The sequence below is a fragment of the Heptranchias perlo genome, chromosome 6 (genome assembly GCF_035084215.1).
Source record: "Heptranchias perlo isolate sHepPer1 chromosome 6, sHepPer1.hap1, whole genome shotgun sequence".
Classification (NCBI taxonomy): Eukaryota; Metazoa; Chordata; class Chondrichthyes; order Hexanchiformes; family Hexanchidae; genus Heptranchias; species Heptranchias perlo.
In genome coordinates this window covers 29293656-29534401 of record NC_090330.1, presented here as the reverse complement: position 1 = coordinate 29534401, position 240746 = coordinate 29293656, and the positions used below count along the sequence as shown (strand labels likewise).

The window sequence follows — 240746 nt, the reverse complement described above, 5'->3', positions numbered from 1 at the left end:
CTCCTTTATCAGAATGTTGGAAAGTCTGGGAGTGACAGTACTGATAATGAGAGGCACAAGCTAGGAGAGAAGGCACCGAGAATGAGAGCGACATTTTACAGTGAGAGAATACTGGTTTAATATCCTAACCAACAATCGGTTGAGGGTGAATGAGAGTTTGTGATCCTATGCCAGAATTTCTACTCAGTGATGGAGAGGACCATCTTGAATTTCTAACCTGGAATTTCTGCTATGTGTTTGTGGTCCTATGCTGTGGGGATACATTTGGCCTCATGGTCATTGTTTGGGGGGGCTGTTTCCGGATATATACTCATTGGCTCGGTTCCCAATCTTTACTCAATGGGTGGGTTTTGATCTTTTTTTGACTCAGTTGAATGGGAGCAATGTTTATTATTCTACCGAGTGATGTAGAAAGTGATGCAATGGTGGTGCTGCAAGGGAGATATTTCTTTTCATTGGTTGCAGTTCTTGTTAGTTGATCTTCCATGGCATTGCACATGGGGAGTCAAAACCAATGAAACTTTTCACGGCAATCAAGGGAGATATTTCAACCAAGACAGGGAAGGGAGGGGTAAGAGAAAGGGAGAAGGTGAGAACAGTGAAGGCAGACTGAGTGAGGGGGAGAGGAAGGCTAGGGAAAGGAGAGGCAGTGAGGAGGAGGAATGGGGAAGGAGAGAGAGAGGGTGGATAGAGGGTGAGGACAGGGGAGAGGTGGGGTGAGGGAGAGACGATGGGAGAGAAGGATAGTAAGTGAGAGGAGTAAGGGAAAATGAAAGAGGAGGGGAGGAATAGAGAGGGATCAGGAGGAAGGAAGAGGGGGAGAAGAAGGTGAGGTGGAGAAGGAGAGAAGCAATTTCATGATCAGTGCAATATAAGAAACATTTGTTTTTTGAACTTCCCAACAGCACAATCACTAGTATTAGCATTAAAAGGGGAAAACCATAACAGATGCCCCTGGCAGTTATATTCCACTGCACATGGGAAATGTGGCGGATTCAATCAAAGGCCTGTCAACCACTGTTGAGGGAAGACTCAGCTGAGGAAAAAGAAGGACCTTTAGGAACTCTGGTGTGGAAAATAGATTTATTATAGCAGATATGACAGAGGAGGAGAAAAGTAGAGAAAGGGATGAAGTATTTACTGGAAGTGGGGTGGGAAGAAACACAATCCAAATAGTTGTGGGAGTCCGAGCTTGTAATAAATATCTATTTATGGAAAGCCTATTATATCTAGAGGACTAGAATACAAGGGGGTAGAAGTTATGCTATAGCTATACAAAGCTCTGGTTGGGCCACACCTGGAGTACTGTGTTCAGTTCTGGGCACTGCACCTTAGAAAGGATATATTGGCCTTGGAGGGAATGCAGCATAGATTTACTAGAATGATACCTGGACTCCAAGGGTTAAATTACGAGGAGAGATTACACAAACTAGGGTTGTATTCCTTGGAATTTAGAAGATTAAGGGGTGAATTGATCGAAGTTTTCAAGTTATTAAGGGGAACCAATAGGATAGATAGAGAGAAACTATTTCTGCTGGTTGGGGAGTCTAGGACTAGGGGTTACACCATAAAAATTAGAGCCAGGACTTTCATAAGAACATAAGACCATAAGAAATAGGAGCAGGAGTAGGCCATACAGCCCCTAGAGCCTGCTCCAACATTAAATAAGATCATGGCCGATTTTTGACCTCAACTCCACTTTCCCGCCCGATCCCCATATCCCTTGATTCCCTTAGAGTCCAAAAATCTATTGATCTCTGCCTTGAATATACTTAATGACTGAGCATCCACAGCCCTCAGGGGTAGAGAATTCCAAAGATTCACCACCCTCTGAGTGAAGAAATTCCTCCCCATCTCAGTTCTAAATGTCCGACCCCTTATCCTGAGACTATGCTCCCTAGTTTTAGACCCTCCAGCCAGGGGAAACAGCCTCTCAGCATCTACCCTGTCAAGCCCTCTCAGAATCTTATATGTTTCAATGAGATCACCTTTCACTCTTCTAAACTCTAGAGAATTGTAAACAATTTTACAACACCAAGTTATAGTCCAGCAATTTTATTTTAAATTCACAAGCTTTCGGAGGCTTCCTCCTTCCTCAGGTGAACGATGTGGAAATGAAATCCTCGAAATGAAATCGCATTTATAATTCACAGAACAATGCTTGGTGATTACAGACAGTTTTTTCAACTGCCCGTTGCCAAGGCAATCAGTGTGCAGACAGACAGGTGTTACCTGCAAGGTCTCAGAATATACAAATCACCAAAAAAAAACAACAAACAAAAAAAAAACAGAGATAGAGGTAGAAACATAGAAAAGACAGCAACTGACCCGTTATATTAAAAACAGATAACATTTGTTCGCTGGTGGGGTAACGTGTAGCGTGACATGAACCCAAGATCCCGGTTGAGGCCGTCCTCATGGGTGCGGAACTTGGCTATCAATTTCTGCTCGACGATTTTGCGTTGTCGTGTGTCTCGAAGGCCGCCTTGGAGTACGCTTACCCGAAGGTCAGTGGATGAATGTCCATGACTGCTGAAGTGTTCCCCGACTGGGAGGGAACCCTCCTGTTTGGCGATTGTTGCGCGGTGTCCGTTCATCCGTTGTCGCAGCGTCTGCATGGTCTCGCCAATGTACCATGCTCTGGGGCATCCTTTCCTGCAACGTATGAGGTAGACAACGTTGGCCGAGTCACAGGAGTATGAACCATGCACCTGGTGGGTGGTGTCCTCTCGTGTGATGGTGGTATCTGTGTCGATGATCTGGCATGTCTTGCAGAGGTTACCGTGGCAGGGTTGTGTGGTGTCGTGGATGCTGTTCTCTTGAAAGCTAGGTAATTTGCTGCGAACGATGGTCTGTTTGAGGTTGGGTGGCTGTTTAAAGGCGAGTAGTGGAGGTGTGGGGATGGCCATAGCGAGGTGTTCGTCATCATTGATGACATGTTGAAGGCTGCGGAGAACATGGCGTAGTTTCTCCGCTCCGGGGAAGTACTGGACGACAAATGGTACTCTGTTGGTTGCGTCCCGTGTTAGTCTCCTGAGGAGGTCTATGCGATTTTTTGCTGTGGCCCGTCGGAACTGTCGATCGACGAGTCGAGCATCATATCCCGTTCTTACTAGGGCGTCTTTCAGCGTCTGTAGGTGTCCATCGCGTTCCTCCTCGTCTGAGCAGACCCTGTGTATTCGCAGGGCCTGTCCATAGGGGATGGCCTCTTTGACGTGGTTAGGGTGGAAGCTGGAAAAGTGGAGCATCGTGAGGTTGTCGGTGGGCTTGCGGTAGAGTGAGGTGCTGAGGTGCCCGTCTTTGATGGAGATTCGTGTGTCCAAGAAAGAAACTGATTCTGAGGAGTAGTCCATGGTGAGCTTGATGGTGGGATGGAACTTGTTGATGTTATCGTGTAGTCTCTTTAGTGATTCCTTGCCGTGGGTCCATAGAAAGAAAATGTCGTCGATGTATCTGGTGTATAGTGTTGGTTGGAGGTCCTGTGCAGTGAAGAAGTCCTGCTCGAACTTGTGCATGAAAATGTTGGCATATTGGGGTGTGAATTTGGTCCCCATGGCTGTTCCGTGTGTTTGGGTAAAGAACTGGTTATCGAAGGTGAAGACATTGTGATCCAGGATGAAGCGGATGAGTTGTAGGATGGCGTCCGGAGATTGGCTGTTGTTGGTGTTAAGTTTTCATTTCGAGGATTTCATTTCCACATCGTTCACCTGAGGAAGGAGGAAGCCTCCGAAAGCTTGTGAATTTAAAATAAAATTGCTGGACTATAACTTGGTGTTGTAAAATTGTTTACAATTGTCAACCCCAGTCCATCACCGGCATCTCCACATCAAACTCCAGAGAGTATAGGCCCATTGTACTCAATCGCTCATTTTTTTTCCCATCCCTCTGATAGGTCCCAGTGTGTTTATCAATCCCTCTGATAGATCCCATTGTGTTTCTCCATCCCTCAGCAGTGAAGTTAGGAAACACTTCTACACGCAAAGGGTGGGAGAAGTTTAGAACTCTATTCCGCAAAAGGCAGTTGATGCTAGCTCAATTATTAATTTTAAATCTGAGATTGATAGATTTTTGTTAACCAAAGGTATTAAGGGATATGGGGCTAAGGCAGGTATATGGTGTTAGGTCACAGATCAGTCATGATCTCATTGAAGCAGGCTCGAGGGCTAAAAGGCCTAGTCTTGTTCCTGTGTTCCTACTGCCAAAGATGGAGAAAGAGAAAGCCAGAAAAAGAAGGGAAGAGATGGACCACACAAAGGCAAAGAATGGATGAGAATTGGAAACACATTTGGAGTTCTATAAATTTTATTGGCAAAACAGCCAAGTTCATATAACATGTTATGATTCTTTCAAGTAACTTGACTGCAGAATATTCCAATATTTTAGATGTTATCATCGCTCTTAAAAATGTAAGCTTGTGCACACACTCAACATTGATTCAGCATGTTAACAATTGATTATTTTCAGTTTATTTAATTAAATTGAAGAGTGAATAGAGATCCAACACAAACAGCCCTAAGCCAAACATTTGCCTGAAAGACCAGCTGCAATCCCTGAGCTTTTCTTGAGATGTGTCAATCACAGGTTTAAAAGGCCAAATCAACTTCTGCATGAATCTCACCTCCGTTTCACTGGCGAGTTTGAGAAGCCATGGAAAATCCGTGCAGGTGAGGTAAAATTCATTTCAGGTTCACAATCCACAAAAAATTACCTACCCTAAGTATTTGAAGTAGGTAAATTGCCCCTTTAACAATCCGCCTGCCAGCATTAACAGGGGACATGACTTCTGGGTTTCTGACGCGCGCGTGCATCCAAACATGCCTGGGTTGGAGCTGGGTTGCGGTCCCGTTGATGAAATCAACAATTTTTACTACCCACCTGCTCTCAACCCACCTGTTCTTGGGGGTTAAAATTACCCCCAGTTAGTACCTTGCTGCCTTTATTTTAACCATCCCCCCGATCTCGTAGGACGTGTGGCATTAGAATTGGCCGTTAACTGTCTGAAGGAAGCCAGGTAAATATGTAACAGAATGGCAACCTCAAGCATTGAACAAAGACAAAAGGTGAATTGTTTCATCATTGCTTGAGAACATGGCTAACAGTGACTGATGTTTCTAACTGTTCTCCTTAGGATTGGCATTTATTCATCTAACTCTGAGTGACGTGTGTAAGGACTATCACATAAGGTATATATCTCAATGTGAGACACATATGCTGGTATATGACACATGTGGGAAACATAAAAATTGCAATGTCTGACGCAAGCAGGGACTGGATTTAAACCAGTCATGGCACAGTGCACTAATACCTTATCGTAATAACCATCTGGGCTCTCAGAATGTTTTTTGTACCACTGCAGGATTTCCTTAATTGTGCACACAGATCAGGTTCATCACTGATGCTACACAATATCCCACCCCAGTAATAGCACATTCATATGTTGCTCATGAAAAGACTAAATATTTTTAAATGATTTCACTGCTTAGTAACCAGCTTTCAGAGTGATTCTTGCTGTGAATACAAATATCTGTCAAGATTACTGAAATGCAGTTATTATGTTTGAATTAATTATATTAACTAGTTATGATTATTTCCCAAAAGAGAATTTTAATTTCAGCATTTTCTCAATCTTTCTCAAATGTGTACTTAACAAAAAAAGCTCCTGACTCTACATCATATTATCCTGTTTTGATATCATACAGCATTCTTCAATATCCTTCCCCCATGTACAATTTGTGTTTTACTAATATGTAGGAAATGACTAATCAGAGAGCAGTGAAAAACTATTAGCATGTGGGGAGAATTCATTAAAACAAAATTAGGACAAAATTCATTAGAACAAAATTCTCACCGATTTTCTCCCTTCCCTCTCTCAAAGATGTTGACTCCTTACGGGATTACAGTTCCACAGATGCCATCCCTCTCTAGTACCTCGTCCAACTGGTCATCATTTATTTTTGAGCCTTGGGAGTAAGTGTTGGCAGACTATTTGACTGTGGGGGAGGGCATCATAGCCAGACCTGATTGTGTCCTTCCTCAAAGTCGAGAAATGCAGCTTTCCAGAAGGGGTCGCTCAATAGCAATCAGGGACAGGAACCCTTGCTGATTTTTCTCTCTCTAACCCAGGGCTGCTTTTGCTAATTGTAACACCTCTGCACTGTCCTTGCTGGGACCAGCTAAACTCAGCACAGATCAGGGATCAAACCTGGGGCTAGTCTTTATGGTTCAGCTACTCACCGGTTAGACTTACTGAGCCATTGGTGGAGCTAGGAAGTTAATGTCAATTAAAAATATTCTACGATTATGTTAGACTTGTAAGTAAATCAGAGACTAATAAGCTGTGGTTCCAATGCAGCTCTTCCATAAAGCCAGCCACAGCAAACAATTCATGTGACTGAAAGACAGACAGGTGCCTTCAAAAGAGCTGTGGAATGGATGGGCTTGGGGGTGGGGGGTGGTGCTGGGGAGAGGGAGACTGACAAAAGATGGAAGTTGCTGTTAATACACTGAATGTTTATACAACCAATTAGAAAAGACAGCTTTCATTAAAACCATGGGTTCCTTTCAAACAGGTGGAGCCACATACATGGTTCAGTGGATTTTAAAAGTTCAACTATGGGACAGAAAGAAAGCCCATTCATGTTAGAAAAGAATGCTTCGTAATGCTTAGCCAGTTGGTTCTGTAATCGTGCTGTTGATGCACTCGGTCTATCATGAGACCTACATTAAATGTCTGATACACCCACAATGGCTGAATATTTCAAGCGGAAAAAAAAATGTCATCTTCCATTTTACATGTCTCTGAGATTAGATTATCACATCCATGTGAGGTTTCTGAAAATGAGCTGCAAGTCATCCATACTAAAGTACTGAATATTATCCTCAAATCTACAGTTCATGGAGAACCTTTAAAAGCTTTGGACTGTAGTCTGTTTATTTTTCTGCTTGTAAATAGTAAATTAATAAGCTCTGCACATGGAAGCATTAAATATTAAAAATGAATGTTAGTTTCCACCTGATTCCTTTCAAACTTGAAATATTTTTGAAAGTAAATGCTGAATGCTAATTTGGCAGAAATTGTAGTTTTAGTTATTCATATTTACCAGTTTCTTTTTTTAAATTTCCCTTTGTTTTGCCTAAATATTTAATTTAGTTCTTGTATTGTTTTGTTAATTGTCTATGCTCAGTATAGTAACAAGCGTGTTTCTTGTTTCATGAATATAACACTGTTTTGCATTTGCACTATAGCTAGGGTTAGATTTTTTTTCTGCCTTTGTCTTTTTGCTGCAACGATACATAATGATTTCACAGAATATGTGTACATTTCCTTCTACAAAATTCATAGTAATCATTTTTAAAATGTCATTCTGAATATCATTTTGTGCCATGAAGTAATTATTATAGTGTGCAAAAACACATCAATGAGATAATAAAGCTTCCATTCAACTAAAACATTATATGGAGAATAGTGACACGGAGTGTTACCTGCAGACTGTTCTGTGTGCTAATCAGGCTGTTCAGCTAGAATATTGGCAGCAGTGATTAATGGCTCAAATTTCACTTTAATAAAAATATATCCATTATCTTAAATGCAGATACCATGGCTTACCCTAATGCATGATACACTCAGAGGCACTTGATAGAGTAAATGCTGTGAAAGAGAGTTTAATTAGTCAATGCACAATGATGCTGATTGTGAGAGATTAGTTAATGCTGGTGTTTACTTGCAAATAAATGAAGCTGTCAGTAATGCACTGCAAACACTACATCCCAAGCTTTCTGGATTCTGCTCTGAATTTCAATGTATCACTCCTTTATGTAATAGTTCCTCTGTGTTTTTTTAAAAAGTAATGCTAAATAGTTGTAAAGACAAGAACAGATATCTACTTCTTTCAGCATTTTGAACATGAGGCACATACCAGTGTTAACAATGTGTTGCCTGTCAATTAATTAAATAAAAGAAATTGGAGGCAGCTCCATTGAAGCTTTTGAGCCTGTCTTCGCCAACAGAATAGATGGAATGACAGTAATTGTAGTAATACCATTTTCCGAGTCCTTTAGGTGACAGCTGACAAGTATACCCAGTAAGATTTAGATCTGCGTACACATTATCCTATAAACCATACTGGACAGTTTCTAATGATATAATGGCTGTAGCATATGGTATCAAATTAAATTAATTTACTTACTAATCTTTAGTTGCTGTCAAGTAGCAAAACATTTTCAATTATTTTTCACAATTTCCTCCATCCTTTGTGATGCAGTGTCTATATTACTATCTCAAAGAGGACTCTAGTGAAGTTAGATGTGCAGGGTGGGCAAAGACAGCTGTTAAAATGCAACCTGTTCAATTTTATGCATTCTGTCTCCAGAGCAGACTCATATAAATCTTGTCAATGTGGCGAGAAATCTTGTGTCTACCAGTCCTCTGTATAATGATATCAGAGCCTGTTTCTTGTTTTTGCTTAGTTTAAACTAATGTTCTATTGGTGGACATGGTAGGTTGAAGATGATACAGCTCTGCTGTTGATAAGGGGTAGATGTTTTTAAGTAATTAGAAAGCCAACAGTCCAAATCTGAATCAAAATGAAACCGAGAAGGGATGAAAACAGTTATTAAAGTTCAAATACATTATAGATATGTTTTGTCATATGTTGAAAGCCATGTGGTGGATTCAATATTTATTCTAGTTAAGTCATTGAAATGTGGGCCCAAGGGGTGATTTAAAAAATCCTAGATTTTTGATGCTAGCTTTTAATATCAAGCAGTCATTTCAAATGCAACATCTCATTGTTCTAGCCGACTAAATGTGCAAAGTTTCACATCCTGCTTCATTGCTGATTATTAGTTAAATATTTACATAATCACTATACCTTGAATATTATAGTAATTAGAAGAAAAACTAAGACTGAATATTAATAATCATGAATGAATCGGTACATATAGACTCGTAATAAAAGCTTTGTTACATGGATGGGGAGCACACAGATAAAATAGCAGAACAGAAATTGGTCATTTTCAAGTTACAGCAGCTAGCCCCGTACATGCCCTTCAGAATGTGTACATGGATCTCTCTTCAGTGGCTATAAAGGAGGAAAACTGCACTGTAATTGCCCAATTAGGACTAATGCTGCATAATGTTGACTGTTAGTGTCCACATATTGTGTGTAGAACTAATTGTAGTGTAGGCAAATGAATGGACAGGAGACAAACAAGCTACTAGAAAATAATTACTTGGAGTGTTTCTTTTCAGTACCTGTACAGGCAATTTCATTATAGTCAACAGCCTCTAAAGCTGCTTGAAATGGTGGTATTTGTCATTTTCATAGAAACTTGATAATGACATTAATTTGTCTTAATGGTCTACTCTATTGTTATAAATAGTAAAATTAGCTTAAATTGTCTTGCTTCGGCTGGCTTTGGATGGCTCCAAAGGGCTTACAGCAGTAGATGAGTAGATAATTTGGTGTGCTTGTCAAATTTCCAATAATTTGTTATGTGGAACATGAGTAATGCTAGTACCATTAATGTTCATTTTCCGCAAAATTCATTACTGCCCTTTTCCCTTTTATCTTTTTTAATGCTTGGGCCATTTTTATATGTTTCAAGTACACCACAAAGCCTATTCATCCTCTGCTAGCTATTAACATTCTGTACATAGTGAGCATGTAGTGGGTGTACTGGCTGGGGTGTTACAATGAGGACCGCTGGTGGCTTTTGTGTTAGAAGACAGTACAGAGGGTGGGAAATATTTGCAGTTTGTTATTTTGTGGATAGTTTAATATTTCTTCATGTTGTTTCTTTTTGGAAAACAACAATTACAAAAATAAAGATAAAAAGAAAGATAACAAATATTGGAAAACTATAATGAAAATAAAAATATAAAAAGCAAGTTGGTAGACATCTGGCAGACAAAGTTGGATTAACATTTCAGATATAACCCTTCATTAAAACATAAATAAACACGATGAATTTAAATATGAGTTTCATTATTTAAGAAAATACATAAAATCAGTTCCTTCTGAGGATTATATTAGATTATTTTAATTTTTCAACAGCAAGTTAATTTCCTTACAGCAGTAGCTAAAATTATGTTTGACAGGTAAATATCTTACAGTGTGGGAGTGAGCTGCAGAGGCAAGTGGATAAGGTCAGTTAATTCCAACAGCAAACAGGCAGAGGGATAATGATGCTGCACAAATAATAAAATGAATATAGCTGTCATAAACATATATGTAAGATCCTTTCTTATAGAGGTTCACAGGCTGGGTTCTTTTTGAATAATGATCTCTGGAGCCTTAAAAAGGGTAGCTTATCTATCTGCATTTTATTTATGGTTGATGACTTGTCATAGTATAATGTTTGATCTCACATTCCCTTATAATGTAGAGGGAGAGTGTTGTTTTCCAGTTATCAACTGTTTATTATTATTTCGTAGACATCTTGGACTAGATGTTCCTCCAGTTGGTGGTTTTGCATTGGTTCTGGGACTTCCTCCTGCCCAAGTGCCCTTTCTGCTTACTCGCAGATTGTTCCTTGGGTGGCTCCAATTATGGTAAAACTGCTGGTCATTGGCTTACTGCTGGGAGGGAGGGAAGTCGAGTTATGTGTAGCTGATTAAAGGGACACACATCTTTTTCTGACAGCAGGAGCCACAAGTGGAAGAATGACAGAAGGAAGAACAGCATTGGGTGGGTTGGGGGGTATGGAGTCAGCATCAGGAAGGGCCCTTGGGTTTACTGTTGCATCCGTGGATATTCTGCTCGCTGAAGTGAGGACTAGAAGGGATTTAATCCTGGGTACCCAGAACAGTAAGGTGCTTAAAATGGTGACACAAACATTATGGAGAGAAGTGGCAGAGGCAGTCAGTGCAACCTCCATGATCCCATGAACTGCCACACAGTACAAGAAGAGGTTTAAAGTAAATGAAGGCAATATGCTGTAAGAATGATAGAGGCATTACAGTACAGTTTTTTTTGTTGAAAGCAATCGGCAATAAGCTGCTGCCTCCTTTCTCTGTGCGTTGATGGATCTCTTGTTCCACCTCCTCTCCCTTATGTGAAACCTCCTCAGGATGTAGGGATGAAGGGCCACCGTCATCTTTTTCATCTTCATGCTCTTCAGCTTCTGGAGGTAGCCATAGCAACGTGATGCAGCACGCAGCAAGCTGTTAGAATTCTGGATTATGAACTATGAGGTCAGTCTGAATAAGGCAGTAGTGACATTGTTTATACAGTGGTGAGCTGCTGCCTGAGTAATATGACAAAGGTCACCCAGGCTGCCTGGAAAGATCCAGTGGAAAAAAAGAGGCAGTCTTCACTTTCACTGCTACAGATAATGCTGTCCTCTTCATTGAATTGGGCTGCATGCCATCAGCCAGCAGCTGGGTAACCCCCATGAGCTTCCAGCAAGAATGGGAGGGAAGTGCAGCCTTCTGAGACAATAAAGGGGAGAGAAATCTACAGATCTTCTAGGTTTGTAAACCTTGTGGAGTGGATATCTGTGTTGGAAACATAGAGGGTTAAATTGATTAACCCCCAAAAATGGGCTCTGGGATTGTGGAGTGCGATTAACCCGCATCCGGTTGTTGAGCTGCAGGCAGCACATAACATTTGTGCTGCCTGATGATTTCTACGATTGCTGCGTGCAGCCAGCGCTACCTGCTCCGATATCGGGAGTGGCTAGCATACTTAAATCCTGCACTTCTTAAAGGGGAGGTGCACTGAGGCTGCAGGGAGACCTGGAATTGATGTGGCAACTAACTCTGTTCTGGAATATACTGAAGAACGGCTGGGCCTGTGAGAGAGCGTGCACCAAAGTTCTCGGACAATGCACTAGAGGCCTTGGTGCAAGAGGTGGACACACAGAGGGGCATCATTTATCCTCAGGGAGGCAGGAGGCCCTCCATACACATGCTGAAAAGGCAGTGGGAGGCTGTGGCGGATCAGGTAAATGCCAGGAGCATTGCGCCACGCACATGGATGCAGTGCAGGAAGAAGTTCAATGATTTGACACGAGAAGTCAAGGTGAGTGAGTTCAACTGTCAAGTGGCATATCCTGCACCACTAGCCTCATCCACTGCTCCACGCACTACACCCCACCACCACCCCCCCCCCCCCCTCACCCATTTACCAACAAACTCTTTCCATCAGTACACAACTCTTCAAATCACATGCTGCATCTCACCCTCACACAGTACCACTCTTGCAAGCCACACACCACAACTCACAGGTCACACACACTGGCAGCTATTCAACCATGATGGCCACATTACCCAAACAACTTGCAGGACACTCACTGACACACTTCCCTCTTTCTTGCAGGAGAAGGTGGCGCATAACAACAGGCAGCAGGAAAGACCTGGGGGAGTACAGACATGCCTACATGTCCTCACTCCCATGAAGGAGACAGTGCTGTCGATCATTGGGTGGGCTGTCACTGCAGCTGTGGCCACTGGCAGTGCTGGGGGTAACGATGATGAGGGTCTCTGCATACCTAATCCTCCTTCTCGCTCCCCACTTCTCCCTCATCCCACAATCTTTTCTGACTCATGTGCTGCAGCTGGTGTGAGCACACATGCCTTACTTTCTCCTCTCTCCTCACCACAACTCACCCCGTTTCCCTTTGTCATTGCAGATACCCAAGAACTGGAACTGACACCGTCAGAGGAGGTAGAGGCAGATGACAGTGACAATGAAGATACACCATCACTTGATCTTACACTCGCAGTCACCCAGCTCAGAGACTGATACTGAGCATACTTTAGAGGCTAGGTTAGAGGAGGGATCTGCATGTGGTGAGACACCAGGTACAAGTGTGCAAGAGCCAGGGCGGGTGGGGGGGGAAATACAGATACCGCAGGTGCCAGCTCGCCGGAGGGCAAGGTTGCACAGTAGTTCTGCTGCCGAGGAGTCAGATGATGACTTTGATGGGCCAGGTTACAGAAGAAGGCTGATGGGCGTTCACAACTAAATGCTTGGTGCACTGGAAAGCCTGCCAGAAAGCCTGCATGCAATGTCAAGTGGCATGGAGGAGTCCAGCTCCAACTTGGCACAGAGCTTGGAGCCCATCCTTTGCGCAGAGCTTGGAGCCCATCCTTTCTAACATGGAATGGGTGGTGACCTCCATCAGCACACCTGTGGAACCCACCATGATATAGCGTCTGATGACCGATGTCACAGCTTCCGTTGCAGCATAAACAGCTTCCATCCGAGCTCAGACCTCTGCTATCATGGCTCTGGGTTCTAATGTGGAACGGGGCTTCCAGGGCATCATAGCAGTCCAGCAATCTGTTCTCCAACGGATAACCAGGATCGCTGAGGTTGCCGTCCCGGGAGAGTGGCAGTGGTGCCATGGAGCACAAATCTGCTGTCCTCTCTGAGGATGACAACATTCCTGCTCCCACCGCTGCCACTCCGCCATTGCCCTTGGTGTCACCTGTCAGCCAGCCGGCCCAGACTGATGCAGCCCAGTCCGAGGTGGTGCAGTCTGAAGCCGGGCCCTCCCAGCCCAGAGCTGCTCGAGGTTGTCCTCCAAGGCCATCTGCATTCTCCTCAATTGAAGGTCAGCAGCCTTCCACCACCCATGCTCCAGCCACTGGGGATGCACCTCGTAGGAGCACTAGGAAAGGTAAAGGCACACGAACAACAGACACTAAGGGAATTCACAAGGGTGAATAGTCTCATGTTGTTTAAATTATTACATGTCTTAATTTATAAATGTGGATTTGAATTTGCATTTGGTGTTGGTTTTCATTTCTGCAATGAGCTGAGGGAGGAAGCAATGTGTAATCATAAGGAGGACGAATTGACGGTCATGGGGGAGCGGAAAGGTAAGGACTGTGGGACCGTTGGTGAATGGGGAGGTGTTGTTGAGGTTACTGGAATCGCTCATTAATCATCTGATCACGCAGAGCTCTGGCAGACAGGGCCTGTCTATCTTGTAGCCACTCCACTTCCTTCACATCCTGCTGCACTTCCTTCTCCTCCTCCTCCACTTCCTCCTCCATCACTTCCTCCTCCTCTTCCTCCTCCGCCTCTTCCTCTGGCTCAGGTTCTCACCAGACAGGCGGAGGCAAGGGCTGTTCCCTCATAATGGTGAGGTTGTGCAGTATGCAGCATTCAACGACCAATCTTGATAACCACTCAACTGAATACTTCAAGACTCCTCCAGAGCGGTCCAGGCAGCGGAAACGTTGCTTGAGGGTGCCTATAGTATGCTCGATGTTGATCTGTGCGACAATATGGCTCTCAATGTACGCCTGCTGTGCACGTGTGCGTGCGTTCCAGACTGGAGTCATGAGCCACTTCATGAGGGGATAACCCTTGTCGCCCAGTAGCCAGCCTTTGACTTTTCATGCTGGTTGAAATATAGGTGGCACGTTGGACTGTCGCAGAATGAAGGAGTCAAGCCTGCTGCCAGGATAGCGGGCATTGACCTGCATGATGTGCTGGATGTGGTCGCACACTAGCCACACATTGAGGGAGTGGAATCCCTTTCTGTTCATGAATATGGGTGAGTTCAGATGTGGAGCGTGCATGGCAATATGCGTGCAGTCAATGGCACCATGGGGAAGCCTGCAATGTGAGCAAACCCTCGTGCTCGCTCCTGCTGCTTGTCTCTGTCCAGAGGGAACGTGCTGAATCTGTTTCTGAGTGCGTGCAGAGCCTCCATGACCTCCCTTATACAGCAGTGCACTGCAAACTGCGAGATGTTGCTTATATCGCCAGCAGCAGCTTGAAACGAGACAGAGCCGTAAAAGTTAAACGCCATGGTTACCTTGACAGCCACAGGCAATGCCGTCCTTGCCCTGCGCTGAGGCTGCAGTTGTGGCTGCAGCAGTTGATAAATCTCAGTCACAACCTCTTTTGTGAACCACAGCCGTCAGATGCACTGGTCGTCGCTGAAGTTGAGATAAGAGAATTGGTCCCTGAAGGCCCTCATTGGATATGGCCTCCTGCTGAGTTCCCTGCACCTCCTCCTCCCTCTTATGGCAGCTTGCCCCGCTGTGTGTGGCCTCTCTGCACGCTCCCAATCATGTTCAATTCCCAGAGGAAGCCCTAGCAGGCCAGTCATGTCTGGCAGCAACCATGTTCAGTACACTATTTTAAATGCCACTAACAGTACTGCAAGGCCAGCCAGACCACTCTGTATGTAATATTGCAAGTTTCTCCAAGTATAGGAAACTTTGACAAAGACCCACAATTGTACCAGCAGCCACAATAACTAATCCAGCAATTAACCTGTAACTCCTGCGTACTCCCTTTAAATAGCACTGATGGGGGTCCTTCATGCCCTTTAACTCCTGTTCATTTATAGGAGGTTAGGACAGTGCGTTGGCTGGAGCGGGGAGTTTGAAAATGGCTGTTCGAAATCTGTGTCCTCTGGTTACTGACAACTTCTGCCACTGGAAACAGTTTCTCCTTATTTATTCTGTCAAAACCGTTCACAATTTTGATCACCTCTATCAAATCTCCCCTTAACCTTCTCTGTTCTAAGGAGAACAACCCCAGCTTCTCCAGTCTCTCCACATAACTGAAGTCCCTCAACCATGGCACCATCTGTGTGGTCTTCTTCTTGACTCCCTCTGGTCGGTCTCTCTGAACTTATTAAAATGGCAGGTTTTATGCCCTTCTTGCTGGTGTAAAACAAGCTTCTAGTACAAACAAGTTGATACTACAGCACCTGATGTTTACAACCTTCTCTGTTCTAAGGAGAACAGCCCCACCTTCTCCAGTCTCTCTACATATCTGAAGTCCCTCATCCCTGGCACTATTCCAGTAAATCTCTTTTGCACCCTCTCTAAGGCCTTGACATCCTTCCTAAAGTGCGGTGCCCAGAATTGAACTTAATACTCTATCTGAGGCCTAATCAGTGTTGTATAAAGGTTTAGCATAACTTCCTTGCTTTTGTACTCTGTGCATCTATAAATAAAGCCCAGGATCCCATATGCTTTTTTAACAGCCTTCTCAACGTGTCTTGCCACCTTCAAAGATTTGTGTATGTGCACCACCAGGTCTCTCTGTTCCTGCACCCCCTTTAAAATTGAACCATTTAGTTTATATTGCCTCTCCTCATTCTTCCTACCAAAATGTATCACTTCACACTTCTCTGGGTTAAATTTCATCTGCCATGTGTCTACCCATTTCACCAGTCTATGTCCTCCTGAAGTCTGTTGCTATCCTCCACATTGTTTACTACATTTCCGAGTTTCATGTCATCTGCAAACTTTGAAATTATACCCTCTATACCCAAGTCTAGGTCATTAATATATATCAAAAAGAGCAGTGGTCCTAATACTGACCTCTGGGGAACACCACTGTATACTTCCCTCCAGTCTGAAAAACAACCGTTCACCACTAATCTCTACTTTCTGTCCCTTAGCCAATTTTGTATCCATGTTGCCATTGTCCCTTTAATCCCAGGGGATTTAATTTTGCTAACAAGTCTATTATGTGGTACTTTATCAAATGTCTTTTGAAAGTCCATATACAAACATCAACTGCACTTCCCTCATCAACCCTCTCTGTTCTTCAAAAAACTCAATCAAGTTAGTCAAACATGATTTTCCTTTAACAAATCTGTGCTGACTTTCATTTATTAGCCCATACTTTTCCAAGTGCCAATTAATTTTGTAGCAGATTATTGTCTCTAAAAGTTTCCCCTCCTCCGACGCTAGGCTGAATGGCCTGTAATTACTGGGTTTATCACTCTCCTTTTTTTTGAACAGGGGTTTGACATTCGCAATCCTCCAGTCCCCTGGCACCATCCCCATATCTAAGGAAGATTGCAAGATTGTGGCCAAAGCTTCTGCAATTTCCACCCTTATTTCCTTCAGTAACCTAGGATGCATCCCATCTGGACCGGGTGACTTTTCTACTTTGAGTACTGCCAATCTTTTAAGTACCTCCTCTTTATCTATTTTTATCCTATCCAATGTCGCTATTACCTCCTCCTTTATTTCTACAATGGCAGCATCCTCTTCTCTAGCAAAGACGGATGCAAAGTATTCATTTAGTACCTCAGCCATGCCCTCTGCCTCCACAAGAAGCTCTCCTTTTTTGTCCCTGATCCATCCCTCCCTCCTTTGACTACCCTTTTACTATTGATATGTTTATAAAAGACTTTTGGGTTCCGTTTTATGTTAGGAGTTAATTTTTTCTCATACTCTGTCTTTGCCCCTTATTCCCTTTTTTAGATCTCCTCTGTACTTTCTGTATTTAGCCTGGTTCTCGACTGTATTATGAACCTTACATTCATCATTAGCCTCCTTTTTATGTTTCATTTTAATCTCTATATCTTTAGTCATCCAGGGAGCTCTAGCTTTGGATGCCCTTCCTTTCCTCCTTGTAGGAATGTGTCTACTCTGTACCCAAACCAATTCTACCTTGAAGGCCTCCCATTGTTCAATTAGAGTTTTATATATACATATACATAGGAACACAGAAACAGGTGTAGGCCATTTAGCCTCTCAAGCCTGTCTGCCATTCAACGAGATCAGGGCTGATCTGTGATCTAACTCCATATACCCGCTGTAGCCCAATATCCCGTAATACCTTTGGTTAACAAATATCTATCAATCTCAGATTTAAAATTAACAATTGAGCTAGGATCAACTGCTGTTTGTGGAAGAGTTCCAAACTTCTACCACCCTTTGCGTGTAGAAGTGTTTCCTAACTTCACTCCTGAAAGTCCTGTCTCTAATTTTCAGGCTATGTCCCCTAGTCCTAGACTCCCCAACCAGCAGAAATAGTTTCTATCTACCCTATCAGTTCCCCTTAATATCTTGAAAACACTAGACATAAAGGCCAACATTCCATTAGTCTTTTTGATTATTCTCTGCACCTATCCATGACATTTTAATGATCAATGTACATGGACCCCTAAGTCTCTTTGGACCTCCACTGTTTGGAGCTTTTCACCATTTAGAAAGTACTCTGATTTATCCATTTTAGGTCCAAAGTGGATGACCTCACACTTGCCTACATTGAAATCCATTTGCCACAGTTTTGCCCATTCACTTAATCTATTAATCTGTAATTTTACACTTCCATCTATACTGCTTATAATGCGCCTATCTTTGTGTCATTGGCAAACTTGGATATGTGGCTCTCTATCCTGTAATCTAAGTTGTTAATAAATATAGTGAATACAGTTTTGCCTGCCAATTTTTGATTTCAATTCACCTGGGCAACATCCCTTTTTAACTCACTGAAATTAGCCCTCCTCTAGTTTAGTATTTTCACTTTTGATTGTTCCTTGTCCTTTTCCCTAACTATTCTAAACCTAATGATATTATGATCACTGTTCCCCAAATGCTCCGCCACTGAAACATGCTCCACCTGCCCCACTTCATTCCCCAGAACGAGATCCAGCACTGTTACCTTCCTGGTTGGGCTGGAAACATAGTGTTCCAGAACACAGTGGAACACAATGTTCCTTTGCTGATACAGCAAAGGCTATGGGCTCCGACAACATCCTGGCTGTAGTGCTGAAGACTTGTGCTCCAGAACTAGCCGCACCTCTAGCCAAACTGTTCCAGTACAGCTATAAAACTGGCATCTTGGAAAATTGCCCAGGTATATCCTGTCCACAAAAAGCAGGACAAATCCAATCCGGCCAATTACCGCCCCATCAGTCTACTCTCAATCATTAGCAAAGTGATGGAAGGTGTCGTCGACAGTGCTATCATGTGGCACTTACTCACCAATAACCTGCTCACCGATGCTCAGTTTGGGTTCCGCCAGGACCACTCGGCTCCAGACCTCATTACAGCTTTGGTCCAAACATGGACAAAAGAGCTGAATTCCAGAGGTGAGGTGAGAGTGACTGCCCTTGACATCAAGACAGCATTTGACCGAGTCTGGCACCAAGGAGCCCTAGTAAAATTGAAGTCAATGGGAATCGGGGAAAACTCTCCAGTGGCTGGAGTCATACCTAGCACAAAGGAAGATGGTAGTGGTTGTTGGAGGCCAATTATCTCAGTCCCAGGATATTGCTGCATGGGTTCCTCACGGCAGTGTCCTAGGCCCAACCATCTTCAGCTGCTTCATCAATGACCTTCCCTTCATCATAAGGTCAGAAATGGGGATGTTCGCTGATGATTGCACAGTGCTCAGTTCCATTCGCAACCCCACAGATAACGAAGCAGTCCATGCCCGCATGCAGCAAGACCTGGACAACATCCAGGCTTGGGCTGATAAGTGGCAAGTAACATTCACGCCAGACAAGTGCCAGGCAATGACCATCTTTCACAAGAGAGAGTCTAACCACCTCCCCTTGTCTTTCAACGGCATTACCATCACCAAATCCCCCACCATCAACGTCCTGGGGGTCACCATTGACCAGAAACTTAACTTGACCAGCCACATAAATACTGTGGCTACAAGAGCAGGTCAGAGGCTGGGTATTCTGCGGCGAGTGACTCACCTCCTGACTCCCCAAAGCCTTTCCACCATCTACAAGGCACAAGTCAAGAGTGTGATGGAATACTCTCCACTTGCCTGGATAAGTGCAGCTCCAACAACACTCAAGAAGCTTGACACCATCCAGGACAAAACAGCCAGCTTGATTGGCAGCCCATTCATCACCCTAAACATCCACTCCCTTCACCACCAGCGCACTGTGGCTGCAGTGTGCACCATCCACAGGATGCACTGCAGCAACTCGCCAAGGCTTCTTTGACAGCACCTCCCAAACCCGCGACCTCTACCACCTAGAAGGACAAGGGCAGCAGGCACATGGGAACAACACCACCTGCACGTTCCCCCCCAAGTCACACACCATCCCAACTTGGAAATTTATCGCCGTTCCTTCATCGTCACTGGGTCAAAATCCTGGAACTCCCTTCCTAACAGCACTGTGGGAGAACCTTCACCAAATGGACTGCAGTGGTTCAAGAAAGAGGCTCACCACCACCTTCTCAAGGGCAATTGGAGATGGGCAATAAATGCCGGCCTCGCCAGCGACGCCCACATCCCATGAACGAATAAAAAAGAGGAAAGTTCTCTTGTACACATTTCAGGAATTCCTCCCCCTTTTTGCCCTTTAAATTGTTCCTGTCCCAGTCTATATTGGGATAATTGAAATCCCCCATTTTCACTACTCTATAGTTCATGCATCATCTTGTAATTTGCCTGCATATTTGCTGCTCTAGCTCCTTCCCACTATTTGGTGGCCTATAATATACATCCAGTAGTGTAACAGCTCCTCTATTGTTCCTTAATTCTAACCAAATAGATTCTTTGACCCCACAACTACATCATCCCTTTCCAGTGCTATAATTGTTTCTTTGGTCAATTCTGCCACCCCACCTCCTTTCTTTCCTTCCTATCTTTCCTGAGTACCTTGCAGCCAGGAATATTAAGTTCTCAATCCTCCCCTTCTTTGAGCCAGGTCTCTGTTATTGCCATTATATCATAGTCCCATTTGGCAACTTGTGCCTGCAGCTCACCAATCTTATTTACCATGCTACATGCATTTACGCACATGCACTCCAAACTCATTTTGGTCTGCCTTGCATTTGCTCCCTGTCTGATCCCTCCCATTTCTGAACTATTCTTTAATCTAGTGCTATTTGTCCCTCCCAGTCCTCTGTGCACCTTGTTTCTCCTCTCTAATTTTTCATTCTGGTGCCCATCCCCCTGCCAAATTAATTTAAACCCTCCCCACAGCACTAGTTAACGTCCCTGCAAGGATATTGGTCCCAGCTCTGTTGAGGTGCAACCTGTCCATCTTGAACAGATCCCTCCTGCCCCAGAATTGGTCCCAATGTCCCAGGAATCTGAAGCCCTCCCTCCTGCACTACTGCTCCAGCCACTCATTAACCTGTCTTATCCTACTATTCCTATACTCAGTAGCGCGTGGCACTGGGAGTAATCCAGAGATTACTACCTTTGAGGTCCTGCTTTTTAACTTTCTCCCTAGCTCCTTAACTCTGACTGCAGGACCTCAACCCTTTTCCTTCCTATTTCATTGGTTCCCACATGGACCACAACTTCTGGCTGTTCGTCTTCCCCCCTCAAAATGTTCTGCACCCTCTCAGTGATGTCCTTTACCCTGGCACCAGGGAAGCAACACACTATGTGAGACACACAGAGATGGTTACTGAAATGCTTGTCTATCCCCGACTATTGAATCCCCTATAACAACTACATTTCTTTTGCCCTCCTGTGCAGCCGAGTCACCAATGGTGCCATGGATTTGCTCCTGACTGCGTTCCCCCGAGGTGTCAACACCCTCACTGAATACCGGTTTGTAAGTGCTGCACTCCAAGGGGACTCCTGCACTGGCTGCCTTTTCCTCCTAGTCTGTCTGGTGGTCACCCACTCCCTCTCCGCCTGAACTCTCTGTAGCTGCATGGTGACCGCCTTCTGAAACGTGCTATCCACGAAACTCTAAGCTTCCCCTATGCACTGTAGTGACTGTCAGCCACTCCTCAAGCTCAGAAACTCTGAGCTTGAGCTCAGAAATGTTTTCTGTAATTCCTTACCCGATGGACCTCCAATCAAGCCTGTTCCATATTCTCCTCCTCCTCCTCTTATCACAGGAAGACAGAGATTCCCACTGGGAAATCCATTTACCCAGTGCAAAATTTAAATATGTCTAGTACTCAATTTAATGGCAGGGGAACTCCAGAGAGCAAAGTAACAAAAACCTACTGTCTTGGGAATGTTATAAAAAAATGCAGTAAAGTTCACCCAACACTTGGGAGGACACAGCCATTGTGGCCTCCACAATGGCAGCTTGTCTGGTGGGTTGGATTGAATGAATTTGAAGGCTGTGAGGTTGTGAGAACTGGATACAAATCACCTGCCAAGCAAGGCAACTCATCTATCCGCTTCATCTGGTTTTCAATGCGATATGTGTGGCCGTTTTTATGCGTCCAGGATTGGCTCTTCTCCCATCAGTGCACCCATAACAACTGAGAATCATCTGTCGATTTGAGGGAAGACTCCATCAAAGTTCACCAAGAATGGCCTCTGTGTAGTATTTGCCTCAGGGATACCTCTGTGCTGCTCATCCCGCCTCTTGGGTAGTGGTGGTGTTTCCCGACATTGGTTTCGAGGTGCTAATTGGGTGAAATTGTGGGAACAGCTTGGCAACGCCCACGTGACTCTACTTACATGCAGTAGGGCAAACTCAGGGCATACGATTATCGGGACTGGCGGTTCTTGGAGAACCGAATTTTGATGGCCATTTCTTGTGGCGGGATTTTACTCATTTTTGCATCCCAAAATCACTTGAAAACGGACAATAGTTCAAAGAAAAATCTAGCCTTTTTGTCGCAACTATTCATCCATCAATATGGATGTCATCAGCTCTCACTCTCATATAGGTTGCTGGGGAAAAAATGAAAACATAATAAAATTATTTCTACAATATTCACAGTAAATCAAGCTTTGTTCTTAGTTTATTTCCTCATCAGAATTCCTTTATGCCTAATTTAATTGGACCAGTAGTGGTGGCACTTGGAACCCCAGTTCAAATTTTTCAAATTTAAGATTTGGGCTTCGATATTAATCTCCTGCTATCAGCTATCAGAATCCTTTTTCTTAGTCCAAGTGATGAACTAGATTGTAAGCAACTCCAGGTATGATCTCTTTTGACAGCAGCAAGGAGGAGTTGCCCTATATTTGGAACCATCTCAAGTAGGAATTTGCAGCCTCAGACTCAGCTTAACTGCCAGTCACAAAATCTGGACATAACTGGGCTTAAAAACTGCAGATCATATCTGATATCTAATAATCCAGAGCACCATGTCTTATCAAAGTAACTCTACACTGGCATTATCTCACATGATTTAATACAAAGCATTCTGTAGCATTTACCAAAAATGGGGAATGGTTTTGGTATATTGGAAGATCAGGTAAACAATAGGGAAGCTTAGCTCCATATTATGCTCCAATATAAAGATACCTTGCTATCAGATACCTGTAGGTACAAGCTCAAAACTTGATAATTCGGAAAGAGGCTCCAACAATCAGGGAAGGAATAAAATACTGGGTTTAAGTCCACTATCTCTCCTTTTTGGAAGTACATTGTCCTCTTTAGAAGGATGTGCTTTGAAAGAATATCATTTTTCTTTACTTCTGATTTCAGCTTTAGTTGACCTTTATCCCAAACTCAAAGTTCTCCCCAGATGTGCTTAAATTGAAGTTTGAGACTTGGGCAACATCCAAATTACCATTGGCCCATTGAAGGATGTCAATCTTGTTTTCTTTGGATTAGTGATTACAGATGTCCAGTGCAAAATGTCCCTCAAAGGAAATTAAGTTGCTCTGATGCTTGGGTATTGTAATTCAGATCTTGTATGTTTTAATGGTGTATTCCAAAATAACAGTAGTTATTAACTTGTGTGATACAAAATTCAACCAATCACATTCCCATCTGAATGATGAAAATTATTCAATGAATTGACATAGGCCCAAAACAGTATGGCCTAAATCTGGGGTGTCAAAATCATGGCCCATGAGCCATATGTAGCCTGTAAGTTTTCACTATCCAATCTGCAAATTCCACTCAGAATTGTGTTTTCTTCTCTTCAGGTAATTGTACAGAGATTGCTTCCAGAACTACAATTCCTAGCCTGCCTTAGAGTTGTGCTAGAAAAAAAATCATAACTTTGGTATTATGTCCACAGCTCTGGATTCTAAACTCTGCAGTTAGATTCACCGAAAACGTAGGAGCTTTAATTTAAGAATAGAGTACTTGCCATTACCCGCTTCAATATCAAAGAGGAAAGCAGATCTTACCAGAATAGCAATAGGAAATGATTTTGATGTGCAGTTAGTGGCAGGTACTTAATTTTCAAATCAAAACTCCAATGTTCTATGTGGTTCCAACTGCACAGTTTAGATTCCAGAGACATGGGCATAATACAGAAGTGATGAGTTTTCCTACTTGCGAGGGAGTCCTAAGAAGAGGAGGAGGAGGAGGAAGAGGATGATGAGTTGTAGGTCATAAGCAATCACAGTACAAATACCTATATGTAGATTGATGGCTTTTTTAGTGAGGAGGAAGGGAAAGCCACTACATACATGGGAAGTGGTGCTAGCAACCAATTACATTGAATATTTTTTTATGACAGTAAAGGGGGAAAAAAAGGTGAGTTAATGCTGAAAACGGGGTCAGGAAAAGCAGAAAACATTAGGAAAGAAAATAAGAGAAAGTTCGAGAATAGTAATGGCATCACTGTCAGCAGGGAGTTTGACATTTCGGTGCAACAGTGTGAGAGGACAACACTGATTTGTGTAGAATTACATATAAATTACAACACGGAAACAGGCTGTTTGACTCAACTACAGCAGTAGTCCTACTCCCATGTGCCTCCTATGTAACATCATCCGTCTTTGCCCCTGCCTCAGCTTATGTGCTGTTGAAACCCTCATCCTTGCCTTTGTTACCTTTAGGCTTGACTATTCCAATGCTCTCCTGGCCGGCCTCCCATCTTCCACCCTCCACAAACTTGAGCTCATCCAAAACTCTGCTGCCCGTATCCTAACTTGCACCAAGTCCCGTTCACCCATCACCCCTGTGCTCACTGACCTATATTGGTTCCCGGTCTGGCAATCCCTCGATTTTAAAATTCTCATCCTTGCTTTCAAATCCCTCCATGGCCTCGCCCCTCTTTATCTCTGTAATCTTCTCCAAATATTGTTTGACAATGCTCGCGTAGTGCCTCTGACGTTTTATTATGTTAAAGGCGTTATATAAATGCAAGTTGTTGTTGTTGCTCTGTTCCCAAATCATTTTATTTCCCTTTCCTTCAACCACCTATCTCATCTATTCTTAAATGTTGACATGGTCTCTGCTTCAATCACTAACTCTGGTAATGTATTCTACAACCTTCGGTGTATGTGTTAAATTCTGCCAATTTCAGTGTCTCCAGGCGAAGCTGCGTTCATTGTACCCAGCATATCAAGCCAGAGGAATGCTGCATTTGTGCTGTTATCTGGAGTACCTCCAATCGGCTTACTTGCAACATGTATTGCTGAATTGTCAATAAGGACATTCTGCTTTTAGAAGTTATAGTATAATTTATCCATAGTCTTTTAATGTTCATACAAAAGTATACATCTTGGCTCACTGGAAGCACTCTCATCAGAGTCAGAAGTTTGTGGGTCCAAGCCCCACTGCAGGATTTCAGTACAAAATCTAAGCTGACACTTCAGTGCTGAGAGGGTGCTATATTATCAGAGGTGCCATTTCTTGGATAAGACATTAAATTGAAGCCTCAACTGCTTGTTCAAATGGACGTTGAAGATCCCATGTCGCCGTCAGATTTCAAAATTCAAGACTCGACTGGGACTAATGCCCACTGACCAGCCAATCAGAATGCATGAAAATCTTGATCTTTTACAAAACACCCATTTTTCTTTCATACATTATTCTAGGACACCTTTTTCAATACACTAAATGAACTGGATGATATGCAACACAATTAGAGTACATCAAAATTAAGATTCTACAAACTATAGTTTAAACTCTTATTGTTAACACATAAAATTACAAGTCAATGCACAGTTTATTCTTAAATATTTTATTGGGGTGAAAACACAAGTGGGTGTGGTTAAAAGTGGTTATGGCACAGCATTAGAACACCTCAATCACTAATTCATTTTTATAATTCAGACATTTTGAATTAGGTCTCATTCCTCCAAAAACATTGAGCTTTTGTGTACTTACTACATAATTGATATATAAATTTTTAAAATGCATTTTTGAAGTCAAGGTTTAAAAGTACATTGGCAACTCAATAAATAACAGCCAGCTTAAGTTACAATTATTTTCTCAAAGATTCAGTTCATCTATTCATTAAACTCTAAAACTTTAAGGATGATGTGAAAAATTTGGTGCATTCTGAAAGGAATCAATTATGCTGTACCATTTAATTACAAGGTATTACTTGAATATGGTAGAATTAAGTAGAATGTCTATTCTTTCTGAGATCCAATTACACAGATATTAATCTGTACAACACTGAATGTATTGGCTAACAGTTACAGTAATTGCAATGTGTTTCCTAGATACAATGGTGCTAAGTAGTTTTCTAGTATATTTTTCCCAATTTATCAAAAAATCATAAAGACATTGGTCATCGAAAACATTCAATTATGTGCAATGGAGATTTTCACCATATCTATAAAGTGATGTTATATCACAGTGTTATCCAATACGTTAGCCACATGTGGTTAATTGGGAATTCAGATGCGGCTAATTGCATTTTTGATCAGTAAATTAAAAAAATGAGTAAGAGACACAGTCGTTGGGTATGTGATCTCAATATTCATATTTACATGGCAGAAACGTGTGCACTTTAACCTTTTTGTGCATTTGTTGATTAAATAGTAGGATGAAAAGTGTAGTGAGTGTTTTTTGATTGTTGTGTGTGCTTCACTTCCTCGGTTACTGCTTATTGGTTACTTGCTAAAATGGTGTGTAACTTGGGTGAAAACTGCAGCACCATGGAAACACCAGCAACATTGTATGGGGAGGGGAGCTGTCATCATGGTCAGCTCGATCAATAACTGAAGAAAGCAACCCAACTAATAATGTGCAGCTCCAGCAGGGCGCGTCATGGAAAAGGACAAGCAGCATCCAACCGCTTTCTGGATGGAGAGCAGGGGCTGGTCTGGGACGTCTTGTGCAAGTTAACATTCTCAGCAATTACACTGATGAAGTCAAAGTATCGTTTGCCACTGCTGGACAAAAACCTAGAAGCTGCACTAAGATGTGGTTCACACTGATAAATTCGTGCCAGAATTCCAAAATTTGGTGAAAGAGAAAGGCTGCAAAGTTTCGCTCTGAATGGTGGCAGATGTCTGTTAAGTAAATATAATGTGAAGTACATTTACCGATAATGTGTGCAAGGCATTTGCTACTAAAATTAGTGCTTGTGGCTAAACAGGTATTGCTGTAGCCATACCTGCAGCCAGTCAGCGATTTCTATTGGACAACACTGCTATAGATACTAGTCTCAGACGCCACAGCGTGATGCACAGTTGGTGATTAATACTGCTGACTGCACTTTGAAATAAACTCAGCATCAAAGGTACACTGTACATATATGCAAGAATGCATATGCAGTATTCAGTTCCCTGGGCCTGTTAGGAGTAGGCAGGAGCTTCAGTTCTCTGTCAGCATTTAAATGATTCAATGTTTATAAAATACCCAGGTAGTTTACTGAGCTACTTAAGCATTTCTTAAACATGACTTCACAATTACATTATTTCCAATGTGATGCTCAAGTGGTATGAGACTAGCCACTAGAGCTCCTGGCTTCTGTGCCAATGAGTCAGATTGGGATATACTTTTGCATTTATGCACATCACAGCTGCTTTGCATTGATGGAAAAATGGTATATGATGGTACTGTACGTTTGCTTCAATGTATAATCACAGCTGTGTCTAACAAAAAGCTGGTTTGCTGGCCATCTAATCCATGAACTGGTGATAGACATCAGCATTCATGATACCTGATGTACACCTGTTGTACTGCCCACTCTTTGACTTCTTCAGCACTATTAAAGGGTTCCCTTGTCTTCTAATTTCCCACCCTGATGGTGAATCTGCAGCAGAAGCATTAACCTTTTTTTCTCTTTACATAAGTGATGACTTTGTATTTACAGTATTTTCTGTTATTATTTCACAGAATAGCACAATATTTGGAATTTATGCAAATCTTAATATATCCAGAGAGAATGTTTATCAATCTTGCTCCTAATTAAATGTATAAGTACTAATATGTGAATAATAAAATAAATTTTAAGCTTTTAATCATTATTTTCACATCATCTTTTAAGTTCAAATGGGCTAAAAGAAGCAGCTGCTATGAAGGTCCAGCCATCAACAGCTTTTTTTCTCCTTTTATGCTAATCTTATGACTGAAAGATTAGAGATGAAGAGGAAAACTGTAAATGTAGGAAATCTGAAACAAAAACTGAAAATGTTGGAATTATACAAGCCAGTCAGCATCTGAAAATAAAAGAGGTTCAGCTTTTGGGTGGGAATCTTCTTCAGAACTTATACAGAGTAATTCTGATGAAGGGTCCTACCCAAAATGTCAACCCATCTTTTTTAATGCTGACTGACCACCTGTGCATTTCCAACATTTTCTGTTTTATTTCCCAATGAAATATTACCTTATTAGCAACATTTTAAAATCATGATTCCTAAACAGTAAATTTAAAGAAATGAAAGCATATCTTCAGTAAGAAAAACTTTTATATTTACTGATCAACTTGGAGAAATATTTTATTTTGGATCAAAATTTTTGAATGTAAAATCTCTTTCAATGTATCAACAAATCATACAGTTCTTATCTTCAATCCAACTATTATGATGAGGTATACAATGAAACTCTTAAAAGCTGCTTAAAAATAAAAAAGGTGAACTCTTAAAAAGATAAGATAAAAACAGGCACTCTTAACAGCTTGACAGCAGGTTTAGGGCCATTGAACCTCAAAAGTGTCAATATTAAAACTAGGTATAATACATGTGTATATTTGAATATCTCAAATACACCCATATCCTATGCCCAACATTGTATGCTAGAGCTTTGGAAGTTCATGTCCCCCTGTGATGCAAGTGTTGCTAACAGTTTCACTTCAACAAAAATGTACTGCAATAAAAAGTAAGTGCACATACAAACATCGGCTTGCATGATGATTCAAACACAGTAGCTGTATTCTGCTTTTAAAAGTCATTTTATACTGAAGCTACATTCACGGTAATATGAGGTTCAAAAGTCACTGTAAGGCTTGGACTGGCTGTGGCTGTCTGAAATTTATCCAACTGGTAAGGCTTTTTAGATCTGATTTTATAATTTCTGATAACTTTGAATTAGTTTTCCTTCACTCGTCATAAATAAGGGTTATTAATTTAAAAACAACTGAATAGATTTGCTGATCACACAATGGACTTTCAAATGTGAATATTTTAAAATTTTACAAAAGAGTATATTATAGCTTTATATCCTGCTGGTCACTGATTGATAAAAATACTCAGTGAATCCTTTAATATCTGAAACCAATGTTCTTGTACAATGCATGATTCTTAATTGTTTGGCTTAATTTAAATAAGGCTTCCAGGCCATGATATGACAGTTAGAGTTACTTTGTTTCGCTGCTCTTTCAGCATTGGGACGAGAGCAGAATGGCTCATGCCTGCTGTTGAGAGTCCATTCACTGCTACAATCATATCACCACACCTGTGGAGAAGAGAACAAAATGTATTATCGTTTACATTTCACAGGTTTTTAATGTTCCTGTTTCTAAATACATTCTTATCAAGAATGGCAGTTTGCAAAGTTGTAGGAATATTCACAATAGCACCCAGCTACAGAACAGTATGATAATATAATTGTATTATCTTATTGACCATACTGGCATAATTTAGAAATATAGGGATGGATTTTCTGATTTGTGGACTCCCACTGTTTACCGGGCCATCCGCATGGCTGCTTCAGGACTGATGTCCTACCAAAACTTCCAGTCTTTGATAATTCCATGCAGATTCTTGCCCGCACAGTCGACGACATCTGAGAGTTTGTATGGTGAGAAGGATTTCCCGAATTCCTGCAGGTGCCTAACATACTATAGCAGCAGAGTTTAAAGTGTTTATTTTTTCTTCTTCTTCTTCCCTCAAACTGCAATGATAGATTAACTTTTAGATTTAGAAAGAAACATATTGCTTGAGAATACATAGAATGTACAGCACAGAAACAGGCCATTTGGCTCAACTGGTCCATGCCGGTGTTTATGCTCCACACAAGCCTCCTGCCACCCTCTTCACCTAATTCTATCAGCATATCCATCTATTCTTTTCTCCCTCATCTATTATCCCCTTAAATGCATCAATGCAGTCGGCTCAACTATTCCTTGTGGTAGCAAGTTCCACATTCTAACCACTCTCTGTGTGAAGTTTCTCCTGAATTCCCTATTGGATTTATTATTGACTATCTTATATTTATAGCCCCTAGTTTTGATCTCCCCCACAAGTGGAGACATCGGGCATGATTTTTACATGGAGATGTGAAGGGAGTGGGTGTGGGGTGGGGGGATTGAAAGATAAACGGGCATAAAACCCAGAAGTAAACTTGCAGGGTCGCGAGGGCAATAAATTTTCTTCCGGTTTCGCACCATGCAGCCAGCCTGATTGAAAGGAATCAATCAGAGAGAAGGTAGGGAGAGATCGTGAGCCATGGAGGACATCGAGAGAGGGGGGCCATGGAGGACATTGCGGGCCAGGAGGTGATCAGGTCGCCAGATGATTGGAGTACGTCGCCAGAAGATCGGAGATCGGGAGGGGTTTCGGCCATCGGGGGGGACAGAGGGTCCAGCCTCAGGGTGGGGTCCACCATGGTGGGGGCATCAGCCGATCGCGAGGGTCCGATCACGCCAGGTGGGCTGGTTGGGCCTGTGTGAAGCACTCCTGCTCATCCTGTCCAACAAGCAGTGCAATAAAGGCACTTACCTTATGGATCCGGCCCTCCCCACCTGCTTTCACCAGACATGAATCAGAAGCGATGAAAACCCGAACAGGTAAGGTTAAATTTGTTTTACATTTATAATACACAAAAAATTAAGTGCCTCAACTATTGCAATCTGCCTGCTGGCATTAAGCGGGGACAGGGACTTCCTGGTTTCTGTTGCACACGCGCACATCCACAATGTGCCTAGGTTAAACCCGGAAGTGGGTATGTTGGAGCCGGAATGCGGTCCCACTGAAGAATTCAACTATTTTTACTACCCACCCGCTCCCAACCCGCCAGTTCTTGGGGGTTAAAATTACCCCCATCTTCTCTAGGTCTACCCTATCAAACCCTTTCATAATCTTAAAGACATCTATCGGGTCACCCCTCAGCATTCTCTTTCTTTTTAAAGAGAAAAGAGCCCCAGCCTGTTCAATCTTTCCTGATAGGTAATAGAAATAGGTGAGATCTTGTATGCAGAAATGGAAGTAGGTAGGTGTTCAATTTGAAAATTGTTATTATGTGCCTGAATTGCAACATTAAAAAGAGATGGATGGATGATAGAAAATGGAAAGTCACCATGACTCACTGGGATGTAGGTACAGCTCCTATCAACTATTACTGACTGAGTGATATGAGTGGGAGAAAAATCTGTATAGTTGCAAAAAAAGTGCACAAACAAGTGAATGCACAGTTTTACTTACAGGAAGACTAACAAGTCAGAAAGTTACAAACACATTTAACTGAGGCATTTTACATTGTAATGATGCTAGGTCTTCAGACTCTTTCATTTACTTTAGATCAACTGAGTACTTAAAAGCACAATCTGTAAAGATCTGGTAAAAAGAAACTGCAAGTGCTGGAAATCTGAATAAAAACAGAAAATGCTGAAATATACAACAGGTTCATCAGCATCCGTAAAGGAAAAAGACGAATTAACACTTTGGGTATTGACCCACCATCAGTTCGGCAGCTGCTAACGGAGATGCTGTGTATTTCTAGTATTTTCTGTTTTTATTTCTGTAAAGATCTGAATTGTTTTTGATTCACACTATTTCTCGCCAATGGAAGGTTCCTGAAAGTGCAGCAGCATATTAGCAGATAGTCTATTGAATGATGATGCAATGAGGCAAAAATGGACTGCTCTTGTTAGCACTCTGAGGCACGCTCCCTGAAGAAACACAAGCATGAGATAGCTGACGGGATGATTGTTCTCTGTAATACCCAGAGGACCTGGCAGCAAATGCCACAAACTGTGTGCTCAGAACTAACTTTTCTTTTACCGTTCACCACTCTTATCATGTAACCTTACAGCCCTTTCAATGCTTTGTTTGCATGGGCATACAGCAGCATGGCACACATTCAGGATGACAGTTACATCTGGAACTGTTAGTGGTACTTCACACACCAAATCTTTCCAACACACCCTAGCTGCATGATGCATGTTCAGTTACTTACACAGGATGGGATGCTGGATAGCCACATGAATTTCATCAATAATCCCCTAACTTTTGTGAAATGTAGTGGTGTGCTAGTCATACTATTGCTGGCACTGGGTGTGAAAGGAGATAGAAGTGATCATCCCGCTGTACAGTTAAACAGTCACTTGTATCTCTAGCAGCAGAATGACTGATATTGCAGATGATCCCCATCCTAGCTTGAAAGGAGGCAGAGGCAAAGCAGTTGAAGGAGAAGATGACTTTGACTGCTACTGACAGTGCAGGCTCTGTGGTGGATGTTGTCTGCAGATGTCCTTACATCAGATGTCACAGCTCTGCAAAACTTGTTGGACTACTCTTTCCTATTAAAAGCGCCTCTCAGTGCTAAAGTGGGTACCCCTTCTTTGCCTTACAATTCACCATGATTTTAAATACAACATTTGTGAATCTGGGCATGCCTAGTAAACAGTGAGGAGGATAGTAACAGACTTCAGGAGGACATAGACAAACTGGTGAAATGGGCAGAAACATGGCAGATGAAATTTAAGGCAGAGAAGTGTGAAGTGATGCATTTTGGTAGGAAGAATGAGGAGAGGCAATATAAATTAAATGGTACAATTTTAAAGGGGCTGCAGGAACAGAGAGACCCGGGGGTGTATGTACTCGGGGGGTGTATGTACACAGATCTTTGAAGGTGGCAGGACAAGTTGAGAAGGCTGTTAAAAAAGCATATGGGATCCTGGGCTTTATTAATAGAGGCATAGGGGTAAATTTTAACGGGGAGCCGGGAAGAGAGCCAGGTTGGGGGAGAGGGTTGGATTTCCAGACTGGAAACCTGGAAGTAAGGGTTTCCCGGACGTCCTTACGATTTTGACGTAAGGACGTCTTTCAATTTTTTTCCAGTAGGTTTCCCACCTGACAGCCAGCCAGATTGACAAGCTGTGTCAGCCGGACGGGAGAGCAGCCAGGGAGCAGATGCAAGCAGGTAAGTGAGAGGTGGTGGGGGCGCGGAGATGGGTCAGACATTGTGGAGGGGGCGGGGGCGGCCGATCGTGTGTGTGGGATCGCGGCAGGTAGGCTTGTAGGGCCTGGAGGAAACTCTCCTGCTCCTCCTGGTCCACAAGCAGTGCAATAAAGGCACTTAACTGTTTCGGGCCTTCTCACCTCCTTTTACGTGGCGTGAATCAGAAGGCCCAGGAATCCCAGCCCCCAGGGGTTTAAAAATAAAAAACCTATTAAAAACCATTGAGTGTAAAAGCAAGGAAGTTATGCTAAACCTTTATAAAACACTTTAATTTACGTTTCACCTAAAAAAAACTTCATGCATACAAAAATACAGAATGTTCAACCATGAAATACTACAGGTATGTAGAGGCATCCAGATCATCAACCTACTTATTCTCAGAAATGATGGTAGAAGAGTTAGATTTATAAAAATAGCAAATTCAATTGCAAAGCCAGTTATGTGTATGGCATGCATGATGTGGTCTTTCCTGGATCCACAAGATCCATAAGAGGAGTAGGCATGTTTGAAGTGTTGGAAGGTTGTGTTGCTTGAACAGAAACATGCTGAGCTCGGGCAGAAGCTGACCACACTCTGCACCATACAGAAGGAGGAGAGGTTTGTGGAACGTAAATTCCAGGAAGTGTTCATCCCACAGGCCGAGAGGAGTCAGGAGCAGGAAAATGGGTGACCACTTGTCGTGCAGGAAGGAAAAAGTAGAGAGGAGCAAGAAACCCCTGTGCACCTGAAACTGTCCAACCATTATCCAGCGCGAGTGCCCGTGATGAGGACAAGATCGGAGATACAGCTAATCATAAGCAATGCCCATAGCACTATGGAGCAAGTGGTTACCCAAGGGGATAAAAACAGAATAGACGAGTGGTAGTGGTAGGAGATTCAATTATTAGAAAGACAGACAGCCTTTCTTGCAGGGCATATCATGGCAAAGGGCAAGCAGCATCCAATCGCGTTCAGGGTGGAGAGCAGGGCCGGGTCTGGGACGCCTTGTTGTGCGAGTTAACATTCTCAGCAATTACACAGATGAAGTCAAAGTATTGTTTGCCACTGCTGGTCAAAAACCTAGAAGCTGCACTAAGATGTGATGTATGCTGATAAATTCATGCCAGATTTCCAAAATTTGGTGGAAGAGAAAGACTGCAAAACTTTACACTAAATGGTAGCAGGTGTTTGTTAAGTAAATATACATGTGAAGTACATTTACCTGTAATGTGTGCAAGGTGTTTTCTACTAAAATGAATGCATGTGGGTAAACGGTGTTGCTGTAGCCACGCCTGTGCATAGTCAGCGATTTCTATTGGACAACACTGCACTAACCAAAACATGTTAACTTTTCAATTGACAGAATATCAATGTATGTGAAAAATTCATAGGTGGGAAAAGGATCAGCAATAATCCAGTTCTAGCCTGGAGATGACCCTCTACAATGGGCTCTACAAAGTGGCTGCCTACTACGTCTAATGTTATTAAGGGTTTGAGGTTAAGCATCCCACTGCCAGCCTCTTCCTTCAGTTGTATGTGTTCTTTCCTGCAATCATAAAGAAATTCAAGTGCTGATTATTTCATGAGCACTGCCATACAATTGGTCGCTGTGCATCCTAAAACAAGAATGCAGTGTGCAGGGGGTGTTGGTGGATACTTAAAAGGTTTCTTTGCAAAGTGAAAGGTGTGTCCTGCTTTGTGATAGTGTTACATAGTCCAGAGGGCTCCCTAAGATGGCCTAGCATCCTAGGTGAGCACACAGCTGGTTGAGGTGAAAGTATGTGCTGCTACTATGCTATAACAGAATTGTGGAAAGAGATAACTTCAACAGACTCTTAGCTTGGCAAACTTCTTCCATATTAAATTTCTTGCGCATTTGGGATGTCAGACTCCTGACTGCAGACACGACATTGACCTGCCTATCCACCTCTTCTCTAGCTGCTTTCTGAGGAGAATTCCCCTCCAAACCAAATATGGCAAACTCTCCTTTGCCTCACCTCTCTGAGCATAACCTCAAGGGCTCTATCCAAAAAGGGGGCAGTACTCCTTCCTTCCTGGGGCCTTACTGATTCCTGAGCTATCTTCAACAATTCAGCAAGAAACAATAGGCTCACATTGAACTTCTTCATGCCAGGAACTGCAGGTTCTCCTTTAGGATGCAGCAGCTGCCCTGATATCCCTCCCTCTGGCCTCCACATTCTCAGTGCAGGGCCCAATCAGTGCTCGGAGCACTAAAAATGATTTAAATGAGGGGACCCTGGAAAATACCAGAAGGTCCCCTCTCTGTACCCATGATGTGAGATACATCGAGGCACTTCTGGTGGCACTGCAGCCGTGCCAATAGTGAACAATTTCCCATTATTGAAGAATAGGCAACCTGCCAGTCCGTAAAATAAACTAGTTGATTTCCCTTTTCGTTGTTCGTGGTCAAAAAAAAACTGTCTCTATCTTCCTACAAATGTCTCTGTTTGGCTCCTATTCTCTAGGTTTTCTCCTCCCTTAATTTGTTTTTGTTCAACTTCCATTCTTTGTATATCTCATACACACATTCTCTCATTGTCTGTACCTACGTTTGTCCCCAACTCTCCAGGGCTGGTTTTTACCATGCCCGCCCAGTAAAAATCAGATGGGCGGGTAGTTAAAATTGACGCAGTAACTTACTCCCTCCAATCCCGCTGCCTTCCTGTGGGATTCTGCTCTTTTGAGCGGAAGAGGGGCACACCCGCCGGAAGGCAGCAGGGTCCTTCTTTAAATATGCAGATTGGGCTCCGGTGACATCATCGGGACCTGACTGCATATTTAACCAGAGGCCTGTGCGCGGAAGCCATCGTGGCTTCCGTGCCAGGTCAACCTACCGGTAAGCGGATCCGGGGCCAGAAAGGTATGTCAATTAACAAAAATAATCTGTTTCCTTGGATCATGTGGGCCTTTGGGCCCCACAAGGAAACCTTGGGCTTCCCTTGCCCGAGCTTCTCTATCCCTCTACCGACTGCGATGGCCTCCTGACACCTTTCATACCAGTTCCTTTAGGTCCCCGGGGTGGTTTCTGCCACCTGAAATCCCACGTCAGTCGGTCGGCCAGCTAGCACTTCCCACCAGGTTCGGATGGGAGACTCCTGGGTCTCACGCTGTGGAGGGTCGGACGGTTTCCTGTCCGCCTCAGCTCTCACCCACATGATTCTCGCTGGGAGTTATAATTTGTGCTCTTGTCTCCCCCTCTTCTGAAAGTCTCAAATTCTCTGTCTTTTTTCTTCTGCATCTCTCTCACTCTCCCTGAATGACAATTTTTTAACTTCACTTAAAATATAGTAACTAATTTAAAATGGTTGATCAACTTTATATCAATGAATAGTAAATTTCACATTTGATATCAAGTGATTCAGACTGCAACATAAGTTAATTGGTCATTACATTAATACAGTAGGAAAATTATATAATGATTTCTGGGGGAGTGTGAAGGCTGATTATATTTCACAGTGGTTAGTAGGGGAGCGTGGGAAGCCTGTGTTTAAAATTATATATTTCATGACCACAAGACCCTTGCCACTGTCAAGTTGTTTTAAATTATTGTTCTTTACTATGTTTTTATGAGATCTATGCACCAGTTTTTGTCCACTGGTATAAATCAGGTCTAAATGGTTAAGAAGTGGTGCTAATCCCACCTGAATGCTAAATTACTGAGATTACTCACATTTTTGCAGGTCAGCTCATTTGCATAACTATTCACAGATTCAGAAGCAGACTTGGCCTGGCACTAGGAGCACACTAGTGGGGGCAGCAGAAAATTGCATGTACATAAAATTTATGGGGACGGGGACAATTAAAGGTAAATGTCACAAAAGGTGGACAAATATTCTGAAAGCCTCTAGAAATGCTCAAAGGCATCCCAACTCTTTAACATTCTTTGCCAAGGCTGAAGGGGCCATGGGATTAAGAAGCGTCAGACAAAACTGAAGGAAAAGGAAACCCCATGTGAAGACTTGAGGCTGCATCTGACTGGTTATATCGGTCCTATGGTGCAGCTAGCAGCAGGGTCCTTGCACAGATGGCACAGCTCCGCTTCTGGCTTTCTGCTGAACCAGATCCTATAAAGCAAGGTTTGGTCCCTACTAGGTCCCTTGCTTTTTGTGGTGTTTATCAATGAATTAGACTTAAATGTAGTGGGCATGATTAAGAAGTTTGCAGATGATACAAAAATTGGATGTGTGGTTGATAGTGAGGAGGAAAGCTGTAGACTGCAGGAAGATATTAATGGACTGGTCAGGTGGGCAGAAAAGTGGGAAATGGAATTCAATCCCGAGAAGTGTGAGTTAATGCATTTGGGGAGGGAAAACAAGGCAAGGGAATACACAATAAATGGGAGGATACTGAGAGGTGTAGAGGAACAGAGGGATCTTGGAGTGCAGATCCCTGAAGGTAGCAGGACAGATAGATAAGGTGATTAAGAAGGCATACGGGATATTTGCCTTTATTAGCTGAGGCATAGAATGTAAGAGCAGGGAGGTTGTACTAGAACTGTATAAAACTCTAATTAGGCTACAGCTAGAGTACTGCGTACAGTTCTGGTCATCACGTTACAGGAAAGATGTGATTGCACTAGAGGGTACAGGGGAGATTTATGAGGATATTGCCAGGACTGGAGAATTTTAGCTATGACGAAAGATTGGATAGGCTGAGGTTGTTTTCTTTGGAACAGAGGAGGCTGAAGGGAAATTTAATTGAGGTGTATAAAATTATGAGGGATCTAGATAGAGTGGATAGGGAGGACCTATTTCCCTTAGCAGAAAGGTCAATAACCAGGGGGCATAGATTTAAAGTAATTGGTAGATAGATTAGAGGGGAGTTGAGGAGAATTTTTTTCATCCAGAGGGTGGTGAGGTCTGGAACTCACTGCCTGAAAGGGTGGTAGAGGCAGAAACCCTCAACTCATTTAAAAAGTACTTGGATATGCACTTGAAGTGCCGTAACCTACAAGGCTACAGACTAAGAGTTGGCAAGTGGGATTAGGCTGGGTAGCTCTTTTTCAGCTGGAACAGACACAATGGGCCGAATGGCCTCCTTCTGAGCCATAAATTTCTATGATTCTACGGTCACCAGCGTTGGCAGATGTAGGTGCATAGGTGTTGGCAGAGCACTTCTTATGCAGGCTGACTTGCTTGGCATTCTCTATCTTCCTCAAATAAAGGGATTCCCATTCGGAGACCTACAGATGTCAGTAATGATGGTGAGGCAAAAAATATTAACACGAAAACCTAGGTGCCAGGAGAAAAACAAAACAAAAAAAAATAAAATGAAAAATGGGTCAAATGTATCCACAAAACTGCTGGATCAGTTTTCTTCCTGGCCCATTAAAGCTATTTCCCTGTACTCTTCAGCACCTAGCACCCAGATGCCCTATTATATGGGCATCTATTGGATGTGCTGTAGATTTGATGTAAAAGTTGGAAAAGGATGCATGGGGCATCATTGTGGTGCTCATGTGTCATTAGCATATTTTAACGAAACTCTTGCCTGTTTACATTCCCCAGCCCACTGGAAATGGCACCTTGTACAAAAGGGGCAGAAATCCAGCATCATAAGTCTCTGTCACCAGTATCAGCTGTGGCTCAGTGGTAGCACTCTCGCCTCTGAGTCAGAAGGTTATGGGTTCAAGCCCCACTCCAAAGACTTGAGCACATAATTTAGGCTGATACTTTAGTGCAGTATCGCGGGACCTGCTGCACTGTTGGAGGTGCCATCTTTCAGATGAGACGTTAAACCGAGGCCCTATCTGTCCTCTCAGGTGGATGTAGAAGATCCCACGGCACTATTCAAAAAGCAGGGGAGTTCTTCTGGTGTTCTGGCCAATATTTATCCCTCAACAAACACCTAAAACAGATGATCTGCTCATTTATTTTATTGCTGTTTGTGGGAGCTTGCTGTGCCCAAAATTGGATGCCGTGTTTCCTACATTACAACAGTGCAAACACTTCAAAAGTTCTTCATTGTTTGTAAAGCGCTTTGGGACATCCTGAGGTCATGAAAGGTGCTATTTAAATGCAAGTCTTTGATCTTGATCTCAACTTGTTTTACCGTACTCCCTTAATATCTATAATATATTAAAAATCTTACAACTGTATGCACTTCTTGGCAAGTTTTCCCTTTATAAATTCCTATGTCCACATTTATAATGGAGACTGCCTATGTAAACTTGTCACAGTGTAATAACACTCTCCCTCCAATACAGCTGCTGCAGTGTCACTATTGATCAGTGGGTGTGATTATAGCATGACAAATTTACATGGGCAGTTTCCATTTTAATTGTGGATATAGGAATTTATAATGGTTAAATAAAAATAAGGACAGAACACGTGCCTTTAAAATTGGGAATGAATTAAGTCTGCATGCCCTGTTCTAATTATCCCACACCCTCCAACCCTGCTTCACCTGGACTACACTTGACTGTGACTCACTATGTGCAATGTCATGGAAGATCAGCTACTTATTTTTAAATTTTTCAGTATTTGCAAGACTCAAGGCCTGCAAACTCCACCATCGTGTAACTCTTGAGTGAATATAAAACCACAACAGCTTTTAACCTCGTACAGAAGTGCAAATGATTCACTGTTGCAGTGAAGCCTTATTACCATAGCTGCAGAATTTTCTTCAAAAGTTTTCTTTATCACTGTGGAGTTTACTCGAGTATCAATTACGGGTCTGTATATGGGCTATATTAAAGATTTTTCCTTGTATTTGGGATTTATTTACAGGGCTGACACGCAAAGGGATTGGGCAGACCAAGGGCAGAAACCTTACGGCTGGGAATTGACTTCACAGGAAGCAATGAGGCAGAGGGCAAGGCCTAAAGGCTGGTATTGGCTCTCAGAGGGAGCAGGCATGTTGTGGGTGGGGCACTGCACCTGAAATGTTGAGAAAGAGCCAGGGTTGGACTGAGTGGGAGTGTAGATGCTGGGAGGAAGGGTGAACAGGCTTGGGACGAGTAGGGGGAGCAAAGAGCATTCCAGTGCTGCAAATTGAAACACACCAGGCATGATGGACCAAATGGCTCCCTTATGTGTTGTAAACTTCTATGGTTCTATGCTGGTGGCTGGTACAAAAAAATCAAGCTGAGAACTGTCATTACGCAGAAGTTTTTCTGGTGGGAAAATTAACTCTCGTGGGATATGATTGTTAAGGTAAGCAAAACAGAAAAAATAGAGTACAAATTCTTAACCAGTCAGAAACAGGAAAACACTTGACAATGAACCAGTTGAGAAAACTCAAACATAAGCCTACAGAAATATCTCGATTAAATTAGTCGATAATAAAAATGTTTACATTCCAACAATGAAACAATTCTCACTTAAGCCATTTTTACCATGTGACTGTGATCAACAGTGTTTAGTTTTTACAGATTAAGGAATTTGAAATCCCATTAATTATTTACTAGGTATGTGCAAGTTTTCAATATTTAGCATAATGAATTAAGTGTATAATGTAACTTATAAAATGTTTTAGAAAACCTGGGCCACAATTAAATTTTCATGAAACATATCACATTAGTTGCATGCAACATAATTGGAATCAACCCTAACTAACGATTATTTAAAACTACTCCTGCACATATTTTGAGACAACTGTTTCATGTAAACAAAATATATGCATAAGAAAAAGTGGAGGGGGAGGAGAGTGAAGATTTTAAAAATGTAATCTTCATCCACTGTATTCTCAATTCTTCGGCAGGGAGCGATTTGTGTCTAAAGTAGTACCTAAAAAAGGTCCATTATACATTGTTAATTGAAAACAATTTTACAACACCAAGTTATAGTCCAGCAATTTTATTTTAAATTCACAAGCTTTCGGAGACTTCCTCCTTCCTCAGGTAAATGTTCAGGAGCTCCTTGAAGCCTACGCATTTGCGTAGGCTTCAAGGAGCTCCTGAACATTTACCTGAGGAAGGAGGAAGTCTCCGAAAGCTTGTGAATTTAAAATAAAATTGCTGGACTATAACTTGGTGTTGTAAAATTGTTTACAATTGTCAACCCCAGTCCATCACCGGCATCTCCACATCATTGTTAATTGAATTATTACAGCTATTGTAAAGTGAAATAAACATACATTTGGGACTACATTCAGCCTCAACAATGAAGGAGCTAGTAACATTCAGGATTTCACATTTTAAAATGGAGGCTTCTCCAAAGAGATAATTCCCAATAAAGACAAAAGAAATGGTTACCTCAGTCTTCCATCATAATAAGCTGGTGTCCCAAATACAATTGTTTTGATAAAAAAGGGCTGATTACAGTGATTTTCTTCATAACCACCAACAATACTAAAGCCCCAGCTTCCTGAGCTACTCCTCCGTAGGACAATATCATGACTGCTATGAAGGGAGCTGAAAAGAAATGAAACATTTCAATAAATGCTTATTGCAGCTCCATTACATTTTCACTTGTTTACTTGGTATTCTTTATTCTTGCCATCAACCTCACACTTTAGGAGACAGAAAAAGCATAGCCAGGAAGAGAAGAAAGGAGTCTCTTGCGTGGGAGTTAAGATTCTAGCAACTGGAACAAATTAATCAAAATGTAAATCATCTAAAGCTGAGTGATCTAAGCCATAATTATTTCCACTGGTGTGCAGATTACTCCATGTGGCAGCTTTGCAGCTGTCCTCAACTGAGATTAGTAATAGAGGCATAGAGTACAAAAGCAAGGAAGTTATGCTAAATCTTTATAAAACACTGGTTAGGCCTCAGACGAAATATTGTGTTCAATTCTGGGCACCACACTTTACGAAGGATGTCAAGGCCTTAGAGAGGATACAGAAGAGATTTACTAGAATGGTGCCAGGGATGAGGGACTTCAGTTATGTGGAGAGATTGGAGAAGCTGGGATTGTTCTCCTTAGGAGAGAAGGCTAAGGGGAGATTTGATAGAGGTGATCAAAATCATGAACAGTTTTGATAGAGTAAATAAGGAGAAACTGTTTCCAGTGGCAGAAGGGTCGGTAACCAGAGGACACAGATTTAAGGTGATCGGCAAAAGAGCCGGAAGCGACATGAGGAAACATTTTTTTACACAGCGAGTTGTAATGATGTGGAATGCACTGACTGAAAAGGTGGTAGAAGCAGATGTAATAGTAAATTTCAAAAGGGAATTGGATAAATACTTGAAGGGAAAAAAATTACAGGGCTATGGGGAAAGAGCAGGGGAATGGGACTAATTGGATAGTTTTTTCAAGGAGTCGACACAGACATGATGAGCTGAATGGCCTCCTCCTGTGCTGTACCTACCATGATACTATCTACTTTAAGTCAGCTGAAAAAATAACAATAAATCTTAAGGAGTGCCCTTAGCAAAGGCCTTCTGCCTGCTAGGCAATAACAAAGAAGAATAGATTCCACTATCCATTTACCTTCCTCTGCATTGGAGATAGTCTGACTAAGTCTTTGGGACTACAGACCTCAAAACAGTTAGCAAAACTCACAGAAAGACTTGGTGTGATTTACATAAAATGCCAAAAGTTTATGATCATCAACCCAGTAAAAACTGCAATTCAGTTTCAATTTGTGAGGAAGGAGGTTGGAAGCTGGGATAATGTTCTATTGAAGGATAAACTGTAATATCACCGTGGGCATCAACTTACAGTAAGACCTGACCACATGATTATCATGCCATTTTAATGATCAATGCTTGATCAATGATCAACACTTAAAGCCCAATACGTCACCTATCAGAAGCCACCAGTAGGCAGTTAACCATGAGAGAAACAACAGCTCACAGGGGCTTAGAAATTCTAGTGCAGGATACATTGTTTGCAAAGAACCAAAATTATATCCCCAGTATAAGGATGTAATTGAGTTTACACACCCTGTTCATAAAGAGAGTAGGAATGATCCCCAATTGAACTTGGTAAGAGATGATCAGGGAAAGTTGTGACTGGTACAATACAAACTTGAATATAGCTTGAATAGAAGTAAAATATGCTGGAACAGAGGATATACGACAAGCCAAAGAACCAACCCATTTAGCAAACATCACTGGATTGATGCCAAAGGCTCAACATCAGGCAAGGTCAAAAAGCACTTTGACTTCTTTGGTGTTAGCACTAGTCAGTGCTCCTAGCTCCAGTGTCAACACCAGTCCCAATTAGTATCAAAGTGGAGTCTAGGGCAAAGTGCACTGATGGGAGTTTTGATCAGATGTACCAACTTGGCACCTGCAAGCCCATGCTTGAGTATGTCAAACATTTCTCTTGATGGGGAAAAGCAAACTAAAAGTCCTCACCCTATGATGGACAGTGCCAATTTCATGCACTCCCCTGATATGTAGAAAATGCTGAAAATAAAGAAGTAGAGAAATCTAAGCAATTATACATTATTCGGTAAGCCACAATATACTCTTTGAAGGAAATAAATTGATGCAAAATTTCTTTGGCATTTCTGAGTTAACAGTGAAAAGAGTCTTAATATCACCTATTGAACAAGACAGAGCACATAAGTCACTCACCTTGGCAATCCTAGCCATATGACCCATGATGGCGACCAACTGGCATCATATTCATTCTCATTGTTTGTGCTCAGTTGTTCATCTGCAGCTTGGCCCTGCTCTTCTATTGTTTGTACTTCCAGTGCCTTCAGTAAAACAACTGGCGAGGTAGCACTAGCTTTCAGTGTGGCCACTGCTTCACTGTGACTCAGACAGGTCAGGTCAATACCATTGATGCTCAGTAGTACATCCCCTGTTTAAATAATCACAGACTTATTTTCAGCTTTCCATTAATCAATGTATTTTAGTCTTGTGGTGCTTGCATTTCCCAAACAGATTAAATTACAAATATCCTCTCTTTACCATCTGTTCTGACATTTTCAAAAGACCATTGATTTAACATGCAACCCCAGCAGAAATTTTGGAACTTCCATCAACAAAATTTTTTTTAAAAAACTATTAAATTGGGAAAACTTAATTTTTAAATTTTGTTTTACTGAGGCAGAAAGACAGATGGTTTGTTGCACTGGTTCCTTAGAAGAAATGATGGGTAGATACTTTATAGTCAGATCTCAGAGCAGCAAAACTGATTTTGCTACCTCTTCTCAGCCCTCATTGCCAAGCCAAGTGATGACGTTCTCTGTTACAAAATGACTGTTCATCTACTGGCCTATACAACAGCTCTTAAAATCTAGCATAAACGAGCAGGGGGGAGGCATGGAGAATTGTTGTTGAAAAGTGGTCACCGTGGCGGGGGGAGGGGGGGAAAGAGAGGTCATCGTGGCGGGGGGAGGGGGGGGGGAGAAAGAGAGGTCATCGTGGCGGGGGGAGGAGGGAGAAAGAGAGGTCATCGTGGCGGGGGGAGGGGGGAGAAAGAGAGGTCATCGTGGCGGGGGAGGGGGGAGAAAGAGAGGTCATCGTGGCGGGGGGAGGGGGGGAGAAAGAGAGGTCATCGTGGCGGGGGGAGGGGGGGGAGAAAGAGAGGTCATCGTGGCGGGGGGAGGGAGGGAGAAAGAGAGGTCATCGTGGCGGGGGGGGGGGGAGGGAGAAAGAGAGGTCATCGTGGCGGGGGAGGGGGGAGAAAGAGAGGTCATCGTGGCGGGGGGAGAGGGGGAAATGAGAGGTCATCGTGGCGGGGGGAGGGGGGAAATGAGAGATCACCATGGCGGGGGGAGGGGGGGAAAAGAGAGGTCACCGTGGCGGGGGGAGGGGGGGAAAGAGAGGTCACCGTGGCGGGGAGAGGGAGGGAAAGAGAGGTCACCGTGGCGGGGGGAGGGAGGGAAAGAAAGAGAGGTCACCGTGGCGGGGGAGGGGGGAGAAAAAAGAGGACATTGGGGCTGGAGGCGGGGAAGAAAGAGAGAGGCCGTGACCCGCAGAGGGGAGGCCGAAGGCTTCTTTGAGGGGCTGTGGGGAGTGTACCTGGTCATCCTGGTCCTCAAGGAGTTCCAAAAAAGGCACTAACCTTGTGGAGCTGGCAGCTCCCATCTCCCTTTCACTGCCGGCCCCAGGGAAACTCACACAGCAACAGTGAATTTTAAATTGGGCTCCCAATTGCACTGTGGGAGCCCGATTTAAATATGTTAATGAAGTTCTTGCCTCTCCACGGCAGGATACACAGATGCCATGTTATAGGGTACGGTAGCATAGTGGTTATGTTACTGGACTAGTAATCCAGAGGCCTGGACTAATAAACCGATGAATCAGTCTTCCTCCATGTTGAGCACCACTTGGAGGAAGCACTGAGGGTAGCAAGGGCACAGAATATACTCTGGGTGGGGGACTTCAATGTCCATCACCAAGAGTGGCTCGGTAGCACCACTACTGACCGAGCTGGCCGAGTCGTGAAGGACATAGCTGCCAGACTGGGCATGCGGCAGTTGGTGAGCGAACCAACACGAGGGAAAAACTTACTTGACCTAATCCTCACCAATCTACCTGTCGCAAATGCATCTGTCCATGACAGTATTGGTAGGAGTGACCACCACACAGTCCCTGTGGAGACAAAGTCCCGTCTTCACACTGAGGACACCATCCAACGTGTTGTGTGGCACTACCACCGTGCTAAATGGGATAGATTCAGAACAGATCTAGCAGCTCAAAACTGGGCATCCATGAGGCGCTGTGGGCCATCAGCAGCAGCAGAATTGTATTCCAGCACAATCTGTAACCTCATGGCCCGGCATATTCCTCACTTTACCATTACTAACAAGCCAGGGGATCAACCCTGGTTCAATGAGGAATGTAGAAGAGCATGCCAGGAGCAGCACCAGGCATACCTAAAAATGAGGTGCCAACCTGGTGAAGCTACAACTCAGGACTACATACATGCTAAACAGTGGAAGCAACATGCTATAGACAGAGCTAAGCGATTCTACAACCAACGGATCAGATCAAAGCTCTGCAGTCCTGCCACATCCAGTCGTGAATGGTGGTGGACAATTAAACAACTAACGGGAGGAGGAGGCTCTGTAAACATCCCCATCCTCAATGATGGCAGAGTCCAGCACGTGAGTGCAAAAGACAAGGCTGAAGCGTTTGCAACCATCTTCAGCCAGAAGTGGCAAGTGGATGATCCATCTCGGCCTCCTTCCGATATCCCCACCATCACATAAGCCAGTCTTCAGCCAATTCGATTCACTCCACGTGATATCAAGAAACGGCTGAATGCACTGGATACAGCAAAGGTTATGGCCCTGACAACATCCCGGCTGTAGTGTTGAAGACTTGTGCTCCAGAACTAGCTGCACCTCTAGCCAAGCTGTTCCAGTACAGCTCCAACACTGGCATCTACCTGACAATGTGGAAAATTGCCCAGGTATGTCCTGTCCACAAAAAGCAGGACAAATCCAATCCGGCTAATTACCGCCCCATCAGTCTACTCTCAATTATCAGCAAAGTGATGGAAGGTGTCGTCGACAGTGCAATCAAGCGGCACTTATCACCAATAACCTGCTCACTGATGCTCAGTTTGGGTTCTGCCAGGACCACTCGGCTCCAGACCTCATTACAGCCTTGGTCCAAACATGGACAAAAGAGCTGAATTCCAGAGGTGAGGTGAGAGTGACTGCCCTTGACATCAAGGCAGCATTTGACCGAGTGTGGCACCAAAGAGCCCTAGTAAAATTGAAGTCAATGGGAATCAGGGGGGGAAAACTCTCCAGTGGCTGGAGTCATACCTAGCACAAAGGAAAATGGTAGAGGTTGTTGGAGGCCAATCATCTCAGCCCCAGGGCATTGCTGCAGGAGTTCCTCAGGGCAGTGTCCTAGGCCCAACCATCTTCAGCTGCTTCATCAATGACCTTCCCTCCATCATAAGGTCAGAAATGGGGATGTTCGCTGATGATTGCACAGTGTTCAGGTCCATTCGCAACCCCTCAAATAACGAAGCAGTCCCAGCCCGCATGCAGCAAGACCTGGACAACATCCAGGCTTGGGCTGATAAGTGGCAAGTAACATTCGCGCCAAACAAGTGCCAGGCAATGACCATCTCCAAGGGAGAGTCTAACCACCTCCCCTTGATATTCAACGACATTACCATCACCAAATCCCTTACCATTAACATCCTGGGGGTCACCATTGACCAGAAACTTAACATGACCAGCCATATAAATACTGTGGCTACAAGAGCAGGTCAGAGGCTGGGTATTCTGCGGCGGGTGACTCACCTCCTGACTCCCCAAAGCATTTCCACCATCTACAAGGCACAAGTCAGGAGTGCGATGGAATACTCTCCACTTGCTTGGATGAGTGCAGCTCCAACACTCACAAAGCTCGACACCATCCAGGACAAAGCAGCCCGCTTGATTGGCACCCCATCCACCACCCTAAACATTCACTCCCTTCACCACTGGCGCACAGTGGCTGCAGTGTGTACCATCCACAGGCTTCTTCGACAGCACCTCCCAAACCCGCGACCTCTACCACCTAGAAGGACAAGAGCAGCGGGTACATGGGAACAACACCACCTGCACATTCCTCTCCAAGTCACACACCATCCCGACTTGGAAATATATCGCCGTTCCTTCATTGTCGCTGGGTCAAAATCCTGGAACTCCCTTCCTAACAGCACTGTGAGAGAACCTTCACCACATGGACTGCAGAGGTTCAAGAAGGCGGCTCACCACCACCTTCTCAAGGGCAATTAGGGATGGGCAATAAATGCCGGCCTCGCCAGTGACGCCCACATCCCATGAACGAATTTTAAAAAAAGAAATCCGCCGCCGTAAAAATGGCAACAGTTGGGGGTGTGGCGAGTTCGGGTCACGTGTCGCGCATTTGACTGGTTAACCACCACCCCCCGGCCTCTCTTCCGCCCGCCATGTGCCACTCAGCTGCTCTAACTCTTCTCACTTCAATATTCTATATTCAGGCAACATGCTACTAAATGTACATAGTAGCAAGTACCCTAGTTTATCTATTTGTCATCAGATGCCATGTGGGCTGAATTGGGCCGCGTGGTGCCTGTTGTGTAGGCGCTACGTGGACTTCTAAGCCCCGAAAATGGTTTCCGCGATGCGCGTGCACACTTCCGACGTGACAAGCGCAGGGCGCCACCTTGGTAAAGGCGTTTGCGTACATGCACCTAATGAATGGCAGCAGCATGTAAGGTAGGGAGATTATGACGTTAATCAATGCGCAACGCTGATTTGAAACAGCTGACGCATTTGCAAACTGCCCGCTCCAGCCAATGCACTGTTCTAACCTCACACAGTTGATCTGGAGTTAAAGGGTGTGAAGGACCCCCCACCAGCGCTATTTAAAGGGAGTATGCAGGAGTTACAGGTTGGTTGCTGGATTAGTTATTCTGGCTGCTGGTACAATTGTGGGTGTTTGTGGAAGTTTCCTATACTTGGAGAAACTTGCAATATTATACACAGAGTGGTCTGGGTGGTCTTGCAGTACTGTTTGTGGCATTTTAAAATAGTGTGCTTAACAAGGTTGCTGCCAGGCCTGCTACGGCTTCTTCTAGGAAGTGAACATGACTGGGAGCATGCAGAGAAGCAACGCAGAGCAGGACAGGCTGCCAGAAGACGGAGGAGGAGGTGGAGGGCATTCAGCAGGAGGCCATATCCAATGAGGGACCAATTCTCTTATCTCAACTTCAGCGACGACCAGTGCATCCGATGGCTGTGATTCACAAAAGAGGTTGTGACTGAGATTTGTTAACTGCTGCAGCCACAACTGCAGCCTCAGAGCAGGACAAGGACAGCATTGCCTGTGGCTGTCAAGGTGATCGTGGCGCTTAATTTTTATGGCTCTGGCTCCTTTCAGGCTGCTGCTGGAGATATAAGCAACATCTCGCAGTTTGCAGTGTATTACTATATAAGGGATGTCACGGAGGCTCTGGACGCACACAAACAGATTCATCACGTTCCCTCTTGACAGAAACAAGCAGAAGGAGCGAGCACGAGGGTTGGCTCGCATTGCAGGCTTCCCCGTGGTGCAAGGTGCCATTGACTGTACGCACATTGCCATGCGTATTCCACATCTGAACTCGCCCATTTTTATGTATAGAAAGGGATTCCACTCCCTCAATGTGCAGCTGGTGTGCGATCACACGCAGCACATCATGCAGGTCAATGCCCGCTATCCTGGCAGAAGTCTTGACTCCTTCATTCTACCACAGTCCAAAGTGCCACCTATATTTCAACCAGCATGGCAAGTCAAAGGTTGGCTACTGGGTGACAAGGGTTATCTCCTCATGAAGTGGCTCATGACTCCAGACTGCTCTGGAGAAGCCCTGCAGGTATCAAGATTTGTCATTGTATGCTGCATGCTGCACAACCTCGCCATTATGATGGAACAGCCCTCGCCACCGCCTATCCGGCGAGAACCTGAGCCAGAGGAAGGGGCGGAGGAGGAGGAATAGATGGAGGAGGAGGAGGAGGAAGTACAGCAGGAAGTGGAGGAAGTGGCAGGGAAGCAACAAAGTAGACATGCCCTGTCTGCCTGTCAGACGATTAAAGAGCGATACCAGTAACCTCAACGACACCTCCTCGTTCACCAACATTCCCACAGTCCTTACCTTTCTGCTCCCACAAGACCATCAAATTGTCCTCCTTATTGCACATTGCTTCCTCCCTCAGCTCATCGCAGAAATGAAAACCAACACCAAATGCAAATTCAAATCCATTTTTATAAATTAAAAAAATGTAATAATTCAAACAAAATGAGAATATTCACCCTTGTTCATTCCCTTAACGCTTGTGTTTGTGTGCCTTTACCTTTCATTGTGCTCCTACGAGGTGCATCCCCAGTGGCTAGAGCATGGGTGGTGGAAGGCTGCTGATCTTCAATTGAGGAGAATGCAGATGGCCTTGGAGGACAACCTCGAGCAGCTCTGGGCTGGGAGGGCCCGGCTTCAGACTGCACCACCTCGGCCTGGGCTGCAGCAGTCAGGGCCGGCTGGCTGACAGGTGACAGCAAGGGCACTGGCGGAGTGGCAGGGGTAGGAGCAAGAATGCTGTCATCCTGAGAGAGGACAGCAGGTTAGTGTTCCATGGCACCACTGCCACTCTCCTGGGGGCGGCAACCTCAGCAATCCTGGTGATCTGTTGGAGAACAGATTGCTGTATTGCTGTGATGCTCTGGAAACCCCGTTCCACAATGAAATCCAGAGCCACGATAGCAGTCTGAACTTCCAAGGCGGCAGTTTGAGCTCCAAACGCAGCAGTCAGACCTTGGATGGCAGATGTTTGTGTTGCAACGGAAGCTGTGACATCGGTCATCAGACGCTGTATCATGGTGGGTTCCATAGGTGTGCTGATGGAGGTGACCACCTGTTCCATGTGGGAAAGGATGGGCTCCAAGCTCTGCGCAAAGCCCTGTGCCTAGTTGGAGCTGGACTCCTCCATGCCCTTTGACATTGCGCACAGGCTTTCTGGTGCACCAAGCATTCAGTCGTGTACACCCATCAGCCTTCTTCTGTAGCCTGGCCCATCGAAGTCATCATCTGACTCCTCGGCAGCAGAATTAGTGTGTGACCTCGCGAGCTGGCACCTGTGGTATCCATTCCCCCCGTCCCGGCTCCTGCGCACTTGTGCCCGGTGTCCCACCATGTGCAGATCTCTCCTCTAACCTAGCCTGTAAAGTACGCAAAGTGTCAGTCTCTGAGCTGGTGGCTGCGAGTGCAAGATCGAGTGACAGAGTTTCTGCAACATCACTGTTATCTTCCTCTGCCTCCTCTGATGCTGCCGGTGCAATGACAAAGGAAAATGGGTTGAGTTGTGGTGAGGGGAGAGGAGAAAGTAAGGCATGTGTGCTCACACCATCTGCAACATGTGAGTCAGAAAAGATTGTGGGATGAGGGAGAAGTGGGGAGCGAGAAGGAGGATTAGGTATGCAGAGACCCTCATCATCGTTACCCCCAGCACTGCCAGTGGCCACAGCTGCAGCGACAGCCCGCCCAATAATCGACAGCACTGTCTCCTCCATGGGAGTGAGGACGTGTAGGCATGTCTGTACTCCCCCAGGTCTTTCCTGCTGCCTGTTGTTATGCGCCACCTTCTCCTGCAAGAAAGAGGAAAGTGTGTCAGTGAGTGTCCTGCAAGATGTTTGGGTGATGTGGCTGTCAAAGTTGAATAGCTACCAGTGTGTGTGACCTGTGAGTGTGTGGCTTGCAAGAGTGGTACTGTGTGAGAGTGAGATGCAGCATGTGATTTGAAGAGTTGTGTACTGATGGAAAGAGTTTGTTGGTAGGTGAGTGATGGGGGGGTGGCAGGGGGGGGGGGGTGTAGTGAGTGGAGCAGTGGATGAGACTAGTGGTGTAGTTGGTAGGATATGCCACCTGACAGTTGAACTCACTCACCTTGACCTCTCCTGTCAAATCATTGAACTTCTTCCTGCACTGCATCCATGTGCGTGGAGTGATGCTCCTGGCATTCATCTCGTGCACCACTTCCTCCCGCTGCCTCCTCAGCATGTGTATGGAGGGCCTCCTGCTCCAAGGCCTTTAGTGTGTCGTCCGAGAATCTTGGTGCATGCTCTCTCGCAGGCCCAGCCATTCTTCAGTATATTCCAGAACAGAGTTAGTTCCCACACCAATTCCAGGCCTCCCTGCAGCCATAGTGCACCTCCCCTTTAAGAGGTAAAGGGGAGGTGCACTGCAGCTAGCGCTGGCTGCACGCAGCAATCACTGCAATCACCAGGCAGCATGAATGCTGCCTGCATCTCAACGACCGTTCATGGGTTAACCGTGCACCGCGATCCCAGCGCATGTTTTCAGGGGTTTACCAATTTAACTCTCCATAAGTTTAATTTATAATTATCAAAAATAAACATTTACATGAACATTTAGCTGTATTACATCCTCACAGTCAACTGAATACAAGAAAGATAATTTAGCTGTATTTATAAAATTCCACATAAACAATAAATTTCTGCTTTATGCTATTCACCTTGCTTTAGTCATAAAATATATAAAATGTACTTCGATCTGTAAAAACAATGCTTTAGCAGGCCTACAAAAATTACAGAAGATAAATTTCATAGATCCATTAAAGTTTTGTAAATAAGAGGTTTAGTCAGCACTTTAATTTTGCCCAACTGCATTCAAATTCTAAGGTTAAACTTATAGCAGGTACAGTTTGTTTAATCCCTGCTTGAAATCGTATTACTTTTTAACATTAAAATATCCTGCTAAATCACCAAAGGAGTTCCTGTGAGGCACTGGCCAGTGTGTAGTCTTACCACGTTTGATCCTCCCTTCTCTGCAGAGACAACCATGTGGCTGTACACTGGTGACAAAGATTGGCAATTCACCATTTTTGCTGCCCCGTCCTCCTGCTACAGTCATTCCTAAAGACTCATGAGGCTCTTTCTTTACAGTGATCTGCTTTTCTTGACAAGTAACACACTGGGACAGGTCCTGAGGAAATAGGAAAAAGCTTCTGTTCTCATTCAATGTATTAAAATATTAATGTAATAACAAAGTGTCTCCATGAATACATTTATAAGGATTGGAAATTATTTATATAGTAACTTATTTCATGACTTCTTCATTCATTTACCCTCAAAGGTGATCACTCTCCAGCTTCATTAATTGATTTTCCCTTCATATGGGGAAGTGGCTAGCCTCTGCTTGTCCTGCTTCCTGTCAAGATTGGGAACACTCTACCCAAAGAATCATAGGTGTAAACCCATGCTATATCATTCCTAGCAAACTTAAGAGGCTGAGGAAATTTAATAAAAATTCTATTTTTTTTAAAAAAAGATTGGCATTAAAGAGTGCACGACAGGTTCAAGAATGGAATGATATTCTATAGATCATCTCAGATGCATACTACTTAAGTTAGATAAGATTAATGAAAAGTATCACATTGAGAATTGCAAAATGATTCCTAATGGTATATACTGCTGTTTATAATCTTAAGTAATTAATTTTAATTGGACATTTAATATCAAGTGATAGCTTCACATTAGTTTGCTAGACTAATTGAGAATATTTCAGAACCATTCTGATAACACAGTTAATCAGCTGACAGAGAACAGGCTCAAGTAATGTAAACCTTTTAGTGCAATTCATTACTGAATGAAATCTATTTTTCTCACTCACCTTGTGAGTACTAGGTCTGCTGTGGAGCAGGAGCTGTGTCTGCTGCTGCTGAGATAGTTGTGGATGGCTTTTTTGAGATCCCAGTTCTCGAATAACATTTGAGAGCTGGTGTTTTGCTGTTCTAGAAATTATGAAATTAACTCTCTCACCACTGGCCTGAAAAACATGAAAATAAAACCTTTACTTATAGATAAGTTTATACCCTATTCATTAACTCCTAAAATAAAAACATTTCAGAAGGAATAAAAAAAAAAGGAAAACTGGGAATTGCTGTGGCGCAGTGTATTGGACACTAGCCTTTATCTCAGGCTTGCGATAAAAATCAGCCCAGATTGTGACGATAGTCTCTTCTGTCCGCTGGCTGTAAGGGTCCTATTTGAAATGAATTCAGGCAGTGTCAATTCAGTTCCTAATGGGTATAAGACTACAACACAAAGTTTCCCTTAACATGGCAAGTGCTATTATTACAGTTTTAATATCTTTTGGCTTATTTACCAGGTATTTATTCTTCTTGGCATCTTCATATTTTGAAACTGAAAAAGTAGTACAATCAGGAAGAGGTGAAAAGCTCTTCTGCAGATGTTGAGACTCTAGCATCTGGTACAGACTTATCAATGTAAATTATCTGTACCGGAATGGTCCTAGTACTGATAGTTGACATGAGAAATGTCACACTGGTGCAGGAGGAGGTGCACTTCTGTGGTCAGGGCTGAAGACATTGTTGAGGCAGAATGGAGGGAGTTTTGCTCTGCATCTGGCTGTGCTAAACCTGATCTGGGAGTTGTTTTGAGTGCTTAATCTTGACACTCAGTGCCTGAAATTCAGAGTTCCATTCCCCAGCACTGATATCCCTCAGCTTGATGAGTACAAAATATGTAAAAACAAAGAAGCAAAAAAAAAGCTGCATTTTGTTTTGCTCCACGATGTCATTACTGTGCCATATGAAATTAAGCCATATTTTTGTAAAGCTCTCAATTGCACATAATTATACTCTTTGTTTTATTACTGAATTTGTTCAAAGCGAAATTACTAGTAGCACTGCAGCATGGACTTTAATATCAAAGCAATTTCAAACCAAATGCCAAATGTTTTTACTATATACCAACATATTTGCTGCACTAAAAGAATTTTACCTGGATAATTTGGGCAGCAAGTTCAGGTGTTCCATGCTTCAGGTCATGTCCATTTATTGCAAGCACCCGATCATTGCTGCACAATCTCCCATCTTGAGCAGCCAAACCACCTTCCAGAAGGTCCAGGATGAAGATGCCTGCCTCATCTGTTCTACGAACTAATTTAATACCAAGCTGCTCACTCGAGTCCCTTTTAAGCAAAGTCACATGAAAGCCATCTTCTCGCATACAGCTGCCATCAGGGTGAGTATGTGTTCGACCACCAAATCGTCTCTCCCTCAGAACAGTGAGATGTAGAGCAGAGCAGGGCTGTGAAAACACAGACCTAGCATAGTTGTGAGGTACATTGCTGATATCAACACTATTCACCTGGAATAAAATAGAAAACAGTACAGCACCATATTTCATGTTTACAGGGCATAAAAAGTATACAGTGATCAAAACAACAGAACATAATGTCATCTGTTCCATGATATTTATTGTATGACTGAAGTCATGCAAGGACATCTATAACCAGCAAAAAGTTAGCAAATCTACATCCCCCAAGTTTTCCCCTACCCCTGCTAGAGTTCGACTCCCACTTTGTGACATTTCTATGTAGCACAGAAAAAATAACAACATTTACACCAGTATTAGCTGCCCGTTATAGAAACCGCCTGATTTTAATTTCCGATGTAAATGAAAATCAGGTATTTTCTATAATGAGTGACCAACCCTCAACACCAGTTTTATGCCTAGGCGACAAGTTGAAAATCTATCCCTTGGTTTCCTAATTTTAACACTGATCTAAGGATTCAAGTCTTTTACATGTCATAATGAGAAGTGCTTTAGTGAATGCACAATTACATAATATACATATACTAACTGTAGTTGAGAGGCATTGATTGATGCTTAACGATCAAAAGCATAATTGCTGGAGATTCAAGGTTGCTCTGTATGTTAAAGTGCAACATTTGATCTTATAGCCTGGTCAATATTTGCATCATAATACCATTATTTTCTGAACAAATATCTTTCTATCAGATTTCAACAGATTCATGAAATTAGATTTTAATCTGTTTCCAGGAAAATTGATTTGATGGACACCATGATAATATTTTTTGACAAAGTAGATTTAGACATACATAAACATGAGAGAGAAAAGAGAGTGAGAGCGATATTGACTGATTTTTTACTTGGCGAATATGGAGGTTTAATAACTCCGATGTCTCTCACCTCCTGTAGGCATCCAAATGCAGAAAGGATCTAATCAGAGTAACAATCTAATCCTCCAAGTAACAATTTGCTGACAAAGCAATTACTAACCAAATGGGTTCCTGGTAAGTCCAGATATTCAAAATGGCAGCTCATCACAATGACAAAGAAATTATATTAAATTTACAATAGTTCCAGAATTCCAGGAAACATTAAAAGGAATTCTTTTCACTTACTTAGACAGGAATTGGTGAGAACGGTGTGGGTGGGAAAGTATACTTTACAAAACCCAGCAAGAGTGTACAGCTTTCCTACATATTATACTAAGCCTAGTTTACTTTGGAATAACAAGTCAAAATAGATTTACGAACAATTTTTAGTTCATTACCTGCAATATTTGGTCACCAGAAAGAAGCCTTCCATCTTTTGCAACAATACCATCTCGATAAACTTCCTGAATTACAATATTTATCAAAGGAGTTTCATTTCCGCCTACGATGCTGAGACCCAGTTCCATATAGGGATTGGCCCTGTGGATTTCAATACTGGTAATTTCTCCTTCTGGCAGGCCAGGTTGCGTTGGTAGTGCTGCAGTTTAAAAAAATAGAAACAAGTGCACTTAACCAGTAATACAAATTCACAATTAATTATTGCCCAGTATTTGAAAAGTTATTTTTGCAAATGCTTTTGCTCTTATAATATAGTTGCACAGCAAAATATACATCATGGGGTTGTAGGGTGTAGGTCCGAGTTTTTGCACAGTTGGTTTCTTCTTCTTGGACAGGACATCCAGGAGAGGTACCAAGTGTAAACCTAGTACTTGTCCAAGGGGAGGGAGGGATGGTTAAAATGTAAATTATCACAGGAGACATTGACCAAGTCCTAAGAGTAGGTCACATCTTCCCTTTGATCAGTCAATGGTGCAGGCATGTGAATGGAAAAACTTCTGGAAAGGGAGGGGGAGCAGCCAAAAGTAATAGTCCACATTGGAGCCATGATATAGTTTGAAGTATATTTGAGGTCTTGGAGATGGAGCTTAAGAGTTAGGCACTAGATTAAAAAAGACCTAAAAAATGTGGTAATCTCTAGATTGTGTCCTCTGCCACACGCTGTACAGGTTGAGGAGAGGAAAATTTGGAAGGTCAACATATGGTTGCATGGTTGATGCAGGAGAGAAGAGTTCATATTCTTCGGGCATTGGAGCAATTTCTGGAACAATGGAAAGCTATACAGGAGAAACAGCATTCACCTGATCCAAAATGGCACCAATGTTCTTCCAGTGAAGTTAAATAGAGTAGTGGTGGAAAATCTAAACTAATAAGGCAGAGAGAGTGGTAAAAGTCTCTTTTTGAGACTAGAGAGGGAGAGCAGGATTAATAAAGCTATTGAAACAGAAGAAGGCTAAGCTGAAATAATGTAATGCGTAACTGCCATCAGAGGAGAAAGGGAACAAAACAAGCTAGAAGATAGTGAGAAACATAAATACCATTTAAAAGTAAGGGAAGAGCTATCAAAAAATTAAAAGGAGAAAACCAGGTAAAACAAGAAGGGGAAATGTACCAGGAAAATGGCATCAGGATTGAGTTGTATGTATGTGAATGCACAAGCATTTAAAAGAAAATTGGAGAGTTGATAACATTAGTAACTAAGGATGGATATAATATAGTAGCTATAAATGGAGACATGGCTTAAATTTGGACAGGACTGGGAACTTAATATTTCTGGATATAACATTTTCAGAAGAGATAAGGGAGGGAAAAAAGGGAAATGTGTGCAGTATTAGTGAAGGATTCTATCACAGGACTGCAGCGTAAGAATTTCCTCAGAGGGTTGCATTAAGACTTCATCCATATGGATCGAGTTAAGAAATTGAAAGGGAAATGGTACAATTCTTAGTTTGCATTACAGCCACAAAACAATGGAGATGAGACAGAGGTGGAGATCTACAGGCAGTTCAGAGAGGTATGCAAGAACAACAGGGCAATAATACTATCCCAAGATAAACTGTTCTAAAAGCAATGCATATGATCAAAGTGGGGAACACTTTTAGAATGATTCCTAGATCATGGGGAAGATTTTCTACTTGGAAGCAATATCAGTGCTTCCCCCCCCCCCCCCCCACCTCCAAGGTGTCCAACCAATGCAGCGGTCTGGAGGCCCAAATGGTTTTCAGGTTCAGGCGTCATTAACATTTTTCTGACGAACTGCGGGCTCCAATCGGGCACTCTGCTGCAGCTCAGAGGTTTCCTGCAGCGGAAAAACAGCTGGCCAGCTGGGGGAGGGGGGGGCGGGGGTTGGGGGGAGGTTGAACAAGACAGCTCTTGCTCCTCCAGGCCCCATAAAACTCTTAAATAAAAGAAGAGACGTACCTTTTTGGAGAGGCCTCCACCGGTCCCTTTAATTACCACGGATGAAGCCTCTCAACAGCTGGAGAAAGTGGGACTAGTATGCACTGTGCATGCTCCACCCGTTTCTCTAAGGAACGTGTCATCGGGGTCGTACAACAACCCCCCCGCCTGTTTTGGCCAAGGGTGCTGGGCGCCCATTTAAATGCCAAGCTCAAAATTGAATCAGGCAGGCAAATTGGCGCACCAGATTTTCCTCTGCTAGTGCCAAATTTTTAGGCAGGAAATGAGCAGCCAACAGTTTAAGGTGAGAGGGGAGAGATACAAAAGGGTCCAGAGGGGCAATTTTTTCACTCAAAGGGTGGTGAGTGTCTGGAACGAGCTGCCAGAGGCAGTAGTAGAGGCGGGTACAATTTTGTCTTTTAAAAAGCATTTGGACAGTTACATGGGTAAGATGGGTATAGAGGGATATGGGCCAAGTGCAGGAAATTGGGACTAGCTTAGTGGTATAAACTGGGCGACATGGACATGTTGGGCCAAAGGGCCTGTTTCCATGTTGTAACTTCTATGATTCTATGATTCTATGAAAATAGCCATGTTTCTAGTCCAACAGAAAGGAAGCATTGCTTGATTTAATTCTGGGAAATGAAGTAGGGCAAATAACTGATCTGAAAGTAGGAGGTCAATTGGGAGATAGTGACTACTACGTAGTTAGGTTCAATGTAAGAACAGAAAAGTTCACTGAAGAGTCAACGATATGAATGCTGCACTGGAAAAAGGTAAAGTTCAGTGGTATAAAAGGGATCTGGACCAAATTAATTATTTATTTTATGATTTTGTTAAGGGTATATAATACTGTAGTTTGGCCATCAAGATAATTTTGAAAAACGTATTGTGTAAGTTGATTGGTTTATATTGTCATTGTTGCCAATTCCAGGCTGGCAGTTGTGGAGAACAAATAGTGATTTCATTGGTTGGTTTTCTGAGAGTTCCAAGTTTGTGCCTAATAGTGGAATGTTTTTCTATCTGTCAGATATTTGTGCAAATCAGCACGTTTCACTGAACAAATTGCAGTTATTTAAGTGATTCAGTAAAGTGTAATGGATATTTTTTTTAATGCTACATACAAGTATGATGCACACATTTGGTTTGATGGCACTATACACAAGAGTTTTAAATTATAAAAAATGTTACCTGTGTAGCCACAGGTGCTTCCTGGAATCGGTGCCATGCTAAAATTAAGTCTCTTCAGCTACTACTGTTGGGTCTAGGAACTTGCATGAACCCAAGGCTCACATATGCACAGGTCCCAGATGCAAAACATATTTAGAAGAATTTCAAGTACAGAAAGGCTATTTTATTGGTAAGTTTAATCATTTTCAACAGTTTGTAATTTTCTATGGTTCTATTATGATTCAACCATAATTCCAATAGCAAGTGCTCATCTTAATGGAGAAACCAATATTGTGACCAAAACGATTTTCGTTCTTTTATTGATAAATTTTGCAAATTGCTCAAGTTTGATTAATTGTTTTCATAAGTTCTTAGTAGTTCCTCACTTCCTAGTATTGATTTGTACATTCTCAGGATAAGGGGTTGGCCATTTAGGACTGAGATGAGGAAAAATTTCTTCACTCAGAGAGTTGTGAATCTTTGGAATTCTCTATCGCAAGGGCTGTGGATGCTCAGTCGTTGAGTACATTCAAAACTGAGATGGATAGATTTTTGGTCACTAAGGGAATCAAGGGATATGGGAATAGGGCGGGAAAGTGGAGTTGAGGTAGATGATCAGCCATGATCTTATTGAATGGCGAAGCAGGCTCGAGGGGCCGTGTGGCCTACTCCTGCTCCTATTTCTTATGTTCTTAGGAGGAGTGCATTGATGCATCCAGTTTTATTGGCAATGAAATGGCAGTGCTTACAGTACTGGGAGAAATATAGGTCAAGAAGTTGGGGTAACTTGTTGGACCTTAGTTTCTGATGATTAATTAGGTCAGGGTATTGGAGGGGTGGTTGGGGGGGGAGGGGTGCGGGGGTTGCGGGGGAGTGAAGGAAGAGCTTTTTTAAAAACTCGTTCATGTGATGTGGGTGTCGCTGGCGAGGCCAGCATTTATTGCCCATCTCTAATTGCCCTTGAGAAGGTGGTGGTGAGCCGCCTTCTTGAACCGCTGAAGTCCGTGTGGTGAAGGTTCTCCCACATTACTGTTAGGAAGGGAGTTCCAGGATTTTGACCCAGCGACAATGAAGGAATGGCGATATAGTTCCAAGTCGGGATGGTGTGTGACTTGGAGGGGAACGTACAGGTGGTGTTGTTCCCATGTACCTGCTGCTCTTGTCCTTCTAGGTGATAGAAGTCACGGGTTTGTCGAAGAAGCCTTGGCGAGTTGCTGCAGTGCATCCTGTGGATGGTACACACTGCAGCCACAGTGCACCAGCGGTGGAGGGAGTGAATGTTTAGGGTGGTGGATGGGGTGCCAATCAAGTGGGCTGCTTTGTCCTGGATTGTGTCAAGCTTCTTGAGTGTTGTTGGATCTGCACTCATCCAGGCAAGTGGAGAGTATTCCATCATACTCCTGACTTGTGCCTTGTAGATGGTGGAAAGGCTTTGGGGAGTCAGGTGAGTCACTCGCCACAGAATGCCCAGCCTCTGACCTGCTCTTGTAGCCACAGTTTTTATGTGGCTGGTCCAGTTAAGTTTCTGGTCAATGGTGACCCCCAGGATGTTGATGGTGGGGGATTCGGCAATGGTAATGTCGTTGAATGTCAAGGGGAGGTGGTCATTGCCTGGCACTTGTCTGGCGTGAATGTTACTTGCCACTTATCAGCCCAAGTCTGGATGTTGTCCAGGTCTTGCTGCACGTGGGCACGGACTGCTTCATTATCTGAGGGGTTGCGAATGGAACTGAACACTGCAATCATCCCCATTTCTGACCTTATGATGGAGGGAAGGTCATTGATGAAGCAGCTGAAGATGGTTGGGCCTAGGACACTGCCCTGAGGAACTCCTGCAGCAATGTCCTGGGGCTGAGATGATTGGCCTCCAACAACCACTACCATCTTCCTTTGTGCTAGTTCCAGAGGGATTTGCTTATGCTGAAGTCTGAAAAATACAGCAGGGAGGTAATGGAGGTAGTGTCTCATTTGGAGATAGCAGCTTTGGTTATTCTAGGAAAGGTGCAATTTGTCAGCCAATGGAAGGCTCATTTCTGGCCGACTCTTTGTCGTGGCCTACATAAAACATTTTAACTTTTTAAATTATTTAATTTAATTACGTTTTATAATCAAAAAGAACTCTGCGGTGAGAAATAATTATATGTTTCGTTATAGATTAATTACGGTTTAAACAAGCATTTTAAGAGAAATTCATGTGAAAAAGATATTATATGGAAATGTTACGGTTTGAAGCATCTTCCACGATGGAGGCTGTGAGGCTGAACCAGACCTTTCGCAACCTCGGCGTCCTATTTGACCCTGAGATGAGCTTCCGGCCACATATCCATCACCAAGACTGCCTACTTCCACCTCTGTAACATTTCCCGTCTCCGCCCCTGCCTCAGGTCATCTGCTGCTGAAATCCTCCTTCATGACTTTGTTACCTCTAGGCTTGACTACTCCAATGCTCTCCTGGCCAGCCTCCCATCTTCCACCCTCCATAAACGTGAGCTCATCCAAAACTCTGTTGCCCGTGTCCTAACTCGCACCAAGTCCTGTTCACCCATCACCCCCATGCTCAGTGACCTACATTGGCTCCCGGTCCGAGAGTGCCTCGATTTTAAAATTCTCATCTTTGTTTTCAAATCCCTCCATGGCCTCGCCCCTCCTTATCTCTGTAACCTCCTCCAGCCTTACGACCCTCTGAGATCTCTGCGCTCCTCCAATTCTTGCCTCTTATGCATCCCCATTGACAGCCATGCCTTCAGCTGCCTAGGTCCAAAGCTCTGGAATTCCCTCCCTAAACCTCTCTGCTTCTCTACCTCTCTCTCCTCCTTTAAGATGCTCCTTAAAACCTACCTCTTTGACCAAGCTTTTGGTCACCTGTCCTAATATCTCCTTATGTGGCTTGGTGTCAAATTTTGTTTGATAACGCTCCTGTGAAGCACCTTGGGACATTTTACTACATTAAAGGCCCTATATAAATGCAAGTTGTTGTTGATGATGAAGGAACTGGTCTAATCTGGTGATCCTTTTCTCATGCCAGGCTCTGAATTCACCCAAGTTGAGTCCTTAAGACCTCACCATTGCACCAAACTGGAGTGAGGGCTGGTAGACCTGTTTTGAGTTTCCAAGGGAATGCTGATCTCCCTCCATGCTGAGAGGGTTGCAGTGACAATGGGGTGTTTTTGGCTTCTCCCATGAGTCTAAAATTTGAGCCGATCAGATGCAAGTGTGACATATGTTTTGCATATAGAGTGTCACAGCAGATGGCATGATCCAGGAAGTGTAATGGCAAAGCACATGTTAAATGCTACATCTATATATTAATGGATATCTTATGGCATTACTCATGGTGAGTCAAAGAGTATGCTATTTTATAATAACAGGAATGTGCAACACAATGCATCATAAGGTTGATCTCCAGGGCATTGATAAATTTTCATGGTCTTCTGAGAAATTCTATTCAGCCCATCCTGCCTGCACAGGCTCCCTGAAAGATCTATCCACTTGGTCTCATTTCCCTGCCTTTTCTCCATATAATTTTAAAATATTATTTTTCAAATATTTCTCCACTTTTAAAAGGTATTCCGCTTCCACCATTGTTTCCAGTAGCATCATCCATGTTTTAACAACCCACCATATAAAAATTTTCCCTTCATTCTTTTCATGATAATCATAAATTTATGCCCTCCGGTTACTGACTCACTAACCAGTGGAAATGGTTTATCCTGATTTACTGTGTAATTTTGAACACCTCTAACAGATCTCCATTTAACTTTCTCTGTTCTACTAAACAGAGCCCCAGTTTCTCTTGTCTCTCCTCATGACTAAAGCCTCTCATCCCTGGTATCATCTTGGTTAATCTTTTCTGAACCCTCATGGGGTAGGTCAGTGAGACTGGGAGCACTAGGAGGTGGGGAACTCGTGCCTGAACTTACTTGGGGCAAGTGAGAACACTCAAAAAGGGAGTTTGAAGATTGGGAGTTCTCAGGAGGTTGGAGGTTTGGAAGAAATGGGGTGGGGAGGAGGAGGGGGTGAATCACTGGGGTATGTTAACAGTCAAGGAGGGTGTTGCAGCATGCAGAGCCTGGAAGTATAGGGCACTGGAAGGAGCTGTGACTTGGGACCGATAGGGATGGCTGCGGGTCTGGGCTGTAGAAGCACAGGGAGTAATGTAGGTTCCAGGAGCACTGATAGGTGAAATGGGAGCTCTATGGGGAAAGACAGGGACTGGAAGCATTGAGGTGTGAGACTAGAAGGACACAGGGCCCTGAGGGTAGGTTCAGGTCCTGACTGTAATCCCTGGTCTGAGAACGGTCAGATCTGGAATGAAGGTGTGGGTTGGCACCACAATAGAGGTACCATGCCAAACCGTGGCAGGATTGATGGCAGTTGAGAGAAGTAGAAATATCATGCAGCATATCTAGAGGACTAGAGTACAAGGGGGCAGAAGTTATGCTGCAGCTATACAAAACCCTGGTTCGACCGCACCTGGAGTACTGTGAGCAGTTCTGGGCACCGCACCTTCGGAACAACATATTGGCCTTGGAGGGAGTGCAGCGTAGGTTTACTAGAATGATACCCGGACTTCAAGGGTTAAGTTACGAGGAGAGATTACACAAATTGGGGTTGTATTCTCTAGAGTTTGGAAGGTTAAGGGGTGATCTGATCGAAGTTTATAAGATATTAAGGGGAACGGATAGGGTGGATAGAAAGAAACTATTTCCGCTGGTTGGGGATTTTGGGAGTAGGGGGCACAGTCTAAAAATTAGAGCCAGACCTTTCAGGAGCGAGATTAGAAAACATTTCTACACACAAAGGGTTGTAGAAGTTTGGAACTCTCTTCCGCAAACGGCAATTGATACGAGCTCAATTGCTAAATTTAAATCTGAGATAGACGGCTTTTTGGCAACCAAAGGTATTAAGGGATATGGGCCAAAGGCAGGCAAATGGAGTTAGATCACAGATCAGCCATGATCTTATCAAATGGTGGAGCAGGCACGAGGGGCTGAATGGCCTACTCCTGTTCCTATGTTCCTAGCAGGCAAAAGGTTCTGGGGAAGACATAGCTGAAGAGGTTGTGGTGTTTTTAGATGTGGAGTGGGCCAGAGGTGAGCGAGCATGATTGAAATGTGGGCAATGCAAGTCTTGGGAAGACACAATTGGGTAAAATCCTGAAGCTCTCGAGCCAAATATTTTGTTTTTACATTTTTAAGGCCACCATTACTCACAGCTCGTTCAACTAACATGTCCATCCCCAAGAACAAATATAACCAAGAACTATCTAATCCAGCTGTTCTCAGCTTGGTTGAGCCCCAGAAAACAAAAATCAGTTTCTTGTTCCCCTCTAGCTGAAGATTTTGGTAACTCTGTCTGTCATCATCACTGCTCTCCTATCCCATTTATTACTCTCTTGCTCTCACTTTTTATCCTCTCTTGCCCTCTTCCTTCAATTCACTTTCCCTCACCATTTCACATCATACGTACGAACATATGGATTAAGAGCAGGAGTAGGCCATTCGGCCCCTCGAGCCTGCTCTGCCATTTGATAAGATCATGGTTGATCTGATTGTGACCTCAACCCTACTTTCCAGTCTACCTACTATAATCTTTGACTCCCACGTTGATCAGGAATCTATCTAACTCAGCCTTAAAAATATTCAATGACCTTGCCTCCACCGCTCTCTGGGGAAGGGAGTTCCACAGACTCACGACCCTCAGAGAAAAAATTTCTTCTCATCTCAGTCTTATTTTTAAACTCTGGCCACTAGTTCTAGTCTCTCCCACAAGGGGAAACATCCTCTCAGAACCTACCCTTTCTAGTTTTCTCAGGATCTTATATGTTTCAATAAGATCACCTCTCATTCTTCTAAACCCCAATGTATACAGGCCCAACTTGTCCAACCTTTCCTCATAAGATAACCCCCTCATCCCAGGAATCAGTCGAGTGAACCTTCTCTGAACTGCCTCCAAAACAATTGTGTCCTTTCTTAAATAAGGAGATCAAAACTGCACACAGTATTCTAGATATAGTCTCACCAATGCTCTGTACAACTGTAGCAAAACATCTCTACTTTTATATTCCATTCCCCTTGCAATAAATGACAACATTCCATTTGCCTTCCTAATCACTTGCTGTACCTGCATACTAACTTTTTGTGATTCATGTACTAGGACACCCAGATCCCTCTGTACCTCAGGGTTCTACAATCTCTCTCCATTTAAATAATATACTGCTTTTCTATTCCTCCTGTCAAAGTGGACAAGTTCACATTTTCCCACATTATACTCCATCTACCAAATTTTTGCCCACTCACTTAACCTATCTGCATCCTTTTGCAGACTCCATTTGTCCTCTTCACAACTTACTTTCATACCTACCTTTGTGTCATCAGAAAATTTAGCAACCATACGTTCGGTCCCTTCATCCAAGTCACTGATATAGATTGTAAATAGTTGAGGCCCAAGCACTGATCCCTGTGGCATGCCACTTGTTACATCTTGCCAACCTGAAAATGACCCATTTATGCCTACTCTCTGTTTTCTGTTAGCTAACCAATCCTTTATCCATGCTAATATGTTACCCCCTACATCATGAGCTCTTATTTTGTGTAGTAGCCTTTGATGTGGCACCTTGTCACAAGTCTTCTGGAAATCCAAGTACACCACATCCACTGGATCCCCTTTATCCACATTGCTTGTTACTTCTCAAAGAACTCTAATAAATTAGTCAAACTCTATTCCCTTCATGTCTCTTCCTGCTTTCCTTCTTTACTTCCTACACTTTTTCACATTAATCTTTCACTGTTCCCGCTCCTATTTTACATCTTAATGGTACAGAAAGCATTCATGGAGCAAGCCAGCCAGGTAGCACTTGAACTGGGCTGGGAAGCATTCAGTGCAGGCTGGTTGCCAAGTAGGTGGGCTGGAAAACACTCAGAATGGGGGGACCAGCAGGGAAGCACTCGGACTGGGTGCGCAAGCAGATGGTTCAGCAACTCCTCTCGATCATGAAGGCTGATAAGCATTTAGGGTGCAAAAAAATTTTATATAGGGATTTGTATGAGTAGGAATAGGCATTTTATTCAGAATTCTTGATTTTTTTTTTCTTGGTTTCTTGCATTAGAAATGTTACTCTTAGTGGTAAAGTATCTTCTGGGGCAAATATTAAAGATAGAGGGGGATAAATTCAACATTGTTTCCCCCATTTTTTGGGCAAAAATTGAAAGGTAGGGGATGAATCCCAAGTCACGATCTCCTGCGCTCATTTGCACTGGAAGTACGCTGGCTGCCAAATTGAAAACTGCTGACATTTAGGTGTGCTGGGTGCCCACCTGAAGTGGACGTTTGGTGCCTTGCATATGCAAATCGGGGTCCTAACGCTTGTTGTAGGGCCCCGATTGAAATACATCTACAAATGGGCGGAGCATGTGCAGTATGTGCTCCGTCCAGTTTTTCTAGATCTTGAGAGGCCTAACAGTGGTCCTGAAAGGACCGAGTTTGGCTCGGGCCTCTCCCTGACATCTTTGGGTGTGCCTTCCGATTGCGCCACCCATTTCATGCTGGAAACCTGCATGAGTTAAATACAATTACACAGAGTGCACAGCACAGAAACAGGCCATTCAGCCCAATAGGTCTATGGCAGTGTTTATGCTCCACACGAGCATCCTCCCACCCTTCTTCATCTAACCCCATCAACATATCCTTCTATTACTTTCTCCCTCGTGTGTTTATCTAGCTTCCTCTTAAATGTATCCATACTAGTCGCCACAACTACTCCTTGTGGTAGCGAATTCCTCATTCTAATCACTCTCTGGGTAAAGAACTTTCTCCTGATATCCCTATTGGATTTATTAGTGACTATCTGCTATTTATGGCTCCTAGTTCTGGTCTCCCCTGCAAGTAGAAACATCTTCTCTACGTCTACCATATCAAACTCTTTCATAATCTTAAAAGACCTCGATCAGGTCACCCCTCAGTCTTCTCTTTTCTAGAGAAAAGAGCCCCAGCCTGTTCAAACTTTCCTGATAGGTATAATCTCTCAGTTCTGGTATCATCCTAGTAAATCTTTTTTGCACCTTCTGCAGTCCCTCTATATCCTTTTTATAATATGGAGACCAGAACTCCAAATGTGGTCTAACCAAGGTTCTATACAAATTTAACATAACTGCTCTGCTTTTTGATTCTATCTCTGTAGAAATTAACCCCAGTGTTTAGTTTGCTTTTTTAAAAATGACCTTATTAACCTGCGACGCTACTTTTAGTGATTTGTGTATCTGTACCCCCAGATCCCTCTGCTCCTGTACCCCATTTATACACTTATTTTCCAAGGAGTATGTGGCATGCTTATTTTTCCTATCAAAATAATACCTCACAAACTTATCTATGTTGAAATTTATTTGCCAATTACAGGCCCATTCTGCAAGTTTATTAATGTCTTTCTGTATTTTGTCGCAGTCCTCCTCGGTATTAACTATACTCCCCAATTTAGTATCATCTCCAAATTTTGAAATTGTACTTCCGATTCCCGAGTCCAAATCGTTTATGTAAATAGTGAACAAGACTGGTCCCAGCACCGATCCTCGTGGAACGCCACTTCCCACCTTTCGCCAGTCTGAGTAACTACAGTCAGCCCCTAATCTCTGTTTTCTGTTTTGTAGCCAACTTACCATCCATTCCGCTACTTGTCCTGGTTCCACACGCTATGACATTAGAGGCAAAGGTGACATGGGGAAAAACTTTTCTACACAGTGAATGGTTAGGATCTGGAATGCACTGCCCGAGGGGGTGGTGGAGGCAGATTCAATCATGGCCTTCAAAAGGAAACTGGATAAGTACTTGAAAGGAAAAAATTTGCAGGGCTACGGGGAAAGGGCAGCGGAGTGGGACTAGCTGGGTTGCTCTTGCATAGATCCGGCACAGACTCGATGGGCCAAACGGCCTCCTTCATTGCTGTACCTTTCTATGATTCTACGAGTCTACTATGCAGTACCTTATCGAAGGCCTTTTGAAAATCCAAATATATTACATCTACTACGTTACCCTTGTCTACCCTTTCTGTTACTTCTTTAAAGAATTCAATAAGGTTGGTCAAGCATGACCTCCCCTTTTGAAATCAGTGCTGACTATTTTTTATTATATTTTTGGTTTCTAGATGTTTTTCTATTACATCTTTGAGTAAGGATTCCATTATCCTTCCTATCATCGACTTTAAGCTAATTGGTCTATAGTTCGTTCCCTTGACTTGATCTAACTCCCTTTTCAAAATATAGGAATCACATTAGCTGTCTGCCAGTCCTCTGGCACTATTCCCTTTTCTAATGAATTTTTATATATATGTAATAGTGCCTCTGCTCTCTCTTCCCTAACTTCTTTTAACATGCATGGATGCAATCCATCCAAACCAGGGGTCTTAGCCTCTCTAAGTCTGATTAGTTTATCAATTGTCTACCCCCTTTCTATCTTAAATGTCTTTATTACCTTTTTTGAATTCTCAGTATAAATAATAAAAAAAAGTAGGTGCCTTAGTCAAACTTATCTCTCTCTCTCAGCTAGTCCCCCTGAAGTAACTAATAAATATTTAAAGGTAGTTTTCCTGTCAAACCTTACCTCAAAAGGTTCTAAAGTTCATGCTAGTTTCTTTGGAATTATTCAAACAAACCAAAAACTCAATTACTATTATAGCCAGAGAAAAGTTGAGCTTTTGAAATATTATACTTGGAGAATCATACTGATGCATGTTGGCAAATTCTCAACACTGTACACGCTGATACTGCTGCATCCTGAGAATTCCAGGCACAGGTTTAGTTGTTACTTCCATTCATCTGACAGTGACAGTTCTGGAAGAATACCAACTCTAACCCTAGACTATTCGGAGAGGTTGAAGTCTTTAGAGTAAAAAGCTATGTTCACTAGAATAGAATGCCTTTAAGAGCTGCTGTTCTCAGGATTTGCGATGAGCAGCTCTTAAGGGTCTGCTACTCCAGTGAACATAGCTGATTGCTTTGGATGGTTGGCAAAAGCACCCACAGAAATTACAAGGATGGCTGGTGTGGAAAAAGGAAAATGCTACATAGCAGTGAGTGGATACTCTTCCATGTGAGTTCACAACATGTTAATGGGCAGAATGGAAGGGTCTTTATCCTGTATCTAAACCAGACTATAGCTGACCTCTGATTGTTGCTGATATTGAGTGTGAAGATGGAAAAATATTCCACTGCCGATGTTCCTCACATTGATTAGCATAAAATGCAACTAAAAGTATAAAAGCCCTGATCTTGTGAAAATAGCAAAAATGGGGTTGTGTTGACTCATGACAGAGCCTTACCTGTGCTAGCAGCTCAAAGGGTAGGCTTCACCGAATTTTGCTACAGGAATCGCGCTCTCTAATTATAATGGGCCATTGGCACATGAAATCTTGGCTAGGGAGCTCTGTAGTACAGTTGGCTGAGGAGCAAAAAATCCAACATGGCAACACTTCATAAAGGGCTGCAGCTCACCATTAAAGAGGTGGTCCACTGGTGGCCGAAAAGTATCATATTTTGCAATGGCACAGGAGAAACATAGGCAACACTGTTCCCTTTGATGCTGAAGAGTTGGAGGTGCACCAAAGGATGTATTTGGGGTTGAAGACGTAGCCGTAAGAAAAGAACAGGTGCAAGCTGCATGGAGGGAGGTCGTCAACCAAGTCAATACAGTCACCCTAGTCCATTGTACCTGGTTGCAAATGAGGAAAAAAAGTGTTCTGGCATCAGAAGGGAGGTAAAGGTACCTTACCTTTGCCCACATTTCTTATGTGGCCTATCAAACATGGCACAAACCCAAGTTGGAAGAGCCATAGACAATCATTGCCATTTTGCACCCATTCTTTCACTGACAATTTACTTGCAGGTGGAGATGGCAGCTGAGGAACAGCTAACAGTTACTCAGGTGTCCAGTCCAGGGTGCTCCTCTGCTGTTAGAGTTTTTTTTTCAATAGGGTTAGCAGACGTTAACCCTGCTCTCAAGAACTATCACCCCCTTTTCCAGTGTTTCTTCTCCTTTAGAAAAATGCAGGCATCATTAATTGTCATGTGAAGGCACTGTGGACAGTTACTGGATAACAGCCACTGACATGTATAATGGTGTTTTTGTGCTCAGATCCCACCTGGATATCAATTGGCTGCAAACACTTTCTGTTCAAGTTGATATGAACAGCCTTGTTGCTCACAAGTGCTATCTTTGACACCTTGCACTTGCTACCCAGTAAAGCTCTGTGCCCAGTCTAGCTGATGCCTTCTTTTTTGATACTTGTGTAGATTGCAGACTGCCTGACATGGCAAATGTCCCCATGGGTGGTTTGGAACGATCCAGAAGCATGAAAGTCTCATGCTGTTATAATTTTCACTTCTGTGGGAAGAGCCTGTCCTGTTCAAGCTATTGTCTGCAGATCTGCTGCAGCAGATGGAACAAGTCTGATAGCCTGTCTTGTGAAGCAGATACAGTGAAGTAGATCTCCTTTTATATGTCCAGGGACATGTGAAGGGGTTTATAAATGTGGGCCTGGCAGGAAAAAAACATTGCTAAAATGGCAGACTACTTAGCAAAACCTTCTAATGCCTGGAACAAAATATAGCAAAATGTAACTGACAACGCAAAGAAAACTTTTACCAGCATCTGAAACTGTTATTTCTCTTTAAGAAACATAGTTGAGAAGGCAGGTTTTCCGAGACAACCAATGTGCGCATTCCATTTGGGTGAGGTGCACACTGGCCAGGGCCTCCCTCAAAGTTGAGATTTAGTGTGGGACCAAATCTTAAGAATTTTACTACTGAAATGAGACTTGAGCATGCTTGTGGCATGGCCTCATTCTGACCCTGCAGGATGTGGCACACAGCAATTTGAAATCGAATTTTACACCCAATTTCCACCACCAGTAAGGCCCTACACTACCAGCGAGCCGTTATAAAATCAGGGCCAGAACTTCACTCTTTGGTTTAAACATATTAAAATGACTAAGAATCATTAAAATAAACATTAAGCTTTTATTTAGCATTGCCTACAGATTTAAGCCACTTTATGTCATTGAAATTATCACCATTACAGTGATGGACAGGTGCAATGATGGCAGGCATCACACAACAAATACACAGGCAAAAAATAACAGATAGTGAAACAATAGCCACAGTGCTACAGCATGCAGCTCTTGACTAGGGTACAAGAGTTTAATACTGGTCCTGACTGACAATAACCTGCAGTCTTCCTCTGGGGCATATTTTATTCTTACCAGATCATCTTGGTGAGGAAGTGAAAATTGTCTCTCAAAGATTCCCTTAACATATTACTCAAGCATGCTTCCTGGCAGACTGCCCAGGGAGTGGTGCTGTCAGATTCTGTGGGCTCGAATGTCCGTGCCTTCAGATCCAACAGGTTCATTTGAATGCATAGGAAGCACGCAACAAAAAGTTTTCAAAAATATTGATATTTGTCTAAAATAGATTTCAAGTAATGGCTTTCCAGACATTAACTACTGAGTAGATTAATGTTACATATTGGTAGAATGGATAAATTTGCTGTATGGCAGCACGGAAGGCGGAGTGTAAAAATATAGTTGAATAAATATAGTTAGATAAATGAGTATTTTTCAAAGTCATTAGGCGGAACTTGCAGACTAAGTACATATCTAAGTGCAGCAAAAATCAAATCAATAAAAAATCTTCAAAATGGATCAACGGGCAAATTAAAGGGGAGATTAGGGAGAAAAGAAAAAAATTACAAAGGTTTTAGGGAGAGGGGACAGTGACTATTAAACTGAACAAAAGATTATATAGAAACAAGTCAAAAAGAAAATCAAAGAGAAAACTAGATAGGGACATAGCAACAAATGCAAAACAAAAGGCTAAACATTTCTTCCAATACCATAACAGCAAGAGGGTAATCAGTGAGGAAGTTAAATTCCTAGTGGCCCAAAGGAAGTTGACATGTGGATGAACCGGAGATGGTTAACATCTAAATGACATCCCAAAGGTTTTTGACCAGGATGGACATGGACATATACATATACCATCACCATCCAACATCAAACACATTATATCTGCTTTAAGACAAATGTAAGATATAATGTGGATTAATAGCTAGCTAAATGAGTAGTCCTAAGCAGCTTGTTTGCAATGGAGGGGAAGGTACTGAGTGGAGTGTATCCTGTTCAAGATATACATAAATGACCTTGAATTGCAAACTCAATACAAAATAGTTTAATTTGCAGATGGCACAAAGCTGGGGGGGATCCATGGATTCAGAGGAAGCAGCCAAGATCTTACAAACAGATCTCATCAGGATTTGCACCTGGGCTGATTACTGGCAAATGAATTCAATATGGACGAAGGTAACCTACTGCATATTTTAGAATATTTTAGCAGGTAACACCTGTCTGTCTGCACACTGATTGCCTTGGCAACGGGCAGTTGAAAAAACTGTCTGTAATCACCAAGCATTGTTCTGTGAATTATAAATGCGATTTCATTTCGAGGATTTCATTTTCACATCGTTCACCTGACGAAGGAGGAAGCCTCCGAAAGCTTGTGAATTTAAAATAAAATTGCTGGACTATAACTTGGTGTTGTAAAATTGTTTACATATTTTAGAAGTAAGAAGAAGAGGCAGATGTACTCGATGGACGTGATACAACTTACTATGCGTGATGTTGAAAAAGGCTTAGGGTTGATTTGTTGTTCCCCAAATCTATATAATGTGACATGACAATAAACAAAGCAAGCAGAATGCTGGGTTATATAGCCAAATCTGATTTCAAATCCACAGAGGTCACACTGAAACTGGAGATCGCCTTAGTCTCACTTGGAGTACTGCCTACAGTTCTGGTTGCCATGACAATACTGCAGAGGAGGTAATAAGGTTGACCCTTGGCTTCAGAGGAAAGAGCTAACAGGAATGACTTAAGAGAGCTCTTCACCCTTGAAGAAGAGATGTCTTAGAGGGGGGCCCTATACTAGCATAAACACACGTGATACTTAATACGACAGTGAAAGTAAATTTAGGACCAACGTTGGGGATTATTCCTTTACTCTGAGGGTGGCCAATGTGTTGCCTGGTTGAGTGGATGAAGCTAGGACAGTGGATGGGTACGTCACAGCAGAGACTCACCATTTAAGAGACATCTAGATGCTGTAATCAACAATAAGAGTGTAGGATGGGTACTTTGGAAGCATGAGATCAAATGGGATGCTGGGCCTTCTTTATCTGAACCTGTTATGTGTGACTTGTCCCTTTTCAAAGTTAATGGACAGACACGTCACCATTTACCGTGTGTGCACTATTTGCTTTTTTGATGGAATTTTGTTTTATTGGTGGGCGAGGGGGAAAAGTGATGAACTGAATCACCTCATTTCCAATTTTCTTAGCTTATTCCTCTCTCCTAAAGGTAGAGGCTCTGAATATGGGCATGACAGCCTTCCGGTCTCGTTCATATAAATGGCCACTCTCCATCGGTGAGTACTAACCGGTTCTTCAGCTGTGCGTGAAGGATGAAAAAAGGACATCACAGCCGAGCCTCACCTTGATCTCACCTGATATTCATACATGTGAACTTTCTACCAGAATTACCAAATAATGATCAGGCAGACTTCCCCCTTTTCTAGCCCAGGGACACTAAGGCCAATTCTTGTGCCCATCACTGTTCTGGCTGGGATCAACTAACTCGGCACAGACCAAGCAGGGATTGAACATGGAATCTTTTTGATTTGTGTGGCTCATTATTACATCATCAAGGAATCCCTATTTCCTCCTTATGAGTACCAATAGGAGTTGCAGAAGATGGGTCTAAAATCTGTCACCAAATAGCAGTTTAACAAAGGGCATATTGTTACCTATATACTTTTTGAATAGTACTTGCATTCCCCAATGTTCAGAAAGCTGAATTAAACCCAAAACAGCACAGACATTTTCAAACTAGCAAGTAAAATCGATTATATTAAATTTAGTAATATGGGTATGCATATCATTGAAAATTTATTACAAGTGCTTGTAGTATCTGTTACACCGGTAGGTTGTACTGTAATAGATACTTTCAATGTTAAAGGTGTCACATTGTGTGATGCACATTAGCTACTATTTAATAGTGAAAGTATAATACCCCGAGTTTGTGTAATATGGTCACTGCGTTTTCACACATCGCTTCAAACACTGAGAAATTTTCTCATCTGCCATTTCTAATGTCCAAAATAACCATTTAAACAAAATAAACAATTTTAAAAAATACATGTCACATTATTAAATATATTCATCGAATTGCCGTTTGTATCTTTTCATGCCTACACAAAAGTTTTTACGTGAAGGCCTCAGCCTCTCCCAAACACCTAGGTTTGTACTTTATATTTTTGCCCAAACCTGATTTGGTGAGTCTAATTTATCTAATTCCCCAGAATACATCAGTATCGTTCAGTCAACTGTACTAATGGGATATTTTTATTTTCCTCAGAGCACTTTCTGCCCAGTAGCTTTCTTCAAATAATTCTCAAAAACTAGAGGATGAATTTCAAAAGCTTTACTGAGGTAATATTTAAGAGTATGTTTTTGAAAAAAGATTAACTATTCTGTGTATGTGTGAGAAAAAAATGACTATTCTAATAAATATACTTATAGGTTTTGTGTTTTGCTGTATAAATTTTTACGAAGTGTATTAATAGGGAGGAAGGAGAAGAGAGAGAGAGAGAGAGAGCGCGTGAGAAAGAGAGATAGGCAGAGAGGAAGAAAGAGAGACAGGTAGTTCTTTTCTTCACTCTAATTTAATTTTAAAAAATGAATTTTGAAAGTAAACAAAGTCTCTTTGAGGGAAACAGGAAGGGAGCTAAGAGAGAGGGGACAGGAGGGAAATTGGTTGAGGGTGACAGGGCTTCTGGTATCTTGGCACCCAACCTTGGGGGAGCGAGTGGAAGTGGATTGAGGGTTAAGGTTGTAGTGTGTGGTAGAGGAGCAAGTGGGAGGGAAGGATATAGAGTTTGAGTGGCTAGTTCAAAGGGGGAAGAGATGGGATGGTGATGAGAGTGCAGGGACGGTAGGAACAGAAAAGGGTAGTGAACGCGATGGGAGCAAGGGGGTGGAAGTTGCACAAGTGATTGGAAGATGGGGCAGAAGCCACCGAGGGCCACATTTGCTCTACGACCCATGCCCCAAATACAGCCTGCAGCTATTGGTGGCTTCTTTTCGGCCACACCACCCCACCACCTCCCACCTGAAAAGAAAGATGGAGAGAGAAACTGCCAGGGACAGAGATAGGGGAGAAGCAGCATGAGACATCACATGCTGCACAAAGACATCAAAAATAGGTAAGAGAGTGACCATATTCTTAGACTGATGTGCACGTCACGAGAGATTGACTAGTAAGCAATAATAATTACAACATTATTAGAGAATTTGGTAGACAATAATCTGGGACAAAATAAATTGGCACTTGGAAAAGTATGGGCCAGTAAATGAAAGTCAGCATAGATTTGTTAAAAGGAAAATCATGTTTGACTAACTTGATTGAGTTCTTTGATGAAGTAACGGAGAGGGTTGATGAGGATAGTGTGGTTGATACTGTGTATATGGACTTTCAAAAGGCAGTTGATAAAAGTGCTACAGAATAGAATTGTTAGCAAAATTAAAGCCCTTGGGATTAAAGAGACAGTGGCAGCACGGATACAAAATTGGCTAGGGGACAGAAAGCAGAGAGTAGTGGTGAACAGTTGCTTATCAGACTGGAGGATCTGAAAATTTTGACAGAGTAAATAAGAGAAACTGTTTCCAGTGGCAGATGGGTCGGTAACCAAAGGACACAGACTTAAGGTGATCAGCAAAAGAGCCAGAGACAACATGAGAAAACATTTTTTTATGCAGCAAGTGTAATGGTCTGGAATGCACTGCCTAAAAGGGTAGTGGAAGCAGGTTCAATAGTAACTTTCAAATTGGAATTGGATAAATGCTTAAAGGAAAAAAATGAACAGGCTATGGGAAAGAGCTGGGGAATTTTTACCTCATTGGAAAACTCCGTCAAAGAGCCGGCACTGGCATGATGGGCCGAATGGCCTACTCCGATGCTGTGCCTACTATGATGATGATTAAACACAAGGCTGGGGAACAACATTTTGAGAATATGATTTAAGGGCAGCTGTTTAAAATGCAAGCAAGAATAAAGGGGAAGACCACCTTCCTCTGTAGTTGGCCTCTGGGGTTCATCTCGGAGATCCCAGCTTGCAGTGCTGTTTGTTCGGTGAAGGTGGATGCTGGAATTTGTCACCTGCCTTTTAGGACGGATTGGCTGAATATCCATAGAACGAGTACCTGCAGATCCAGAAATACATTCACTTAAAAACTATTCTATAGCCCCAGAAATAAACAAACATAATTTGAGTACATATTTTTGACTGATCAGAGTCAAAAATAATTCCTCCCTGGCTTCTGCATGCACGTTATCTTCCTTAGTTTTGATGGTAAGTCAATTCAGTTACAAATCAACATGGGAACAGGCATAAGCCATTTAGTTCCTCAATCCTGTTCTGTCATTATATCGTGGCTGATCTCTAACTCAACTCCATTTACCCGCATTTGTTTCCCTTGATACCCTCACCTAACAAAAATCTATCGATCTCTTTCTTGAAAATTTCAGCATCCACAGCCTTTTGGCAGGGGGGGGGGGAAAGAGTGTTCCAGATTTTCACTACCCTTTGTGTGAACAAAAGCGTCCTGATCTCACTTCTAAATGGCCTAGCTCTAATTGTAAAACAAGGCCGTCCTGGTTCACCCAACCAGATGAAATAGTTTCTCTGTATCTACCCTATCGAATCACTATCATTTTAAACTCGTTAATTAGATCATCCTTCAAACTTCTTAACTCAAGGGAATACAAGCCAAGTTTATGCAACCTGCCCCCATAATTTAACCCTTTAAGCCCTGGCATCATTTTTGTGAATCTGCACCTAACCCCCTCCAAGGCCAATATATCTTACCTGAAGTTCGGTGCCCAGAACTGAATGCAGTACTCCAGATGGGATCTGACCAAGGTTCTATACAACTGAAGCATCACTTTATCACTTTTGAAGTCCAACTACTTTGAGATAAAGGCCAACATCTCATTAGCCTTTTTAATTACTTTTTGTACCTGTGCACTAGATTTTAGTGATGGATTCCTAAATCCCTTTGCTCATCCACAGCTCCTTGTCTCTCACCATTAAGAAAATATTCCAATTTGTCTTTCTCCAATCCAAAATGGATGGTATCACACTTCCCACATTAAAATCCATAGTTTTGCCTACTCACTTGGTCTACCTTTGTCACTATGTAACATCCTGCTCCCATATACACTTACTGTGCTTCCTAACTTAGTATCATCTGCAAAGTTGGATATACAACTCTCTAGTCCTTCATCCAAGTCATTAATATATATGGTTAAATGCTGAGGCCACAGTACTGATGCTTGGGGAATCACAACTTACCAATCAGAGAACACCCTTTATCTTTACTCTCTGTCTCCTACCTCCCAACCAATTACCAACCCATGTCACAAAGTTACCTCCAATTCCATGCATTCTCATTTTGTAGTCCATAGCTATGTGATTTCTCCTTCCCTCATTTCTTAAATAATGGAGTGACGTTAGCAATTTTCCAATCCAAAGGCACAATTCTTGAATCTAGAAAGCTTTGGAAAATTATGACTAACGCACCTGCAAGTTCTTCACCTATATCTTTTAATACCCAGGAGTGGAAGCCATCAGGTCCTGGAGCTTTATCCATCTTAAGTCCCACTATTTTCTCCATTACCATTAGTTTTTACTTATATTAAATCCACCAAGTTCCTCCCTTAATTTTTAGGTTCCCATGCAACAGTGATATTTTGTTCTCTTCCTCCACTGTGAAAATAGATAAAAAGTACATTTAACAAATCTGCCACTTCCTTATTTCAATATAGTCTCACCTGTATTCGTCTTTAATGGGCCCGCAATTCCCTTTACCATTCTCTTTCTCCTAATGTTTTATTACATAGAATTACATGGAATGTACAGCACAGAAACAGGCCATTCAGCCCAACAGGTCCATGCCGGTGTTTATGCTTTATGCTTCAGACAAGCCTCCTCCCACCCTTCTTCATCTAACCCCATCAACATACCATCTATTCCTTTCTCCCTCACGTGTTTATCCAGCTTCCCCTATAATGCATCTATGCTAGTCGCCTCAACCACTCCTTGTGGTAGCGAGTTCCACATTCTAATCACTCTCTGGGTAAAGATGTTTCTCTTGAATTCCTTATTGAATTTATTAGTGACTACCTTATATTTATGGCCCCTAGTTCTGGTCTTCCCCGCAAGTGAAAATATCTTCTCCATATCTACCCTATCAAACTCTTTCGTTATCTCAAAGACCTCTATCAGGTCACCCTGCAGTCTTCTCTTTTCTAGAGAAAAGAGTCCCAGCCTGCTCAATCTTTCCTGTTAAGTATAACCTCTCAGTTCTGGTATCATCCTAGTAAATCTTTTTTGCATGTTCTCCAGTTCCTCACAGGAGACCAGAACTGTTCACAGTACTCCAAGTGTGATTTAAACAAGGTTCAAAACAAGTTGAACATAACTTCTCTGCTTTTCAATTCTATCCTTCTAGAAATCAACCCCTGTGCTTGGTTTACTTTCGTTATGGGCTTATTAACCTGCATCACTACTTTTAGTGATTTGTGTATCTGTACCCCAGAGCCCTCTGCCCCTCTACCCCATATAGATCCTTATTGTGCAACAGTATGTGGCCCCCTTATTCTTCCTACCAAAATGTAATACCTCACACTTATCTATATTGAAATTCATTTGCCAATTACACGCCCGTTCTGCAAGTTTATTAAATTCTTTCTGTATTTTGTCGCAGTCCTCCTCGGTAGTAACTATACCCCCCCCAAATTGGTGCTGTCCGCAAATTTTGAAATTGTACTTCTGATTCCCGAGTCCGAATAGTTTATGTAAATGGTGAACAACAGTGGTCTCAGCACCGATCCTTGTGGAACACCACTTCTCAACTTTTGCCAGTAACTACCTTTAAACCCTTTTATTTCCCATTTGTTCATGGGATGTACGCGTCGCTGGCAAGGCCAGCATTTATTGCCCATCCCTAATTGCCCTCGAGAAGGTGGTGATGAGTCACCTTCTTGAACCGCTGCAGTCCATGTGGTGAAGGTACTCCCACGGTGCTGTTAGGTAGGGAGTTCCAGGATTTTGACCCAGCAATGATGAAGGAACTGCGATATATTTCCAAGTCGGGATGTTGTGTGACTTGGAGGGGAACGTGTAGGTGGTGTTGTTCCCATGTGCCTACTGCCCTTGTCCTTCTAGGTGGTAGAGGTCGCGGGTTTGGGAGGTGCTGTCGAAGAAGCCTTAGCGAGTTGCTGCAGTGCATCCTGTAGACGGTACGCTCTGCAGCCACGGTGCGCCGGTGGTGAAGGGAGTGAATGTTTAGGGTGGTGGATGGGGTGCCAATCAAGGGGGCTGCTTTGTCCTGGATGGTGTTGAGTTTCTTGTGTGTTGTTGGAGCTGCACTCATCCAGGCAAGTGGAGAGTATTCCATCACACTCCTGACTTGTGCCTTGTAGATGATGGAAAGGCTTTGGGGAGTCAGTTGAGTCACTCACCGCAGAATACCCAGCCTCTAACCTGCTCTTGTAGCCACAGTATTTATGTGGCTGGTCCAGTGAAATTTCTGGTCAATGGTGACCCCCAGGATGTTGATGGTGGGAGATTCGGCGATGATAATGCCGTTGAATGTCAAGGGGAGGTGGTTGGACTCTCTTGTTGGATATGGTCATTGCCTGGCACTTGTCTGGCGTGAATGTTACTTGCCACTTATCAGTCCTAGCCTGAATGTTGTCCAGGTCTTGCTGCATGTGGGCACGCACTGCTTCATTATCTTACTCTCTGTTTTCTGTTTTGTAGCCAGCTTGCTATCCATTCTGCTACTTTTCCCGACTCCACGTGCTCTGACCTTAGTCATGCAGTACCTTATCGAAGGTCTTTTGAAAATCCAAATATATTACATCTACTGCATTACCCTTGTCTACCCTTTCTGTTACTTCTCGCAAAGTTGTTTCATATAATATAAAAACTTTTGCTGTTAGCTTTGATATTCCTGGCAAGTTTTTTTTTTCATTTTTCCTTTTTGCCCGTCTTACTGCTTCCTTTGTACTCCTTTGTTACTTTTTATAGCTCTCCCAGTCTGCTGGATTGACATCTCAACAGACCTTGTCAATGCTAAATGCTTGGTCAATCTGAATGAAGGAGCGCTGAAAATCTCTGACCACATCCCACCTATCGCAGTTGATCAGTGCAAAGTGGCAAATTCACCCCTTCCTCCTCCATGGGAAGCAGAGTGTAAATGTCAGTTCAGACAGATTGCAACTTGGGTTTATTTGGCAGTCTCACTGGCCTAACGTAGCAGCTACTTGATGCTCCTAAAAAAAAACTCATGCACAATCTCCATTTGCATTTATTTTTTAAACTAGTGCTTTTCTCTTCCAATTTGATTAACAGACACTGACCACAGAAAAAAGCATTACAAAATACACGATTTGATTATAAAAATACTTAGGGGTAGAATTTCCGCATGTGTTCCCTTATTTCCGGCTACAACTTCGGCAAAGGTTAATGGAAACTCCGGAGAAACAGTGTAAACATCCATTTACACCGTTTCTCTGGGGTTTCTGCTGATGTTCCACCGAAATTACAGTGGGAGATCACAACAACCCTTGTGGAATTTCCAGATGTTAATGTTGTATATCCCAGTGGCACACACTTGGTCACATTCCATACCACTAGGTAACTGCCCAACACAATACTCATGACCTCGTATTAGTATATCCCTCATTAAATAACAACTCAGACATGGAAACAAGTTCCATTCTTAAACCCAACTTATACAATTTTACATTTGAAAAACCATCAATGTTTAATTGTGTAACTGAAACTCACTGTGAGGCTGTTTTCTCTTTGAAACCCATGATTTCAACCGTGTTAGCTTTTCTGCACCTCCTGATATCCAATATCATATTAGTTTTCCTTAAACATAACAATAATGGAGGTCTTTATTACTTGTGTAGCAGCAGCTTTTAGTAAGTTTATTTTTTAATTAAAAAAATTACAGCTATCGCTAAACATTTGTGCCAGTAATTTCCTTGGCAGTTCTCCAGATCGACCACTGTAACTTCAGCAGAAATCCCGGATAGACACATCAATGGGATTTCCACCGATCTTCCTCTCAAGTTACGATGGACGATTGGGAGAATTCCCGAGGAAATCCCCGGCATTGGTATAAAATGTTTAATATACCACATATGTATTGCTAAAAGCTCATGGTGCAATCCGGAGGACTAACACCATTTTGAAGAGTTGCCCAGCTCAAAAACAGTAAGAGATATCATTTCTTGGGTAATTTAGTACAATTAAGCGAAGTTTCAGTTTTATTAAGGTAGGGTTCAAAATATATGCATTGGTGAAATGAAAACTTTGAGAAAAGATTTACTCTGTTATTTAGGTGGCACAGAGAATTACTATTTAAATTTGAACCAAACTCTATTGAAGATGTTTTTATGGAATCAGAAATTTCAGCAAAGAACACCACCACATTGTTCATACCTGTGCCAGAGCTGGCTCCACACTGTAGCTTTCTACTCTAATCCTATTTGCATTCTCTTCCTTCCTCCACCACACGCCCGTCCCGGCCATCCATCCACCCCGTATTTTTGTTGTTCACATGTTTATCTAATTCCCTCTAAATGCTGCGATTGACTTGGTTTCTTCTGGTAATGCATTACTGTGGTAACCACTTGTAGTAATGCATTCTAAATCCCCTTTGTGCGAAAATATTTTGTGTAACTTACATTATTAATTAATCTCTAACTAAATCTTTGTTCATAACATCCAAACTACCTCAGTAATGTTGAGATGCAAGAGGGCTATCTAGCATGGAAGTGGGGAGAAAGTCATCAGGGACAGAGAATGCTGTGGCAAGGGCAGCTACCTATTTTTGTTTATTTAGCTATCACTTCGACAACCTACCAGTCACATCTTGTGACCTGCAATAAATGTTCATAGATAGCGTAAAATATTTATTTGGCTGTATTAAAAGCAGTAACCTGCTTTTGTAGCTTGATAATAATCTTTGCAAAGAAAATGTATTTTAGACTCTAATTACTTGAAAAATAGGTATGCCTGCATCACCAGAGACTGGAATTCATTTTCTTATTCTAAATGTTATGGTAGTTCAGTCCTTCTTTCAAGATCAGTCAAGTTTCTTGTTCTTCTGATATCTGGATATTAGAAAGGGATTCCTGATAATGAAATGTGAAAACATACTTTTTTAAATGAAGCTTCTAAGGTTGGAAAAAAAATGCCAAAATTAAAAATCTCAGCTCTTAGATTTTTTTAAAATTATTTTGATAAGATCAAAGACTGGTGGTAAAAATGTAGTTCTAAGTTAACCAAAATTGTAATAATTGTTACTTCAAATCTACATCTGGTTGGCAACCTCAAATACTCACTGTCTTCCTCTGTGCTTCCTTCAAAGGCAGGGTTGTCTAGGCCATGTTCATCTGCACAGATTGATGCTGCTGAAGCAATGCTGCATCCCACAGTTGCCATTTCAATCTGTAATTGGTCTGTATCTGATGGTGCATGAATCTGTTGGCCTGCCACAGGAGACCTGCTGTCACTTCCGGTCTCAGTTTGTAATCTGCAAGACCTGCGTATCACTAAAGCAGCTCTGTGATTTGAAGCTCCAGAGCACCTAAAAGAAAAACAGAACCATAAATATTTCAGCCAGTTTTGAAAGATAGGAAAGATAGGAAATGCTGATGTACAGCAGAATTCTTAAAATTTCAGTGATTTCAGAGAAAAACAAGAGCAGTAAACCTCAGGACAATCGATAGGTTATTTACATTTGTTTTCAACTTTTAAAATACATCCTTAGTGCTCTTTTTAAAATTGTACAGTGGAACCCATTTAATCTTTATGACCAAAATACATTAAAGTACAAATTAGCCCATTTTGCTCATCTTTCCATAGGAACCTATGGTCCCTCCATGTTGGCATCAAACCACCTGTTGGATGATTCCAGAGCTTTTAACCTCCATTACTTTACTTGGAAGGGCGTTCTAGTTATTGAGGAAGGAAGTTAAAAGACAATAGCTTAGATTTTATGATTAGGCATATGTCCAACCCAAAGTAATGTGCTGTGAGAACAGTAATTGCCTGACCTAGAGCCATAGAATGATACAGCACAGAAGGCGGCCATTCGGCCCATCATGCCATTGCTGGCTTTTTGGTAGAGCTATGCAATTAGTTCCACTCCCCTCCTCTTTCCCCATAGTCCTGTAAATTTTTCCCTTCCAGTATTTATCCAATTCCCTTTAAAAGGTTACTATTGAATCTGCTTCCACCATCCTTTCAGGCAGTGCATTCCAGATCAAAACAACTCGCTGCATAAAATTTTTTATCCTCATGTTGCCTCTTGTTCTTTTGCCAATTACCTAAAATCTGTGTCCTCTGGTTACTGACCCTTCTGCCAATGATAACATTTTCGCCTTATTTACTCTTATCAAAACCGTTCATGATTTTGAACAGTAATACCAGCGATATTGGATAGGATAAAAATAGATAAAGAGGTAATTAAAAGGCTGGCAGCACTCAAAGTAGAAAAGTCACCCGGTCCAGATGGGATACATTCTTGGTTACTGAGGGAAGTAAGGGTGGAAATTGCAGAGGCTCTGGCCACAATCTTCCCTTCGATATGGGGGAGGTGCCAGAGGACTGGAGGATTGCAAATATTACAGCCCTGTTCAAAAAAGGGGACAGGGGCATACCCAGCAATTACAAGCAATTCAGTCTAACCTTTTAAGTACCACCTCTTTGTCTATTTTTAATCTTATCCAATATCACTACTGCCTCCTCCTTTACTGCTACACTGGCTGCATCCTCTTCTCTCGTGAGGACAGATGCACGGGGCATCTCAATCCCAAGAAACTCGTATGCACCACCTGCAGCCAGCCATCATTTCTACCACTGAAGGTGAACCAAAAGACTAGGTTTAAGAGTGTTTACATCACACAATGTTACCAAGGGGAAGCACTGTGGGAGCAAATATTAGGCATTCACATACATAGCACAGCTTGGAATTAAAAATCTGGTTGCACTGAAGTTGTGTGTGCACAAAATGGTCTTGCAAAGATTTGCAAGCATATTTCATCAGATGGCAAGAATGTGATATTTGACAGTTGCCTGAAAGATTTAAGGCATTGTAGCCGAACGCATGTGTGGAAAGCATGGGAAGATGTAGATGGACTGTGAATGCAGTGGCCATATTTTCACGTTAAGAGACCTCTTGCATAAAAGTTTGCCAAATGGCGCTTGCAGCCACATCCTCTTCAGACTTCTACTCTTCCTGTTGGACCTCTTGCTGTGACTGGATGCCTTTCTTTTCTTTGAAGCTACTGTGATGATGCCTGTTTGCACGGTGAGTTTGTGCAGCATGTACCACACTACCTTGATCTTCGAAATTTTGGCTAGCTGTATTGCAGGACACCCTTTGATCTATCAATGCTTCAACAGATCCCACTAAAGTATGTTTATACAAAAATATTCAAAATAAAAACAGATCAAATGGGTAATTAAAGAGTTTCAAAGATACTACAATCTGATTAGACTGAATTTGTTGTTCTTTTCTGGCTGAATGAATGAAAAAGTTTACTATTCATGAAAGATGCTACAACTGTGGTATAATGAGAAAAAGCTTAAGTACATTGAAGATTGAAATACTACACCACCTGCATGCCTCTTTTGAAAAGGTTTTCTGGAGTGATGCCTTGACAACACAATTTTCTGAAACACTAATTTAAGGTGGCATGAAGTGACGAAATGTGGGCTGTTGATAAGTAGTATCTTATCATGCCGGATAATCCACCCATGACATGCACCAAAGTATCACTGGCATGTTACTTAAGACCAATCAAAGGTTTCACAGTGACAGAGCAATGCTGCATCACATTGTGGAATTTGGCTAGATTCATTTTGTAGAAGACTGGCTCTGCAGTTAACCTATTCACCACAATGGACACAAACAAGCCCTCTTCCATGTTGCTCCAGAATATTACCACTCAGAATTCTCGAGTGTTTTTTAAGTCAGCTTGCAGGAATCGCCAGAGAAACTTTTACTTCCACTTGGGTAATGGGTTCTCCAAGAGTTTTTTTTTCAATTCATTCATGGGATGTGCACATCACAGGCAAGGCCAGCATTTATTGCCCATCCCTAATTGCCCTCGAGAAGGTGGTGATGAGCCACCTACTTGAACCGCTGCAGTCTGTGTGGTGAAGGTAATCCCAACTGTGCTGTTAGGTAGGGAGTTCCAGGGTTTTGACCCAGCAACGATGAAGGAACAGAGATATAGTTCCAAGTCAGGATGGTGTGTGACTTGGAGGGGAATGTGCAGGTGGTGGTGTTCCCATGCACCTGCTGCCCTTGTTCTTCTAGGTGGTAGAGCTCGCGGGTTTGGTAAGTGCTGTCGAAGAAGCCTTGGCGAGTTGCTGCAGTGCATCCTGTGAATAGTACACACTGCAGCCATGGTGCAGCGGTGGTGAAGGGAGTGAATGTTTAAGGTGGTGGATGGGGTGCCAATCAAGCGGGCTGCTTTGTCCTGGATAGTTCCGAGCTTCTTGAGTGTTGTTGGAGCTGCACTCATCCAGGCAAGTGGAGAGTATTCCATCACACTCCTGACTTGTGCCTTGTAGATGATGGAAAGGCTATGGGGAGTCAGGAGATGAGTCACTCGTCGCAGAATAACCAGCCTCTGACCTGCTCGTGTAGCCACAGTATTTATGTGGCTGGTCCAGTTAAGTTGCTGTTAAGTGGTAACCCCCAGGATGTTGATGGTAGGGGATCCAGCGATGCTAATGTCATTGAATGTCAAGGGGAGGTGGTTAGACTCTCTCTTGTTGGAGATGGTCATTGCCTGGCACTTATCTGGCACGAATGTTACTTGCCACTTATGAGTTCAAGCCTGGATGTTGTCCAGGTCTTGCTGCATATGGGCATGGACTTTCCATTCACAACCCCTCATTATCTGAGGGGTTGTGAATGGAACTGTACATTGTGCAATCATCAGTGAACATCCCCACTTCTGATCTTAGATAGGTGACTTCAGACACTTTGTTTAAATTGTGTCCACGAATTTACAAGAAATGTGTGTTATTTATTGACTATATTTTATAATTACATGAGAAAAATCAGGGATGAGAAAAGCCATCCAGCCATAGAAACACAACACTTCCTTTCAAGCCTGAAAAGTCCAGTTTTCTCTAGTGTTTCTCATAAATCAATCCTCTGATGCGAGAGATCAGTCGATGGCTCTTCTCCAAACAGTGATACAGGCTTAAATATTAGCAAATTTGAGAGGCTTACAAGATGCTTTTCCGTTGACATTGTTTAATTCAGGTCATAGGAAAGTAGCATCTGTATCAAGGCTGCTCACATTTGGAACGATAAAACTGGTTCTCTCATCCTAGCAGCAGAACTGTAGACCGATACAATTCAAATTGAACAATCTCCAGTGTGAAAGCGCCTACACATGGAGGTCGATTTTAACCCTCAGCGGGTTTCAGGCTGGTGGGGCAAATGCAAAATGCACGTTCGGGCCTAAGTTTGATGACCAGGGTACTTTAACTCCTGGCCCTCCTCTGCATGCCGCAGGTCAGCTGCCCGTCCGAAATGAGCAGAAAGCATCAGCTGGCCGACGAGCGGAAGTTTGGGTGGCCAGAGCCCACTGGCTAGCACCAGAAGAACGTTGCAGGGAGGTGATTTTGGCAAAGAGGGAGAGGGAGTCCGAGGCGGGGGAGCCGTGACTTTCCTTGTGAGGACTAGAGGAGCACTCCAAAATTTGAATTACCAAATGATGCACATAAAGCAATTTTAATGAAACAGCACACCAAAACACTAAAGAAACACTATAAATGCCATAATACATGAAGCAACTCGGATTGCACATGGTCAACTCTTAAGCATCATGTAACCTATGCAACATGAAGTTCAGGCGTTTTGTGAAATACTCTGATTGCTGCTCACTTCCTGCAGACAACACATTTGTCCACAAACTGTCAATTCTATTTAGTCATGATGTGGAGATGCCGGTGATGGACTGGGGTTGACAATTGTAAACAATTTTACAACACCAAGTTATAGTCCAACAATTTTATTTGAAAATCACAAGCTTTCGGAGGCTTCCTCCTTCCTCAGGTGAATGTCAAGAAATCCTCGAACCTTTCGCATTTATAAATCACAGAACAATACCTGGTGATTACAGATAATCTTTCCAACTGCCCGTTGCCAAGGCAATCAAAGTGTTCAGACAGAGAGGTGTTACCTACAGGACCACCGAATATACAAACAACCAAACAAAAAAAAAACAGAGAGAGAGAGGCAGAAACATAGAAACATCCGGAAGGAAGAGAAAGACAGCAAATGACACGTTATATTAAAAACAGATAACTTTTGTTCGCTGGTGGGGTTATGTGTAGCGGGACATGAACCCAAGATCCCGGTTGAGGCTGTCCTCATGGGTGCGGAACTTGGCTATCAATTTCTGCTCGACGATTTTGCCTTCAAACAGCCACCCAACCTCAAACAGACCATCGTTTGCAGCAAATTACCCAGCCTTCAGGAGAACAGCGTCCACGACACCACACAACCCTGCCACGGCAACCTCTGCAAGACATGCCAGATCATCGACACAGATACCACCATCACACAAGAGGACACCACCCACCAGGTACATAGTTCATACTCCTGTGACTCGGCCAACGTTGTCTACCTCATACGTTGCAGGAAAGGATGCCCCAGAGCATGGTACATTGGCAAAATCGTCGAGCAGAAATTGAGGATTTCTTGACATTCACCTGAGGAAGGAGGAAGCCTCCGAAAGCTTGTGATTTTCAAATAAAATTGTTGGACTATAACTTGGTGTTGTAAAATTGTTTACAATTCTATTTAGTGCAAGAGAAAAGTTCCATCAGGATATCTAGCTTAGTTGTCAACCACTTAGTCAGCACTGGCACACAACTCGACACCATGACTGTGGTGGGAGCCATTTCGTCTATCTCAATCTGTTCACTGGATCTACTAACTTGGGCCTCTTCCTCATTCTTTTTCCCCTCACTAGTGGCATCCTTCTCTGGCACAGCATTAACAATTTCCATGTAAGTCAGCAATCTGGACATCAGGAACTTCCTTATCAACAATGACAATGGATTCAAAACTCATGTCTATCGGCAATCAGAACAGAGGACTCATTTATTCAAAGAGGTTTACTGTTTCAGCGTCAGGTATTGGTGCCTTTGTGGGATCCTCAATTGTGTTGGATGCAGCTGCTTCCTCTGCTGGTGGGATGAATTTACTGTGACAAAAGCAGCAGGCAATAGATTCTGCTTTCAGATGCAGACATTTCATTGAAGCCCCACAGTTGTCAACTTTGTTGCCTTGCAATGCCATGCTTCAAAAAAAAAAGCAATGGTCATCCGTGTCTTTCTATTATTTCTGTAGGTTATAGGGACAGTAACACCATCTGGGTTTTTTGGAATTCCCAATCACCAGCAGCTTTCTTTCTCCCTCCAAGGGAAGATAGATTGCAAAAAAAAGGATTTAAAGTAGAACGGTGGGGGACAGATAACAAAACAGACCAAAAGGTTTGTCACTTTTTGTGTCAACACAATACAGGTAAATGTACTTTGCGGGTATATTTAATTAACAAACATCTACCAGCATTCAGCAACCAAGGAAGTAAAGCACACAAAACGTTCAAAAACCACTCTCACACTCTGCTTTTCGTCTTACATTTTACCAACAGACACACAAAAAGGTCAAAGCATACATGCGTATGCCATCTGAATGTGAGTACAATCGCCACCACTTATAGCGAACTCATTGATACTAACGCGATTTGCCCACTATACGCGTTGGACAGCTTAAAGGGATGACGTGATTACTATTGAACAAGACTATAGCACATCATTACTGACTAAACGGAACAAGACGGTATGCAGTGTAACTTGCTTTATTTAAAAAAGTCGTAACTTCACACCACTTAGATTAAGTACACAAGGTAATTGGACCTTAACGAGGTGCAATTTACTTATTGAATGTTTGTTATTGCAGTTAGTGCCGAGTAGTGCCTGTTGTAACCAGATACCAGTTAGTATCTGGTATCTGGTAACAACAGAACACCTAGTAGGGGAATTGTACCATAATGAGGTGTGAACTACTGAGTGAACACCCATTTCTGCCCAAAATACAGAGCGCTTAATATGCTGTTAATGGCAACTTTGTAATTGACTATAATAGAAATGGCAAATGGTTAGGGCTACTTGGCCGATTTAAATGATTGCTCGATTTAAATGTGGGCGGTTTATGTGGGGACTGTTTAAGATCACATGCCCAAACAACGGTGTCTTTTACTCATTTTGCAATTAGCTACATCTGAATTTCCAATTGGCCACGTGATTAATGACTAATGTATCGGACAACATTGGCCTAGATTATGTGCTTACATCTCTGGAGAGGGGCTTGAACTCAAGTCCCCTGAGTCAAAAGGTGAGATTGCTACTACTGAGCCAACGGTCAAGTCCTAAGGATTGAATCCATAATCGTTTGTCTCAGAGGCAAGGATGCTATCAACTGAACCAAGCTACAGTTGGAATTGTAATTCCTAAAAGGTGGTCAACACTTAGCACAGGTTAACTAATGCTACTTCCATTCATGTGCTTTTTAAAGATTGTATTAACTGTCTTTCCCATGCTTTATTGTATTCTGGACACAGTATATTCAATGATCTGGGAACAAAATAAAATTGGAAATCACAAAGGCCAAAATAAAATCCCAATCTCTTTCAAAAACAAAAAAATTATAATCATAATAACTTAATTTTAAGTATCAAGTTAGTACAGCAATTGCTGAGTTTAACTTGACAAAAGTACAAAGTCCCAAGACAGCAGAAAGAACTTGATGAGTTTAGCTCATGTAATTTAAAATTTGAAGTAACAATGATATGTTTTTAAGTGCTAATTCTCATAACTTGGACAATGAAAACAACAGATGATGCAACCTTTCCTGTTAACTGTAGTATTGGCAGAATTTTGTTTTCTGATTAGTTGTTCCCTTCCTGACTTTTACAAAACATCTTGCATAACCTGTTATCTGTTATATTTTCTTTTCTCCCTGCTTGGAGAAATTGCGTTACCAAATTAAGTATTGGACTACCCATTACATTCGCCACAGCTATGTTGATCTATTATGTTAATCTTATATTTCTGAAACTTAACAAGTTTCTAAGACCTTCTAATTTAGATGTATGATGTGCAATCTTAAATACCTAAAGCTACTATAGTGAACATAGTAGCCAAAGGAAGATAGTATCCAACTAAAAACAAGAACATATAAGGTAGCCAAACTTAGTGGGAGGATAGAAGATTGGGAAGTCTTCAAAAGACAGCAAAAAGTAACTAAAGGATTGATTAAGAAAGGGAAGATAGATTATGAAAATAAATGAGCAAAAAATATAAAAACAGATAGCAAAAGTTTCTATAGTTATATAAAAAGAAAAAGGGTGGCTAAGGCAAATGTAGGTCCCTTAGAGGATGAGACCGGGAAATTAATGGTGGGAAACATGGAGATGGCAAAAATGCTGAACAAATATTTTGTTTCAGTCTTTACGGTAAGAATATCCCAACACTGGACAAACAGGGGGCTCTAGGGGGGGGGAGGAGCTAAATACGATTAAAATCACGAAGGAATTGGTACTCAGTAAATTAATGGGACTCAAGGCGGATAAATCCCCTGGACCTGATGGCTTACATATTAGGGTCTTGAGGGAAGTGGCAGTAGGGATTGTGGATGCTTTGGTAATAATTTTCCAAAATTCTCTGGACTCGGCAAAGGTCCCGGCAGATTGGAAAACTGCTAATGTAACACCCTTATTTAAAAAGGGTAGTAGGCAGAAGGCTGGAAATTATAGACCAGTTAGCCTAACATCTGTGGTGGGTAAAATTTTGGAGTCTATTATTAAGGAGACAGTAGTGGAACATTTGGATAAACATAATTTAATAGGACAAAGTCAGCATGGCTTTACGAAGGGGAAGTCATGTCTGACAAATTTGCTTGAGTTCTTTGAGGATATAACGTACAGGGTGGATAAAGGGGAACCAGTGGACGTAGTGTATTTAGACTTCCAGAAGGCATTCGACAAGGTGCCACATAAAAGATTATTGCTCAAGATAAAGAATCACTGGATTGGGGGTAATATTCTGGCATGGGTGGAGGATTGGTTATCTAACAGGAAGCAGAGAGTTGGGATAAATGGTTCATTCTAGGACTGGCAACCAGTAGCCAGTGGTGTTCCGCAGGGGTCGGTGCTGGGTCCCCAACTCTTTACAATCTATATTAACGATTTGGAGGAGGGGACCGAGTGTAACATATCAAAGTTTGCAGATGATACAAAGATGGGAGGGAAAGTAGAGAGTGAGGAGGACATAAAAAACCTACAAGGGGATATAGACAGGCTGGGTGAGTGGGCGGAGATTTGGCAGATGCAATACAATATTGGAAAATGTGAGGTTATGCACTTTGGCAGGAAAAATCAGAGAGCAAGTTATTATCTTAATGGCGAGAAACTGGAAAGTACTGCAGTACAAAGGGATCTGGGGGTCCTAGTGCAAGAAAATCAAAAAGTTAGTATGCAGGTGCAGCAGGTGATCAAGAAGGCCAACGGAATGTTGGCTTTTATTGCTAGGGGGATAGAATATAAAAACAGGGAGGTATTGCTGCAGTTATATAAGGTATTGGTGAGACCGGACCTGGAATACTGCATACAGTTTTGGTGTCCATACTTAAGAAAAGACATACTTGCTCTTGAGGCAGTACAAAGAAGGTTCACTAGGCTAATCTCGGGGATGAGGGGGTGGACATATGAGGAGAGGTTGAGTAGATTGGGACTCTACTCATTGGAGTTCAGAAGAATGAGAGGCGATCTTATTGAAACATAAGATTGTGAAGGGGCTTGATCGGGTGGATGCGGTAAGGATGTTCCCAAGGATGGGTGAAACTAGAACTAGGGGGCATAATCTTAGAATAAGGGGCTGCTCTTTCAAAACTGAGATGAGGAGAAACTTCTTCACTCAGAGGGTGGTAGGTCTGTGGAATTTGCTGCCCCAGGAAGCTGTGGAAGCTACATCATTAAATAAATTTAAAACAGAAATAGACAGTTTCCTAGAAGTAAAGGGAATTAGGGGTTACGGGGAGCAGGCAGGAAATTGGACATGAATTTAGATTTGAGGTTAGGATCAGATCAGCCATGATCTTATTGAATGGCGGACCAGGCTCGAGGGGCCGATTGGCCTACTCCTGCTCCTATTTCTTATGTTCTTATGAACATCACTTCAGACCTCTGACCATTCATAAAACAAAATCTATTTGCACAAATCACCTTGAGAGATGCCATTCAGCTATACAAACATATCTTAAAAATCCTGTCAATTTAACTTTTTTTAATTTAAAATTTCATACCTGCACTCTTAGCATAGTGTAAATATTAGTGAAGCTAGCTTACATTAGAGATAACTTCCTCTCAAAGACTTCATCATACAATGCTTTTCAGCCATTAAGTTAGTGAAAATAAATCTATCATTGTTTTAGTTTTACTGCTGTTTCAACAATTTCAGTATTGTCTGCACTATGGCATCAACATGTACTGGAAGAAATTGAACAAATTAACCCTATAGAGTATCCAACTCTGGCCTTTCGAGTGCTTGATGCTGATACTGGGCACTGAAGTGTGAAAATGTGTTTCATTCCCTAGCACTGATATAACTCACCTTGGCCATGGCATAAAAATTCACCAGGATGAAGGGAAAAAAAAATTTTGTTGCAGTTCACCCCACTCACAGACCAAGGATATCAATATACAGCCACACTGCTGACAAGCTGCACATAGCTACAACAGAAAAAAAATTACAGAAGGAGGAAAGGATAACAAAATAAAATGAGGTACTGTCAAAAAAGGACATAAATTTAAAAAGGGGGGAATTCATTAAATATTTTTGAGCACAGGCGGATAAAAAACTAAGAGTCTGGCTTTGCAGCGTGTCTTTTATACTGGGGGAGTCACATGTATGATGTTGTGAAATCACAGATATCAAAACATCTTAAAATGGATATTGTCTTTCACAATTTTCTTTATTAACATTATGGAGAGCCAGGTCTACTCCTGTGGTGTGTGGAGAATACAACGACGACTGCCCATTTAGGGAGAAGCTGTTGTAAGAAGCAAAAAAAATACACTAACACAGCAGGTCTTCTGCATTAATACAGGTGGTCTTGTGTGATTGGAGTTAAAAAACATTGTTGGAGCAAAGAAGAGGGAAGTTTACTCTACCACTGGCCTGGAATGTGCTTAATATCAGGTACCAAAAATTTGGAAATTGTTCTGTTGTCCAGTTTTGATGTTTCTTACCTGGATTAGCATGAAAATTGAACAAAATAACAAAAATACTGCATACTCAAGACTTGAGTCTACTTTTGCTTCTTTCTCTTCTCAATATATTTAGCAACAAATCAACACATTTCTTGCACAACCCACAAATTATCAATATTGTTACCCCAGAAGAACATAATAGGAGCAGGAGTAGGCCATACGGCCTCTCGAGCCTGCTGCGCCATTCAATAAGATCATGGCTGATCTTCTACCTCAACTCCACTTTCCTGCCCTATCCCTTGATTCCTTAGTGTCCAAAAATCTATCAATCTCAATCTTGAATATACTCAACGATTGAGCATTCACAGCCCTCTGGAGTAGAGAATTTTAAACATTCACAACCCTCTGAGTGAAGAAATTTTTTCTCATCTCGGTCCTAAATGGCTAACCCCTTAACTTAAGACTCTGACCCCTAGTTCTAGAACCTCCAGCCAGTGGGAAGAACCTCTCAGCATCTACCCGATCAAGCCCTCGAAGAATTTTATATGTTTCAATGAGATCACCACTCATTCTTCTATACTCCAGAGAAAATAGGCCCATTCTACTCAATCTCTCCTCATAAGCCAACCCTCTCATCCCAGGAATCAATCTAGTGAACCTTCGTTGCGCCCCCTCTAAGGCAAGTATATCCGTGCTTAGGTAAAGAGACCAAAACTGTACACAGTACTCCAGGTATGGTTTCACCACAGCCCTCTATAATTGCAGCAAGACCTCCTTACTCTTATACTCCAACCCCTTGCAATAAGGGCTAGCATACCCATTTGCCTTCCTAATTCCTTGCTGTGCCTGCATGTTAATTTTGTGATTTGTATACAAGGACACCCAAATCCCTCTGACTCCCAACATTTCTCAGTCTCTCACCTTTGAAAAATATGCTGCTTTTCTATTCTTCCTACCAAAGTGGATAATTTCACATTTCCCACATTATACTCCATCTGCCACCTTCTCTAACTCCCTTTGCAGCCTCTTTTCTCCTTCTCACAGCTTACTTTCCCACCCAGCTTTATATCGTCAGCAAACATGGATACATTACACTCGGCCCTACACTAAGTCATTGATATATATAGTAAACAGCTGAGGCCCAAGCAATGATCCTTGCGGCATCCCACTAGTTACAATCTGCCAACCTGAAAATGACCCGTTTATTCCTACTCTCCGTTTTCCGTCCGTTAAGAAATCCTTAATCCATGCTAATACATTACCCCCAATCCCATGAGCCCTAATCTTCTGTAATAACCTGTTGTGTGGTACCTTACCCAGTGCCTTTTGAAAATCCAAATATACTACATCCACTGGTTCCTCCTTATCTACCCTGCTGGTTACACCCTTAAAAAAACTAATAGATTTGTCAAACACTATTTCCCTTTCATAATATAATTAGGCAGAGTCAACACTGTTTTATGAATTTCTATGTGCCCTGTTACCACGTCCTTAATAATAGATTCTAGCATTTTCCTTTCTACTGATCTCAGGCTAACTGGCCTATAGTTCCCCATTTTCTCTCTCCCTCCTTTCTTCAATAGGGGACATTTGCTACTGTCCAATCCATGGGGACTGTTCTAGAATCTAGGGAATTCTGGAAGATCGAAACCAATGCACCCACTATCTCTGCAGCCTAGGATGTAGGCCATCAGGTCCAGGGGATTTGTCGGCTTTTAGTGCCATTAATTTCTCCAGTACCTTTTCTTTGCTAATTTTAATTACTTTGTTTCTCACCTTCATTAGATCCTTGGTTCCCCACTATTTCCAGTATGTTTTTTGTGTCTTCCACTATGAAGACAGATACAAAATATTTGTTTAATGTCTCTGCCATTTCCTTATTCCCCATTATAGTTTCTCCTGTCTCTGGCTCTAAAGGGACCCACATTTACTTTCGCTAATCTCTTCCTTTTTACATACTTGTAGAAGCTCTTACAATCTGTTTTAATATTTCTTGCTAATTTACTCTCATTCAATTTTCTCCCTCTATCAATTTTTTGGTCATCCTTTGCTGATTTCTAAAACCATCCCAATCCTCAGGCTTACTCCTCTTTTTGCAACATTGTAAGCCTCTTCTTTTAATCTAATACTATCCTTAACTTCGCAAGTTAGCCACAGTTGGATCACTTTTCCCATGGAGTTTTTATTCTTCAAAGGAATGTATATTCGTTGAGTATTATCAATTATTTCTTTAAATGTTCGCTATTGCTTATCTACCATCATATCTTTTAATCTAATTTCCAAATCTACCTTAGCCAACTCGCCCCTCATACCTACGTAATTGGCTTGGTTTAAATTTAAGACCCTAGTTTTGGACTTAACTACATCACTCAAACTCAATATGAAATTCTATCATATTATGATCACTCTAAGTACTGTAAAATTAAAAATGTTCATACCAGTATTTCGCTAACATCTCAAATGCAAAATCTTCATCTAAATTAGTCTTCATACTATAGGTGGTGCTTTTCCGATACAAAAAGATGGCAATAACATTCAGTTAGTTGTGGGTTTCATATAGCTGCCATATTTGGCTATTGATGATTGTTGGCTTTGATAAACATCGAATGCTGTGTTGACCTGCCATTGTGCTGACTGGCATGTCTGAATCGCAGAGGTATTCCCCACCATGAACATTTTCCAGATACAATACGCAATAACAAACAAACTTGCAATTATATAGTGACTTTCATGTCCTCAAGATGTTAATGCACTTCACTATCAATGAAATATTTCCGAAGTGCATTCACTGTTGTAACATAGGCAAATGCACCAGCCAACTTACACAGTAAGGTTCCACAATCACCAGTGACATAAATGACCAAAGTTAGACTGCTTTCAGTGGTGTTGGTTGAATGATAAATGTTGGCTCGGACACTGGGAGAACCCCTTCTTCAAATAGTACCCATGGGATCTTTTATGTCCATCAGATTGGGTCTTGGTTTACCGTCTCATCTGAAAGATGGCACCTCCGACAATGCAGCACTCCCTCAGCCCAGATAATGTGCTCAAGGCCTGGAGTGGGGCTTGAATCCATGGCCTTCTGACTCAGAGGTAAGAGCTCTACCAATGAACCCCAAGCTGACACTTAGGATGGTATCAATAGGAGAGTCCAGAATAGTTTTGAAAGAAAAAAACAATACTTGTTCTAAAAAAAATTGTTCTGTGACCTAAAGTTTCAATCTGTATAGCTAGTGAGTCCAGTTAATGCAGAAACAGTTGAATGCACAGCCAGAAGAACAAACTAAAATTTCCAGATTCTCTGATTTGGTTTAAATAGTTGGGCAAAAAATGCATGTTTAACAATGCCAGAAAATCCAAAAGGCATACGCGGGCAACAAGAAATACTGAACGAAAGGGAACAAAAGGACCTGCATTTATGTAGCACCTTTCACATCCTCAGGACATCCCAAAGCACTTCACAGCCATGAAGTACTTCTAAAGTGTAGTCACTGTTCAATGTAGGCAAAAAGACCAAAATACTATTACCAGTACTAATACGATCACCAACATTATAATCCAACACTATACATGTTGTCACTATTACAATCCTCAACAAGGATTTGAAATTGTTTATTACTTTAGTGAGGTGGGGCTACTGCAAGTGCAATAACAATTGCTCCTAAACTTAAAAGTTAACAAGGGCACAGTGTGTGGTTTTAAAAATTAATTAAAAAGTGCACTTAAATTTATATAACATCACAATTCACAAATTCTTGTTGTACCCTTGAGAGATTAATATTGTTACAGCAACATGTAGAGGTTTGGCCTTTGGCCTATGACTTTACAAAGCTTGGATATAACTGATGGCATTGTAACAACCAAGTCTGTAATTAGCTTGGTATTGCCATCACTGGGCATGTTGAAAGCCAGCTCCTAAAATAACTTGGAAATAATGCTACTTTTAATAAAATGTAGGCCTGGACTTGGCTTAAAATATCATTGAATAATGAAATTAAACAAAAAAAACTGCACATAATCTGCCATCAGATTATGGTGAACTTAAAGTGGTTTTCCTAGAATAACAAACCTGCAGAAAATAAAGGTGATTTCTCCCTTGAAAAACTGAGCATTATTGTTCAGTACAGTAGGTGAACTATAGAACAGGCTGATTTCAGGCAGTGTCAGCATCTGATATTAATACAAATCAATACACCAAGTTATTGGGAGTGTTTTCTGGAGATTTGTTACCATCTTCAGTTATACTGTGGCAAAAATCAACAAATGTCAACAATTCTCGAAGTTTGGCAAGTGTTAACATTGTCTATTCAGACAGCTTTTGTGCAACATCAGTGACAATAGAATGCTACAGTCATCAAGCCAAATATCAAATAGGCCACAAAATTCAAATGACTTCCCAGAGGAGCAGAGTGCAGTTGCTATTTTTTCCTGTGTACAAGGTTCACATTTAGGAATTGTTCTTAAAAATAGTTTTATGATAACAACATCCTGTGATTGTTCCAACATCCTAAACAGACCACCTGTTGGGAACAGTTTCTATAATGAAGGTCAAAATGACCCTGAACTCCAAATTTTAGAGATTATTTGAAAAAAATACATACACAACCCTAGTTAACTGTCCAACTCAACGGGTAGCTGTGTTGAACAATCTTGAGAAAAGAAATGACACAAATTTATGTTGCTGTTCCCTGCCCCTTTCTGCCTTTCTTTTTCCATGGTTTTTGTCCCTTTATTTTAAAAAATACTGGCCTGGATATTAATTCTGAGCTGGGAAGAGAGCCGGGTGCAGAGGTGGGAGGGAGGGTTGGTGGAGAAGGATTTTCAGACAGGAAACCTGCAAGTAAGGGTGCTTTAAAAAAAATTTCACCAGGTTTTGCGCCCGGCAGCTGGCCAGATTGACAGGCTGGTTGCCTGGCGGGCGGAAAAGCAGCAGGGGAGAGATCAGAGTCTTTGGGGTTTGTATGGGGAGGTCAGGGAGAGATCGGAGTCTTCAGGGTTTGTATGGGGGGGGGCGATCGAGGGGGATGTGGGGGAAGTCGGATTTCCCTTAATTATTTGAAGGGAAAAAATTTACAGGGCTATGGGGAAAGAGTTGGGGAATAGGACTAATTGGATAGCTCTTTCAAAGAGCTGGCACAGGCAAGATGGGCCAAACAGCCTCCTCCTGTGCTGTACCGTACTTTGATACTATGATTGCAGGGCCCCACCGGGAGGGAGGGAGGGAAATCGGTCCATTGTAGGATTTTTAAAAGGTAAGCTTGGTGAGCTGTGGGGAAGCACTCCTACTCCTCCCGGACAATGAGCAGAGGAATAAAAGGCACTTACCTCACGGATCTGATCCTTCTCACCTCCGTTTCACTAGTGAGATTCACGTGCCCCGGGAAACCCATGTTGGAGGTGTTAAATTTGAAGGTCTCTTTAAAAAATCAATTTAAAAAGACCTAATTAACATCTTATAATGATGTTAATTGCTCCGATAACTAACTGCCCGCCTGCACTAATCAGGGACCCGCTTCCGGAGAGTAGGTTACTCGCATGCATCCAAACGCACCTCCATTAAACCTGAAAATGGGAGCATTGGCGCCGGGTTGCGGTTGAACTGGAAAAATCATTTATTTTAAACTTCCCACCTGCCCCCAACTCACCCCTTCTTGGGGGTTAAAATTCCCCCATTGTAACAAGCCTCATAATTTCAAGCCTTCTATTGAAACTGATCCATTTCCTCAACTTTAAACAAATTCTGCTCTTCAGTTCCATAACATTTATTTCTCAGCTCTAGATTTAAGACTCATTTACAATCTGAGCCAATGACTCCATTTCCATTTGCAAACTCCCCAGGCATAGCTAAAACCTATCCTTTTTACAACAGCCAGGAAACCACAATCAAGGCGGTCACTCTCTGCTGTCCTTGGTGACCTGGGACAGACCTACACGCATCTCAGCAATTTACAGCAAGTTTAAATTTCAGATCCGCTTCAATAGCGCCTTAGAGATCCAGTTTCATGGAAATCACTGCAGCAACTCACCAAGGTTACTTCGACAGCATCTCCCTCCCCTGCAATCTATACCGCCAAGAAGAAGAACAGCAGCAATGTTCTGGGAAAACCATCACCAAGTTCCCCTCCAAGTCACATAGCATCCTGACTTGGACACATGTAGAATCAAAGAGTCATACAGCACAGGAGGCCATTCAGCCCATCGTGTCTGTGCTGGATCTTTGAAAGAAGAGCTGTCCAATTTAGTCCCATACCCCAGCTTTTCCCCCATAACCCTGCAAATCAGTCCTCTTCAAATACAAGTCCAATTGCCTTTTGAAGTTCCTATGGAATCTGCTTCCACCACCCTTTCAGGTAGTGCATTCTAGATCTTAACCATTTGTGTGAAAAAATGTCTCCTAATTTCCCCTCCAGTTCTTTTGCCAATTATTTTAAATCTATGACCTCTGGTTACCAACCCACTTGCCAAAGGAAACAGTTTCTCCCTGCTTGCTCTATCAAAACCCCACATAATTTTGAATACTTCTCTTAGGTCTCTCCTTAACCTTCTGTGCTCTAAGGAGAACAATCCCAGCCTCTCCACATAGCTCAAGTCCCTCATCTTGGTAAACCTCCTCTGTACCTTCTCCAAGGCCTTGACATCTTTCCTGAACTGTGGTGCCCCACATTGTACACAACGTTAACAATGGATAGCCGTGTGTGTGTGTGTGTGTGTGTGTGTGTGTGTGTGTGTGTGTGTGTGCGCACACACAGCTCTCCGATAGAAAGAATACAAGAGTCCCCAATTGATAGCCACCACCGATATAAATCATACAAATAACACACAATACTCCAGCTGAGGCCTAACCAGTTATTTGTAAAGGTTTGGCATGACTTCCTTGTTTTTGTATTCAATGCCCCTATTTACAAAGCCAAGTATCCCATGTGCTTTCTTAACCACCTTATCGACTTGCTCTGCCTCATTCAAAGATTTGTGAATATGCACCCCCAGGTCCCTCTGCTCTTGCACCCCCCTCAAAATAGTACCATTTAGATTATACTGCCTCTCCATGCTGTTCCTAATCACTTCATACTTATCCGCATTATATTGCATCTGCCATGTATCTGCCCATTTCACCAGTCTGTCTACGTCCTCCTGAAGTCTACTACTATCCTCCTCACTATTTCCAATGTTGCCAAATTTTGTATCATCCGCAAGCTTAAAAACTGTACTCCCTATACCCAAGTCCAGGTCATTTATATATAACAAGAAAAGCAATGGTCCTAATACCGACCCCTGGGGGACCCCATTGCATACTTCTCTACAGTCAGAAAAAAATCCATTCACCACTACTCTCTGCCTCCTATCCCTTAGCCAATTACGTACCCAAGTTACGACTGTCCCTTTAATCCCATGTGCTTCTATTTTCCGAATAAGTCTGTTACGTGGTACTTTATCAAATGCCTTTTGAAAGTCCATATATACAACATCTACTGCACTAACCCTCTCTGATACTTCATCAAAGATCTCAATCAGGTTAGTCAGACACGATTTGCCTTCAACAAATCCATGCTGGCTGTCCCTTATTAACCCATGTTTCTTCAAGGTGAGAATTAATTTTGTTCTTAACAATGGTCTCTAGTAGTTTTCCTACCACTGACATTAGACTGACTGGCCTGTAGTTACCAGGGTTATTCCTCTCCCTTTTTTTGAATAGTGGTGTAGCATTTGCAATCCTCCAATCCTCTGGCACCACTCCCATATCCAAGGAAGATTGAAAGATTGTGGTCAGAGCTTCTGATATTTCCATCCTTGCTTCCCCAGCAACCTAGGATGCATCCCATATGGACCAGGCCAACCTATTTAGCACCTCCTTTCTATCTATTTTATCTAATCCAATATCTCTACTCCCTCCTCCTCTACTGCAACATAAACTTCATCCATTTCTTTTGTGAAGACAGATGCAAAGTATTCATTTAGTACTTCAGTCATGCCTTCTTTGTCCCAAATCAGCCCCAGCATTCCTTTAAATATCCTTTTACTTTTTACATGTTTATAAAAGATTTTTAGGTTTTCTTTTATGTTACTTGCTAATCTTTTCACCACCCCTTCATCATTGCTGGGTCAATATTTTGGAATACCCTCCCAAAAACCATTTTGGGAGCACCATCACAAGGACTGCAATGTTTCATATAGATGGCCTTCTCAGGGCAACTAGGGATGGGCAATAAATGCCGACCTTCCTAATGCCACCCACATCCCAAAAACAAATAAAATAAAAATTGCAGAGCAGGTTTCACAACACCTGGAGCAACATGGGGAAAATGGTCTCTTGATTTGAGTATGTGCAGGTGTATTATCAGCAGTGTCTTTAGAGAATTTTTAAAAAGAGCGTAAGTTTTACGCTGCTGTTTTTTTTAAATACAAGAGAAACTTGACACTGAATTGCTTAAAATGGTTCAAAAATGAAAACAGGAAACATGTTATGTTTAGATCAGAAATTTTCTACAAAAAGTGAATGGGAAATGATTTGGTACATTGGAATTCAATATTTGAATTAGGTAAGAATTTAAATAGTCAACTGTTTACGATCAAACTGTAAAATGCTCATTTGAAACCACTCTCTAAACTAGTCCTTTAAATTGTGTAAGGAATGAAATAAAGTACAATTTTAAAGGACTGGTACAGAGAGTGATTTTCACCAATGTAAAATACTTGTAAACTTGAAATTCCTAAATATTAATTTGTTCTTAATGATGGAAGCCATTCACAAATAGAAAAATAAATAAATTTTGCTATGGAAACATTTCATTTCAAAGCTTGTTTTTAGCAGGAGACTACCTGTTTAAAAAGACATTTATGGGGCTAATAATGAGCAGTAAGTACCACTGTGCTTTGGACACAGAACATGCCTGCAGGACATTAAGCGGTCTTGTACCATAAGGCAAGGTCAGATCATTTAAATATTCAGTGAACAGCACATAATGCACTAGGAGCATGCTGCCAGCCACCAGCACTTCATAAAGGACTGTTGGTTATTCTTAAAGTGGAATACCATAAAAATTTCAAAAGCTATGCTAAGGTGGAGAAGCAGATGGAGTACAATTTCAGGGGCCTTTGAGCTGTGAGATTTGAGCTCCTTTTTCCAATATGGAATTGGACATTAACTTAGAAACAATGGACAGTCTTGAACGATACAGCATCAGTTAAAAAGACATAACAAACTGCTGTTACCATAGTCCCTGTGTGCAGCTGGTCTTTTGATTAATTTAAAACTGCCATTCGTATGGGAAAGCTTCTAGAACCAGTCAACATACCACAGAACTGATACCATTTGAGAAACTGTTAAGTTAGCTCGAATCATGGACACACAAAACCAGATGAGCACAGTGTGCTGAGAGTTCGGTAAGTGTGGGAGTTTGGTGAAGTGGGGGAAGGAGGTGCTGCTTTGCCTTGCTTTTCCAAACTTTTCCTGCAGAGCGGTAGTGGACCTGAGAGTAGAAGACTGAGATTGTGGAATAAAAGCAGCAGCAGACCTGCACCAAGAGACAACTACTGTGCGACATCACAGGGACTTAACTCCTGGACCTAAGATAAATAAGAAGCAAAAAGTAATCCAAGTGGGACGTCACCAAGGAAGAGGTAAGTGATTGGCTGGTGAGTATTTTCCTGCTGAATTTGTCTAAGGTTAGAGTTTGTGGATTCTCTGGTCTCTGTTGTGTAGTGGGGGACTGCTGTTCAGCAAGGGCCCTTGAGTATACCTTTTTAATTGAAGTGAAATTGGTGGGATTCATTTAATTTGAATTAATTAGTTAAAGGGTAAGTCATGTCAGGATAGCCCAGCCCCGTGTTATGCTCTTCCTGCTCTATGTGGGAAATCAGGGACCCTTCCGGTGTCCCTGACGACCATGTGTGCGGGAAATGTATCCAGCTGCAGCTACTGACAAACCGCATTGCGGCACTGGAGCTGCGGATGGATTCATTAAGGAGCATTCGCGATGCTGAGAACGTCGTGGATAGCACGTTTAGTGAGATGGTCACACCGCAGGTAAAGGTTGTACAGGCAGGAAGTAATTGGGTGACCACCAGGCAGAGTAAGAAGAGCAGGCAGGCAGTGCAGGGGTCCCCTGTGGCCGTCCCCCTCTCAAACAAATATACCGCTTTGGATATTGTTGAGGGGGATGACTTATCAGGGGAAGGCAGCAGCAGCCAACTTCCTGGCACCAGGGGTAGCTCTGCTGCACAGGCTGGGAGGAAAAAGAGTGGAAGAGCTATAGTGGTAGGGGATTCTATCGTAAGGGGAACAGACAGGCGTTTCTGTGGCCGTAAACGTGACTCCAGGATGGTTTGTTGCCTCCCTGGTGCCAGGGTCATGGATGTCACTGAGCGGCTACAGGGCATTCTCAAGGGGGAGGGTGAGCAGGCAGAGGTCGTGGTCCACATTGGGACCAACGACATAGGTAGGAAGGGAGATGAGGTCCTGCATCAAGAATTTAGGGAGCTAGGTAGAAGATTAAAGAGCAGGACCTCAAAGGTTGTAATCTCTGGATTACTCCCAGTGCCACGGGCTAGTGAGTATAGAAATAGGAGGATAGAACAGATGAATGCGTGGCTAAAGAGTTGGTGCAGGAGGGAGGGTTTCAGTTTCCTGGATCACTGGGCCTGCTTCTGGGGAAGGTGGGACTTGTACAAGTCGGACGGGTTGCACCTGAACCAGAGCGGGACAAATATCCTTGCGGGGAGGTTTGCTAGCACTGTTGGGGGGGGTTTAAACTAACTTGGCAGGGGGATGGGATACAGAGTGGAGCTACAATAGGGGGTGATGTGCAGCCAAATATAGAGAAAAAAACAAGTCAGCTTGGAAGACAGGGCAAATATGTGATGGCAAGGCTGGATGGCATCTATTTTAATGCAAGGAGTCTTGCGAATAAGGTGGATGAACTGAAGGTGTTGATAAACACATGGGAGTATGATATTGTTGCTGTCACAGAGACATGGTTGAGGGAGGGGCAAGACTGGCAGCTCAATATTCCGGGGTACAGAATCTTCAGGCGAGACAGAGGGGGAGGTATAAGAGGAGGGGGGGTCGCAATATTAATTAAAGAATCAATTACTGCCATAAGGAGGGATGATATATTAGCAGGTTCCTCTAATGAGGCCATATGGGTGGAGCTTAAAAACAAAAAGGGGGCAAGCACTTTGATGGGAGTGTACTATAGGCCCCCAAACAGTCAGGGGGAGATAGAGGAACAGATATGTAGGCAAATCTCAGAAAATTGTGCAAATAATAGGGTAATAATAGTGGGGGATTTCAACTTCCCCAATATTAACTGGGATACTCAGAGTGTAAAAGGCTTAGAGGGTACAAAATTCTTAACGTGCATCCAGGAGAGCTTTTTGAGCCAGCATGTAGAAAGTCCTACAAGAGAGGGGGCGGTACTGGACCTAATTCTAGGGAATGTGGCCGGCCAAGTGGAAGAAGTGCTAGTAGGTGAGCACTTTGGTGACAGTGACCATAATTCGGTGAGATTTAAGGTGGTCATGGAAAAGGACAGGGAGGGGCCGGAAATAAAGGTTCTAAATTGGGGGAAGGCAGATTTTAATAGGATAAGGCAGGATCTGGCCAAAATGGACTGGGATCAGCTGCTTGTAGGAAAATCCGCATCGGAGCAATGGGAGTCTTTCAGAAGGGAGATTGAGACCATACAATGGCAACATGTTCTCGTAAAGGTCAAGGATGGTTCCAAGAACTCCAGGGAACCTTGGATGTCAGGGGATATACGAGAATGGATTAGGAAAAAAAGGAGGGCTTTTGGCAGATACAAAAGGCTAAAGACGGAGGAAGCCCTAGAGGAGTACAAAAAGTGCAGGGGGATACTTAAAAAAGAAATTAGGAGATCAAGGAGGGGCCATGAAATAACACTGGCGAGCAAAATAAAGGAAAATCCTAAGATGTTTTATAAGTATATTAAGGGTAAGAGGATGACTAGGGAAAAAATAGGGCCCATTAGGGACAAAAATGGCAATCTGTGTGTGGAGCCGGCAGATGTAGGAGGGGTTCTAAATGAATTTTTTGCATCTGTTTTCACTATGGAGAAGGATGATGTAGACATAGAAATACGGCAGGGGGACTGTGATATACTCGAACATATTAACATCGAGCGGGAGGAGGTATTGGCGGTTTTAGCAGGCCTAAAAATGGATAAATCCCCAGGCCCGGACAAAATGTATCCCAGGCTACTGTGTGAGGCAAAGGAGGAGATTGCGGGGGCTCTGACACATATATTCAGAACCTCTCTGGCCACAGGGGATGTGCCAGAGGACTGGAGAACCACTAATGTAGTACCATTATTCAAGAAGGGGAGTAGGGAAAAACCGGGGAACTACAGGCCAGTGAGCCTAACATCAGTGGTAGGAAAATTATTGGAAAAAATTCTGAAGGACAAAATTAGTCTCCACTTGGAGAAGCAAGGATTAATCAGGGATAGTCAACATGGCTTTGTCAAGGGAAGATCATGTCTGACTAATTTGATTGAATTTTTTGAGGGGGTGACTAGGCGTGTGGATGAGGGTAACGCAGTGGATGTGGTATACATGGATTTCAGTAAGGCCTTCGATAAAGTCCCCCACAGGAGACTGGTCAAGAAGGTACGAGCCCATGGAATCCAGGGTGCCTTGGCACTTTGGATACAAAACTGGCTTAGTGGCAGAAGGCAGAGGGTGATGGTCGAAGGTTGTTTTTGTGACTGGAAGCCTGTGGCCAGTGGGGTACCACAGGGATCGGTGCTGGGTCCCTTGCTGTTTGTGGTCTACATTAATGACTTGGATATGAATGTAAAAGGTATGATCAGTAAGTTCGCTGATGATACAAAGATTGGTAGGGTGGTAAATAGCGAGGAGGATAGCCTCAGTCTGCAGGACGATATAGATGGGTTGGTCAGATGGGCGGAACAGTGGCAAATGGAATTTAACCCGGAAAAGTGCGAGGTGATGCACTTTGGAGGGACTAACAAGGCAAGGGAATACACAATGAATGGGAGGACCCTAGGCAAGACAGAGGGTCAGAGGGATCTTGGTGTGCAAGTTCACAGATCCCTGAAGGCGGCGGAACAGGTAGATAAGGTGGTAAAGAAGGCATATGGGATACTTGCCTTTATTAGCCGAGGCATAGAATATAAGAGCAAGGAGGTTATGATGGAGCTGTATAAAACACTGGTTAGGCCACAGCTGGAGTACTGTGTGCAGTTCTGGTCGCCGCACTACAGGAAGGATGTGATCGCTTTGGAGAGGGTGCAGAAGAGATTCACCAGGATGTTACCAGGGCTGGAGCGCTTCAGCTATGAAGAGAGACTGGGAAGATTGGGTTTGTTTTCCTTGGAGCAGAGGAGGCTGAGGAGGGACATGATTGAGGTGTACAAAATTATGAGGGGCACAGATAGGATGGATACTAAGGAGCTTTTTCCCTTCGTTGAGGGTTCTATATCAAGGGGACATAGATTCAAGGTAAAAGGCGGGAGGTTTAGAGGGGATTTGAGGAAGAACTTTTTCACCCAGAGGGTGGTTGGAGTCTGGAACTCACTGTCTGAAAGGGTTGTGGAGGCAGGAACCCTCACAACATTCAAGAAGCATTTGGATGAGCACTTGAAATGCCAAAGCATACAAGGCTACGGACCAAATGCTGGAATATGGGATTAGAGTAGACAGGGCTGATGGCCGGCGCGGACACGATGGGCCGAAGGGCCTCTATCCGTGCTGTATAACTCTATGACTCTATGAATAAGGAGGGCCTTTGCATTCCAAAGTGCTTGAAAAGCCAGATGAGCACAGATAAGGGAAACCTTCACATTTCAAAGTGCTGAGCTAATTGTACCTGGTTTTGAATGAAATAACTGTCCACCATAAAGGCCTAATCACAGGAGGTGATTGGACAGAATGACACTTACGCCCCAAAATGCAAAAACAACATAGAGAAGACATCGCAAAGGAACTGGCACTGCAGTCGGAGGACAGAGCAACAGGAACTCACCTTAAGAAGGAGGACAATATCAAGAAGAAGACAACAGCCTTGAGTGCAATGGACTAATCACCCGGAAAACTCAATGACCACTTCAGAAAGGTTGTATGAACTTGTGCCAATATAGTTGTTTAGCCTTAAAGCAATTTGTTCATGTAGTACTTTTCCAAAAGTTACCTTCCAGAGTTCACCAATCCTTGGACATCGGAAAGGACTGGTGTTTGGATTGTGTAGACAAACCCTACAGTGCCTACACACCAAAACAAACATGCATCTTGCTCTATAACCAAGAAACATCATTTTATTTGGCTAAATGTGCAACAAGTTGTGTCATCCATTTTGAAAAGGGATCTCACTTTAAAAAGGAAAACTAAACATTATTGAAGGAACTTCCCTCACAGTGCCTGTCTGAAATAGGTGCTTGGAATCTAGAGTGCTGATCACGTGCTTAGGCAGATTACGAGACTTCCTTCTGATTTGATTTGAATTCAGAAATGGAGAGTTCTCCCAGTGTCAACCAACACTACTAAAAATAGATTATCTGGTCATTTATCTCATTGCTGTTTGTGGGATCTTGTTGTGAGCAAATTGGCTGCTGTATTTTCCTGCATTACAATAGTGACTACACTTTAAAAGTACTTCATTGGTTGTGAAGTGCTTTGGGAAGTCATGAAGATGTGTAAGGCGCTAAATAGATGCAAGTTCTTTCCCTTAATGAGCCTTGTGCACGATATGCACAGAGTTTCTTAGTACTAAAGGATTTTTGGGGTGCACCGTCATATCCACAGTAAAATGGGGGCTGAGCAGACCTCAAGTCCCAATAATGTGGGTGGGGTATCCAAAGCACAGCAGCATTTCAGGTGGCACAAAATCCATCATCAGTGCCTACATTTGTTCTCCTTCCCCTATCTTGGTTCCCCCACACCATCTGCACTTTGAAACTGGCTGCTGAAAAGCATGCATGTGTTCTCTGGCAACTCTTCTGATTTTCTCTTCCACTGTAGAGAAGCACCTGGCCTCTGGTTGTATCATTGCAACAGTACTTTGATTCTTGAGGGCTTTTGTCTACTTTGATGAAATCAAGAAAAACATTTTATCAATAATATCCACAATCTAAAAAATGTATTTATTTTTAAAAAAATTCTGCACCACACACCATACTCTGCGTGTAGAACAACGAACTGTAGCTTGTCCCAAGGTATTCAATACATTTCAACGCACTTGGCAATAGGGTAAATGTTTACAAGTTCAAAGATATTCACATGTTCAAGATTATTGTACAATGGGCCACAATTGTGAAATGTAGCTACACAGAAGATAATACAGGGGTAAGAATATGCTACATAAGGCATGTTGGATAGCTGGTAGTGAATTAAAAGGCAGTAATCCAATCGAGGATTTCAGATGATATTACAAAATATGAGAACGAAGCTTGAACTGTTTTGTCAGTTGAACATTGAGATTGGATTACTGCATGTAATGTGGACAGATGTCCAATAATTTTTTCATTGACAGCAACAGCTTCTTTGTATTTGTGAGTTAATAAAAATGAGATAGAACCAATATTTTGAACAATGAATTATTAACTATCTTTCATATAACCTAAGGGATAGCAAGGAAATAACGCATCAAAGATGATAAGTTACTTAATCCTCACCCTCAGGGTTTAGCAGTATCATTTGAATCCCTTGATGCATTACACCCTTGAAAAATACTAACCTTATATAAAAAAAAGTGAATGTCTGTGCTCATCAATACAAACTAAGTTAGTCCTAAGGAATAGAACACTTCCAATTTCGGGTACCAGTTTCAGGTTCAAGCACTTTCAGGTCAGATAGAACAAAAGCAGATGCAGAATAAAGTACGCAATAAGGTGCTTTAATTCCAACCCCACCTCTGCCACACTGCACCAGTGAGTTTTTCTATTCCTTGAGACTCCAAATTTAATGCTAATGAGTTTAAAACTATGGGTAGCTTTGTGCTCTGGGACAACCTGTTAAGAGGTAGGTTGAAAACTCATCTCACACAGGATTCCCACAGCAAGGAGAGAGGAAACTTTTATCCCATTAGTCTTGGTAAAATTCAAACACAGGTCACACAGCTAAAAGGACTGCACCACCAGATCTCCCCCGCACAGATTTATTGGATTTTTTCTCCCAACAATACGTGTTACGACCAAGAAGAATGACAGCAGACTCTTGTGATCTAATGTGTTTGAAATAAATATTTTATTTTGCCATATGTTACAGGAAAACAGCATATGTATACAAGACATCACATACTTGAAAACTTGTGAGAAACCGTGAAGGTTGAGCAGTTTATTAATCTCATCTGAGCCCTGTAACTTATTACTGCCTTGAAATGCTCTCTTTGTATAAAGACTTCTTGACACAATATTAAAAGTTCTGTAGTCTGTAACATTATACAACTAAGCAGATTTCTTTGGTTAACAATAATATCTCAATGGATTTGCCCACTTGACTCCAAAAAGATTTGGGCCTAAACAACCATTGATGAGGCAAATATTCAATCTCCAAAGTAAAATTTTAAATGATTATATTGTGGTATTGTCTGTTAATATACAATACATTGTAAAATCCTTGATCAGCCCAACAGTTATTTTCAATTTGGATTCTACCTTTTTTTCTCTATTTATTATTCCATAACCCTATTGAGACAGGTTTGCTTAGACAAATCCTATACTTACACAGCAATCACAAAAGACAGCCGAGAGAGGTAATTGTACTGTGACCCATGTGAAGAACCTTTTGAAAATATTTCTTTAAAACGGTACTGATTGCACTACAGCATTAGCCATTTTCTGCACTGCTTTACCCTAACAATATACACGACCTTTTAAAGCTTCAATTTCATGAATAAAAGAACAGTATAAACATGTACACATTGTATGTTAAACTAACAGCGGATGCATTAACGTTATAATTTTACTAGCAATTGATGCTAAATAAATCTGGACTAACTCTTAGGGCAGGATTTTAATGTCAGCGGTGTGGCGGTGGGGGGGGGGGGGGAAGTCAATGGGCGAGTGGGAAACCTGAAAAAAAAATTCCTACCTTTTCCCATGCGATCACAACCTAATTGTTGGCCCTTAACACGGCTTCCGGGTTTACCGTCCGAAAGCTGCACAGCGGGCAACTGCGCACCCACATGACATGCTGTCAGCTGGAGTAGTTGTATTTAAAGGGCCATTGATGCAATAGCTTTTGTTGGAGAAACGAGGAATTCTGAACAAAATGGAGCATTTGAGGAGCAAGCCTGGCCCAAAGTTTAGTGATGCCTCACTTGAGGTGTTGCTGGCCGGGGCGAGGGAATTATTCTACCCGGCGGACAGGAGGAAGTGTCCTGCCTCTGCCTCCAAGAAGGTCTGGCTCGAGGTGGCAGAGGAGGTCACCAGCAGAAGCAACATCTCCCACACTTGGATGCAATGTTAGAAGTGCTTCAATGACCTTAAGAGGTCAGGAAAAGTGAGTACACTTACTGATTCTCCTGCATTCCATGATGCACATCATCCCCACCCCCCGACATTCTGTCCTGCCAAGCCTACTCCATCACATCAATCCTCACACCCACTTAAGGCTCATCCTCAACTTATCTTCACTTTCTAAGCACTTCCTCACCTCCCCATTTGTGAACCAACCACTACCACTCACCCCAATCCTGATGCAAAGCGATGTCTTTGTCTGATACCCTCTGATGCATCTCTTTCATGGTCAGCCTCACCCAAAGCAATGCATTAATCGGCTGATCACTTCACCCTCACTCATTCACACGCCTATACTTTCTCCCCTTACAGGATGCACGGGAGAGGGAGAGGACTGGGGGGGGCGGGGCGGGGCGGGCCACAACAAATAGTGGTCCTCACAGAGGCGGAGGAGGAGGCCCTGGAAATCAGCTGCACGGTCGAGTGCCTGTCGCTCGGGGATGCCAAGACCGGCACCCCACAAACTTCTGGTGACACAACTTTAACATTCATCTCACACAACATGAATTGATGTTATTAATGATTGACATGTGGAACACTTCAGTAGGCTCATCGCAACATTACATCTGTGATGATTCTTAATATTTTTTTTATTCGTTCATGGGATGTGGGCGTTGCTGGCGAGGCCAGCATTTATTGCCCATCCCAAATTGCCCTTGAGAAGGTGGTGGTGAGCTGACTTCTTGAACCGCTGCAGTCTGTGTGGTGAAGGTTCTCCCACAATGCTGTTAGGAAGGGAGTTCCAGGATTTTGACCCAGCGACGATGAAGGAACGGCAATATATTTCCAAGTCGGGATGTTGTGAGACTTGGAGGGGATTGTGCAGGTGGTGTTGTCCCCATGCGCCTGCTGCTCTTCTCCTTCTAGGGGGTAGAGGTCGTGGGTTTGGGAGGTGCTGTCGAAGAAGCCTTGACGAGTTGCTGCAGTGCATCCTGTGGATGGTACTCACTGCAGCCACTGTGCGCCGGTGGTGAAGGGAGTGAATGTTTAGGGTGGTGGATGGGGTGCCAATCAAGCGGGCTGCTTTGTCTTGGATAGTGTCGAGCTTCTTGAGTGTTGTTGGAGCTGCACTCATCCAGGCAAGTGGAGAGTATTCCATCACACTCCTGACTTGTGCCTTGTAGATGGTGGAAAGGCTTTGGGGAGTCAGGAGGTGAGTCACTCGCCACAGAATACCCAGCCTCTGACCTGCTCTTGAAGCCACAGTATTTATATGGCTGGTCCAGTTAAGTTTCTGGTCAATGGTGACCCCCAGGATGTTGATGGTGGGGGATTCGGCGATAGTAATGCCGTTGAATGTCAAGGGGGAGGTGGTCAGACTCTCTTGTTGGAGATGGTCATTGCCTGGCACTTGTCTGGCGCGAATGTTACTTGCCACTTATTAGCCCAAGCCTGGATGTTGTCCAGGTCTTGCTGCATGCGGGCTCGGACTGCTTCATTATTTGAGGGGTTGCGAATGGAATGGAACACTCTGCAATCATCAGCGAACATCCCCATTTCTGATCTTATGATGGCGGGAAGGTCATTGATGAAGCAGCTGAAGATGGTTGGGCCTAGGACACTGCCCTGAGGAACTCCTGCAGCAATGTCCTGGGGCTGAGATCATTGGCTACCAACAACCACTACCATCTTCCTTTGTGCTAGGTATGATGCCAGCCACTAGAGAGTTTGCCCCCTGATTCCCATTGACTTCAATTTTACTAGGGCTTTTTGGTGCCACACTCGGTCAAATGCTGCCTTGATGTCAAGGGCAGTCACTCTCACCTCACCTCTGAAATTCAGCTGTTTTGTCCATGTTTGGACCAAGGCTGTAATGAGGTCTGGAGCCGAGTGGTCCTGGCGGAACCCAAACTGAGCATCGGTGAGCAGGTTATTGGTGAGTAAGTGCCGCTTGATAGAAGGTGTCGTCGACAGTGCTATCACTTTGCTGATGATTGAGTAGACTGATGGGGTAGTAATTGGCTGGATTGGATTTGTCCTGCTTTTTGTGGACAGGACATACCTGGACAATTTTCCACATTATCGGGTAGATGCCAGTGTTGTAGCTGTACTAGAACAGCTTGGCTAGAGGCGCAGCTAGTTCTGGAGCACAAGTCTTCAGCACTACAGCCGGGATGTTGTCGGGGCCCATAGCCTTTGCTGTATCCAGTGCACTCAGCTGTTTCTTGATATCACGTTTCTTGATATTGCCTTCTGTTCTCTTCCAGGCCCTTCAACCACTGAAGTGAGTGGAGAGGGCGATTCCTCAGAAGAGCTCCCGACCTCTGAGGGCACACCGTCACAGCTTAGTGAGCCATCCACCAGCGCAGATACTCACACTTTGGTGGGTCCTAGTAATCAGTTAGTTGGGTTGGCACCTGGTGAGTCACCACACACAAGTGAGCATGAGCAGATATTTGTGGCAGTGGCAGCTGTGGAGAGTCTGCATTGGTAGGCGCACTCCTCTCCAGGCTCTGCTCAGCTGGACGCAGATGCTAAACCCCGGGGACCATCCTTTAAAAGGAGAATGATCGAGGGACAGCAGCACATTTGCGAAGTACTGGAAGACGTGCCACACAAACTCTCCACAATAGCGGAGAGGATGGAGGAGTCCAACTCCAGCATCAGTGAACTGGTGGCACAGGTAAGTGCGGGAATGTCTGTGATAGAGAGAATGGCAGCCTCCACTGAGCTTTAAGCACGGCTCACAAATGAGTCCCTTCAGGCCCTGACAACGGCCATGTGGACTCAGGGTGAACTACATTCCGCTGCCTTAAACAGGCTGACACAGACATTAGAAGTGGCCTTACAAGGCATCACACATAACCTCCAAGCTGTTGTCCAGCAGAGTAGTAGGAGTGATGTGGCCCTGGCCCAGGAGAGGGATGATGGTGAAAGGTGACATAGAAATGGGGACGCCACTCAAAGCGCTCCCACGTCTCACCCTGTACCTGCAATGCTGCCTCCTCTCCAGGTGGCCGAGTCTGCCCCTGGAGCAGTCTGTGGCGAGGCCCTCACGGGCTCCAAAACCCAGAGAGCATAGGCCTAAAGCATCACAGCAGTCAGGGCATGATCATGAGCAACTTACCACTACCTCTGCTACAGCCACAGGGGATGCACCACATAGAACTAGTAGGAAGCAAAAGGCTACGGTTTTGTGATCACAAAGGGTATGCATAAGAGTGTTTGACAGAGTGTCATGTTTTTCATTTAAGTTTGGTTTTTGTTCCGTGCACATTAAATCTTATAACTGTCACCACCGCTGCCATGTCTAGTTTATTCTTGAGTCCCTTTTGTGAAAGCGCCCTTTCCTGTGCTTCATCATGAAAGGCGAGCCTCGATGTCAGCCAATGGGTGTATGTGTGGTTGTGGGACAGTTTTGTGCAGGGGTCGTCATCCTCGTCCTCCTCCTCCTCAATGTTGATGGCAGATGTGAATGCCTCATGAGGGCATGGGGCCTCATCCACCGGTAACCTTCTCTGCTGAGCAATGTTGTGCAGGACGCAACAGATGACTATAATTCTATCCACTCTTGCTGGTGCGTATTGAAGGGCTCCCCAGATTGATCCAGGCACTAAAACTGCATCTTGAGCAGTCCTATTGCATGTTCAATGACAGACCTGGTGGTGATGTGACTGTCATTGTACTGACTCTGTGCTTCGCAGGTGGGGTTTCTCACAGGTGTCATGAGCCACGTCTACAGGGGGTATCCTTAGTCTCTGAGGAGCCAGCCCTTAAGTCTGTTTGGTGCGTGGAAGAGGGCCGGGATGTTGGATTCCCGCAGAATGAAGGAATCATGGCAGCTGCCAGGGAATCTGGCACACACGTGATAAAATCTTTTTCTGTGGTCGCAAACGAGCTGCGCGTTGATGGAGTGATATCCCTTTCTGTTGAAGAACATTCCTGGCTCATGTGGAGATGCTCGGATTGCTACGTGTGTGCAATCAATTGCACTCTGTACCCATGGGAAGCCAGCCAGAGGATGGAAACCCTCTGCCCTCTCAGTCTGGCGGAGGTCATTCATGGGGAAGTTGACATAGTGGGATGCCCTGCAAAACAATCCATCAGTGACCTGTCATATGCACTTGTGAGCAGATGACAGAGAGCCCAGCAATGTCACCGATGGCGTCCTGGAAGGACCCAGAGGCGAAGAAGTTGAGGGCAGTGGTCACTTTAATGCAACCACCAGGCCCAGCCGGGAGCAGCTCTGCACGAAGGAGTGCGCAGATGTCTGTGACCACCTGGCGACTCACTCTCAGCCTTTGTAGGCACTGCTCCTCAGAGAGGTCCAGGAGGCTCAGCCTCGGTCTGTAGACCCTCTCATGAGGGTAGTGCCTCCTGCGATGTCGGGCCCTCCGTTGTTCCTCTGCAGGTCCCTGTGATGCACCTCTGTCTTGTGGAGCTGCAAGTGCCGGAACTGCATGCCGTGCCTACTGCAGATGGTGATGTGCCTCCTCCTCAGATGTACTGGTGAATGCAGCCATTGCTCGCCCCCCTGCCCCCCCGCCCCCCCCCCCATCCTGATGTTGTCAGTTTGAGGGAGGTCCAAAAAGTAGGTAAATATGTGTAAACAGAATAACTGAGTGTGAATCAAGAACTCCCAGTCAAAAGTTTGTCTCAGAGAACTGACTGCCCTGTTGCAAAAACTCACATTTTATTCCCATCTGACAAACAGTGAGTTAAATGGCCAAATGGCTGCCGGCTGCAACCCGCCTCCGTTTCCATGGCGTCTTTCAGACACCATGAGAAATACATTGAGGCCGGGTTAAAATCGTTTCCCTGCCTCAATACACAAAATATAATCGGTTAAGTAATTTGAGAGCCTTAATCGTGTGTTTAAGTATCGGCCCATTGGCTTTAATTCTGGCAGGACTTCTGGCTTCCTGAACCGCATGCGCACCCAGATGCGTCTGGATCATACGTGTTTTTCGACGGGTTGGAGTCAGGATTCGTTCCTGCTCCATGAAACCGCGATTTTGATTGGCCCCCCGCCCCCAACTCACCCGGACTTGGGGGCTAAAATCGTCCCCGTAATCTCAGGAGCTCACCACAGGTCCATGGTTTTCTTCGCAGTATCACACAAAAAATAAGTGAACAAAACTAGTTAATCAAAGTTTCCCAACGTACTTTATACTTCTAAAGTTTGGAAGATGTTGAGTGTCTCACATGATCGCAGAACAGAGAGATAATCCCCAAGGTATAACTTGTGATGTTCAACTTGAGTTACTTCGTGCTGTTTAAGGGAAAGACCACATCTCCTCAATGTCTGTATACTTTTACTGTTCATTATTTTTCAACTTAAAATATTACAGCACAATAAAATGAAAGAAAAGGTTTTATTTGCCTTCCCTGGGACTGGCAGAAACTGGACAGGTGAGCAGTTAAAATGCCCAGGTTACTTATCCTCCGGATAGCTACCCCGGATCCCTCCGATTTTAACGGATGTTTCTGGATAGGCGATTAAGCTGCCTGCCCAAAGCCAGCGTGGTCCTAATTCACATGTGCTAATTGGGCTCCGACGACGTCTTTAGGTTCCCAACAGCGATTTTATCTTCAGACTACCAGAACCCCCCTCCCAACACTTACCCAAGCGCTGGCCTGATTTTCCAAAGGCCAGCAGCTGCTTCCCGCCCTCTCCGGACAGAAAGTAGATCAGTGGCATGTTAATGAGGTCCAGCAGTTAAAATCGCCATGCCCTCATATAGCCACGGGCTGGTTTCAAACCGGAAACCTACTGGCAGTTAAAATCCCCCTCTTGGAAACAAACAGCTGGAAGAAAGCTGGAGGCAGAGATAGAGTGGGAGTAAACCGTATTAGGTAGTTTTCAGTTGGCCAATATCCAAGATGTCACTTGTGACTTGACATAGGAATAAAAAAACACTTGATAAAAATAATAAATTGAAAAGAACTTATCTTCAGGGCTAGTCAGACTGTAGGAAGATCTATGAACCAAGGGGGAGATTCAAGGTGTTCTAGATTTGGCAGTCCCACAAAGAAAAAGGGTGGGACTGCCAAATCTAGAGCCCCCTGGATGACCAGGAGCATACAGGGTAAGATAAGGCAAAAAAGGGAAGCTTATGAAAGACACCAAGAGCTCAATACTGCAGAAAGCCTAGAGTATAGAAAGCGCAGGGGTGAAATTAAAAAGGAAATTAGGAAAGCCAAGAGAGGGCATGAAAAAATACTGGCAAGTAAAATTAAGGAAAACCCAAAAATGTTTTATAAATACATAAAGAGCAAGGGGATAGCTAAGGAAAGAACAGGGCTTATTAGAGACCAAAAAGGTAACCTATGTGTGGAGGTGGAAGATGTGGGTATGATTCTTAATGAATACTTTGCATCTGTCTTCACAAAAGGGGGACGATGCAGAGATTATAGTTAAGAAGGAGTGTGAAATATTGGATGGGATAAACATAGTGAGAGAGGACGTATTAAGGGGATTAGCATCTTTGAAAGTAGATAAATCGCCAGGCCCGGATGAAATGTATCCCAGGCTGTTAAGAGAAGCAAGGGAGGAAATAGTGAAGGCTTTGACCATCATTTTCCAATCCTCCCTGGCTACAGGTCTGGTGCCGGAGGGTTGGAGGACTGCTAACGTTGTACCATTGTTTAAAAAGGGAGAAAGGGATAGACTGAGTAATTATAGGCCAGTCAGTCTAACCTCGGTGATGGGCAAATTATTGGAATCGATTCTGAGGAACAGCATAAATCATCATTTAGAAAGGCACAGGTTAATCAAGGACAGTCAGCATGGATTTGTTAAGGGAAGGTTGTGTCTGGCTAACTTGATTGAATTTTTTGAGCAGGTAACAAAGAGGGTCAATGATGGTAACACATTTGAGGCAGTGTACACGGATTTTAGCAAGGCTTTTGACAAGGTCCCACGTGGCAGACTGGTCAAAAAAGTAAAAGCCCATGTGATCCAAGGGAAAGTGGCTAGTTGAATCCAAAATTGGCTCAGTGGCAGGAAGCAAAGGGTAATGGTTCATGGTTGTTTTCGCAACTCGAAGGCTGTTCCAAGTGGGGTCCCACAAGACTCAGTATTAGGTCCCTTGCTTTTTGTGGTATATATTAATGATTTGAACTTTAATATGTGGGGCTTGATCAAGAAGTTTGCAGATGATATAAAAATTGGCCGTGTGGTTGATAGTGAGGAGGAAAGCTGTAGACTGCAGGAAGATATCAATGGACTGGTCAGGTGGGCAGAAAAGTGGCAAGTGGAATTCAATCCCGAGAAGTGTGAGGTAATGCATTTGGGGAGAGTAAACAAGGCAAGGGAGTACACAATAAATGGGAGGATACTGAGAGGTGTAGAGGAACAAAGGGACCTTGGAGTGCATGTCCGCAGATCCCTGAACGTAGCAGGACAGGTAGATAAAGGTGGTTAAAAAGGCATACGGGATACTTTCCTTTATTAGCCGAGACACAGACTATAAGAGCAGGGAGGTTAGGCTAGAACTGTATAAAACATTGGTTAGGCCATAGCTTGAGTACTGCGTACAGTTCTGATCACCACATTACAGGAAAGATGTGGTTGCACTAGAGGGTTCATAGGAGATTTACGAGGATATTGCCAGAGCTGGAGAATTTTAGCTGTGAGAAAAAATTGTTTAGGCTGGTGTTGTTTTCTTTGGAACAAAGGAGGCTGAGGGGAGATTTAATTGAGGTATATAAAATTATGTCGGGACTAGATAGACAGGACCTATTTCCCTTAGCAGAGGGGTCAGTGACCAGGGAGCATAGATTTAAAATGATTGGTAGAAGGATTAGAGGGGAGCTGAGGAGAATTTTTTTCACCCAGAGGGTGGTGGGGGTCCGGAACTCTCTGCCTGAAAGGGTGGTAGAGGTAGAAACTCATTTAAAAAGTACTTGGATGAGCACTTGAAGTGCCGTAACCTACAGGGTTATGGACCAAATGCTGGTAAGTGGGATTAAGCTGGATAGCTCTTTTTCACAAGCATAGACACCATGGGCCGAACGGCCTCCTTCTGTGCCGTAACTTTCTATGATTCTATGAAGTTTCAGGAAGTCTATTGGAAACATTTTGCTTGTGCAGAACTAGACAGCATACAATACATAATTCTGGCTGAAGGAAGGATATAGTCTTTGCCGGGCACAAATCTTTTTGCTTGCTGATCAACTAGTGCAATTTTGGTAAAATAGGCAAGTTACCATTATTAAATTTAATTTCTACTAGTGTATATGGTGTTGCATTTGGGGAATCAAGACTAAGGGCACTATTCAGGTCAAACAGAATTAGAAAATGGAGAGATAGCTGGACCGAGAGAGATGAAGGCGGGGAGGGGGATCTAATGCATCATTAACCTGAAGTTATCAGGGGTACAACTGTAGCTGTTTGAGGTGACTGACACCAAAAGGGGTGAACTCTTCTAACATATCACTCAGATTGGCCAAATAAATTGAGGAGATTTCTTTCTCGTTGTATAAGATGGTTTCTTTGACACAAAAAATTAGTTCTTAGTCTTGTTCTTTTAGTAATTTTTGTTGTAGTTTGGTAGTGGTAGTTCTTTGCCCAATGTGTGTTGGAGTCTCTGTAAGAGGCAGAAAGTGCATCTCTGACAGGCAGACAGAGAGGTTATAGAAGTTAAAGTTGTATTGATCTACCAGTCAGATACAGCTATAAATCTTTTCTTGAAATCAAGGGAGGTGAGATTTAAGCCAGCTAGTTACAGATGCAGCTATCAGCTCATAAGGTGAATTTACCCAGGAATAGAGGATCTAAGGGGAACAGATAACACCTCTATAGATAGCAGATCCCAGAGGAAGGCAAGGCAACCAGTTCAACTACACCAGCTCATAAAGACAAAGTCATAAAAGTTCTGGAAACATTGCTAACTTCAAGCACATTTTAATCTATCCAACAACCTGACTATCTAATGCTGTTAATTATGAAGGAGACTAGTCCAAATTAATTTCACCAATTTATATCACTCTCAGACACTGATTTCAACTGTAAATTTCTATTCAGCAAGCCAGTTAATGCTGAATTAATGGGACATAACTGAAGTGCCTTTGTAATCTCTGCTATTCATTCAGTTGGTTAACCTTATCTACTAAACAAATTGCATACTCAGTGTTTAAGTACTGCTAATTATGACCATGAGGTGAATAAACAATTGTTGGGTTGTGACTTTGTTGTCTGGTGTCGTCTTTAATAATTTGGCAAGAAAAGGTTAATTCATTCACTATTTATGCATATCCTAATGGAAAGCTGGTAGTGTAAATGTTAATATAATCTAAACTGGTTGATGCAAGACAGTTCGGTGAGCCAAATTTAGACATCTTTCACTTCTAGGCATAGCATGCTCCTGTCTGGGTTGAGGGGCGGTTCCAGAGCCAAAAAGCTGTCTTGTGGGATGAAGAGGGGGAAGAGGAAGGACTGAGCAAAAAGAGTCCAAGAGGATGTGGGAAGAAAAGGGGAGGGGGAATGGGAGAGAGGAAAGGTGGGCAGAGAGGGAGAGAGGAGGCCAGAATACTGCTCAAATGGGAAGTGTGGGATCCAAGGCCAAAATGCTTGTCTGTTGGGAGAATTTAAAGCCAAAACTTGCTGTTCAGTTAGGAGAAGGCAAGGCCAGAATACTTCTCCTTGTGTGAGTAGGGGACTACATCCCAAAGTAATACTGGTCCCCAGAGAGGGAGTGTCCAAGACCAGACAGCTTCTCAGTTGGGGGGGTTGGGGAGACTCTCCCCCAATACTTGGGAGTTAAGTGATTGAAACCTGCTGGAGGGAGGAGGGAGGAGAGAGGAGAGAATATGGCAGGGGGCAGAAAACTTACTCAGCACAATGGGTGGGTGAGGGCTGTCTGTTGACTGGGGTGGGGGTTGTTGGTTGGTTGGCTGCTTCTTCTCATTCTACTTTGCTGTCTGTTATTTCTGGAGCTTGCAGGTTTCCTTTCATTTTCTAGTGCTTCCTGTTTTCTTTTGTCATGAACGGAGAGCAACGACTTTATTGTTCGCTTTGGACGCTTAGACTTCTTCCGCTATTAAAAGATTAACATGTCTTTGTCACAGGTTGCGTTTTCCTTTGTTCCAATTATTAACAAAAAAAAAGTAGGGAAAGAAAGAAGTATTTAAGTGCATGGTGACTACATTGCATTCGCCAGTCTAAGGCTGCTGCCATCAGGTCACTCTGATAGTGGCTTTTCGACTTATAGAAACACGTGCCTTGTAATTTAGATGTACTGTGGTTTGAGTTCATACATTTTTTTTTAGATTTTAGTAATTTGTTTGTCTGGCCTATGTCTATGAGGCTGCACTCAATTTTTTTTGAATGGAATTATATGGGATCATTAATGAGGTAAAGTAGGGTTGTCACTGTAGTCCATGTGTCACATAACGTTAGGCTCACAGAACCACCCAGAGTCACAGTGTCTTTGAAATCCTGAAACGACTTACCATTTTTAGTAGGAATGTTTCCATTAATTGAATTTTTAAATATAAGTACAATCCAAAAAGAAAGAAAATGTACTATTGTATTTACAAGGAAGGAGCTTGTTGGTAAGGGATAACAGAGCTGCAGCAGACCACAAAAGGATCAGATGCAGCAAAGGAAACCAGTGAAGGATTAGTGCTGTTTGCAAGCTGGTAAATTGATTTATAGCTTTCCCATATTTTATAAGTCCTTTGCTTTTGATATTTAATAGCTGCAACATTAAAAAGTCTTATGATACAGAAAAAATGAATTAGGTAATCACTAGATTAGCAGAGGGAGATTTAGAAAACAGCCTGGATGTAATAGTAGACATCACTTTTAATGTCAATACAGTGTCATGAAGCAATTTTTAAAGAAGTAATAAAAGTATTGGGATTACATAACCAGAACAGCGGAATACAAGTCTATAGTAATTATTTTGAGGCTTTATAGGTAATGCTGAAGCTATATAAATCATTGGCTAGGTCACAGTTAGAATACTGTACCCAGTTTTGAGCATCGAAAGATGTCAAGGAGAGAGGGCAGAAAAGATTCATGAAGACGATACCCGACGCTTTAGTTATGACACACTAGAGAAAATGGAGCTCTCTGCATAGGATCAAAGCAGGTTAGGGGGTGATTTGATTGGAGTGTTCAAAATTATGAGGGAATTTGAGAAGGTAAATGGAGATTAAAAAAACTATTTCTACTGGCCGGCGGGACAGTAGCCAGAGAACATAAATAAAGATGATCATCAAACAAACAAAAACAACAACTTGCATTTATATGGCGCCTTTAACGTAATGAAACGTCCCAAGACGTTTCACAGGAGCGTTATCAAACAAAATTTGACACCGAACCATATAAGGATATATTAGGACAGGTGACCAAAAGCTTGGTCAAAGAGGTAGGTTTTAAGAAGCATCTTAAAGGAGGAGAGAGGGGGAGAGAGGTGGAGAGGTTTAGGGAGGGAACTCCATAGTTTAGTGCCTAGGCAGCTGAAGGCATGGCCGCCAATGGTGGAACATAAGAAATAGGTGTAAGAGTAGGCCATACAGCCCCTAGTCCCTCCTCTGCCATTCAATAAGATCATGGCTGATTTTCTATCTCAACTCCATTTTGCTGTCCTATCCCCATATCCCTTGATTCCTTAGTGTCCAAAAATCTATCAATCTCAATCTTGAATATACGCATCTACTGAGCATCCACAGCCCTCTGCGGTAGAGAATTCCAAAGATTCACAACCCTCTGAGTAAAGAGATTCTTCCTCATCGCGGTACGAAATGGTCGATCTCTTATCTTGAGACTATGATCCGTAGTGCTAGACTATCCAGCCAGGGGAAACAATCTCTCAGCATCTACACTGTCAAGCCCTCTAAGAATTTTATACATGTCAATGAGATCATCTCTCATTATTCTAAACTCCAGAGAATATAGGCCCATTCTACTCAATCCCTCCTCATAGGACAACCCTCTCATCAAGGAATCAATCTTGTGAACCTTTGTTGCACCCCCTCTAAGGCAAGTATATCCTTCCTTAGGTAAGGAGACCAAAACTGTACACAGTACTCCAGGTGTGGTCTCACCAGAGCCCTATATAATTGCAGCAAGACTTCCTTACTCTTATACTCCAATCCCCTTGCAATAAAGGCTAACATCTATTTGCCTTCCTAATTGCTTGCTGTACCTGCAGGTTAACTTTCTGTGATTAGTATGCAAGGACACCCAAATCCCTCTGATTACCAACATTTCTTAGTCTCTCACCTTTGAAAAAATATTCTGCTTTTCTATTTATCCTACTAAAGTGGATAAATTCACATTTCCCCACATTATACTCTATCTGCCACCTTCTTGCCCACTCACTTAACCTGTCTATATCCCTTTGCAGTCTCTTTGCGTCCTCCTCACAGCTTACTTTCCCACCTAGCATTTTCCCTGCTACTGATGTCATGCTAACGGGTGCCTATAATTCCCTGTTTTCTCTCTCCCTCCTTTCTTGAATAGCGGGGTTACATTTGCTACTTTCCAATCCACGGGGACTGTTATCGAATCTAGGGACATCTGGAAGATAAAAACCAATGCATCCACTATCCATGTAGCCACTTCTTTTAAATCCCTAGGATGTGGGCCATCAGGTCCGGGGGATTTGTCAGCTTTTAGTTCCATAAATTTCTCCAGTACATTTTCTTTACTAATCTTAATTATGTTTAAGTTCTTAAAATCAGGGATGCGCAAGAGGCAAGAATTGGAGGAGCGCAGAGGCCATGGAGGGATGTGAAAACAAGGATAAGAACGACAAGGAAAGACCAAAAGAGCAAGGGGTAGATTAGAAGATTTTTTTTTATGTAAAGGATTGTTAGGACATGGAATGCCATACCAAAAATAGTGGTGGGAGCAGAATCTTTAATAGCTTTAAAAAGGATAAATATTTGGAAAACAATTATTTAAACAGGTACGGGGCAAGGGAACAGGACAACGTGTATAGCTCCTTCAGAGAGTGGCAAGGGTATAATGGGCCAAATGATCATCTTTTGTACTGTAAAATTGTACACTTTTGTCGTCACACATGCATAGGAACATAGGAACAGGAGTAGGCCATTCAGCCCCTTGAGCCCGCTCCGCCATTTGATAAGATCATGGCTGATCTGTGATCTAACTCCATATACCTGTGTTTGGCCCATATCCCTTAATACCTTTGGTTGACAAAAAGCTATCCATCTCAGATTTAAAATTAGCAATCGTGCTAGTGTCAATTGCCGTTTGCAGAAGAGAGTTCCAAACTTCTACCACCCTGTGTGTGTAGAAGTGTTTTCTAATCTCACTCCTGAAAGGTCTGGCTCTAATTTAGACTGTGCCCCCTAGTCCTAGAATCCCCAACCAGTGGAAATAGTTTCTCTCTATCCACCTTATCCGTTCCCCTTAATATCTTATAAACTTCGATCAGATCACCCCTTAACCTTCGAAACTCTAGAGAATACAACTCCAATTTGTGTAATCTCTCCTCGTAACTTAACCCTTGAAGTCCGGGTATCATTCCAAGTAAACCTACGCTGCACTCCCTCCAAGGCCAATATGTCCTTCTGAAGGTACAGTGCTCCAGGTGCAGTCTAACCAGGGTTTTGTATAGCTGCAGCATAACTTCTGCCCCCTTGTACTCTAGTCCTCTAGATATAAAGGCCAGCATTCCATTTGCCTTATTGATTATTTTCTGCACCTCTTCATGACACTTTAATGATCTATGTACCTGAACCCTAAGTCCCTTTGGACATCCACTGTTTTTAACTTTTTACCATTTAGAAAGTACCCTGTTCTATCCTTTTTTGATCCAAAGTGGATGACCTCACATTTGTCTACACTGAATTCCATTTGCCACAGTTTTGCCCATTCACCTAATCTAACAATATCCCTTTGTAATTTTATGTTTCCATCTACACTGCATACAATGCCACCAATCTTTGTCAACAATTTTACAACACCAAGTTATAGTCCAACAAATTTATTTTTAATTCCACAAGCTTTCGGAGGCTTCCTCCTTCGTCAGGTGAACGGTATGGAAAATACCGTTCACCTGACGAAGGAGGAAGCCTCCGAAAGCTTGTGGAATTAAAAATAAATTTGTTGGACTATAACTTGGTGTTGTAAAATTGTTTACAATTGTCAACCCCAGTCCATCACCGGCATCTCCATATCATGACCAATCTTTGTGTCATCGGCAAACTTAGATATGAGACTTTCTATGCCTTCATCTAAGTCGTTAATAAATATTGTGAATAATTGAGGCCCCAAGACAGATTCCTGCGGGACTCCACTAGTCACATCCTGCCAATGTGAGTACCTGCCCATTATCCCTACTCTCTGTCGCCTTTCGCTCAGCCAACTTCAAAACCAAGTCCGTACTTTTCCCTCGATTCCATCTTAGCTAACAGTCTCTATTGTGGGACTTTATCAAATGCCTTCTGGAAGTCCATATAAATAACATACATTGACATTCCCCTGTCCACTACTTTAGTCACCTCTTCAAAAAATTCAATCAGGTTTGTCAGGCACAACCTACCTTTCACAAATCCATGCTGGCTCTCTCTGATTAACTGAAAATTTGAGGTGTTCAGTCACCCTATCCTTAATTCTCGACTCCAGCATTTTCCCCACAACAGATGTTAGGCTAACTGGTCTATAATTCCCTGGTTTCCCTCTCTCTCCTTTCTTAAAAAGCAGAGTGACATGTGCAATTTTCCAATCTAGAGGGACAGTTCCTGAATTTAGAGAACTTTGAAAGATTATAGTTAAGGCATCTGCAATGTGCTCACCTACTTCATTTAAAATCCTGGGATGGAAACCATCTGGTCCTGGGGATTTGTCACTCTTTAGTGCTATTATTTTCTTCATTACTGTTGCTTTACTTATGTTAAATTTATTGAGTCCCTGACCCCGATTCAATATTAGTTTTCTTGGGATTTCCGGCATGCTATCCTCTTTTTCTACTGTAAATATTGACACAAAGTAGTTATTCAACATGTCTGCCATTTCCCCATTATCAATGACAATATCCCCACTTTCAGTTTTTAAGGGGCCAACACTGCTCCTGACCACCCTCTTTCTCCTAATATAACTATAAAAGTTCTTTGTATTGATTTTGATATTTCTTGCAAATTTCTTTTCATACTCTTTTTGTAGCTCTTACTATCTGTTTTGTGACCCTTTGTATCTTTCCCATTCGCCAGGATCTGTGCCATTTTTTGCCTTTTTGTATGCCCTTTCTTTATGTCTTATACTGTCACTTACCTCTTCAGTTGTCCGTGGCTGTTTTTTTTGGCAAGTAGAGTTCTTGCCCCTCAGGGGTATAAACCGGTTCTGTATCACGTTAAATGTTTCTTTAAACATTTCCCACTGATCATCAGTCGTTTTACCCATTAACAGATTTGCCCAGTTTACTGTGGACAGTCTCTGTCTCATCCCATTGAAGTTGGCCTTACCCAAGTCTAGAATCTTAGCAGCTGATTCACTTTTTTCCCTTTCAAACACTACCTTGAACTCGATCGTGTTATGATCGCTATTGGATAGATGTTCATGCACAGTTAAGCTGTTAATTAAATCTGATTCATTACTCATTACTAAATCTAGTATGGCTTGCCCCCTCATTGCCTCTATGACATACTGCTGTAGAAAACTATCCCGGACACACTCAAGAAATTCACTACCTTTCTGACAGTTGCTAGTCCGCTTTTCCCAATCTATGTGAAGGTTAAAGTCCCCCATGAAGACTACTATGCCTTATCTAATGTCTAATGTCTGCATTTATACAATCTAGCACTTCAGAGCTGCTGCCAGGGGTCCTATACACAACTCCCACTATAGTCTTAGATCCTTTCCCATTTCTCAATTCAACCCATAAGGTCTCTGTTGGCTGCTTACCTCTCGTTATATCCTCCTTTATCATTGAAGTGATTTTGTCTCTAATCATTAAGGCTACACCTCCCCCTCTTCCATTTTCCCTATCTCTCCTGTATACCTTATAACCTGGTATATTTAGTTCCCAATCCTGACCATCATGCAGCCATGTCTCAGTAATAGCTATCATGTCATACCCTCCAATTTGAATTTGTGCCTGTAGTTCATTTAATTTATTCCTTATACTCCGTGCGTTTGTATATAGAACTCTTAGTTGGGCCACACACCCTAGCCTGTCCTTCGGCTTTGATGCTGGGTTAATCGCTTTACACCTTCTAGTTTTCACTTGATCTGTAGTGCCTAAACTACACTTTCTTTCTGCTGCTCTACACTTTCCCCTTTATCTTGTGCTTGAACAACTATTTGTATTGTAAATTTCCCCTGGGTCCTCCCCTCTCATGCTGCTTTCAACTTTACTCTCTTCTGACTCCTCACTCAGGTTCCCATCCCCCTGCCACTCTAGTTTAAACCCTCCCCAACAGCAGTAGCAAACCCCACTGTGAGGATATTAGTCCCGGATCTGTTGAGGTGCAACCCGTCCTGTTTGTACAGGTCCCACCTTCGCAAGAATTGGTCCCAATTCCTCAGGAATCTAAATCCCTCCCTCCTGCACCATCCCTCCAGCCACGCATTCATCTGGTCTATTCTCCTATTCCGATACTCACATACTATAAAAGATATAAAAGACATTGGAAGTAAGAAAAGCAACTAGGCTGATCCCATGTGCAAAACGGATATGCTTTGAGGAAGGATTAGAATAGCTCAAGATCTTTGGTCTAGAAAGAAGGCAATTGAGCAGGGACCTCATCGAAACTGAGCTTTACTGGGTCCAGTAACCTAATCATTATAGTACTAGTCAAGCAACCCAGGGATCCTGAATTTAGATCCCACCAATGCAAGTTGTGAAACTGAATTCAAAAAGTCAGGTAAGGGTAAATTTATAAATCTAAAAAGAGAAAAGTCAAGGACATAGAGCAGAGTAGCGATTTGGGTAAAGATAGGCAGAGTGTGTCAGGAAGGGACAGAGAGTTTAACGGTAATAGTGCATCAGTGAATAAGGTCAAATCAGGGGGAAAAAAAAGTAAAAAATTAAAATTAAAAGCGCTTTATCTGAATGCATGAAGCATTCCTAACAACACAGATGAATTAATGACACAAACGGAGATAAATGGGTTTGATCTAGTAGCCATTCTTGAGATATGGTGGCAAGGTGACCAACATTGGGAACTAAATATTCCAGGGTACTTGACTTTTCAAAAAGACAGACAAAATGGAAAACGTGGGGGGGGGGGTGGGTAGCCCTGACAATAAAGGATAACATAAAGACAGTAGTGAGAAAGGATCTTGACTCAGAAGATCAGGAAGTAGAATCTGTATGGGTGGAGATAAGAAATAACAAAGGGCAGAAAACACTGATGGGATTAGTTTATAGACCCCCCTAACAGTAATTATGCTGGTTGACAGAGTATTAATCAAGAAATAAGAGTGGTTGTAACAAAGGTAATAAAATCATCACAGGGGACTTTAATCTTCATATAGACTAGGCAAATCAAATTAGCAAAAGTAGTTTGGAAGATGAGCTCTTGGAATGCATTCAAAGCAGTTTCCTAGAATAATACGTTGTGGAACCAACCAGGGAACAGACTATTTTAGATCTTATCTTGTGTAATGAGATAGGGTTAATTAGTAATCTCATAGTAAGGGATCCTCTGGGGAAGAGTGATCACAATATGATGAATTTCAAATTGAGTTCAAGAGTGACGTATTTAAGTCCGAAACTAGAGTATTAAACTTAAAAAAAAGCCAAATGCATAGGTATGAGGGGTGAGTTGGCTAAGGTTGATTGGGAAATTAGATTAAAGGGTATGATGGTAGATAAGCAATGGTGAATATTTAAAGAAAAATTTCATAATTCTCAACGAATATACATTCCATTGAGGACTAAAAACTCCACGGAAAAGTGATCCATCTGTGGCTAACTAAAGACATCAAGGATAGTATTAGATTAAAAGAATAGGCTTATAATGTTGTCAAGAAGAGCAGTAAGCCTGAGGTTTGAGAGAGTTTTAGAAACCAGCAAAGGATGACCAAAAAGTTGATAAAGAGGGAGAAAATAGAATGAGAGTAAACTAGCAAGAAATATAAAAACAAACAGATTGTAAGAGCTTCTACAAGTATGTAAAAAACAAAGAGAGTATTGAAAGTAAATGTGGGTCCCTTAGAGGCTGAGACAGGAGATATTATAAAGGGGAAAAGAAATGGCAGACACGTTTAACCAATATTTTGTATCTTCTTCACAGTAGAAGACACAAAAAACATACCAGAAATAGTGGGGAACCAAGGGACTAATGAGAGCGAGGAACTTAAACTAATTAAGATTAGTAAAGAAAAGTACTGGAGAAACTAATGGGACTAAAAGCCGACAAATCCCCTGGACCTGATGGCCTACATCCTAAGGTTCTAAAAGATGTGGCTGCAGAGATAGTGGATGCACGGGTTGTGATCTTCCAAAATTTCCTAGATTCTAGAACGGTTCCAGTCGATTGGAAGTTACATATGAACATACGAATTAAGAGCAGGAGTAGGCCATTTGGCCCCTCGAGCCTTCTCTGCCATTTGATAAGATCATGGCTGATTGTGACCTCAACCCTACTTTCCAGTCTATCTACTAGAACCTTTGACCCCCTTGTTGATCAGGAATCTACCTAACTCAGCCTTAAAAATATTGAATGACCCTGCCTCCACCGCTCTCTGGGGAAGGGAGTTCCACAGACTCACGACCCTCAGAGAAAAAAATTCTCCTCATCTCTGTCTTAAATGGGAGACCCCTTATTTTTAAACTCTGGCCACTAGTTCTAGTCTCTCCCACAAGGGGAAACATCCTCTCAGCACCTACCCCTTCTAGTCCCCTCAGGATCTTATATGTTTCAATAACATCTCCTCTCATTCTTCTAAACCCCAGTGTAAACAGGCCCAACTTGTCCAACCTTTCCTCATAAGATAATCCCCTTATCCCAGGAATCAGTCGAGTGAACCTTCTCTGAACCGCCTCCAAAGCAATTATGTCCTTTCTTAAATAAGGAGACCAAAACTGCACACAGCATTCTAGATGTGGTCTCACCAATGCCCTGTACAACTGTAGCAAAACATCTCTACTTTTATATTCCATTCCCCTTGCAATAAATGATAACATTCCATTTGCCTTCCTAATCACTTGCTGTACCTGCATACTAACTTTTTATGATTCATGTACTAGGACACCCAAATCCCTCTGTACCTCAGGGTTCTGCAATCTCTCACCATTTAAATAATATACTGCTTTTCTATTCCTCCTGTCAAAGTGGACAAGTTCACATTTTCCCACATTATACTCCATCTACCAAATTTTTGCCCACTCACTTAACCTATCTATGTCTCTTTGCAGACTCCTTATGTCCTCTTCACAACTTACTTTCATACCTACCTTTGTGTCATCAGAAAATTTAGCAACCATACGTTCGGTCCCTTCATCCAAGTCATTGATATAGATTGTAAATAGTTAAGGCCCAAGCACTGATCCCTGTGGCACTCCACTCGTTACATCTTGCCAACCTGAAAATGACCCATTTATGCCTACTCTCTGTTTTCTATTAGCTAACCAATCCTTTATCCATGCTAATATGTTACCCCCTACACCATGAGCTCTTATTTTGTGTAGTAGCCTTTGATGTGGCACCTTGTCAAAAGCTTTCTGGAAATCCAAGCACACCACATCCACAGAATCCCCTTTATCCACGTTGCTGTTACTATTTATTAGAGTTCTTTGAGGAAGTAACAAATGTAACACCACTATTCAAGAAAGGAGGGAGAGACAAATCAGAGAACTACAGGCCAGTTAGCCTGACGTCAGTAGTTGGGAAAATGCTGGAATCTATTATTAAGGATGTGGTAAGGGGGCACTTAGAAAATCATAATATGATTAGGCAGAGTCAACCTCGTTTTATGAAAGGGAAATCGTGTTTGACAAATCTGTTAGAGCTTTTTGAGGAGGTAACTAGCGTAGATAAAGGGGAAGCCGTGGATGTGATATATTTGGATTTTCAAAAGGCATTCAATAAGGTGCCATACAAAGGATTGTTACACAAGATAAGGGCTCATGGGATTGGGGGTGATATATTAGCATGGATAGAGGATTGGTTAACGGACAGAAAACAGAGAGTAGGAATAAACGGGTAATTTTCAGGTTGGCAGGCTGTAACTAGTGGGGTGCCGCAAGGATCAGTGCTTGGGCCTCAGTTATGTACAATCTATATTAATAACCTAGATGAAGGGACCAAGTGTAACGTATCCAAGTTTGCTGACGATACATAGCTAGGTGGGAAAGTAAGCTGCGAGGAGGACATGAAGGGCTCGATTTTACCGGCGGGTTTCCTGTGCGTTTCCAGCGGGGGGGCCCCGAAAATCCCGATATCCAGGCACGTGACCGGATCGCGCCACGATCCCGCCCACTTCCGGGTTCCCCGATGACGTGCAGGGGTGCGTGCGTAGCCCCCGCTGGTGGGAATCCCGCAGGCAATTAAAGCCAGCGGGATGCCACTTGACAGTATTTATTTCGCTTGTTCAGGTCATTAACTCACCTGATTAAGGGACTGTGTGTGATTTTGGAGAAACATGGGACTGTTTCACACACTGGGGGAAACAGTCCTAGTTGAACTGGACGTGTTGCAGCCGTCAGCCTGTGGCAGCTGCAAAGGTCCATTTGACAGGTGGTGGGGGGGGGGGGGCGGGGAGACCCTCACCCATTGCAGGAGGCCGCTCTGTCACTTGGGACAAAGTGTGGCCTCCACCACCCCCCCTCCTGACGGTCAAAGTCACCAACCTGCACACTCACCCCGGGGTCCGGAGACATGTGCCTACCTTGCGGACCCCCTCAGATGTACATATTGCAGATGGGGGCCGTCGTAGCTGCAGTCACGACCCCCTCGGAGGGCGAACAGCATCACCAGCCTCGCCATCCACCTCTGACACGTGGAGCTCCACAACAGAGTGCTGTGACACATCCACCTGTACAGCAGGAGGGAGGGCTACCGCAGAGAGAGACGCGTCGCAGAGGGCACTATTCTCGCCACAGGGTCCACAGACCGAGGCGCAGCTCCCCGGACCTCTCCGAGCAGCAGTGCACACGGAGGCGCAGATTCACTCGACATGTAGTCGTGGACATCTGCAGCCTCTTTCATGCCGAGCTGCTCCTGGCTGGCCCCAGCACCATCTGCTTACCTGTCGTTGCCAAAGTCACCACTGCCCTCCACAACTTCTCCTCCGCATCCTTCCAGGGTGCAGCCGGGTACACCGCCGATGTCTCTCAGTCGTCTGCGTCGTCTGCAGAGTACGTGCAAATACACCTGCACATACTCTGCAGTGACACAATGGGTGGCATCAGTGGTGGGTCCTCATAGTGATACCCAGGAGCGGGCATTATTGCACAAAACAGAAAGGATTCGCGGAGACATGGCAGTGGTGGTGCCAATATAATATGTGATGTGAGTTGTTCTGAAATTCAATATAGGTAACACCCATGACAAACCCTCAAACACCCTTGTGCATCCCCTTCATGCTCACGACACGTTTGCCTTACGCTGCCTGGCCGTGAGGGAGATGCACGAGAGGGTGCGTATGGGATAGAGCCATGAGATTATATGAGGATTGGGTTGCGTGTTAGTGGCGGGGTGAGTACTCGCGAGGTGAGTAGGTGCAGATAAGATGAGGATGGGGTTTGAGTGGGTATGAGGGGTGATGTGACAGAGTGGTGTTGGCAGTGCCGAAGGAGATGTGGGGTGGGGGCAGTGGTGTGGCAGACGGAGTGTAGGGGAAAGACTACGTGTTCTCACTGTGGCTGACCTACTGCGGTCATTGGAGCGCCTCCTGCACTGTATGCAGGTGGGCGATATGTTGGTGGTGCAGGTGACCTCCTCTGCCACCTCGAGCCAGGCCGTCTTGGTGGCAGAGGCAGGCCGCTTCCTCCCGCCCGCCGGGTGGAAGATCTCTGTCCTCCCCCTCCTCCTCACCCCATCTGGTGATACCTGGGGTGAGGCATCATTAAACTGGGAGCAGCCTTCCCCCTGGGCTGCTCCATGCTGTAATGTGTTCTATTGGTTGCAGCATCTGTCAGTGGAGGACTGCCCCTTCAACTAGAGAGCCTCCAGCTGACAGATCGTACTGCGCATGCGCAGCCCGCCCGACGCGCAGACCAGCAGCACGGAGCCCAGAGGAGCAGGTAATTGGATCCCATTAGTGGATTGCCTGCTACGATCGCGCGGGCAACCCACTAATTTCACCGAGCGTGTTGACCACGCTCCCGAAACCCAACCCGCCGGAAACCCGCAGGCCTGGTAAAATCGGGCTCGAAGAGTCCGCAAAGCGGTATGGACAGGTTAAATGAGTAGGCGAGAAGGTGGCAGATGGAGTAAGATGTGGGGAAATGTGAGGTTACTCACTTTGGTAGGAAGAATAGAAAAACAGAATATTTTTTAAATGGTGAGAAACTATTAAATTTTGGTGTTCAGAGGGATTTGGGCGTCGTATACGAAACAGACAGTTAACATGCAGGTACAGCAAGGAAATAGGAAGGTAAATGGTAGGTTGGCCTTTATTGCAAGGGGGTTAGAGTACAAGAGTAAGGAAGTCTTGCTGCAATTGTAGAGAGCCTTGGTGAGACCACACCTGGAGTAGTGTGTACAGTTTTGATCTCCTTATCTAAGGAAGGATATACTTGACTTAGAGGCAGTGCAACGAAGGTTCACTAGATTGATTCCTGGGATGAGGGGGTTGTCCTATGAGGAGAGATCAAGTAGAATGGGCCTATACTCTGTGGAGTTTAGAAGAATGAGAGGTGATCTCATTGAAGCAGATAAGATTCTGAGAGGGCATGACAGGGTAGATGCTGTGAGGCTGTTTCCCCTGGCTGGAGAGTCTAGAACTAGGGGGCTTAGTCTCAGGATAAGGGGTCAGCCATGTAGGACTGAGATGAATAGAAATTTCTTCGCCCAGAGGGTTGTGAATCTTTGGAATTCTCTACCCCAGAGGGCTTTGGATGCTCAGTTGTTGAGTATATTCAAGGCGGAAATCGATAGCTTTTTGGACTCTAAGGGAATCGAGGGATATGGGGGATCAGGAGGGAAAAGTAGAGTTGAGGTCGAAGATCAGCCATGATCTTACTGAATGGCGGAGTAGCCTCGAGGGGCCGTATGACCTACTCCTATTTCGTATGTTCTTATTTACAAACTCAACTGGTTCACTAATGTCCTTCAGTGAAGGGAACCTGCCATCCCCTAGCCAGTCTGGCCTACATGTGACTCCAGTCCCACACAACATAGTTGACTGTTTCTGCCCTCAAGGTTACTAGGAATGGGCAATAAATAATGGCTTGCCAGTGTCACCCACATCCTAAGAACAAAAAAAACCTAACTGCTTCTTCTGGAGTGAAAGTTGCCAAATTAAATCCCCATTTGATTATTGGACTTTCCTCTCATATATTCTTTCCTTATCAAAAGGGATATGCAAGGATTCCTTTCTTTTCAGGACTTAAAAAAGTATCCACTTTTGTGTTACATTTATCTGCACCCAGCTCTCTCTCCCACTTAAACGTCTCTTCATTTTTGTAAAACAAGCATTTTTGAAATGTGGCACCATCATATTATTATTCCTAAATTTGCAACAGCCCTATATTTTACATCTTACAATGGAATGGTCTGAATTCTCAAGGTATTCCCCCATCTCCAGGTCACCTATCAGCTGGTGTTCATAGCTAGATACTAAATCCAATATTATAGACTCCTCTTATACTTGTCCCACACATGTTGAGTTAAAAAGCAATCAATGATTGCCTCAATAAATGCCTCTTGGGGCCTCAAATTTCTTGTGCCTGCTGCTCTTTTATCTACCTGATAAATGGATAATTGAAATCTCCTGTCACAATTACCTTCCCTTCATTTTGCTACTTTACTGATTTGGTTGTACAGCTGCAGATCATCATCTCACCCTTGATTTGTTGGTCTGTATCACAGGTAGTAATCCTGGTTTGGAACCAGAATGTTGCCCCATTATTTACTCCATTTGTAACATCCCTTGCTCAACTACTGTTATTGTTTTCTTAACACTTGTACCTAATCAAACTTTCTTAAACAATGCCAACTAATGCAAGCTGATTTCAGACCCATTCTTGAAATCCAACTATGCCTCAGTGGAGGCTATCAGTTCAGGATTTTCAGTAGCAGCATATAGCTGCAGTTCTGTCAAATTACTTTTAAGGCTTGTAGCATCTGGTTACATATAATTTTATTCAATATGTTGATCCTGAGTTTAAGTACATTTACTTAATTGGTGGATTTTGCATTACCTTGCTGCTGTGTCTTGGATCTACTCAACTTCACTCCAGCATAGGCCCTATTCAACTGCTAATCCTCACTGCTTGGCCATATTAGACTAATGGGAGCTGCCTAAGTGAAAGTAAAGTTGTAGCACTGGTCATGCACCTGCCTGAGCAGAAGGCTGGAGTTTATGTTGGGAAGGAAAGAGTGAGCATAGATCCAGGCTGAGAGAGCACCAGTTGGGTGGATAGAAGCAGAGAAATCACAGGCAGACTGAGTTTCTGCACTTTTGCAGCTTGTGCCAGATGGCCATAGCTGAGAATAGAGATAGTGGGACTGTCTCAAGGAGGCACATGTAGATGGCGCGGTCAAGCAGCATACAGGACGGGAGAGAGGCAAGGTACTAAAGTGACCCCCTAATGGGGGAAAAAATTTCCAACTAGCCCTCAGTTTTGGGGTCACATGGTTGTCAGACCAATCTAATTAAGAGGAATAATAAAGTTAGTTGCATCATAATTCCCAAGGGCCAATTAAATCATGAAGAGTATTTGAGGCATTGGTCATATTATTGTCATGAACCAATCAAATTACTAGATGGTAACATTGACTGAACCACCGAATCAAATGATCAGAACAAGACCTTATTTAAATACAAGGTTTAAAATGATTGAGAAAGACATAAATAAGTCAAAGACCAAAGTAATAGATTGGAAAAAAGCTAATTTTACAGGGATGAGAATGGAACTAGGGGAGATAAACTGAAAAAAAGTTTTGACAAAGAAATAGAACAGCAGTGGATAATATTCAAAATGGTGATCAACAGAGTTCATGAGAAATATATTCTTCTAAAAAGCAAGAGCAAACTAGCCAATAATGAAACACCATGGATGAATAAAGAGTTACGAGTAAATTTGAAACTAAAGAAAAATACACACTTTAAGTACATAGACAATAAAGGAGAGGATGACAAAAGGGGATATGAAGAGGTTAGGAAAGAAGTTAAAAAAGCAATTATAAAAGCAAAGAGGAACAACAAGCTTAAATTATCAAGGAATATAAAAATAGTAAAGACACATCTATAACAAAAGAAAAATCAGAATAGGGATAGGGCCACTAAGGGATACATAAGATGAAGTTACACGTAACGGCTGCGAAATAGCTGAAATATTGAATAGTTGCTTTGCCTCCGTATTTGCCAGGGAGACTAACTAAGTGGGCATGACATTAAGACCCTGATCTAGATGGATTGCATCCACGAATATTAGAAGAAGTTAGGGAGGAGATAGCAGAGGCACTATTACAATTACTCACTAGAAAAGGGAAAAGTGCCAGAGGACTGGTGGGCAGCTAATGTGATTCCTATATTTAAAAAGGGAGGCAGAACAAGTCCAGGGAACTATAGGCCAGTTAGCTGAACGTCTGTGGTAGGAAAGATTTTTCTTATTATTCGTTCATGGGATATGGGCGTCGCTGGCAAGGGCAGCATTTATTGCCCATCCCTAATTGCCCTTGAGAAGGTGGTGGTAAGCCGCCTTCTTGAACCGCTGCAGTCCGTGTGGTGATGATGGATAATGGAATCTTTACTCAAAGCTGTAACAGAAAGACATCTAGAGAATGAAAACATAATAAAGAATGGTCAGCACAGATTTCAGAAGGGAAAGTTATGCTTGACCAACCTTACTAAATTCTTTGAAGAAGTAACAGGAGGAGTAGACAAGGGTAATGCAGTAGATGTAATATATTTGGATTTTCAAAAGGCCTTCGATAAGGTACCACATTGTAGACTTATGGCTACGGTCAGAGCATATGGAGTCAAGGGACAGGTAGCAGAATGGATAGCAAGTTGGCTACAAAGCAGAAAGCAGAGTAAGGGATAAGGGTAGCTACTCAGACAGGCAAAAGGTGGGAAGTGATGTACCACAGGGATCGGTGCCATTGTTCTTCACAATTTACATTAACGATTTGGATTCGGGAATCGGAAGTACAATTTCAAAATTTGCCGAAAACACCAAATTAGATGTAGTTAATAGAAAGAAAGAATGCATCAAAATGCAAGAAGACATTAATAAACTTGCAGAATGGGCACGTAATTGCCACATGAATTTCAATATAGATAAGTGTGAGGTGCTACATTTTGGTAGGAAAAATAAGTAGGCCACATATTGCTTGGATAATAAGAGTCTAAATGGGATAGAGGAGCAAAGGATCTAAGGGTAAAGATACACAAATCACAAAGTAGCGATGCAGGTTAATAAGGCCATAAAAAAGGCAAATGTAAACAATCTTACAACACCAAGTTATAGTCTAACACCAAGTTATTTTACACCAATTTTATTTGAATTTAACACCAAGTTATAGTCCAACAATTTAAGCTTGTGATTTTCAAATAAAATTGTTGGACTATAACTTGGTGTTGTAAGATTGTTTACATTTGTCAACCCCAGTCCATCACCGGCATCTCCACATCATAAAAAAGGCAAATCAAGCACTAGGGTTCATTTCTAGAGGGATAGAATTGAAAAGCAAAAAAGTTATGTTAAACTTGTATAGAACCTTGGTTAGACCACACAGAGTATTGTGCACAGTTCTGGTCTCCATATTATAGAAAGGATGTAGAGGCATTGGAAAGTGTGCAAAAAAGATTTACAAGGATGATACCAGAACTAAGAGGATATCCTCATCAGGAAAGGCTGAACAGGCTAGGGCTCTTTTCTCTAGAAAAGAGAAGGCCGAGGGGTGACCTGATAGCGGTCTTTAAGATAATGATAGGGTAGACGTAGAGAAATGTTTCCACTTGTGGGGGAGTCCAAGACCAGAGGTCATAAATATAAAATAATCGCCACTAAATCCAATAGGGAATTCAGGAGAAACTTCTTTACCCAAAGAGTGGTAAGAATATGGAACGTTCTACCACAAGGAGTAGTTGAGGCAAATAACATAGATGCATTTAAGGAGAAGCTAGATAAGTTACGAGGGAGAAAGGAATAGAAGGGTATCCTGATAGAGTTAGATGAAGTAGGGTGAAGCTCATGTGGAGCATAAACGTCAGCATAGACCAGTTGGGCTGAGTGGCCTGTTTCTGTGCAGTGGTTTTGATGTAACTCAACCCAAGCTCTGAGAAAACGCTAACATTTTAAAATAATTATATATAAAACATTTACTTCCTTTGCAATGACAGTAAACAGATTAAAAAAAGTTTTAAAAAATGCAATCTGAATGCAGCAACATTTTACATTAAGTGTTAAAAATATCACTGGTTGATGCTCAACCTTTAATTTGTCTAACATTTTACAATGCATTATGGGTTTGGTAGGTTCTCTGTCTTCATTACCAGTTTTTTAAAAATAAACTTATTTCAATCAAATCACAAATAAGTTTTATCCAAAGTTACAAAGAACCTCCCACTCATTGCATACCAATATCTGACAGATGCACTCTATATTATTATGCTCCAAGGCCCAGCACTGTTAAAGATCACTTGGACCCATAGCTAGCACCAATGGTGAGTATGCACCCAGCAGTCTGGGTTGGGTCTGACTTCCCGCCCCTCTTCACCCCTAAGCAGGAAGCTGGAGTGCTATAGGTACCAAGTCGCAATACAGTAATGATATTCAGTATGATGATGGCATAGAAGCTATGCTGACCAGCACACTAGGTTCACTTTCTTGTTTCCCCTTCAATATGGAAATTGTCATGATTAAATACACCATCAGTCTGTAACAAGAGCATGCATCTATCCCTCTAGAAATGAACCCCAATGCTTGGTTTGCTTTTCTTATGGCCTTATTAACCTGTGTTGCTACTTTAGTGATTTGTGTATCTGTACCCCCAGATCCCTCTGCTCCTCTACCCCATTCAGACTCATATTATCCAAGCAGTATGTGGCCTCCTTATTCTTCCTACCAAAATGTAATACCTCACACTTATCTATATTGAAATTAATTTGCCAATTACAGGCCCATTCTGCAAGTTTATTAATGTCTTCCCGTATTTTGTTGCAGTCCTCCTCGGAAGTAACTATACATCCTAATATGGTGTCGTCTGCAAATTTTGAAATTGTACTTCTGATTCCAGAGTCCAAATCGTTTATGTAAATGGCGAACAACAGTGATCCCAGCACTGATCCTTGTGGAACACCACTTCCCATTTTTTGCCAGTTTGAGTAACTAACTTTACCCCTACTCTCTTCTCTGTTTTGTAGCCAGCTTGCTAGCCATTCTGCTACTTGTCCCCTGATTCCACATGCTCTGACCTTAGTCATGAGTTTACTCTATGGTACCTTATCGAAGGCCTTTTGAAAATCCAAATATATTACACCTACTGCATTACCTTTGAAGTAACAGAAAGGGTAGACAAAGAATTCAATGAGGTTGGTCAAGCATGACTTTCCCTTTTGAAATCCATGCTGACTATTCTTTATTATATTTTTGGTTTCTAGTTATTTTTCTTTTATACCTTTGAGTGAGGATTTCATTATCTTTCCTACCACCAATGTTAAGCTAATTGGTCTATAGTTCCCTGGATTTGTTCTATCTCCCTTTTTAAATATAGGAATCACATTAGCTGTCAGCCAGTTCTCTGGCACCATTCCCTTTTCTAATGAATTTTTATATATATGTATTAGTGCCTCTGCTATCCTTTCCCTAATTTCTTTCAATATGCACGGATGCAATCCATCCATTCCAGGGGTTTTATCCTGTCTAAGTTTGGTTAGTTTATCAATTATCTCCCCCCTTTCCATCTTAAATCTCTATATCTTTTTTGATCTCTTCTTCTAATGTCATGTCCACCACGTTAGTCTCCCTGGTAAATACTGAGGTAAAGTAATTATTTAATATTTCTGCCATTTCGTTGTCATTACCAGTCAGTTTATTGTGCGTATCCCTATCCTGATTTTTCTTTTGTTATTTATGTACTTTATTATTTATTTTTATTTTCATTGATAATTTAATTTCATAGTTTCTCTTTGCCTTCCTAATTGTTTTTTTTAAAAACTTTTTTCCTAACCTTTTCGTATTCCCTTTTGTCATCCTATCCCTTGTTGACTATGTATTTAGAGTGTGCCTTTTTCTTTAGTTTCAATTTTGTCCTTATTTCTTTATTCATCCATGAAGTAGGGAGGGTGGAAGCTTGTGCAGAACATAAATGCCAGCATGGAACAGTTGGGCCGAATGGCCTGTTTCTGTACTGTAGTTTCGATGCGTACATCCAAATTTGTGCTTTGTGCTGCTGGTAGCAGGGGATTATGCCACCCCTCTTACAAGTGCAGACTCTTACAATTACTCCCTTAATTTACTCAACAAGAAACCCAACATTACGGTGTATAAGTAATCTGAATCATTCGACTGTGTTACTGTTTTGTATGAAATTCCAATCTATTATTTTATTCATCTTCCTTACAATGCTCCCTCAGTCTTTATTTCCCATTAATTACCCATTCTCAATAAGCATCTCAAAACATAATAATCCCCTAAAACTCAAGAACAGAGTGGTAAAATGCAAGTAAAAAGTAATTTAAGAGCTCTCCTTTGACTCAGTGAGTTTATTAAGAGAGTAACTGAGCCATAAAGATCAGGAAATTCCCAAGTTCGATCACAGTTTTACATAGAATGTACAATACAGAAACAGGCCATTCGGCCCAAATGCTCCATGCCAGTTCTCACTCTCCGGGTAAAGAAGTTTCTCCTGAATTCCTTATTGGATTTATTAGAGACTGTTTTATATTTATGACCCTAGTTTTGGTCTCTCCTACAAGTGGAAGCATCTTCTCTACGACTACCCTGTCAAACCATTTTATAATCTTAAAGACGTCTATCAGCCTTCTCTTTCCTAGAGGAAAGAGCTGCAGCTTGTTCAATCTTTCCTGGTAGGTATACGCTCTCAGTTCTGGTATCATCCTTGTAAATCTTTAGTAGGGCAATGGTAAGTCTACAATATTATGGCTTTAGAATCCCTGGATTAGGGATGGAAGAAAAATTAATCTAGAAATATGCATATGTTAACGTTGAATAATGACAGGATTGGAATCAGGTTTGGCTGTGATGCCCCATGCAATTGAATAGCTTGGCCATACATCAAGTATTCATACTTCAGCAATGGCTACTTGATCAAGGTACTGGAATCACCCAGCTCTCATGGAGCCTTCTCTCTGCAAGAAGTCCAGACCTTCAGGAGAGAAGGGGAAAAATTGTGGCGGAATAAAGTAATTTACAGTTTCACGTTAATGGGAATCATAGGTTGCTATTGCTATAAACTTTTAGTCTGTTTTACTCAGCACCAACAGAATGCTGCCCTATGTGACAAATCAGGGATAGAATGAAAACTATTTGCACCACAGTAAGCAGCTTCCAACAAATCTGGCTCCTAACTAGGTTAAATGCTGGATGTGTCAAGGGTGGTTATGATGCACCAACTTTTTTGTTCTAAATTTGAACAGTTAAATGCTCTCTCTGAATTCATGTTTTTTTCTAAATGCCATGTACAATTCAAAGCCAAGTTTGCATTTGATGCCTGCCTGTATGCTGTTTCTTATAAGTAAACAGCTACATGGAAAGACTGCATATATGTGGACAATTATGTAGGCTAAAAAAAGTCAAGCAGAAATCAGAACCACATGTAAACCGCATGTAATTTTGCAAGACCTTTGATCGACTTATTTAATCTCCAATTAAACATTGGGAAGACTGAAGCCATTGTCTTTGACACCCGCCACAAACTCCGTTTCCTAGCCACCGATTCCAACCCCTCCCTGGCCACTGTCTCAGACTGAACCAGACTGTTCGTAACCTTGGTGTCCTATCTGCTATATAAATGCAAGTTGTCATTGATTATAACAACCACCTTTTTGTCGTTTAGGACAGGTGGGGAGGGAGAGATTGAGGGAAAAAGGAAGGAAAGAGGAGGGGAAAGAAAAAGAAAGTAATGTACAAACAGATAGGGAATCATGCAATCTGGGGCTGTGAAACCATCAAAATGGTTTTCTACTGTGTACTGAGAACAACTACCTGCAGTTGCTATTACAAGTTGAAATAATAGTTCTTAATACCGAAGCATATTTAACCACACAGACTTTGGAAAGATTTTCACTTGTCGTGCTCATACAGGTTAAAAACAGCAATTCCTTCATAGTATTCAATTTTCAGCTCAGATATAATCCATTTATCTTCAGCTTTCCAAGAAGCAATCTCTCCATTTTAAACCAGCATCCAGAAGTAGTAAACAAGCCATTCTGGCAATTGCAGTAAACGTCCTAGTGGGAGATTTGACCAGAGGCAACAGTGGCTGTTGACTGGTTGTCTGCTTTACTAGATCAGTCCTGTTCAGTTTTGTTTCATCATGTTAGCTTTTTGATGTATAATGCTCGCAATAACCACAGGTAAATTCTATCCATAGCTAAAATTAGCAATGAGTAGAATTTGTATCTGAAACAGTGTCCTCTTTATAACAGAAAATATTCTTTGTACAATAATGTTTAATAAGGTAACTGGTGATGTACATGTCTGTACAGTAGATATAAATATACATGCTGCACACCATAATATGAAAACTTTCACTTCAGTGACCTAGCAATTTACTTGATTGATGAAAAGGATTTGCTCATTTATACACCAGTGGCTTACATTTCCCATGAGTTACCATATGTATTAGTGCCATGCCAAGATGCATGCAACAATCAAAAGCATTAAAATAACATGAATGTCAATTGCACTATAAGTATGATGAAGTATAAACCAATAGTAATAGCATGCAAACTCAGCCAATCAAATCCCAACTTCCCCTTATTCTCCCATGTTACATGACTTCACTTTCCAAGCTCCAGCTTCAAACTGATGCTCAAAAAATGTACTGGGCCACATCACCAAACCATGGAATAGCATCATTCCATAGGCAGACCCGGCAAGTGCACTGGACAGTAGAATTTTAAGATATTTAAAATTACGAATTATATATGGCACATACATTACATAAATAGAATAAATGCTGGGAGTCCTATTTTATGGAGAATAAATCACTCATATTATGACTGACATGACTCACTTACACGTACTGTACCTCTGAGTTAAGACACCACTTCATTTTTTGTCCCTACAAACCACAAATTCCCGACAAGCACCATTTAGGTTTTATTAGCAATAATCATGTGGTACCTTAAATATTCCTAAACTGAAAAATACTGAACAGAAATCAGCTTATGGCAGAATTTATTCTAAAATGTAAAAGGATACCAGTTCCAGTTTCTTCACTACCAGCATCCATTAATTAACTCCAGCAAAGTACATATTTTATAAAAGCATAGAATTCTAATGTATTGCACTGCTTTGCATTGTATAGAATTCCAGATCCATGGCATAAAGCTATTCCCACTTAACAATTTCTTGAATTCTTAGCACATCATATTCAACCGGCTGACAAATTTCACAAAAGAAGAACATGCTTTACAGTCTTGGCAAAATTATATGATACACAAAACTGATCAGTGTTTTCCTTTAGGTAGAATTGCTGAATCATTAAATGGCCTATGGCACGAAAAACGCAAATTAGCTATTTTTATTAACAGTTTACAGGAATATGAATTGAAGATAAAATGTTTAAATTATGCACTAAAATTAGTTTATTAAAGTTATACCCAAGATATTGATTGTCCTGATAAAACATGTATTTAGTTATTCCATCAATGCAGATGCATAACATACCTGTACCAATATTGATACAATGGTACTTATGTACTTTATAAGATTTTTTTACATTTCATATATAGCTTACCTGTGTTTAAGATGTGCTTCCAAATCACAGCGCTGCATCACTTCTTGACAGTTACTTTCAAAAGGACAGGACACCAACAGTTTGTCTAAAAGTTTGTGAACAAGAATGCTGGACTTTTTGCACAGTTTAAAGTGAAGCTTTTTGCGGTCCAATGGGCAGAAGTCCTTCTCTCGCAAAAAATTCCGGAGGCACTTGTAGCAAAATGTATGTCCACAGGGAGTATCTAGTGGCTGCAACAGAGGCTGGAGACAAATGTGGCAGACAAGGTCATCATCCATTTCATGCTGGTAATTGTACAGATGGTTCTCCCTTGTCCAGTGCTGCTGACCACACTCAAAGCATAATGGATTTAAAGGGGGCTCCTGTTCCTCTGGATCAACATCACCATTAGTAGTACTCATGGTAACTCACTTTGGCACAGTTGCTATTAATCAGTTACTCATCTACAGTCATCAGTGCACGGTCAGATATTCAAATACAATCAATCCTGGTCCCGGCAATCTCAGAGCCTCATTGTTCTGTGAAAAAAAAAATCAAAAGGTTCATTTTTTGACAAAAGGAAAAGCTGCCGTACTCAATTGTTTTGCCATTCTTCATTCACCAAGGAAGACAGACTTTAACAAGATCAAACATGAATGCTTTCACTAAAGACACTTCAATTTTTTCATGTTTTAAAGAGTACAAGTTATTCTACAGCTCTTTCATATAAAAGGGAACCTAGCTCCAAATAATGTTTACGTTAATAAAGCTCTGATGCTACCACGTTTTTTTTGTAAGAAGTTGTTCACTTCATATTCAATTACATAACTAATTAAAAATCTTAGTTTTGAAGCTGTTATGCATCATCTCACATAACAGAATTATCTTGGGGTAGATTTTCAACCTGCTGCAGAACCTGGCAGTAAACAGGCGCTGCGAATCGGCTGCCTGTCATAGAAAAATTGGGCAATTTGTATAACAGGTCGCCAATCCACAAAGGTAATTTTATGCCAGTTAGCAAGTTGAAAATGTATCCCCTTGAGTCAAATGCACTTTCATGGAGATTATCTAAATCTATGAAAAAATATTTTCAGCAGGGGCAACTTTTATTATTGTTTCCTGATTATATTACTTTCCAGATTTTTAAATTAAGGAATTAAACTTTCACATACAGAACTTATAAAACCTTATAGCTGCATTTTTAAAGTCATATTTTATACACACATACACACACACACACACACACACACCCTTTTACAAGAAATGGGTAATCTTCTGCTTTCGCTGTCCTGGTGGGAAACCTCAATCATCAGTATTGCATATCAGAAATTTGGGCATGTGCTGCACACAATTTTCTGACAATTAACTTAAATGCTTGGAAAATTAGATGCAGTATATGCCTGAGGAGATGAGGCTCATCACCTGATGAGACCATTCTAAGACAATAATCTCTGACAAGACCCTTTCCTATCATTCCCTTATCTCCTTCACCATCCACATCTCCAAACCTTCTACACTCACCCACTATCTCTGAAGAAAACTACTCCTTGCTCTACCAATGTTTCCACAGACCTGCTCAAAAACTGCCTTGCTGCACTTTTGATGCCCTTATGCATCTGATCCCAGATAATTGCCCACTCCCATCAATCACCCTAGTTGAACAGCCACTTTTGTGACCTCAAACCAGGGTTTTTAGGTTTTACTGGTGGATCTTTGGACTAGTCCTAAGCCATGTGCACTCAACCAGTGGCTCACTCCCTGTAGCCAAAACTTCCTACTAACCCATGATCATCCTAGATGGCATAATTAATCACAAACTCTTCACCTAAAACACCCCAAACCTCCTTCCCTGGCTCATTTCCTCTTTTGTTTACAATACTAGAGGAAACAACTCATAAGCATCTGAGCCTTTATCAATGACGTCCTGTGAGTGTGTGACCATGGAGTGCTACCCTTCCTTGAATCTTCCATGGTCTTCGAAGCAGTCGATCACTCCCTCTGAATCCTGAACTTTTCAGAGTGTGATGAAGCAAGCTTCACAGAATATGGTGAGCTTACAATTAAAGGAACCCAGTCATTTAAAAGGTATGTGACCAAATAAAGAGATAAAATAATGTTGAAGCCTTTTTAACGACAGAAACCCCAATATGGAGACATGAAACAGAACCCGGGGCCAAAACATCATTGCCCCCTGACCTCCTTTGATGACTGGTGAAGTGTATGTTCCACTACATGAGATGGGCTCGAGCTGGTTGCCCTGTTTAAAGTTTTGTGCATCCTCCCCAGGTAGTGGTGGCCAGGTTCAACACTAGGTACAATATCTGCAGGACATGGGAACAGATGTGCAAGAAAATGGCACACTTAGGAAATCCGGCAAGGTAAACAGTAACTCTGTCCCTGATGATAGATTTCAATAACTTTTCCACAATTATAAAAATAGTTATCTTGAGTTAAAAAAATTCCTCCCCCAAATTTGTTTTGCAAAAAAAAATTAAAATTTCAGAACTATAGAGAAAATTACTAATTAAAAACTTGTTACAATGTAAGAGCTCCTTCACCTATGGAGCTTCCTTGCTGCCATTCCAAATGGGCATGGCAATGGAAAAAACAGCAAACATGGTGCAGATGCTGCAGAATTGGGCCATGATCATTTCAATTTATTGACATTATGGGCCCGATATTAGGAGGAGGTGGGTTGGCAGCATGGGTAACTTACCCAGTGAAATCGGGGTGCTCCGCATGCGATCACAGCCCAATTGAAGGTACTTACGCGTGTTTCCGGGTTTCCCGTTCCAGACCTGCGCAGCGGGCGCACTGGGCACCCACATGACAGGCTGTCAGCAGCAGGAGCCCTATTTAAAAGGGGCAATCCTCCAATGCTCCTCCTGCAACAAAGAGCCATTTTGGGAGCATGGAGCAGGCCAGAGGCAAGGCTGTTCCAAGGTTCTCTGACTTCTCACTCCAGGTGCTGCTCGATGGGGTGAGGAATAGGAGGGAATTTTTTTTCCCATCTGATGGGAGGAGGTGGTCTCCCTCTGCCACCAAGAAGGCCTGGCTGGAGGTGGCCGAGGAGGTCAGCAGGAGCAGCAAAGTGTGCCGAAACTGGGTCCAGTGCAGGAAGCACTTTAATGACCTAACAAGATCAGCTGAAGTGAGTATACTTACACATTCTCCCACACTCCGTCTTCCACATCACCTCCACTACCATATAACTCCTTCTGCACTGCCATCACAACACTCTTGCATCACTCCTCACATCCACTCGACCATCAACCTCACCTTGCCTGCACTTACTCAATGCCCCAGTTCCCATTCGAACACTACCACGCAACCCAATCCTCATACAATCTCATGGCTATGTCTCAAACGCACCCTCTCGTGCATCTCTCTCACGCTCACCCCCACCCACACCAATGCATGCAGCGGGTCATCATGCAACCATCACTCAATCACACCTCTCTGTGTTTTGCCTTGATAGGAGGAGATGCCAGAATGCCCGGAAGAGGGCAAGGACCGGAGGGGACCCGCCACACCAGGTGGTCCTAACTGACGAGGAGCAGCAGGCACTGGAACTAAGCCGGATGCTGAAGTGCCTGTCTGTGGCAGACGCCGAGACTAGGAGCGCACAAATGGCTGGTGGCAGAAATCTAACACTCAGCACTTATGATAGCGAATCATCTTAGCATCACTTGACATCTGCAGCACCTCAACGTCTGTCCACATGCTTAATATTGCTTTCTGTTCTCTTGCAGGGCCATCTGCGACCGCCGTGACTGCGGAGGGCGATTCCTGAGGACCTGCCGGCCTCTGAGGGTACATCATCACAACTGAGCCAGCCATCCACCAGCACAGATACACATACCTCGGTGGGTCCCCGTCCTCACTTAGCTGGGCTTGCACATGGTGAATCACCACGCACATGTAAGCACGAGCAAACCCTGGTGGCAGGGGCAGCAGTGGAGAGTCTGCGTCGGTGGGAGCACTCTGCTCCAGGCTCTGCTCAGCTGGACCCAGATGCTGCACCCTGGGGGCCAACCATGAAAAGGAGAGTCATCGAGGGCCAGCAGCACATTGCCGAGGTGCTGGAACAGGTGCCACACGCACTCTCCACAATCGCGCAGAGGATGGAGGAATTCAACTCCTGCATGAGTGGAATGGTGATACAGGTACAGGAGGGTATCTCCGAGATACTGTCACAGGGATGTGAAGGCATCGCTGAGATAATGTCGTGGGTAGGTGCGGGAATGTCTGCGATGGAGGAAAGGCTAGCCTCCATCGAGCTTCAAGCACGGCTCAACAATGAGTCCATTCAGGCCCTGACAACGGCCGTTCGGATTCAGGGTGAGCAACATTCTGCCGCCTTAAACAGGCTGACAGATACATTACAACTGGCCTTCCAAGGCTTCACACAAGTCCTCCAAACTGTCGTCCAGCAGGGTGGGAGGAGTGATGTGGGCCTGGGCCAGGAGAGGGATGATGGTGAAAGGGGACATGGAAGTGGGGACGCCACTCAAAGCACTTCCACGTCTCACCCATTGCCCTCCTCTCAACCAGTACCCGCGATGCTGCCTCCTCTCCAGGTGGCCGAGTCTGCCCCTGCACAGGTGCAGGTGGAGCAGTCTTTGGGGGGGCCCTCACGGGCACCGAAACCCAGAAGGCGTCCGCGCAAAGCATCTCATCGGTCAGGGCACGGACAAGAGCAACCTGCCACTACCTCTGCTGAAGCCATAGGGGTAGCACCACATAGGGGTTCCCGTAAATGTACGGCTAAGGTTTTGTGATCACAAAGGGGATGCACAAGGGTGTATGACAGAATGTCATGTTTTTGATTTACTTTCGTTTGTTTTGCAAAGCACATTAAAATTTGTTAGCACCACTACTGCCACGTCTTTGCAAATCTTGTCTGGTTTGTGCAATAATTCCCTTTCCTGAGGATCACCATGAAGACCCACACCTGATGCCATCCATTGTGTCACTGCAGAGTGGGTGTATTTGCAGGGCTCTTTTGTGCAGACGACTGAGAGACGCCGGCGTTGTCCCCGGTGGCACCCTGGAAGAATCCAGAGGAGAAGTTGTTGATGGCAGTGGTGACTTTGACAGGTAAGAAGATGGTGCTCGGGCCAGCTGGGAGCAGCTCGGCATCAAGGAGGCTGCAGATGTCCATGACTACATGTTGAGTGATTCTGAGCCTCCGTGTGCAGTGCTCCTCAGGGGTCTAGGAAGCTGAGCCTCGGTCTGTGGACCCTGTGGCGAGGGTAGTGCCTTCTGCGACGCATCCCTCTCTGTGGTTGCCCTCCCTCCTGCTGTGCAGGTGGATGTGTCACAGCACTGTGTTGTGGAGCTCCATGTGTCACAGGTGGCCGGCGAGGCTGGTGATGCTGTTCGTCCTCCAAGGAGGTCATGTCTGCAGCTATGGCGGCCCCCATCTGGAAGATGTACGTTTGAGGGGGTCCGCAAGGTAGGTAAATGTGTCTGAACACCGGGGGTGAGGTTCCAAGTTGGTGAATTTTAGTGTTCGGAGGAGGGTGGTGCAGGGCAAACTTTGTCCAAAGTGACAGAGTGGCCTCCTGCAATGAGTGAGGATCTCCCCCACCCACCTGTCAAATGGACCTTCGCAGCTCTCACAGGCTGGTGGCTGCAACACGTCTGTTTCAACTGGGAGTGTTTCCCCCAGTACGGGAAACACGCTCAGTTGACATGAAAATCCCACCCCTCCCAAAATATCCTCCCAATCAGGTCTGCAAACGATCTGAACTATCAAAATAATTGCCGTAAGTGGGATCCCGCCGGCTTTAATTGCAGGTGGGAGTCCCGCATGCGGGGGTTGCACGCGCATCTAAGCGCATCACTGGGGAACCCGGAAGTGGGCACCCTGGGAATCCCGAATTTTCGGAGCCCCCCCGCCACGAATGCACCCGCTCGGCCATCCTAAAATCGACCCCTATATCTGGGGTCTTAGTGAGGCTAAGGGACAAAACAGGCCCAAGTACTTCAGCTTAATAAATTCAGATACTTTTAAGATGCAATAAATTGGTGTGGGACCCGCTTTCCCAGTTCTGTGTTCCTTCTGTGGCAACACAGAGGACCGCTGAATATGCCCTAATATTCCCAATACAGTCTCAATCAACTGCTACTTGGTTGATCGTTTTCATCACTTGGGCTCTGATGCACTTTTATATTTTCCTCATAGTCTCCCCACTCCAACATTTTAGTCATAACTGTAGGTGTTACTCACTTAAGCTTTTCTGCTAAAAAAAACTTTGATACCTTCAATACTAATGAAGGATGTAGTGAAGAACTAAAAGCTGTTATTCAACCTTAAGACATCTGTTGACATTCATCGACCTTACCCCTGCAGTTTTGTCACCTAAACCCTTGAATGGAATTATAGCCTTGCAACTCCTTTCATTGTAACTACAATTTTAGTATTATCAAGAGTACAATTTTTATCTTCTCAAAATCACTACATTGTTGTTTGATGTACATCCAGCTTATGTGCTACCCACAGCAATAAATTAGTCTTCAAGCGACAGATCGTGACTTATGCCTCCTACACCGAATGAGTCATATTGCCGTGCTATGGCACTATATTATGCAAGTGATGTGTGTACAGACTGATCCAAAGGCAGCAGAAATAATTGGACACAAACCGTTGCTGGTTATTTCTGCAGATCAGGCAGTGTGAGCTTAAAAGGTGATGGGTCACCTTCAGCCTGAGATGGGGTTTAACAACATACTGTCAAGTTTACAGTTAAGCAGGAATTGCGTTGCTCCTCTGTTGAATTGTGACCCAAATAGAACATAAGCTTGCTCTAATGCCACTGGTTTCATTAATCCATATTTCTACCAGGATTTGGCTTTCAAAATAATTTTCTACATACAATGATACTATTGACAACTAGTCTACAGAATGTTGTACTGCTGTTTATTTTGCTGTCATTTTTTGATTTAAAAAGGAAACAGATGAAAATAGTATTAAAAAAAACGGGGCTGAAAATCCACTATGGCACATTCCCACCATGACTCTGGTAAAAGTGCTTCAGAAGCATTTAAATTAGTCCTCAACCATCAGGTCCCAGTCTTTTATCATAGATTCTGCGGGACATGCGCCCCTTACGGCCAGTTGTGTAGGAGGGGGCAGGGCTGGGATATTCCCAACACCGAGAGTTCCTGAGTCCCTGGCCTCGCTTGGACCCAGCGCATCAGTGAACCAGGCTGGGCTCATGGCCTGGATCCATGAAGATTTAGGATGGTACAACTTAAAAAAAATAATTTTGAAAGCAATTTTACAAAAAGGGCCAAATTTTATCCTTGCTGCATGGCAGCATTTTTAAGCCACAGTTTGCAGACTTAGATGTGTCCCATGTGGCACAGGCGCCTGCCACTGCAATGGAAATGAAGTGACCTCCACTTAACCATGCTAACTTTGGTGGGATCGACAGTGGAGGTCCTGGCATGTGTATCACAGCACTTAAGTTGGGATGCACCACTCCACGGACCTTTAGCTCCAACCACTTGAGGCATTAAATAAAACTAAATGCAATGAACATAGATTATTTTCATTCACAGCTTGCCCAGAACCAAAACACTTGTTTATTTTATCAAACTCTTCTTTCATATATCAAATTCGCTTTGGGCAGAAGAAATCAATATAGTTAAAAGTTTTGTGTCTAACATCTTCAAAGATGTCACACTTGAAAGCACTGCACAGCTGTATGACAAAAACTGTGATTGACACAAATAACCACTTATCTCTTAAGTGACTAAACAAATATCCAATTTACTAAATATGATCGAATCAAAAGTAGCAAAACAGTACCAGTGAGGAACAAGTAACCAACAGAGATGTAAGCCACTTTCTAAAGTCACCATTAACAAAAATTAACAACCACAAAACTGACCAAATTGCTCAAATACTTTCTTTACATGATTTTCTGTCACCATTTTCCTTCTTTACTCAGGTCATTATATACAGTTAGAAATTATATTTAGTAGATAATAAACACCTAAGAATTACATAAATTATAAAGAAAAATAATTAAACACCCTTAAATTTAGCTATTTAATTCTAGAAGCATCTACAAGAAGTTTCCCCACCCCCACAACATAGGTCTGTGCTTCGGTCTGGGGAACAGACTTGAGTTGGAAATTTCAATTAAACTTTGGATATTGGGGACAATTGTTCATCAGTGTGAAATAAATCATGGGTGTTGTAGTTCACAACCTGCTCCTGTGGAAATACAACACCAGAGTGTACAGTGGCAACCAGGCAGGAAATGAACAAACAATTGTGAGCTGTGGGCAATAGAAAAAAAACAAAAATAAAAAGACTTCATTTTTGTCAGTGTTTCACACAGTTTAAGACCAAGTAAAAATTTTGGACTAACAACAATTTTTGAGTAAGGTTTTTTTTTGTTGCTGAGGGAGACATATGTTTGCTCCAGACAAGGGAGGAATAGTTATGAAGTGCTTTGATAATAAACTCAGACGCTGAAGCCGGAATCAGTCAGCCAAGCCAGACGATAGCTTAGAAGCGAGAGGTTGAAAGGACAGTTTAGATTTAACTACTTTACACAGAGGGTGGTGAATGTATGGAATGGACTGCTCAGGGAGGCAGTGAGCTAATTGCATCATAAATTCAAGAAGGAGTTCGATAAGTACCTTAAGAAATATTAGATAGAGAGGTATGATGAGTATCATGGGATACAATATTTTCTAGACACTGGAAACCAACCAGATGAATCATAATAGTCTTCTCTGGTCTTCTACATTCCTATGTTCCCAAGTGGACCAAACAGAAATACTTTGGATTGAGCTGATGAATAGTAAGAGATCTGTCACAGTGGTGGAAGTATATTATAAACTACTGAACAACAGAAAGGAAATGAGGATGAAATTTGTCGAATTCTAATTGTAGAAAATTTTAGTCATCCAAAAGTTAATTGCAATAGGAAAAATATTTGTGGTGAGAAAGGAGCAATTTTTTTTTCCAATGTATTCAGGATTGTTTTTTCAGTCAACGTGTTGCTACTCCAAAAGTAAGGAAGCACTACTTGAAATGGGTCTGGATACTGGGGCAGAGCAAGCAGATGATCTAAAATAGGGGAGCATTTGGGAAGCAGTAGCCACAATATAATTAGGTTCAATGCAAGAATAGGAAACGAAAAAGTGAAATCAGGATGAATACTTAACTTGGAAAAGCAAATTATAGCAAGATGAAAAGGACCTTACTCATTAAATTAAAGGAAAAAAATTGGTAAACAGAATTGTAGATCAGCAATGCAGAAGAAAGAAAAAAAAAGTACAAATCAAGTATATTCCAGGAAGGAAAAATAGGGAGCGAGCTGAAGGCTAGGTTCCATGGATAAATAAGGAGGTTAGATCAAATTTGAAACTAAAAAAGCGAGGACAAATATAAAGAAGAGGGAAGTAACAAAAAGGTTAGATAGGGCAAAACAAAATATTAGCGACAAATAGCAGAAAATATAAAAGAGCAACAAAAAGGCTTTCTACAGGCACATTAGTAGCAAGAGGATAGTCAAGGTGGGGTAAGGGCAGCTAAGAGATGAAGGAAGCAAACTTGCAGTGGAGAGCAAGGGAATGGGGTCAATACTAAATAAATACTTTGACTCAGTCTTCACAGAGGAGGTTGAAATTGTAGAACATCTAGTGGAGGTTTATTATTCAGAACAATGGTACTAAACAAATTACTTAAAATTAAGATAAAGGTAAAGGTAGTCAAACTACTGGGACCTGATGGTTTACACCAGAGGATCCTGAGGGAAGGTAAACTGGAAAAATATTTTGACAGAGATAGAACAGCAGTGGGAAATATTTAAAATGGTGAACAAGAGTTCAGGAGAAATATATTCCTCTATAAAACAAGAACAAACTAGCCAATAATGAAGCACCATGGATGAATAGAGATAAGGGTAAAATTGAAACTAAAAGAAAAAAAATCATACTCTAAGAACATTACATAGAACGTACAGCACAGAAACAAGCTATTCAGCCTAACAGGTCCATGTCAGTGTTTATGCTCCATGCAAGCCTCCTCCCTCCCTACTTCATCTAACCCTATCAGCATGTCCTTGTATTCCTTTCTCCCTCATATGTTTATCTCGCTTTCCCTTAAATGCATCTGTAGACAATAGAGGAGAGGATGACAAAAAGGGAATACAAAGAGATTAGGAAAGATATCAAAAAATTAGGAAAGCAAAGAGGAACTACTAAATTAAATTATCAAGTAACATAAAAAGAAATAGTAAAGTATTCTACAGACACATAAATAACAAATGAAAAATCAAAGTAGGGATAGGGTCACTAAGGGATACATAAGATAAACTCACAGGTAATGACAGCGAAATGGCAGATGTAGTGAATAGTTACTTTGCCTCAGTATTTACCAGGCAGACTAAGAAGGTGAGCATGACATTAGAAGAAGAGATTAAAAAAATATATAAAGACGTTTAAGATGGAAAGGGGGGAGATAATTGATAAACTAATTAAATTTAGAGAGGATAAAACCCCAGTCCGAATGGATTGCTTCAATTAATATTAAAAGATGTTAGGGAAGAGATAGCAGAGGCACTATTACATATATATAAAAATTCATTAGAAATGGGAATAATGCTGAAGGACTGGCGGACAGCTAATGTGATTCCTATATTTAGAAAGGGAGATAGAACAAGTCCAGGGAACTATAGACCAGTTTGCTTAATGTCGGTGGTAGGAAAGATAATGGAATCCTTCCTAAAAGATGCAATAGAAAAACATCTAGGAAATGAAAATATAATAAAGAATAGTCAGCATAGATTTCAGAAGGAAAAGTCATGCTTAGCTAACCTTATTGAATTCTTTGAAGTAGTAACAGAAAGAGTAGACAAGGGTAATGCAGTATATGTAATATATTTGGATTTTTAAAAGGCTTCCGATAAGGTACCGCATTGTAGACTCATAACTAAGGTCAGACCATGTGGAATCAGGGGACAGGTAGAGAATGGATAGCAAGCTGGCTACAAAACAGAGCGTAGGGATTAAGGGTAGTACTCAGACTGGCAAAAGGTGAGAAGTGATGTTCCACAGGGATTGATGCTGGGACCACTGTTGTTCACAATTTACATTAACGATTTGGATTCAGGAATCGGAAGTACAATTTCAAAATTTGCGATTGGGGAATGTAGTTAATACAAAGAAAGAATGTATCAAAATGCAGGAAGACACTAATAAACTTAAAGAATGGGCACGTAATTGGCAAATGAATTTCAAAAAGGTAAGTGTGAGGTGGTACATTTGGTAGGAAGAATAAGTAGGCCACATACTGCTTGGATAATAAGAGTCTAAAATGGGGTAGAGGAGCAAAAGGATCTTGGGGTACAAATACACAAATCACTAAAAAGTAGCAGGTTAATAAGGCCATAAAAAAGGTAAACCAAGCTCTGGGGTTCATTTCTACAAGGATAGAATTGAAAAGCAGAAAAGTTATGTTAAACTTGTACAGAGCCTTGGTTAGACCACACTTGGAGTACTGTGCACAGTTCTGGTCTCCACATTATAAAAAGGATATTGAGACATTGGAGAAGGTGCAAAAAAGATTCATAAGTATATCATCTCAGTTCTGGTATCATCCTTATCAGGAAAGGCTAAACAGGTTGGGGCTCTTTTCTCTAGAATAGAGAAGGCTGATGGGTGACCTGATAGAGGTCTTTAAGATTATGAAAGGTTCTGATAGGGTAGATATAGAGAAAATGTTTCCACTTGTGGGGGAGTCCAAAACTAGAGGTCATCAATATAAGATAGTCACTAATAAATCTAATAGGGAATTCAGGAGAAACTTCTTTATCCAAAGAGTGGTAAGAATGTGGAACATGCTACCACAAGGAGTAGTTGAGGCAAATAGCACAGATGCATTTAAGGATAAGCTAGATAAGCACACGAGGAGAAAGGAATAGAAGGATATGGTGATAGGGTTAGATGAAGTAGGGTGGGAGGAAGGCTCGTGTGGACCATAAACACGGTTGAGAAGAATGGGCCTATTCTCTCTGGAGTTTAGAAGAATGAGAGGTGGTCTCATTGAAATATATAAGATTATGAGGGGGCTTGACAGGATAGATGCTGAGAGATTGTTTCTTCTGGCTAGAGATTCTAAAACCGGGGGGGCACAGTCGCAGGATAAGGGGTCGGCCATTCAAGACTGAGATGAGGAGGAATTTCTTCACACAGAGAGTTGTGAATCTTTGGAATTCTCTACCCCAGAGGGCTGTGGATGCAGAGTCATTGAATATATTCAAGGCTGAGATGGATAATTTTTGGACTCTAGGGGAATCAAGGGGTATGGGGATTGGGCAGGAAAATGGAGTTGAGGTCAAAGATCAGCATAATCTGATTGAATGGCGGAGCAGGCTAAAGAAGCCTACTCCTACTCCTATTTCTTATGTTCTTATAAACGCTGGCATAAACCAGTTGGGCCAAATGGCCTCTTTCTGTGCTGTAGACTTGATGAATATGTGCAAAATTGGGTGGTATGGGAAAATGTGACGAGATTGTGAAAGACTACAGGAGGACATAGATAGGCTGACACAGACAGATAGATACAAATGCATATCAACATAGAAAAATGTGAATCATTTTGGTAGGAAGCATAGGGAAAGGGAAAAAACTTTAAATGGTAAGATTTTAAATTGAATAGTGACACATTGTTCACAGATAGACAGGTTATTAAAGGTGGCAGAGCAATACACAAGCAAATATAATCCTTGGTTTTGAATCTAGACGGATAGAATACAAAAGTAAGGAGGTAATGTTGAACTTATACAAGACTTTAGTTAGGTCGTAGTTGGAGTATTGTTCATAGTTTTGAGCATTCCATTATAGGAAGGATATAAGAGCATTAGAAAAGTTGCAGTGTAGATTCAGTAGATGTTACTGGGGTTGAGGAATTATAGTTATAAAGAGAGATTTAAGAGGTTAGAGCTTTATTCACTAGAGGTTGAGAAAGTTAAGAGGTGATCTCATAGAGGTGTTCAAAATCAAATACATAAATCTTTAAAAGTGGGAAAATATGTTGTTAAAGTTGTCCAAAAAAAAAGCAAATGGGATTCTCAGTTTTACAAGTAGGGTCATAGAGTACAAAAGTAAAGAGGCAATGCTAAACCTACACAATCATTGGTTAGGCCACAGCTAAAATATTGCGTCTAATTGTTATGCCCTCTTTATCCAAGAAAAAAAACCAGTAGTTTTCTAGAAACAATCACAAAGCAATTAATTCAATGTTGCAGAAAACTTACAAACCAGTACTGTCAGAGGCAGGACCCCAACCAATAATGCTGTCAGACGTTTGCCCTTGCTTTCTCCCACTTCTGACAGACCCCAAGATTCTATTTCTCAGTTCTGCCAAATCCAGGTTTCCCCTCTACAGTGCAGCTAAACCACAGGACACTTCCTCCATGCTGTCAAACTCCAGCACGCCCACTTCACTGCTGCCAAACTCCAGGATCCCCACCACATTGCTGGCAAATTCCAGAACTAACCCTCCAGTGCTACTAAATCTCAGTGCTGCTAAACCCCATGACCCATCTCTCCCCACCTTCCGGTACTGCTAAATATCAAGTACCTACCTCTAAGGTGGTGCATCTTGTATACCATCTTGCTGTGTATTCTCAGCTTCAAAAAAGATAAGGAATAAAAATTAACATAAGAATGTGTATAAAATATAGGCTACTTATTTAGAAACTTAATGGGCCGGATTTTGTTGTAAAAATAACAGGCTAAGAGCTCTCACTGTTATTCATGTGCAAATTGGACAGTAACTTCTGGCGACCGTGTATGGAACGGCATGAGGTTCCTGTACTTACCTCATAGATACGGACTAAACGCGGCAAAAAAAGTTAGGGCATGTCTATTCCAGTGTAAGTACCATTTTAACGGCATGGTAAGTCTCAATTACTGCTAAACCACCTATCTGGCACTGAAAATTAACTTTTACAAGGGTGGAGTCTCATTCCTTCAGGTTTTAATCATTGTTAGACATTTTTTTAAAATAATCAAATAAAAAATGTTTTTCTTACTTTTTTTCTGTCTCTTAATCCAATCTTTCTTTCCCTCTCTTTATTTCGCTTACTGTACCTGATTTGACATTGAATTCACTATTCTAACTTACACTTCCTGGTTCAGTCTCTGAGCTGCTCATTAACAATGCTTCAATCTGATTAGTTAAGGAGATAAACATCTGCTTGCCCTGTTCACACAGGAGCCAGATGCCCTGTAGAGGGCACTGTGCTGAATGGATCTCTAATTTATAGGAACTTGCAGTGCAAAAGCTCATAGAAAGTCTATGGGCAAGTGCAAGTCTAACAAAGGGCTCACTGCAAAATCCAGCCCAATAATAATCCAGGCTACACATATAACTTTCACAGAAAAATTGAGCAGTTGCAGAATCCAATCTCCAAAAAAATAATTTAAATCTCAGAATACCATGTAGTAAAACAGAAATGGACTCAGTGATGCTAATCATTGGCTCTGATAAATGGTTTGTTACATGGCATAGGACCTCTATTGAAAACAACATATGCTCACCATGAGCAGCACCACAGGAAATTTACTAGTATTATGAAAATGATACGCCTGGAGTACATTTTGTATTCTTCACTCTCACCTTCAAATCTTTTCACAGCTTCATTCCATCTACCTGTGCAATCTCTTCCAGCATTGAAACCCCTCTCGTATCCTTTGGTCCTCAGCCCGTGACCCTCTCTGCACCCCCCTTCCCTTTGCCTCACCATTGGTGGAGGAGCCTTCAGCCACTCTCAAACTTACCCCCAATCCCTTTCACCTCTCTAATTCTCTCCATTTTCAAAAGCCTTCTTTAAATCGATATTTACTATCAAGTTTTCAGTCACCTCCTAACTCTCACATCATGGTTTTGGGTCTATTGCTTTTGGGACCCCGCCCCCCTGTGAAGCTCCTGGAGAAATTTTCTACATTAAAATACATTATATAAATGCAATTATTATTCTTCACAGCCACATTTTTAAAAAAAGGCAGTCATTTGACCCTGGAGACAGAATGCCTCAGTATCCTTAATAAATATACTTAAAAAAAAGCCAGGGCTGCAGTCTAAAAAATAAATTAAATTCTGATTTCAGCAAGTGTTACTCTAACATAGGGTCGATTTTGACCTTTGTCCAACCAACCGGCGGCAAAGAGGCCCCTGGCCTTATTTAAATTTGGTGGGTGAGCTGTGGGGTGCCAAACAGGCATCCCGATACATCTCACCTGATTGACGCTTTAACATCAGGCCGGGAAGACAGTCAGCAAGATAAGGAGGGGAGAGCCGTGGATCATGATCCCATGGCGGCAGCGGCCCAGATTATTTTTGTGGGCCCCGGAGAAGTGTCTTTGGCAGGCCTCGTTAGTTATATCACCCTTGGAACCGTCAGAGCCTGCACGGCACATGTTCTGACCAAAAATGGCAATTGGGGCCCTTTTTAGAGAGGCAAAAAGGAGAGAGAGAGAGAGGGACAAAAAGAGGAAAGAGATAGAAAGACAGAGAGACTATGAACGGTTTTAAAGGCCGTTTGTCATCCTGATGACTAAATTGCTTCTAACCAACAGTTTCCCATGAGACTTCAACACTACCAAATCAAGATAGGGAGGAGCATACAATTAGCACAACTAATATAGTGCCCAGCATTTAAGGGTTACTCATGTCCATATCTCTTATCACACACTGGCTTATTATCTAAGCTGTCACAGGTTTTAAGTTGTCAGTTACTGAACCAGGTCACCACAAGCACATTCACTGCAGAAATGACACTTTTCCACATATTACACACCTAACAAGAGGCAACTGACAGTCTCTGATAGCACTGTTTAACAGACACTCAATCATAAAATAGATTCCCTTAAAAAGAACGGAACTAAAAGTACAATGATGCAGCATAAATAGTTAATATTTATGTAAGCTGCACACAACTAAATTTCATGAACATTGGAGAAAACAAGTACAATTCAGTTCCATTAATAAATTATAAAAAGCATTAAGAGTAAGGAACAGTAAAATATTAATAACTTCAATAAACATAATTGATTTGAAATGATAACAGGGGTACTTTTCTAGCCTACATGACATCAGCCAAGATTATGCTGTAATTAGGCCCAAAGTTTCATTCCATTCTTGTCTAATAGCAAAGCAGGCAATTTATGGAGGTGGGCTGCCTCAGATATTCTTATTATGACTATAGTATGCAAACAGGCAGTGTTTACCTTTCTTATTATTTTAATCAGTTGAAGGGCACAGAAAAGCAAAATGCTAAAGAAAACTACTGTTAGGGTGACAAGGCCTTAACTGTGTGCACAACCAATCTTCAAGCTTAGGCTGATGCCGCAATTAGATTAAAATCAAAACCTCAAGTGCAAGACATGAAAGATCAAGATTGGAAGTTTAACTCAGAACAAAAAGGCCGACAGCGATAACAAGATGATTTAAAACCCAAGCATAAATCAGACCAGGGCTCTGAAAATAGGATTGCAAGTACAAAAATTGAACAGTTGAATCAATCCAGTGTCACTAAACTGGGTGATTAAAATAATGAGATCAGAATACTGGAAGCTGATCTCAGCATAAACCAAGCTGGATCATGAGTCATGTTTTAAAATCACTATCCTATAAAAGTGTGTTTGCAGCAAAAAGTTGAATAAACATCTTGAATCAGAATGTGATAGTAATTGCTAATCAGTACAGTGTGAAGCTAAAAGCTTAAATAAAGGAAACTTCTGAATTAGTGCATAAAGGGCCAATTTTTCAGTCACTATGGCTGGCTCTCACTGGACTTCTGTTGCGTGTGATCTTCCAGCCTTTTAGCTAGCCTAAGTGCCCTTACTCAAAATGTGCAGGACTATTACAATTAATGCTAATGAGATGGAAAATTAGAACAGACACAATCCTTCGATTTCCTCACAGGGAATATGCTATGCACTCAGATCACCTACATAAATGAGCAATCAGGGTCAGGCAAATTCTAGGCAGACAGGAAGTCACTGTTTAAAGAGGGCAACAACTGCATTTTGACTTGGAGCATATACGAAAGTGCACTTTGGGTTTGCCAGAGCTAAATTTTTCATTGTTTTTTAGCACTTTGTTTATTTTTGTCCCAGCAAGATTTATCATCGCTACAATTAAAGTTCTGAAAACTGGAATTCCAATAAGAAAGAGAGGCTGAAAGGAGAGATGTGAGGCAGGTTTGACTGCCCAAACCCACTCTAACTCATGCAGACATGTTTACAGTCCTTGGAAATATCCAAGGAAAACTACCTTTGCAATCTTTGTTTCACCAGGAACTCTGATCTGCAGGCAACCTCCATCACAGGGATTGGCAATCAAAGTAGCCAGAGATAGTCCTGAACTTTCAGGTATCAAGATCATTCTAAGTGGCCATAGGGGATGTCAGCAACATGAGTCAATCTGCAGTGCAGAGATACATTAAGCAAGTTATTGATGCTTTGTTCACCAAAGCAAACACCATCATCATTTTCCTTATGAAAACCTGACAGCAGAATGAAAGGGCCGTGCAATGTTTTCACATAGCAGGATTCTCCAAAATCCACAGCATTATTGATGATAAATATGTGGTCGTTTGGGCTCTGTGCAAAATCCCATTCAAGAACCAAAGGAATTCCATTTTTGAACTGCAAAGGGTTCCATTCTGTCAGTGCGCAGGTGATCAGTGACCAACAAACCAGGATCATGCAGGCAAGTGTTTGCTTTCCAAGCAGCAGTCAGAACGCTTTTGCTTTAAGACAAGACTCTTTGCCCAAGATATTTGAAGGTAACGGCAGACAGCAAACGTGACTGCTAGGAGACCAAGGCTACCCTCTTCAACCCAGGTTCACGACACGACTGGAATAGCCATGAACTGTAGCTGAGCTTGACAGAATCTCTGGCAATAGTAAAACATCGGTGCTTTAACAGCATTCACTTTTTTTTAACCTGTGAGATTCAAATGGCTGCACTCTGCAGCTGAGGAAGCATGTGAAATCGCCATCTAACCAGCATGTTTCTGTTCTTCCTCTATTACTGCTACCGCCTGCTCGCTCCTGCTCTGCGCATCACCCTGTGCACCCTCCTCAAACTGACTAATCTAAATCTGTGAGGGTAGATTTACTTGTGCTGGTTCTTGCTACAGAAGCTGTGAGTGACAGGTTGCTAAGAGGGGCTCGCTTATTGAGCGCCACTGAGACCTGCGGCTGGTGGTTGGGGCTGACGGGAAATCTGGAAGTACGGGTTTCCCGGACGTACTTACGATTTTGACTGAAGCACGTCTTTTATTTTTTTTAATGGTTTCCCGTCTGACAGGCAGGCCTGATTGATAGGCTGGTCTCAGTCGAACGGGAAAAGAGGAAGGAAGAGGACGTAAACAGGTAAGTGTTAGATGGGATGGGGTGCTGTCAGCCATCGGGGAGCTGGGGGGCGGGGGGGAGCTCACTCAGTCATCGGGGGGGGAGGGGGAGTCATGGTGCGGGTGGAAATCATCAGGGGGGCAGGGAGGGGTGGAGATCCGGGGGGGGGGGGGGGGGGGGGGGGGGGGTGGTGGTGGATCCAGGGGCACAGGCGGGCGCAGATCCAGGTGGCGAGAAGTGGAAGGCCCAGGAATCTTGGCCCCCAGGGGTTAAAAACAAAAAAAACTGTTAAAATGGAGGTCCGCAGCCTTCCTGAAAGCTTTTATTGACCGACCCGCTTCCTGAGCGGGGGTTGCTCGCCTACCCCATGTCCCACCTCCGTGAAAACCGGAAGTGGGCTGGTTTGAGACTTAAAATTTTTTTTTTACTGTGGCCCTGCCCCCAACCCACCTGCTTTTCCCATTTAAAATCATGCCCTTTATATTTTGATTAAATAATTTAATGCGTTTTTTTTATTTCACCACCTGGTGCTTTCTTGGGAGTAGGAACTACAATGGAACAATGCAAAGAAACACTACTTTTTAATCATATCTTTCTTCAATAAAGATGCACAGAGACCGTTCAACATAATTAATCCCATGAGACAAGAAACAGAAGTAGCCAATGTCTATCACCACCACAAGAAAAACTTTTCTATTGAGAGGATACTGTAATAGTCCAATTTTTCAAAAACATGCTACAAGTAATCTGGCTGAAGTGAAATTTCACAATACTGTATCTCACACAAAAGTTCCTACACTTACAATGCAGCCCATTGGAAAAATAGTTATGTATCTGAGCTACAGTATTATAAAACTGCAGTAATATCACAAGGAGGTAGTATTTCAATAAACTCTTACTCAAGCCGCAATCCTCTAAAGTCATTGAAGGTATGACCACAATAGTAGCAAAGGGTCCTTTTTCAGCCACACTTCTGAGAATTTGGGTCACAGGTTTCAAATCCTTGTATAATCTTGCCTACCTAAAGTATCTACCTAAAGCTACGGCAAAATGTATAATGCCTAGAGAGAGGAGATCAATGACATTTAATAACATTGCTCAAGTCCTCCTTTGCTCCTGCAGCATCTGCACTGTGACTCCTCATCCTCTGATTTCAGTCTTCATCATCTGAACTCATCTTGCCCTCTTTCCTCTGATTTCACTGCCCTCCTTAAACCTCTATCCCTCCATATAAATTCTCCTACCGATATTCATGACCACCCCTTCGACCTTGACATCTCCTGAGATCTTCCTACTCCACTGGTCTCAATCACAAACAAGGCCATCTCAAACCACTTCCTTCTAACTCTAACCATCCACACGCCCCTTTCCAACTCCACTTCCTTCTGCATCAGTCCCTGGAAAAATCTCTCCCCACAAGTCACTTACATTTGCACTTTCAAGCTGCCAACTACCTAGCCATTAACCTTCCATTCAACACAATACTTCAGCAGTTGTCGATCTGCTCAATCACTTCCTTACCTCCACCTTTGATGCCTTGGACCCCAATAAAATATTTACTTTCTCCCATCCTGGTTGTTCCCCTGGTATGGCCCCTATCTTCGCTCCCTCAAGTTCAAGAGGTGGAGACTTGAGTGTATCAGGCACACAACTGGTTTAGCCATTCATCATCAGATTTGGCTGGACCACATCAAGAGCCATCAGGCCTCATTCTCCTTTGCCAAAACCACCCATTACTTTCTGAAGATAAAAGAAAACCCCCGGCTTCTTTTCTCCACTACCAATCATCTCCCTAAACCCCTCATCTGCCTCCTCCACTCTCACCTCCAACAAGTGCAAGGCACTCTTGCACGTCTTTGTCACTATGATTCAGCTGCCTCTGCTGCTTTTCCTACTTCCCCTTAACCACCAAACCATACCTTTCCCGAGCTTATAGGAACAGGACTAGGCCATTTAGCCACGCGAGCCTGTTCCGCCATTCAATGAGATCAAGGCTGATCTGTGACCTAACTCCATATATCTGCCTTAGCCCCATATCCCTTAATAGCTTGGTTAACAAAAATCTATAAATCTCAGATTTAAAATAAACAACTGAGCTAGCATCAACTGCCGTTTGAGAAAGAGAGTTCCAAACTTCTACCACCTTTTGCACGTAGAAGTGTTTCCGAATTTCACTCCTGAAAGTCCTGGCTCTAAGTTTTAGGCTATGTCCCCTAGTCCTGGGCTCCCCAACTAGCAGAAATAGTTTCTCTCTATCTACCCTATCAGTTCCCCTAACATCTTGAAAACTTCAATCAAATCACCTCTTAATCTTCCAACTTCCAGGGAATACAATCCTACTTTGTGTAATCTCACCTCGTAATTTAACCCTTGGAGTCTAGACACCATTCTAGTACTCTACTATTCTAGTATTCTACTACCACTATACCGCACTACCTCCAAGGCTAATATATCCTTCCCATGGTACGGTGCCCAGAACCGAACACAGTACTCCAGGTGTGGTCCAACCACAGCTTTGGGTAGCTGTAGCATAACTTCTACCCCCTTGGATTCTAATCCTCTAGATATAAACTCCATTAGCCTATTTGATTATTTTCTGTACCTGTCCATGACATTTTAATGATCTATTGTATTCCAGCACAATCTGTAACCTCATGGCCCAGCATATTCCTCACTCTACCATTACCAACAAGCCAGGGGATCAACCCTGGTTCAATGAGGAGTGTAGCAGAGCATGCCAGCAGCACCAGGTGTACCTAAAAATGTGGTGGTGGACAATTAAACAACTAACGGGAGAAGGAGGCTCTGTAAACATCCCCATCCTCAATGATGGCGGAGTCCAGCACGTGAGTGCAAAAGACAAGGCTGAAGTGTTTGTAACCATCTTCAGCCAGAAGTGCCGAGTGGATGATCCATCTCGGCCGCCTCCCGATATCCCCACCATCACAGAAGCCAGTCTTCAGCCAATTCGATTCACTCCACGTGATATCAAGAAACAGCTGAGTGCACTGGATACAGCAAAGGCTATCGGCCCCGACAACATCCCAGCTGTAGTGCTGAAGACTTGTGCTCCAGAACTAGCTGCGTCTCTAGCCAAGCTGTTCCAGTACAGCTACAACACTGGCATCTACCCGACAATGTGGAAAATTGCCCAGGTATGTCCTGTCCACAAAAAGCAGGACAAATCCAATCCGGCCAATTACCGCCCCATCAGTCTACTCTCAATCATCAGCAAAGTGATGGAAGGTGTCGTCAACAGTGCTATCAAGCGGCACTTACTCACCAATAACCTGCTCACCGATGCTCAGTTTGGGTTCCGCCAGGACCACTCGGCTCCAGACCTCATTACAGCCTTAGTCCAAACATGGACAAAAGAGCTGAATTCCAGAGGTGAGGTGAGAGTGACTGCCCTTGATATCAAGGCAGCATTTGACCGAGTGTGGCACCAAGGAGCACTAAAAAAATTGAAGTCAATGGGAATCAGAGAGAAAACTCTCCAGTGGCTGGAGTCATACCTAGCACAAAGGAAGATGGTACTGGTTGTTGGTGGCCAATCATCTCAGCCCCAGGACATTGCTGCAGGAGTTCCTCAAGGCAGTGTCCTCGGCCCAACCATCTTCAGCTGCTTCATCAATCACCTTCCCTCCATCATAAGGTCAGAAATGCGGATGTTCGCTGATGATTGCACAGTGTTCAGTTCCATTCGCAACCCCTCAGATAATGAAGCAGTCCGAGCCGGCATGCAGCAAGACCTGGACAATATCCAGGCTTGGGCTGATAAGTGGCAAGTAACATTCGTGCCAGACAAGTGCCAGGCAATGACCATCTCCAACAAGAGAGTCTAACCACCTCCCCTTGACATTCAACGGCATTACCATCACCGAATCCCCCACCATCAACATCCTGGGGGTCACCATTGACCAGAAACTTAACTGGACCAGCCATATAAATATTGTGGCTACAAGAGCAGGTCAGAGGCTGGGTATTCTGCGGCGAGTGACTCACCTCCTGACTCCCCAAAGCCTTTCCACCATTTACAAGGCACAAGTCAGGAGTGTGATGGAATACTCTCCACTTGCCTGGATGATTGCAGCTCCAACAACACTCAAGAAGCTCGACACCATCCAGGACAAAGCAGCCCACTTGATTGGCACCCCATCCACCACCCTAAACATTCACTCCCTTCACCACCGGCACACAGTGGCTACAGTGTGTACCATCCACAGGATGCACTGCAGCAACTCTCCAAGGCTTCTTCGACAGCACCTCCCAAACCCACGACCTCTACCACCTAGAAGGACAAGAGCAGCAAGTACATGGGAACAACACCACCTGCACGTTTCCCTCCAAGTCACACACCATCCCGACTTGGAAATATATCACCGTTCCTTCATCGTCGCTGGGTTAAAATCCTGGAACTCCCTTCCTAACAGCACTGTGGGAGAACATTCACCACACAGTCTGCAGTGGTTCAAGAAGGTGGCTCACCACCACCTTCTCAAGGGAAATTAGGGATGGGCAATAAATGCCGGCCTTGCCAGCGACGCCCACATCCCATGAACGAATAAAAAAAAAGTACATGGACCCCCAAGTTTCTTTGGACCTCCGCTGTTTGGAGCTTTTCACCATTTAGAAAGTACTCTGATCTATCCTTTTTAGGTCCAAAGTGGATGACCTCACACTTGCCTACATTGAAAGTGTACGGAGTAAGGGGAACCCAGGTGAGCTAGAGAACGAGGATCCGCAGAAACTGATCCTATCTAACAGATACAGATACAATGTACTTGCTACCTGTGAGGATAAGGATAAAGACTGTCGGAAGGACAGCCAGAATGCTGACTGTGGCACCCTGGAGCAGGAGGCTGTCCAAAGGGAGGAGGAGAAGAGTGATGTGGTAGTTGTAGGGGATTCAATAATTAGGGAGACAGATAACATCCTTTGTAACTAGCATCGAGAGTCCCACATGCTATGTTGCCTATCTGGTGCCAGGGTGAGGGACATCTTGAACTGGCTTGAAACGATATTGGAGAGGGAGGGGGAGGATCCAGTCGTTGTGGTCCATGTTGGGACCAACAACATAGGAAAGAGTAGGCAAGAGGTCCCGTTTAGAGAGTACCAAGAGCTAGAAGCTAAATTAAAAAACAGGACCTCAAGGGTTATAATCTCTGGATTATTAACTGAGCCATGTGCAAATTGGTATAGGGATAAGCAGATTATAGGGAGGGGAACACATGGCTGAAGGAGTGGTGTGGGAAAGAGGGGTTCCATTTCATGAGACACTGGCACCAGTACTGGGACTGGTGGAATTGTACCATTGGGACGGGCTCCACCTGAACCGGGCTGAAATCAGGGTCCTAGCGGAAAGGATGAATAGGGCGATCGCAAGGACTTTACACTAGTAAACTGGGGGGGGGGGGGGGGGGGGGGGAGGGGGAGGGCTCAGATGGAAAAGGTGGTATAAACAACAATTCTAAAACAAACAAAAAGGAAGAGAGGAGAGTTATAGTCAGAAATTATGCTTTAGACACCACAGGTGAAGGGAAAATTAAAAGACGTAAAGTAATTAAACCAGGAGAGAGAAATAAGAAACATGTGAGAAATATAACATTAGAGCAGGGAGTGTGGCCCAAATAAGCATTCTTTATACAAACCCACAGAGAATAAAGAATAAACTGAATGAATTGCAGGTGCAAATTCAACTTAGAGGCTACAATATGGTAGCCATTACTGAGACATAGCTGCAAGAAAGTCAGGACTGGGAACTGAATATACCAAGTTATAAGGTCTATAGGAAGGATAGGGAAACTGGTAGAGGGGGAGGAGTAGCCTTAGTGATTAAGGGCGAAATTACCGCGATTATAAGAGAGGATATAACGAGAGGTAAGCAGGCAGTGAAGACTTTATGGGTAGAATTAAGAAATAAAAAAAGGAATTAAGACTGTAATGGGAGTTGTGTTTCGGCCCTCTGGTAGCAGCTGTGAAGTGGCAGAATGTATAAATGCAGAGATTAGACTAGCACGTAGCAAACGCAGTGTGGTTTTAATGGGGGATTTTAACTTTCATATAAACTGGGATAAGCAGACGAGCTCATGTCAGAAAGGTAGCGAATTTCTTGGCTGTGTTCAGGACAGCTTTCAGCAACAATATGTCCTAGAACCGAAAAAGGGGCAGGCTGTATTAGATTTAATAATGAGAAAGGAGCCAGATTCAGTTAAACGCCTAACGGTGCGTTAACATTTATCTAATAGCGATCATAATATGATCAAGTTCAACGTTGTGTTTGAAAAGGGAGAAACCCTTGATTCCCTTAGAGTCCAAAAATCTATCGATCTCAGACTTGAATGTACTCAACGACTGAATATCCACAGCTCTCTGGGATAGAGAATTCCAAGGATTCACAACCCTCTCTGAATGAAGAAATTCCTCCTCATCTCATTCCCAAGTGTCTGACCCCTTATCCTGAGGCTATGCCCCCTAGTTCTGGACTCTCCAGCCAGGGGAAACAGCCTCTCAGCAGCTACCCTGTCAAGCCCTCTCAGACTCTTGTATGTTTCAATGAGATCACCTCTCATTCTTCTAAACTCCCCGCACCATTACGTCTCGAGACCCCAAGGATCTATCTTTATTCCCCTGTTCCTCATCTACATGTTGCTCTTCAGCGACATCATCCAAAGACACAGGCCTCGATTTTAAACCCCCTCGTCCAGCAAGAACAATGCATGGGTGGGGCTGAGTCGACTTACTGGCCTGTGGTCGCTCCGTTCCCGCCCAGCTTCATCTTATCTTCGCCGACTTTCAAGTCAGCTGAGGCTCCCGCTAAAAGCAGCCGGGGGCCTACTTTACATTCAAAATTAATCTTAACTAGAAATCAGGAGGAGTCCCGCACTGTCTGTAGCCTGCCAACAGAACCATGGTGGGAGGTTAAGATAAGTTGTAAAAAATTACTTGTCAGAACTTCTTGTAGGCCAGGAGGAGCAGGAGTGCTCCCACCAGGTCCTACAAGGAATCCTTGTAGGTGATCGAGGTGGAACCCCCCCCACCCGATCGTCTCAAGAAACCTCCTCCCAATGGCTGCTGGGGACCGTCACAGTAGAAGACACAAAAAAATACCAAAAATAGTGGGGAACCAAAGGTCTAATGAGAGTGAGGAACTTAAAAGTAATTAACATTAATAAAGAAAAAGTACTGGAGAAATTAATGGGACTAAAAGCCGACAAATCCTCTGGACCTGATGGCCTACATCCTAGGTTTCTAAAAGAGATGGCTGTAGAGATAGTGGTTGCATTGGTTGTGATCTTCCAAAATTCCCTAGTTTCTTTAACAATTTCAGTGGATTAGAAGGTAGCAAATGTAACACCGCTATTCAAGAAAGGAGGGAGAGAGAAAACGGGGAACTACTGGCCAGTTAGCCTGACATCAGTAGTCAGGAAAATGCTGGAATCGATTATTAAGGACGTGGTAATGGGGGACTTGGAAAATCATACTATGATTAGGCAGAGTCAACTTGGTTTTATGAAAGGGAAATAGTGTTTGACAAATATATTAGAATTTTTTGAGGATGTAACTAGCAGGGTAGATAAAGGGGAACAAGTGAATGTGGTATATTGGCATTTTCGAAAGGCATTCGATAAGGTGCCACACAAAAGGTTGTTACACAAGGTATGGGCTCATGGGATTGGGGGCAATATATAAGCATGGATAAAGGATTGATTAATGGACAGAAAACAGAATAGGAATAAACAGGTCATTTTTGGCTTGGCAACTTGTAACTAGTGGGGTGCTGCAAGGATCAGTGCTTGGACCTCAGATATTTACAATTTATATTAATGACTTGGATGAAGGGACTGAGTGCAATGTAGCCAGGTTTGCTGATGATACAAAGCTAGGTAGGAAAATAAGCTGTGAGGAGGACGCAAAGAGTCTGCAAAGGGATATAGGCAGGTTAACTGATTGTGCAAGACGGTGGCAGATTGTGTATAACGTGGGGAAATGTGAGATTATTCACTTTGGTAGGAAGAATAGAAAAACAGAATATTTTTTAAATGGTGAGAAACTATTAAATGTTGGTGTTCAGAGGGATTTGGGTGTCCTCGTACACAAAACACAAAGTTAACATGCAGGTACAGCAAGCAATTAGGAAAGCAAATGGTATGTTGGCTCTTATTGCAAGGGGGTTGGAGTACAAGAGTAAGGAAGTCTTGCTGCTTTGGAAAAGGCTTTGGTGAGACCACACCTGGAGTACTGTGTACAGTTTTGGCCTCCTTACCCAAGGAAGGATATACTTGCCTTAAAGGCCATGCAACAAAGGTTCACTAGATTCATTCCAGGAATGAGAGGGTTGTCCAATGAAGAGAGATGGAGTAGAATGGGCCTATACTCTCTGGAGTTTAGAAGAATGAGAAATGATCTCATTGAAATGTATAAGATTCTGAGAGGGCTTGACAGGTTAGCTGCTGAGAGGCTGTTTCCCCTGGCTGGAGAGTCTAGAACTAGGGGGCATAGTCTTAGGATAAGGGGTCAGATACTTGGGACTGAGATGTGGAGAAATTTCTTCACTTGGAGGGTTGTGAATCTTTGGAATTCCCTACCCCAGAGGGCTGTGGATGCTCAGTCGTTGAGTACATGCAAGACTGAGATCGATAGATTTTTGGACTCTAAGGGAATCAAGACTTATAGAGATTGGGCAGGAAGGTGGAGTCGAGGTCGAAGATCAGCCATGATCTGATTGAATGGCCGAGCAGGCTCGAGAGGCTGTATGGCCTACTCCTGCTCCTATTTCTTATCTTCTTATGTTCCTATGTGTCCCCGGCTGTGGTCTCCTGCTACCAAATTCCCACTCCTGCCCACAGGCTGGGTGGTGATCTCGCCAAGTGTTGGACGAGACTCTGGGAACTTTTATGTAAATGAGGACTGAGCGCACGGTTCCTGTCCCCCTTTTAAAATCGGTGCCAATGAGTTAGCTTCTACGTGTACAATGATGACACCCAGCTCTCCTTACCACCAACTCTCTCAACCCCTCCACTGCCAATGTGTTGTCAGACTGCTTGTCTGATATCCAGTCTTGGATGAGGCACAATTTTGTTAAACATTGGAAAAACCGAAGCCATCGACTTCGCCCCCAACGCAAACACTGTACCCTTGCCTCCTCTCCAGCCACTGTCTCAAGTTAAGACAGATTGTTAGCAACTTTTGTGTCTTATTCAACCCAGCTGAGCTTCTGACCTCATATCCTCTCAATATCAAAGACCACCTACTTCCATCTCCGTAACATCGCCACCACCGCCCCTGCCTCGGACTATCTGCTGCTGAAACTCTCATCCATGTCTTTGTCACCGCCATGCTCAACTATTCCAATGTTCCTCAAATGCCTCCAATTTAAAATTCTTATCCTTGTTTTTAAATTGCTTCATTGCCATGCACCTCTTTATTTACCTCCTGCAGTCCTACAACCCCTCTTCAGAACGCTCCGCTCCTCTAACTCTGGCCTCTTGTACATTCCATCTTCTATCTCCCCACCATTGGTGACCATGCCTTCACCCATCTAGGCCCCATTTTCTGGAATTCGCTCTATAACTCCTTAATCTCGCCACCTCATCTACGAGCAATGTCACCGACAGCCGCAATTCCATTTTTAGTATTAACTATCATCTATTGTTGCCTTGCTTTTGATGGCGTTGGAGAGAAGACACTGTTTTATAACAATAGGGGTGTTTATGCCATGAAGGGGATAACATCCAGGTCACTGTTAAACAGTGAATGAATAAGCCAAATTCATTTTTACTAAATGGTATTCTGGGATTTTCACTGATGCTGCACAACACCTATTATTTGGTGAAAACCATAAATGAATGTCCTTTTTAAAAAAATATAATGCCCACCTGTCCCATCTCCTCCCTTCCATCCACTTTCCTTTCCCCCTCCCCTGTACATATTGGTATACTGGCCAAAAATCCTAGTGCTGGTAATAAATTGCAATCATTTCTTTATAATTTTACAACAATTATATCACAATCATTAACCCTTCAGTGTATATATCAGTACACAATAACTACATGGAGTATGCTGGAAGTCATCAGGCAGTATGTACACAAAAACCAATGAAGTACCCTCCACAAAAGATTACAGAATATAACATTTTCTGAAGTGATTGCAAACCACCAACCCATTCTTGGAGCTGAAATGACTGCTTCAAAGTTGTGTTGTATAATATTACTGTTATCACTCAAATAGATAATTGCCTTGTAACCAATCCCAGCATTCATTTCACTGGACATAATTAAAATTTATATATTGCACCCTCATTAAGCTAATCGTTCTCAGATTTTCAAAGGTATAAGGAAAACAAAAATTCACCCCTCTACATACATATATTACTTTGGATGTCAAGTTTTAATAATCCAACATTACCTTCGACCAGTGCAATATCAGCCTTCAGGGGCTAGACATTCCAATATTTTGTTGGCAATTGATGCATAATTGTAACTGGTAAAACAAGCTAGTTACTTGCAAAGCGATTAAAATGTGGATACTATTATGGAATTGAAACGGAACCAACGTATTCAACAAGATTGAAACATTTTTCGTGATTGCTAAGTTTGTGAAAATGTTTACTTGTAGACTTTTCCATACAGTATAATTGATTTTGCTCTGTTAACAGAGCAAGATTTATATAAAGATAATGACGGAAATAATAAATCTGATAAAAGTTAATACATCTTAACAGAATTAAATACGAAACAAAAAATAAAAGGGACTTTGTAAAAACTGTAATGCTATTTTCAGTTGTCGTATACAATTATCCATTAAATGTTAGTTTTAACTACAGCTTCGTCTTTAACTATTAGTTGATTATATTGGCAGTCCCTTGCTTCACAAAAGGTTTAAAGGATCAGTCAATTACTGCACAGACAAGACACTAGTACATTAAAAACAAAAATACAATTCTTCTCTGAATGCTTTACTCAAGCACCAAACATAACAAATATTTCTTATATTCTAACACTGCTGCCCTTCATTTCCAGCTGCTTTTCCTCATCAAGTTAATTTAGTAACAGAAACAGCATTTTATTGTGAAGATTAAAGCACTGTAGTCCTTCACTATGCAAGCAACACAACATGAAACTGATATTACCATGGGAAGACACTGACCTCACACGATAACATCAAATTTTAAGTATAAGATTGTGACTTGACACCAAGCTGGGAGAGGGAAGTAGATCTTTAAATCAAAAACTACCACCCATTCCCATTTTGTCATGAGTTGCTGCTGCAAATAAACATTACATCAGCTTTCTGTATACAGATAAACTGCGACTTCAATCCGTTTTCATCAAATCCAATTATGCTAGTTGACTATATTCAATTCCAACACAATACTATTCCTAAGTCATATGTAAGGAATCTTACAACACCAGGTTATAGTCCAACTGTTTTATTTGAAAATCACAAGCTTTCGGAGGCTTTCTCCTTCGTCAGGTGAGCGAGTGTGGGATTCCATGGAAGGTTACCGCATTTATGGTCAGAGAACAATACCTGGTGATTACAGATAATCTTTCCAACTGCCCGTTGTCAAGGCAATCAAAGTGTTCAGACAGAGTGATGTTACCTACAGGACCACCGAATACACAAACGGCCAGAACAAAAGACAGACAGATAGAGAGAGAGAAACAGCCGAAAGGAAGAGAAAGACAGAGAATGACCCATTGTGTTAAAAACAGATAACTTTTTTTCGTTGGTGGGGTTACGTGTAGCGTGACATGAACCCAAGATCCCGGTTGAGGCCGTCCTCATGGGTGCGGAATTTGGCTATCAATTTCTGTTTGACGATTTTGCGTTGTCGTGTGTCTCGAAGGCCGCCTTGGAGAACGCTTACCCGAAGATCGGTGGCTGAATGTCCTTGACTGCTGAAGTGTTCCCCGACTGGGAGGGAGCCCTCCTGTCTGGCGATTGTTGCGCGGTGTCCGTTCATCCGTTGTCGCAGTGTCTGCATGGTCTCGCCAATGTACCATGCTCCGGGGCATCCTTTCCTGCAACGCAAAATCGAACAGAAATTGATAGCCAAGTTCCGCACCCATGAGGACGGCCTCAACCGGGATCTTGGGTTCATGTCACGCTACACGTAACCCCACCAGCGAAAAAAAGTTATCTGCTTTTAACACAACGGGTCATTCTCTGTCTTTCTCTTCCTTTCGGCTGTTTCTCTCTCTCTATCTGTCTGTCTTTTGTTCTGGCCGTTTGTGTATTCGGTGGTCCTGTAGGTAACATCACTCTGTCTGAACACTTTGATTGCCTTGACAACGGGCAGTTGGAAAGATTATCTGTAATCACCAGGTATTGTTCTCTGACTATAAATGCGGTAACCTTCCATGGAATCCCGCACTCGCTCACCTGACGAAGGAGAAAGCCTCCGAAAGCTTGTGATTTTCAAATAAAACAGTTGGACTATAACCTGGTGTGGTAAGATTCCTTACATTTGTCAACCCCAGTCCATCACCGGCATTTCCACATCATTCCTAAGTCAGTTTTAGACTGGTCACTGAATCAACTAAGATAAAACTGGTACCAGCTTTTGATCATTGCTGTAGAAAGTATTTTGTATTTTACTGCATTATAAAGCATTTCCTAATGAATAAAAAGCTTAGTCATTTTCATAGTGTTGTTAGTTTGTAACTCCAGGCAAGTTAATACAATTTGTAGAGAAGATAGCATTTCACATCAAAAATAAAATGCATAGAATGAAACAAGTTACAGAATTAGAGAGTGATATCATTTTTTGTATTAATAGCCGGTCTGGCTAATGATCCATGACATTCTGTAGTACTCTTATAATGTTTGTACATTGAGTCACAGGAGAGCAAATTTAGTTCTAGTTTTCATCCAACCCCTCCACCTCCAGCGTATCTACAGAATGCACTGCAGCAACTCACCAAGGCTTCTTCAGCAGCATCTCCCAAACCCATGACCTTCAGCAATTAGAACGACAACAGCAGAACACCATCACCTCCAAGATACCCTCCAAGTCACACGCCGTCCTAACTTGGACTATAAACACCATTCCTTCATCATCACTGGATCAAAATCCTGGACCTTCCCCACCCAACAGCATTGTGGGAACACCTTCACCGCACGGATTGCAGCGGTTCAAGAGGGTGGCCCACCACACCTTCTCAGGGAAACAAATGTGGCCTTGTCATCAACACGCACAGCCCAAGAATGAATAAATAAAACTCCTAGAACCCACCCCTCCAATTCCCACTAGGATCTCTAATCCTCCCGGAAATCGATGGCTGTTTTGTTCACCCTCCTACCTTAACATCCTACCCTTGAGAAAACAATCTATTCCCATCACTTTTAGTGGTGAGAAAAAAACACTTCCATTTATATAGTGCCTCATCACATCACTCAAACATCGAAAGCACGTTACATAAAATGAATCGCCTTAAAAAGCAGTGAAGGTTAACATGTAGACAAACACAACAGCCATTTAGCACAAAGCAAGATCGCACAAACAGCAATGTGGCCAATTAATCTATTTTTTGGTGGTACTGGTTGAGGGTATAATGTTGACCAGGACATTGGGAAACTCCCTGCTCTTACCAAATAGCATTATGGGATCTTTAAGGTCCATCGGAACAGAAGGGTAAAGAAAAGTCAGCTGAAAAGCAAACAAATGGTGGTTTAGTACGTGTAGATTTGCTTAGATGTTATGGGGATACAGAGTTACAATTATGAAGAGGCTGAAGTTAGGGCATTTTTCATTTGAGCTGAGAAAGTTCAGGAGTAGCCTGATAGTGGTATTCAGGATTATGAAGTGTTAAAATAAGATAAAAAGTGATAATAAGATTGTTTCCACTGTTTGGCGAGACGATAACAAGAGAACACAAACTGATGATCACAAAAAATAATTGGGGGAGGGGGCGGGTGATTTAGAAAAAAAATTTCACACAAAGAGTGGTAAGAATATGGAATTCTTTGCCACAAATCATTGTTGAAGCAGAGGCAATAGTTGATTGCCAAAATAATGTAGTCAACGTTAAATTATTTTTTCTTGCATTGAGCTAATTAGAAGCACAGAATACCAGTAATAAACATAAATTTTATAATTTCTCCTTTGCATAAAAAGGTATTATAGAAATGATTTTGATTTAGTTTTATTTTAGTTTGACTATCAATATGGCCCAAACCTTACCTTTGCTACAAAGCTATCTAGCTTGCCTAACTTTAGTTTCATCTACTCAATTACAATTATTACTGCTAAATTTTATCTACTGCTTCATCTCTCTAAAAAAAAGAATAAACTCTGAATAGTAATTGTTATCACAAAACTGACATTTTCCTAGGGGGTGGTACCACACAGACAGATGAAAGCAAATACGCTTTTAAGCTTTGTGGAGTTTCTTTTAAAGTCTGCAGATGAGATACTGCTGCCAAGTTACAGTGGTAAAAAGCTATTACCTTAATTATCTTTAAGTCTCTGATGTAGCACTGAACAAAATATCCATTTTCTCAAGAAGGCCTATCTCCAGTCTAATAATCCAGTTACACAGAACATTTACGCGTCTCGATCTGTAAGGTCTGTAAAGCTGCGATATTCAAAGATTACATTTAAACCTGGCATACAACATGCATAATTGAACTGCTAAGTTAATGCATAATACAGTTGGAACAATCCCCAGAATCAATGAAAATTACCAAGCATTGCAATTTTACAAGAAATCTGTTAACTATACAAAAAATATTCTTCCATGCTCATAAGTTATGCTATAATTTTTTTTAAATTTTAAAATTTGTCCTTGAGATATGGCGACACTGTCAAGGCCACATTTATCCCTATTTGCTTCTTGGTACATTACTCAATTGAATGCGGCCTTGACGTCAAATGCAGCTATTCTGACCCCTCCTCTGGCATTCAGCTCGATCGTTCATGTCTGGATCAAGGTGTGAAGAAGTCAGGATCAGAGCTGTTCTGGTGGAAATTGAACTGAGAATCGGTGAACAGGTGTTGCGTGATTGATGACTCCCTCCTCACTTTACTGATGGGGCAGTAATTGACCAGGTTAGATTTATCGCATTTTTTATGGATAGGACATACCAGGGCAATCTTCCACTTAGTCGGTCAAATGCCAATATCATAGCTGTCCAGGAAGAGCTTAGCTATAGGAGCAGCTAGCTTTGGTGCATGGGTCATTAGCACTACTGCTGGAATGTTGTTAGGACCCCCAGCATTTGCTGTGCCCAGTGCAACAGCCACTTCTTAATGTCATGTGGAGTGAACCAAATTGGATGCTGGTATCTATGCTGGTGGGACCTCGGGAGGAGGCCAAGCAGGATCATCCACTCAGCATTTTTGGCTGAAGACGCTTGCGAACACTTTAGCGCCATCTTTTCCAATCATATGCTGGGCTCCATCATGGTTGAAGATGGGGACATTTATGGTGCCTCATCCTCCCGTTAGTTGCCTGGTGGTCCAGCACCATTCTCAACTAGATGTGGTACTACGACAGTGCATTGCTCTGATCCGTTGATCGTGGGACCACTTAGCTATGTCTATAGCCTGCTGTTCTCGGTCTTTAGCATGCAGGTAGTAGCTTCACTAGGTTTGTACCTCATTCTAAGGTACGCTTGGTGCTGCTGCTGCTGACATTCACTTCTACATTCCGCAGTGAATCAGATTGGACTCCTGGGTGATAGTGATCATGGAGTGAGGGATGTGCTGAGCTAATGTAAACTAGTCGACTTAGTTATGCAAGATCAATCAATGACAGTACAACTATACGTTCACAAGCAAAGTTCCATTTATTCAAAAGTATAATACCTTAAACAAAGTAATGTGATTACAACCAAGCAAGCTTAGACAGGGAAACTATACCTCACGAGTTACAATTCTTAAGCTCCAGCTTCCTGGATCGAATCCAAATTCCAGTTACATTAACACTGATTTATATACCATAGTTGTTTACAAGTTTCTTATCAAAATGTCCTTTTATGACATGCTCAGCATGACCTGACTGTAAAACAGTTTCTTCAGCTGAAGCAGGTTAGGAGGTGTTAGATGGATGGCAATGAAACTTCACCACGAACTCTTTCAATCCTTACATTGTAAGATTTACAAAAAGTTTAACACTACTAAATAAATGGTCTCATTTTCATAAAAGTTATATAAAATACCAAATAGGGAAACTTGCTGGAAAGCAGCTCACTCACAACTTTATTACTTGTGGACTGCGTGATATATCTTAACTACAGGGGAAAAAAATGCATATACAGCAGAATTATAACAAATATTCTCCATAATTCTCCGCACATCTGCAAATACTAGGAAAAGGCTATGCAAAACATTTCAAGACACATGCAAGCGTGTCTATTTTTATTACTGCAGGTTTGATTTGATGTATATTCATTAGCAAAACTATATTTGTCTTGATTCTTGGATTTAAATAAAGTTAAAAATAAACCAGACAGTCTGGAGTGTAATCATATCAATATCGGGCTGAATGATCAGGTCTTTTGTTGGAACTAGAGTACTTCTGAATTATGGGACTCTCATAATGCTCCTATACTGTAGCGAAAACTATTATAGCACTTGGCACATGCTAACAATAATACCACAAAATGTGCAAAACACCACTTTATATTTATGGTACTCAAAAACCTCCAACAGCAAGCAGCACAAACTGTAGATACAGATAATGATTTAACAGAAGAATTTCATTTCATTTATGCAAATGGACAAAGAGATGGCATCTGAAATTTAATACTGCTAAATGCATAGTGTTGCATATTGGGCAAAATAATGTGTGACAGAAGAACAAAATGAATAGAATAAAAACACCATAGGGAGAGTGGGAAAGGGCCCTGGAAGTAACAGTGGACTTGCCACCGTCAATGTCTAAACCAGCGGTATCACACATCTAGCCCAAGGAACAGTTCCATCCGGTGTGCTGTGCAGTGTCTTCCGGGCACTGCTTCTTACAGCCCGGGAGAACTGCGCCTCCCCCGCTCCGTAATGTCAGTGCCCCCTCCCACCAGCACAGAGACCCAGCTCTCAGGCGTGACCAGAAATGGGACTGGCTTGTGCTGGTAAGAGACACATGGAGCAAGGAAAGGTGCGGAGTTGGGCTGGTCTGGAAGAGGGTGAACAGAGACAGGGGAGGAGGAGATTGGGGCTGGTCGGGAGAGTGTGACGGGGACTGTGGGAATAGGGGCTTGGTGGGGGGCGGGGAAACGAGGACTGGGGAACGCGGAGGGGTTGCGTGAGGATGGTGTCCAGCATTTCCTGCAGAGCTGGGTGCAGCAGCATCAGCAATAACAAAATGGTGAGTGGGAGCAGTGCCGAGAGGAGCAGTAAGTAAAGGTGCAAGTGAAACCTGGGGATTTTACTGTGGGTAAACAGTGAAAGATTGTTTCCATGGCAGGCAAATGGGGAATAAGGGGACAGAGACCAAGGATTCTCATTGCGCTCGAGGAATTGTATGCCCTGATTTTACATCGCAAGCTCCAACCACCGCCGTTCACGCCGGGCTCGGAGAGGAGGAGAGCAGTGCATGGCACAGCCACACGCTGCAACCCCCTCCCCCACCCTCAGGGCAACAAACCCCACAAATAACCCCAGGCCTGACACTCTGGTCCCATCTATGGGTTCCTCACTTGGCACCTCTTGGAGTTTGCAGCCTGAGCTCAAGTTTCAATCAGCAGCAAGGCGATCAGCTTAACAATGAGATTGGAGGGGGAGACCAGTTGTCCTGTTGGCGGGGATTATTTTTTGAAATTATTTGAGTAAAAGAAAGAACATGCATTTGTATTGTGCCTTTCATGACCTCAGGATGTATAGGTGTAGTCACTGTTGTACTATAGGAAAAGTGGCAGCCAATTTGCGCACAGCAAGGTCCCACGAACAGCAATGAGATAATGACCCGATAATCTGTTTTTTAGTGATGGTGGTTGAGAGATAAATATTGGCCAGGACACTGGGGTGAACTCCCTCAGTACTGCACTGAAGTGTCAGCCTGGCATTTGTTCTGAAGCCTCTGGAGTGGGATTTTAACCCACAATTTCTGACTCAGAGGTGAGAGTGCAGCCACTGAGCCAAGGCTGATACCTTGGCATAAAATATCTTTGTAATCATTTTTGAAGAGCATCTCACTCCTCAATGTATTCTTTTGTTTTTAAATGTTTGGAATGATAAAAAGATAGATTGAATATCTTCTTCACAAAATGTAATGTGGTAAATGGATTTGGTTTTTATCTCTTGTGTACGTCAATCCTGAACACAAAGTCAAAGGGTTGCTGTCTTGTTGGGTCCTGGTGTAAATTGTTTTTGGAGCAAGAGTTAAAAATATGAATCCCACAGTACAGTAAAGTAGCAAGGTATTGTACAGTATGTCATTAGCAGCACACTACATTCCTAGGCACATCCCTTTTTTGTTTGATTTGGAGGAGTAAGAAAGGAAAAGGTGCATTTGTAAAGTAAGACCATCCAGAACAGGCTCAGCTAAAGTAACTTGGGCCTAGTAACCCAATAAGTCCACTCTTTGAAACATAATCCAGTGGGAGATGGAAACAGAAACCTCAACAAATAATTAATATACATAATGCTGGAGTTACACTCTGTAGTTTGAAGAAAAATATTGATTTATTGGTGATTTTGTTACAACGACATAATTATTATGACTTCAAGACAGTGATGTAGGGTCTAATAAAAGGGAGACAACTGAAAAATAGGGTTGGAGGGCGAAATTGTCCTGTTGGCTGGGATTTTAATGATACAAATCCATAAATCTTAGAGATGCAGATAGGTTCAGGTCTAAATCCATTGCTATGCTTTTATTTACACCATTTGCTCTACTGATGGTGATGATAAATCCAACAATTCAATGATTTCATTTAAAAATAAAAGTAGTTATTTTGCCTCAGCCAAATCCATGCAACCGATTCACTTGAGAAAAACAAATTACCAGCATCAGTGCCCTTGTTACAAAAGAAAATCTAGCCTTTGTTAAAAGCAAAAATAAATAGTCTTTGTTGTAACTTTTGTACTCCCCCTCTTAAACTATGCATTTTGTATCCCAGAACGCATTAGGCACCAATTAGGTAAATTACCAGAACATTTACATGAATTGTGAAATTAATTTTGTATTTCTTCGTGGACGTGAATGGAAAGCTCACGTGCTTGATTTGTAAGCAACAGGTAGCTGTGGTGAAACAATACAACATTTGAAGACACTATGAAGCACACCACTATGCTGCCCGATGCCAGGGTTGATCCCCTGGCTTGTTGGTAATGATAAAGTGAGGAATATGCTGGGCCATGAGGTTACAGATTGTGCTGGAATACAATTCTGCTGCTGCTGATGGCCCACAGTGAATCATGGATGCTCTCCCAATTTTGGCAATGTTAGTGAGGAGGACTGCACAGGGTCGACTGGGCTTGGTTGCCATTGTAGTGTCTGGTGCCTCGTGGTCCGTCCGGTTTTATTCTTATTATGACTTTTCGTAGCGAGATTTTACAACTTGCTGGGCCATTTCAGAGGGCAGTTAAGAATCAACCACATCGCTGTGGGTCTGGAGTCACATATAGGCCAGACCGGGTAAGGACAACAGGTTTCCTTCCCTAAAGGGCATTAGCGAACCAGATGGGTTTTTACGACAATCCGGTAGTTTCATGGCCACCATTACTGATACTAGTAATTTAATTCCAGATTTTTATTCAATTTAAATTCGCCAGCTGCCGTGGAGGGATTTGAACTCATGACTCCAGATTTTTAGTCCAGGCCTCTGGTTTACTAGCCCAGTAACATAACCACTATGCTACCGTACCCTGCTGTAGTGCTAAGAGAAATGGTACACAATTTTACTCAGCGCAGTTCATCTAAGAGATTTAGATGAACTGACAAAGACAATGTGGGAATATGATGAAACAATGCACAAGCAATTAAAGGGATTGCTTAAAGGAAGAAATAGGCAAACTGGCGATGTTATATCACTTCATGCTGTTCCAGGTAAAGTGGGGCCTGATTGTAAAACATCACATCTGCACAAAGCACACTGCCAGCTTGTGATTTCACTCTGGATGAAGAATCCCCTAATTGTACTATTCAAATCGCTCGATGGAATTCTAAGAGGATCAACATTGTTTATTTGGAGAGGAAGGTACTGCATTACAACTAATGAAAAGCACTATACACACACAGGGACACTATGGGGTAATTTTAACCCCAAAGAATGGGCGAGTTGGGGGTGGGTGGAAGGTAAAATTTTTTTTTTGAAGTGGGACCGTAACCCGGTTCCAATACTCCTACTTCTGGGTTTAACCCAGGTGTGTTTGGATGCGCGTGCGCATATAGGAAAGCCGGAAGCCCCGTCCCCACTTAATGACGGCACGTGGATTGTTAAAGGGGCAATGTACCTCATTACGATACTTGAGGCACTTAATCTTATGTGTATAGTAACGGTGAAATGAATTTAACCTCACCTGCACGGGTCTCCCATCGCTTCTGATTCTCGTCAAGTGAAAGCAGGCAAGAAGGGCTGGATCCATAAGGTGAGTGCCTTTATTGCACTGCTTGTCGGCCAGGAGATGCAATAGTGCTTCATCCAGGCCCAACAAGCTCACCTGGAGCGATCAGACCCGCGCGGTCAGCTGCACCGCACCCCCCGCACTGCCCGATGGTAGACCTCCCCCTACCTCTGACTGCTCCACCCAACCTGCGCCCTCTCCCTCTTCTCCTGAAGATTTGGCAACAGGTTTGACTGGGACCATTTGTATTAATTATGGGATGAAACTATTATATAGGAAGGTAGGGGGATAAGTCCTGTCATTTGATTGCAGCTCTGGAGAGAACGAGGCAAACATCTTCATCAGCAGTCAAGAGGGCTTATAGTTAACGCTCTTCACCTGCCTTAGATCTCCTCCCGGCATCAACCACCACCCCCCCCCACCGCCACCCGATCTCCACCTCTGGCAATTGACCTCCCTCACCCCTCCCCACATCCTCCACAGCCCACGATTCCTTCCTCCCTCCCTCTTCTCAAATCTAAGGCTAGCTGGCAGGCGGGAAGGCCGATCAGGCTGGCTGCCGGGCGCGAAACCCGGAAATAAAATTTATTACCCTCAATTAGGTCGCGATCGCAGGTGGCCACCCACCAACTTTACTTCCGGGTGTCATGTCCGATTATCTTACTTTCCTCCCCCTCCCCCCTCCCCCCTCTCCACTTCCTTTCCAGCTCCACATAAAAATCATGCCCCATATGTCCAGTTTGGCGGTCAACATTTTGCCTTACACCAAACAAAATTGAGAATAAAATATAGATGCCCATTAGTCCCACAGTGTTACAGAAATTCAAGTCAACATTACCCTCCAGATAGAAGCCTTAGGAGCAGCTGTAAATTTTGGTCATCCAATTCCATCTCTGAGTCTTAAATCTATATTGCAACACATCAGCACTTCTCGGACAATATCTTCATTTTGCAGCAGCAGAATGATGATATTGAATACTCCATTACCACCTTGGGTAACCATGAAAGGTGGGAGGTGGTATACAATATGGGACAGCATCCCTGGGTAAGAAGGGCACCTGCATTCCTGCTAGTAGCACAGCTATTCATGCTGATTACCCTCACAATACTGGTTTACCCTGAAACAAGTTAAGATAAGAAAGAATACGATGGAAGTGTTAGATCTGACCAGAAAATAAGTATGCGAAGCCACAAAAAGGAGCTCCTTTTTAAGCCTCAAGGTGAGGAACATAAGAATATAAATATATGTTTTTACCTTATTTGAATACAGATCAGCTAATGTAGACAGAATTGGTTTAAACTGTATGCTGGCAGACCTCATCTTTTGATCACAATGGCATTCCAGGACAAAAGCTATAGTGCGGGAAGAGCAAAGATAGGAAGCAAAGGTTGTGGAGATGACAATGTAACAGGATATTGACCAGGATATTAACCAGAACATGAGGCCCCTATCATTGTATGTCCATCAATCTGTTCGATGACCCATGGGTAATAAAACATCCAACAAAGTAAAACTCAGCAAGAATTGGACAATGTATGATTCTTTTTAAAAATAGTATAAAAAAAAGATATGAAGCAAAACTCAATTAGGAACTTTAGCTAGCTTCAAGTAGAGCTACCGTGAATAGCCTAGGTAGGCATCGCTTACAATTCCCGGGAAGTTCTTTACACAATTTTCTAGACGTAGGACTATTGCTCTGTAAGATGAATGTTTTGAAACAATTTTAAATGTATTCAATTATTAGACATATTACCGTCTCTAGCTTTTCAAATCTGTTATTTAAAAAAGGATAAAGGATTTATCCACCACCATGGTGAGAAATATGATAACTGCGTAAGTTACGTAAAGATAAATTTACTGAGTTAGCATCATTGTTTAAAAAGCAGCAATCAATAATTGCTAATGCTCGCCATGTAAGCTGTTAAGACATGTTATGTGACTGCCCATGAAATAGCTGTGTAATCTAAACCAATTTTTGGAGGGAGACTTTTTGGTGAACTGCCTGCAACTGCACACTAAAACCCGCAGAAACAGTGGGTTGGAAATTCAAGCTTGCACCAGAAGCCAGGGCCAGGGGCTCATTCAAAATTGAATCTGTGGCCTCATTTTAATAAGAGGCGAGCTGTGGCACCAGTTGCGCCTCCAGAGGCAGCTCGCTCAATGTCAGGGATCAAATTTGAGCCTGCTGCATCACCGGTAAATCCTGGGAGGTGGATGGTGGAAAATGCAGGAGGCAGTAACCCGCAGTAGTGCTATGGAGCTGGGAGAGGTGCTCGTTCCCTATGATTTCTTCAGAAGCCTCCAGTGGTCCCTTTAAGAACCGCTGTTTAGGCCACAGTAGAAGTAAAAAGTAGGAAGACAAAGAGGGTATAAACAAGAAGGTAACATAACCCCTCAAAAGAAAATACTGGATGCTATTTTCCATTTTTTCCTTAATGAATTAAACCTCAATGTTCAAAAATGACATAATTAAAGGACTGCACTACATAACGGCATAGTAACAGAAGACAATGTTAGGACTCTGAAATTTAATTAACTGGGACAAGTAATACTCAGTCTCATTAATATTTTCCCCTCAGACACACGGGGGAATTTTAACTCCCAAGAACAGATGAGTTGGGGTGGGTGTGAAGTCAAAATGAAAGAAGTGGGACATCCCGGCTTCAACATGCCCACTTTCGGGTTTAATCCAGGCATGTTTGGGTGCGTGTGCACGACCGAAACCCAGAAGTCCCGTCCCCACTTAAAGCCGGTGGGCCAATTGTTAAAGGGGCAATGTGGGTAATTCCAACACTTGAGGTACTTGATTTTTTTGTGGATTCTGGAACATAAATGGATTTAACTTCTCCCGCACGTGTTTCCCAGAAAGACACCATTGAAACGGAAGCAAGATGCAGCAGAAGCTCATCTGACTTTTAAACCTGTGATTGGGATATCTCAATAAAAGGTCAGGTATTGCAGCTGGTTACTCAGTTCTCTCAGGCAATCATTTGGCTGAGAGTTCTTTGTGTTTAGACTGAGATTTCTTTGTTGAGACTGAGAATTCTTGTATTCAGACATATTTACCAACATTTTAGAGCCTCTGAAACGGACAAGATCAGGATTGGGGGTGGGGGGAGGGGTGCGCAATGGATCTATTCCACAGTATGTCTGAGGAGTAGGAAAATCACCATCCAGGGCAGGCACGTCGTGCAGTTCTGGGATCTGCAGGTGCACAAGACAGAGGTACACAAGGATCTGGAGAAGAACAGAGAGGGGACTAACAGAGGGGCCAAGGTCGCAGGAGGCACTACCCATGTGAGAGGGTCTACAAGCAGAGGCTGAGCTTCCTGGACCTCTCTGAGGAGCAGTGCCTAGTCAGGCTCAGGTTGAGTCAGCAGGTGGTCACAGACATCTGCAGTCTCCCTCAGGAAGAGCTGCTCCCTATTGGCCACGCATTGCCCGTTGCACTAAAAGTAACCACAGCCCTAAATTTCTTTGCCTCTGGGTTCTTCCAGGACTCCACCAGTGACATCTGCAGCGTCCCTCAATCGTCAGCACACAAGTGTAAACTTCCCCCACGACGACAACAGCCATAATGAGCGGACAATGGATTTTTCCTCTCTGGCTGGCTACCCGCAGGTGCAGGGCGCAATCGACTGCACACACATGGCAATCCGAGGACCAACACATGAACCAACAGTATTCATTAAGAGAAAGGGCTATCACTCCATCAATGCGCAGCTAGTGTGCGACCACAAGAGATTTCTGCAGGCATGCGTCAGATTCCCTGGCAGCCGTCATGATGCCTTCATTTTGTGCCGGTCAAACATTCCAGACCTGTTCCAAGCAAGGGGATAGACTTACGGGCTGGCTCCTTGGAGACAAGGGCTATCCCTGCAAACGTGGATCATGACACCTGTGAGGAACCCTACCAACGAGACACATCAGTACAACCGGAGCCACCTGACAACCAGGTGTGTCACTAAGCAAGTCATAGGCATGTTAAAGATGCGCTTCAGATGCCTCAACAGGTCTGGGGGAGCTCTTCAGTACTTGCCAGTGAAGGTCTCCAAGATAATCGTGACGTACTGCGTCCCGCACAACATTGCGCTGCAGAGAGGTTTACAGTTGGTCAAGGAGGAAGGTGCTCAGAAAGCATCCTCTGTCAGCAGCAACAATGAGGAAGAGAAAGAGAATGAGGAGGAATATGGCAATAGTGCATGCATCGCTAGACCAGCCGCGCACATTGCTGCCAAGGATAACCATATCTCTCAGGAGGTTATCATTAGGACATTCCATTTGACATACTCATGTCACCTGGCAAAATCATCACCACGACCACCAATCCCCTCACCCCCCACCCTTTGCACAAAACAGTCCTTCAGCCACGCATACACCCATTGCACTGCCGCCCAATGGGTGTTGCCAGGTATAGGCATTGATCATGAAGCAAATGAAAGGTCCACTTGAGAGTCTGGAAGCAATAATGCAGAAGACCTGGTAGTGGTGATAGTGAATAAATTTTATGTGCCAACATAAAAAGGAATATAAATTACAACGTAATGGGCCAGAAATTGCTCCCGAGTAAGCACCAATTTGCTTATCTGTCCAGCTGGAAAGTAACAAATAACACCACCAAACAGGTACACTTAAAAATACCAGGTCTAAACTAAGCTTTAACTGCCAAACAACTAAAAATTAACTTTTAAAAATGTGGAGTCTCATATTACTCCTTATTTTAATAGTTTTTGGTCATTAAAAAAAAATTTAAATTAAAAAACATTTTAAAAAAACTTTTCCCTTCAGTTTCTTTAAATAATTATTCAATTATTTCTTTGACATTTTATTTTTTTTTAAATTATTTTTTTTATTTACAATGACATACAGAATACTAACTTTAAATGAACGAAGTCTGCTTGCCTACTTGAACAATGCAGCCTGAATCTGTAGGCGTGACCTCTCCCCGACAGATTTTGTGGCAGTGTCTTCTCCTCACAGACTTTTCCAGTTGCGCAGCAATTCATGATGCTCAGAGGCTGGGTTGATAGCACACATTTTGTTTAAAGTTCAATTTCAAGCAATTCAACACCAGAGTCCGTAGTATTTTCGTTAATTCAATTCACTGGAACTGCGGTGAGCGTTGCCTCGCCGCTCTGTGCAATTTCTGGCCCAATATTTCTTCGAACTCCCTTGTGCATACCCTTCGTGAACTACAATTGCTTAAACTTACGCTTTCTACCGTTTCTACGTGGTGCATCCCCTGTGGCTTCATCAGAGGTACAGGCAGGCACTTCAAATCCCTGCCCTGATTGCTGAGATGCTTTTGGCTATTAACCTCTGGGTTTTGGAGCAGGTGAGGGCGCCACGAAGGACGGGTCTACTTGCGCCTGTGCAGGGGCAGATTCAGCCATCCGGAGAGGAGGCACTATTTTGGGTACTGGTTGAAGATGAGGGGTAGGGGAGGGGGGGGGGCAATGAGAGAGATGTGGGAGCACTTTAAGTGGAGTTCCCACTTCCATGTCCCCTTTCTCTATCATCCCTCTTCTTGGCCAGCGCCACATCACTCCTACCACTCTGCTGGACAGCGGTTTGATGAGGATCAGCGACACATTGTAAGACCACTGATAAGGTAGTTGTCATCCTATTGAAGGAGGCAGACGTAGTCATGGCCTGCATAGACTCATTTGTGAGCCATGCCTGAAGCTCAATGGAGGTGGCCACTCTCTCCAGTGCAGACATTCTAGCACTTACCTGTGACATCACTCCATGAATGCTGGAGCTGGACTCCTCCATTCTCTCAGCTATTATGGAGTGTGTGCCTGGCACATTTTCCAGCACCTAGCAAAGGTGCAACTGTACATCAATTATTCTCCTTCTCAACAATTGCCCCCCCCGGGGTTCAGCATCTGTGTCCAGCTGAACAGAACTTGGAGAAGAGTGCACCCTCCAATGTGGACTCTCCACAGCTGCCCCTGCCACCAGTGTCTGCCCATGCTCACTTGTGATTCACCAGGTGACAACCCAACTATCAGTCTAACAGGACCCACCGAAGTGAGAGTATCTGCGCTGGGGTATGGCTGTATGTCCTGTGACAGTGCACCCTCAGAAGGAATGTTGTCCTCTGAGGAATTGACATCATCCATATTAGCAGAATCTTCCTGTAGGCGAAGACCCCTGGAAAACAAAAAAGAAAACAAAACGACTTAATCGTGGCACAATAGCAATCTTGCCAATCTCCATACTCAGGCTTCTCATACTTCAGGCATCAATTAAAGTCAGCACCTTTGTGAAATATACGTTATATTCTGACACCAGCCAAATGTGAGCTTCCAGTCTCTCAATCTCCAATTGAGAGGACCGCAGAAGTGCCACTTATTTCCCTGGACTCCTCCGCTGCTTCAGTTAGCGTCACAATCTGTGGCGGTCCACCGCCAGTCCTCGCCCTCTCTCTTGCATTTTACGCTCTCTTCTCCAAGGGGCAACAGGACATACCCGAGAGTGACTGAAGATGCTGTATTCACCAGACAGATGCAGTGCATTGGATGAGGATGATCATCATACAGATGCATCACATTGGTTAACTGTCACACAGATGCATCACATTGCATAAGGATTGGGATAAGTGACATAAATGGGGTGAGCAAGTCCATAAAACAGTGAAGTATGGTTGCTGATGACACTTAAGTGAGTGTGAGGAGTCTTGTGATGGAATATGCTTGCCAAGACAAGGGTGATGAAGTGGGGGGGGGGGGGGGTGCCAGTGTTGTACACAACAGGATATGGGTGCATATGTGTATGTACTCACTTTTCCAGACCTACTCAGGTCATTAAAATCGCATCCTGCACTGCAGCCAAGACCTGGTCACCGTGTTCCTGCTTGTAACCTCTTGTGCTACCTCCGGCCAAACCTTTTTGGTGACAAAGCCAGGTTTCTTTCTGCTATCCCTTGGAAAAATAACCTCCCACCTGGCTCTCACTACAGCCAGTAGCACATCTAGGGAGGCATCCCTAAATCTAAGTGTAGCCTTTGCTTTCCTCAACTCCATTTCTCCTTCAAAATCTAGTGTTGAACTGGCCCTTTAAATAATGCAGCTCTGATTGAGTCATCCGGGTGCGCTGTACGCCCGCTGCGCAGCTTGGAGACCCGAAACCCAGAAGCAAAGATAATTGACTGCAAATCGAGATGCGATCACAGATTTAAACACGCTCATTTTGCTTCCAGGTTCCCCACGCGCAAATCCACCCACCGAGTTCCCGTCTTGATGTTAAAATCCAGGCTCACGTGGCACAACACATTGGACCATAATTTGCAGTAGCAGGGCATCTAGTAGTGTCTGCCGTTAGTTAGACTTGTCCTTGCACATTTGTGTTTATAAATTTTTTGCATGGCAAGTTGCTGGAAGTACAAGCTGATAACATCGCAGTGGGGGAAACAGGACATCTGGGACCTGCGTGAATAGAGCAAGCAACTGTGTATCTCCTTAAGCAATCAGATTGTAAAATTAACAGCGCAAGGACGGAGAAGGGAGTGTAAATTAGAGTGGGTGAATTCAATGCCAAATCAGGTACAGAAAAAGTAAACAAAAACTTAAAAATGTTACATTTTTAAAATCTCCAACAACAATTAAAACCTGAAGGAATGAGACTCCACACTTTTAATAGTTAATTTTCTGTGCCGGAGAGGTTGTTTGGCAGTAATTAACACTTAGCACATTGTTAAGCAGGTACTTAGACTGGAATGGACAAGGCTTAGCTTTCTGTAGCAAGTTTAGTTTGTACCTACCTTGCAAATACAGCAACTTCATCCCAGTCAATGCATTTCAACGGTGAGCCAGACACCGCGATGCCGTTTTCACAAAGCTAATGGCAGAACGGCGCAACTCGAACAGAAACTTTTGGATATTTGAGTTTAACTGCGCATCTGCCCCTTGCCTGAAGTTGCTGTACCATTTGCGCGTAAATAACGGCAAGCGCCATTAGCCTCACCATTATTTTGACAGGAAAATCTGGGCATCAATGCACAATCCCATGAACAGCTTGGATTTAGATTTGTGCCCTTAATCTGGCACTCTGCTGAGTTTTGATCTCAGACACGTTGTGGAAAGGCACTAATCAAGGCAAGTATTTCCCCATAGGAGCTGAAGTAAAATCAGAATGCGAGTTATCAAGCTGCTCTCATACATCTAGCAAATTAGCTCAAGAATAGCATCAGTGGTGGTCTGGAAGCAATTTGCAAGCTTGCCAACAGTTGGTGCATTATAGTGGGAGATCTAAATGAGGAGGAAAAATAATGTACATGCTTTCACCCAAGAGAAATAGTTTTCTCCTCTTCCTTGTTGCATGCCTCCAATCCTTCCTGTCACTCTCGATATTAGTTCCTTCTCCCTAACAACTGCAGACTCCCTGTCTTTTCTAATGAACCAATCTAAATAGCTCACATCCTTTTTGCTTTGCTCACAAGAATGTGCAGGCAACACCACGCAAAGGATGTGCTGATCTTTGTGAAAGTGATCTATTCTCACCTTAGACAATACAGGAGTTTTAAAATCAGGTGACAGAGATAGAAGAGAATATATGGTTCAAAAAGCTGGTAATGTTGGGATCAACCCAGCCTTCAGTTCCCCCACTAATCTCTCACAGGAGAGTTATTTATTATTTTTAAAATGAGATTGCAAGTGACAGGGAACACTGCACCAAATATATATAAGCGTGATGGCATTGTTTAAAATTTTAAAAAAACACGCAGGAAATGCTGGAATAGCAGGTTGATCGAAATCTTAAAGAAGTTCTGATTAGGGGTTACATCGCAAACATTTCCCTGTCTTTCTTTTTCAGACTGACCTCATTAACCTGCTGTGCATTTCCTTTTTTTTATTTCCAATATTTACAGGGTTTTTTTTAAGCCAGTTGCTTCATTTTAATATTTTATAATATACACACTTTATATAAATAGAAAGCACACGCGTACATCAGTTTGAATGATAATCGTACTCCCGTACGAGAATTAGTTTAATAAAAATTAATTAGTCTGACATTTGATGTATTCCTCACCCCCCCCAGAAGAGGTGCAAGAATTGAATTTAGCAGAACTAAAATTTTATGTGGTACAGATGGATCATAAAATGAAAAACAGTCACATCAGAAGATTTTATGGTTTGTATGTTCCGTCAAGTGATCAACTCTTGTAAAGTTAATTTTTACCTGCCTATTTCAATGCAGACGTCAGATCACGTATGGACGTTTTCAAGGCATGTCAGAAGATAATACAATCTGATAAGACTAGGATCTTTTCCAATTACAAATATCCCTTTCACTAATGGCATTTCAGTACTGATCAGATCAGATTGTCTGTAAAAGTATAAAAATTCAACTTACCTTCTAACAGTAAGCTTACCAATTCAGAATCAGATCATTTTACAGCATAGAAGGTGGCCATTTGGTTCACTGTGCCTGTGCTGGCTCTTGAAGAGCTACCCACCTAGTCAAATTCCCCAGCCCTTTCCAGATACCTTTTTAAATTTATTTCTTGCAAATATATTTTTACTCGCTTTTACAATCATGGATTCTGCTTCCACCACCCTTTCAGGCAGTGCATTCTAAATTATAACTCACTACGTTAAAAAAGATGTCCTCATGTCATCTCTGGTTATTTTGCCAAATCACTGTAAATTTGTGTCCTCTGGTTGCCTACCCTTCTGCCATTGCAAATAGTTTCTCCTTATTTATTCTATCAAAACCCTTCATGATTTTGAACATCTCCATCAAATAGCCTCTTAACCTTCTCTGCTCTGAGAGCAACCCTAGCTTCTCCACATAACTGAAGTCCCTCATCCCTGGTACCATTCTAGTAAATCTCTTCTGCACCCTCTCAAAGGCCTTGACATCCTTCCTGAAGTGTGGTGCCCAGAATTGAACACAATACTCCAGTTGAGGCCTAACTAGTGTCTTATAAAGGTTCAGCATAACTTCCTTGCATTTGCACTCCATGCCACTATTAATATATTTAAGGGTCCCATATGCATTTTTAACAACCTTCTCAACTTGTCCTACCACCTTCAAACATATACCCTCCAGGTCTCTCTGTTCCTGCACCCCACTTAAAATTGTACCATTTAGTTTATATTGCCTCTCCTCATTCTCCCTACCAAAATGTATTACTTCATACTTCTTTGCAATAATTTCATCTGCCATGTGTCTGCCCATTTCACCAGTCTATGTCCTCCTGAAGTCTGTTACTATCCTCCACATTGTTTACTACATTTCCGAGTTTTGTGTCATCTGCAAACTTTGAAATTACACCCTCTATACCCAAGTCCAGGTCATTAATATATATCAAAAACAACAGTGGTCGTAATACCGACCCCTGGGGAACACCACTGTATACTTCCCTCCAGTCTGAAAAACATCTGTTCTCCACTACTCTCTGCTTTCCGGCCCCTTAGCCAATTTTGTATCCACGCTGCCACTGTCCCTTTAATCCCATGAGCTTTAGAATCAGAGTGGTTACAGCACGGAATGAGGCTATTCAGCCCATCGAGTCCATGCAAGAGCAATCCAGCTAGTCCTACTCCCATGCCCTATCCCCGTAGCCCTGCAATTTTTTTCCTTGCAAGTACTTATCCAGTTCCCTTTTGAAGGCCATGATTGAATCTGCCTCCGCCACCCCCTCGGGCAGTGCATTCCAGATCCTAACCACTCGCTGTGTAAAAAAGTTTTTCCTCATGTCACCTTTGGCAAAAGAATAAATCACCTTACATTTATGTCCTCTGGTTCTTGACCCTTCTGTCAAGGAGATCAGTTTCTCTCTATCTACTCTGTCTAGACCCTTCATGATTTTGAATACCTCTATCAAATCTCCTCTCAACCTTCTCTGTTCCAAGGAGAACAACCCCAGCTTCTCCAGTCTATCCACATAACTGAAGTCCTTCATCCCTGGAATCATCTTCTAGTAAATCTCTTCTGCACCCTCTCTAAGGACTTCACATCTTTCCTTAAGTGCGGTACCCAGAACTGGATACAATATTCCAGCTGTGGCCAAACCAGTGTTTTATAAAGGTTCATCATGACTTCCTTGCTTTTGTACTCTATGCCTCTATTTATAAAGCCTAGGATCCCGTATGCTTTTTTAACCGCTTTCTCAACCTGCCCTGCCATCTTCAATGATTTGTGTACATATACCCAGACATACCATTCCTGGATATGTCCTGTCCCACCAGCAGGACAGACCCACCAGAGGCAGCAGTACAGTGACATACAGTCAGGAGGGAGTGGCCCAGGGAGTCCTCAACATTGACTCCAAACCCCATGAAATCTCATGGCATCAGGTCAAACATGGGCAAGGAAGCCTCCTGCTGATTACCACCTACCACCCTCCCTCAGCTGATGAATCAGTCCTCCTCCATGTTGAACACCACTTGGAGGAAGCACTGAGGGTAGCAAAGGCACAGAATGTACTCTGGATGGGAGACTTCAATGTCCATCTCCAAGAGTGGCTCGGTAGCACCACTACTGACCGAGCTGGCTGAGCCCTGAAGGACATAGCTGTCAGACTGGGCCTGCGGCAGGTGGTGAGCGAACCAACACGAGGGAAAAACCTACTTGACCTCATCCTCACCAATCTACCTGTCGCAGATGCATCTGTCCATGACAGTAAAAGGTAGGAGTGACCATTGCACAGTCCTTGTGGAGACAAAGTCCCATCTTCACACTGAGGACACCATCCAACATGTTGTGTGGCACTACCACCGTGCTAAATGGGATAGATTCAGAATAGATCTAGCAGCTCAAAATTGGGCATCCATGAGGCGCTGTGGGCCATCAGCAGCAGCAGAATTGTATTCCAGCACGATCTGTAACCTCATGGCCTGGCATATTCCTCATCATTACCAACAAGCCAGGGGATCAACCCTGGTTCAATGAGAAGTGTAGAAGAGCATGCCAGGAGCAGCACCAGGTGTACCTAAAAATGAGGTGCCAACCTGGTGAAGCTACAACTCAGGACTACATGCATAATAAACAGCGGAAGCAACTTTCCAAAGACAGAGCTAAGCATTTCCACAACCAACAAAAAGATTCACAAGGATGATACCAGAAACGAAAGGATATACTTATCAGGAAAGGCTAAACAGGCTGGGGCTCTTTTCTCTAGAAAAGAGAAGGCTGAGAGCTGAACTGATAGAGGTCTTTAAGATTATGAAACAGTTTGATAGGGTAGAGGTAGAGAAGATGTTTCCACTTGTGGGGGAGACTAGAACTAGGGGCCATGAATATAAGATAGTCACTAATAAATCCAATAGGGAATTCAGGAGAAACTTCTTTACCCAGAGAGTGGTTAGAATGTGGAACTCACTACCACAAGGCGAATGAGTTGAGGTGAATAACAGATACATTTAAGGGGAAGCTAGATAAACACATGAGGGAGAAAGGAATAAAAGGATATGTTGGGGTGAGATGAAGTAGGGAGGGAGGAGGCTCGTGAGGAGCATAAATACCAGCACGGAGCTGTTGGGCCGAATGGCCTGTTTCTGTGCTGTACATTGTGTGTGTGTGTGTAACGGATCAGATCAAAGCTCTGCAATCCTGCCACATCCAGTCGTGAATGGTGGTGGACAATTAAACAACTAATGGGAGGAGGAGGCTCTGTAAACATCCCCATCCTCAATGATGGCAGAGTCCAGCACGTGAGTGCAAAAGACAAGGCTGAAGCGTTTGCAACCATCTTCAGCCAGAAGTGCCGAGTGGATGATCCATCTCGGCCTCCTTCCGATATCCCCACCATCACAGAAGCCAGTCTTCAGCCAATTCAATTCACTCCACGTGATGGCAAGAAACAGCTGAGTGCACTGGATACAACAAAGGCTATGGGCCCCGACAACATCCCGGCTGCAGTGCTGAAGACTTGTGCTCCAGAACTAGCTGCGCCTCTAGCCAAACTGTTCCAGTACAGCTACAACAATGGCATCTACCCGACAATGTGGAAAATTGCCCAGGTATGTCCTGTCCACAAAAAGCAGGACAAATACAATCCGGCCAATTACTACCCCATCAGTCTACTCAATCATCAGCAAAGTGATGGAAGGTGTCGTCAACAGTGCTGTCAAGTGGCACTTATTCACCAATAACCTGCTCACCGATGCTCAGTTTGGGTTCCGCCAGGACCACTCGGGTCCAGTCCTCATTGCAGCCTTGGTCCAAACATGGACAAAAGAGCTGAATTCCAGAGGTGAGGTGAGAGTGTCTGCCCTTGACATCAAGGCAGCATTTGACCAAGTGTGGCACCAACGAGCCCTAGTAAAATTGAAGTCAATGGGAATCGGGGGAAAACTTTCCAATGGCTGGAGTCATACCTAGCACAAAGGAGATGGTAGTGGTTGTTGGAGGCCAATCATCTCAGCCCCAGGACATGGCGGCAGGAGTTCCTCAGGGCAGTGTCCTAGGCCCAACCATCTTCAGCTGCTTCGTCAATGACCTTCCCTCCATCATAAGGTCAGAAATGGGGATGTTCGCTGATGATTGCACAGTGCTCCATTCCATTCGCAACCCCTCAGATAATGAAGCAGTCCACGCCTGCATGCAGCAAGACCTGGACAACATCCAGGCTTGGGCCGGTAAGTGGCACGTAACATTCGCGCCAGACAAGTGCCAGGCAATGACCATCTCCAACAAGAGAGAGTTTAACTGCCTCCCCTTGACATTCAATGGCATTACCATCGCTGAATCCCCCACCATCAACATCCTGGGGGTTACCATTGACCAGAAACTTAAACTGGACCAGCCACATAAATACTGTGGCTACAAGAGCAGGTCAGAGGCTGGGTATTCTGTGGCGAGTGACTCACTTCCTGACTCCCCAAAGCCTTGCCACCATCTACAAGGCACATGTCAGGAGTGTGATGGAATACTCTCCACTTGCCTGGGATGAGGAGTGCAGCTCCAACAACTCTCAAGAAGCTCAACACCATCCAGGACAAAGCATCCCGCTTGATTGGCACCCCCATCCACTACCTTAAACATTCACTCCCTTCACCACCGGCGCACCGTGGCTGCAGCGTGTACCATCTACAGGATGCACTGCAGCAACTCATCAAGACTTCTTTGATAGCACCTCCCAAACCCACATGGGAACACCACCACCTGCATGTTCCTCTCCAAGTCACACACCATCCCGACTTGGAAATATATCGTCGCTGGGTCAAAACCCTGGAACTCCCTACCTAACAGCACCGTGAGAGAACCTTTACCACGTGGACTGCAGCGGTTCAAGAAGGTGGCCCACCACCGCCTTCTCAAGGGCAATTAGGGATGGGCAATGAATGCTGGTCTTGACAGCGATACCCACACCCCATGAATGAATTTTAAAAAATCTCTGTTCCTGTACCGCTTTTAGAATTGTGCCCTTTAGTTCATATTGTCTCTCCTCATTCTTCCTACCGAAATGTATCACCTCACATTTTTCTGCGTTAAATTTCATCTGTCACATGTCCGCCCATGCCACCAGCCTGTCTATATCCTCTTGAAGTCTATCACTATCCACTACGCTTCCAAGTTTTGAGTCATCTGCAAATTTGGAAATTGTGTCCTGTACACCGAAGTCCAAGTCATTTATATGTATCAAGAAAAGCAGTGGTCCCAGTACCGACCCCTGCCGAACACCACTGAACACCCCCCTCCAGTCTAAAAAACAACCGTTTACCACCACTCTGTTTCCTGTTACTTAGCCAATTCTGTATCCAAGCTGCTACTGCCCCTTTTATTCCATGGGCTTCAATCTTGATGACAAGACTATTATGCAGCACTTTATCAAATGCCTTTTGAAAGTCCATGTACACCACATCAACTGCATTGCCCTCATCTACCCTCTCTGTTCCCTCATCAAAAAACTCTCAGGTTAGTTAAACACGATTTGCCTTTAACAAATCCTTGCTGGCTTTCCCTAATCAATCCACACTTGTCCAAGTGACTGCTAATTCTGTCCCGGATTATCGTTTCTAAAGGTTTCCCCACCACCAAGATTAAACTGACTGGCTTATAGCTACTTAATTTTGCTTTTAAGTCTATTATGTGATACTTTGTCAAACGCCTTTTGAAAGTCCATATGCACATCAACCACACTACCCTCATCAACCCTCTCCATAACTTCAAAGAACTCAATCAAGTTGGTCAAACACGGTTTGCCTTTAACAAATCCATGCTGACGTTCATTTATTAGCCCTCTCCCCTTTTTTGAGCAGGGGTGTAACATTTGCAATCCTCCAGTCCCCTGGTACCACCCCTATATCTAAGGAGGATTAGAAGATTGTGGCCACAGCTTCTGTTGTTTCCACCCTTACTTTCCTCAGTAACCTAGGATGCATCCCATCTGGACCGAATGACTTTTCTATTTTGAGTACTGCCAACCTTTTAAGTACCTCCTCTTTATCTATTTTTATCCTATCCAATATCACTACTACCTCCTCCTTTACTGCTACATTGGCAGCATCCTCTTCTCCAGTGAAGACGGATGCAAAGTATTCATTTAGTACCTCAGTCTGCCGCCACAAGAAGATCTCCTTTTTGGTCCCAAATCGCCGCCACCCTTCCTTTGACTAACCGTTTACTATTTATATGTTTTTAAAAGACTTTTGGCTCCCCTTTTATATTAACCGCTAATCTATTCCCATACTCTCTCTTTGCCCCCAATATTCCCTTTTTTACATCGCCTCTAATTTCTGCATTCAGCTTGGTTCGCTACTGTATTATAAAAATTCTACTTGTCATAAGCCTCCTTTTTCTGTTTCATTTTAATCTCTATATCCTAAGTCATCCATGGAACTCTAGCTTTAGATGCCCTTCCTTTCCCCCTTGTGGGACTGTGTCTACTCTGTACCCGAACTATCTCCTCTTTGAAGGTCTCCCATTACTGTTTTGCCTACCAATTTTTGATTCCAATCCACCTGGACCAGATCCCTTTTTAACTCACTGAAATTAGCCCTCCACCAGTTAAGTATTTTTACACTTGATTGCTCCTTTCCTTTTCCATATCTATTCTAATCCTAATGATATTGTGATCTCTGTTTCCCAAATACTCCCACACTGAGACATGCTCCACTTCATTCCCCAGAACTAGATCCAGGACTGCTTCCTTCCTCACTGATCAGGAAAGTTCTCTTGTACACATTTCAGGAATTCCTCCCCCTCTTTGCCCTTTACACTGTTACTATCCCAGTCTATATTAGGATAATTGAAGTCCCCCATTATCACCACTCTATAGTTCTTCCATCTTTCTGTAATTTGCACCTCTATCTCCTTCCCACTGTTTGGTGGCCTATAGTATACACCCAATAGCTAATAGCTCCTCTATTGTTCCTTAGTTCTAACCGAATAAATTCTGTCTTTGACCCTTCAACTACATCATCCCTTTCCAGTGCTATAATTGTTTCTTTGGTCACCCTACCTCCTTTCTTTCCTGAATACCTTGTAGCTAGGAATATTAAGTTCTCAATCCTCCCCTTCTTTGAGGCAGGTCTCTGTTATTGCCACTATATCATAGTCTCATGTTGCGACTTGTGCCTGTAGCTCACCAACCTAATTTACCACGCTACATGCATTTACGCACATGCACTTCAAATCCATCTTAAACTGCCTTGCATTTTCCCCTTATCTGATCCCTCCTATTTCTGAACTATTCTTAACTCTAGTGCTATTTGTCTCTCCCAGTCCTCTGTGCACCTTGTTTCTTCTCTCAAATGTTTTATTATGGTGCCCCACCCCCTGTCAAATTAATTTAAACCTTCCCCCACTAGTTAACTTCCCAGCGAAGACATTGCTCTCAGCTCTGCTGAAGTGTAACCCATCCATCTTGAACAGGTCCCTTCTTTTGACTCTAATTGGGTCTATCCTTTCTTCAACTATTCTTTTACTTTTAGTATGTTTATAAAATCCTTTACTATTTATCTTTGTTACTTCCAAGCCTGTCTAATTTTTCTTTACTTCCTTTCTGTAGTTTCTATATTCAGCTTGATTTTCTCCTGTATTCAGTCCAAGATTTCTCACATGCCTCTTTTTAAGTCCTATTTAAATTTTAATTTCTCTATGCATCTAAAGAACTCCAGTTCTTGCTGTCCCACCTTTATTCCTTGTAGTGGTATGTCTAATCTGTACTAATCATCTCCTATTTGAATATTTACTATTATTTGTATTATCAATTTCACTTTACAGTTTATCTAGGCTAGTTACCTTTTCATCTCATTACTGTTAGCTTTTTCCAGTCAAGAACCTTATTTTTGATTTTAAACCTTATTATTTTATTTTTCCCTCTTTTCTGGATGCTCCACAACCTTTATGTTACCGACTTGTAAATTTACTTGGGGCAGATATAACTGTTCCGTATACTACGTAATAACACAAACCCATTTGATCTCATAGTTGCAAATCTTTACTCCCTCTTAACATTGTGATGAACGGCATTACTGTATAGCACAAAATTAAATATTTAGAAACATTAAAATTTCAAGCATAATGATAGGTAATGCAGAGTTTTAATGTGCTGTACCAGAGTGAAAGGATACAGGTTCCTACTGGAGTTTTTTTTGAGGATGTAACTGGTAGAATAGATAAGGGAGAACCAGTGGATGTGGTTTATTTGGATTTTCAGAAGTTCTTTGATAAAGTCCCACATAAGAGGTTAGTGTACAAAATTAAAGCACATGGGATTGGTGGTAATATACTGGAATGGATTGAAAATTGGTTAACAGACAGGAAACAGAGAGTAGAAATAAATGGGTCTTTTTCGGGGTGGCAGGCGGTGACTAGTGGGGTACCGCAGGGATCAATGAGTGGGCCCCAGCTATTCACAATATATATCAATGATTTGGATAAGGGAACCAAATGTAATATTTCCAAGTTTGCTGATGACACAAAACTAGGTGGGATTGTGAGTTGTGAGGAGGATGCAAAGAGGCTTCAAGACGATTTAGACAAGTTGAGTGAGTGGGCAAATACATGGCAGATGCAGTATAATGTGGATAAATGTGAAGTTATCCACTTCGGAAAGAAAAACAGAAAGGCAGAGTATTATTTAAATGGTGATTGAACATCAACATTTCCCAATCTAAGAGACCTGGGTGTCCTTGTACACCAGTCACTGAAAGCAAACATGCAGGTGCAGCAAGCAGTTAGGAAGGCAAATGGTATGTTGGCCTTCGTTGCAAGAGGATGTGAGTACAGGAGCAAGGATGTCTTACTGCAGTTTTACAGGGCCTTGGTGAGACTACACCTGGCGTATCTTGTGCAGTTTTGGTCTCCTTACCCAAGAAAGGATATACTTGCCATAGAGGGACTGCGTGAAGGTTCACCAGACTGATTCCTGGGATGGCAGGACTGTCGTATGAGGAAAGATTGGGTCGACTAAGCCTGTATTCACTAGAGTTTAGAAGAATGAGAGGGGATCTCATTGAAACGTATAAAATTCTGACAGGGCTAGACAGACTGGATGCATGGAGGATGTTTCCCCTGGCTGGGGGGTCCAGAACGAGGGGTCACAGTCTCAGGATACGGGGTAGGACATTTAGGACTGAGATGAGGAGAAATTTCTTCACTCAGAGGGTGGTGAACCTGTGGAATTCTCTACCACAGAAGGCCATGGAGGCCAAGTCACTGAATATATTTAAGAAGGAGCTAGATAGATTTCTAGACACAGAAGGAATCAAGGGGTATGGGGAAGAGAGCGGGAATACGATATTGAGATAGAGGATCAGCTGTGATCATATTGCATGGCGGAGCAGGCTCGAAGGGCCAAATGGCCTACTCCTGCTCTTATTTTCTATGTTCCCTCCCACGACTGTCACATGCTAAGCATCTGATCTCAGTTACAGCTCTACAGGGAGGCACAAAGCAATGGAAAAAACTAAAAAGGACCAGCACCTTGGCTTGAATTGCCCTCAAACAACTTCTACGGGTTGACTTCCGTGTAACATTGGCAGAAGCAGATTGCCCACCTGCTTTCACCTAGGATGATCTGACACAGGGAGACCCAAACTACAGGCAAAAGCTTTTCTTTTTGTTTATTTGTGATTTTCCTCATCATTTCATTGGTAGTGCTAGAGAATTTGTAGAATGCTGTAGAAATTACTGAGTAAATTCAGTGGTTCCCATGGGATGGTCGCACTTGAAGGGAATGTGGATCAAAGATAGGGCTACAATACTGCACTCCGAATCACATTCCCCTGGAGCGCAGCTCCCTGCTGGGAGTGCGCAAGCAATTAATTTGCCCCCCCTTACAGCGATCACAAAAAAAGCTTAGATCAGGTATTCGCGCACTCCTACATAAAATACATTTGGGGAGGGAAGGGAGGGAAAAAAAAAAGAATCAAAAATTGCACAACTAACTCAGGTACTGAATAATTTGCAATTAAATCTTACCTCTAAAATATTGCCAGTAAAGAAAACAAAGCCCTTACACCATAGTCTCAGCAACCCTCTAGGTTTTGTTTCCCCCAGGCAGTACATTATTAGAGTGCATTTAATTAATACATGAAGATCATTTGGATAAAATAGATCAAAAAATATAAATGTGAGCATCCTCGTGCTTTTTAAGAAACAGCAGCATAGAAAGTAAATTTGAGAAATCAAAATGCCACCACCAAAGTATGGAGACACTCCTATTGCATTTCTGTTTCAGTCCCTTACTCATAATTGAACAAATCGAAATTATGCGCCTCACACTTTACACAACCATCCAATAGCACTTTTCATTAAAAAGGCACACTGAAACCAGTCTCCAAAATATTACTTCTTAATCCCTCCATTATTTATATTCTGTCTAGGTTATTGACAGACATGGTTGTTGGACAATGTTTATTTCCTTTTTAGCAGTGTGCCAAAATATCGTAAAAACTTGCAAGATCTGTTGCAATTTATTATTGTATTATTATTTATTACAATTGATGAATAGAACAGAATTTTATGGGCGTAGTATATAACTTGGGGGAACAAATGCTAAAATTAATTAAAAGTCCTTTAATCGCTGCTTTACTCACTGTGCACTTTAGTATACAGACTAGAAAGCCAAAACATTAGTTACTGTAATGAATTTTTTGACTATTAATTCTAAATCACACCACTGATGAAACAAGAAATTCATGGTTCTTTGATACAATATATTCATTCAAGAGATTGTGCAATCAAACTCCAGGATCCAACTGAGGCTAAAACTATTTTTTTTAAGAATATTGCATAATTTGGTATTTTGAAGTATAAAAATCCTTTTTGTGAGTAGTTGTCTGTAAATTACTGTCTGTTATAACTGTATAGCAAATAGAAGAATACTGAATTGGTAATTCAGCATCTGTTTGGCCTTGTACAGACATTGCAATGGTAATTTAACAATTGATTGACAGGCCAACCTCATCGAAAATTGTGAAAGGCATCAATAACATGAAAGCATTGTTCATGGAAGCATAGCAGTATATTGAGATTACATTGTTTAACCATCAGGTTAGGCTGATTATATGATTCTGTACAACTAATGGAAAAATTGAACGCTTTCTATATTTGGCTCCTAGTTAGCATCTAGTATTCCCAAGTCAAGTATGCATAGGTCAAATGCAAAGTGAAGCTCCTAGAAATACATCCAAAAAAATAAACATTATGCAATCTCAAGCTACCTTAACTACTACAAACTTTTATATTTTGAACACATAACCTTGGCCTGAGCAAGACTGAATTTGTGCAGAATTGTGAACAGTTCTATACTGTAGATGACACCCATGAGGAAACAGGCCAAGATTGCCTAAATTAATTGTATTTAATATCTTTAAAACCATTGAAAAGGTATTTTCATTCCTTCAATCTAGAAAGAATTAATATGTGGCTCTAGAAGTAAAAGGGCAGTATTCTAAACCAACATGGCATCAATTCTCTCAGAAGGTTTCTCTTAGTGTAGTTGGTGTAACAGGAAGGCTGTGTACCACAAGGAAGCTGTTAAGAGTACAGATTGTTTCATAAATTTGGTCTCTGAGTGCAGGAGCACAAACAGACTTAGAAAAATTGAGTACTATAGGACAGGTTACAGATTCCATATAGTCTAATGTTCATTTCAACAACCCTAGTTCAGCAATTGTAAACAATTTTACAACACCAAGTTATAGTCCAGCAATTTTATTTTAAATTCACAAGCTTTCGGAGGCTTCCTCCTTCCTCAGGTAAATGTTCAGGAGCTCCTCGAAGCCTACGCATTTATACATATAGAACAATACATGGTGTTTACAGAATGCCCCTGCAACTGCCCGTTGCCAAGACAATCACCGTGTTCAGACAGAGAGGTGTCACCTGCAGAACCCCCGAATACACATTCAACAAAAAAACAAACAGGAAAAAAAAACAGAGAGGCAGAAACATCCGGAAGGCAGAGAAAGCCAGCAAATGACCCATTATATTAAAAACAGATAACATTTGTTCGCTGGTGGGGTAACGTGTAGCGTGACATGAACCCAAGATCCCGGTTGAGGCCGTCCTCATGGGTGCGGAACTTGGCTATCAATTTCTGCTCGACGATTTTGCGTTGTCGTGTGTCTCGAAGGCCGCCTTGGAGTACGCTTACCCGAAGGTCGGTGGATGAATGTCCATGACTGCTGAAGTGTTCCCCGACTGGGAGGGAACCCTCCTGTTTGGCGATTGTTGCGCGGTGTCCGTTCATCCGTTGTCGCAGCGTCTGCATGGTCTCGCCAATGCACCATGCTCTGGGGCATCCTTTCCTGCAACGTATGAGGTAGACAACGTTGGCCGAGTCACAGGAGTATGAACCATGCACCTGGTGGGTGGTGTCCTCTCGTGTGATGGTGGTATCTGTGTCGATGATCTGGCATGTCTTGCAGAGGTTACCGTGGCAGGGTTGTGTGGTGTCGTGGACGCTGTTCTCTTGAAAGCTAGGTAATTTGCTGCGAACGATGGTCTGTTTGAGGTTGGGTGGCTGTTTAAAGGCGAGTAGTGGAGGTGTGGGGATGGCCATAGCGAGGTGTTTGTCCTCATTGATGACATGTTGAAGGCTGCGGAGAACATGGCGTAGTTTCTCCGCTCCGGGGAAGTACTGGACGACAAAGGGTACTCTGTTGGTTGCGTCCCGTGTTAGTCTCCTGAGGAGGTCCATGTGATTTTTTGCTGTGGCCCGTCGGAACTGTCGATCGATGAGTCGAGCGTCATATCCTGTTCTTACTAGGGCGTCTTTCAGCGTCTGTAGGTGTCCATCGCGTTCCTCCTCGTCTGAGCAGACCCTGTGTATTCGCAGGGCCTGTCCATAGGGGATGGCCTCTTTGACGTGGTTAGGGTGGAAGCTGGAAAAGTGGAGCATCGTGAGGTTGTCCGTGGGCTTGCGGTAGAGTGAGGTGCTGAGGTGACCGTCTTTGATGGAGATTCGTGTGTCCAAGAAAGAAACTGATTCTGAGGAGTAGTCCATGGTGAGCTTGATGGTGGGATGGAACTTGTTGATGTTATCGTGTAGTCTCTTTAGTGATTCCTTGCCGTGGGTCCATAGAAAGAAAATGTCGTCGATGTATCTGGTGTATAGTGTTGGTTGGAGGTCTTGTGCAGTGAAGAAGTCCTGCTCGAACTTGTGCATGAAAATGTTGGCGTATTGGGGTGCGAATTTGGTCCCCATGGCTGTTCCGTGTGTTTGGGTAAAGAACTGGTTATCGAAGGTGAAGACATTGTGATCCAGGATGAAGCGGATGAGTTGTAGGATGGCTTCCGGAGATTGGCTGTTGTTGGTGTTGAGTATTGATGCTGTCGCAGCGATGCCGTCATCGTGGGGGATACTGGTGTATAGTGCCGAGACGTCCATCGTGGTGAGAAGTGTTCCTGGTTCAACTGGTCCGTGGGTACTGAGTTTTTGTAGGAAGTCTGTAGTGTCGCGACAGAAGCTGGGGGTTCCCTGTACGATGGGTTTCAGGATCCTTGCAGACATTGCAGACGCTGCGACAACGGATGAACGGACACCGCGCAACAATCGCCAAACAGGAGGGTTCCCTCCCAGTCGGGGAACACTTCAGCAGTCATGGACATTCATCCACCGACCTTCGGGTAAGCGTACTCCAAGGCGGCCTTCGAGACACACGACAACGCAAAATCGTCGAGCAGAAATTGATAGCCAAGTTCCGCACCCATGAGGACGGCCTCAACCGGGATCTTGGGTTCATGTCACGCTACACGTTACCCCACCAGCGAACAAATGTTATCTGTTTTTAATATAATGGGTCATTTGCTGGCTTTCTCTGCCTTCCGGATGTTTCTGCCTCTCTCTGTTTTTTTTTTCCTGTTTGTTTTTTTGTTGAATGTGTATTCGGGGGTTCTGCAGGTGACACCTCTCTGTCTGAACACGGTGATTGCCTTGGCAACGGGCAGTTGCAGGGGCATTCTGTAAACACCATGTATTGTTCTATATGTATAAATGCGTAGTCATGATGTGGAGATGCCGGTGATGGACTGGGGTTGACAATTGTAAACAATTTTACAACACCAAGTTATAGTCCAGCAATTTTATTTTAAATTCACAAGCTTTCGGAGGCTTCCTCCTTCCTCAGGTAAATGTTCAGGAGCTCCATGCAGATTTTTTCAATTGACACAGTTGAGGTGCAGTCACTTATGCTATTGGATAAGCATGCAAATACAGATTGGCACAAGCAACTTATATAGTGCAACTTACATGGTGCTGCTCCAGTCAAGATCTTAGAGGACTGATCGCCCAGTCCAGGATCATCCTTCCAGCATTGCAGAGAATTGACTTTGACATGGAGTATGCTATCCTCATTCGGTCTCCATGGCTTTAGATTACACAGAGTCCAGCAGCAGAATGGATTTTCTCTGTGGCCTGCCAAACAGGAACTGTGACGTGCAAACACCAAGCAAGAATTTTGATTCGCTATGATATTACCTAGAGAGCTAAACTTTGACAATTCCCGTCACTCCCAGCCCCCTCAAAATCACCTTTGTCACCTGTTGCTCAGTTTAGATTGGATATTACTTAGCAAGTCAAGGAACTGAATGTTTGTAGCTCAAGAAAGTTTGGTACCTTTAGATGTGAGGGGCAATATCATAAACAATATTGCTCAGTTATTGACTTGGTCTTTCCAGCACTGAAGATAATACACCAACCGAGAAAGCAAAATTTCATTTTTGGATAGAGGCCAAGGGCATCACAAATTGACATTTTGCTCTAAGCCAAATTATTTACTTGATAGCACTATTGTGATTGCAGTGTTGGAAAAATTTCACATTCATTACAGTTTCCATGAATTTTGAAATGACTGGCAGTGAAAATCAAGAAGTATAGTTATTAGAACTGCTTCTATGTTAGTTTGTGAATAAGCAAGATACTTTCTACTTGCTATCTAAATAGAGCAACATAGTTGAATTTGTTGATCTATGAAGCAGCTGTTCCCTCACTAGGGCTTTGAGAATAAAAGTGCATACGCTATTCAAGCCTGTAGCCTTTCTGGATGCCAGCTTTTGAAAGAGATAATGTGCCTAAACTTAATTTGGCTGATTGGGTTGTTGCACTTCAATGGAATTTTAGCAGCAGAGCTTGGATACCTGATTACTTTTCAGAAAAACATATTCAACAACTCCATCTCATTCATAGAGATCAGGTATGTGATTCTGTGCTCGAGATAAAAAAAAATAATGGAGGGTAAACCCAATATTGGAAACAGACCACTATCCTCCAACAGCCACTGTAGCCTGTCTGAGAATCATGCAGTTTCGAAAAAGGTCTTTAGGCTTCTATTTGTTGCAAGCTGAGACAGTATCACCATCAAAAGTAAAATACTGCAGATGCTGGAAATCTGAAATAAAAGACAGAAAATGCTGGAAATACTCAGCAGGTCAGGCAGCATCTGTGGAGAGAATCAGATGCTACTTGACCTATTGATTATTTCCAGCATTTTCTGTTTTTATTGGATATTACCAGCAATAAGTTTTCCTGCCCTTTTGGTTGCATAACTGTCCCCATCTACCAAACTATTTCTACTCTTCACCTCATGCTGCAAACCATCTTTGTTAACTTATGTGACTGTGAGCCAATACTAGTATGTAGCTGCTTGGAACAGCATGTGGTGCTCTGCACCATGAGGCATAATCGATTAATTATGTGCTTCGATACAGTCTGATGTTGACTGGTAGGTGGGATGCCAGTCCAAAATAGGAACTCCACTCGACATTTTTCCGATTAGACCCATCAAACAGTCAAACACTGCTTTTGCATTCCTTTCAAGACATCAACGGAAAGCCAATTAAAGATAGGACAATTGGTACCTTGCTGAACTCTTTGAGGTGATATGGAAATCTGTCAATTCCAAACCTGAGAAATCATTTTTTCCAGTCAGACTGCAGAGCAGCTGGATGGAGCAGTCAGTGACTACAAAGGCAACCATTTTTTATTGCTTCCTATTCAGTCCTCAACATGTCATTCTGAAAATCTATATGAATGATGCAACTTGAAGTGGATGATTGGATTCTGCTGAAGGTTTGGACAAGTTGCTGAAAATTGAATCATTAACAGATGCTGAATGGTTGATTGTAGCAACACTTTCCTCTCCATCAGGTGTACTGTCGCAAATGTACTTATCATAGTAGGTACAGCACAGGAGGAGGCCATTCGGCCCATCATGCCTGTGCCAATTCTTTGAACGAGCTATCCAATTAGTCCCATTCCCCTGCTTTTTCCCCATAGCCTTGTAGATTTTTTCCCTTTAAATATTTATCCAATTCCCTTTTGAATGTAACTATTAAATCTGCTTCCACCACTGTTTCAGGCGGTGCATTCCAGATCATTACAACTCGCTGTGTAAAAAAATGTTTCCTCATGTCCCCTCCGACTCTTTTGCCGATTACCTTAAATCTGTGCCCTCTAGTTACCGACCCATCTGGATTACTGTGTTCAGTTTGGGTACCAAATCTCAGGAAAGATATATTGGCCTCGACGGGATACAGTGTAGATTCACCCAGAATGATACTAGGGCTTAAAGGGTTAAATTGTGAGGCCAGGTTGCATAAACTTGGCTTGATTTCCCTTGAGTTTAGAAGGTTAAAGGGTTATCTAATCGACATGCTGGAAATTTTCAAGACAGAGATCCAAAGATTTTTGTTGGGCAAGGGCATCAAGGGATATGGAGCAAAGGTGGGTAAACAGAATTGAGGCACAGATAAGCCAGGATCTATTGAACAAAAGAATAGGAATAGGCCATTCAAGTCTCTGGAGCAGGCTTGAACTCATGATCTTCTGATTCAGAGGCAAAAGCCAAGGCTAACACATATGGCTGAGAGTTTCAGCAGCAGCATAGGGACTGACATAGGGACAGAGATAAGCTATGCAGAAGTGGAAATATAGCCTCCCAAAGGTTTAGCCTCAGCCAGCAGCAAACAGGGGTTATGGAATCAGGGTCCAGAATGCAGATCTTATGGCAGAACCAAATAGGATAGTGTTGATCTTGCTGATTTGGATTTGGGGAAAGTTCTGGCTCATCTATAACTTGATGTCAGACAAGCACTGTAATGGTTGTGGAATTAAGAATGGGGATGGAGAGATAGAGCTGGACTTGTTAGGATACATATGGAAACTGACCTCATGCCCCATACTGAGAAGCATTATGTAGACAAAGAATAGGAGGGGTTAAGGATGGAACCTTATGACATGCCCAAGGCGACAGTGGAGATACGGAAGTAGAAGCCATTGTAGGGTATGTGTTGGCTACACTGGGACTGGTAAACGTGGAACCAGGTGAGGGCAGTGCCACAGGAGACACACTGGAAGAGAACAGTGTTCAACCATGTCAAACACTCAGGTGGCATATAGGAACACAAGAAACAGGAGTAGGCCATTGCGCCTCTTGAGTTTACTCCACCATTCAATTAGATCATGGCTGATCTGCACCTCAACTCTATTTACCACCTTTGCTCCATATCGCTTGATACCCTTAACTAACAAAAATCTATTTATCTCAGTCTTGAAAGATCCAATCATCTTAGCATTGACAGTGTTTTGGGGGAAAGAGCATTCTAGATTTCCATTACCCTTTGTGTGAAAAACTGCTTCCTGATTTCACCTGTAAATGACCCACCTCCAATTTTAAGATTATGCCCTCTTGGTCTGGATTCCTGCACCAGACAATGCTGATCTAAACCACAAAATTGTGCTGCAGCTTTGAAAACACTTCCAGACACATTTATGACAGCTTTCCTTTTTCCCTTGTTTTCCACACTTTTGATTACCAACATTATTTTTTTTGCTTATTTTGTAGACTATGAGTTTTACCATGCAGCTTTTGCATTATGTGAGTAATGTTTTTGCATTCATAAATTGTGCTAAACCAGTGATGATTGGCAAATGAAATGGACTCTAATCAATAATGTATATACTCACTAATTTCTGTATTTGCTTCTACCAACAGAAAGAAAAACACCAGCCTTTGATGAAAAAGATCGTGCAAAACCTTGTCACACAAAAACTGCTGTAGATCACCTTCTCCAACTACTGTTTGCCTTTGTTTTTTTTGGTGGGGGAGAACAGAAATTTTCTTTGTTCAAAAAAGGTACAGCACCCCAGTATAAGAAACAAATGCCCTTCCTCATCTAGATGGACAATTATGAGCTCCAACTATCTGCAATGGTTAGTGTTTCACAAATATAAGTAAATATCTGATTTCATATTGTTAAGTAAGTGCAAAACTTGTGTAAATCCATACGAATAAGTAACATAATGGCATGCACTTCAGATACCAGGTATAGAAGAAAATGTGCAAAGCCACAACCCTCCCAGAACAGCCTTGTCCCACTGTCAGAATCAATCCATGTCCTATATGACAGTGACTGAAATAAATCAGTTTTATTGTATGGAATTCCAAAATATGGATCAGTGTTATGGGGAATCATATTGGTCTATAGTGACTACATACATCAAATTCCATTTTTCTTAAGTGGGATTCCAGGATTTTTACTGGTATTTTTGCAATTAAATTTGGTCATGAGCACTGTGATAGTTGGACAATGAAAGACAGTTGTTTAGTGTACAACAGTTATGCCTGGGACATCAGGTAATAAATCTACATCAGTACTAGGATGGCTTATGGATTTCCAATCCCAATAAGCTGTTGGCTTCACCAGTGTTGTCCAATACAAATTGCAGACTAGCCACATGTATGGCTACAGCAACATGCACTAATTTCAGTAGAAAATACCTTAATACACTCACGATACAGGTAAAATGTACTTCAAGTGTATATTTATTCAACAAACACCTACCACCATTCAGTAACCAAGGAGGCATTGAACTCACAATGATCAAAAACACTCGCACACTCTGCTTTTCGTCTCACCATTTTACCAACAAAGTACACAAGCACAGGCCGTGCGAAAACGAGTTTTGAGATCACATGTCCAACAACGGTATCTACTACTCGTTTTTGATTTATCAATAAGAAATGCAATTAGCGACATGTGAACTGTGAATAAGGTATTGGATAACATTGAGTTTCACTGATCTAATTTTGTTACTGCTGAACAAAGCAATTCTAAATACAGAAGTGTGTATATAAATGATTTTATCCACACAAGTACCCATTAAACAATGTCCCTGGTGCCCAAAGGTGTTAACATTTCTAATTATAATAAACTCGTGGCAAATCACTCAAAATTAATATGGCGTTCAGATACTATACAATGCTAAAAATACACGACCAAAATTAAAAGATTAAATTAATGCAATAAAACAGATCTGTTAGTGTAATTCAAAAAAATTAAAACGATGATTTGCACTGCAACATGACAAGATCAATAACATAGTCCTTTCAGTTTGGAAAAGACAAACCAGCAAATTACGGACACATTTGCATTATGCTTAAGGTGCAAAATGAAATTCGCATCTGCTTACTTGAGCCACCCCATTCATTGACAACTGTTTTAATGCTAAAAATGTCATAAATAACACATATCCACTGCATGAAAGTATGTAAATCACAAATCAATTCCAAAAGTCAAAGTTTCCGTTTTGCTAACACACGAACATTTTCTTGGCTAAACGCTTCTACTTATAAAATGTGCACTGTCAAAAAAAACCTTGGGTCTGTGCTTAATCAATCTACAGTCTAAATGACCAGCGCAATTAACAGATTGATGAGAAAGATACAAGACTTCAATAATAACTTAAAAAAAATAGAAAACCAGTTAAAAATTAGCACATTATGCATATATGTTTATTATTGCTCTCAGAAGTGACGGGTTTTATATTATAGTATATGAAGCTCGTCACATTCGAAAGCAATAATAAATACTCCTGAAAGCACGGCGAGATGTGTAGACGCACGAAGTCAAACATCAAAGCAGCCACTGCGCCCAATCCAGGAATCGCAGAGCGGCTCTGTTCACATCTCAACACAGCAGCTCCCCGAATAACTGTCACATCAGCCGCGCGCTCCCAGAGACCCTGACACACTGGCCGGGGGCTACACACCGCTTTAAACCGGCGCCCGCTTCACCCTGCGCAACCGCTGGCTGAAGGGAAAAAAAACATTGCACCGAACGGGAAGATTTCACATTAAAGTGACTGATTGGGATGGCTGAAATAGAAGGCGATTCACTTTCTCCCTCACACATTCCCTCCTCTCTTCAAGGTTCTTCTGTTGTCAAGACACAAGTAACAGCGAAAGAAATACCACTTGGCCGTTTTTAATATACTTTACCTTCTGTTGGTGTATACCGCTGGCGATACAATTTCATATTATTGCAACGAATCGTACAAGGAACTGAATATTTCAAGGGGACTGAGCAGATTTTATTGCCGACAACTTCGTCTCGCTGCTTAAGATTTGCACAAAATTACGAGTCAAACTAACTTGCTTGATTGAGGTGGTCCCTCCTCCAATGGACAGGAGAAGTGTCCAATTGTAACTCGCCGTTCGTTCCATTGGATGACGTAAGAGCGCGGGAAGACCTAATCACAGAGAAGGAGACGAGATATTCCGCCCCTCCTCCCCAAACAAGTTAAGGTGAATCCGGCGTGAGAAACCTTTCTGTCTTCCTACGTTGCCTGAATGAATGAAGGGAGTTTTTGAGGGGGGAGGGAATGAGAAAAATATTTCCTCAAGAAGGTGTAGTTTATTTCCCGCATATATACACTAACGTTTTACGTTTCACGTTTCAATGAGCTGTTTACGGTGATTATGTAGAACGTTTTATTTTCGGGTAGCTGTGATCAGGCAGGTGAGATGGGCCATCTTTATGTTTTGTATAGGGGGGGGGCAGGGCGGGGATAAGCTGGTCTTTAGCGGTCCTTGCGCTCGCTCTGTTTAGAAAGCACTCGCGCACCGAGAAGGTCTTTTTAAAAAGTAACCGAACAATTCGAGGGATTAAACCGAAGTTGGAGGCGCGCGGGGTTGTCATGGAGAAAGATGGCGAGCTCGAGAGGTAAACATTGCAAAACGCAATCAACCTTTCAAATAGAGACCATGTTAATGTGGTGCGCAGTGGCCGTCGGGACGAGGCCTGTTGTTTCTCCCGGCAACCAATCTTGTCCCACTATATATATTTTTAAAATGATTTAAAGCTTCTCTTATTACCTGGTGTGTTCCTCTGTTACAGGCTTCCTCTCGCTTGACATGTTCCCAAATATGTGTGTGTGTATGTATATATATGTGTGTGTATATAGCCCAGCCTAGCCCGGTTGGTGTGACGTGCTTCTTGCTGTGGTGATGCTCACCTCACAAATCTTGGATCATGTCACGGCCCTAGCAGTGGGCCATGGTCAGTCAGTGTCTGCATAAAGTCAAGCTGCCCTCACACTGCATGCCAGTGAGTTATGATTAGGGCAAGTAATGTGTTACGATTCAGAAACTTGGCACGTTATGCCGTGACATGACATATCACTCGCTCTGATGTGGTCAGCCTTACCAGTGGAACAACAACAACAACAACTTGCATTTACATAGCACCTTCCCAAGGTGCTTCACAGGAGCATTATCAAACAAAATTTGACAACAAGCCACATAAGGCGGTATTAGGACAGTTGACTAAAAGCTTGGTCAAAGAGGTAGGTTTTAAGGAGCGTCTTAAAGGAGGAGAGAGAGATAGAGAGGCGGAGAGGTTTAGGAAGGAAATTCCAGAGCTTAGGGCAGCTGAAGGCAGAGCCGCCAATGGTGGAGCGATTAAAATAGGGGATGCTCAAGAGGCAAGAATTGAAGGAGCGCAGAGATCTCGGACGGTTGTAGGGCTGGAGGAGATTACAGAGGTGGGGACGAGGCCATGGATAGATTTGAAAACAAGGATGAGAATTTTAAAATCAAGGCGTTCCCGGACCGGGAGCCATTGTAGGTCAGTGAGCATAGGGATGATGGGAGAACGGGATTTGGTGCGAGTTAGAACATTGCATGTGTACTGTATGGCCCAAATAATTCAATCACTACTCCATGTTATTTTGAAAATCAAATAAAAATGCAAAGTGTCACTATATGCAGCCTAATTATGCTCTTTGAAAATATTCCATTCATTTTTGAGAGTTGAGAGCTCCCTTCTGTTGTCTTTGCCCTGTAGCTACTGGCACAGTACTGATTGCAATCCAGCAACCATGCAAGCAGGGAGCTGCAACTTCACTGCCTGATTCTGTTGCTTTGGAATGGGATGATGAAGAGGTCCGTATGTGTGCACTCAAATACCTGCAATATCTCTATTTTCTAACTACCAACATAAATTAGTTTCTCGAGAATTCCTGAGACTATTACTCTTTTCCATCCATAGAAGTTGAAGAGATGTATTTATGAGTGCTTTTTTACATTTAAAAAAAATGGTTTAAGGGGATATGTTGAAAAATTATACTGTAGCTGGTGCAAAGCAAAAGAAATAAACTGATGAAATTTATTTTGATTTTATCAGTAGTTCTGAGTTCAAAATGGGTAACCAGTATTGGTAGCCAAGAGGGCATTTGTAAGTCATTGGTGAATTAAAAGGTGCTCCTGCTTTTTTTTTGATTTGCACCAACAGCAGTTATACTGGGAAGAAAATGACCAGAGTGAGAGGCCAGAAAGCAGCACTCTGCAGGCAGTGGAATGGACAGACATAAAGTTCAGCATTTACCGCTCGCCACAACAATTTGACTCGATAATATATCTGTAACTACGCTTGTATTGCCACTGAAATACTGCAACAGTAGGTGATATATAGCACAAAATGCGGTATTCTGAGATTGAAGTCAGTTACCTGAAATACTAAATCTGTTGTGTGGTTCATTTATGTTTCTATTGTACAGTCTTGTTTTTATTGAGTTATATTCAATAGCTCAGTGATAGTTTCTATGTCTCTTGATTAGGTTTTATTGTGCATAATGGTTGGTGAATATATGTTGATGGAACAAGAAGTTCCAATTACCGCCCCATCAGTCTACTCTCAATCATCAGCAAAGTGAAGGAAGGTGTCGTCGACAGTGCTATCATGTGGCACTTACTCACCAATAACCTGCTCACTGATGCTCAGTTTGGGTTCCGCCAGGACCACTCGGCTCCAGACCTCATTACAGCCTTGGTCCAAACATGGACAAAAGAGCTGAATTCCAGAGGTGAGGTGAGAGTGACTGCCCTTGACATCAAGACAGCATTTGACCGAGTGTGGCACCAAGGAGCCCTAGTAAAATTGAAGTCAATGGGAGTCAGGGGGAAAACTCTCCAGTGGCTGGAGTCATACCTAGCACAAAGGAAGATGGTAGTGGTTGTTGGAGGCCAATCATCTCAGCCCCACGACATTGCTGCAGGAGTTCCTCAGGGCAGTGTCCTAGGCCCAACCATCTTCAGCTGCTTCATCAATGACCTTCCCTCCATCATAAGGTCAGAAATGGGGATGTTGGCTGATGACTGCACAGTGTTCAGTTCCATCCGCAACCCCTCAAATAATGAAGCAGTCCGAGCCCGCATGCAGCAAGACCTGGACAACATCCAGGCTTGGGCTCATAAGTGGCAAGTAACATTCGCGCCAGATAAGTGCCAGGCAATGACCATCTCCAACAAGAGAGAGTCTAACCACCTCCCCTTGACATTCAACGGCATTACCATCGCCGAATCCCCCACCATCAACATCCTGGGGGTCACCATTGACCAGAAACTTAACTGGACCAGCCATATAAATACTGTGGCTACAAGAGCAGGTCAGAGGCTGTGTATTCTGCGGCGAGTGACTCATCTCCTGACTCCCCAAAGCCTTTCCACCATCTACAAGGCACAAGTCAGGAGTGTGATGGAATACTCTCCACTTGCTTGGATGAGTGCAGCTCCAACAACACTCAAGAAGCTCGACACCATCCAAGATAAAGCAGCCCGCTTGATTGGCACCCCATCCACCACCCTAAACATTCACTCCCTTCACCACCGGCGCACTGTGGCTGCAGTGTGCACCATCCACAGGATGCACTGCAGCAACTTGCCAAGGCTTCTTCGACAGCACCTTCCAAACCCGCGACCTCTACCATCTAGAAGGACAAGAGCAGCAGGCACATGGGAACAACACCACCTGCACGTTCCCCTCCAAGTCACACACCATCCCGACTTGGAAATATATCGCCGTTCCTTTATCGTTGCTGGGTCAAAATCCTGGAACTCCCTTCCTAACAGCACTGTGGGAGAACCGTCACCACACGGACTGCAGCGGTTCAAGAAGGCGGCTCACCACCACCTTCTCAAGGGCAATTAGGGATGGGCAATAAATGCTGGCCTCGCCAGCGATGCCCACATCCCGTGAACGAATAATAAAAAAAAGTGTTTATGCCATGTAAAGAATAACACCTGGGCCCCTCATTTACAGTTACTGTAGAAGTCAAATTACATTAGTATTAAGTGGTATTCTGGGATTTTTTCTGATGTTTTGGGGGGTCAAATTCCATACAGTCCATTGTTCTGTGAAAACCATAAATGAGTTGTACCTATGTATTTTATTTTATCCCTTTGTCAGTTTAAAGCTAAGAATACAAACAAGATGGTATGCAAGATATACCAGATGGAGTCAGATATTTGGCATTTAACATTACTGTGTAGGGAGAAGTAGTGTTTAGCTACACTGAGGGCAGTCCTTTACTTTAATAGCACTAGAGATTGCCCTGGGTATGGTCTTTGGCCTTGGTAGCACTGCACTGGAAGTCCTAGAGTTTGACAGCACTGCGATCATGTTGCTGAGGTTTGTCAGCATGGAGAGACCCTTGGTCTGTGGAGGGGACTGAGGTTTGACATAACTGTGGAAAGGGAGCTAAGTGAGGTGAAGGAGAAGGCAGGAACTGATAGTATTGGGGCTGGGTATTTGGTATGCTAATCTGAGGGGTATGGCTTGTTTGCTGTACATTTGTGCATATAGTGCCCTCCAGCATCAGTCAGTGAACTTGGGATCTCTTTCTGAAATAATGATGGGGTAACCATGATATCTTACTGATGGGAATTGACAAGTGGTGTACTGGGGCCTCATCTTTTCACAGGTTGTGGAAACTTGGCTTGTATTCCATGGAGTTCAGAAGGTTAAGGGGTGATTTAATTGAGGTGTTTAAAATAATAAAGGGATTCGCCAGGGTAGATATAGAGAAATATATTTATTTATTTATTTATTTATTCATTCTATCTATTCCCTCTGGTGGGAAATACCAAAACAAGGGGGCATAATTGGAAAATTAGAGCTAGGCCATTTAGGAGTGAAATGAGCAAGCTATTTTGATCAATCTGTGACATCCTGAAGATAACAAATGGAATAATCCAAAATTGGAGATAACGTGTTTGACTTGACTTCCTACCTGTACAATGAAACCAATTCTCAAGGACGTTATGATAATTTATGCATCCCTTTGAGGCGACAAACCTCATCATCTGTTAACTATCACTTGAACTTGTCAATACAAATAAGACCCACTCAAAAGTGTCACATCTCAGTATTTGTAAGAGTTTATATCCAGAGGAAATTTGAAACCCAAGGTGCTCCATTCCAAAATGAGACTAAAGGGTAGTGGAAATCTGGAACACTTTCTCCCCCCCCCCCCCCCCCCCCCCGAAAAAAAAAGGCTGTGGATGCTGGGCCAATAGAAATTTTCAAGACTGAGATCAATAGATTTTTGTTGGGTAAGTATATCAAGGGATATGGAGTTGAGGTACAGATCAGCCATGATCTAATTGAATGGCGGAATAGGCTCAAGAAGCTAGCTGAATGTTCCTATATCCCAAAAACTGTCAGTGGGTATTTTGACTATGGATGTTCACTATTATTAATATTGCATCAAACTCCTTTTTGGATTTAGGTAGCTCATTTAATGAAGTCCTTTGTGACCTGCTTCCACTGTTCTTCAGATATACGTATCACAGAATCAGAATATAACAGCACAGAAACATTCAGCCCATTAAGTGTTTTTGCCACATGAGCTACCTAGTCTAATCGAACCATCTTGCTCGCTCCCAATATCCTGTAATATTCTTTTTTGAGTAAATATGTACTTTCCTTTTTAAAGAAGTTATGGACTCTGCTTCAGCTATTGTTAGTGGCAGAGAATTCAAAATTCTAATGACCCTCTATGTAAGATGTTTTTATAATATTCACTTTAATTTGAGCCAAGCAGTGGAAATAATCTACCACAATTTACTTCATAACCCCTAATAATCTTGAAGACTTCGATTGGATCCCCGTTAACCTTCCTAGGTGACAAAAACTTCTAACTTCTAAAATCTCTCTTCATATTGTAATCTCTCATCCCTGGTAACAACCTAGCTGTACCTCTCCATTTCTTCTATGTCCCTCCTATAATGAGTGCCCAAAACTGTACACAATACTCCAGCTGCAGCCTAACTAAGACCTTGTACAAGTTCAACATTACCTCTTTGCTTTGTATTCTGTGATTCTAGGTGCAAAACCAAGGATTCAGTTTGCATTTTTATGGCCTTATCATCCCTCGCTCCCTGAACCTGTTTATCTGCACACCAAGGTCCTTCTGCTCTTTCCATCCATTTAAAATCTTATGATTTAAGGTGTACGGTATTATTTCTGTTAATTCAAAGTTGCTTTTTGTTTGGGGAAAAAATCATTCAGTAATTCAAATTAAGCAATTTAAATAAAACAGCGGAGGAGCCATTTTTACATGGTTTCAGTTTGAATTAAGCAACTTTAGTTAAGAGTAGATATATTTCCTTTCCTTATTTGCACTTCAAAAATGTGTTACTTCACTTTTTTTTCAATAGATTGCATTTGCTATCAAACAACCCATCCTGCCAGCCTATTTATGCCTTGCTGCACTCTTTCACCATTTGTGTCATTGTTTGTCATGCCCCCAAATTTTGTTTCATCAGCAAATTTTGACATTCACTCAATTCCCAAGTTGGTTTCCAGAAAGTCATGTATATCGTGAATAAGAGTGAACCTAACACAGGCACTGTGCAACACCACTGACCACATCTTTCCATTCCAAAGCACTTCCTTTTACTCTTGCCCTTTGCATTCTACCTTCCAACAATCTCTCTATCCACGTGGCCACATTCTATTTAATTCCATTATCTTTGCCATAAGTCTGTTTTGTGAAACCAAATCCATATATTTATACACCCATTGCAATTCATTTATCTTTTCTATTCAATTTTTAGAAGCAATAATAAAGTTGGTGAAGCATGAGCTACCTTTTAGAAATCAATGATGACTGATCCCGCTTAGCTCTTGTTTCTCCATATGCTTAATAATTTCATCCTGTTATAGACTCTAGTAGTACAGACAGCTGAGGTGTTGGCTTCACACACTAATGCTGCAGCTGTCGAATGTAACATCACAACATATTCTTATAAACTCTGAGGCATACTGTTGTGATTATCAGCTTCACCAAAATTGCATCGACATGAATAATGCACTTCTATTCATGTCTACTCTTCTGCCTCATGTCAAGTTGTGGAGATGCCGGTGATGGACTGGGGTGGACAAATGTAAGGACCCTTATACCAGGTTATAGTCCAACAGTTTTATTTGAAAATCAAAGCTTTCGGAGGCTTTCTCCTTCGTCACCTGATGAAGGAGAAAGCCTCCGAAAGCTTGTGATTTTCAAATAAAACTGTTGGACTATAACCTGGTGTTGTAAGGTTCCTTACATCATGTCAAGTTGCTAGAAATCTTTCCTGGTAATCTTACAAATGCATCCATCAGAATAGTATTTATTTTTGAATGCGTAACATTGGAGTACTTTCATCCACCTAATATTTCTGATGGACTCCAATGAGTTTGGAAGTAATACACATAAAAGTGAGGGCTTCATAGTTCCTTTCCATGCATGTAGTAATTATTTTCTTCTGCTAATGGCTTTCGAGACTTAAAGGTGACAAGGGCATTCAATTTTTCCCTGCTTTGGTTAACATGGCACCCTTATCACTTTGCATGCTAAGTGACATCAGGAGGTGATCTTAACTTTTCAGCCATTTGGAATTGTGCTGCTTGTGGCTACGCAATACAAACGTACACCAGAGGTTTACAACGGATATATTAGTACAAGTTTCGTGTTGGTGTTTTGGCTTTGTTCCAACGCTAAACTTGTGGGGCATAAATTGAGTGTTACGACCTGAAGTGACTCTGAAGCGAAGTGGGGCAAGACTCCCTCCAGGTTGGGCTCCGATTCTAGATTCAGGCTACATTTACATTATAACAGCAGGATTGATGTGAAGCAAAGCAAAACTGCTTCATTTTGACACTACAATTGTAGTGTAAATGCAGTCATAATATGAAAATCCAACAGAAGCTTGAAAATGTGCTTTGGTGCTGTAAACATTTCAGTGGCGTTGGTTAAGTTAAATGGTGCTTGGTAGAAATTCTTGTAGCCTGTGATGAAAACTAAAAACTGAATTTCATCCTGTTTTGAATTATAAAATATTTCTAGATTGTTCTCCAGGGATCTGTGCTGGGGCCTCAGCTTTTCATCATGTATATTAATGACTTGATAAAGGAAGAGATTTGTACATCCAAGTTTGCAGATGACACTAAGTTAGGAGGCACAGTAAGTTGTGTGGATGGGAGGAGGAAGTTAAAAAGGACATAGACGGACTAAGTGGGCGGGCAAAGCTTTGGGGGGATTTGAAAACAAGGATGAGAATTTTAGAACATAAGAAATAGGAGCAGGAGTAGGACGTCCGGCCTGTCATTCAACAAGATCATGGCTGATCTTCTACCTCAACGCCATTTTCCTGCACTAACCCCATATCCCTTGTTGCCTTTAATATCTAGATATCTATCGATCTCTGTTTTGAATGTACTTAATGACTGAGCCTCAACAACCCTCTTGGGTAGATAATTCCAAAGATTCACCACCCCCTGAGTGAAGAAATTTCTCCACATCTCATTCCTAAATGGCCTACCCCTTATTCTGAGACTAAGACCCCCTGGTTCTGGACTCCCCAGCCAGGGGAAACATCCTCCCTGCATCTACCCTGTCGAGCCCTGTCAGAATTTTGTATGTTTCAATGAGATCACCTCTCATTCTTCTAAACTCCAGAGAATACAGGCCTAGTCTACTCAATCTCTCCTCATAACGACAATCCCGCCATCCAAGACATCAGTCTGGTGAACCTTCGTTGCACTCCCTCTACGGCAAGTGTATCCTTTCTTGGGTAAGCAGATCAGAATTGTACACAATACTTCAGGTGTGGTCTCACCAAGGCCCTATATAATTGCAGTAAGACATCTTTACTCCTCTACTCAAATCCTTTTGTAATAAGGCCAACATACCATTTGCCTTCCTAATTGCTTGCTGTACCTGCATGTTAGCTTTCAGTGACTCATGTACAAGGACACCCAGGTCCCTTTGAACATCAACATTTCCCAATCTCTCCCCATTTAAAAAAAATTCCATTTCTGTTTTTCCTATCAAAGTGGAAAAATGTGAAGTTATCCACATTATAATCCATCTGCTATGTTCTTGCCCACTCACTTAGCCTGCCTATGTCCCCTTGAAGCCTCTTTGCATCCTCCTCACAACTCACATTCCCACCTACTTTTGTGTCATCAGCAAACTTGGAAATATTACATTTGGTCCCCCCATGCAAATAATTGATATAGATTATGAATAGCTGGGGCCCAAGCACCGATCCCTGCGGTACCCCACTAGTCACAGACTGCCATCCTGAAAAAGACCCGTTTATTCCTACTGTCTGTTTTCTGTTTGTTACCAATTCTCAATCCATGCCAGTATATTGCCCCCAATTCCATGTGCTCGAACTTTGTTCACCAACCTCCTGTGTGGGACCTTATCGAAAGCCTTCTGAAAATCCAAATACACCACATCCACTGGTTCACCCTCATCTGTTCTACTAGTTACATCCTCAAAGAACTCCAATAGATTTGTGAAACATGATTTCCCATTCGTAAATCCATGTTGACTCTGCCAAATCCTATTATTATTTTCTAAGTGTCCTGTTATCACATCCTTTATAATAGATTCTAGCATTTTCCCTACTACTGATGTCAGGCTAACAGGTCTGTAGTTCCCTGTTTTCTCTCTCCTTACTTAAATAGTGGGGTTACATTTGCTACACTCCATTCTGCAGGAACCATTCCAGAATCTATAGAATTTTGGAAGATGACAACCAATGCATCCACTGTCTCTATAGCCACCACTTTCAAAACCTGGGATATAGATCATCAGGTCCTTTTGGATTTATCGAATTTCAGTCCGATTAATTTCTCTAGTACTATTTTTTTTTTACTAATACTAATTTCTTTCAGTTCCTCATTCTCGCCAGACCCTTGGTTCTCTGGTATTTCTGGGAGGTTTTTTCTGTCGTCTTCTGTGAAGATAGACACAAAGTATTTGTTTAATTTCTCTGCCATTTCCTTATTCCCCATTATAAGTTTTCCTGTCTCTGCCTGTAAGGGAGAGATGACATTTGCCTTCGCCAGTCTTTTTTCCTTTTTACAAACCTATAGAAGCTTTTACAGTCCGTTTTTAAGTTTCTCGCTAGTTTGCTCTCCTATTCTATTTTCCCTTTCTTTATCAATTTCTTGGTCCTCCTTTGCAGAATTCTAAAATGCTTCCAATCCCCAGGCTTGCTGCTTTTTCTGGTAACTTTATATGCCTCTTCCTTTGATTTAATACTATCTTTGATTTCTCTTGTTAGCCACAGTTGGACCACTTTACTGTTGGGTTTTTGTGCCTTAAAGAAATATATATTTGTGGCAAATTATGTATTAATTCTTTAAATGCTAGCCATTGCTGTCTACCGTCATACCTTTTAATGTAGTTCCCCAATCAACCACAGCCAACTTGCGCCTCATACCTTCGTAGTTTCCTTTGTTTAGATTTAAGACTCTAGTTTCAGATTGAACTACATCATTTTCAAACGTAATGAAGAATTCTATCATATTATGGTCACTCTTCCCTAAGGGCTCCTTTACAACAAGATTATTAATTAACCCTTTCTCATTGCACAAAACTAGATCTAAAATAGCCTGTACCCTAGTTGGTTCCTCAACATACTGGTCTAGAAAACCATCTTGTATACATTCCAGGAATTCATCCTCCACAGTATTAGTGCTAATTTGGTTTGCCCAATCTATATGTAGATTAAAGTGTCCCCCATGATTACTGTATTACTCTTGTTACATGCACTTCTAATTTCCTGCTTTATACCATGCCCTACATTACCATTACGGTTTGGCCTATAAACAACTCCCACCAATATTTTCTGCCCCTTGCTGTTTCTTAGCTCTACCCAAACTGATTCTACATCTTGATCTTCTGAGCCAAGATCCTTTCTCACTATTGTACTAATCTCATCCTTTATTAACAGCTCTACCCCCCCCCCCCCACTCCGTTTCCTTTTTGCCTGTCCTTCCTAAATGTCAAATATCCTTGAATATTCAGTTCCCAATCTTGGTCACCCTGCAGCCACGTCTCCATAATGGCAATTAGATCATACCCATTTACTTCTATTTGTGCCGTCAATTCATCTACCTTGTTCCGAATGCTGCGTGCATTCAGATAAAGTGCCTTTAATTTTGCCTTTTTAACATTTTTTCCTGTTTTGACCTTATTTGCTGCTGGCCTTTGTTTCCGCTGCCTTCCAGTTTCACTTACTACTTGTCTGCCTTCCACTTCCAGCTTTGTTACTCTCCCTTCTGAATCTCCTCTCAGGTTTCCATTCCCCTGCTGAGTTAGTTTAAACTCTCCCCAACAGCACTAGAAAACCTCCCCGCCAGGATATTGGTCCCGGCCCTGTTGAGGTGCAACCCGTCCAGCTCGTACAGGTTCCACCTCCCCCAAAACTGGTCCCAATGCCCGAGGATTCTAAAGCCCTCCCTCCTGCACCATCTCTCCAGCCACGCATTTATCTGCTCTATCCTCCTATTTCTATGCTGACTGGTGCGTGGCACTGGGAGTAATTCGGAGATTACTTCCCTTGTGGTCCTGCTTGTTAATCTCTTTCCTAACTCCTTAAACTCTGCCTGAAGGACCTCATCCCTCTTTCTACCTATGTAGTTGGTACCGATATGGACCACAACCTCTGGCTGTTCACCCTCGATGTTAACAAGTTAACATTTCAGGTGGGGATCCTGCTTCAAAACTGAAAAACATAAGAGGCATTTTATTACAATTTGGATAAAGATTGGGGGAAAATATATATTAAAAATGGTGGGTGTTCTCAGGATGCCAAAGGTACTGCACCAGGTGGCACTGTGAACATAATATTACTTGACTGAGAAGGAGCAAAGTAGGTGTCCACGTACACAAATCACAAAAAGTTAGTGCACAGGTACAAAAAGTAACCAGAAAAGCTAATACGCTGTTGGTCTTTATCTCAAGGGGATTGAAATTCAGAAGTGAGGAAGTGATGCTTCAGTTGTACAGAACCTTGGTCAGACCCCATCTGGAGTACTGGGTTCCATTTTGGGCACTGAACTTTGGGAAGGATATATTGGCCTTGGAAGGGGAACCGTGCAGATTCATTAGAATGATACCAGGACTTAAAGGGTTAAATTATGAGGACAAGTTGCATAAACTTGTATTCCCTCTAGTTTAGAAGGTTGAACGGTGATCTAATCAAAGTATTTAAAATAATTAAGGGATTTGATAGGTAAATGCAGAGAAACTATTTCCTCTGGTAAAGGAAACCAGAACGAGAGGGCATAATCTTAAAATTGGAGCTAGGTCATTTAAGAGTGAAATCAGGAAGCACTTTTTCACACAAAGGGTAGTGGAAATCTGCAACAGTCTTCCCCCAAAAAGCTGTGGATGCTAGAGCAATTTAAATTTTTGTGAGGTAAGGGTATCGAGGGTTATGGAACAAGGGTGGATAAATGGAATTGAGGTACAGATCAGCCATGATCTAATTGAATGGTGAACAGGCTCGGGGGGCTGAATTGCCTACTCTAGTTCCTATGTTCCTGTCTTCATTTGAATAGTAGCTGGACCTCACACTGAGATGTTTAAAAAAGAAGCCATGACTGTTTCTAATAACATTTAATTATTCTTTGTCTTAATATGTGGGCCTGGGGTGAATGAATACACATATGCTATCTGAATTTCACATTTGTAAACAATTTTACAACACCAAGTTATAGTCCAGCAATTTTATTTTAAATTCACAAGCTTTCGGAGGCTACCTCCTTCCTCAGGTGAACGATGTGAAAATGAAATCCTCGAATATTTCTGAGACCTGGCAGGTAACACCTGTCTGTCTGCACACTGATTGCCTTGGCAACGGGCAGTTGAAAAAACTGTCTGTAATCACCAAGCATTGTTCTGTGAATTATAAATGCGATTTCATTTCGAGGATTTCATTTCCACATCATTCACCTGAGGAAGGAGGTAGCCTCCGAAAGCTTGTGAATTTAAAATAAAATTGCTGGACTATAACTTGGTGTTGTAAAATTGTTTACAATTGTCAACCCCAGTCCATCACCGGCATCTCCACATCATGGAATTTCACATTGGAAGTGCAAAGGAAGTCTGTTTGCCTTTGTTTAAGTCTTTGGGAACAACAACAACTTGCATTTATATAGCACTTTTAACGTAGTAAGGTGCTTCACAGGAGCATTATCAAACAAAATTTGACACCGGGCCACAAGAGATATTAGGACAGGTGACCAAAAGCTTGGTTAAAGAGGTAGGTTTTAAGGAACGTCTTAAAGGAGGAGAGAGAGGCAAGAGAGGTTTGGGGGGGAATTGCAGAGCTTAGGGTGTAGGCAGTTGAAGGCACGGCTGCTAATGGTGGAGTAATTAAAATCAGGGATGCGCAAGAGGCAAGAATTAGAGGAGCGCAGAGATCTCGGAGGGTTGTAGGGCTGGAGGAGGTTACAGAGAGAGGGAGGGGCAAGGCCATGGAGTGATTTGAATAAAAGGATAAGAATTTTAGTTAACAAGATAACATTTCAGGTGGGGATCCTTCTTCAAAACTGAAAAGTATAAGAGGCATATTAATACAATTTGAAAAAGGAAGGAGGAAAATATATATTAAAAATGGTGGGTGTTCTCAGGATGCCAAAGGTACTGCACCTATAGGTTGCACTGTGAACATAACATTACTTGACTAATTGAGAACATGGGGCAACACCTGATTTTACGTGTCAGCCTGAAAATGAACCATTAATAATCATCAAGTACTCTATTTTTAAAATATTCACAATTGCAGCCTCCCAGGAACCAGAAAATACTCTCATTACCCCACAGCATATTCCCCCACCCTCACTGAGAAGTATTTCTTGAAACAAACAGCAAACTAAATTTCTCACAACCACACCCTCACTGAGCTTTAATTTGTGGAACACACAGTAAACCTGCATTCAACCCCACAACACTGAGCATAAATATTGGGATTGAATCCCAACCCCTGTCCCTCCCTTCAAATGGATTCCCCCCCTCCCCCACACAGAGCAGAAATATCCAGAACATTAAGAAACCGTTCTACCCTGCCCCCAAAGTTCACAGATGTAGAAGGAATTCCCCCCACTGAGCAGGAGTTATAGAGAGCCCCTCACCCTAAATGAGCAGTACTAAGGTGTTTGAAGCCAGCCCTTCATCCTCTGTGTTGGAGGTGATTGGAACCCACCCCCTTCAGTCAAATAACATCCCATTCCCACACTGACCATCGTTTTGGTGATTGGAGCCCACGCCCCTCAGCTGAACAACTACCTATCCACTGAGCATCATTCTGTTGACCGGATCCCAGTTCCCCTCACCTGATCACATTGGTCTCTGTACTCCCTCCCTTTCCTCTGAGTGTCAATTAGCCGATTGAAACCAACCTCCCTGTCCTCCTGTCCCCATCCTCCTCCTCATCTCCCCCTCCATTCTTTTTCCTCCCTTCTTTCTCTCTCCCTTTCTCCCTGTCCCCTTTCTGCTCTCTGTCTGTATCTTGTTCCTCTACCTCCATTCCTCTCCACATCCACCTCCCTCTCCCTCTGTCTCCTCACCTCTTCCCTCCCATCTCTTTTCTCCTTCCCCCCACCTTCTTGGTTCATTTCAATTATCCCCTGCCCTCTAAGCCTGCTTGACTTGAATCCTGCACTTGGTCTTGACTACCAATGTGCAATGCCATGGGAGATTGACTAGATATATTTCTGAGTTTTTACTTTGTTATATTAACATTTTCTCTCCGCCCCCCCCCCTTCTGATTGTATTAATATACTTGACTGCATTGAAGAAGGTCCACACCTGAAATTTTAACTTGTTTGTGTTCTCTACAGATGCTGACTGGCTTGCTGTGTGTTTCCAGCATTTTCTGTTTATGTTCCAGATTGCTAACATGAGTATTTTGCTTTAATGTGTGCTCCATTTATTTCACCATTTCAAGTTGCTACCGCCACTCGTGGCAAATTTGCAACCGTCAGCATGTCACCCTAGTGTTCAAAATGCTCTCTCCAGACACGTGTCAAGTTGGGTATTTTCCATCGTTCAATATGGAATTGAAACTTAATGTATCAACTTCAACCCACCCAATCCAATGAAAATAATATTATTGATGTTGACATACTGTTTTCCAACAATCAACGCATTATTACTAATTGAACTTATAAATAATGTAAGTACTATAATATATTCTAAACCTGAGCATTCTGGCCACCATTTACCATGACAATGGATATTAGTGAAAAAAGAGGCTACCTTTTCAACTTAATGGTGTATAGAAATGTAATTTTGTTCAGTTGGTAAGCAATACTAGGCTGTGGGAAGACAGCAGTCAAATCTAATGCAGCCAAAGAACTACAGAACGTCCTAGATTAAATTCAATACAGACAAATGCAAAATTAGAAGACAGAATGACTGAAACATGGAATGGTGTTGAACTTATTAATCGAGAGGATGAAAGACACGCAAGTTATAGTAGACTCAGTATTTAGCATGGTCCAGTCATTGAGGAGCAGCAATCAATAAAGCTAATAGAATGCTGAAGTCTTGTGCATCCCACACTTCCTTTGCTCCACCATTGGTGGCCGTACCTTCAGCATTCTAGACCCTAAGCTCTGGTATTCCTTCCCTAAACCCCTCCGCACCCCCACCTCTCTTTAAGACACTCCTTAAAACCTACCTTTTTGACCAAGCTTTTAATCACCTGTCCTAATATCTCCTTTTGGCTCGGTGTCAATGTTTGTCTGATTACGTTCCTGTGAAGCGCCTTGAGATCCTATATAAATGCAAGTTATTATTGTTATATTGAACCAAATCAGCAGAGTACGCCTCTGAGGCCATCATGCTGAAACTGCCCTTGTCAGACTGCACCTTGAGTAATGGTCCGTTTGGACACTAAAACACAAGGAGAAACGTCAAGCCTTGAAGACGGTGCAGAGAAGGACCACAGGGCTGATTCCTATTGTCAGAAGACTGAGCTATGAAGATAGGCTTGAAAAATTCGGACTCTTAAGCCTTGAAAGGAATCTTCATAGATGCCATATATAATTGAAGCGGTAAATTCAGAATATTTAAAATCAAAAATCTACTGCAGGACAGAAGGATATATGTATACACTGGTAAAAGGCTGGCCTGGTTGCCACTGATGATTCTTTTATCATACCTCCTTCATAGCATCTAACTGCTTCTTGAATGCTTCCACTATCCTATCCTGAACGCCATTGCAGGTATTGATCATTGCTTGTGTGAATAAATGCTTTTTGACATCAAGCTGACCGCTAGTTGGCCCTGGGCATAACAGAAAAGACTCCCAATGCTGCTTATTAGGTTTATTGGGACTGATTGACTCACCCTTTTGCATTGGCACTAACTAGTGCTAACAAAAGTAAGTTATTGGCACCATTCAATAAGAAAATCATCGGTGTCCACCAGATCTCAATTTTATCCTCCAGTTACAGCCAGTGGCAAATCTTTTGGAACAGGTTCCAGGGATACCTACTGCCTATCAGGCCTGGGCAGCCACTCACTTCAAGACAACTAGGTGCTACATCACAATATAGATTTCTATTTTGGCAACAGGTCCTGAACTATTCAGCTGCAATATTTAAAGCAAAATTGACCAGAATTTGAATGTCTAAGCCCTGGAGGTATCTCTCTCAGCTGCTGACTGAAGTTATAGATCTGAGGTCAGCAGCTCCTATCTTTATGGATTTCACCCTAGCAATTGTTTTATGTGCTTCCATAAAGCAAGTGTGGTACAGGCTTGGCCAACAGCTGCCTGTAATGGCTAAAGCAGAATGCATAGTCCACAATGTCACTTCAGATGCCCTCTGTTTCTTTGATATCCACAAATGTTCTTTTTTATTGTCAGTGCTATTAATTTTCAGAACCTGTCTTCCAACCAAGAGAAAGAAAAATTATTTTCACAATTGCAGATAGTAGTTTTGAAATTTTTTTTCTGTATTCCAAAATCATAATGTAGGTGCAGTTTGGTTGTGTATCAGTTATGGCAGTTGTTTCACCACACTAATTACTAGTTGCTATAATTAGTAACTTAACCAACCACTATAATTACTGTTACACAAATTAGAGGCCGGTGAGATAAGAGATGTTGTAAGTGTCTGAAACAAAATCAGTGATCAAGTTAATCTGCAGAACAATTTAATTTTGATAACCCACCTGATGTTTCACCTTTAGGGTTTTTAATTTAATGTGTAAATGTGGTATCCAGTGAAATTTCTGCTATTTAAAAGTGTGATTTCTTCCCTTTATTCCCCCCCACCCAACAAAAGAAGTTACTCATGGCACACAATTTTAAAATACTATCATTTCACAAATGGTGATTTAGATTTAAACAATTTATTGGAATAGCCCAGGTATGAAAAATGGGAAATACAATAATATCTTTATAAGCACAAATGGTATTACTATAATCCATTATTCAAGCCTGCATGATCGTGGGGATTGTTAGTTTTTAGACTACTAGTTAAGGCATCCTGCCTTGATGGAAAGTATAACGTTGTACCTTGTATCAAAAAGGTACAGAGTAATATCAGTACTGAAGGATGTGAAGAAATCTGCTGCAAGGATATCGGGGTTGGAAGTATGGTGGGAGAGAAGATTGTAGGAAACATTTTAATTGTGTATTGAACTTCTAATTTCCATCAATAAAACAGTTTTCATTTTAAAATAGAAAAGCTGTGGAAGAACTTCTTACAGAGGCAAAGCGTGGAAAAGCCAGGGCTGAAACAATGGGACCCATGGGATGGTAAGAATATATTTGAAACTAAAGAAATTCACCAATTGCAAAATAATACAAATAGAAAGGTTGGTGTAATACAAAATGATGCTGCAATGTTATAGTGCCTTACTACATGGTACTGAAATGCACAAAAGAGTAGACATTGAGACCAATTTTTGCCTTCAGGTATAAGTCAGTTCTAATTTGGTTTGCACTGCTTTTAAGACCTGCCTGAATTTCAAATGCAAAAAGTACTTAATTTTCAGGTCGAAGATCAGTTGTATAATGATTCCCAACTCCAGGTGGAAGTTGGGCCTAGAGATGACACCACTGGTAAGAGAGGAAAATTGTCAAATCAGATTTAAAGGGAAGGAGACCATTAAAGGGGTATGTCACAATAAAGAGTACACTATCCTGCACAGGGGCCTAAATATTATCTTGGCGACTGACCAAATCCATGGTACTTGCTGGTGGATAAATACTACCAAATGTACATGCTAGAAAAATTATCTGAGCTGACATGTTCAGAGAAGAAGGAAACTTCTTATGGAGAACCTTGAAAAGCATCTTACCCATCCGCTGCCATTTGCCATGGCAGAAGGAATAGGGGATAAAGAAGTGACAAGCCAAGATGTAAGGAAAAGGAACCCTAGATGTATGCATAAGGCTGCAAATGAGTGACAGTGCAGCCCAGCATCCAGACCCTTATTGATGGCTGCTGAAGTCTTGAGCTCATCCAAAACACTGCCCGTATCCTAACTCGCACCAAGTCCCATTCTCCCATCACCCCTACATTGGCTCCTGGGAACACCTTGATTTTAAAAATTCTCATCCTTGTTTTCAAATCCCTCCCTATCTCTGTAACCTCCTCCAGCCCTACAACGCTCCGAGATCTCTGTGCTCCTTCAATTCTTGCCTCGTGCCACCAGACTGATTCCTGGTTTGGCGGGATTGTCATATGAGGAGAGATTGAGTAGACTAGGCCTGGAGTTTAGAAGAATGAGAGGTGATCTCATTGAAACATACAAAATTCTTACAGGTCTCAACAGGATAAATGCAGGGAGGATGTTTCCCCTGGCTGGGGAGTCTAGAACCAGGGGTCACAGTCTCAGAATAAGGGGTAGGCCATTTAGGACAGAGATGAGGAGAAATTTCTTCACTCAGAGGTGGTGAATCTTTGGAATTCTCTACCCCAGAGGGCTGTGGAGGCTCAGTCATTGAGTACATTCAAAACAGAGATTGATAGATTTCTAGATATTAAAGGCATCAAGGGATATGGGGATAGTGCAGGGAAATGGGGTTGAGGTAGAAGATCAGCCATGACCTTGTTGAATGGCGGAGCAGGCTCGAGGGGCCGGATGGCCTACTCCTGCTCCTATTTCTTATGTTCTCTTGCACATCCCTGATTTTAATCGCTCCACCGTTGCCGGCCGTGCCTTCAGCTGCCTAGGCCCGAAGCTCTGGAATTCCCTCCCTAAACCTCTCTGCCCCTCTAACTCTCTCTCCTCCTTTAAGATGCTCCTTAAAACCAAGCTTTTGGTCACCTGACCTAATATCTCTTTATGTGGCTCGGTGTCAAATTTTGCTTGATAAATGCTCCTGTCAAGTGCCTTAGGACCTTTTACTATATTAAAGGCGCTATAAAAATGCAAGTTTTTGTTGCTGTTGAAGTCAAAGTGGCACTGCTAGAGACGCTTGCAAAGACCATCCCCTTGGGTCAGCACTGTAGCTTGCCCTCGAGAAGGTAGTCAAGTTTCAGGCCACAGCTAATCATTACTATATTAGCAGACGTGTGGTAGCTTGAGGTGTCCTTGCAGTGGATGGCAGAGCTTGGTATCTGTCTGTCAGACCCTGAAAAGATAGGTCCCTGTGGTCATTTCCAGATAGGATTGCCAGGGCCTGCAGAAATAGTTGGTGACATCTTTGTTTGGCGACACAGGCAATGCTGGCTTCTGATCATACTGGTATACCACCTTTCATACAATACCATGTAAAGCATGACATACTGTGATTTGAGGTGCTTCTGAAGAATGGTTAGTCAAGCATTCACATCTCATACTGATACGACTGAGGGTCTGTTGGCACATTTTCTTTGGGAAGAAGAGTCCCCACCAATGCATCTGCCGAAGCAAGATATTTTTTCTGCCTGTGCAGATGTGAGGCATGACATTGCCTGCAAGAGGGCATGGAGCAGCCTGACCTGCCTGGAATCATCCTGCAGCTCTTTCTCTTCTCTGAACATGTCAGCTCAGATAATTTTTCTAGCATGTACATTTGGTAGTATTTATCCACCAGCAAGTACCATGGATTTGGTCAGTCGCCAAGATAATATTTAGGCCCCTATGCAGGATAGTGTACTTTCCCTGATGAATAATGCAATGTAGTTTGCAAAATTGTTTAATTTCTCCAATATTGCTACTCTTGAAGTGAGAACAGTCTGTTGCCCTGAGGAATCACGCTTTGCAGGTGTGTCTTGATACATATTTCATGTTTCTCTGAAGAGCTCCAAACTTGAATATTTATAAGTGTATTTTAATTTAAAAAAGTATGCCAAGGGGCTACCTGCTTATATTGTTTTGGGTATCATTCTATTTGTCAAAAATTACTGAGTATCTTTCCTGCCCTGTGATTTAACTCTTGGCTCTTGTAGGGTTTCTATACTTGTTTATAACACACTAATATTGCAGAACCACTAACATTTCAGAGATCCATATGAAGAACCTATGAAACAAATGTAAAGTTTTCATAAATTGCCAAGCAATAATGGATATCTGTAATGTGACTATTACAAAAATTCAGCTGGAGATTGGAGAAATAAAATTGGCATGATCCCATAGATTTTCTTTCCCTTCAATTTGGCAAAAGTGCAGATATGAAGTCCATTATTACTGTCGAATCACACATTTATCCACAAAAAGCTCTCCAATGCCAGTATGACATTGTAAAGTTATTAATTCCGTCCAAGCAATTAGTCAATCTGATCACTTCTTCCTCTTGCATAAATTGTCTATTAATAATGCACATTATTTCAGTATTTTGAGAATTTAAATTAACTTATACATTGTGACTCCTTTTCTCAGCATGGTATCTTTGAAATCTGTTCTTATCACCCCTCAAAATATGAAAGCTGGTGGAGCTTACGGAACTATAATTCATGATTTATAATTTCCAAATGTCACAATCTGCATTTCACAGCGGGCAAACCTGCTTACGTTATTTTGCATTCAAATGGTGGTCTTCGGAGGACTACTGTGTCAATGACAGTGAATGTGCTACTACTAAATCAAGTGGACATTAATTAGTATATTGTGTATATTATGACATTATATGAAGGCTTTCTTCAGTGAGGCTGTTACCCATAGCTATTCCCTTGAGTAGAATTGTATATTTTTTTAACCATCATGTGTAATCAAAACTGCAAATGCCAAGGCTATCTACAGGATAATGCTCTGTAATGGTTTTCTTAACTATATATGAAGAAAGTATCCCTCACCAAATCTAATTTTTTAAAATAATTTTGTAATAGTTTGCTTTATTAGGGTCACTGGTTTTAAACTAGGCACAAAAAGTGATGTTTTGAACGTAATTAACAGTCTGAGAGTCCTGGGAGTCACAGCTATGCAACAAAATGCCATATTTCAATGCCTAATCTCAAATGCTGCAAAGTTAGTAATGCCAGTTCCAAGGCCAGCTACTGTATGGTGATCTTAAAACTTTTTTTTAAACTTAAAAGCATATCTTAAATTTAAATATGGGAAGCATTATGGATATTGAAAGATAAGCCATTGTAGGGCTTAAACTGGAGTATTCCTAAATGAAGAGAAACAGTAAGGTTGTATGTTCTTTGTGCTTTGTGTATACATAATTTCATCTGCAAAGAAATACAATTTTGAAATAGGAAAGATTTTATGCAGGCCTCCCAAGCTCTACCCTATTCAAATCTCAACTCGTCCTATCCTTCACCACCTACATCCTATCCTGTACTAAGTCCCGTGCCACCATCACCCCAATCCTCTCCGATCTTTACTTGGCTCTCCAACCCCCAGAACATTGAATTCAAATGCCCTACTTCTGTAACTTCTTCCAGTTCTGTGTCCTAACTTACACCCTCTGCTCTTCTAAATCGGGACTTCTACGTGTATGTGTCTGCCCCCATTCCACCACAGTTTTAGAACCTTCAGCCCTGCACTGTGAAATTCTTTCTAAAAACCCTCTGTATCTTTCCTACTATTAAAGGTCTTCTCAAAACCTGCATCCTCAACTATGCCTTTGGTCAGCTTCCCTAACCTACTTCTCCCACTTCCTGCTCATTGTTCATTACCCCTTTTTATGAAACACCTAAGAAGCTTTCACATTGTTAAAGGTGCTATATAAGTATAATTTCTTACACCAGATTACCTTTTCACTGTCAATAAAGAACTAAGACACTCAGTTGGGAATTTACTCAATATGTCACTTTAATGACCTAAGCAGAAATTTGAATGGAGCAGTCACTATTAAATTAAACTGTTAGCAAATTAAATCTTAATTGAATTTTTTGTATTTTTTCTTCTCAGAATAGTAAAACATGTCCATACTTTGTATTTTTTTAAACAGGATGAAGTGTCCTCTCCCAGGAGCCAACAAACGGTTTCTCGTCAATACTCTTAAGAATACCGTACCATCTCAAAGGCAAGCACATGACCATAGACAAAGGGAAGAGGTTAAGGATCCAGATCTAAACGAGAAGGAACGAAGAAAAAAGGAAAAGCCCCACAAAAACAGCTTCCAACCCTATAAACAGGGATCAAAAACTAGGATGAAATCTAACAGGTCTCCTTCTCCAAGGGAAAATGACTCAAAGAGAAATAATAAAAAATACAAGAGCACAAAAGATTATTGAAAATTTTGTGCAACAACAGAGCACCTAAGATGATTAGACCATAAAAGCAAGCTCAAGTTATACCAGAAAATAAGTTCTTTAAAGAATTTCAGACTTTGTCCTAGAATACGAACAACTGGCAAATATCTTCTTTATGGGGAGTTTTCTAGCACGCCGACTGTAATATCCAGATAACATTTCATGCAAACATTACACTTATTTGTTCTACATAATTGTGTCTAGTACAGTGTCACCCTAAGAACTGTTAAATGAATACAGTATTTGGCAAGTACAAAACAAAGTGTTCAGTTGCTCTTACATTATCAATAGTTGGAAATAGAAGCAAGAAATGCAAAAAAAAAAGTGCAGAGGTATTCTGCATAAAAAAAATTTGTTAGTATTGGACAAAAATGGTGCAGTGGTTATTTAATATACAGATAATTATTTTTATAGTTACATTATGGAGTTTGTGTATATGCTTTGGGCTTTTTTTGCTGTTTTAAGTGACTTTAAATGGACAAAAAAGGTTTTTTAGTGCACACATTGGCTGGGTCTTGTGATTATATGCTCACCAGCCCACAATTTGCATTCTACTCATTTTAATGGACAGGAAAGTTGTGAGCTGGTCAGTGCAGAAGTAGAAAACCCTAGCCATTGACTAGTTTTCAATTATTGGTTATGGTTTATACTTTGCTGCAAAACTCTGTATGAACATAACCTTTGCCAGACTGGTAAGGTTCAGTGTATAGATCTTGATTACACTAAAACTGCATTAAGCATTTACCAATAAATCATAATTTCATCATGTGGAGTAATGTATCTTTTCATACTGAAAATCTGTAGTTGAAGATGTGGAGTCTTCAGATTGTCTCCAAATGACCATATAGATTTTGCTGCTGAAGTTGAAAAGAATGTGAAAGAAGAAGCAATATGCAACAGTTAATATCAGCAGAAACAATGCACAGCACTTAACAAAAATCATCAGGAATTTATGTCTTTGGAAAGTTAACCAGCATAATGTTCATCAGAATGTTAATGAATTGTCACATTGGGACTTCTTTGGGACCTGATTTTATTATCCAGGATTAATATTGTGACCCACATGTGCAGATTCGATGGAGTGGACCTACTTTCATATGACTGAATGTCAACGGGGCAGCTTTATGGATATAATTTTTAAAAAATATACTAGCATATCTCCCATGGCATGGCTGATGGTACTATTTTATAACAATAAGGGTGTCATCAATAAAGTGTCTCAGGAAATGCATGCTACACACAAGACTTTTAATATATTACTAGTGAATCTCCCATAGCTTTGCACACTAGGACGGAAGATACAGTAGAACCGATTTTAACTACAGGTGGGCGGAGTTTGCCCACTGCCCGATCACTCTTGTTGGTGTGAGGCCCAAGCCATTTTGGGGCCTGGGCCTCATTTACTTGATGTGGGCACCCTGCCAGTTCTGGGAGGATGGAAAATCAGCTTGCTCCCACACTGAGCCCGGGGAACTGTCAGATCTGAGGCCTTGTCACACCGGCAGCAGTCCAGAGTTTTTTTTGTGGGCCTATGACGATCAACCCTACTCCTGACCCCACCAAAAAAAATGTGCGATCCTTTCCAAATTCTTTTTGAATGTACAATGATTAGTGGGCCACAACATCCCGCCCCCTAGGCCGCTATCTAATCTTCACTGATTTCAGTAGCACTTTAGTTTTCAAAGCATTATAATATATTTGCTCACAAACGTTCGCAAAGGTTATAAGTGCAAATAAAGCTTTGAAAGCTAAAGTGCAATGAAACCTACAAAGATTAGGCAGTGGCCGTGAGGGCAGAAGACAAAAGCACAGCACAGATTTAAAGTGGTGGCGGGAGACCACGGGCCCAGGAGAGGGGTGAAGCAGGGTCAGCAGGCAGGACAGGCACCAGGAGACACCAAATAAAATCTCTAAGATTGAAGGTAAAATAAAACTTATCTGCAGTGCCACCTAGATGAATGAATGTGAGAGGTAGAACATTGAGGAGCAGCAGCATCACCTGGTGTAGGAGGCCTGAAAAGCAAGTAATTTTAAATTCTACTAACTTTATTGTTTAGTTTAAAAGAAATTCCAGACTTTATACCCAGCTGTGACAAAAGCTTGACATGGGTGTGACAAAAGCATGACACAGGAAGTGAGTGTGACAAAAAGGAAGTGTGCACTGGATACAAGACTTCCAATATATCATGGATGTATGCTGACATTTTTTGAGAGCTTTAATACTATGATGGGCATGAGGCAATACAGAGAGCAATATGTTAGACAAAATGAAGGCGTGAAGGTGTTGAGCATTTCGATTCCACTGCCTCTGAATTGGTCCTTACATGAAATCTGTCCCATAGACAGATAAACTTGAAACTGTGACTGATCCAAAGTGGACTTTGCAGAATTTATACTGCATTTGGAGATCAGATTTCATATGCAATAACAGGCATTTGATAAAGTACCACATAATAGACTTGTTAGCAAAATTAAAGCCCACAGGATTAAAGGGACAGTGGCAATGTGGACACAAAATTGACTAGGGGACAGACAGCAGCGAGTAGTGGTGAATTCTTTCTCCGACTGGAGGGAAGTATACAGTGGTGGTCCCCAGGGATCCATGTTAGGACCACTGCTCTTTTCAATACATATTAATGACCTGGACTTCAGAATAGAGGGTATAATTTCAAAGTTTGCAGATGACACGGAAGTCGGAAATGTAATAAACAATGTGGAGGATAGTAACAGACTTCAGGAGGACATAGACAGACTAGTGAAATGGACAGACACATGACAGATGAAATTTAATGCAGAGAAGTGTGAAGTGATACATTTTGGTAGGGAGAATTAGGAGAGGCAATATAAACTAAATGGTACAATTTTAAAGGAGGTGCAGGAACAGGAAGACCTCTGGGTGCACATACACAAATCTTTGAAGGTGGAAGACAAGTTGAGAAGGCCTTTTTTTAAAAAAGCATGGAATCATGGGCTTTTTTAATAGAGGTTCAGAGTACAAAAGTAAGGAATGCTAACCTTTATAAAACACTGGTTAGGCTGCAGCTGGAATATTGAGTTCAATTCTGGGCACCACACTTTAGGAAGGATGTCAAGGCCTTAGAGAGGGTGCAGAAGAGATTTACTAGAATGGTGCCGGGGATGAGAATTATGGGGAGAGACTGGAGAAGCTGGAATTCTCCTTTAGAACAGAGAAGATTAAGAGGAGATTTGATAGAGGTGTTCAAAATCATGAACGGTTTTGACAGAGTAAATAAGGAGAAACTGTTTCCAATGGCAGAAGGGTCGGTAACCAGAGGGCACAGATTTAAGGTGATCAGCAAAAGAGCCAGAGGGGACATGAGGAAACATTTTTTTTACACAGCACGTGGTTATGATCTGGAATGCACTGCCTGAAAGGGTGGTGGAAGCAGATTCAATAGTAACTTTCAAAAGGGAATTGGATAAATATTTGAAGGGAAAAAAATTACAGGGCTATGGGGAAAGATCAGGAGAATAGGATTAATAGGATAGCTCTTTCAAGGAGCCAGCACAGTCACGATGGGCCGAATAGCCTCATCCAGTGCTGTACTTTCTATGATACTATGATAATCCAGTATACGCTGAGTATAAGAGGTTGCTGTAGTTTCTGTGAAGGCTATATGTTCTACTCTTTTTGGGATGTTCCACGTGGTGCAAGGATTGTCAGTGAATAGCCAAGAGGAAGAGGTTCCTTTAACATGTTTCCACTGCTGGGATTTCACTCATGGTGCATCATGCATATAAATAGTGACTCTTGAGGCTTATATCAATCCCCGTTCCATGTTATCATTGGTAAGTACTCTCTGCCTCATATTGAAGTTTGTTCTCTGAAACATAAGCTTTCAACAGGCTTCAATCACTCTAAAGTGCAATAACATACTACCAGTTCTTCTCCAAACATGACTTGTGTGAAATGTACCTTGAATTTTGGCTTAAATGACACGTGGTGGGGCCAAAATTTGCAATCCTGCTCCATGTCAATAACTGTTATGGAGGGGGAATCATGCCCTGAAATTGACCCAATTGCCTGTTTCCGCTTATAAGCCTGGAATCAGGCAATTACATAATGCAATTGACCATCCCTGCCAGTATCTGCTAGATGGGACGATTAGGGAAATGAAGCACTGGATAGCCACTTACCTGTTGAGGCAGATGGTTTGGCAGAAGAGAAAGTGGCCCCTTCTCTGGAAAGTCACTGACATCAGGACAAGTTCTCTTCTGAGTGGCTCTAGGCCATGAACCTGGCGTAAAACACTGTTGTGGGCCCAACTTCCACCTCACCAAAGTACTATACGCCTGTATCATGCCAATGTGCAGTATGTTGAGGGCACAAGAGGCTGGACTGGCAGGAATTCTGGTAGAGGACACCATCCTATTGGTCCCACCTCCCACCTCCTTTTTGACCACCCCCAAAGGAAATTCCCACATCCATTTCTTTGAGGAGGAGACCTAGCATGACCTCGCCTGTCACTGTTACTCTAGCAATCCACCCCAGGCTCAGAGAAAATTCAAAGTCAGTCACTTTAAGGTGGTGAGCCGTCCTCTAGTCCGGAATGTGCTGAGTCCATCAGTGTTGGTCAGGACCACTATGACACCATAATATTCTGCCAATACTGTGATACAAAATGGCCTGGAGCTTGTTAGCACTTGTGAAGCTTTTACAGGGGCTTCTGTGTTAATTACCTCCTAAGTCTGATAAAGTTACTGTGTCCAGAACTAAGAAAGACCTTGCGTTTGTACAGCATCTTTCATGGCCCAAACGCTTTAAAGACAATTAAGTACTTATAAAATGTAGTCACTGTTGTAATATATGAAACGCAGCAGCCAGTTTGTGCACAGCAAGGTCCCACAAACAGCAATTAAATAAATGATCAGATAATCTGTTTTAGGCAGTGGCTGAGAGATAAATGTTGTCCAGGACACCAAGAGAACTCCCCTGCTCTTCTTCAAATAATGCCGTGTGATCTTTTACGTCCACCTAAGAGTGCAGATGGACTCGGTTTCACGTCTCAACTGAAAAAGGCACCTCCATCATCATGGAAGCTTGGTGCATATAGTGTCTTTCTCAGCAATACAAAAAAAAACTATCTTCAAGCAACACTGTTAGTTCAGGGTTTTTTTTAACTTAATAGCTTAAAGTAAAGAAAACACAGAGAAAATGAAATCTATTTTTCCCTCCCAACCCCCATATCCCAGTTATTTGTACATTCTCTGGTTTATTACAGTACACTCTGGATATTCAAGTACCAAAAGAGCAGAGCGAAAACTAAAACTACCATGATGCATCACGCTGTCACATGCACACACAACTTCTTGGCAGCAGCTGGAAATTCGTGTCATTTTTTATACTCCTCCGCCACTAGAACTAGGAAGAGCTGTTCCATCTGAAAAACATATGTTTCTCAAACTTTTTCCTATTTTGTATAATAAAAGAAGACTATGATTCCACATTTACATACAGCATAGTTTTAGCAGTTGTTTCTATTTAAATACTTGTAGCAGTTTGAATATGTTGGTAATTTGGAAGAAACAATACAGTAAGCCACTTTTGTTCATCCCTGGTTTTCATTGTTAATAGTGCAAGAAAGAACAGAGAATCTCTGTCCTCCTGGAGCCTGTCGATTTTGGATGTACTTATTATTCGTTCATGGGATGTGGGCG

At 42.5% G+C, this 240746-nt stretch overlaps 2 protein-coding genes across 3 annotated transcripts; one reads left to right on the top strand and one right to left on the bottom strand.

The window, feature by feature from the left end:
* Positions 1-25521: 25521 nt before the first annotated feature.
* lnx2a (ligand of numb-protein X 2a) lies at positions 25522-212407 on the bottom strand. 2 transcript variants are annotated; one of them, XM_067986007.1, is made up of 12 exons: positions 212297-212407; positions 157317-157362; positions 143722-144239; positions 82298-82542; positions 75940-76074; positions 55647-55846; positions 54065-54433; positions 52932-53087; positions 52067-52244; positions 43400-43631; positions 41126-41284; positions 25522-29205 (listed from the first exon to the last, which is right to left on the bottom strand). In XM_067986007.1, exons 3-12 carry the CDS (start codon positions 144120-144122, stop codon positions 29070-29072), a joined length of 2211 nt encoding a protein of 736 aa, XP_067842108.1. In that variant the 5' UTR covers positions 144123-144239; positions 157317-157362; positions 212297-212407; the 3' UTR covers positions 25522-29069. The 2 variants fall into 2 exon arrangements, with proteins under 2 accessions (XP_067842108.1, XP_067842109.1); XM_067986008.1 differs by lacking the exon at positions 157317-157362.
* A 462-nt stretch (positions 212408-212869) lies between these two features.
* On the top strand, positions 212870-235833 carry si:ch211-140b10.6 (protein POLR1D-like). The gene is made up of 3 exons (XM_067985405.1): positions 212870-213020; positions 230120-230194; positions 234764-235833. Exons 1-3 carry the CDS (start codon positions 212995-212997, stop codon positions 235047-235049), a joined length of 387 nt encoding a protein of 128 aa, XP_067841506.1. The 5' UTR covers positions 212870-212994; the 3' UTR covers positions 235050-235833.
* The last annotated feature ends 4913 nt before the right edge of the window (positions 235834-240746 follow it).

Bases quoted from the DNA above. Each gene is read 5' to 3' on its own strand.
- lnx2a (XM_067986007.1), bottom strand. From the start codon at position 144,122: ATGAGTACTACTAATGGTGATGTTGATCCAGAGGAACAGGAGCCCCCT. The intron at 82,543-143,721 runs GTAAGCTATATA...TTTTTCTTTTAG, and splicing joins GAAGCACATCTTAAACACAG to GTGCTCTGGAGCTTCAAATC. The intron at 52,245-52,931 runs GTGAGTGAGAAA...CTATTTCCTCAG, and splicing joins GCAGACCTAGTACTCACAAG to GACCTGTCCCAGTGTGTTAC.
- si:ch211-140b10.6 (XM_067985405.1), top strand. From the start codon at position 212,995: ATGGAGAAAGATGGCGAGCTCGAGAG. The intron at 213,021-230,119 runs GTAAACATTGCA...ATTTTAAAATAG, and splicing joins AAAGATGGCGAGCTCGAGAG to AAAAGCTGTGGAAGAACTTC. The intron at 230,195-234,763 runs GTAAGAATATAT...TTTTTTAAACAG, and splicing joins ACAATGGGACCCATGGGATG to GATGAAGTGTCCTCTCCCAG.